At 43.1% G+C, this 282,331-nt stretch overlaps 3 protein-coding genes across 4 annotated transcripts; 1 reads left to right on the top strand and 2 right to left on the bottom strand.

Annotated features, from left to right (window-relative positions):
• The first annotated feature begins 54,066 nt into the window (after window positions 1-54,066).
• On the top strand, window positions 54,067-58,010 carry LIAT1 (ligand of ATE1). Its single transcript, XM_072639903.1, has 2 exons — window positions 54,067-54,454; window positions 57,281-58,010. The coding sequence occupies exons 1-2, from the start codon at window positions 54,226-54,228 to the stop codon at window positions 57,760-57,762; spliced, it is 711 nt and encodes a 236-aa protein (XP_072496004.1). The 5' UTR covers window positions 54,067-54,225; the 3' UTR covers window positions 57,763-58,010.
• Window positions 58,011-61,677: 3,667 nt separating this feature from the next.
• RFLNB (refilin B) lies at window positions 61,678-72,851 on the bottom strand. The gene is made up of 3 exons (XM_072639902.1): window positions 72,472-72,851; window positions 67,498-67,607; window positions 61,678-65,811 (listed from the first exon to the last, which is right to left on the bottom strand). Exons 1-3 carry the CDS (start codon window positions 72,688-72,690, stop codon window positions 65,481-65,483), a joined length of 660 nt encoding a protein of 219 aa, XP_072496003.1. The 5' UTR covers window positions 72,691-72,851; the 3' UTR covers window positions 61,678-65,480.
• A 19,303-nt stretch (window positions 72,852-92,154) lies between these two features.
• On the bottom strand, window positions 92,155-240,446 carry VPS53 (VPS53 subunit of GARP complex). 2 transcript variants are annotated; one of them, XM_072639900.1, is made up of 22 exons: window positions 240,215-240,446; window positions 226,123-226,203; window positions 214,292-214,341; window positions 211,485-211,551; window positions 187,533-187,619; window positions 183,494-183,609; window positions 182,181-182,300; window positions 165,003-165,081; window positions 161,964-162,107; window positions 161,511-161,653; window positions 158,344-158,485; window positions 147,698-147,799; window positions 140,834-140,928; window positions 127,053-127,295; window positions 125,508-125,655; window positions 121,983-122,065; window positions 120,837-120,915; window positions 104,263-104,411; window positions 100,429-100,498; window positions 95,340-95,477; window positions 93,030-93,134; window positions 92,155-92,624 (listed from the first exon to the last, which is right to left on the bottom strand). In XM_072639900.1, the coding sequence occupies exons 1-22, from the start codon at window positions 240,299-240,301 to the stop codon at window positions 92,454-92,456; spliced, it is 2,499 nt and encodes an 832-aa protein (XP_072496001.1). In that variant the 5' UTR covers window positions 240,302-240,446; the 3' UTR covers window positions 92,155-92,453. The 2 variants fall into 2 exon arrangements, with proteins under 2 accessions (XP_072496001.1, XP_072496002.1); XM_072639901.1 differs by having other exon boundaries at window positions 211,485-211,548; window positions 240,215-240,438.
• Window positions 240,447-282,331: the final 41,885 nt, after the last annotated feature.

Genomic DNA, 282,331 nt, shown 5'->3' with positions numbered 1-282,331 from the left:
CTGGGGCATCCCAAGGATGCTTTTCAGGAACCAATCCATCAATCAAAAAACTTGATTAAGCACCTACTGTGTGCCAGGCACTGTGCTCAGGATACAAAAAGGCAAAAGACAATCCCTGCCTTCAAGGAACTTCCAACACACAAATGCCACACAGTGGAGAAGGTACTGTCAGAGGACCTGGGTCCCCAGTTACTACCAATATGACCTTGGGTAAGTCACAGCTGGGCCTTGGTTTCCTCATTTGTCAAATGACAGGACTAGACTAGGTGACTTCCTGGATCCCCCGTTATCGATCTCTGAGCCCAAGTAATAGCCCATGGTCACATAGTCAATGAATGGGACTCAAACCTAGGTCACCTGAATCACTGATGTTCAGCATTGGAAAGGACCTCAGAGGCATCTGTATAGCAAGTCTCTACAAATGAAGTCAATTCAATAAGTATTTATTAAAAGCCTACCGCGTGCTAAGCATGGAGGTTAGACAAACGCAAAACAAGGGAAGAAAGTCCCTGCCCTCAAGGAATCAAAATAAATTTGCCTTCTATCCTCTGAGGTGGCCAGTTATCTCCTGAGGCAGGTCACCTTCCTTTGGGACAGCTCTAAGGGTTAAAAAGTACCTGCCATCAAGCCAAAAGCTGCCACTGTGGGCCATTCCCCGTAGCAACCTTTTTCATCCCTTGTTCTGCCCCTTGGGCCCAACTAGAACAATCCAGTCCCTTTTCCTCCCCCAGGACAGCCCTTCAACTATGGGAAGATAATCCCCCTTCCCATCCACCCCTTACCAAATTTTCTCCTTTCCAAGTTAAACATCCAACTTCTTTGAATTGGTCCTCAGATGAAGCCATTTGCTATTCTTGATGTTCTCGTCTAGACTCTCTCTAGCTTATCCATCGGCTTTTAGTGGACCCGTGATTTTGTAGGGAGCTCCCTTTACCAATGCAGATGGGTACCTGCTCTATAACTTAGAGAGCTGCCTGGGAAATGACAGATGAAATGACTTACCCAGGGTCACACAGCCTCTAGGTATCAGAGGTTGGACTTCACCCAGCTCTTTCAGCCTCTCTCACAAGCTCTCTAGCCTATTGGCATCCTTTGTAAGATGTGGGGCCCAGGACTGACTATGGTCATATATACTCTCACCTGAGTCTCCCAGAAGCTGGAGCCTGAGCCGCAACCACACCCCATAAACATCTCGACAGATGGGGCTAAACCAAGTTGAGGGTAACCCAACAGTAGTTAGGGGGATGTCTACCCCAAGTATGTAAAGATCTCTGTCCAAGAATGGGCAGATGAGAACAATATGTTCCAGCAGCCATAAAGTCAGTCAAAGCAGGTGCTGTGGAGTGCTTAGAGCTTGGTCACACATTGAATACACCGAGGTCATCCATTGAACAGACAGTGAACTTCAATGACTCTGAAGAGAGAGTAGGGCTGATGACTTTGCACAACTCTGCCTCACTTGAATCTAAGGCATGCACCAGTCAAGACTTCACCTCTGGTGTCCTTGGTCCTTTTTGAAAACAAAGGATGACCAACAACAAAAACTCTGGGATCCTTAGCCCAACTACCGCTGGCACTGGTGAATCAGGTCCCCAGAGGGCAGCTACATATCTCCCTTTCAGGTTTCTAGTGGTAAATCTATGGGGTCATGGAGCTTTATCAACTCAAATGTCTATTCTGGTGTATTCCCCAAATTTTTGCCACCTTAAGCTTCCTTCTCCTTCTGTCCCTGTCACCCCTTTCTCTCACAGATGGGTGCCTTCCATTTCTTTCATTTTGAGGAAAGGCCCAGATCAGCTATCCTTTTTTCTCTAGACTTGGCTACCATGCTCCTACAAGGATACATTCCCCCAAGGGTGTGATGGTCAATGTTTAACAACCAGCTTGGGGAGGGGAGGACAGGATGAACCACAACATACTTTAAAGTTTGATCTTCATCATTAACATTTCTCCATAACTTTCTTAAATCTAGACAATAAACAAAACAATAAACCACGCCCTAGTCCATGGCTTTGTCAACGGTGAAAGTGTAACAGTGAACTTTCAGAGGCAAGTTGGCCCCTCTGCATGATGCTCCCTTCCCTCCCCTTTCAACTCCCTTTTCTATGTTGTCTTCTCCCATTAAAATGTAAGTTCCTTGGGAGCAGGGACTTTTTTCACTTATATTTGTATTCTCAGCACAATGCCTGGAACACAGTAAGCACTTAATAAATGCTTGCTGACTTGATCTGACTTCTCCTCGATATCAATCATCAGTGATTACTACCCCAGTATTACTTGCCAATTGATACCTCCTCGATATACTAGATAACAAATTAATATCAATTTGCTTTTACAAAGGGATATTTAATGAGAAGATATATCAGTAATAAAAGGATAAACATACCCTCTGAACTGAGGGCACCCTCTTCACATGAGCATAACTCCTGACATGTAGTTGACCAGGGCAGAGTACCTTACAGGTATCACCACCCCAGTCTTGGACACTGGGCCTCTCTTTTTTTAAAAAAAATAATAAACTCAGCAACAAATACAAACCTTTCAAACTATAAAGAAGATGAAAAAAGAATATTGTACCTGAAACCGTGAACTTCTGCCACATATGATTGGCATATCAAATTTTAAAAGCTTCCCCTTAGGAACTTCTGTTTTTTTCTGAAAAGCAACCTTTCTCTCAACTCATCTTAAGAGGGTCTCAGCTCTTTTCCAGTTGCCAAGAGACCCCACTGATTCCCATGAAGCTTGGAAGTCCACCCCAAGTCTCAAACTCCTCCACTAGACCACATTTACCAACGGGCCCATGATCATTCCAGCCCATTAGGAAAGTACAGAGGACAGACATTCTGGTCCAACTGCCTTCTCTCTCCCTTGAAGCAGATAATGAAGGTGCCGCAACACAAAGATGAATGAATCCGTATTCTCTAGGGATGTCGAGCTGCCTAGGAAGACCCTGCAGGGGCCTGGCCTTTCCTCCCTTTTCCATTTTGTCTGTTAGCATTTCTCATGTACTCCATCAAATAAACACTTACTGCGCACCCAGTATGTGATCAGCATTGTTCTAAGCACTAATATATAGGATCCTGGCTACACAGAATAGAGCTGGAAGCAGGTATGTGCTGGGGTTAGCTCAAACTGAGAATCAATTGCTAAATTTTCAGTGTTCAAATTTCCTCTTCAAAAATTAGGAAGGAAGCTATAAATCAGGGTTCCATGTATTGTTTTGGGCGATTGCCTTGACAGAGTAATGAAGATCTCAATGTGGGTGGGAGAGGAGCCAGAAGGAGTGAGAATATGGCACTAAAAATGCAAAAATAAATACTTAAAAATTAAAAATAATTTTTAAAAAGAAAGCGATGGAGAAAATGTTAATAATCCAGATTAAACTTAAAAGTGTCCTAAAAACCTATTTTTCTTTCAGTAAAACATTTTTTAATTTTTAAAATAGTATTTTATTTTTTCCAATTACATGTAAAATAAAAAAAAATTTTTTAAATAAAATTTTGAGTTCTCTCAAACGTTCTCTCCCTCTCCTCTCTTCTTTCCCTCCTTCCCTCCACCCACCCACACCCTTAGATGGTAAGCAATTTGATACAACAAACCTATTTTTTTCAGAAAGTCAGTTATTAAATATTTACCAATACACACCTGGCTGGAAGGAAGCTGAGAAATTGAGTATGACTCCGTTTTACAGATGAGGAAACTGAGGCACAGAGAGGTTAAGCCCAGGGTCATAGTACGTATGTGAGGCAGGAAAATCTGATCTCTATCCTGAAAGAGCCTGGAATCAATCCCACTCAATCCAGTGAATATTTATTAGGCACCTATTATGGCAAAAAGGTTCTGTGCAACCTGCTGGGGAGATAAAAACAAAAGAGAAAACAATCCCTGCCTTTGAGGTGCTTCTGTTCTACTAAGGGGAATACAACAATCCATAGACTTGAATTGATTAAGTACCTATTAAGCACCAGAGTATACACAGTAAGCAGATGAGTCAGTTATTGGCAACCAACTGGGACATCAGGAAAGGTTCTAAGGGGGAGCTGAGTCTTGAAGGAAACTCAAGAGTCTAAGAGACAAAGCTAAGTGTGGAGTGTATTGCAGGCACGGGGACACCACCTGTGCAAAGGCATGGAGAAGAGAAATGAGTTTGGAGAAGAGCAAAGAGGCCCTCTAGGCTGGAGAACAAAAAGAAGGCAAGGCTAGCAGCACCCAAGAAACAGTAAACAATACAAGATTGAAGCAAAGTAGGTATGTGAGGGAGATTAATAGTACAACAGGAATTCAAAGTACTGTGGATAGGCGAGGAGCAGTTAGGTGGAGCCATACTAAAAGGTCTGGAGTCAGAAGGACTTGAGTTCAAATCCAACCTCAGAAACTTACTAGTTGTGTGACCCTGGGCAAATCATTAACCTCCATTGCCTCCACCAAAAACAAACAAACAAAAAAGACAGGTAGCATCAGAATATGCTTGACAGACAAGCAGGTGTCTCAGGGCTATGTTGGGGCTGGTGAGTTTGAGAGATAGCACAGCACCAAATAGGTCAAAGTCGTGGGTTCAGTTCCCTATGCTAGCCAACCAGTTCCTCATTGGGAGGAAAGATCTGTTCCTCAACCACAGCTAAACTTTTACTCATCAGACTGAGCCACATAGCAGACACATAGCGGTGCCCCATGCTGGTGGTAATGGGAGATATCAGGCTAAAATGTCATGATGGTTTTTGGCAATGTAACCACACAACTAGAGAATCAGCTGTAAGTGAAGAGGAGTATTGTCTTAGCATCCCAGAAGGGCAAAATGGATGCGCTTGAAGAGACCTTAAGGTTATCTGATTTACCTTCTCTTCTTATTAACCAATCAACAAGCATTTCTCAAGAGCTTCCTATGGACCAGGTACTGTGCTGGGATGAAAATGAAACAGCAGGAAAATAAATGTTTGAAGAAGGAAATAGATAAACCATGGAGCCAGGATTCGAACTCATTGACTCTGCAGGTTTTCCTACAACTGAGATACAGCCCCTTCTCTCGGTGGAAGTCCCATTCAGTCAGAGCCAACTTTCAGACATCACACCAAGGTCATCTCTCTCCTTCTCTCATTTCAGCCCCCTCCTCTTTATTCATGATTCTAGAGCAGGAAGGGTCTTCAGAAACCATCGTATCCAAACTCCTCACTTTACATATGAGGAAAGTCAGACCCAGAAAAATGAAGTAACTTGCTCTAGGTCACATAGGTGAGATAGACAGAGGCAGGATTTGAACCCAGGTCTTGTGACTCTGAAATCAGGGCTCTTCCTCCCACACACTGAAATGGACAGACTGAGACAGGCACAGGCAAGAGTCAATTGAGAATTTGGGAGCGTCTTTATCAGCCGGCTGCTGTCCTCCAAAGAGGCAGCCCTGAACAAAGGTATGTGTGCCTTTTAAGCATCTTAGCACCTCCCGGTATAGCCTTGTGGTTCCAATAGCACACATTTTTCACAGAACAGTTTTGACAGGGGTTCCTAGGTACTGCTAGGCAAGGGGGCACAACAGAGAGGGGGGCCCAAGCAGCTGCTAGGCAAACGGGTACAACAGAGATGGGGGCCCAGGCAGCTGCTAGGCAAAGGGGTACAACAGAGAGGGGGGCCCAGGCAGCTGCTAGGCAAAGGGGTACAACAGAGAGGGGGGCCCAGGCAGCTGCTAGGCAAAGGGGTACAACAGAAAGTGTAGCCACTAACAGTAAGTGGCTACTAGGCCCAACCCTGCCTAGAAACTCAACAGACATTTCTCGACCCAGGGGCTCTGGGGGGGAGGGGAAATAATGTCCACTTCAACACCTGGCCTCCAAATGTGCCTTGCCACAAACATCTGGCCAGCCCCTCCACCAAGTCCCCATCTCCTCAATTCCTCATCCCTCCCTCTCCCTAACACCCCCCCCCCAAAAGCAGCAGAGCTCGTGAGGTCCCTCACTCAGAGCTTTCTACTCATGGCAGATGAACACAAGGGGCCAACACTGGCTCCCTTTCAATGAGATTTTCCCCAACAAGGAGAACATTCACTGAAGTAAAATGGGTAAACACAGTGGCAGGCATGGGCTCTGTTGAAGAAACCCAAGGCTTGAGGGGGGGGCAGTTATCCAGGAACACTACACCCAGAATTGGTCCTGGCTGTCACTCCTTGAAGTGAGAGGCAGTGTGGTACAGTGGAAAGACAGGGTTTTCAATGCTCTGGGGTCACCCTGGATGGGCAATGATGAAAGCCCCTGGCATCCAGGGGGGTCCTTCTCCCAGCCCTTTGGTGAGCTGGCTCTCAGAAGAAGACAGAAAGAAACATAACATTTCATTTCATTTCCCTTGAGCTCACAGGATCACAGATGTGGATCCGGAAGAAGCATCAGAGATCATGGAGACCAATTCCTTCATTTTACAAATGAGGAAACTGAGGTTCAGGGAGATTAAGTGCCCAAGATCACACAGGTAATCAGGGACAGAGGCATAATGTGAACCTGGGTTCTCTGGTCCCAGACTCAATGCTCTTTCCACTGTACAGTGCTGTGCCTCTATCCTTTTCCCCATTCTGGCCTGCTACTGGCTCTGCCTCACCTGGGTCAAGTAATCGTTTATCTGCTTAAAGAGACTGCCAGTGAAATCCTGAATCAGTCTCATGGCAAGGTCCATATGCTTTTAGGTAGATGAGGGGCCAAACTAGATAGCCTCCACTTTGTTTTTCAGATTGAAAGCGTGCCTGGGCACCCAGCCCTATGGGAGCCAGATCTGCCCTTCCAACGTGTACAAATCACCAACAACTGGACAGTTCCCTGTGTGACTTTTGCCTCTACAGGATCCAAGGGGCAGGAGACTCACAAATCCCCTTGTCAGGCAGTAATTCTAGGCCTGTTACTGCCTTCATTTCCCTCGGTGGACAGAATGGAAGACACCATCCCACCATCCTGAAGGGTCCCTCTGGCTACCAGGGCTCAGGATGGGCAGATCCCCTGTTCATTTCCCCTTTGAAATTATTTGCCTGTTTTCTTCTGTCTCACAGTAGAAAAGGTTCCCTGTTTCACAGTGGCCTAGTAAAATGGGACACAATGTTGACATTAAGATGGATCTGACCCTTGCCTTCCGGTAGCCAGAAGGGATGCTGACTTAAGGCCTTGCAGCTGGGAGACCCTGGGTGTCAGCAGGCCTGGCTCTGAGCAGAGCTGGAGGTGGGGGATGGGCAGCGTGAGATTGGTCTCCAGCTGTTCCTCACTATCTAGGAGTCAACTGTTGCCATGGACAACAAGGGTGGGCTGGAGTGACTGACGGAGAGGCAAGAGTCCTTTGGCTGAGATCAATTCGGAGTCTGGAGGGGAGGAACTAAACACTGGTGTTGGGAGGAGGGCCCCCCAGGGCTCACAGAACACCAAATCCAGCCAACTGAGAGAACTCAGCAGATGATTCCCCTGGGGACTGAACCCCCGCAGGAATCAGCTCTCAGACAGTGTCAGCTTCAGACAGATGGGGCATCTAGGCCCTTTCTGGAGCTGGGTCTCTGCTTACTTGGATCATTGTGCTGCTACGTATCTATGTAGAGACTACTTGCCAGTTCCCCCAAATAAGAGGACACCTGTCCAGCCCAGAGAACCACCCTCCCAGCCCCAGACTGTCATGGGTCCTGACAGGCAGGGAATCTATCCTCCAGTAATGCAGACCCAGCCAGTTCAGTGCTAAGAGGCTGGGGAGGAGGCCAATTCTGAGGCATGAACAGCATTATTACAAAACACCCTGACTTTATGAGGAGCATGGCTGAACTATGATGGGACTTGGCATCTGCCTCGAAGTATTCCAGCAGCAAAGGCAAAAAGGAAAATGTGTCGGATGAAGGGTCAACCTAAGATCCAAGCACAGAAGGCAGCAATGCTCTCCTAGAGGACAAACATACCCCTAAGCCCTCTTCAGTGTCAGCCTCTAAATCCAAAAGGGTGCCCATCAATTCAAACTGGGGGGACCCATTGATCAGCACCCCCCCAACAGCTCAACCACTCAGTGAGTGCCTTGGCATGAAAGAGCCATTCGTCCTGTTAACCAATTAACAAGTGTTTATTAGGTGACACTGTGTATAAAACACTGGGCTGGGCACTGTGGGATAGACGGCCTACCTCACAGGGTTATTGTCAAAGTCAAGGGGCATGTATATAGGAAACACTTTATAAACCTCTAAATGCTGGTTGTTATCATCAGACCATAAATGTAGAGGCCACTTAGTATATACCCTTTCATTTTACAGATAAGGAAACTGAGGCCCACAGAGATGAAGCAACTTCAGAGGCCATGGAGGTAGGAATCAGATCTAAGTAAAGGGTGGGGAACCTGGGGCCTGGCATCCACATGTGACCCTCTAGGTCCTCAAGTGCAGCCCCTTGAGGGAATATGACTAAGCTGTAAGGAATAACAAATCTGATGGATACAGAGAAGCATAGGAAGATTTCTATGGACTGATGCAAACTAAAGAAAGCATCTCCAGGGAAGTAGTACCCGCAGTAGCCATGACCACAGAAACAGAAATGACATCAAGAAAACAACGATAAAAATCAAATATTACAAAATTTTCTCCACTGGTTGAGAAGATGATACAATGAGAAGATACAATCCCAGCTTCTTTACACATGCAACGGATTATGAATGGGGAACACTGTATATTTTATCAAATCTTTTTGATATGGGGGTTGGTTTGTTGAACTCTTCTTTTTAATTCTTTGTAATAAGAGGCAGAGGGGCAGGGAAAGGAGAGAGAAAACCTTGAAAAACGCAGCAAGTGCAAAAACCAATGGGTATTGGTCCTGTCATTTCCTTGGTATAGGGAACTCCTATAGAAAGTCCCTCTACTAAAGTAAGTTAGCCCCTGCCCTTCAACTCTTAGAGAGTTGCCCAGAAAACTGAGAGGCTAAGTACTTTGCCCAGAATCACACAGCCAGTCAGTTTTAGGAGGACTTAAACATCTCCTAGTTTCAAGGCCTATTCTCTGTCCTTATATGACATTCCTCTGTCTTTCTCTCCCCTTGTTCTCTCTTCCTCTTTCTTACTCACTTTCTCCATATATGTGTGTGTGAGTGTGTATGTGTGTATATATATATGTAAAAACATATATATGTATATATATATGTCAATAAAAGTGTATTTTTTTTTAAATAGTGAAAAGACAGAGAGAAAAACACCACTGGTCATGTGCTTGTTCAATGCTTGGACCTTGACCTGTCCCGATGCTTCAGGGTCTGCAATTTACTCCAACCAATGGTGATTCTTGATCTTTGACAAGGGGGTGGCTAATTTTTAAGGCCCATAAAAAATATTCCAGTGACTCTTTCTGACTGTAAGTCATAGAATGCCTCTGTCTCTGTAGTACTGGCGCTGGAGGTCACTTGAAGGGCAATGGAGAGAGATCCATGAGGGAACTGTGAGGAAGTTTCATTCTACCTCAAGTAAAGACCTGTGCAGGCAAAACAACCAGAAGAAAAAGAGGCCAGTCACCCAGGGAAAATAAGAGTTTATAGGCTCCTACATCTAGAGATAGAAGGGACCTCAGAGGCTCCTGAGTCCAAGTCACCTTATTTTACAGATGGAGAAACTGAGGCCCCAGAAGGGGGCATGATTTGACTATAGTCACACAGGAATCAGAAACAAGATTTGAAGCTTTGCCTCATCTTTCGAATATACCCCCTTCTCTCCTCTGATGTTGCCCTGGTGCAGGCCCTCCTCACCTCACCCCTGAACTACTGTAGTAGCTGCTGGGGGGTCAGCCTGTCTCAAGTCTCTTTCTCCACTCTAGTCTATCAGCTGCCAAAGTGACTTTCCTAAACAGCAGGTCTAACCATGTCATCTCATTATTCAATAAAATTCAGTGGTTCCCTATTGCCTGTGGGATCAATTACCAAATGCTCTGGTGTTCAAAGCCCTTTGTAACCTAGCCTCCTCCCACCTTTCCAGTCCTCTTACACCTTTCTGTCTGCCATATTCTCTTTCATCCAGTGACACCGGCCTCCCAACTCTTCCATAAACAAGACCTTCCATCTCTCAGCTCTGGGCATTCTCTCTGGCTGTACTCTCTCATGCCTCCAATGCTCTCCCTCCTCTGTTCCAACTACTGATCTCCCTGGCTTCCTTTAAGCCCCAACTAAAACCCCACCTTCTATAGGAAGCCTTCCCCAACTCCTCTTAATTCGATGACTTCCCTCTGTTATTTTCTATTTATCTTGCATGTAGCTCACTTGGCGTATCTTTATTTGCATGTTGTCTCCCTCATCAGATTATAAGCTCCTTGAAGGCAGGGACTGTGTTATCATTTACATTTTGTCTCTCTTTGAATCCCTAGTGCTAAGCACGGTGCCCGGCACATAGTAGGCTCTTAATAAATGTTCATTGATTCAATAATAGATCTGCTGACCCCAGAGTCAAGACTCTTTCCATGGTACTGGTATCCATACCATGTCAACAGTATGAGAGGAAAGCCTGAGCATACTGAGTGGAACCCTGCAGAGTATTCACAGAAGAGCACAGTTGTGATGGGCAGGTAAGAGTGGGCGGAGCCTGTATCCTGGGAGGATCTCAGATCTTCAAGAATATCAAAATAAGGTGAAGGACTGGACCCTGAATTTCACTGCTGTAGGAACTCCTGGGTCAGGAAATTCCCTCTACCAGTGCTGATTGGCATCTTCTTTGCAGCCTGCAGTCTTAGAGTTACTTAGGGTATTGAGAGGCTTGCCCAGAGCCACATGGCTATTGTGTGTCAGAGGCAGGAGGAAAGGACCAAAGGCTATATCTCTAACCATTAAGCCACACTGTCTTAGGACAACTGTGAACTATATCCTTCTGATCTAGAAAATCTAGGAAGATGACTGCCTGCCATGACCTCATCTTGCATGACCAATGTGTATCTAAAAAAGATTGGTATAAATGGAATTGTTTTTCTCTACAAAGTCAGTCATGGATTAGGGGTGGAGAAACATGGGTTTCTAGCCCCATCTCTTCCACTAGCTGGGTGCCCTTGAGACTCCCAGTCACCAAACCTGTTTCCTCCTCTATAAAAAGAGGGAAATTAAGATTTTCTGGTTCTGAAATGCTATGATGCCAGCTCAGTCTTACCCTTTTCTGGGTCCTGTATTCTTTAGGCTGGGGAAGCCTATGGACCCCTTCTCAGAACAGTTTTGAGGCCATTGAAGGAAATGTGAAGTTTCAGTTAGAGGTTACTGACAATCAAGATGCCCTGAAATCTTCCCATGAACCCCAGGTTAAGAGCTCCCATCTTAGGTGGTCTCCAAGGGGTTTCTCAGCCATAACAGTGACCCATAGCTGGATTTTTCAAATGCACAGAAGGAAGTTCCCTAGCGTAAGGGAATCCTTTAGTGAATTCTATTGTTAAGTGAAACATTCTTTTGCAATAGAAATCATTACCCTGGGATAAAATAATAACGGTACCTACCTAGTCCCTCTCTTTCCCCCTCCTCCCACCCTCACCAATGTCCTAACTTCTTTGTACATGCCTCACTGCTCACTAGAACAACAGGTGTGTCCCAGAAACTCATAGTTCTCACAGAAACAGCAGGTGTGGGAACTCAGCCACTGCCTCTGCCCAGCCATGACTCCCAGACCCAATCCCACAGAAACAGATGTGTTCTTATAGTCAATCACAATCATATTCAAGACAGGACCACAATAGCTGTCTTGACCAGACAGGACCACAATAGCCAGCCAATTGGAAGACAGCATGGCCAGAATGTTTAACCGCCAAACCATAGATGGGACCCTTCCTACATTACATAATCCCTTAGCAAGCTCCTCCTGCCTTTTTAATATTAATCATATTCCTATATTCTAGGTAAATTTCTGTTATGTAACTGCATCTTTACCCTATAAAAATGCATCTTGTTTCCTCTGAAGTTGCTGGTTCCTCTTGAAACGTAGCCTACCTCATGAGGGGCGTCAAGCTCAATAAATGCCCATACTTGGATTAGACGTGGTCTGACTGAATTCTTTGAGACGGTTCCACCACAACACATCATGGAACCTCAACATTTTTTGGCATCCCTGGGTTTAAACCTCAACAGTTTTTGGATTAAATGCATTAAACTATTTTATAAATGGATATAGGACTGGAATCAATCAAAATTTATAGGCTACCCAGGCTAAGTCCCACATATTATAGATGAGCAAACTGAGACCTGGAGTTATGGAGCAATTGTCCTTAAGGTCACACAAGACAGTAGAAATTAGCAAGACCAGGATTTGAACTTGGATCCTCTATTCCTAAATCCAGTCATCTTTCCACTGAACCGCATTGCCTGTGCAGGTCTGCTTGGAAAGAGTGAGGTCCATCTACAATAGCATTTTAGTTGTTCCCTTCAATTATCTCATTCACTCAGTCCGCAAGGAGGGGATTGGCTGAACAAATTTAATTTTGTAAAGACCGTCAACGCTTGATTCATCTTTTTCTCTGATGAGAAGGATGATTTCAGAAAAACCTGGAAAGACTTATGCAAACTTATGTGAAGTGAAGTAAGCAGAGAACCAGGAACACATTGTACACACACAGTAACTGCAATACCGTTCAGCAATCAGTTAGGAATGACTTAGGTATTCTCAGCAATTCCAAAGTACTCATGATGAAAAATGTTATCCACCTCCAGAGAAAGAACTGATGGAGTCTGAATGCAGATCAAAGTCTACTTTTTCTTCACTTTATTTTTTTCTTGCCTTTTTTTTTTTTTGGGTCTGTGTTTTCTTTCACAACATGACTCATGTGGAAATGTTTTCCATGACTGCACATGTATAACACAGCAAATTGCTTACCGTCTCAAAAGGGGAAGGGAGAGAGTTTGGAACTCAAACTTTTATTTTAAAAAATTAATGTTGAAAACTGTTTTTATATATAATTGAAAAAATAAAATACTATTTACATTAAAAATAAAAAAACACAAAAGAATGTTAAAAATTGTTTTTTCATGTAATTAGGAAAAAATAAAATATTTTTTAAAAAGCAAGAACAACAAAAAAATCAAAAACCTCTTTTTCTCAACCCTGAGTTTCCCACTGGGCTGCATCAATCATGACCAGCCTTCCCAAAAAGGAATCTAACTCACTACCTGACCTTAGGGATGTCTTTTTCCAAAGCTGTGAATTAAAGAGGCTAGACAACATGGCTTCTGAGGTCCTTCAAAGGCTTGCTCTTTTGGGCTCCAATGACCCCTCAGGTCTCTTCCAGCTCTGGCATACTGTGATCCCATCAAGCTTAGCCTTTTAGTCTGTATCTCTGTCAGCTCTGAGGGCAGTCTGGAAAGTTGATGGGTCCTTTCTCCAAATCATGTTTTTAAAGGAGATAAAATACATGGGATTACATTGGAAATGAATTATATAAAGACGTAACATTTTTCTCATCCAAGTTAACAGACCCATTGAAATCTACCCATGAAGGCCTTCAGGGTCCATAGCCCCCAGGTTAAGAACTCCTGGTATAATGGGACAATGATTGGTCTGCTGTATAGTTCATTCATTCAATCAATAAGTGCTTGACTATACCTTGCAGGGTACTGGAAATACAAAGACAAAATGAAACCATTCTTGCCCTCTACTTTACATACTTCCACCAGAACATACAACCTCTTCCCAGATATATAAATATATGATATAAATAAATTAAATACATAGCAAGGGGGGCACTAACAAGGAGGCTTCTTGAAGGAGGTGGTGTTGAATTCTGTATCTCCAGATTAAAAGGTAATTGGGAAATATTTAACAAAATAAACAAAAATACAATAAAACATAGGAAATGGTCATTTGTGGTTTTCTAAGTCAACATGCAGCTCACAGGCTTAGAGGCCCCCCATTTCTACTTGAGTTTGATACCACTGTTCTACAACCTACCTACAGATGGTCATCCAGCCTCTCAGGTGGAGGGAAGACCTCCAAGGAGAAGGAATCCATCACCTCTCCAGGCAGTAAATAGAGTACTGGACCTAGAATCAGGAGCAACTGAGTTCAAATCCAGTCTCAGATACTCGCTAGCTATGTGGCCCTCAGCAAAGCACTTAATCTCTGCCTCAGTTTCCTCAACAGTAAGATGAGGATAATAATAACACCCATCTCCCAGGGCTGTTGAGAGGATCAAATGAGATAATCAATTGATCGATGAACATTTTTTTTATTAAGCACCTATTACATGCCAAGCATTGTGCTAAGCACAGTAGGGATACAAAAAGAAGGAAAAGGCACTCCTGCTCTCAAGGACCTTACAATCGAATGGGGGAGGCGACATGCAAACACATATGTACCAAGCAAGTTCTACACAGGATAAATTGCAAATAATTAGCAGAGAGAAGACACTCGGATTAAGAGGGCTTGAGAAAGATAATATTTGTCAAGAGCTTGGCACATAGTAGGCACTCTATAAATACATGTTTGTTCCCTCCCTCCTTCCCTCCCTTCCCCAGGCAGCCCCCGCCCTTTGGAACAGGGTGACTATTAGGAAGTTTTTCCTGACATCAAGCCTAAATATTCCTCTTTCCAGCTTTCACTCATTTCTCCCAGTCCTACTCTCAAATAAATAAGAAACACATAAATCTCCTCCAGGGACCATACAAAAGAAGTCCCATCCCTCTTCCATGTGACAGCTCTTCAAATAATGGCAGACAGCTAGCAAGCCTCTCCTGGGTTGACCATGCCCAGTTCCTTCCACCGATCTCCAAAAGGCATGAATTTGAGGCCCTTCCCCATCCTGGCTGTCCTGCAGCTCAACAGAGTCCTCCATGAAGCCTGGACTCTAACAGCGTTCACCAGGTGTGGGCTGACCAAGGCAGAGAACAAAGGCTCTCTGGCCTCTTTATTCCTAGAAGCCCTTTTCTTAAAACAGCCAGAGCTCACATTAGCCGTTTCGGCTTCTTTTTCACAAAGCCTTTCCACATTCAATCCCCAGACTGATGACTTTGATTTTTTAAAATCCAAGATGAGACTTTACACTAATCCCTATTAATTTCATCCTATTCAATTTGGCCCAGGAGCCTAGCTGTCAAGATCTGATGTGTGAGCTACCCCCCCTCAGGTTAATATCATCTGCTGGTTTGATAAATATGGCCTCAATGCCTGTATCTGAGTTCCCAGCTTCTTAAAAATATAAACAGTAAAGGGCCAAGCACAGATACTTAGACCATTCCAATGGAGACTTCTTTCCCAAATGACTATGACTCATTAGTCAGTCAAAAAGTATTTATTGAGGAGGAGGCAGCTAGTTAGCTCAGTGGATAGAGCTTTGGGCCTCGAGTCAGGAAGACCTGAATTCAGTTCTGGCCTCAGTCACTCACTAGCTTTGTGATCCTGGGCAAGTCACTGAACCTTTATGTGTGTTCATCCTTCGTTGCCGAAGAAGACCATGCCATCAGAGAAATGATGACATGACTTGCACTTGACTTTGTTTTGAGTGAGAGAGGGCTGTGAAGGTCACCAGACTCACTTCTCCTCCAGAGCCATCTGAATCCAGTGACCAGTCATTCATCAGGATGACTGGAGATGACCCAGGATGAGGCCATTGAAATTAAGTGACTTGCCCAAGGTCGCACAGCTAGTGAGTGTCAAGTATCTGAGGTAAGATTTGAACTCAGGTCCTCCTGACTCCTGCACTAGTGCTCTATCCACTGTACCACCTAGCTGCCCTAACTGAACCTTTAATCCATCAGAGAAGGAAATGGCAAACCACTCTAGTATCCTTGCCAAGAACACCCCATGGATTGTGGTCCATAGGGGTCACAAAGACTAAACAACAGCAAGTTGTTTTTTATTAAACAAGTTTATTAATAAAATTATTATTATCAATAAGAGTTTATTAAACACTTGCTGTACTCCAGGCACCATGCTAAGCACTGGGGCTACAGAGAAAGACAAAAGGCAATCCCTGCCCTCAAAAAGCTTATAATCCAATGGGGGAGATGACAGGCAACATACAAACAAGCTATAAACAGGATAAATGGGGAGAGGTGGAATGGTAATCTCAAGGGGAAAAAGCAATAGAATTAAGGAGGATAGGAAAAGCTTCCTATAGAAGATGAGATTTTAGGTGAGACTCAAAGAAAGCCAAGAAAGCCAGGAGGCAGACCTGAGGAGGGGGAGAGTCGCTGGCCTGGGAGGGGAGAGCCAGCAAAAAACCCATGGAATTGGGACATGGGGTGTTATGGGAGGTCAGAGTCACTGGATCATAGTGTATGTGGAAAGGAGCAAGGTAGAAGACTGGCAAGGTAGGAATGGGCTGGGTGATGAAGGGCTTTAGAGGCAAAATAGGATTTTATATTTGGTCTTCCTGCTCATAAAGAATCACCGGAGTTTATGAAAATGTGGAGAGTTGTGTATGTGGGGGGAATAGAAACCACAATTATTTTGTTGTTGCTGTTGTCACTTCTTGATGGACTGATCCCCCAAATGCCTGGTAACCTAATAGTAGAAAGTCCCTAACCCTTACTGAAGGAAAAAATGACAAACCATTCAAGGACATGTTAAAGAGGATGGTCTCATCCACTGTTGTAACAATTATTTTTTGTCCTTGGATAAGAAACCTGCAGTTTAGTCTAAACGGACTTTTTTTTTCATTGTAAAAGTATTTGGTCACATCCCCTTGTCTCCTGCCCATGAACAGGGAATGCTTTCTTATTCCAAAATAAATCCTGGCAGTTGCATTCCAAAAATACTCCCCTTTCTCCCTTGGCTAACCCTCCTTTTTCTGTACTCCTCATCTGTGAAATGCTTAAATAAATTGCTGAAGAAGGATACTAATTGGTTATGTACACTAAGCAGGCCTGAACAGTTTATAAAAACTAAATCTCCACCCTACTGTAGGAAACCAATGCTGCTATTCAGCTAATAAATTAGAGGATAGAGCACCAGTGCAGGAGTCAGGAGGACCTGAGTTTAAATCTCACCTCAGACTCTTGACACTCACTGTATGACTAGCTGTGTGACTTTGGAAAAGTCACTGAATCCCAATTGCCTCATCCTGGGTCATCTCCAATCATCCTGATGAATATCTGGTCACTGAATTCAGATGACTCTGGAGGATAAGTGAGGCAGGTGAGCTGCACAGCTCTCCCTCACTCAAAACAAAGTCAAGTGCAAGTCATGTCATCATTTCTCTGATGGCGTGGTCTTCTTTGGCAACGAAGGACAAACACACACCATACTTTGCTTTCAGCTTGGCCTCCTATCTTTGACCCACAGATATCAGCCTCCTAGAGATGGGTATACTTCTCCCATCACATCCCAATCTTGTCAGTCAAGAAAATTCTCCAACAGGAATGACACAGGTCAGACCTGATATTTAGGAAAATCAACATGACAGCCAAGTGAAGGACTAACTATAATGTAGGTGCCATTAATGATCACTCCATGGGTCCAGTCAATCAACCAATTATGAATCCAATCAAACTATCATCTAGACCACATTTCTCCATCTTTTTAAAAATTTATTTGTATTCAGTTTTGTACAATCACTTCCATAAGTCTTAGATTTTCTCCTCCTCCCTCCCTCCCTGAGATAGCATGCAATCTTATATGAGTTCTACACATACATTCTTATTAGACACATTCTCCATCTTTTCTGAAAGAAAAGTATGACTTAACTTTATCAAAGTCTTTGCTAGAATCCAGACAAATTTTATCTCCAGCTTCCTCTAATCTACAAGTTTAATGAGTGTCAAAATAGAAAATAAAAGTCAGCTGGGCATGAAATCAGACTGGTTCTTTGTGAGTCCTGCTTCCTTTTCTGGGTGTTCACTCACCATCTTTTTAATAGTATATTCTAGAATTTCCCTGTGAATCAAAGTCAAGTTTCCTAGCTTATAGTTTGCAGACTCCTCTCTTCCCTTTTTTGGAAATTGAAACATTTGCCCTTCTTCAAGACTTTGAGGTCTGTCTCAGTCTCTAGGATCCTTCAAATATCATCGATGGCTTCACGATCACACCTGACAGTACTTCCAGCAGTAGAAGGCATAGTCTCTCTGGACCAGATAACCTTAATTCAGAGTCAGGGCCAGTGGTATAGAATATGTACATACATAATATGTATAGAATAAGTGCCTAATGAATGCTTTTTCATTCATTCATTTATCCATCCATCAAGAGCAATTAGGTACTTACTCTTTTACTAGCTCCTGACTTAGCCAAGGTATCAGTTCCCTATTAGCCTTCTTTATTTTGTCCTTCCCAGGCCAAAGGTCATTCTCTTTGATGGAGAAAACAGAAACAAAATAGGCATACAACAGCTCTGCCTTCTCTCTCTGCTCTTGGTTATCATCTACCCCAAATCTTTTCCTTTCTTTGAACCTTTCTCTTTCCCCCAAATTTGAAGGCAAAGTCTGCTTTATTCTTCAATTGAGCAGAATACATAAAATTCATTACATGGAATTCAGGAGATATGTACCCCCCAAAAACACATACAGTCAACCTCTGAGCTAGAAAGCCTCTCTAGGGCCAGCGGGCCCAACCAGTTTCTGAAAACCCCCTTGATTCCATCCCAGAGAAGTGCTCATCTACTTTTTTTGCTCGAAAGCTCTCTGGTTAGAAAGAACTTGGTCCTGCCTGAAGTTCATCATTCCACTTTTGAATAGATCTAATTGTTAGAAAGGGCAGCTGGGTGGTACAATGGCTGGAGCACTGGGCTGGGAATCAGCAGGACTCATCTTCCTGAGTTCAAATCCAGCCTCAGACACTTACTAGCTGGGTGACCCTGGGCAAGTAACCCTGTTTGCCTCAGTATCCTCTTCTATCAAATGAAGTGGAGAAGGAAATGACAAACCACTCCAGTATCTTTGCTGAGAAAACCCCAAATGGGGTCACGGAGAGTTGAACACGACTAGAAACAACTGAAAAACAGCAAATTTTTAGAAAGTCTTTCTTTTCACCAAAGTTCATCTTGTAGCTTCCACCCAGGCCTTGCTAGTTCTCCCCACTGGGGCCACCAAAACAAGTTAAAGTCCTCCCTATGAAGGCTTTGCTATGAACATGGAAAGGCAGAGAAACTTATTTCCACTAGGGAAATCATTTGTGTCTGCTTAACTTCGGGAGCAAATGGCCCTAATGGTTTTGGGAAGGGCTGAAATGGGTTTGTGTATCTGAGTGGGTCCCATCCCTGTGCATCTCCATGAAAGCTCCTATGAACTGGCCAGTCCCAATCAGCGTAAGCTCAACTGGATAAATAGTAGGTGGGTGGCCTTCAGAGAAAGCTGTAGCAGAAACAAATACAAAAATAATGGTATATATAGGCAATCCAGAGACTGTGCAAAGATAGATCTGAAATGAGTTTTTTACCATTTTTACATGGAGATGATTTCAAATTCATCCATGACCTTTTCCCGAAGAACTCTGAGGATAACGTCCTGCCCTTGATCAAATACACTCTCCCAAGACCTGACATTAACATTAACCAAGACAAGCTGGTGACAATCCCAAGACTGACTTAAATTGGGCTACTTCCCATCATTAATCCCTATGATTCTGTGACATTAAAAAAGAAACCCAGAAGAGAGCAAAGAATTAATTTTATCCCATCACTGCTAGCCCAGCTGCACATTTTTAACAAACTTTTTAATGAGGCACCACTTACACTAGAAGAATTTGGATGCTAAGCAGTAATAAGTGAAAGTCCTCCAAGGAATGAATGCTAACAACAATTTCAGTCACAATCCCTTGTTTTCTGATCATTACTCCAAACACCCCTCCCACCTAATCCCTCCCTACTTGACACCACCAAGAAAGAGAGATAAACCTGGTATCAGGGAATTAATAGCAGGAAAAGAGGATAAACTCTCTCTTACATTTCACCTGCTCTATTCAATAGCCTGTCCCCAAAGCTGTGGATTAACTGCCCACTGGGAACCAAGGGGAAATTGTTTAGAAACTAGGAGCTTGCACACATCAAAATATTCCCCTAGAAACACTTCTGGAGATGGGAAAGAACTGGAAACAGAAGAGATGCCCATCAATTAGGGCATGGCTGCCCAAGTTGGGGGGATGTGAATGCAGCGGAATCTTACTGTAAGAAACAAAGGCTCCAAAACGCATGCGAAGACATATATGAATTGTTTGGAAGTAAAAGAAGCAAAACCAGAAGAACAATATACCCAGTGCTACAACAATGTTAACAGAAATGGAGGAAGATGAAATTGAATTCTGTAGAAATATAATGATTAAGCTTGGCTCCGAGAAGAGTCGAGGAAATATACCTTCCCATGGAGCTATGGCCCATATTCCATCTGGCTATGGAATACTGCACATACTGTCAGAAATGGTTAAAGTATAGGTTGTTTTACTCAATTGTTTTCCTCTTTATTTTTTAAAATTTATGACATGAGATGGTCCACTGGTCAGGGGCATGGGAATATATTCAGTAAGGAAGACGATGCAAAAAAAAAATCAAAAAAAAAGAAGAAAAAAATTGAAAACTAGTAACAAAATTGGAAGATGAGAGAAGAGGTAGAGAAAACCCTGAAATATTTCATAAGCTTGGGGGCAATCCACATATACACAGCTGAGAGATGCCACCATTTGGGGATTCTCTTGAACAGTAATAAATCCAAATCTCTGATTTCTGTTGCTTTGAAACAACTCTGGCAAGTAGGGGGATCTGACAGAAACAACCTCAATTCTCATCTCTGCTTATCACTCAAGTATTTAGTCCTGGGACAAGTACAAGCCCCAAAGAAAGAAGATCTGGGAAGTCCTACCTTCATGTCTCTTTGCTCACAAACACACAGCACCTTCTGAAAGCTGTGTCCACAAAAGAAAGAGAAAGAAAGCAAGGAAGGATATCCCTGAGGATCCCTAACATTCTTTCAAGGGGGATCTGTAAAGTCAAAACTATTATCATAATAATACTAAGACATCATTTACCTATTAAAACACTCCTCCCTTTTCCAATTATCTTATTCCAATTATCTGCTGTGTAAAGCCAGATTTTCTTCATATACTTCAACCCAAACAGCATGTCACAACAGAGTGAACGCAGAAGGTGATAGGAGAATCTAGCCACCTTTTATTAAGTCTAATACTAAAGAGATATGCAAAAAGATGAAAAACAACACTACTGCTCTCACTACATCTTTTTGTTTTGGAAAATGTAGTTATTTTTCATAAAAATATTATTTATGTTAACATTGAAGGGTTTATTATTTTTAAATTAATAAATACTTTTAAAATTTATCTGTTTCAATTTCTAACATAAATATCAATAGATATAACCCACATAAGCAATAGCTTTTTTGTCCTTAATAATTTTTAAGAGTATAAAAGAGTCCTAAATAATTTCTTTAATTATTAATTTATTTAACTTTTAACTTTCATTTTCACAAAATTTTGGGTTCCACATTTTTTCCCCTTTTGTCCCCTTCCCCCAGCTCAGAACACCGAGCATTCTAATTGCCCCTATCACCAATCTGCTCTCTCTTCTATCATCCCTCTCTGCCCTTGTCTCCATCTTCTCTTTTGTCCTGTAGGGCCAAATAACTTTCTATACCCCTTTACCTGTATTTCTTATTTCCTAGTGGCAAGAACATTACTCGACAGTTGTTCCTAAAACTTTGAGTTCCAACTTCTTTTCCTCCCTCCCTCCCCACCCCCTCCCTTTAGAAGGCAAGCAATTCAATATAGGCCAAATCTGTGTAGTTTTGCAAATGACTTCCATAATAGTCGTGTTGTATAAGACTAACTATATTTCCCTCCATCCTATCCTGTCCCCCATTACTTCTATTCTCTCTTTTGATCCTGTCCCTCCCCATGAGTGTCGACCTCAGATTGCTCCCTCCTCCCATTGCCCTCCCTTCCATCATCCCCCCAACCCTGCTTATCCCCTTCTCCCCCACTTTCCTGTATTGTAAGATAGGTTTTCCTACCAAAATGAGTGTGCATTTTATTCCTTCCTTTAGTGGAATGTGATGAGAGTAAACTTCATGTTTTTCTCTCACCTCCCCTCTTTTTCCCTCCACTAATAAGTCTTTTGCTTGCCTCTTTTATGAGAGATAATTTGTCCCATTCCATTTCTCCCTTTCTCCTCCCAATATCTCTCTCACTGCTTGATTTCATTTTTTTAAGACATGATCCCATCCTCTTCAATTCACTCTGTGCACTCTGTCTCTATGTGTGTGTGCGTGTGTGTGCATGTGTGTGTGTGTAATCCCACCCAGTACCCAGATACTGAATAGTTTCAAGAGTTACAAATATTGTCTTTCCATGTAGGAATGTAAACAGTTCATCTTTTGTAAGTCCCTTATGACTTCTCTTTGCTGTTTACCTTTTCATGCTTCTCTTCATTCTTGTGTTTGAAAGTCAAATTTTCTTTTCAGCTCTGGTCTTTTCATCAAGAATGCTTGAAAGTCCTCTATTTCATTGAAAGACCAATTTTTCCCCTGAAGTATTATACTCAGTTTTGCTGGGTAGGTGATTCTTGGTTTTAGTCCTAGTTCCTTTGACTTCTGGAATATCCTATTCCATGCCCTTTGATCCCTTAATGTAGAAGCTGCTAGATCTTGTGTTATCCTGATTGTATTTCCACAATACTTGAATTGTTTCTTTCTAGTTGCTTGCAATATTTTCTCCTTGACCTGGGAACTCTGGAATTTGGCCACAATGTTCCTAGGAGTTTCTCTTTTTGGATCTCTTTCAGGCAGTGATCTGTGGATTCCTTGAATACTTATTTTGCCCTCTGGTTCTAGAATCTCAGGGCAGTTTTCCTTGATAATTTCATGAAAGATGATGTCTAGGCTCTTTTTTTGATCATGGCTTTCAGGTAGGCCCATCATTTTAAAATTATCTCTCCTAGATCTATTTTCCAGGTCAGTTGTTTTTCCAATGAGATATTTCACATTATCTTCCATTTTTTCATTCTTTTGGTTTTGTTTTGTGATTTCTTGGTTTCTCATAAAGTCATTAGCCTCCATCTGTTCCATTCTAATTTTGAAGGAACTATTTTCTTCAGTGAGCTTTTGAATCTCCTTTTCCATTTGGCTAATTCTGCTTTTGAAAGCATTCTTCTCCTCATTGGCTTCTTGAACCTCTTTTGCCAAGTGAGTTAGGCTAGTTTTCAAGGTGTTATTTTCTTCAACATTTTTTTGGGTCTCCTTTAGCAGGGAGCTGACCTGCTATTCATGCTTTGACTTCATGTCTCTCATTTCTCTTCCCATTCCTCCACCTCTCTAACTTGATTTTCAAAATTCTTTTTGAGCTCTTCCATGGCCTGAGCCCATTGGGTGGGCTGGGACACAGAAGCCTTGCCTTCTGTGTCTTTGCCTGATGGTAAGCATTGTTCTTCCTCATCAGAAAGGAAGGGAGGAAATGCCTGTTCACCTAGAAAGTAACCTTCTATAGTCTTATTTCTTTTCCCTTTTCTCGGCATTTTCCCAGCCAGTGACTTGACCTCTGAATATTCTCCTCACACCCACCTCACCTCCTGATCCTCCCAGCCAGCGCTTGGGGTCCAAGATTCAAATGCTGCTTCCCAGGCTCAGGGCTTTTGGCAGGGGCGGGGCTGCTATTCAGTGTGAGATTAAGTTCAGGTGCTCAGGTGGGGGCAGGGCCGCCTCACAGGCTCAGTTCCCTCAGGGGGTTTATGCAGAGACCTTCAACTGTGGATCCAGGCTCCTGCCTGCTTGGGGAGCCCAGGTCTGCTCCCGCCTCCACTGCTGCCTCCCGAGGGGGCCTGAGCTATGAGGGCACCCCACTCCCCTCTTGACTCGCCAAAGAGACTCTCTCACCAACCCTTGTCACCTGTGGGTGGAGGGACCCGCGCGGCCGCTGGAGATTCTGTCCATGAAGCCTGCTCGTATCTGCTCCCTGCTCGGATCTGCTCCTTTTGGCGCCGCGCGGCCAAGGCAGGGCTGGGCTCAGGGTCCGCAGCACAAGGACCTTTTGGAAGAGGTTTTCAGGCTCTCTAGAACAGAAATCTCATCTGCTCCATTGTTCTGTGGCTTCTACTGCTCCAGAATTTGTTGGAAGTTCTTTTTTACAGATATTTTATGGGCGGTGGGTTTGGAGCTAGTGTATGTGTGTCTATCTAGTCTGCCATCTTGGCTCTGCCCCCCTAAATAATTTTTTAAGAGTGTAAGACCAAAGAGTTTGAGAACTGTTCAGATAATGGGTAGAGGGTTAGATCTGTAGTCAATAAGACCTGGTTTGGAATCTCATCTCAGATATTTACTAGCTGTGTGAATTTCCTAAAACCTAAGTCTAACCATGTCACTCTCCTGCTCAATAAAATCCACTGGCTCCCTATTACCTCTAGGATCCAATATAAATTACTTTGTATGGCATTCACTCTGGCCTCTTTTTACCTTTCCATTGTTGGTATAAAATCCTTGCCTCCATTCACTCTACAATTCAGCTGATCTACTGGTCTACTCGCTGCTCCTCACACACTGTACCCCACCTTTGGTCTCCTGGCCTTTGCACTGGTCTATCCTCCCATGCCTAGAATGTCCTCTTTCTTCACTCCCCTGGGAAACCCTAGTTTCCCTCAAGACTCAATTCAAACATCTGTTTCTGGAGGACCTCTTCCCTCACTGCTAGCTGCCAGTGTCTTCCCTTCCAAGTAGCTTTGCATCTGTTTTATAGGTTTTTAATGTGTATGCATTTTTTATGTGTGTATATACATATATACACATGCCTATATATACACACATGCATGTACATCCACATATACATATACCTTCATGTATGCATGCACACATGCATGAATATACATACACATGTGTGCATCCATATACATGCATACACATGCATCTCCACATACATATGCATGTACATAGTATATCCATAGACATATAGAAACACACATATACACATATTTCTGTATACATATATACATACACATGCATATGTATGTGTCTATATATGTATATACATATATACACACCTACATATACATGTATATGCATTTACATACATATACACATTCATGTAAATACATACATATATTTATATATGTGTATGTGTGTATGTATGTATGAAACTCCTTAAGGACAGGGACTATCTCATTTTTTTTGTGCCCACAGCATATGGCACATAGTAAAAGGAGTAGGCACTTAATAATAGGTTGATTAGTTAGAGCTAGAAAAATATCTTGAGGTTTTCTGGTCACAGAATCTGAATCACAGAGTTCCTCAGAAGCCATCTAGTCCAAGCATATGTGAACCTGAATTTCCCTGTAATGGTATCAATCAATAAACAGGCATTTATTAAGCACCGACTATGTACTAAACAACTAGGTGGTCCAATCAATAAGAGTCATGGGTCTAGAGTCAAGAAGTCTTCTTTCAAACTGTGCCTCAGACTAGCTGTGTGACTGTCTAGCAAGCACCCTAGCACACCCAGGATGGGCTGCTAGCACAGGTTCTTTGATCTGCTTTGTAAAGGAAAGAAAACTTCAAAGAAGTTAACAATCCTTCTTTAATTAAACATATATGTCAGCCACTAGGGGAAAGGTTAACACCCTGAACATGGAGAAAATATAAGCAGAGAAATTAGCACAAAGATTTGACAGGGCTCTTCCTGTCTGAACAAAGTAATACAACACCTACATATACCACAGAATGGGAAAGCACAAACTTCTGAGGTGGGGGGAAAGGGGAGCTCTTAACAAATGACTACTCAGAGTCCCATCTGGTAATCAAAATGTCCTTCTCATAAGCGACCCCCCAAAGCAAAACACCAACCTCCCAGTATATGTAACAAAGCCTCAGCTTCTGATTGACTCAGAGCCAGTAGGCACAAAATATACATGACTGTGAACCATTAGGGTTCAAAGGTGATCAATCCTTCAGATGTTTTCAATGAGCCTGGGAAACTGAACTCCAAAAAGAAAACAACAAAAATCCTACTTTGCTTGCTCTTACAGTGACCCTGGTCAAGTCTGCCTCCGATTCCTCATCTGTAAAATAGGGATAATAATAACACCTATCTCCAAGGGTGGTATTGAAAATAAAATGAGGTATTTGTAAAGAGTTGTTGCTGCTGCTGCTACTGCTACTGTTGATGATTGGAAATTCTTGATGAGGATACTGTGCCAAAACAGGTCAGCACCTTTTCTGAGATGTATAGCCTTAAAGCAGAGTTTCTTAACTATTTTTGTATCCTGGACCCCTTTGGCCATTCAGTGAAATCTAGGAACTCCTCAGAAGAATGTTTTTAAATGGATAAAATAAAATACATAGGATGACAAAGGAAACCAGTTACACTGAAACAAAGTTACCAAAATACTTTTAAATACAAGTCCACAGAGAATGTTCTCCACGCCCCCCCCCCCCAACACACACAGTCTCCTCCCTACCCTCTTAGAGAATTGCCTAGATCACTGAGAGATCTGAGCCCAAAACTTTCCAGTTTTGAGGCTAACTCTCTAGCTAAGGAAAATGAAAAAGGAAAAAATCAAAGAAAAATGACCAGGTACTTCAAGGGCAGGCCACGATTGGCACTTTGTGTTGAGCCTGCGAAGGAAGCTGCATTCCAGGTATAGGAGAGGCATGCTCAAAGACATCAAGATGGAAGATGGAGAATCTTGAGTGAACGGTAAGACAGCAATTTGGGCTACCCTGTAGAGCTGTGAAGGCACTAATAGGCAATAAATCCAGAAGGGTGGTAGGGAAAGGCTTTGGATTCCAAAAGGAGGCATGGCTCATCTTCAGTTTAGAGCACAGTCTCTCAACCCATCGCCGTCCCTTGGGCAAAGCATGGTGGCCATGCTTTAGGAGGCCCCTCAGACCTCTTCAGGAGGATCATGTCTAAACTGTCTTTTAGCTATTCACCTCCAGAGAAAGAACTGGTTAGACTGAGTCTGAAGGCAAATAAAAGAATTCTTTTTTACTTTATTTTCTTGGAGGTTTTTTGTCTGTTTTCTTTTACAAGATGGTTAATATGAAAAAATATTTTATATGACTGTATAATCTATAGTAATTGTTTTCCTTCTCAAGCAGGGGAAAGGGAAGAGGGGGAGAATTTGGAAATCAAAATTTTTGAAAACTAATGTTAAAAATTGTTTTTATGTGTGATTGAGAAAAAAATAAATGCTCTAGAAAGCCATAAATTGCCTTTTGCATGCCTTGTTTTTCTGTCGCTCAGTTTTCCTCTAGTGTCTAAGTACAGGAACACACTCTCTCTCATCTGAATTAATCATGCCTGGCCTTATCACAGGAAGCAACAGGACAGGGAGCTCTGTCTTGGTAGGGATCAGCTGCCCAGCTGGTGTACACTCAGGGGATGTATGCCCCTGCAAATATCAGCCAATGCAAACTGTAATTAGGAAAGCAAACCTGCTTTCAGAAAAAAAGAGTCCTATGGGGCAGGCCAAAGAAATTCTGTTTGTGTTATGGGTTGCTTGGGATTACCTTTGTTGAGTCACTTTGATTTTTAAAATTTTTTCTTTGACATAGATATTTTTATTACAAAATAGGTAAAGACAAGAGAGAACATCTGGCAGAATGGGTAGAATCTCCAAGTCAGGAAAACCAGTGACTGTTGCTTAGTCATTTCCGACATTTGCACAACTATGCACAAACAAGATATAGACAGGATAAACTGGAAATAATCAAGAGAGGGAAGTCACTAAATTAAGGGTGACCAAAAAAGACTTCTCATTGACTAAGTTATCTGACTGAATCCTCACAAGCATTCTTGTCCCCAACTGACACAACCTATTTTACAACTGAGGACACTGAGGCTCAGGGAAATTAATTGACTTGGCCAAGGTCACACTGTTAATATTCATCAAAGGTAAAATTTGAACCCAGTTCCTCCTCCTCTAATGTCATTGTCCTTTCCATTGTACCATACTGTCTCTGATTCTAAATTGATGATCATCAGATCTAAGCTCTTTTGCCGTTCTATGGTTTTCTAAATCCATGCTTTCACTCAAATCCAGTTCCCACCCAGAAATTCAACACATTCAGATCATTTAGCCTCTCAGCTTCACTGGGTGAGCAATCAAGCTTTGTGGCCTCTTAGCTTCCTAAGATTCCAGGCTTCTATGAGTTAGATACCGATGGTGACTGAACAAGGAGAAAAACATCTAAGTGTAAGATCTGAGGGACTGGCTACAACTGCCCAAATGGGAACAAATGAGCCTTTAATAGAGTTGAACCTTTTTGTTATGTCCAATTCTTCCTAACCCAATTTGGGGTTTTTTGGCCAATACTGGAGTGGTTTGCCATTTCCTTCTTCAGCTCATTTGACAGATGAGAAAACTGAGGCAAACAGGGTTAGGTGACTTGCCCAAGGTCATACAGCTAGTAAATCTAGGGTTTACTGAGTAAATCTGAGGCTAGATTTGAACTCATGAAGAAGAGTCTTCCAGACTCCAGGCGCAGTGTTCTTATGCACTGCCCCACCTCACTGCCCCATAGCTACCCATAGCAATATCTACGCATATGCAAATTAAGCACCAATATTCCTTTGTATGCAAATTAGCCATCAATATGGCTTTGTTGCAGTTATGGAAAGTGCTGGATGTACAAATATTCATACTGGGCTTCAGTGCTGTTTTATGTGCAAATTAGGAATTAACACTTTCTTATTCAAATTGTGTCTTGAATAAAACAGACAAGGAAACGAGTTATCAATACTGTTTGATATGCAAATTTCATATTAGGCATTAGTGCCAGTGTCTATATAAAGGTGCACATATTCTTTTATATTCAGATTACAGGCTCATGGTTGGTTGGTTGTTGTCCTTCATTCTCAAGAGGACCAAAATGACATCACCATGTTAGTGTCAACTTACAGTGCGTTCCACTGTAGCTGATCAGACCAATAGAGCTTGGAAGGCGCCACCACAGGTGGGATGTTCATAGTCCATGTGAACATTTGGGGTGGATTTTCTAACTTTGCACATCTGGCATTTCTTTTGAGCTACTTCAATTCTGCTTGTCTCATAGAGCACAGTATCTTCTCTGACAAGGGCATGCCATGCTGGGCGGTCCTGTGCCATGGTCTCCCATGTCATACAATCAGCTCCAAAGTTCTTAAGAAAGACCTTTAGAATGTCTTTGCATCACTTCTTCTAACCACTCATGTGAATGCTTGCCCTCACAGATTCAGAGCCAAAGGAGCCTTAGAAGTCAAGTCCAATCCCACTCCATTCTGTATATGAAGAAACTGAGACACAAAGAAATTAAATGATTTGTCCAGGACCACTCCAGGAGTGTCTGGGGTAGGATCTGAACTCAGGTTACCCCTGACTTCAAGTGCAGTACCTGATCCCTTGGGCCATAGGCTGCCTCTCTATTGCTTCACATGCATATGCAAATGAGCCACAGATACTCTAATAGGTTCATGAGGTATCAATACCACTGCAAATTGGGTGCCCACCTATTTTCTATTCAACTTTATATCAATATAGCCTTGTGCAGAGGTATGCAAATGGAATTATTAACACTGCTTTAAATGCATTCATACATATTAGATATAATTTTGCTTTGTACATAAATATGTAAATCAGTTGTTCTTGCTATTTTATATTCAAATTGTAAATCATATTACTTTGCAGATATACAACTGACTTATCAATACACTTTGTAGGATAACAAATTTAAAGCTGGAAGCAATCTAAGAGGTCATCTATTGCAATCCCCTCATTTTACCAGATAGGGAAACTGAGGCACAAAGAAGTAAGATGCTTTGTCTGAAGTCAGACAGATAGTAAGTAGCGGAGCCAGGTTTTGAACTCAGGTTCTCTCACTCTGTATCCAGGGCTCTTTCCAGTTCACAAGTTGGAAAAAGCAGGGTTGGGTCTGGCTGATGGGCTCAAACCACCTCCCCTGGGACCAAAGTTATCTGCTAGATTCCTAATCATTCACATGTTGGTCACTGTGGAGGCCCAGCTCTCTTCTCTCCATCTAACTTACATTAAATGCCTTTATATAAGCATTCAAGTATACAATTGTGGAATTACATAAGGCTTGACGGTATTTTTAGATGCTCATAATGGGGTATGAAATGTTGCCTTGCATTCAATGCTGCTCTATTGGCAGCTGGTCCATGTGTCAGCATAAGTCTCAACTTGGCAATAGGGTCTGAACCGACGCACAGGCAAGGTCTGCACTGGGGGGCCCTATATTGGCACTAGCTATGCCATCATGCCAGCACAGGTGCCAGAGGGCCTGACTTGGAGAGTCAGAGAAGGAACTTTGAGGATTCAAAGTTCACTCTGTAAATATGGGCACTCTTCTTCAATCATTCCCCCTGCCCTTGGATGAAGACCAGGGACCCACTCCCAGGAAGCCTTTCCTGCCATATCTGTTCCCTGTCTATGCCATCCTCCCACCCCCACACATACATGGGGCCAAAAATGGAATTAGCTCTTCCTTGGAGGGTGAGATTACTGTTACTCAGTTCTGTGTAGCAGGGGACCCCTGACTTGTTGGGAGCCAGAAACTTTCCATGGAACTGTACAGGAGCCAGAACCCATGCCCATTTCTGTGGGAGGTCAGCAAATTGAAGATCCCCATCATTCCACTTACAGCAACACTCAGTTTGGGGAATGGGGGAAGTTACTGCAAGTAGAAGCAAGTAGGTGGCTGCCCCTCTCCCTCCTTATCAAACTATAATATGTAGTCTTAAAAGCAGAAAATGCAGCTCAATCTTTCAAAGACTAAAACAAAAACCAAACAAAAAAATCCCACCTCATAAATTTAACCTTTCCACATAATTTATATAATGTTTATAAATTATATAAAAGAGTGTTTATGTAATGCTTTCAGATTTACAAAGCCCTTTATTATGAGTTTATAATAACTCATTTGATCCACAACCCTGAGAGGTAGATGCTATATCACTTTACAGAAGGGGAAACTAAGGCAGTCAACGGTAAAGTGACTTACCCAGGGTGCCACAGCCAGTAAGCTCTCTGAGGCTGGATTTGAACTTGGACCTTCTAGAAAGGCTTCTAAAAAGCCTTTGAAGTCCATTCATCTCAACCTATAATCCTATAGTTTTAAGCCCCACAATATAATATCACCAGAGGAAGAAAAAAGGAGAGTGGTAAGGGAGAGGCAGATCAAAGGGACACACACACACACACACACACACACACACATACACACACACACCCCCACTGGATTTGAAGTCTGAAGACCTGAGTTCAAATCCTGATTTCGGGTTTTTTTTTTTAGTGTTGGTATTTTTTAAACTGTACAAAAATATAAACTCAGATCAATAGTAGAAAAATATACTTTTAAGAGGAAGCACAGAATAACGAATAGAGTTGGCCGTAAAGCAGGAAGACCTAAGCTGGAATGTTGCCTCTGACATACAGTGGCTGTGTGCGTGTGTATCTACAAAGTCAGGGGCAGCCAGGTAGTGCAGTGGATAGAGTGTCAGGCCTGGAGTCAGGAAGACCTGAGTTCAAATCCAGCCTCAGACACTTATTAACTATGCAACCCTGAGCAAGTCACTTTACCCTATTTGTCTCAGTAAAATAAGCTGGAGTCTGCCAAGAAAATCCCAAAGGGATCACGGAGAGTCACATAGGAATAAACAACAACCTACAAACTCACTTTTCTGCTTCAGGCCTCAGTTTCCTCCTCTGTAAAACAAAAAGATTGGATGGGATTATTCCTAAAGTCCCTTTTAGCTCAAAAGCCAATGGTCCTAGCCCTAACACAGTGTGGGCTCAGCATCCATGGGGAAGACAGTTGAAGGCTCCCCCAGGACCATGCAGCCCCTTCTAGGCTGTCACAGTGACTGCATTAGAAGAGGAAGGAGGCTCCCTTGCCCCAGTCTTGTAGCAGGAACCAAACAGCAGTACTGTCAAGCTGAGCCAGGAGCCATTCATGGCTCCCAGGCACACCAGGTTAAGCAGGGGGTTATGTTCAGCCCACCATCTTCATCCCCATTCCCCAAAGGCTCCCGCCTTCCTCCTTGGTGACTTTCCTCAGTTCTCTTGGGGCGGGGGGGGGGGGGGGGGGTGCTCAGCCTGAGCCTAGGGCCATCACTTCATCACCTGCTGGCTACAGCTTCAACATCAGGCGTGGAGGACAAGCCATCATGGTGTGATAGAAGGTTTAGTCAAGTGAACATGAGCTCTGACATTCCCACCTAAATGCAGAAATGCAGAAATTGCTGCCTGAAAAGCCTTGTTTTAAAATGTCACTGTAATAGGAGGGAAAGCCTGAGAGATGGGAAGGCCCCCACTCCATGTACCCCTCGGTAGAAGCCTACTCCAATTCCCAGTTGCCATGACAACATTATTCTGCAGCAGGGCCTCATTTTCATATTGAAGGTGACCTGTGGAAAAGGGAGAAGGGCATCTCTTCCAGAAACTTAGTTTGGCAGGGTGGTTCCCTTTCCTGCAGAAAATCATTTTAAAGTATTTTCAAATAAAAGAAATACACTGTGTAATTGAGAGAACAGGCCTTGTGCACAGTACATGTACAAAATGGAGTATTATTGTACTATAAGAAACAATGAGGATGATGAAGGTGGAGAAGCTCCGAAAGACTTCCATGAACTGATGCAGGGAGAAGCAAGCAGGTGCATTCAGCAGTCATGGCCAGGTAAATGGAAGGAACACCTAATATAAAACGATAGAAAATAAATGTTGCTAAATTACAAAAAAAATATGCTTAGCCCCAAAGGAGGGAGAAGAGAAAAAAGCTGCTGCCATTTTTGCAGAGGTCATGGGGGGAGCAGACCATGGCTATGCATATGTTCTCGGATTTTCTCGATGTATTGTTTTTGCTGATTTCTTTCTTTTTTTCCTTTTTTCTTTTCAAAAATATTTATTATATGAGATGGATCTCTAGGAACGAAGGGGAGAGGGTACAGAAGGAAATTTAGGCAGTGTAAAGAAAAAAAACAAAAGATGTCAATAAAATATGTGGGGGTTTTTTAAATGAGTAGAAACTACCTATTAGGTTGAAGGTCAAATTTTGAGCTTTAGTAGCTAAAAGACTCTCCTGCTTCTAACTAAACCATCCCAGACAATTTCTCTTCCTTTGTACTAGAAAAGCTACACCTAAAGTCAGAAGATCTGTCTTCAAATATTCATTATTTTCTACCTGGATGACCTGGGACTCATTACTTGCTCTCTTGGGTCTTCAGCTCCGTGTATAACCCTTGTATATAAACAGTGGCCCAGAATCAAAGTTCTGTGTTTATACAGACAGAGAGACATATACAGAGACAGAGACAGGGAGAAACTGATTCAGAAGTGTTCAACATAACCAAAGACAACTAAAGCAGGACAATGCAGTCAACAAAGCCAAATACGGCAGAAAGAGCCAAGATTCAGAGGATCCTACATTTAGAAAGGCAATCTAGTCCAACCCAACTTTCCAAATGTGAAAACTGAAGGCCAGGCTAGTGCAGTGACTTGCCTAAGGTCACACCAAGAATAAGCTTCTCAGGCAGGATTTGAAACCAGGTTCTGTGACTCCTTCATTTTAAACCAATGCAATTCCACTAAATAAACATTTATTAAGTGCCAAGTACGAGCAGATCCTCATGCCAGGGGGAAGGCTCCAAAGACAAAAGCACCGAGATAAATAAATACAAAGTTATTCCAACTGGTTTACAGGAGAGTGCTGACTAACAAGGAGATGAGGGACCAGGAAAGGGAGGATGGGGCCTTGCCAGGGGGGCTGGACCTTGAAGGAAGTTAATTATGGGACAGAAGACATGGTCCCTGGTGACTCCAAGGGAGGACGTTCTAGCAGAGGTGAGAATGTGGCAAGGAGTTAAGAAGGGTGGGAGTGGGGAGGAAACAGAGACAGCAGAAAAAGAAATCGGACAATCCCCAGAGTTTTTTTTTTATTTGTTTGTTTTAATTCTCTCTGGGGATCAAGATAAGGGAGACTCAAATTCTTGAAAATCCAAAAAAGAAGGAACTCAGAAGAGGAGAGGAAGTGGTGGAAAAAGAGGGGTAAATGTGAAAAACAGATCCTTTGGGGATCAGAAAATGGAAACCTGAAGACCTGAGTTCCCATTCTTCCTATGTGCCTTAGTTTCTCCATCTGTAAACTGGGATACGCAGCAGATTTCAGTGAAATACTGTAATTGTAGTCAGTGGTTCCATGTTTGAAAACCAACTCTGCCACTTACTACTTGTGAGACTTTGGGCAAGTTATGTCTCTATTCTGGGCCTCAGTTTCCCACTCTGTAAAATGATGTGGGGGAAAGTGTCTTCATTTCAGAGATCCCAAGCTCAGAGGCCACCTGCTCATTTTACAGAGAAAGAAACAAAGGCAAATTAACCAACAAACAATTATTAAGCCTCTACCATGTGTCAGACGCTGTATTAGATAGGAGAGATATAAAGACTTAAAAGTAAAAACGGTCCCTGTCCTTGAGGGTTACAGTCCAGCAAGGGGAAATAATATGAACATGTATCATTATATACAAAGGTAGACAAAGTAATGGGATTGTGAGAGGTACTAGTAGGTGGGGGAATGAGAAAAGACCTTATGTAGAGATGGTGCTTGAGATGAGTCTTGAAGGAAACCAGGGATTGTAGGGGACAGAGAGGGAGAGGAAGTGCATTCCAGGCATGAGGGACAGCCAGGGCAAAGTCTCAGAAGTGGGAGACAGAGGCTAGATATGAAGAACACAAAAAGCAGAGAGGCTCATTGGACAAGGTCACATGGGATGACTTTTAGCTCTAAATCTAAGCTACCATGAACCCTTCTAGGCCTCAGTTTCCTCCTTTGTAAAAAAAAAAAAAGGTGGGGGGAAGGGTGGTGGTTTTGCTAACTGCATGATTTTAATACCCACCCTGCTTTCTCATTATGCAGATGAAATGATGGGTGTGAGATTTTCTGAGAACCAACTGCACTGAAAAATACCAGATATCATCATTAGAGCTAATGATAATCCTTCCTTGGGTTCTAGACCTACCACTTCTATTAGAGAGACAGAGACAGAAAAGAGAGACACAGGTACAAGAAAGAAACAGATACAGATACAGATACTAGACAGAGACAGAGACAAAGAAAGGAGACAGAGGAGAAAGACAGAGATATGGACACAGACACAAGCGATTAGAGACAGAGTCAGTGCGTTTGTGTTGCAGGAGACCACGCCACTAAAGAAATAATGACATGACTTGCACTTGACTTTGTTTTGAGTGAGGGAGGGTTGTGCAGGTCACCAGCCTCACTTCTCCTCCAGAGCCATCTGAATCCAGTGACCAGATATTCATCAGGATGACTGGAGATGACTCAGGATGAGGCAATTGGGGTTAAGTGCCCAATGTCCCACAGCTAGAGAGTGTCAAGTGTCTGAGGTGAGTTTTAAACTCAGGTCCTCTTGACTCCTGCACTGGTGCTCTATCCACTGCACCACCTAGCTGTGTAACAGAGACAGAGACACAGACAAGAGAAGACAGACACAAGAGACTGAGGCAGGAAGGAGAGACAACGAAACAGGAGAAGGGGGGGTAGAGAAGAGAGGGAGCACAGTTAGTCACCATCCCCTCCCCCCCAAAAAAACCCAGCTCACTCCAGAACAGACCCTAGGTCCTCTAGAAGAGCTAACCTGAGCGGCATCCAGTGACTCACTCCCTGTTTCTGACAGCAGGACAAGCAGGAGACTGCCAGTGCCCCAGTGTTAGCCAGCAGGGCCCTGAAGCTACAAAGGGGGAGCTCAACACCTGCGGAGGGTGTGAGTACACGTGGGTGTCGGTCTCCCAAGGCCTTTGATTATACCTGCTTCTGCCGCAGGAAAAGCTAATCTCTGCGGTCAAGGCTGTGATGGAAAACCCAGTTCACCTAGCAAGATTCCTTGTGCTCGGGGGAGCTAAGCAAGCTCCCATTTCCCCCCTCTCCAGTTCTCGGCTCCCACTATCATTCTCTCCCAGACACTAGCTATAATGACCCTGGATTAAGTCCCATCCCCGCTCTGAGCCTGTTTTCTCCTCTATAAAATGCGGAGGTTGGACCAGATGCTCTCTCCCCAGTCCAGTTCTAATGATCCCAGTCCTTGTGATCCAGAGAGGCAAACCCTACATTTCATAGAGAAGGAAATTGAGGCTCGAGTCTGGGGGAGGTGATTTATCCTCATTTTACAGAAAAGGAAACTGAGGGTGGCAGCGGGGAAGGACTTGTCCAGCGTCGCCCATCCTAGCAAACTTCCCACGTGTAGGACCGCTCTAGCAACCCTACACCAAGGCAGACGGTTACTAAATAACGCGGAAAGAACACAGCGTATCCACGTCCATAATGCCGGGCACAGGCACACACTCGGGCACTCGCGCAGCCAGCGCCGCCTGGTGTCCGCAGCTGGCTAAGGAGCTCGGCCCCGGCCCCCGGTGTCCGCGGGCCCCGCCCTCTGCTGACCACCTCCCCAGGGCAGCCCCGCAGAACCCCTGCCCCTCCCTCCGGGAGCCTCCGTAACCGCTGAGGGCCGGGCTGGCCAGAGAGGGATGGGCCCGGGAAGTTCGGCTCCTGCACCCGGATTCCCGCAGCGTCCACGGCTCCGTCCGGGAAGCCCTCGGGGGCTGCACTGCAACTCTAAGGCACCCTGGACCCCGCGAACTCACAGTCCTTAACAGGTCCCCACCCCCCGATCCTGCTCCCCGGCCTTGCCTCTCTCCCGCACCCCGTCTGCAAGGGGAACGCGTCCGGGCTGGGAGGGGAAAGGGCCAAGGAGGGCTTCCCCGCCTTCCCCCAGCTTACCTGGTCGTGCGGAGTGCCCAGCGCACAGACCGCCTTGAGCGCTCTCCGAGTGCCCTCTGGCGGCGGTGGCTGCTAACAGCGCCCTCCTGTCCTGCCTCACCGGGGAGCCAGAAACGCCTACATCCCCCGCTCCGCAGAGCCCGGGAGGTGACGAGAGGCTGGCGAGGGGCTCCAACCCTGTGCCAGGCTCACTTGGCAAAGTGCCCCAGGGGGACTACTCCGGGTTCTCATCTTTATTAAGGGGCGCTGCCTTCATCCAAGCTCAGAGTTGGAAGGGACCCAAGAGGCCTTCCGGTCCAATCCGTCCTTGAACAAAAATCCCTTCTCCCAACATATCCTACAAGTGAGGGATCCAGCCGTTGCTTGAAGGCTGGTGACGTCCCTGGGCACCCCATTTCACTTGGGACAGCCCCTAGTTATTAAGACGCCTAATTTTGCTCCTGGGTCTGCTCTCCCTGGCTGCATTTCCTTCTGTTTGATCCTGCTTGATTTTGTACACCTGTTGAGTCTTCAGCCAGTCGGCGGACCCCATCATCTATACCCCTCGGCAATGAGTAATAAATGGCCAGAAGTCAGCGGGGAATATCTGCACATGCTCTATATAATGTAGATTACATGTGTGTGAAGAGTTGTGAAAAATGGATTCAACTTTTTTCTGCTTGGCCTTACAAGAACTAGGAGCAATGGATGGAAATTTCCAAGAGGTAAATCTGGATTTGGGAGAAAGAATCATTTGCCAACTATCATAACTATCTAAAAATAAAATGGGCTTAGGCAATAGAGGTGCTTGGGTTGGGGGATGGCCCTAAGATCCTTCCCAACTCTAAGATCCTGTGTTTACTGCTCCACTAGCTCCACAGGCTCATGCCAAGTAAATTCCAAGAGCTCCATGCCAGGGCAAGACCTGGGATTGGAAACAAGGAAGGACAACTGGGGACCACACACCCAGAATCTCCCACCTTCACCTGCCCCAACATTTTTGGCAGGTGAGAGGCCAAAATATGAAGTAGTGCTTAGGAAAAGGTGGGCAGAAAGGGCCCCACCTGGGAAGAAAGGGCACTGAGAGAGGAAGCCACCTCCCTCCCATGGCCTATAGTATTTGCTTTTTTAAAAAAATTAATTTATTTAACTTTTCACATTCATTTTCACAAAATTTTGGGTTCCAAATTTTCTCCCCATTTGACCCCTCCCCCTGCCCCAGAACACCGAGCATTCTAATTGCCCCTATCACCAATCTGCCCTCTCTTCTATCATCCCTCTCTTCCCTTGTCCCAATCTTCTCTTTTGTCCTGTAGGGCCAGATAACTTTCTATACCCCTTTACCTGTATTTCTTATTTCCTAGTAGCAAGAACAGTACTCGACAGTTGTTCCTATAACTTTGAGTTCCAACTTCTCTTCATCCCTCCCTCCCCACCCCTTCCCTTTGGAAGGCAAGCAATTCAATACAGGCCATATCTGTGTAGTTTTGCAAATGACTTCCATAATAGTAGTGTTGTGTAAGACTAATTATATTTCCCTCCATCCTATCCTGCCCCCCATTGCTTCTATTCTCTCTTTTGATCCTGTCCCTCCCCAAGAGTGTTGACTTCAAATTGCTCCCTCCTCCCATTGCCCTCCCTTCCATCATCCCCCCCAACCCTGCTTATCCCCTTCTCCCCCACTTTCCTGTATTGTAAGATAGGTTTTCCTACCAAAATGAGTATGCATTTTATTCCTTCCTTTAGTGGAATGTGATGAGAGTAAACTTCATGTTTTTCTCTCACTTCTCTTCTTTTTCCCTTCACTAAAAAGTCCTTTGCTTGCCTCTTTTATGAGAGATAATTTGCCCCATTCTGTTTCTCCCTTTCTCCTCCCGATATATTTCTCTCTCACCGCTTAATTTCATTTTTTTAAGATATGATCCCATCCTATTCAATTCATTCTGTGCTGTGCTGTGCTGTGTGTGTGTGTGTGTGTGTAATCCCACCAAGTACCCAGATACTGAAATGTTTCAAGAGTTACAAATATTTTCTTTCCATGTAGGAATGTAAACAGTTCAACTTTAGTAAGTCCCTTATGACTTCTCTTTGCTGTTTACCTTTTCATGGTTCTCTTCATTCTTGTGTTTGAAAGTCAAATTTTCTTTTCAGCTCTGGTCTTTTCATCAAGAATGCTTAAAAGTCCCCAATTTCTTTGAAAGACCATTTCTTCCCCTGAAGTATTATACTCAGTTTTGCTGGGTAGGTGATTCTTGGTTTTAGTCCTAGTTCCTTTGACTTCTGGAATATCCTATTCCACACCCTTCAATCCCTTAATGTAGAAGCTGCTAGATCTTGTGTTATCCTGATTGTATTTCCACAATACTTGAATTGTTTCTTTCTAGCTGCTTGCAATATTTTCTCCTTAACCAGGGAACTCTGGAATTTGGCCACAGTGTTCCTAGAAGTTTCTCTTTTTCAATCTCTTTCAGGCGGTGATCTGTGGATTCCTTGAATACTTATTTTGCCCTCTGGTTCTAGAATCTCAGGGCAGTTTTCCTTGATAATTTCATGAAAGATGATGTCTAGGCTCTTTTTTTGATCATGGCTTTCAGGTAGTCCCATAATTTTTAAATTGTCTCTCCTGGGTCTATTTTCCAGGTCGGTTGTTTTTCCAATGAGATATTTCACATTATCTTCCATTTTTTCATTCTTTTGGTTTTGTTTTGTGATTTCTTGGTTTCTCATAAAGTCATTAGCCTCCATCTGTTCCATTCTAATTTTGAAGGAACTATTTTCTTCAGTGAGCTTTTGAACCTCCTTTTCCATTTGGCTAATTCTGCTTTTGAAAACATTCTTGTCCTCATTGGCTTTTTGAACCTCTTTTGCCAATTGAGTTAGCCTATTTTTCAAGGTGTTATTTTCTTCAGCATTTTTTTGGGTCTCCTTTAGCAAGGTGTGGACCTGCTTTTCATGCTTTTCTTTCATCTCTCTCATTTGTCTTCCCAGTTTTTCCTTCACCTCTCTTACTTGATTTTCAAAATCCTTTTTTGAGCTCTTCCATGGCCTGAGCCCATTGAGTGGGCTGGGATACAGAAGCCTTGACTTCTGTGTCTTTCCCTGATGGTAAGCATTGTTTTTCCTCATCAGAAAGGGAGGGAGGAAATACCTGTTCACCAAGAAAGTAACCTTCTATAGTCTTATTTTTTTTCCCTTTTCTGGGCATTTTCCCAGCCACTGACTTGACTTCTGAATGTCCTCTTCACACCCACCACTCCTCCAGATCCGCCCAGCCAGCGCTTGGGGTCCAAGATTCAAATGCTGCTTCCCAGGCTCAGGGCTTTTGGTGGGGGCAGGGCTGCTATTCAGTGTGAGATTAAGTTCAGGTGCTCAGTTTGGGGCAGGGCCACCACACGGGCTCAGTTCCCTCAGGGGGTTTATGTGGAGCCCTTCAACAATGAATCCGGGCTCCTGCCTGCTTAGGGAGCCCTTGTCCTCTGCTGCCCCCGCTGCTGCCTCCCGAGGGGGCCTGAGTTATGGGGACACCCCACTCCCCTCTCAACCAGCCAAAGAGACCCTCTCACCAACCCTTGTCACCTGTGGGTGGAGGAACCTGCGTGGCCACTGGAGATTCTGTCCCTGAAGCCTGCTCAGATCTGCTCCTCTCAGTGCCTCGAGGCCAAGGCAGGGCTCGGCTCTGGGTCTGGTGCGAGATGGACCTTTCACGTCAGGTTTTCAGGGCTCTCTGGAACAGAAATCTCATCTGCTCCATTGTTCTATGGCTTCTGCTGCTCCAGAATTTGTTGGGAGTTCTTCTTTACAGATATCTTATGGGCTGTGGGTTCGGAGCTAGCATATGTGTGTCTTTCTACTCCGCCATCTTGGCTCCTCCCCAGTATTTGATTTTTTAAAATGAATTCTTATCAATAACTTTTGTTCTTATATCACCTGGATTTTTCCCTGTATCAGTCCCCTTTTCCCCTCCCAGAAAGCCCATTCCTTATAACATTTTAAAAATATTTAGCAAAACTCATCCATATATTGAAAAAATTAACATCATATGCAATGTTATGCACCCAGATAATCTTTCTAAAGCTGGATATCACCTTATCATGATCTCATTCATTCAAGTTTTTATTTTTTAAAATTGGTATTGATATTTTTGTTTTAATATCATATGCATTTCTAAATATATCCCTTCCTCCTCAGAGAGCCATCCCTTGCAATAAAACTTTAAAAAGAAAGAAAAAGAACAGTTCAGCAAAACTAGCTTCAATTTCAAGTAACTGTGGTAGTATGTGCAGCATTCCACGCCCGTAATCCCCCACCTCTGCAAAGAGAGAGGGGGAGGGGTGCATTTTCTCATTCCTTCTTTGGAATCAAGCTTGGCCATTATACTTACACAGTGTACTGTTGCTGTTTCTCTTTCCATTTCTTTTCAATCTGAATTTAACAGACATCCAATAAAATGAGTGTTTCCATATACATAGTAAAAGAGAAAAAGAGGCTGGGACAGGAAGCTGCCAATCTCTATCACTTCCATGACCATTCCAACAAGCATTTAGCACTACCTACTACATGTCAAGCCTTGTGTTAGGACATACAGTCCTCATCTGTAAAATGGAAACGATAATACACCTACTTGTAAGGGTTGTCATGAGAATCAAGTGATAACATGTTACAAACATTAAAATGCTACATAAATACTAGTTATTGTTAGATTGTATAAAATGATGACGATGGTGAAACAGACCCGCCCTCCAAGAGCTTACAGCCTCTCAAAGGTACTGTCCCTCTTTGTCCGAATTCGTTGTGGTCCAGTCTGGTTTTGTCTGGCTTTGGGGGATTTGGGGTGGGGTGCTATAAGTGGGTTGGGTTTGGCTTTCCAAACAGGAAACGATTGACAGGCTCTTTGGGTAAGAAAAGTCTGAGGAGAAAGAACATACACAGGCCCTAAACACCTCCAGCTTTTGCCTAACTGGTTTCCGTGTGTGTAGATAACAGTTCCACAAAGAAATTGTGGTACTATTTTCTTGTGAAATATTTACTGTGCGATCGAATATAATTCAAAAATGCTTATTATGTGCGGTCATTTATATGCATACAAATATATGCCTCTCCTTTGCTCCAGGATTTCTCAGACCTCCCCCCTTAATCCCAAAGGGTCTTTCAGCGCACAGCATCTTTTCTTCTACCTCTTGCACCACGCCTTCCCTTCAGTTGAACATGGATTTCTTGGTGGAATACATTACAAGCCTCAAAGTGCTCTGTAACCAAATTAATTTCAGAAACTGACTTAAAAAATAATAAATCAACAACTGCTTTTTAAAAAACCACCATATCATATAAACAGAACCTAAAACATGGAGATACATAGAAATTGGAGAGAACATGATTATGAATTTGGACATGGAAGAGCCCTTAGTGGTCAGCTAGACCCATGCTTCTTAAACTGTGGGTTGAAACCAGTCTCTCACCCACAATTTAAGCATTGAAGGGGTCAAGAGTGCAAAAAGTTTAAGAAGCCCTGATCTAGACCAACTCTCTCATTTTACACATGAGGAAACTGAGGCCTAGAGAAGTTAAGGGGATTGTCCAAGGTCACAGAGTAGTAAGTAGGAGGTTTGAATGCAGGTCCTCTGCCTTCAGATCTAGTGTGCTCTATGACACTGCCCCTGGTTACCTTCCAAACCTGTAGAGTCTGCAAATACATTCTTTTATCTAAGTCAATGGTAAAAATTTTTTTTTTAAAGGTACAGAGCCAAACGCAGGTTTCTATGGTACTTCACTGGAAGCCTCTTTAAAAGTTAACCTCAAACTGTTCAAGACTTTACTCTGTGAATCTGTCAAGCAGTTTTGAATTTGATGATATTATCTTTTAGAACTTTCCCGTTTCCCATCTTTTCTACACTTTCTCAAAGACATTGCTAAAAATCTGGTTAGTCTGACATAGACCTATTCTTTTAAATTTTTTTTCTATCAACAAAAAATTCTCTCTCTCTCTCTCTCTCTCTCTCTCTCTCTCTCTCTCTCTCTCTCTCTCTCTCTCTCTCTTGTCTCTCTCCTCATTAAGGAAGAAAAATAAAACCCAGTGTTTGTTCACAAACATGTAGAGTTAAGCAAAACAAATGCATGTGCCTTGGCGAGGACTTGGCCAATTCCTGATGAAGCCCAGTTGGCAAACTCTCTGGCCCTCTCTTTAATGCTCCATCCTAGAATTTCCCCATGAGTGAAAGTCAAGCTCACTGACCTATGGTTCTCAGTAAAAAATTCTATTCCCTTTTCTTTGAAAAAAATTGGGACATTTGGTCTTGTTCAGTCCTCTGCCATCTCTTTGTTCTTTTCCATCTTTCAAATATCTTAATGATTCTTGGAAGACTTGAGGCTGTTGTGTCTTTGGGACAGGTGACAAGATTCGAGACTGACAAGGTGCCCTCCCTTACATACTGTTAGACATTTTTGTTGGATCATTTCTAATGCCAAATTCATTCTCCTTGGCAGAGAAAGCAGAATAAAGACAAAAATAGTGTGGCTTAGCCTTCTCTCCCTTATCATTTATCATCCATCCCCTCAATCGCAAGTGTGTAACATTATCCTCTCTTTGATCCTTCTCTGGCCCCAGTATAACTTGACTAGAAACCTTGTCCTTCACTTTCCCCATCAGCTCATCCTGCGCTTTTGGTGCTGCTGATTTGGACAGGTCCATGCAACACTCGTATTCAATCTGCCCTTGCTTTCTTCTGTAATTTCTATTTAAAATCTAAGTCGGTGGATGAGTGATGCATCCACACCGGTCTTTTCAAACAAATCCTAATTTTCTTCCTCATTGAAATTGCTTCCCTTTGCCTGGCAGGCAAGCCCGGGTGACTGAAAGCAGCCTTGGAGAGACTATGGGCATTACTCGGTCGTACGGCCCCTAGTGACCACACAGCCAAGTGGCCAGAGTTCCTGTGTGTTGCTTTTCAGCTTCATTGACAGAGAAGGGAAATTTCCTAGAAAGTGGGATTCCCAGAAACCAGTCTTCTAGCCATTGAAGGTGGAATGTCATGGGCAGGGCCAGTCATGGATAGTGCCTCACAAGATATTCTAAGTTCAAGAGTGTGAGCATCTGCCTTTCTATAGAGAAGAGACTTTTTTGGGGCATTGTGCCTCTTGGAGAAGGTCCTGGGTCCTGGTGTGAGGAGGGGATGCAGTAAGAGATGAAAGTAATGCCCTCTGGGGGCAAGGAGGTCAAGGATCTGGACTGCCCCACTTCTCACTTCATACTATAGTGAGTTCTTCAGCTAGTGTAAGACAGAGGTGGGAAATCTTTGATCTAGAGGCCCCTGGTAGGATTAATGAGAAGCAGGGTTGTTTGTTTCCCCTTTCCCTATATAGTTTTCAGTCTCCCAGAAGGTGGAGTTTTCAGCCTCAAAGTTTTCAATCAAAAGGCTGAATTCAGCCTTGAGGGGTGGGGGGAGGAGTGAGAATCACCAGAATGGCAGGGGGTGCCCAGTCCCAAATATTCTTCTCAAAGGAGTATCCAAACATCTGAGTGCTGGGATTAGTTTGGAGGACTTTAGGACCTTATGGAGAGTGGAGAATGGAAGCCACTGGAAAGACAATAGAATTTTATTGTTTATGGGGTTCTCTGAGCCCCTGGCATTTTCTTCATTTCCTGTTGAGTGGAATGAAGCTTGTTCCACCCCTGACATCTGCCTTGTTACCTTGAGTTCTTGTACAAGATCTGGAGGACCCTTTCACCTACCTTTGTGGAGGTCTACACACAAACTATGTTTGGAGATTTTCCCAGAGTAAACTTTAGGCCAAGGGCATAATAAACCAAAGATGGAAGCTGTCCTGGGTAAATACAAGGCTTGAGGGCCTTGGGTCATAGCTTACAGCTGTAAGTCACCATGATTCCTTAAAAGAGTACAAGCCATGTCAGAAACATTATCCATGGAGCTGACATATGCTTACAGGAAAGGATTATTTCCCAAATGCTTCAGACCCAAGATGTTTGAATAAAAGCATGGAGCAGAGGTTTTTGGGACAGGAATGAGAGCTTTTAATAAAGAACAGCCGCATTGGAGATGGTAGAGCCCAAGATGTCAGCTGCCAGGCAAGTGGTCAGACCTAGCTAGACTTGGGCCTTCATTGAGGTCAACACCATTCATGAGGAGGTCCCTTTAGCATTGGTGCTGTGAGTTTACAGGGACTGTGAACTCAAGTCATGGGGGGAGAGATCAATGTTAAGGGCTGGATGTATAATAATTCCCTTGCTCTCTGGGCTTGGATGTTTCTGATATCTATTGTTTACTTGGTTTGAAATAAATTTTCTCAACACCTCTTGGGAGTTTGTTGATTCCAACAGAATTATAACTACCAAGGAAAAACTAGAAATAAACTGGTTTCAGAATCTGATGTCCCCAGAGAGTCTTCTAGATGGGATAAATACTAGCTTTGCCAAGAGTCATTAGAAGGAAGTCCCCACGATAATTTAACCAGCTGATCTGCCAGTCAAGAGGAGACTTGTCCAGGAGCCCCACTTACCATATGGATCCCCTCTAACTGCAATAAGTCCCCAGTCTGAGGTATCAGAGCTGTAACCAGGAATTTTGTGATCTGAAGCAACCACCAATTTGGCACAAGTGGCAGGACGAGTTACCTCAGTTAGGGGAGGTAGGAGGATCATGGAAGGGCAGGGAGGGGCTCACCCCAATAAGGCTGAGTAGAGGAGAATCTTACCCCTCCCATCCATAATTCATCTCATAGGTTCTCATTTTACACAATTATTCTTGGTAACTAGGTGCGAAATTCTTTTGTTTCCACACTGCAGAAGCAGAGTGCTGTTGGCACCCTCTAATTCAGTGCTGTGGAGTAAAGTCAAGTCTGTCCCTCTCTAGTTATGGCTCTGGTCAATGTGTGTGGGTTCCTGAGGAAATGGAGACCAAGGGGCAGGAAAACTTTTACTTGTGGCTGAGTCCAGGGAGATTCTGTCACTACATCCTAGTTGGAGGCTGCTTTAGGGAGGTAGATAAACTAATGAAATGGTGAGCAGGATATGGTACAATGAGAACTCTTTGCTGTGGCCTGCAAAACCTCCCAGTGAGGTGATTAATAGGCATTAGAATCAGTTTCCATTTTAGAGAGAGGGCAGCTGAGCCCAAAGGGTACTATCAACTACCTTTATCTGGCATTAAGGTGCATGTGACCCATTGCTGGGCACTGTTCAGAGAGAAGTCTGAAAAACAGGCATGATAGAACCATTATCTCCCAGGGTTCCTGCTCCCCTGCCACAAAGGCTGGGCTCATCTTTCCCGGAAAGTCCCAGGATGTGACTGGCCCAGGGGTCCAAGGCTCAAGTCACATCTTCCTTGACTGTTGCTTCCTGGTCAGCTGGGGGCCTAAGAAGCCACCTCCCCTCACTCACCCAGAGGGGCAGGCCCTTTGGACTCGACAGATGTTCCAACACCTAACTCTGCTAACTCCTAACCCTAATCAGACCTATTTCTAAACAGAGGCAAGAAGGTCATTTGTGCACAAGCTAGGTACTCTCATTTTCTTGTTAAACATCTTTTCTTTCCCACCCTCCTCCCCTTCTAAATATCCTTTTCATGCCTTAGCTAAGTAAACTTCTTGTGGTTAGCTGTTGAATGTCTTATTCCATTCTAACACCGAACTTGAACAGGCACCAGCTACATCAGACCCAGCTCTTATGGCAGGGCCTTGTGCCCTGGAAGATTCAAGTCTGAAGAGTCTGTGCTGGTGTGGACCACCACAGGAAGGTCAGAGAAAGCAACATAAAATAGGTGCACAAGCTCAAGAGCCTGGGAGAAGAGAAAGGAACAATGTGGCAGGGGAGGAGCCATCTCTCCAGCCAGCAGGCCTGGCCCCTCCCCCCCCCCACCACGCTCCTCCTCACCTTGACCTCCCAGAAGTCCTCTTCTCCTTCAGTCTGTAACCCAACTTCCATTTTCTGCAAGAAGCCTTTCCTGGGCCCCCAACTACTGGTGCCCACCCTCCCAAGCACCCTTGTGTTTAACTGCTCTGTATACACAAGATGCAGACCCTCTGTCTCTATGTATGTATATACCCACCCACACATACACACTCACCCACACATGTGTATCTGCACATATACATACATCTATATATACATGCTTGTACATGCACACATATAGTCTTTTCCATTAGATGCTAAGATTCTTGCAAATGGGGATTGTTTTATTCATTGTACTTTGAGCTCCAGTGTTTAGGGTACGTTCTTAATGATGCTTGTTGATTAATTTACCTCTCTGGGGATTAGATTTCATGATCTCTCATGTCTTTTCCAGCTTTATACCTGTTCTTCAAGTCTATGATCTCCAAGTGGGGTGAAAGGAGAACTCCCTGGAATGCTGGGGAGCTGCCTCTCTAGAACCTCAAGCTCCTTTCCCTGCAAAGGGAAGTTCAAACCACAGGACAGTGCTATAAGTCAGGTGGACCCTGACTGATGGGGCCCTGGAGTGAATAGTGGTGTTCATCAGAGAGGAAGAATCATGGGATGATAACCCCATGGATTAGAAGCTGGGAGTCTCCTCCCAGGCCATCTACTCTAAGCTCTGTCCTTATGGAGGAGGAAGTGGACTTGCCCAAGGCCACGTAGACCATAAGGACCAGAGTCAGGACTCAACATTTCTCTTGTGTTCTACCATGTGAATTTTATCAATTGTTTATGAGTTATTGCTGAGGCCTTTGTGGGTATGGTAAGGCATGAAAGGCCTCTTTTGGCATTCATGCCAAAGACTGGCAAAGCAGAGACTCCACACCACAGTCATCCATTCCCTGCTCACTGTATCCTTTGCTCTGCCACCACCTGGTCACTGAGCACAGTCTCTCTCCATAGGACTTCTTATCTCTTTCCACCATTGCTTCTCCATCAAAGGATGACAGCCCCAGCTTTCAAGCTCAACAGACTTTTCCTCTGTGAGGCCCAAGGACAAGGATGGTTTTGTTTTTTTTTTTTTTAATTGAGTTGCCACGTACCTGACAGGTGTTATTTCAATGCCCTTATGTTTGCAGGAAAGTAAGAACTCCTGGTAACCATACTCTGCCTCTAGGCAAAGCTGAAATATTCATTAGTTTTTCATGTTTTTGTGGTAGGGAACTAAGAAAATAACCTATAAGGAATTGGCAAAAAGAAACTGAGAACATCAGGTGAGCAAGACAGGCAACAAGAGGCCTGCACTGGGCTGTCTCTCCACTGGGATTTGTCCAAGGAACAAACATCAACTATCAATTCATTTTAAATTCAGCAAATTTTTATTAATCATCCACTACGTGCCAGATAGTTTGCAAGGTGCTAGGGACACAAAGACAAAAATAATCCCTTCTCTTGAGGAGGTTATATTCTACTAGGGGATACAATTGTGGGCCTCAGTTTCCTCATCTGTAAAATAGGGACCATAAAAGCCCCTATTTCCCAGGATTGTGGTTAGAAGGAAGTGAGATAATATTTGTAAAGCATTTAGCACAGTATCTAGCACATAGTAGGCACATCAAAATGCTAATTACAAAAGCTAAGTGGTACAGTGGATGGAGTGCTGGACCTAGAGTCGAATCTAGCCTTGGACATTTACTAGCCATATGACCCTGGGCAAGTCACTTAACCTGTCTGACTCAGTTTCCTCATCTGTAAAAGGGAGATAATTATAGCACCTATCCTCAGGGTTATTGTGAGAATCAAATAAGATGATATTTTTAAAGGGTTTAGCAGGGTGCCTGGCACATGGTAAGTTCTGTATAAACGCTACCTATCACTATTATATGTACACAGAGAAACAAATACAATGTTGAAAACAACGCTCAGATTCACTAGTAATCATATTAAAAGAATGCTGAGGTATCACCTCAAACCTATCAGATACCCACCCCCCCAAAGAAAAGAAAAGAAAAGCAATGAAATTCAGTGTTAGGAAGATTTTAGAGGAATAAGAGCACTCATACATTGAAGATGGAATTGCAAATATCACATCTTTTAGGAAAGCAATCTACAAATACATAGTAAAAGTTACTCCCCCAAATCCTACACCCTGACCTAGTGATTTTCTTGTTGCATTGGCTGTCCCCCAGGATGGGAATGATTCCCCCACCTCACTTCTGCCTCTTAAAATCCCTTGTTTCCCTAACAGCTCTGCTCATATGCCATTTTCAGCATAATGCTGTTTCCAATCCTTCCTGCTGCTTGGCCCTTTACAACCCATAAAAATTCACTTTGTGTGTTTTAGGGGGGATATAGTTTGGATATGCTGTTTTATGTGTATGTGATCTTGCCTGACAAAATGGAAGGTCCCTGAGGGCAAGGACTGCTTCAATTTTGCCTTTGTATCTTCTGTACTCTGCACAGTACCTGGAACATGATAGGGCTTAATAAACACTTGGGCTTGTTCACTGAGTAATATGCCCTGAAAGCATAAAAAATAAATAAACCCAAAAGGTTACCTATATAGAGAATTTTCATAGTTGGCATTAATCACAAACAAATCGGAAACAATCTAAATGCTCAACGAGGAGATTTGGTTAAATAAATTTTGGTACTTTGATGTAATGGGATACTCAAATGCAATTAGCCATGACATATATAAGCCACATGAAGAAATCTATAAAGACCTTTATAAACTAATGCAAAGTGAAAAAAAAATCAGACCCAGAAGAACAGAGGGCACACTAACAAATGAGCGTATAAGAAGAAAAGTGAATGAGAATGAATGGACAGGCAAAGTATCCTAATGAGGTCTTACAGACAATGAAAAAAATGTTACGTGCTGAAATTAATTGTGAGGGTCAGGGGAGTCCCTGATCAAACTGAGGAATCACCCAATCACCCTGATGAGATTACAAGGGTAACTGGTGGGATGTAGGGAACTCAGTGAATGGATGACTCCAGCAGGATCAAAAGAAAATAATTACACTCAAGCTCTCAGATCTCATGGTCTCTACCTCTTCATCTTTTTCCTTGTGCCTTCTTTCAAAGTGCAGTGGGTGGGGGAGGGGCCTTCTCTCCAATACCCCCGCCAGAAGCGATATTTCAGGGCTTGGCTTCTACGTGGCCTGAAGGGGGCGTCTGAGAACACCCCTTCTGAGCCCTATGTGTGTTTGTCCTTAGTTGCTGAAGACCACACCATCAGAGAAATGATGACATGACTTGCACTTGACTTTGTTTTGAGTGAGGGAAGGCTGTGCAGCTCACCAGCCTCACTTCTCCTCCAGGGCCCTCTGAATCCAGTGACCAGATATTCATCAGGATGACTGGAAATGACCCAGGATGAGGCAATTGAGGTTAAGTGACTTGCCCAAGGTCACACAGCTAGTGAGTGTCAAGTGTCTGAGGTGAGATATGAATTCAGGTCCTCCTGACTCCTGCACTGGTGCTCTATCCACTGCACTACCTAGCTGCCCCCCTGAGCCCTAACCTGCTCTGTGGAGGGAGCTTGATTGCTTTCTAAGCTCTCTAAAAAATGATTTCCTGTGTAGCTCCCCTACCCCACCCTTTGAGAGTTGTGGTGTAGATAACCCCAACGTGAAGAGTTTCAGGCTTTGATCCCTGAGTCTTCTAGAGAAATATTTCCTGATTCTCCCTGCTCCTTTGAGAAAGAAAATTACTGCCTACATTGCCCCCTGCCCAAGATCCTATTTGGAAACCAAAGTCTGTGAGTCAGTTAAACTATACAGATCCAATAAGGATTTTGTTTGGTCAAGCAAAGGAGTTGATCAACAAGATTTATTAAGTGCCTACTATATGCCAAGCAAGAGGATGGGCTCAGTAAATCAAATCCAGCCTCAGACACTTACTAGTCATGTGACAAATCACTTAACCTCTCTTTGTCTTGGAGGCAACTAGATGGTTTGAAGGATAGAGAACTGAGTCTGGATTTAGTTCAGATCCAGCCTCAGACCCTTAGTAGTTATGTAATCTTGGGCAAATCACTTAACCTCTGCTGTCTTAATCCACTGGAGAAGGAAATGGCAACGTCCCCCCAAAAAAATACAAAAAACTACCCCATGGACAGTATTGGCATGCTATGATCCACAGGGTCACGAAGAGTTGGAAAACCACTGAGCAGCAAACAATATTCTAAGCCCTGTGCATGACACTCAGGATCCAAAGTATTCCACTGGGGATAACAACATGGAAATAAATAGATACATACCAGCTATATACAGAGGAGATTCTTAGTTCCCAACATTTTTTGTTCTGTGAACCTCTTTTAATAACAACTCAAAAAATTCGCTGTGAATCTCAGAGCAATTTAATATACTATTCAAAATATTCCTAAGTAACTATTTATTGCTTAGGGTATCATTAAAGAATTTTCAGTGAGAACTTGTAGACCATCATCACAAACCTCTAGGGGATTTTCAAACCACTGCAGTAGATATAGAAGTTAGGCATCTTTAGAGAGGAAGGGAACTGGAAGAGGTCTCCTGCAAAAGGAAGCATTTAAGCTGAGTATTAAAGGAAATTATTGATTCTAAAGGACAGAGGTAAACAGGATAGTGAGCTGATTACGGAGGTACAATAGGATTGCCTTCCCGTGGTGAGAGCCCAGTTGAAATTATGTAACATTTATTTGCAGTGGAATCAGCACATTTCACAATTTTTTCTAGCTCTGTTCAGTAACACATGAATTAAAGTGAAATCAGCAAATAGTGGGAGTAATCCAAGATTGGGATTTGGCAGCTGATAATGTGATACACAGTAAGTGCTTAATAAATGCACATTGATTAATACATGTTGCAGACTGTTTACACCCACCTCCAATGCCTTCTGTGTAAAACATATTTTTCATTTCTTATAGATTAGAATGTTTGTGACTCACCACCATATAAAGATATAAGTAGAGCATTGGAATTCTTCACATTTGTAATGTTTTTGTAATATAATAAAATTTCTTTTCATTGATGCACCAACAGTTTGTTCCTCCATTCCTCAACAGAAGCATTTCAACATACATTGGGGGAGACATAGCTGAGAGATGGGCTGTTCCTTTTCTCAGCTTCTCTGACTCTTATCTCAGTTGGTTAAACAATCTGGGGTGCTTCTCATGGCTGGCTCCTGACCAGATTTTAATGCCCATTCCAGTTATGGGTCATCTTTCTGATGGCTCTTTCAATATTCAAAAGGTCTTAACCCAATCTGTTCCATCTCTGGATAGGAATCCACCTACAGTCAGGAAAAAATAAACACAAGAAACAAAAGATGTTGAGGTAGCCTGTGTTTGAGAACACTTGGAGTCACATGGAAGCACCTAGCAGCTCACAGCAGTTCTAGCCTCAATTGAGAGAGGGAGAAAAAAAGAGAAAATCCATCCATTCAAACTTTTTTATGAGCCCATAGTTCCAGATGAGGAGCCTGAAATAGAAGACTTTTGCCACCATGAAGTTGTGGGGAAAGTCTTCTCCATTATGCATCCCTGAAAGAAGGTTCCTCACTGACCTTCGTACAGATCAGTGTCAGTCAGGGCTGAGCCCTCCATTACAAAGGCATATGATACTCTTTATACAGATATAATGGCACTCAGAGCAAGAGGTAGAAAGCAGAGTTGGAGAAGGAGGAAGAGGATAAGTGCACAGCAGGCCAACAGCACTGGTGGAGGCCTGGCTTCTAGAGTCAGCCAATGGATTCAATGACTGATTTAAACTCAGTCACCTATCAACTGGTGTAGAGCTCCAGGGTGATAACTCCCAAGATGGGAGAATTCCATTCCCTGGAATTGGGAACATGGACTCCAGAGGTCCAGGTGGGGTGAAACAGAACAGTGGTGGCAGACAGATGATAAGATGACTGGGATAGGAGGTGAAACTTAAGACCACAAAACTTCAAAGAACTGGAGTAAAGGACATCAACAGGGAAATGTAGGAGTGAAAAAGATGAGATGATCCTGAGCAACAACAGTGATAGCAAAGGGTCATCCTGGGTATTCCATTGGTACCCTTGCAATATCAGCACATGGGATAGGCATGGATGGGGGCCATCCACACTGATGGAGAAGACATCTCCATTAGTTAAATCCCAGTGCACTTGATCGACAAAGAAATAAGGATGTTATTCAGAACCCCCAAAAGTAGATGTAAAAGAACACAAACATTAATGATGACTTTCTTTGATGCTTCAATAGACATAAGATAGGAGAGGAGAAGACCTCATTGTCTTGGGTCCTTCCACTGATGCTTATTAGGGTTCAGGCTATGCATAGTTACCCATCCTAGAATATGACTCTTGCCTGCAGAAGGTAGGGTCTCTTGCCAATATTCTCCCATAAATTCATGACGGGGAGTCCGAAGGTCCACCGGGATTGTTGGGTACCTTCTTCTAGATTGCTTGACATTTCCTGGACTCCAATAGAGGATTCTTCTTTTTTTTAAAAATAAAAAAATAATCATAGTCACTAGAGTCAGTGCATGTCCTTCGTAGGTTGCAAATACATTTTTAAAAATAGCAACAAAACTTTAAAGAAGTAGAGGGGTTTAATGGATAGAGGGAAAATGTGAAAATCTGGAAAAATCTCAGTCACTTAAAGAAAATAGTCCGGCTCTCAAGGATTTGTCTTTCTACCAGGGGAACACCGTGTGTGTAATTAATTAATACAAATCAGGTAACTGGAGGGGAGGAGGGGGGTGAGAAGCTGGAGAGATAAGGAAAGGTTTCTTGTAAGAAGTAGCGCTTGATGATCCTTGAAGGAAACCAAGGGGTTCCAAGAGGCTCAGGGGAGGATCGAATGCACTCTAAGCTCAGGGGTGGGTTGGGGGTAGGAAAATCTATGCAAAGACGTGGAGATGGGAGATGGAATGTGTTGTGGCCACAGGCGTTACATGAGTTTGGCCAAGCTGAGTTTATAAAGGGAAATAACAAAGCTAGAAAGATACGTTGGAGCCAGGTTGTGAAGGGCTTGGAGTCAAGAAGCCCTGCGTTCAAATCCTGCCACACACCTCCTACAAACCTTAAATATTTTATAAATATCAGCTATTATCGTTGTCGTTATTTAAAAGTCAAAGGGAGGAGTTTTGTTTTATCTCAGAAATTCAAGAGCCCGTGGAGTGACACGGTCGGATCTGTACTTTGGGAATGACACCTGGGCAGGTGTGCGCTTGAAGGACCAGAGAGGACAGGAGGAGCTGGAGGAAGGGAAACCAGCCAGTTGGGACCCAGGACTGTGCGTCATCTCCAGCCTCAGTTTCCTCATCTGTAAAATGAAAGGGTTGACCCGGTGAGCTGAGGGTCACTTCCAGCTCTGGACTCCAGGGTGCTAGTCCCCTCTGACCTGACCTGCCTCGGTTTCCCTATCTGTAAAGATGAAGGGGCTGGCCGGGAAGCCCCCTAAGGTCCCCGCCCACTCTCGGGACTCAGAAGTCCAGGAGCACTCGCGGGCGCGCAGGCGCACACGCACATGCGCCCGAGGGAGGCTCGGAGGAGGGTGGGTTAAGGTGGCGACGTCACTGCGGCGAAGGGGGCGTGACCTAGACGTCGCCATGGAGACGCGTGGGGAGGCTGCCGGAGCGGCCGCGGGCGGCCAAGGCGAAGTCCCCAGAGGCGGCAGTGGTGGCGGCGGCGGCGCGGTTGAACCGGGTCTGGCTGGAGCCCGCCCGGCCCCGGGCAGTCGGGCCTGGCGGGATGAACGTCCGAGGCGGACGTGGGGGGCCGGGGGCCGGCGAGGAGTGCGACGAGGACGACGAAGAGGACGACGAGGAGCGGGGGGCCGTCCCCCAGGCCTTCCAGGTGGCCCGGCTGCCGCCCATCTCCGGCTGCGTGCCCGAGACCAGCCGGCGGAAGGTGAAGAAGAAGAAAAAGAAGAAGAAGGCGTCGGCCACCGGGCTGGCCAAGGCCTCTGGCAAAGGGGATGGTGAGCGGGGCAGGGGCGGGGTCAACGGGGGGGCGGGGGTTGGAGGTGGGCGTGTCCTGGAGGGGCGGGGCGGGGCCTACAAGGGGATTGGGTCAAAGAGGCGGAGACGACGTAGGGGATCAGAGAAGGTGGGGCAGGTAAGAGAGCTCTCAAGGGGGCGTGGCTCAGGCAGGGCCTGGGGATTGGAGAGGGGAGGGGGCGGGGCAGGCTGAGGGAATTGTCAAGGGGGAGGGGCTATGTCTAGATCTGAAGGGACCCTCTATTTTACAAATGAGGAAACTGAGGCTCAGGGAGTCTTACCCAAGGTCCTACAGGTAGTAAGAGGCAGAGGGAGGAGGCGAGCCTTCAGGAAAGAGACAAGGGGGATGAAAGGATGGTTGGTGAAGGGCACCCCCCATCTACCCCAACATACTGGGGATTCCTGTCCAACCCTTCAGCACACACAATTCCAGACATCCACATACATACACACATGAAGAGCCACAACCATACACAAACCTCTCTAGACCACTCCAAAAACATCCCCAAAACATGGTATAGTGAGACAGGGTTGTAGCCTGGCCTAGGAGTCAGGAAGACTTAAGATTCCAATTCTTCCTGGGAACCTTATTAACTATGCTTCCCTGGGGAAGTCATTTAACTTCTCTTTGCCTCAGTGCCCTCATCTGTAAAATGGTCATTTCCACCTCTAAGTCTAATGACGTGTGACATATCTAATTACAAAATCTCAAAGTCGTAAGAGACCCTCAATGACCATCTAGTGGAAACCACATCTGAAAAAAAAGTCTCCTCAATAATATACCCACGAAATAATCATCCAGTCTTTGATGGAAGACCTCCAGTCTCCATCAACCAACAAACATGGTTGCTATCCCTGTGCTATATACCAACACTTTGGTGTTGCTCTCATCATTATGAAGTTGGTTTTTTGTTTTCTGCCACAATCTACCCTAAATTTGTCACTCTGGGGATTCATCCCCATTGCTCCTACTTAGACCACTGAGGCTAAGCAGGAGAAATCAAGTCCCTCCTTCAGTATCACCGAGCATTTAAAGGACAACATTTCTGTTAAATACTTTAATACAAGTCTCTAAGACTTCTCCCAGAAAATACACCCAAAAGTCACACCCGGAATATATATACACCATACTAAAACATGTATGCACTCCCCAAATACATACCAATTAAAAATAAAGCTACATCCCAATAAATATCCTGCCCATACACTTAGATACCACTTCCTTTCCCACATGCAGTCTCAAATACTCATACATATAGACAGCCCTTAAACACACACAGATACTGTACATGGTCATATTATATATATACATATATATATAGACATGCACTCACACACACACACACCCCACACAAGGCATCCCCAGACATATGCACCTAAATCCACAGACACCTTCCTACACATACTTACTTGCTCAGATTTGGCAGTCTCTCTGTTATCTGCAGATACACATACACTCTCATTCCTTTCCAGACACAGCTAGCTGCCCACAAAACAGACATATACACCCACACACATAGCTGCCACCACATACACTCATATTCAGACAACTTGCAAAACATACCCTACACATACTCCTACATATATAGATAGCGGAAATACCCCATTCCCAAATAGATATAGGTACACTCACAGAAACAAGTATACACACACACATCTCCCCACCACACACACACACACACACACACACACACACACTCCTCATCCAAAAATGGGCAGTCTGCAGAGCTGCCGTCATCACAACATGTTTTGAGCACCCACTGATACAAAGAGTTCTTTTCCATTTAAAAATAAGAAGACTTGGTGGCTGTCCTTAACTTGTTCACAGGAAGCTTGGGTGTAAATACAAGTGAAAGCTACTTTGATGCTTTAGGCTTTGGCTCTGGGTTGGTGCTGTTGAGCTGTGTTGCTCACCCCATACTCCCTGCCCAGCTCCAGAATTTAGCACTTGAAGGGATTCTTATGGAGGGATTCAAAGAGATGCTCACATTAGCTATGTAGACACAGCAAAAGGAGAGATGGTTCCAGTAGGACCAGCCCCTCCCCACTTGGCTGCATATATAGACTACATTTCAGGAAGGGTAGTGGCAGCAAGATGAGAATGGCTTTTTCATGCAATCAGTAAATCCACATCGTGACATTTGTCATCTTTTTCTCTTTTTTTCTTAGCTTAGACTTTCTTTAAACGTTGCCTTGGGAGTGACTCATAGGTCCCCCAACCCCCATGATGGTTTTCCAAAAGCAGAGGATTGGAGAATCTTCAACCACAATCCTAAATGGTTATTTAGCATTTCTGTCTCCTAGGATCAGCTGATGAAAATGCCCACAGTTTTTATATCATTTAAAATATATATTACATAGTCCTGAAGTCCCATTAATTTTTTTTTTCTAATTCAATAATACAAAGACTTCCCACTCTGGCATAATTCTAGTACTTTAGGTGAAGTTAGGAGAGTTTTATAAATTCTTATTCTGATATCTCTCCATTCTAAATAGCACACTGTTCTACCTTTGGTATACAAGAAAACGTGCAAACGTTGCTTACCTATTCCCAACGCTGATCCCAGGTATGCTAAGACAAAACCTCTGTATAGCTTCAGCCACAGAAACATGGTTGGAAGCCCCCGCTGTGTTGGGAGCTTTTTCACTGAACGTTAAGGTGCCCAAGGAATTCTTGTGAGTGATGGGTACTGGGTTGGTTCATTTAGCCTCAATAACTCCTCTTCAGGGTAACTGACAAACTGAGTTGATCTGCTCTAGTACAACAGAACAGACTCAGCCTCTCTTTTCCTCTCATGACATTTTAGGTTCCAGCAAAGACCCTAGCTCCAAACTAGAGTCTATGAAAGAGACTAAAAGAGAGAAAGAGGAAAACAAACATCTCTCTTATTCCTCCTCCGGAAATGCTGCCTTTTCCTCAGCTGAAGTAGAAGAGAGCCTTTCCACCAAGATCAATGAGAGTCTCCGCTGGGAAGGCGTCCTTGAAGACCCAGTAGCAGAGGAAGAACGAATCCGCATCTATAAACTCAACAGAAGAAAACGTTATCGACTTTCAGCTCTGGAAGGATTCTGCCCAACTCCAAGTGTTCCGGAAGTGGCTAATGAGAAAGTCTCAGTACTTCCAGACCCAGAGAACCACACAAACAGCAAACAACAGGCAGTGAAGGTGGATTCCCTCAGTTATTTCCTTGGTGGAAACACAACGCCCAAGATCCTACCCTCTCCAGAATTAGCAACATCCAATGTACCTGAGCAGAAACTTTCTTCTGCTTTGGCAAATCTATCCTGATCCCAGGGAGAGAGAGAGAGAGAGAGAGAGAAAGAGAGAGTGTGTGTGTGTGTGTGTGTGTGTGTGTGTGTGTGTGTGTGTGTGTGTGTGTGTGTGTGTGTGTGAGACAGAGAGAGAGAAAATTAAATGATGGAAAGCAGGCCAACCCTGAAGAGGACAGATACTTAATCTCTCCTCTCCACAAAATATGTTATGTGCCAAAATAAAACCACTTCTCTATAAAGAACAAAACAAACCAAAAAATGGAAGCACTTGTAGTGGACCCACTGAATTTCATTAGTCAAACTCTGATTTTCTTCAGTCTAGCCCAATGCAAGTGATTCTCTCTTGTTCACCCTCACAGAGACCAGATGGTGCCGAGGATGTGTTTGTCCTTCTATCATTTAAGGACTATCCTATAACCTGCTTCCCTGGAATCTGGTAGTGCTACAGACACACTGGAAATGGACTAAACTAGAGATGGAGAATCTGTGGTGACAAGGTTACTTGTGGCCTTCTGCACTTGAGGACCTAGAGGGCCATGTGTAACCTCGAGGTCACAGATTCCACATCTCTGTTGTAAACCACTTGTCATGATGAGAGACAGTATGATACATAGCATATGACCAGCCTCAGCCATGCAGTCAGAGCACCAAGTCTGGGATCCACCCACCTATGGGTGTGCACCTTGGGCAACTACCTTCTACCTCTCTGGGCCTCAGTTTCCACCCCATGCCAAATCCTATGATCTTATATGTAATTGGAGGAGGAAAGGCACTAAACATTTATATAGCACATATTATGTGCCAGACAGCATGCTAAGTGCTTTTAAAATTTTATCTGACAGTTACAAATGCTCTCTGATCTTCATAACACCCTGAGAGGTAGGTGCTGATACTATGCCCATTTTACAGTTGAGGAAATAGAGGCAAACAGACCATAGACCCAGTGTTCTGTCCACTTTACTATTAGTTCCTTCAACATGAGGTTTACCTAAAAATCCCATTCAAGGGAATTTAATCTTGACAATTAAATGTTCTTTGAAAAAATACTTATGAGAGTATTTAAAAGCACAGCAGAAATACCAAAAAGAACAGCAGCAGCAGCGTAACATTTATATGGTGTTCTAGTATTTTCAAGGTTAAGTGGTGCAGTGGATATATTGAGTGCCAGGCCTGGAGTCAGGAAAACCTGAATTCAATTCCCGCTTCAGACACTAGCAGTATGATCCTGAGCAAATCACTTGATCCTGTTTGCCTCAGTTTCCTCATTTGTTAAATGAGCTGGAGAAGGAAATGGCAAACCACTCCTGTATCCTTGCTGGGGTCACAAAGAGACATGACTGAACAAAGATATTTTCAAAGCACTTAGCATACGTTTATTATCTTATTTAACCCTCATAACAACCCTGTGAAGTAGGTGCTGTTATAAACTGAGGCAAACAGACTAAGTGACCTGCCCAAGATCATAGTGACTGAAACAGGATTCAAACTCATGACCTCCACAGTAACACTGCTTCCCTTAGAAACAACCCTTTTTCTAGACCCTTGATGACAGTGATACGGTAAATTTCCAGCAAAACAGAAGAGGTATATAAATGGAGAAAAATGACCACTTGTTATACTTTACTATCCACTCATTCAGACACCATTTCTCCAGTATGTGAGAGCATCTGTGCTAGGTGTTCCGGAGGATACAAAAGCCCCTCTCCTCAAGGAGTTTACAATCTAACTGAAATATAAGACATGACCTAGATAAAAAATTAAGCAATGGTACAGAATAGCATGGGATTAAGTACGCAGATCTCACCCTCTACTACCCCAGACCTGTGATTTCATGGTTGTAGGGAAACCCAAGGGAGGAAATCCCTTCTACTCTTCAACTATTTATTTAACCTCAAGAGACCTCATATGTGAAAGAACTTGTCTAGAGTCACACAACAGAGAATGTTGAACTTCTCAACTCTGAAACCGCCTCTCTACCGTTTTGCCTCTCAAGCAGCCGATAATAGTAAAAATAGCTAACGTTAATGCAGTACTTACCATGCGTCAGGCACCATGCTAAGCATTTTACAAATGTCTCATTTGGGAGATAGGTGCTGTCATAATCACCATTTTACAGATGAGGAAACTGAGGCAAGCAGAGACAAAGTGACTTAACCCAGGTTACGAAGGTGTTCAAGCTGGGCTGAGAGGTCTGGAACTCTGATCAAAAGAGCCAAGGCTCTTTCCACCATACCATGATGCTATGCTTTTCCTAGTACTGCTTCTTCCACTCCATCAGTTCATAAAAGTCTGTGCTTCTTTGAATTCACTTGAATTCATAATACACCTTTTTAATGCTACACCACAGTTTGGAGGCAGTGGGGGGGGGGGGGCAAGCTATGAACTCCATTGACAAACTTTCCCTTTCCAAAAGATTGGGAAGCCAATCTCAGGGTTACCTCTGTTGGAAGGAAGGGGTCATAAACCATCAACTTGGTTGCAGTCAAGGTTATTTGTTACAGTGGTGTCTCAAAACCTGGCAACGTTGTCAAAGTAACCAAGTACTGGAAAGGGTCACGGTTAGTTAGAATGACATTCTCCCCCACCCCACAGTTCAGTGAGTGTTGGAACTGAAAGGGACCAGACATCATTTAAAACAGCTCCCTATGTTGCTACAGTTCCATTAAGACTTGAACCCAGATCTCCTAATTTTCAGTCCAATGCTTTATCACATACTTGGGTTGTGACCTTGGAACCTCCATGTGTCCTCTCTGGAAGGCAGAAGAATAATTCTCTTCTCTCAATTTCTCACCAATTTATAGGCACCCAGCATCTTCACTGAGGTAAACAGCCCAAATACAAAGGATGAAAACGTGTCCCAGAAGAAAAGATGCTTCCAAAAAACCCCAAAGTTCTTTGAAAATCAGTTGTCTGAAGCCTTTCTGGGGTGTGCATTTCCATTTTAAAAAATAAAGATGTACCCTCAATTATGTAACCAATGGGGCCCTATTGAAGATATATATATATATATATATATATACATATATATATATATATATATTCCAGTATGTTAATGAAGGTGATTTCACATTTGAATCAGACAAAAGCCCAGATTTTAACGAATAATTTGCTTCTCAAATACTTTGGGGGATGTTATACCTCAGAGAGGCAGTGTGTAGAGTAGATAGGGAGCTTTGGAATCAGGAAGGCCTGGTCCTGCCCCACCTTTGCCACACTAGCTAAGTGACCCTGGACTTTTCAGTGTCCTGTGAGGCTCACCTGACCTACAATGGTGGAAGGAGTTTCCTCACCAATATTTCCCTACACTCACAAAATCACAAGTTCTAAACATCAACAGCCCCAAACTCATACAACTGGTGGCAAGATGTAGTAGAATCCAGAGCTAGGTGTCTGGAGATGTGAATTCTAGTGCTAGTGTTGCTACTTCCTCGCTCTCAAACTCAGTTTCCCCCTTTGTAACAACAGGTGATTGGACCAGTTAATCTAGCTTCCACATTCTCTGGTTTGAAATGGTTCTCAATGCAGGAGGTAAACTACACCAGATCACAGAGGAGAGAGGAACCTCTGAAGTCATATAATCCAACCCTCTCATTTGAGGGGGGAAACTGAGGCCCAGGGAAGGGAAGTGACAGCTATCTCTAGAACCCAGCTATCCTGACCCCAAACATTACATTGGTAATAAGCATCAGAAGCAGAATTTAAGCCCAGGTCCTTTGACTATTAAACCCATATTCATTCCTTCAATTTCTTCTTACCCCCTTGGTCATCTTATCAATGAGCACTCCCTCTGAAGTACTGGGGTCCCTAAAAGTGACTCATTAGAATAGAAGTGGGGCCATTCCTCTCAGAATGGCCAAGTAGCATTTTTAATTTCTCTTAGTTTCCATAGCTAAATAGTCTCATTTTAAAAAGAAAGAAAAAGAGACATCCCTGGAGTTATATTTCAGATAATTTATTGTTAAATGAAAAAGTAACAAGCAAATGGGGTGGGGTGGAAAGGAGAGAAGAGGAAGACCACAGATACCAAATCACAGTTTTTGTGAAACAACATTCTGAGTTTCCTAAGACTGGAAGATTGCTGGACATACTTTCCCCTCAAAATCTTTAAAAGTATAAACAGTCGCAAAGGAAACCAGTATCTCCTCTAAGATACAAATAAATGACTCAGCCATTCTTGTGTACATTTTTAGCAGGTCAACATGGCCAACCTTTGAAGTCATCGTTTAACAAATAGACAGTGGGAAAACCACTTTGAATGAATGAAAGACAAAGCAATTGGCCCTTCCAGAGGCATTTCTGAATGAATGGGTTCTAAATAGCTAAGCAATGACTGCAGAGGGAGCCCAGGTTCCCATAGGAACACATTATTGGTCCTTTGGTCCACATTTGCTCAAAACTAAGCCCAAGTGTCCTACTGCCCTAGGCTGCCTTTTTTGGGCTCTTTCAGAAAATCAGATTGGCTAGAAAAGGAAAGAGTAGAAGAAGCCCTGCTAATTCCCCAGTGAATAATTTGCAAATAAAAGAATACAAACTTCCTTTTTTTCCTTAGTTTCACAATCACGTCTTCACTTGCACTCACTCCCATTCCAACATCAGATTCTCCCCACTCTTACCTACCTTACTACCTTCCGGCAAACTTAACTTCTTCACCTAAACAATGCTCTCACTTAAAGGAGGGCTCTCGGAGGAGAAATCAAATCTATATTTGGCCAGAAAAGTGATTTCTCCTCCCTATGAGGCTCTTCCTGCTCTGTCAACAATACTGTTTGGGAGAAAGGGGAGGGTGTCTGTTCCTGTATTGTAAATTTAATTCAAGTTAAATATCTAGACACAACAATGAAAAAGAATGAAAGGCACTTCTCATCATTTTAAAATACATCACATTTACAAGTAATCCAATTACATAGTACGATGATACTGCAGCCCCCTGCTGTTTTTCCATATTATAAAGCTGAGATTTTAATGTTAATTCCCATATTTGAATTCTTTCGAATTTGTCCATAAGTATCCAGTGAACATCAGCGCAACGATTCACTGATTGGCTCTAGAGGGAAAGGTAGGCTCCAAAAACACCCCAGCTTCCTGCAACCCTATTCAGCCTCACATGATTTAATGCAAAATTTGTTCACTGGACCTTGAGCTCTTTATGTGGCAGAGTGTCTAAAATATATTTAGAAAAACAAACTAAATTCTATAATAATTTTGAAATCAACATTGGGCAATTCAGCTGTGAAGGCATCACAGTCTCCAAAGAAGCATGAAAATGTCCTCTTCACTATGAAAAAGGATGTGCTGGAGCCAGCTCTAAGCCGTTTACTGTCACTTTACCGCACGAGCATTTACATCTTGGAAACCAGCAAAAGCTACAAATCACAGCTTGACAACTATTCTGCTGATTATTTAGACTTAAGAAAATGATGGAGAAGATATGAATGATGCAGATTAAATTTTAAGGTGCATAGGCTTTTTTTTTCTTCAGAGATCTGGTTGTTAAAAGTTTACCAACACACCCCTAATGAAGGGGAACAGAAATCACCAGACGTGGTGTTTGGATTCTTTGAACACTGACCATTTCTGCTTTTTAAACCAACTTGTGACATTAAAGGTAATCATAAGTTACTTAGGAAAGAGGCATGACCTATTTACCATTTACCTTACGTCTCTGCCCATTAGAAGAGGCTTGCTGAATTTTAGAACTGGAAGACACTCCTCAGATCATTAACTCCAATCTTTTTTTAAAGAGGAGAACACTGAACCCCTCAGAACTCAAATGGCTTATCAAAGGTTCCATAGCCCAAATTAGAGCATATTCAAATAGCATATCTATGTTTTGTTTCTTGTGACCGGAAAACAATAAAAGTCACCCACGCATTTCCTTTGTCTCAAAAAGCTTACCTGAGCTGAGTTACCTGAACAGCCCCCTTGGATTCTGCCCAAATCTATCTGCTCTCCTGAGCCTGACAGATAATTAAAAAGCTCAGGCTCCAGAGAAGCCCCCAGAGGACCTCCAGAGAAGTCATGTTGGCTGGAGGAGCTCCTGAGCCGGAGAAGGACCACACCTGTTCTCATTCTTCTGGGTTGCTCAAGAGCCTTTCATGCTGCAATTCAAAGCTCTGATGCAGGTTTTTGTACCATGACTTGCCCACTTCCTTCTACCTCCCACCTCTGCCTTGCCTAATATGAAATGGGAGCTTGACAGGCTACAGAAGCCAAAATTAGTTGGGACTTATATTGAATGGAAACACTGGCTGGGAGGAGCAAAGCCTTTAGGGCTTAAGACAGACAGCAGAGGCCTCAGAGAAGGAACAGTTTGCCTGCCTGGACTCTGTCTGGGTGAACCACACATAGACTCTCTCATTTTCTACTTGCTGAAGCTTTTTGGGGACCATCTCAGCGGATGTTGAGGATTCAGGAGGATCCTTTGGCCTTTTAGCAAAAATCAAAACCTTGTGCTTCAGTAACAAAGTTGGATGTTTGGATTATGAGCCTTCTTTGATTGGAATTCAAATTTGATCCCAAAGGTAGATTTTTTTTTTCCTTCTGCCACTTGGAATTAAGCTTAAGGCACTGGCCACCCTTTAGGTAGCAGGGATTCTACTCCAAATGTAACTTAATCTGGCCAGAAGACATGTGAGGCTTGAGTAAGGATACCATCACAAGCTTCCAGAGAAGATATATCTCCCTTCTAAATAATACCCAGACATGACCCATGCAGTCATTTCCAGTTGTGAGTCAAAAGGCATCAATCTTGAGAAATCCTAAAAGCATTTCCATCAAAGTAGTCTTAACAATGACATTTTTCTCAAATATGTGTCATACTATATTTTGCCTGGTGGAGACTAGGAAAGTATTTGGAAACCCCAATGTACATATCAGAAGAGTTCTACAAGTCTGTGGTGGTGTTAGTAGGATTCCAGAGATGCAAGGCTTGTTGCCAGGGCCTTTGGATAAGAAGACAAGAGGCTTTCCTCATGACTAGCAGAATGGTTAACCAAAGTCCTTTGGTCTTCTCTTTGGATCAGTTAACTAAATTTCCAAGTGACTTCCAGCAATGTTCATAAGACAGCCATGGTAGAAACATCGCCTTAGAACAGGCTTCTGGGAGTTTTCAACCGCTGGTTGAAAAAGATCTAGGAAATTCCAGAATCTTCAGCATACAGGAAGGACAAGGTCTGCATTCTGACTGAAAAAGAAATAACTCACGGACCTCAGTTTACACAGATTACCTCAGGTGGGACAACTCCGATCATGAGTACGGTCACTTCCAAAAAAAGTTGCTTCAAATGAGAAGCTCACTCCTTCCACTCGGAAGATTTTTTCCACACTCCACCACAGACAAGCTCTGTCTTTCCTAGATATGAGGAGCTCTGTTTTCGATTTCAAAGGCTGACTTTTTTCTACTTTCCCTTTTACTTGGATATTCTCGTTATTTGTTATTCAATTGATACTTTGGGGAGATATGCAACTGTGAGCCAAGAAAAATAAATGCCTTTAAAAAGAAAAGCTAAAATCAAATTCCCATAGTAACAAAAGAAGCCAGGGGTGGGGTGAGTTTTCTCCCCCTCTCCTTTGCCAAGGCTGGACACACAAAGCTAGAATGATAGAGAAGGCTGTTTCAGAGTTGAAAATGACTGGGTAATAAAGGCATTACCCGTTTTCACTTAGAAAGATCAAAGAACTGAACAGCACACTCAGAAACACCGACTTCCATTCCATCCCCCCCAGAAGTCTCATTCAGCATTCATCCAAGAGGTAATCACTTGCTGGACATTCTGAGGCTTCGAGTTCCACGCTGGACAAAAACCGCCTTGTGGATTTCCTGCAGTTGTAATCCAGGGTGGTGGTGTACACGGTTTTGGTGTGCTTGGGGTAGACAATGGTGGTGCTGAGAAATCGAAGGGCCTTGTTTCGGGGTTCAAAGCGGAGTTCGGCTTTGTAGTTCCGCCAGGTGCAGCCAGGGATGCAGACCACGGTCTGGCTGCAGGAGGAGACCGCCAGACCCACTGGCAGATAGACGTTATCGATGAAATGCTTCTCCGAGTCATACTTTACCGAGGAGGTATACCTGCAGGTCAGGACACACAAAAGAGCATGAAGCAGACTTTGGAATGGGGAAGATTCTGCCTTATGAGGAAGCACTGGGCTCAGGCTCAACAAACAGGGAATGTGGTACTAGTTTAGAGGGTGTCATTGTGGGGACTTGGCTTTGCTTCTTGTTTGTGGTACTTCCTCATCCAGCAGAGCTGTGGAAATTGTGGCATTTCCGTCCCAGCCATCAAGGCTTTACTCATAGCCTTGCAATAGATCAGCTTTAAAACCAAAGGCTAAGGGAGGAGGCCTCAGACAGCCTGTCATCCTCTCGAATACTAATGGAGAGCTACATGCAATCCCTATTTCTAACCATCAAAATTCTTGAAATTTGACCCTGCTCAGTAGTAAATTTGATCCAACTTAGCTGGCTTTCCTTAAAAGGATCGTTGCAAGCTTCAGCATTTCATAAAATATCAGTCTCTGGAAAGGGAGGGAAAGAAAAAGAGAGACAGAGACAGAGAGACAAAGGGAAGAAAGGGAAAGAGAGAAAGAGGGAGGGAGGAAGGAAGGGAGGAAGGAGGAATAAAAGGATGGAGGAAAGAAGCAAGAAAGGAAGGAGGGAAGAAGGAAGAAGAAGAAAAGGATAGAGGAAAGAAGGAAGGAAGGAAGGGAGAAAAAGAAGGAAGGAAAGAAGGGGAGAGAAAATTTAAGGTAAGAAAGAAAAAGAAGGAAAAAAGAAAGAAAATGAAAACAAAGAAGAAAATGTGGGAAAGAGAAAAGGAAAACGAGAATAAATAAAGGGAGGAGGAAGAAAAAAGAGAAAAAGAAAAAATCCAAGTTATTTTATTTTTAACTCCTTGTAAATTTCTTCTAACAAGTAAGAAAAAAACATTTAAAATAAGTATGCTCTAACAGCCTCCTATGTACATAAGAAACAGGTGCCAAGGGTCGCAGGGCTGTGATCCAGCTTTCCCTAAGCAGGCAGCCAGAAGGTAAACTGGCATTCCTGGCTACTTTTTGGGTATAAGGGATTATTCTCCCTGGGCAAATGGCAATGTCTGGGGCTAAACTGAGGAGCTCATATGCCCATGTTATTCAAGATCAAAGACTGTGACACTACCTGCCAAGAAAATTACACACCATGGAATGAAGCGTGAAAACACAATTAAAACGTTCTCTTTTTTTCTAATGGGAGGTCCTATGTGCTTCTCCAACGAAAACAAGCTAGGAGACTAGGAACTGTACCTTTCCTTTAATAAGTCTCCTTTTATCCAACTTCCAGGTTAACCTTTCTCCAAATCATCCTCAAAAGAAAAGGGACCTACTATGTGTCAGGCACTGCTTTTTGCAAATATTATCCCATTTGTCCTCACAACAACCATGGGAGATGGGTGCTTTTATTCTCCCCATTTTACAGATGAGGAAACTGAGGCAAACAGAGGTTAAGTGACGTGCCCAGTCACACAGCTAGCAAGTGTCTAAAGCTAGATTTGAACTTAGGTCTTCCTGACTCCAGGCCTAGCACTCTATCCACTGTACCACCAGCTGCTTCAATAAAGGAGAACTAAGTCATCTACAGTGACATGTTCTAAGAGGAGTAAATATGGCAACCCCTTTCTACTCCCACCCTCACTCACCACCTCCAGTGAAAATGGTACACTTTCGAGAAAAGGGAAGGAGGCAGAGCTTCCAAAGCAGAAAGAATACTGGGCACGTTTACCTTATTTCCTTTGGAGGCAGTGGATCAAACTCTACACCTTCACCAAAAGATAGAGGGCACAGCCTTGGAGGGCAGCCAGGCCCAAGGACATTGGGTAGAAAGACAGAATTCTAAAAGCAAAAAAAGATGCTGATGTTATAGCCAGAATGCTGAGAGAATCACACAAGTCAAAGATGCAAGAGACCTTACAGGAAGCCAGGAGACTTTACCTTCCTAGTGCCCCGGACCCTTCAGGTAGGTGGGCTGCTGAAGCTGAGGGACCCCTTCTCAGAACTGGATTTTTAAATGTATCAAATAAAATCCATAGGTTTGCAAAGGAAAGTAATTAAATTGTAATACATTCCAGTTAAGAAAATGTTAAAAAAAAAACCCAAATTTTAGACCTCATTTAATGCTCTAATGTTTTATAAAGAAAAGAACTGAGGTTGAAGGAGAAGTAACTCAGCCAAGATTACGGGTAGTAAGGAGAGGAGAGCTGGGATTTCAGGTCAAGTATCCTAAAGACCAAGCTCTCTTCTCTCCACTCCAATTTCTGGGATCTCAGAATTGCGGAGCAGGAAAGGATGTTCAGGAGACACCTAATCCAACCTTTACCTGACCAAGAATCCCTTCCATCATATCTGGCTTCTGTCTGTATACCTCTACTAAGGGGGAACTCACTACCTTACCAGGCAGCCCATTATACTTTTGAATGGTTATAATTGTTAGGAAGTTGTTTGTTTTCTTTTCCTTGATATCAACTTAACCCAAGCAAACAGAGAGAACAGTGAGTATAAAGTTTCCAGTGACTGAGAGACATGGTTTTCAAATTGGGAGTCCATGGCACTAAAATGTCATTTTACTATGATACTAGATACTATGGAAGTGGGAGAAACCCCTCCATCTTCCATTTGTTTCTTCTGGCCCTGTCCCCTCCCCCAAAGACAGCCACCATCTAACTTCCCCTAGAAAGGGCAGGAAGAAAGCCTTCCTGTTGATTAGATGCTCTGATGAGAAAGTGAGCTTAGTTGGATGATGCAATGAAACCATCCATTTTTCAAAAGACACCCTGCTCATTGAGCAAGATGTGAACCCAGAAGGGTAGCTGTCCAAATCTCCACTGGGGCCCAAGTACCTGGAATCCCAATTCAAGGATGACACAACCCACCCCAGCTTTCCCACTCCACTTCGATAAGAAATGGGCAAGTTGCAAGAACACAAGTCAGTGACAGAGCCTTATTGGATGGATACATTAAGAAAATAAAGTGCTTTTTGCAAGTGTGCTGGAGGGAAATCAAATTCAACCCATCCTGACTACGTGACTCCACCTCCATCCCCTAACAGTAACAACTTAATAAGGGACTTGTTCAGCCAAAAGACTAACTTAAGGCCCCATGAGATCACGAGTCTTCTGAAAGAGATTGAGTTGCGTTCACTAGGTTTTATTTACTAACACAAGAGCATGCCTGAGAAAGATTTTACCTAAAAGCATTGAAATTAAAATGATGCCATTTAACCAAAGGTTCAGTTCTTTCAGTCCTGTCCGACTCTTTGTGAACCCATTTGGGGTTTTCTTGGCAGAGATTTTTAGTGGTTTTATCATTTCCTTCTCCAGCTCATTTGATAGATGAGGAAACTAAGGCAAACAGGGTGAAGTGACTTGCCCAGGGTCACACAGCTAGTATGTACTTTACATTTTGTTGAAGTCAAATTCACTCTTTCTTTAGACAGCTCAGGGAGCTATACCGACCAGCTTATTAGTCCTTAAGAAACTGATATGGGGACAGCTAGGTAGTGCAGCAGCTCTGGGGTCGGGACGATCTGAGTTCAAATTCAGCCTCAGACACATGATTTATACTAGTTGTATGACCCTGGACAAGTCACTTAACCCAGATTGCCTGAACAAACAAAACAACACAAAAAACCTGATGTGGAAACAAAGTTTTCCTCTTAAGTACCTAAAACTGATTGTAGTCAGTGAGGCTTATCTCCTTTAGCCTCCATTGATTACTACAACTGTGTAACACAATACAGCAGAAACAGTGAGGAGCTTTGAGTCCCAGTACTTGAGTTCCAATTCCCCCACACTCTGCCACTTGTCACCTGAGTGACCTTGACTAGGTCCTTAACCTCTTTTGCTTCAGAGTCCAGTTCTATTCAGTGAGGAGGGCCCTGCCAGCTCTTGATCTCAGCTGTCTGAATAATAGTGTGTGTGTGTGTGTGTGTGTGTGTGTGTGTGTGTGTGTGTGTGTGTGTTGGGGGGACGTGTTTTTCCAAAGTGCCTCTGCACATTCTGTGATGTATGATTTCCTTTGTCTTACAGGAGAGAATGGAAGGACCAGTGTTCGGGCTGGGGTTCAAGGCTGGGACAACAGAATCCCCAGGTCTGTCACGTCAAGTGTGGCCAGGGGCACTCAATCAGAGTACAGAAAGCTTAACTTAGGGAAGCTTAAATCAATTAAGCAGAGCAGGAAGCAGATGGTGTCAAGTGGGTAAAGATGCTGGATGTGCTAAGAAGGGAATGGGGTGGAGATGGTGACAGGGAATACTGAAACATGGGAAAAGGGAGGAGGACGGAGAACCTCCTGGCTCAGGTTTCCTGGGGCTGGAAGGAGAACAAGCTTGCAAAAGCAGCTTGCCTGTTGCACAAAGCTCTGGTCAGCTGGGGAAAGTGAACATTGTTGTTTGCTGAATGATGACAGAAGATATACTATGGCTTTGGAGCAGATCATTTGACTTCCTCTAGACCTGGGTTCTCCATTTTACTAAACGCTCATTCTAGGTAGCTCATTGATCTGTCCAATTCTGCCAGGCAAGGTAAGATTGCCTGGAGCTCCCCATTCAGAGAGCACTGAATGCTTCTCAGCAGGGATGGGGAACCTGCAGCCTAGAGGCCACATATGGTCCTCTAAGTCCTCAAGTGTGGCCCTCTGACTGAACATACTTTGTTCTGTGAAGTTTGGATTTGATCAAAGGACCACACTTGAGGACCTCAAGAGCCACATGTGGCCTCAAGGCCAAACGTTCCCCACTGCTGTCCTAGGGCATGCCTCCTCCACCTGCCAGCTGCTCCCCCCACACCCAAGTCCCAGCTTAGACCCAATGGGGGCATCTCTCTGAGGACATTTCTGCAGCATTCCACATCTGAACACGCAAAATAAGAGACACTGGGATAAAACCGTTCTTTGCCTCCCCTTTCCAATTTCTGGATGTTTTTGCCCCTACTTCTTCATCCCACCCTCTGCCCATTTCTGTGCTGGCCAGAATCACCACCTTCAGCATCCCAAGTAAGGGAAGGCTGCCGTGGGTCAGTGGGCTAGGACAAGGCTCCTTCACTGCCATAATCCAAACCACTCATTCAGGCAATTAAAGACACCCAGCTGCAGAAATCTGCTGACAGGGAAGCATGTGAACCAAATACAATGCCTACATCTAGCTAGAACCAGGTCTGGAGCCAAGAGGGAAGGAAGGCAGCCATAGCTACAACTCAGTTCTTTGAAGGGAACTGGATGAACTGAACCCTGGGGAGATTTAGGCATGCTGCTCTTTGGTCACCTGACTCTGCGGAACCCCTTTTCTTGGCAAAGACATTGGAGTGATTTGCCATTTCCTTTTTCAGCTCATTTTATAGATGAGGAACCTGAGGCAAACAGGGTGAAGTGACTTGCCCAGGGTCACAAAAACTAGTGTCTGAGTGCTGAGATCTTCCTGAGCCCCAAGCCCAGTTTAGGTGGGGTGAAGTCTTTCAGCTCTAAGTAAAGAAAAGTTTGGTAATTTGAGGTTGAGATCTAGAAATATCCATGTACATCTGCATGTAGATTTTTTTGGGGGGGCGGGTGGGGGCAGATTTGTGTAAAGAACTTCCAGTGAGTAAACTCCCTTCCCCAGTGCAGACCAGCAACTGTTCTTAGGATCAACACTCATAGAGCTGGGATGGACTTCAAAGGTCACTTAGTCCAATTATGTCTCTGTGAAGGAAGGAACAGCCAACGAAGAAAGGTGATTTGCCCTGGGTCACAAAGACTGTGTCAGCAGTAGAATTCGAAACCAAGTCCTCCAACTCAAGAACTCAGTGTTCTCTCCACTCTACCGAGGCTTAGAGAGTTTCCTGGGCCACTAAAAGCTAAGTGACTTGCCCAAGGTCCCACAGCTTAAGGTGTGTCAAAGGTCCCATCCGAATGGGTTCTTCCCGAGTCGAGCCGCCTCCCTTCCCTTGCGCTATGACTTTAGGGTTTCCTTGGTTTGTTTGCTGTTAATTACTATTGCCTTGGGTGGGAGGTGTTTTTTTTAAACCACATCCCCAATTACATTAGGCAGTCCACTCTCCAAGACCCGGTTAGTCTTGCTAACAAACTTGGGGGGGGGGGTGCAGCTGTGTAAGACTCCCAGAACCCAGTTACCATCTCAGCCTCTGCCACAAACCAGGCAAGCCTCAGCCAAACCCCAGGGCCTGTGCTCTTTTCTTTCGGGATGCCAGGGGCTCCGGGGCGTTTCAGCTTGCTGAAGGATAGGGCATGTCTAAATTCGGACAGCGAGTGCCCGACTTAAGGGAGGGCTGAAAAGCTCTAGAGAGACAGGGTGCTCACCCGGGGACCTGGAGCCCCGGCTCCCTCTGTCTCTGCCCTGTCTGTCTCTGTCTCCCGGGCCACTCCGACACTCTCTCTTACACACTCTCTCCTGGGCTTCGCCCTCTTACACTATGACAATTTTCCAGCCGCCGCTGCTGCTGCCGCGTCCAGCTGGCCACAGGTTCGAGGCGCGGGTCGGGATCCAGACGCGGCCGCTCGGCGGCATTCCGCCCGCTCCCCCCGGCCTCAGGCAGCCCAAGGCTCCCGGCTGCCTGCCTGGTCTCCGTGGCTCTGGCGGCGCCCTCCAGAGTCCCGGAGCATCAGACAGTGGGATGGGGGGGAGGGTTCCTCGGACTCCCGGCGCAGAGCGCAGCGCCGTCCCGGGCGGTGCCCACCGTCCCCCTCAGCCGAATGCCCTGCCACTCACCGCGGCCGTGGGTCCAGGCGCTGCTGCGTCGGGCTCCAGCAGTCCCGGGGCCAGTCCCCGCTCCGCGCCCCCGCCGCCCCCGCCGCCCGGGGCCAACAGCCAGTGGCTGGGACTGGGGCTGGGGGGCAGCCCCGAGTCCGGACTATCCAGTACCCCGTCCCCCTTCTTCTTCATGTCCAGGAGCTCGGGGACATCCTGCAGGCTCAGTCGGCCGACCATGGCGGGGGCCTCGGGGGAGGGGACGAGAAGGAGAGCTCGGCGCGGAAACGCCGTTCGCTCAACCACCTGCAGCGACTTCCTCCGGCCGCCGCCGGGCCGCGGGGGAACGAGGGGCGGGGAGCGGGGCGGGGCGGGGCGGGGGACCCCCGGGCCGCTGCCCAGCCCGGCCTGACCCGCGCGCGCTGGCCGCCCTGTCCAGCGCCAGGGGCCGCTGCGCTGCGGCTCCGGCTCCGGCTCCCGCGCCCGCTCCCTCTCTGGCTCCGGCGCAGGGCGGGCGGCACCGCCCACACCGCCTCCGGCCCCAGCTGATTGGAGGGAGGGGAGCGGGGGGGCCCCCGGGGGCCGCGGGGCTCGCTCGGGGCTCGGCGCGCCAGTCCGGCCTCGCTGTGCCAGCGCTGCTCCAGAACCCGCTCCAGCCGCGCCCCTCCTCTCCCGTGGGCAGCAAGCCCCTCGGCTGGCCAATGATCCTCCCCACCCGCGACTCACTCCGCTCCTCTCCATCCCCAGCCTCATCCCCAGCCCCATCCCCATCCCCCGGGGAGCAGGGCAGTCCCCCTTCTGTCCTCCGGGGTGAAGGTGGGAGCGGGGAGCAAGATTATCGCCCCCTCAGGGCGCTGGGCTCTGCGCCCTGCAGCTCCCCTCGAAGGCAAGGCTGTTAGAACTTCTGGTTCCTGGGCCCAGGGGGCTCGGGAGCGGAAGGCACGCCTGGTGGTCGGGGAATTGGGCCAGGACGGGACTTCAGGGGAGAAGGGAAGCTGGAGGAGTCAACCATGTTTGGATGGCAGGTGAACGACCCCCGCCCCCAGCAGCGGAGGCCGTGTTGGCCTGGCCCGGCTTCCTTTCCTTGGTCCAAGTGTCCTGCACTGATATGAACCAGGGGCTTCCCCATTAGGCCCATAAGGGCCTGTCACCACCCGTGCCAAATCTGGGAAGTGCTAATGTCTGTTGACAGATGTGTCTGCAAGGCTGCAGGACAGGGGAGTGAGTGTGTGCGCCTCTGTGTGTGTGTGGGGGGGGGGGGGGGCGAGTGATGCGGGGAGTGAGGGGTGGGGGGTTTGCATCTATTGGCCAAGTTCACCCTGTTTGGGGATGGAAGAGACAAATGCCTTCTTCCCCAAGGGAAAGAAACAACTGGAAATTATTAATGTTTAATGTACTTCATATGCTCCCAACCTCCTGTTTGCTTAGAGAAGGCCTTTTTTCCCTTTTTTCTTTCTCTTTTTTTTTTTTTTTGAAAAGTTGGGATACTTTTGTTTCCCAAGGGATGCTACAACTGGGTCTCTCTTGAGAGGGAATGTGTACAGAGGGAGATTTAGAGTCCTAATTCCTTGATAGGGAGAGCAGCGGCCTAAGCAGGTTGTATCCTGTGCTAAGCAGGAGGTTTCTGTGGGGCCATGGGGAGGGCCAGCTGGTTCCCAGAAACAGAGGAGAAACTTCTGGGAAAGTCCTGGGTTCCACCACACCACGTGCTGCTCCAGCATGGGGGCCTTAACCTTGTGGCTAGGTCAAGCTGGGTCTTGGGATGTGGCAAGCTAGAGAAGGAGGGAAGCCGGCCTGCTACCACAAGGCAGGGATCTTTCACCCACCAAGGACAACAATCAGTTCTGCCCAGAGCTGGGAAGGGTGTTTTCCCTGTGAAAGCCAAACTGGGGGGAGGGAGAACTTTCCCTTTTGGCAGAGAACTCAGTGTCTGAGTGGGAATCGGATTCAGTAGCAGCTGATAATAGGAATTGGTCACATAGGATAGGAGATGGCTGGGCTCGAGATGGATAAAAAGTGATTGGGCCTAGGAGACCTTTTGATCCTTTGGTCCGAGCCTCTTTTTTAGAGGAGGTAACAGCCCCAGAGTGACTTGTCCAGCCTTACATACAGCGGAAGACAGGCAGAAATTGGTCCCCTGTCCTCGGCCTTCAGATTCAATGCTCTCTTCAAATGAGCTCATATTTATAAAGGGTTCAGCCATTCCTGACACATACGAAGTGCTTATAAATGTTTTTCCCCTCCCCCAAACCTCCTTCTTTCTAGCCTTTTGGTCTGCGTCCTAGACTCTAAGCTGCCTGAAGCAGGGACCCTTGACCTATCTACACTTTGTACTCCCCCATGGCCTAGCACAGTGCTCTCCACCCAATAACTTAAAAATGTTTATTGAAGGAATGAATGGAGAGGCACTATGGATGAAGCCCTGGGCTTGGCATCAAGAAGACCTGAGCTGGAATCTTTCCTTTGGCACTTACTAGCTGTGTGATACCAGGCAAATCACTACACATTTCTGAATCTGAGTTTCCTCATCTGTGAAATGAGAATAGTAATAGCTCTTACCTCATAGGGTTGTCATGAGGATCAGATGAAATATTTGTAAAGCTCATTTTACAGATGAGGAAACTAAGGCCCACAGGGTTAAGTGACTTGCCCAGGGTCACACAGCCAGTGAGTGTCTGAGGTCAGATTTGACCTTGGGAAGATGAGTCTTCCTGTCTCCAGACCAGATGCTCTATCCATTGATCCACCTAGCTGCTCCATGCAAAATGTTCACTGGGATTACTAAATAACATGAGCCTAACGACGTTTCTGACACCTACTTTTTTTGGAGTCCTAGAGAATGACTTTAAGAGTTCATTGAGCCCTCCCCTTCCCTCGTTTTACCCAATAGAAAAGTGAGATCCGGAGAGAAGTGACTTGCCCTGCCTCTTCCGAACTAGCTTCATCAAGGTAAGAACATTAGGGAAACTGAAGAAGCTTGAAATGAGGGCCTGGCACAGGCAGCATTATTAAAGGCAGCTCCAGGGAGAACTATCATTCTAGCTCTTCAAATCGACTGAGCCCTAAGGCCTGCTCAGAAGTGGCTGGAGGCTGGAACTCCATGGGAGTTGATTCAGGAAAATGATGGTGGAGAAGACAAGGTTTGAACAAAGTTACTAAGTATTAGAAGAGGGAATCCTCCCAGCAGGGGCCTCTGGAGCCTCCTGCCATACGGTTGAGAACTGGAGGGGACCTCAGAGGCTATGGAGACTAACCTTCTCTAGTTCACAAATAAAGAAACTGAGGCCCAGGGAGGTGAACTGAGCCAGAAGTTCGTGGATCTAGAGCTGGAAGGGGCCTCAGGAGCTACTGTAATCCACCCCCTCATTTTACATGCAAGGACACTGAGGACTGGGGATGTTAGTTGACTTGCCCAAGGTTACACAGGTGCAGAGGAAGGATTTGAACCTGGGCTGGAGTCCAGAAGACCTGAATTCAAATCCAGCTTTAGACACTTATGAGCTGTGTGACCCTGGTCAAGTCATTTAACCCTATTTGCCTCAGTTTCCTCATCTGTAAAATTAGTTGGAGAAGGAAGTGGCACACCACTCCAGTATCTTTGCTAAGAAAACCCCAAATGGGGTCATGAAGAGTCGGACTTGACTGATAAAAAGACTGAACAACAGCAGCCTGGGACTCTGGAGCCAGTACTTTTTTTGCTGTAACACTAAGAATTGTAGATTTAGTAAAGAGTCTTATTTAGTTCAGTCTGCTCCATTTACACATGAAGATACTGAAGCCTTGCTTAAAGTCACACAAGAAATAACTACAAGAGTCAGGATTTGAACCCACAGTCAACAATCTCTACTCTAACACAGAAACTACAATTACACATCACTTTTTTAAACTTTTTTTTTAATTCCAAACTGTCTCCTTCCTTCCACCCCCCACCCCCCCCCAGCCTATGGAGAAGGCAAGCAGTATGATACTCATTATCCATGTGAAGTCATGCAAACCATATTTCCATATTAGCCACATTGCAAAAAAAAAAAAAAGCAAGGAAAATAAAGTGAAAAAACAATGTTTCAGGGTACACTCAGAATTCATTAGTTCTTTTTCTGGAGGTGGATAGCATTTTTCATCATGAGTCCTTTGGAGCTGTCTTAGATCATTGTATTGATCAGAGAGGTACAGTTTTTCACAATTGATTATCCTTACATTATTTATCTTACTGTGTACAATGTTCTCCTGGTTCTGCTCACTTCATTTTGTATCAGTTCATTTAAGTCTTCCCAGGTTTTTCTGAAACCACCTCCCTTGTCATTTTTTACTGCACAACAGTATTCCATCATAAGCTATTTCCCAGTTAATGGGCATCCTCTCAATTTTCAATTTTGTGCCACCACAAAAAGAGCTGCTCTAAATGTTTTTGTACATGTGGGTCCTCTCCTGTTTTCTTTTATTTCTTGGGGATACAGCTTTAGTAGTTCTATTGCTGGGTCAAAGAGTATGCACAGTTTTATAGCCCTTTGGGCATAGTTCTAAATTGTTCTCCAGAATGATTGGATCAGTTCACAACTCCACTAACAGTGCATTGATGTCCCTGTTTTTCCACCTCCCCCCTCCAGCATTTGTCTTTTTTTTTCCTTTTCTGGTACTTGAGCCAATCTGATAGGTGTTATTTTAAAACTACCCCACAGTTGTTTTAATTAGTAGTTGGAACCAGACAAGAAATTCAAAGTTCTTTCTAGATTTTGAGGTCTCTGTGGATGAAGTCTTACAAGTAGAAAGCTATGAATGGAGCCCAGGTTTTCTGATGTAAATTCAGTAGTTTCCCACTGTCCGATAGGTGGTTGCTTTGAGAACCAGAGGACCTGGGTTTGACTTCTGATGACTGCTGCTAACCACAATGGCTATAAATGTTAGTCAGTGTTAGAGGCATACAAGTTGAAAGCCACCTTTAAAAAAAATTTTTAACAATCATCCACAAATACTTCAATATATAAAGAAGAGCAAAAAAGGGAATGCTGTGTGGAAGTTTGAACTTGTTATGTTTAGTTTTCTAGAAAAAACCTGGATATTAAATTTAGCTATGATTATTTGTGCTGTGTTTTTGAAGAGGGTCAGTTGGATTTAAGTGAGGCAGAGCTGCACAAAGTCATCGGTCTCACTATCTTCCAGAGTCTTCGAAGTGCAGGGGCAGGACAAAAGTCATTCCATCTGGGGAAGTCTTCACATGATTGGGGTAGACGCCCCCTAACTCACCAATGGATTTGAGGCCCTTCAATTACCCTCAGCCTGGATTAGCTCCTCTGCCAAAACAGGTTTACTGGTGTGTGGCTGCTGCCACAGGTGAGAGTTGACTGGCAGGTGGACACCAAAAGTGGATGAGCAGCCCTCCTGCCAATATCCCATACACCCACCTGTTATAGCATATGTAAAGGGTGTGCCAAGCTGGGATATGCTCAAGAACAGATTGTTAAATTTTCAGAGTGAGCATTTACACCTCAAAAATTGGCAAACAGAAGAAATCAGTGTTTGATTTATTCTCTTGTTGATTGTCTAGTCTTAAGAAAGTGAAGGATAAAATGTTAATAATGCAAATTAAATTTATAGGTGTTTCTCATAAACACTTTGTTAACTATTTAAACACCCTACTGTGGGCATTGGCAGCTAGGTTGGCATAGCGCCTAGCCTGGAGACATCTTCCCAAATTCAAATCTGGCCTCAAACACTAGCCATGTTGATCTTGGGCAAGTCACTTAACCCTTTTGCCTCAGTTTCCACATCTATACAATGAGCTGGAGAAGGAAATAGCAAAGCTCTCCAGTAACTTTGTCAAGAAAACCCCAAATGGGGTCACAGAGAGTCAGACATGACTGAAAAAAAATGATTGAACAACAAAAATGATGGATAAAGCACATGCTTAAACCCCCCCTCTTCCTTTAAAACTCACCGTAATAAATACTGTACATACAACATCCTGAGCTCAATCTGCCCATTAAAAGCTCCTACAAGACTAACCAGCTCCAAACTTCTGTGGGCAGCCGTAGGACAGGAGTGAGAAGGCCTGAAGGGGATGTCCCCATGCATGGTAGTTATCCCAGCCCCAGTGAATGAGGGGAAGAGGATGGCGTGGGGACTGAGAGAGACTGGGTTTGGCTCCCTCCATCCTGTGTGTAGTAGAAAGCCAGGTGACTCTGGGGGGAGAGTATCTGGGCTCAACTCTCTCTTCTCTCTCTCTCTCTCTCTCTCTCTCTGTCTCTCTCATATGTCCTTGTCTCTTACATGTCTCTTACATGTCTTGCTCTGTCTCTGTCTGCCTCTGTGTCTCTCAACAGCTCCATCCAGCTCTAACTCCACAATCCATCTTTGGGTCTCAATTTCTTCATTTATAAACTAGGAGGGAGTTGGACTAGATCTTGGGTTTTTACCCGTTTTGTGTGTCTGAACCCCTCTAGTTATCTGGTGAAGCACATGGGCCTCTTTGCAGAGTGTTTTTAAATGCATAAAATAATATATTTAGGATTACAAAGGAAACCAATTGTATTGAAATATAGTTATCAAAACATAGAAAAAATTCAGAGATTCTTCAAATCTATCCACAGACTCTTGGGGGAACTCCAAGGACTCAATTTAAGAAGCCTGGGACTAAATATGATCTCAAAGTTCTTTTCTGGCTCTGTGACTTTGGGGAAGTCATTTCCTTTCTCTGGTCTGTTTCCTCTTCTGGAAAATGGTGGTGTTAGACTTAGAGCTAAGTCTTAGCTGGAAGGGATCTGAGTGAGAGGTCATCTAGCTCAACCTTCTCATTTTTAGGGGGATGAAACTGAGACCCAGAGAGAGTAAGTGACATTTCCAAGTTCATACTCGTCTCTGAGATGGAATGTGAACCCTTTCTTCCACACCATACCCAAAGGCATCCTCCCAAGATCTGTCTGTATCCTTATCTTTCTGGTGACAGTCAGTTGTTTTGCTATGCCTTGTCCTTCCTCCCCTCTCTCCTCCATTTCTGCCCCCCAGGGGTTTATATGGGAAAAGCCAAGACAAAAGGGTTGTAAGATACAGGGTTATTTTATTAAACGTGTGCAAAAGAATCACTACCCATCAAACGGGCCTGTTTTTGGTAAAATCACTTTATAATGAGACCTTTAGTGACCTCTAAGGGTCACCTTGACCCCTCCAGCTTTAGGCCTATGATCCAATGAGAATACAGTTAGGGGTATGGTCTCACTATTATTTCACTACCTTGTGCTATCATCTTAGATGCAGGAATGGGGAACCTGTAGCCTTGAGACAACAAAGGGCCCTCTAGGTCCTCAAGTCCTTGGATTGACTGAATCCAAACATCACAGAACAAATCACCTTAATAAAAGGATTTTTGTTCTGTAAAACTTGGACTCAGTCAAGAGGCCCTAGGACCCGAGGACCTAGAGGGCCACATGTGGCCTCAAGGCCACAGGTTCCCCAACCCTGTAATAGGGTTAATGTTATAACAAAGTGGATAGAGCTAGGAATGAAATCAAGAAGCCCCAAGTTCAAATCTAGCCTCAAACACTTATTAGCAAGTCACTTAACCTCTGCCTCAGTTTCCTCCACTGTAAAATGAGAAAAATAATAGCACCCTATCTGTTGTAAGGATCAGATGAGATAACATTTATGAAGTGCTTAGCACAGTGCCGGCAAATAGTAAATGCTATATAAAGACTTGCTATTAATGTAACAAATCCAAGCCAACTAACAAAAAAAGAGGATGTCTAATGCCTTCTGTGTGGAGTTTGGCAAGGCAAAAGCTGATTCCCCCTGACCTGGTCTCCATTACACAGAGAGGGGGCTGACAGCTATAAAACTCAACCCCAAGGAGATTTCATGAAGAGTCTATCCAGGCACATGGCTCGCCTGGAACCTCATCAATGTACTTGTATGACTGCCAGGGCATGATTTATCCAGACCCAATGGGGACGTGCAGACCGGAAAAAATAGTAGAGCTATAGAAGTCAAGAATCTTAGCCTGCCAAGGGCTGTTCATTCCTTTATTCTGAAGGGCAAATGGCTCCTGTTTGGGTGGGGAAGTGAGGCTTAGCTCATCAAGCATCATTGAGTATGTCTTGCAAATTCAGAAAACAGGATGGAATAGCTTTGGAGTCATCAGACCTGGGTTCAAATTCCATCTCTGTGATCCTTATTACCTGTGTGACCTTAGGTAGATCACTGAACCTCCCTGCACCTCAATTTCCTCTTCTGTTTAAAAAAAAACTGGGTTGGACCAGATGGTCTCCGAGCTGACTTCCAGCTCTTTCTGGTTTAATCTAACAACCTTCATTATTATAGGAGCTAGAACACTGGGAAAACTCGGACACTACAGAATTGTATGATTCTAGGCAAATCACAACCTCTTTCAAGCTCAGTTTCTCCCCTGTAAAATGAGAATTGCAATACTACCTGCTTCCCATGTGATTGTGAGGATCAGATGTGATAATAACCTGACCAACCTTAATGTACCATTTCAGCGCTTCTTCACCTTGGTTGTGGATTAAATCCAAAGTCCTATGCTTGGCACTCAAAGCCTTTGACACCCTGACTCCCTCCTGCCTTGCCAGTCTTCTCATACCTTCCCCCAACCTTGTACTTTTGGATCCAGTTGGCACTGGCTTCTTGATTGTTCCCTGTCTCCATCCTCTGCGCATTTTCTTTGGCTGTCCTGGTGCCTAGAATACTCTCCCTCATCCTTCCTCCTGGCTTTCTTGGCTTTAAGTCCCAATTAAAAATCCCATCTCCTAAAGGAAACCTCTCCCAGCCCCTCTTAATGCCAGGGCATTCCCTCTGTTAATGATTTCCCATTTATCCTACATAGAGCTAGTTTGTGTATACTTTGATTTTCCCCAGTACATTGTGAGCTCCTTTTGCCTCTTTTTGTATCTCTGGTGCACAGTGCCTGGCATACAGTAGGTACTTCCTGATTGTTGTGTCTTTGAACCCTTTGGCAGTCTGGTGAAGCCCACGGACCCCTTCTCAGAATAACATTTTGCAATGCATACAATAAAATCTATAGGATTATAAGGGAAACACAGTTATCAAAATAGCTGTATTTTTCACACATTGGTAGACCCCAGGTTCAGAATCTCTGCATGGAGAATAATTATGATCAAAAGCATGTATATGGTACATTAAGATTTGCAAAGTACTTTACATAAGGTATCTTGTGATCTTCACAGCATCTCTCTTGAGCTAGGTGCTATTATTATCCCCACTTTACAGATGCGGAAAACCGAGGTAGGTTAAGTCACTTGCCCAATGTCATGTAGTTAAGCAAGTGTCTGAGGCAGAATCAGAACCCAGCTTAGCTGATGATAGATCTGTAACCATGAACTCGATGATTCCCATCCTTAGCTTCTGTGCAGAAGCTGGAGAGGGAGAAGGCTAGAGGTAGAGACAGCAGGGGGAGGGGTGCCACCAGATGGAGGGGCCACTGAGGGAAGTATCAGTTCTAGCATAACACAGAGCCTAGCCTGCTGTGTCCAGCCCCAGTGAACCCGAGGCCTGGTAAGTGGATTCCTCTCCTGCCCCAAATTAAAAGCAGAAGAGCCTGCTGGCCAGAGGCGTCTGTGGTTTGCAGTTATGTACTCTGCTGGGAGCTCCTGAGACTTCCTAAAGGCATTTCCATTCTTTTGAAGATGCTATTGAGCTGGGTCTTCACTGGAAATTAGTAGGGGAGGGGGAAGCGGACTCCGGAGGCATTTCCTATGTTGAAGGAGAGCAGTCATGGCATGAGAATTTTTTTTAATGTACTCAGAAGAGGCTTCTCTGGTCCTGAACACTGGAAAAATCCATAGCCAGCCCACTGTGGAGTTCTCTGCTAGACTTTCCACAAGGAGTAGGCTGAAAGGCCAAAGAAGCTACTTACAAGGTCTGCTCACTCACTGACTTGGCCCAGGGAGGGCCTGGCTGGGAGCTGGTTTGCTGGATGTGCTGGGGGGAAATCACCCGACAAGGGAGAGCGTCCACAGAACACTGACCTACAATGGGATGAGGGCATTGACTGGATGCCCAATAAAGACAGGCCTGCTGGACAGAATGGGTGTGGAGATGAGACTGCAGCCCAGTGACTGTCTGTCTGCTTTTTGTACGCTCGTAATGAAGACAGCCGCCTGACCAATATCCAGCATTCCTCTGGGCTCCAGCTGCCTCTACACAGCCTTCTTCCATTCCATCCTCATCTTAAAACTTGTTTGGGCCTCTCCAATCCACTTAACTTATTCTAATTTATATCACAGATAATTTGTGCATGACATCTCTCCTAGGAGACTGAGAACAGGGGTGATCTTGTTTTTTCCCTATACTACAACCCCTATCCCACTCCCAAAATGATGCCTAGCAGAACAATAGAACTTTAGGAAGTGTTTGATGGAAGGAGGACCAGCTGTGATTTAAGAAAGACCTGGACTCAGGTCCTGCCTCCTATACATACTCGCTTGGAGACTGTGGTCAAGTCACTTAGAACATGTGCCTGAGGCTCAGTTTCAGATAAGTTGCCGATCTGTGTCTGTGAAGGGAGTTTTTACACTAGGAGTTCCTTAAGGCTAAAAGGAACGTTGGGGATCCATAATTTGTCCTTATTTTATAACTGAGGAAACAGGCCCAAAGGTTAAGAGATTTGTCCAAGGTCACATAGGCAGAAAGTAGCAGAATTGGGATTTGACCCAGCTCCTTCCTCCAATTTCCTCTTACTCCATTTAGTGTACCTTCCATGGGATTACACGAAGTCACCCAGGCAGTGTGGCAGGAAATAAGGTTTGAATTCCGGTCCTCTGACACCAAGTCCAGGGTTGAACCAAATTGAAGGTCACTGGACCACTAGGTTTTTCACTGAAATTCACCTCTCTGGGGTCAATCTGCTCCGAATCTGACTTTACTTGTCTAGAATCCTCCCTCTATCAGAGAGACTTACCTTGAAACATAGATATGAGCTAGAAGAGGATGCTAATTCAGACTCTCTAGGCTTTATCCTGGCTGCCCTTTAGTACTGGCATCAGGAGCAGAAGATCCCATCCTCAGTCCAAACTACAGGGGCCACCCTTGTTCAGTGACTTCAACTTAAATTTGCTCTGAATCTTTTGGCATTCTGATAGCATGATGTTGAACAAGACCTTGGCTCCATGGGACCAACCTTAGCATATCACACTTCTACCTGGGAGGGGAGTCATTTATGAAATACTTTTAATGCCAAGATGAATATGAAGTTGATTGGACAGGGGGAAAAGTAACAGGGTGGAAGGGATGGCTATTTTGGGAAGATTTTTAAACAAGTTGATAGACCGGATGGCATGGAGGAAGGAGAGACAGAAGGTGGGTACTGAGCTAAACCAAGGATGAACTCACCATAATATCTGGCCTGGGGTGATGGCTATAGGAACAGAGAGGACAGAAGAAACTGGGGAGAAACATTTTAAAAATCTTGGTGACAGATTGAATACAGAAGGTGAAGAAGTCAAGAATCAGAGAGTTCTTAGATTTTAAATGCTGGTGACTAGGAGGATGCTGGTATTCATAGAAATGGAGAACTTGAAAGGAAGAGTGAATATGGTAGTGGACAGAACACTGGCCTAGTGGCATCATACACCTTCTGAAGGGCTTGTTTTGGTTGTCTTAGTTCCAGTGGCAAAGTATATCAAAGAGTTCATAGGATCATAGAGGCAGAGCTAACTAAGATGAACCTAGAAGATCATCTAGTCCAACTGCTCCATTTTACAGGTGGGGAAACTGAGACCCATAAGGTGACTTATCCAAGGTCACACAAGAAATTTAAAGGGTCAGGATTTGAACCCAGCATGCTTCTGCTGCACCATTCCTAAGATGGTGTCATCGAGGTCTGGGGAGATAGTGCCAGAGAAGTCAGCTTAGGCAGAGTTGTGGCTCTTGTGAAGTCCTCACACTTAGTGTTGTTTTTTTTTTTCTTTGCTAAACTTCAACAATCTCAGTCCCTTCTTGAGGCTGCTATGACCTCGGTCCTGGGCAACACCCTTCAGGGTGATTATGTGGTTAACCCTGAATTTAGATTGTGCCATCTCTCTGGATGCTGCTGACCAATGCAACAGGAACTGTCTGATCCTGGAATGTCAGAGATGGGAGGGCCCTTGGAAACCATCTCTCCATCTCCCTCGTTTTACAGAGAAGGTAACTGAAGCCCCTTGAAGGTGTGACTTTTCAAAGGTCTCAAGTCACAAGGTTGGGACTGGTCTCCTGGCTCCCACCCTGGCATGCTCTCTACCTCACCACACTGAGATGTTTTGCTTCTCAAATAGTGTGTGTGTGGCAGGGTGGGCGGGGGGTCATGTTGAACCACACTCTCTCAGACTTCCTTGTGCCCAAGGCCACCCATCTGCCAGCTCTTTGTGGGGGAAAGAGCAAAGCCAATGACCTCCTGACCTCAATCTCCTCGGCATTCGAAGCCATACGTCAGTTGGGATTCTCCAACAGTGAAGGCTTAGATGCAGCAGACACGTATATGAGGGTGTGGGTGTCTGTTTGCGAACTGATGTTTTCTTTAAACAGCATTTGATATTTTTTCCATTGCCTGTTAAAGCTCTTCAGCTGCCGCCCGGCTAGCCGTGATGGTTTTATTTTTTAAAGAATCCCGTGGAATGTGGTCTCTTTAGCAGCTGCTGCATTTCCCCTCTCCCTGGGAAGCCGCTCCCTCCTGGGATAGCTTGAAACAAACAAGAGGAAGAAGCTTGAGTTTCCTTGTGCTCTTTCACCTGAGAATTGCTGTCCAATTCAAAGAACAGCGCTCACAGCTCCGGAAGGTGGAAGGGAGATTGATGGAAGAGGCTGCCCCTAGGTCCACTTGCTGAAAGAGCACCCAAAGTTGCCAGGGACTCTGCAAAAAGCTACTGGACAAAACCCAGCCTTGGGACCATGAGTTATCTCATGCAGATTTCTCAAACCTATTTTTTCCTTAGGTTTTTCCAGGATAATAAATGCTTTGAATCAACACCCCCTCACCCCTTCCCCAAATGGACAAATGACCAGATATGGACTATTCAGCTGGATGGACTTGGGGAAAAGATGAAGGTGCTTTGAGGAGCTACTACCAAGAATCGGAGAGGTCCCAGCTTCCCAGTCTGGGCTACTTGGCCCACAAAAATCCCGCTCCACCTCATCTCCCCAGACACATACGGCCCAGAGCCCAGCCGCAGTCAGAAGGGGCTCTGTCGTCTTGAAGAGCAGACAGAGACAGAGGCAGAGGCTGTCCTCCAAGGCCACTAGACACCATGCAAAATGAGCCCTGGAAAGAGGCCCCTGGCAACCCTTACAATTGGCATTCCGAGGAAATTTGCCACACTTTCCACAACACTGACACTGGCCAATTCAAGTCGGGGGAAAAGTTCACTTCTTGGCCTCAACAGGTTCTCTCCCTAAATGCTACGGAAACAGCAGCTGGCAGGGCCAGGAGAATATGCGAATCAAAGGGGCTTTTGGAACCTGTTTCCCTTGAGTAAGACTGATTTTGTAATCATGCCCTAAAAAGGCAAAGAAAGACTAGATCTTCAAATTCTTGCTGCGGATGAAACATTTATCCAGGCTGCACAATGAGATGCTGGGCTTCTTCACTTGGGTCATTTTGACAAAGGAGTTTCAGGGACAAGCTTATCACCATATTTGAGGAGACACAGGCTGGCTTAGACATTCCCCAGCCCCCGTATGAAGAGGACCTTAATGGAGCCACACTGGAGCATTAGACAAGTGTCTCTTTCTTTCTCTTTCTTGCTTTCTCCTCTCTCTCCCTTCTTCTCTCTCCCTCTCCCTCTCTCTCTCTCTCTCTCTCTTTCACACACACTCTCTCCCTCCCTCTCCTTCACATACCCTATATCTCTAAGCTGAAGACATTTTTGGAAAGCATAATACCTGTTCATGGATTTATAAACCAAAATGGTTCTCTTCAGAAATAATTGCATGGCTAAAATTTAAATTCCCAAGTATTTCCAGTAGTAGGTAAATTGATTAGGTGACTCATTAGTGTGCCACCTTCCCAGATGTTATGATCTTAGGATGCAAGCTTCAGGGAGGCAGATTTCTATAGCAGAGTCCAGAAGGTCAGGTTTTCCTCTTGCTGCCCACACAAATATGCCACATTCAGTGACGGTCTGATATAAGGAAAATCTTCCTCATGATCTGAGATATTGGTTTCCCTTGACCACAGGGATTCAGGTAAAAGTTGACTGACCACCCTGAAGGTCACTGAAGAGGTGATTTGAATTCAGGGTTCATTAGAGGAGATGATAATACTGGGAGATTCTGCAATCCTCGTTAAGAGGGAGTACAAGATAAAAACAGAAAAAAATGCTCTCAAAAATTCTAAATTCAAAAAAGGATTCACTTCATCATCAATGGAAACTTTAAGGTTCCCTGTAAGTTCTTCATTAAATAAAAATAAACAAGAAAATACTCTAATGAGTAGTTACTCATTAGCAGTTACTGGAGATACGGTATTGACTATTTTATGTAAATTCTTGTGGGAACCAATCAAATGGCTCCAAATATAAATAGTTTGCAAGAGTTAGCTGGTTTCCTGAGAAGAAATCTGGAAAAGAAGTCAGTCAAAGAGAAACTCAAACTACTGGGAAAGGACAATGCCAATAGTTGAATAGTTTATGAACCCTTGGAAGGAAGGGGAAGGTGTTTTCCTCATTCCAAAGTCGCCAGTAACCACTTCTTTTCAGAATTCTTGCTCTCGTTAGTCTCAATTGTCTCATCCAAAGGCCTTTCCTCTACCCTCACTGTCCTGGACTTGGCCTTTGTTACTATTTCTTTCTCTCTCTCTCCTCCTAATAATCTCTTCTCCCTAGATTTTCAGGATGTTGCACTCCTTGGGTTCTCTTCTTCCCTATCTGACCACTCCTGAGACTGAGAAGTCTCCTTTGCTGGATCTTCATCTAGGTCATGCCCTAGATGTGTGTCCCCCAAAACTCTGTCTTGTTCTCCTATCCTATTTTCCTATCCTCTGCTGTTCTCCTATTTTGTTCCCAAGTCTTTTGCTTGAGGGTCTTACCAACTCCCATAGATTCAATTAACATCTTTATGCAAATGCTTCACAGATTTGTTCAGTCCTAGCCTCTCTCCTGACCTCTAGGTTCACATCCTCCAACTGCTATTGGATGCCTCAAAATGGACATCCTGTAGATATCTTAAACTCATTATGTTTAAAACTGGACTCATTATTCTTTCCCCTCTTCCAAATTTGCCTCTTACTGTCCAGGGCATCAACATCCTCCTAGTCACTTATGCCCACAATCTAAGTGTCCCCCTAGACTTCTCATTCTCCATTACTCTGTCTGAACTTGCCAAAGCCCGACATTTCTACCTTCATGACATCTCTTGACTATGTCCCCTTCCCTCCTCTGACACCATCACCATCCTCTTGCAGGCTCTCATCACCACTTGCCTGGACTATACAATAGCCTGCTGCTTGGTTTCCCTCCCGTCTCTCCATTCGGCCTCATAAGGTACAAGTCCAGCTAGTCATATATTCCCTCCTCCCCGTCATTGAATAAACACTTGAGGTTTCCTATCACCTCCAGGACCAAACACAGAGCCCTGTTTGCCTTTTAAAGCCCTTCATAACCTGGAAGGATAGGAAGGGGCCAGGTCATGGCCCCTTCCATAGCTCTGTGATTCAGCGATGCTGAACTGGCTTCCCTGGGTTCCTTCAAGCCCCAGTCAAATTGCCACCATCTGCAGGAAACCTTTTCAGGTGCTCCATAATCTTAGTGCCTTCCCTCTGAGACAACTCCCAATTTGTCCTGTCTTTAACTTCTTTGTGAATATCTGTCTGCATGTAGTCTCCTCCATCAGACTAGGAAAGCAGGCCTCTTTTTTGTCTCTGTAGCCCCAGCACAGTGCCTGGCACATAGCTGTTGTTTGTTTTTGAAAAAAGCTGATGACATCACAGGTGATGTCTTGATGGCTGTGTGAATTGTGTTGAAGTGAGGCAGAGCTGTGCAAAGTCATTAGCCTCACTCTCTCAAGTCATCAAAGCCCATCATCAGGACAGAAGTCAAGACTGGAACACAGTAGGTGACTTGACTTGTTGCTAGACAAATATTTTTAAAATGTGCTCATTAACACCATGTCCTGTTCCTGTGCACCATCTTCATCATGTCAGAAGACCTTCAGGGAAGGGATGCAGCAGCTTTTGGGGGGGTGGGGGTGGGAGAGAAGAGAGAACCCAGGCAGTGAGAGAGATGAACATGGCACCCACATGGTTTGCTGATGATTCTCCTTCCTGCTGTCCACTTTGCTTTCTGTCAGCAGTAATGAAGCTCATTCTAGCAAATGACATACAATAATGGTTTAATTAGCTACAGTGTCATGCTCCAGCATATACCAAGAAATCACTTCCAGATGGGGAACATAAAAGACATTTACGACAAAAAAAAAAATCATCCTTTTACTGGAAGGAAATTTACATCTTACTCAGGTGTTCAATTTGAGGGCCCTAGAAGCACCTACTTTGATAAATATGAGGAAATAGGAAATCATTTTACATATAAAAGACGAACACATCCTTTATTTTGACTGGCTTCCCAATATGCCTATGTATTCGGTGTTCTCTTACCACCATGATGTTCATTTTGAATAAAGATCCCAATCAGAACAAGACACACAAACTATCTGCCTTCACCCTACAAGCAGCTTGCTTCTATCAGAGATGGAAAAGGAAAGCTGAGGCACAGTGGCTAGTGTGTCTCTAGCATCTCAATATAAACCACTATAGCAGTACCACCAACTGGCAGAGCTCACTAGCTCCTTAGCTGATTGGCCATTAGCTTGCTGGTTCTTTCCCGGGCTAGCCTACAGACCTTGTTACACTTATCTTTGGGAGGACATCAGCTAGTAAGCTTGCTCAGTGAACTGACTGAATGTGAGAAAGCTGAAAGGCGCTGCTGGTATGAGGGGAGGGCAGAGCAGCTGCCCAGGGACTGGTTTGCAGACAACACCTGGTTGGTTGTTTTTGGGTGGGAAAAAAGAAGACCCTGTCTAATTCATTCTGTAATTGAAAGTGGAGGTTAGAACTCTCCAGGAACAAAGCAAATCCCATACCTATCTTTTATAGTAGGATCCTATCATTCATCAGTCCTGATGTCCATGCTCTAGACAACGTCCCCAATCTGACTTGTCCAGGCTGGGCTTTTCCTGCTTGGATGAGGTTTATTGATTTTTCATTCTAAATAATCCAAATGAAAGAACCACCACCGATCCAACCTGGAAGGACATCTGCAGAAGGGATCACTTTGGAGGATTGTAAATGACCAGTATTATATGCCTTATATTATTTAATTATTTGGCTTTAGCCACTTCCAAGTGTTTGGGATTTTCTTTCTTCCTTAAAGGATCTAGGAAACTGAGAGGAGTAGATGCCTGTTTAAAGTTAACCAAATAACAAAGCTGTCAACTATTGCTCGTCAGGCAAGTTGCTCAGAAGTAAGGACAATGCTGCTGGATCTACTGCTCTGGGCTTGAACATTAAGAGTCTAGTCAGTGTGGAAAAAGTCAGGCTTCAGGCATGATCCGGAACATCAACTATAAATTTAAGCAGTGAGCAATCAGCAAAGAATATTTTTTGTGACGTCTAAACTACCTCTAATGTGCCGTAAATATATTTTGGTTAAAGAGCCAGTAAGATGTTTGCTTAAAGAAACTTCTCCATCCCATCACGACCCAAAGCCTGTCTGCAGTGTTCAGCCCTGGGGAGCACAGCACAGCATAGCACTTTGTCCGAGACCTACTGACTCCAGCTGGTCCCTTTGGCAAGGAGGCGCTGGAGATCCAAGATTTTAAGGAGTAAACGCATCTCAGCAGATCGTCCCAGAAAGGGACCAGCGATATTGAAACAGCCTCACTAAATACTGAGAACTAGGCCTTTGACAACCTGCTGAATCAGCTAGCTGAACAAACCTCCAGGAGACAGGAAAGAATCAGAGATGGACTGAATTCAAGCCAACCATCCCAAATATGGTGGGAGAGGAAGAAAGGAAGATGCTACTGACTCTCAAGAGAGGAAGAAGTAAAATTCAATTCATGTCAGCTGAATTATCTTTCCAAAGCCAACCCCGTTACTAGCGGAATACCACTGAATGGCATCCAGTGCTAGGTCAGCCCCGTTTACCTAGCCTTGATGTCAAAATCAAATTGTAAATACTCTCCCAAATTCCGATTTTGCATCTGTCTCCCTGTCAATGTCCTGCGTCTAAAAGGTCCAGGACTGGAAAGCCCCCTTAATTGGCAAGAAAAGATCAAAACCAAGGAAATGAATTTGGAAGACCAGAATTAGGAGCAAGGAACCAAATCAGGGAAAGAGATAAATGGGATGGAATGATTACGGAGAGGGAAGGAGAAAAGTCCATTTTTTGATTTTCAAACTTGGGCACTTTCTGAAGTTCCAAGAGCTCTCCCTCATCTATTCCTGCTTCCCAGTTCAGATTGGCCTCCAGTCGACATTGGGTTTGTGGCAGACAAAGGGCTGCATCTCCTCTTCCCTTCTCACACTCCCTCTGACTACACACAAATGAATAAAGAACGCAGGCCAAATATGGGTCACTCTTATCCTGCCATTATTCTCAGTTAAGCCTAAATTGGCTTCCAGTGAAGTCTGGTAGTGACAGACACTTCACACTTTCTGTGGCCACAGGAAATGGCTTCCTAAGGGTTGAGGAGGAATCATTTTCTCTAGGAAATCACGGAGCTATTGTGCTATTTTCTCTGAGAGTAGGTCAGATTAGCCAGAGAGAGTCCATGGGGATTGCTGGGGGCAAGGATTACAGTGGGCAGGCTGAGGCCTAAAAACCAGCTCTTTTAGACTAATATTTTGCTTCATGAACCTGTGATGCTTTTTCATTAGCAATTAAATAAGATGGCAATTCAGTTATGTATGTATATAACATTTGCCACTTCAAACTCATCTTAGGAATGGACAGGGACAAGGACTGTATCTGAATTAAAAGGGTGTGAGGAATGGGGAACTAAAGTGATGGAGGACAGCTTTCCCAAAGTCTCACCTAGCAGGCATCAATCCACCAAGTGAGATTCCTGGCTTTGCCTCCTACTCAGCTCAACTTCACTCCTAAGAAGCCAAGAGTTACTGGGGACAAAGGGAGAGAAGAACACAGAAACTAGAATGGGAAACATGGTTCTACAACCCCACTAAGTAAGGATACCAAGCAGAATCCTCTCCCCAAAGCAGATGTCTGTCTGCTCTCACAATGACCCCAATATATCCTCATACTCAGCCTCTGAGGGCCTGACTCACAAGCAGAAGGAGAGCTTCTTCAGCAGGCTGTAGAAACCAGATCCTAAGCTGAAAAAATGGGAAAGCACCGAGTTGTGACTTGGTCAAATGGTGAATCCAGGCACAGGCAAACCATAATATGCCAGGAGAGCTGGCTTGGTAATGGGTGGGCGGGCACACCCCCAGCAGCATCTGTCACTCCACATGCTCAAGACTTAGAGATCCCTCCAAGGAGGTCTAAAGCACTCCCGGGGGGCTAATTAGCCACAGGATTCTAGCTGGAGAGGGGGAAACAGGCCTTTTACGGCAGTTATCACCAGGAAGTTTCAAAGTGAGGAATAAGGTCTGGTGCTAGTTGGGGGATGGCTAGAGGTGATGCAGCTGAGTCCCTGAAAATGACATGAGAATGAGAAACTGGGGATGAAAATAAAAGCTTCTACTTGTTCTGTCTTAAGACTGTATTTAGGGATTAGGGTCAGTTTTGAAATAGCCCCTGGTAACGGGGTCTCAAGCAATGGAGCCATAACCTGACCCATGAGCCTTTTTTTTTCTCTTACCAAACTGGCTTCCTACTTTAGGGAAGGAGTCACCACCCAATATGGCAAATGTACATTAAAAAACCCAAATTTTCCAGGAAAACATGACAGGATGATGCTGACGGAGGAGAGGGGAGGCCTGTTGAGTGTTGGAGGATGCATCACTCTCTGGCAAAGGGAACCCAGACCCCTCTCCTGCTTGCTTAGAGTCTCTTTTTGATGAGTTTCTCCAATTTTCGGATGCGGGATGATTCTTGTTCAGGTGTTGGCGCTGTCAGGGACGTGGAGCCAGACCCCTCTGATGCAGATGGTGGGGTGGGGAGCCGCTGGCGGAAGAGCTCCAGCATGCTGCTCTGCTCGCTTCTCTTAAGGCCCTGGGGAGAGAAAAAAACCTGGGATGTTGCAGTCCCCACACGGCCGAGAGAGGAGCACATGCCAACTGTGCCGGTCTCAGCACCTCCTTCAGATCGAAGCACACCCCAAAGGCCACCTCAGAATCCTAGCCTGCCCCAACCTCTCATTTTACAAAGAAGGAAGCTAAGCTGAGGTGAGAGGGGTGAAAGGTTGTACCACAGGTCATGAGGCTAATAACAGAGCTGGGATTTGGGCCCGAGGACCATGATTCCTTCTACCATCTTTCCACTAGCTCATGCAACCAAACCCATGGCACAAGCAAGGGACAGGGAGGAAAAGGAAGGGGAAGAGGAAGGGGAAGAGGAAGAAGAAGAGAAGGCGAGAGTGGCAGCCCTCAGAGGGGCTGAGAGGGCTCTGGCTCTGACCTTCATGTCCAGTATCTTCTGGAAGGTTTCTGTGTTACAGTCTGTAAGGAGTTTGATGAGGTTGTCCACAAACACCACCAAGGGCTCGTGAGGGGCCATCACCACCTAGGAGGGGGAGACAAGAAACCAACAAGCTGAGAGGCTGAGAACGGTCATTCTCCGCCCCGAGGCCTGGCTGCCCAGAACCACCACGAGTCACAACCACAGCCGGATGCCTTCTGTGCCTGAGACACGAGTCCTAAAGGCCACGACCTGACATTTATCTTAGAGCCTCTGCTTCTGCTCTCCGGCACATCACCAATCCTGAAAAGAAAAGGGGCCCACAAAACGGTCAGACCAAGGTTTAATGATTTTCTTTTACCTTCGTGTAAATGGAAGGAGAGTTTTCATGTTTTCTTGTTTTTTGAAACAAAGAACACAAATTTTAACTTAATTATTACAGATTAACTAGAAGAAATTGTTCTTTTAATTTAAGAAAACAAAACAAAACCAAACAAAGAAGCAGCAAATGACTGATGCTCACTGCCCCCTCCAGGTATGCCCATGTGGCCCACGAAGCTTCCACCATGGGCCTGGCCAAGGCCTTCCATGGCGCTGTCTCTATCTATGCCAGTCATGCTTCACGTGCCATCCCCCAAGTCACCACACTCATGACATCCCTCCTCCCATCTCCAGTTCTGACCATAACTGAATCAATACTGCCACGGCTGCAGTACTGTATATACCCTGGACTCTATGACTCTGTGGCTCAACTCATCTGCACCCCAACTTTCCAACCTAAGGTCCCTTCCTTAGCCACCACTTGTCTCAGCTCCCATTAGAACAGAAGCTTCTGAAGCTGGTTTCAATGTTTTCTTCTCAAGATTTAGCATGGAGCTTGGCCCACATCAGGCACTTGATAAATGCTCATTTCATCAATTTTTGTAAATCTGCACAGCCCCCACCCCCAAAGAGATAAAATGAAGCAAATAAGAGCTACATAAAACACTCACAGATGTGAAATCTGTCAGCTGACGTCCCTGGATCCTGGAACATTCTTTAGGCCTTCCAACATATATTCTTTGGCAAAGAAGTGTTGAGCTGGCAAGGAGTTAGGGCAGTCTCTGTCCTCCAGTGTTTACAGATTATCAGTGACACCCAATTTTTTTCATTTTGTTTCAGAATACTGAATGGGACTTTCTCTATCAGTGACTTTGTCTCCCAAATTATGTTCTTCTATGGTACAGCAGCTAAGGGGGTGCCTAGGGCAGTGGTGTCCAACTTAAATAGAAAGGGATACCTCTGGGTGTATGTTGACTTAGAAAATCACAAATTAACATTATCTATTTTGTACTTTTAAATTGTTTTATTAGATATTTCCCAATTACAATTTAATCTGACTGTGAGTTTGGCACCTCTTGCGTAGGGGTCCAGTCTGAGATTACAAACTTTCTGGGACTGAACAAAGTCACCTGCTGCCCAGCCCAATCAGACTTGGTCTTTGCTTCCTCATTGCCTCTTTACATGACCTTGGAGGATCACAGGATTGAGTGTGAGAGAAAGGACTTGAGAGATCATCTGCTCCAACTCCCTTATTTCACAGGAGAATAAACCAAGACCCAGAGCTGATCTGCCCAACGTCATGAAGAAAAGGAGCAGTCAGGACTCAGGCTCAGGCCAGAGAAGCAGCACTTTTCTCCAACATGGTGGAAAGTTCTCAGAAGGAGCCACTTTGGGAGAAGAGGGAAGGAGTAAAGAGGAAGAGCAAGTGTCCCAGAAGCCCGAAGCTGACAAAGGGCTCCTGCCGAAGGGCACTGGTTACAGGAATGTTGGGGGGTGTTGTGGGAGGGGGGTGTAGCTATCACAACCAATGACCACTTCTTCTTCAACTCTTTCCTCTCCTCTAATCACACCCTGGTTGTCCCAACAAGTGGCAAACGGAGAAGGCTCCAGTCTCATGCCCTTTCTCTGTGTGGCTCAATGCCATTCTCCTAAGAAGCAAGAGTTTGCTTCAAAAGAATTTTAAAATCTTGTCACCTAAGCTATTCATGGCCAGCTTCTGTTACTACGTTTCTTCCACAATCCTCAGGTGTAGGTGGCAGGGCAGCACTGTGAAGCAGCAGGTAACAGCTTGCTGGGTCTGTAATTCCTGTTATAAACTAAACAGGTCACTGATTTTCCCACCAATGACCTCATCAAGACATGCTATTCATGTTGGGGGCCCCACAGACCTCTCAGCACAGGCTGCCTCATTACACCAGGCCCCAAGGCAAAGATTATGTGATCAAAGAGGCCTAACAGAAAATGAGGGTGGGAGGAACAAGCCATTACCTTCAGGATCATCTCAGCCCGGGTCATGCCCTTCACGACAATTTTGGTGTAGCTGGCAGGCGCTTTCCTCACCACCTGGGAGCCAATGGAGGGCAGATCCAGGAGGACCATCTTCAGAGAATGCGTATCTAGCAGCAGCTGCAAGAGAAAGAGAGGAGCTGGTCAGATCAGTACCCAGGCCACTGCTTTTGGCTACAGAGCTGCCCACTTTAGTCGAAGTCAGTGTCCAATGGAAACCTTCACGGACCAGGAGGAGCAGCACTGTTCTGCTGGGAGCTTTTTTCATGATATGTCCTTACCTCACCTGGGCTGTTTACAGGCCAAGGCCTACTGGAGATCAGCATGGCAGCTTGGACCCGCTGAGCCCACTCTGCACCTCCCAGGAGCTCACCACAATGCTGAACACTCACCTGGCATTGCCCACGGCAGCTCAGAACTCCTGAGCCCTAGAGATCTGCCAGGCCCAATCACCAGCAGCAGGGATTTACAGGCAAGCACTGCCATGCCTGGCTCTTGGCAACCCTGGGGGAGCAGTGGGCTGGCTCAGAGCCAGGACCCGGGCCCTGTCACTTCCTTACATGACCTGTGTGATTCTGAATACCTTACCACCCACCACCCTACTTGGTCCTCCAAGACTAGAGGCTGGTCCACATCAGAGAAGGGCATTTCCTCACCTGGGAGCCCCTGTGTCTTTGAGATACCAAGCCCAGTTCCTGCCCCTGGGTTCTACCAGCCACTTTTCCTTTTTCTGTTTCTTTCTGGGTCTCAACTGCAGAGAGGGGGCAGCTGGAGTAAAACGCGAGGTTCAGAAGGTTCTTTCTGAGGCCAGCATATACAGACACAGATCAGGGGAGTGGTTGTGCCAAGCACAGGGAACTCCCACTGCCTGGGCCTCCCCATGTCCCTGAGGTCCTTCTCCTCACCCTCTGGTCTCTCTCAAGGGCCTGAATTCATCTCTCTGAAGCCTTTCCTGACTCCCCCCAATCCCCAGCTACTAGTGCCTTCCCCCCACTTCCTCATGACTAGGCTTCCAGAGTCCTGCTACACACAGTAACACTACCTGCCTCCTGGCCCTGCTTCCAGACATCTCAAGATTGAACAACACCTTCGAAGGGGTTCCCCCACCACTGATTCTCAGCCTAGACTCATCCCCAAAGGAAGCATGCTCCAGCAACCTTAGGTCACCCCCATCTTTGTCCACTTCAACTCTACACCACTAACACCTCCTCCTGGCCCATTTCCCTTTCCCTTGGAGCCTCAGGGAGCCTCCTCTCACCTAGCTTCCACCTTGAACCCTCGTTAAGCCTTGGTTCCCCCAGGTGACCCTGCATCTCTGGCCTTCTCTTCACTACTGGCTGCATCCTCCATATACTCCTGACTCACCAATCCCAGGCAGGGAGTCACAAAGACTCCCTGCCATTCGCTGTCACTTCCAGACTCTTTACTGACATCATTCATCAATGTCTCCTCCTTGGAGGTTCGCCGTATCCACTTTTTCACCCAGTCCAGAGTCTACTGGTCATTTCATACTGACTAGGACCTCTCCTTTCTTGGTGAGTTCAGTGCCTGGCTCAGTCTCATTGCCCACTCCAACCAATGCCATGCCCTCTACTCCCCAGCCTGCACATCTCCCATGACTCATGCCTCCACTCCACTTCAGTTATACACAGAGGGGTGGTCCTAGTCCATCGCCCTCACTTGCCACACTTCCATATTCAATGACTCTGAAATTCCATTACCTATTTCCAGTCTTTTACCATGCCAGCGCTCCCCCACCACCTCAAAATTGATTTCTTATCCTCACCATGACTTCCAATTCCTCGAGCCCTCAGTGGCCTCCCTGCCCATCACTCCTGTACTGGCCGTGTGCTCCTCTCCGCCCGATGTATGATGAACTACCCTCTACTTTTCCTTCACTTTTCTCTCTTTCCTATCATGGAGGTGACAACCTTTGTCCACTCACTCCCATTCCCCCTACCTATATCCAATAAGCTGCCAAATCTTATCATTTCTGACTCCGTAACTTACAACCCCATTTATCCCTTTACATGCCCACCAGGCTAGTTCAGACACACTACCTCATCCAGATTATCACAATCCCTTAACTAGTCTCAAATCTCTCCCCACCCAGTCCACTCTCTCCAAGGCTGCCAAAATGGTTTTAAAAAGTACATTTCTCATCATGTTATTCTCCCTGCTCAATAAACTCAATGGTTCCTCACTGCATGAGCTCTTCAGAACCTGACTTCTTCCAAGTTCCTCCTTTCTACATATTCTACAGTCCTGTCATACTAAGGCACTTGCAGTTACTCACAGATGATATTCCATTTTCCATCACCATACGTTTGCACAGGCTGTTCCCCATGCCTGTACTATGTGCACTCCCTTCTCTCCTCTGTCTCTTAGAATCCTCAGCTTCCTTCAAGACTCAGTTCAAGCTCCACCTTTTACAGGTCTCTCCCTCTTAGGCTACTTTGTAGGCACCTTGTCCACATCAGTTCTAATCTATGGTGACTGGTTTTACTTTTGGCTTTTTATCCCCAGAGACAAGCAAAGTACTGGGCTCACGCTAGGTATTTCATCAGTATTTGCTGAATTACAAACGTGGGCATGAGACTCCTGCAGATATATCTGTTAAGCTCCATGCATCTTTGTAAAGTGTCCACAAGGACAGTGAAGATGCTAAAGGGTGAATTACTAAGACATTTTCAATGCTAGGCAATAACAGAACATAGACAGGGAAACATAAAAGAACCCCACTCTTCCTTTCCTGTGTAGGCTGAAGTTTTATAGTGAATCCTGAGTTCAGGCTCCATCAGCTTCTTGGCAAAGCATGGCCAGCTGAGATTACGCTAAGCTGCAGCTTTGAATTTCATAGCTTTTTTTATGGCTTGGGTTACAATCTCCCCGAACACAGAGTGGATCTGTTTTGGCCTTTGTGAATCTCCTGTCTCAGGTCCACTGCCCAAGTACAGGCTGCTCAAGCTACACCACCCACCCTCTTGAGTGTCCAAGGCTGGGTATTGTCTAGCAAAGATACAGTGAGTCCTGATTCAAAAAGGGGCAAAAGGAAGCAGTGCCCTACCTCTTCTCACTCATTTCTCTTGATTCCACCCCCTAATACTTGGCCTTCCCAGCACCAACATAGCTACGCCTACAATCTGAGAAAGACAGGATTTAAGCAGAGCTTTCTCATTTATTAGTGAAAGTACAACTGGCTATCCATGTACTTAATTAAATTGACATCCCACTCACCCACACACCCCATACCCACCATGATGGCTTTACCCTGGTGAGAAATTATTCAAATGATCTTTTTGAGGTAGGTGCAGGAAGAAGGAAGAGAGGAGAAAGACAGAAAGGAAGAGAGAGAGACAGGAGAGCAAGGACAAAGGGAGAGGAGGGAAGTGAAAAAAGGGGTTGAAAGGAAGGAGAGAGAGAAAGAGAAAATAAAGGAAGGAGAAAAAAAGAGAAAAGGGACAGGAGGAGGAAGGAAGGCAAACCTGAGAAAAACAGATGAGGTATTGGATTGATACAATAAAACAAAAAGATTGCGGCTATCAGACATTAAATCCTTTAACAGCTTGCAATGACTTGGCAAAGCGGCAGACACATGAAAAACATTATTTTGGTGTGAATCTACTTTACATTTCCAGTGGCCTCAGCAAGTCTGGAGTTGGAAACATCAGATCAGAGTGTGATCCGCTGAAGAGGACAGGAATCCAGAAATCACCCAGCATCATATCTGACTGCACTCAACACTCAGTGAACAGCTTCCACAGCCTCGAATCCCCAGATTCATATGCTAATGAAACTGGAGACAACATGCTGGGGGACTATTCTGCTATTTCCAATGGAAAGAATTAGTTCTCTGTGCTGAATATGCAAGTCAGGGATTTGAGAACACTGGTGGAAATCTTCAAGTCAGTGACATTCAGTCAATGGCTGATTCCATGGAACCTCCCAGGACACTTGCTGGAATCATGTTTTAACTTCAATGATCACTGACTAGCTTGCCACCCTCTGGGACACTAATAGGCATGGATAAGACAGACTTCTGGGGAAATATTAGATCCCAGCTATGAAAATACACGCATGAGATAATTCACAAAGAAAATTCGAAGAGCCACTAGCCATGCTTATTGCTTCAGGATAATCTGATGGGAGGAAAGCTGGGGCTGGGTAAAGGTCCATCCTTCCAATACAACCATTTTGCGCTTCTACCTGGAGTTACATTACAAGGGGGGACCAGGACAAATTCACAGCATATTCTAAAGAAGCGGAATCAATAAGCGAGATGACAAGAGCACTAAGTCTCTCAGGACTGAGGAGACACAAAGGACAAGTTGTGGGATGCTTCTTGGAAGAGAGAACGGAATTTCTTAGCACTGGAAAAAAATAACTTCTTGTCCCAGTTCTCCATAAAAGAAGCTTACTACTGTCACCATGGGGATGTAGCAACATTGCCCCTAGGATGTTTCAATTGGACAAGTATGGATAAAGAACCTATCAGATGCAAGGTGTTATGTGCTAGGTGATAGGGCACAGAGATAAACACAAAACAGCCCAGCCCCCAAAGAGCCTCCAATCCACAAGGAGGGAGGAAAGGGGAGGCCAATGCAGTAACATCATTAGCCCCTTAGAAGCAGCCTACATCATAACACTGTCCACCTCTGCTGCTGTTATCTGGTTGATTAGCCAGGAACAAATCCTGTCATGATTTCCCACCCCAACCTGTATTTTTGAAGAAACAATGTCAGGTGGAAGATGCCAACACAGGAGCATATTTCTAAGGTTATTTTATGCAATTATATTTCTACAAGGGATGAAAATGGTCCTTGTCCTTTAGGAAACTACCCGCAGCCACCTCTGCCCCCCACTCTCACTTTGGGAAGATTATTTTTCAAGGAGGCCTTTTAATAAAGGATCCTTGAACTTCTTGCTCTGCTTTTAATTGGAGGCAGCCAGCTGGCACTCCACGCCAAGAATCCTTGTTACCCTCGCGATCACTGGCCCGGACTCATGGCAGGCACCCAGGTGAGGCTGCCCAATGGTTTGGGAGCACATCATGAGCCAGTGTTTGTCTCACCTGTTCGGCTCCCACCATGCTAATTGGCTTGCACTTGAAGAGATGGTTGATGAACTTGGGAATGAAGGAGCTGTGAAAAGAGGTCAACACATCACCAAGTGTCTCTTCAGGTTAGAGAACCACCCACTCTCAGCCTCATTCCTCAGACCCACAGGAGGGAGAATAAACAGATCAGCTGGATGAGAATCGTACACACAACTGTTACTACATAAAAACTGAAAACAAAACCAAAGGCCAGGGAACCTCAGGTAGACCTGGACAGACACACAGAAGGAACATGATTTTTGTTTGTCGTCTGCTAATACGCTCGGTTTTTCTTTGTGAAACGCTGCGAGTTTTATGTAAGATTTTATATATTTATTTTATACACTGATTTGCCTGGTGCTGAAGGTCAAGAAGATCTTGGTTCAAATCCACCCCTGAGGCTTGCTTTGTGACCCTGGCTTGGTGATGTCACCTTGAATACTTAATTTACACTGGAGAGGAACACCCACACGGCTAACATCACAGGTACTTTGCTCACATTCAATTACTTGCTGTTGGGGTTTATTGGGTTATATGTTTGGATAGTTATTAAATTTATATTTTAAAATTGAATTCAATTAAACATTTATTAAGTGGTTCTCCTATATGAGGCACTATGCCAGTGCTTGGGATATAAAGAAAAAGGAAAGGCCCTGCCCTCAAAGAGGGCATTCTATCAGGGGCTAGGGCAAGAGAGAAGCAAGTGAAAAATGGTCTGGACCAGAGGAATCTCGAAGGGGAGAAGGTCTAAGTAACAGAAGAGGAGTCCAGGAGAGAGTCCCAGGACAGTGGGCTGAGTTCTGGCTAGAGGAAGTTGATGCATAAATGCTAAAAGAAGCGCCCATGAGATCAGTTCAGAGTCTAAAGTGAGAACCCAGAAAGGCCTCCCCCTCTCTGGTCTGATCACGCTGCATATAGGGGACATATTTCCAATAGCCAAAGCTGTGCTTTCCCATTCCTCCAGGCTACAGCAGCATTTAGCTGCGCCCAGCGGATGGTACTAAAGGGAAGGGAGGGGAGGAGAAGGAAGGCACTAAAGGGAGTAAGAACACTGGCCACTAGAGTTAAAATTCTAATTGATGCTTGTTCCCCGTAGGATCCTGGGTAGGTCAATTAAACGCAATGAGTCTCAGTTTCCTTCTCCTTAAAATAAAGGATGAGACTAGATGGATCCAGAGCTTTGGTCCTATGGTCTGAATGTTGCTAGAGAAGAACAGAAAGAAGAAAGCCGAGGATGGAGGAGTGACCTCTCCCCTTCTGCCTGGCATCAGAAGGAAGACAGAACACATGGCTCCATCTCAGGACAGCCACCGTTTCCGCTTTGTAAGGGGTGAGAGGTCATGCCTTTCTGAGTTCTTCCTTTAGACCAGACCTTCCTGAGAGGCAGGAGCTTTTATGTTCCACCTCCTCAGTGGGGGCTTCATGGGACATTTAAAGGGATGTGGCACCCCCAGGACATGAAGGCTCGTGCTGGGACCAGCTGAGAAAATGGATTTCTGAGTTCTCTTTATGTTTGCTAAGGCAAGCAAGCCCCTGTGCAATCCCCGTAGGAGGTTTGAAGCATAATAAATTTTCACTGAGACAGAATTTCTAACAGTGATTATGGGGAGCGTCAGGATATGATTTATCAGGTGGTGCTCTTAATGCAAACTAATGAGTACCCAGAGAGAGAAAAGGGAATGTTGGCTCTTAGTTCATTTGCCACAGTGCAAACATTAACGCCCCACTGGAGATCCCACCATCTCCTTTTCCTGACAAACTACAACTGAAGTTGACTGTAAAACCCAACCCATACTTGCCATTCCTTAAAGATTTATTGTAGAGAAAAGCAGGGGAAAAATAACCTCAAAACTTTAACTGACTACAAAGTTGGAGTGATTTTGGGGAGACAATCTGCAGGCAGGGTGCAGGTGCGTGACCCATCATGGAAGCACAATGTGAACATGGCAGTGTCAGTCAGCTCTGGTGGATCCTCCTGGAACCTGTCCCTGGCTCCTTCTGCCAGAGCCCTCAAAGGCCTCCTTAGAGCCACCCCACTCTCCGACAGGAGCTTGTCACTTCTGTGCCACAAAATCCTCCAGCATTCTGGGGATGCGTGTGGATCAGACCCCTTCTCACAAGAATGTTTATCTTCACTCACCACTGAAGGAAATGCTAAATTTCAGCTGGAGGTTAGTGAAAATAAATGCAATCTTTTTTCCCACCCAAGTTCATACCCCCCTGAAATGTATCCACAGACCCAGAGAGGGAAGCCCAGGTTAAGAAGGCCTGTTTTATGTACTGGAACTGGCACATTCTCAGGGGAAGCCAGAAGCCTGGAAGACCAGGCTGGAGTCAGGCAGCAAGCATCTATTACTTCAAGGGGCCAACATTCCTGTGTTCAAACTCATGCTTGGAGAAAGCTGTGCACAAGCTCCTGGAGCTCCAGGGGCCTGTCCACAGGTACTCACCCTGGGCTTTTCCCCACTGCAACTGCCTTTACCCATTTAAGAGACACACATATTACTAGCTATTTGTGTTTGATTTTGTACCATGTGCTGGAGCTGGGCATCTCTATTAGGTGCAATAAATGTCTTAAGTCCTAAGCTGGAAGGGACCCTCAGAGACCACCTCATTTTACAGGCGAGGAAACTGAGGGGCAGGGAGGTAAAGGGACTGTTTTTGCCTTTCCTTGTATCCCCAGCTGTTAGCATGGTGCTTAGCACACAATAGGTGCTTGTGATAAACACTGGCTGGATGAGTGATTGAGCTCATATCATATCATATCCTATGATTTTGAGCTCTTCCACTATACCATACTGCCTGGGAATCAAGGATGCATTCAGTCTATCAATAACATTTTTAAGAGCTCCAAATATATGGGAGGCACCGTGTGTGTGTGTGTGTGTGTGTATGTGTGCATGTGTGTGTGCGTGTGTGTCCTGGATGCTTTGGGCAGCAGCCTGGCAAAGCCCAGGGGCATCATCTCAGAATAGTGTTGGTAAATGCATAAATCCAATAAACAGGATAGCAAAGAAAACCAGACCACCAAGGCTGGGGAGAATAAAGGGGTCACTTTTTTCCAGTTCAAGTTCATTGACTCCTTGAAATTGATCCACAGACTGGTCCACGGACTCTGTGTTAACACCTGAGAGAGAATCTAAGGTTCCTGTTCTTGAAGAGTTTCTAATATAGTTGAGGAGATAAAATGCCACAAAAAATAACTAAAGAGAGTACTTGACAAAGCATACCAGCTCAGACAAAACCTCAGATAGTAACGGCAGCAGCATTTACATGGCACGTGAAGGTTTGCAAAACATTTTACAAACATTATCTTATTTGATCCTCACAACAAAGCTGGGAGGCAGGTGATATCAGGATCCTCATTTTTATAGCTGAGGAAACTGAGGCATAGAGAAGGTAAGTCACTTGCCTAGGGTCACAGAGCTACTATATATTTTCAAATCTGAACTCAAGTCTTCCTGACTCCAGGGCTGGTGCTCTCTCCTCTGCCACCTTGCTTCTGCGGATTCCCAAATCACTTTCATTTGGCTCTGTGATATTCTCTGCTTTTTAAAAGTCTTATTGACTCTACTGATGCTCTGAAATAAGTCTGTCTTCCTGGAGAGTGCCTGTGGGGAGGGGAGATGAAAATTGGGAATAACATGCTAGAGGACAGGTCTGGCTTAACAAGAAGGCCAGGAATGCTCTATGACACACTGAGTCACAATCAGACAATAGAAAACGCTCCACTTTTTTTCTTAAGGAAAGGTAAAATGGTAAAAAGAAAATGGCTTAAGAAAATGATAAAAAGAAAAATCCCAGACTTACTTCGCAAATTTGATGCAGAACTGAGTGAAGTACTTGCGTGTGGAGGCCAGGTTGTCTCGGATGATGGGGACATTCTGCTTTATGTGGAGAATCACAGAGGTAACGTATGGACTCTGGTCACCAACATGCTCCACATTTTGCCACTGCATCTGGAAAAGGGAGCACAGAGAATGTAAGCCCTTGAGCCAGGCAGCAGGCAGGATGCAGGGGGGCAGGTCATTTAGAAGATGGAGGAGGAGAAAGAGAAGGAGTCTGGAGCCTTGGAAATTTCACCTGGTTGCTAAAGGCACTGCCTGGCTTGCTGGGAGCGGGGGAGAGGGGTGTCAAGGCACGACATGAGAGCACGTGCTGTTCTTAGCCCAGACATCCATGAACAAAGCCCATGCCTTTTCTCATCTTGTTACTCATACTTGGAACAATATCTTCATCTTCCACAAAACTGCATCCACTTAGGGAATTTAAATGTTGTTTTTTGGGGCAGATCCAACTAGGAATCCCATCTGTCTGTCAGCTATCCCAGCCCTTCTCATGGGAATTACGTCAATTCATCATATGAATTTTCTGAAACTTGAAGTTATAGAGAAACAAGTCTCTGAAAGGATCCTCTGTGTGGAAGAGGACCCTAGCTATGTCATTACTCTGCCTTTGGGTGTCTGAGGACCACTAGCAGACACTCCACTTAGTACACATGCAAAAACACCTTGTACACTCAGCAGAGACTGAACAGAACCATAACGTATTAAGCACAAGTCTTGACCCAAATGATATAAGTAGTATTTCCAGGCTTCTGTGGTCAAAGCCAAAGCCTGAGTGTTGTTCTAAAAGAAAACAAATCCAGGGGAATTATTATTCCTGAATATCCAAACCATCAATGCTCTGCTATCGATTATCTGTAAGGCTGGACAGAACCTGTGATGCAAATAATCCAAAATAATAGATAACTGAAAAATATGACTTTCTATGATTCCCAGCTAACCCTAGTTATATGTTTTACTTTAGTGGATATGCAAATAATTTGTACCACTTAAATGTACATGGATTGGACAACAGGGAGATGCAAGTCTGGTGCCTCGCCGGGAGACAGGGAGAAGTCACCTAAGATCAAAATCTGGAGGATGGGTCACATGCAGGTTACTAAGAAATGACCATAATATGATAGATTAATAACAAAATCCTATACATCTATCAAAGTCCAACTCAACTGACAGCTCCAGCCAATCTACCAATCAATCAATATTTATTGAAAGCAAACTATATGCCAGGCACTGTGCCAAATGCTGAGGATTCAGAAAGGGGCAAAAGACAGTGCCTGGCCTCAAGGTACTTAAACTCTAACCAGGGAAACAGCATGCACACAAACACAGACAAAGCAAGCTATTCAGGAACAGTAAGAAATAACCAAGAGGGGTTAGGGAAGACTCCCAGGAAAAGAAGGAAGTCAGGGAGGTCAAGAGAGTTCCAGGCATGGGGGATAGGCAGAAAAAAAGCCAGAACCAAAAGATGGAGGGTCGTGTCCATGAAACAGAAAGAAGGCCAGTGTGACTGCATCGGAGAACGCATGGTGGGAGGTAAGGGGTAAGAAGAATGGAAAGGTGGAGGGGGCAGGTTATGAAAGGCTTTGAACATCAAACAAAGCATTTTGTATTTGGTCTAGGAGGTGACAGGGAACCACAGAAGTTTGTTAAGTAGAGGGGCAGCATGATTACATTTTCACTTTGGGAGAATCACTCCAGTGGCTAATTGGAGACTGGATTGGAGTGGGGAAAGACGAGGAAGCAGACCCACCATTGGGTACTGAAATGATCCAAGTGTGAGGTGACAAGGGTCTGTGCTATGATGTGGTGACAGAGGAGAGAAGTGGGCATGTCTGAGAGATGGTGCAAAGGGGAAATGGGCAGGTCTTGGGAACAGCTTGGATATGGGAGGTAAGAGATATCAGGGAGTCCAGGATGACTCTTATGCTGTACGTCTAAGGAAATGGAAGAAAGATTTAGAGGAAGAGATGAGTTCCATCTTGGATACAATGAATTTAAGATGTTTATGGACATCCCATTTGAGACATCTAAAAGGCAAATGGAGGTCAGCAGAGAGATTCGGGCAGGGTACATGGATCTGAGACTCATCAGAGTATGGTGATTAAAGAGAGATGGTAATTAAATCCCTGGGAGCAGATGAGATCACCAAGCAAAGTGGTACAGAAGGAGAACAGAAGAGGGCCAAGACAGAACCTGAAGGGACCCCGAGGGTTAGAGAGAGTGACAGGACGTGGTCAGAGAAGGGAGGACAAGAACCAGTGATATCCCAAAAAACTAGAGAAGAGAGTGTCAGGAGGGGGAGAATGATTAGCAGTGTCAAAGGCTGCACAGAGGTCAAAGGGGATGAGGACTGAGAGAAGGCCTTTGGAGGAGCACTGGTAACTTTGGAGGGAGCAGGAAACCTTCAGTTCTTGCTTATCTGTAATATTTCAGTGGAATGATAAGGTTGGAAACTGGATTTTAAGGGGTTAAGAAGAGAACAGGAGAGATAGTAAGGACATCTATTGGAAACCATCTTTTTTGAGGAATTTAACCATAAAGGGCAGAAGAGATATAGGATGATAGTAAAGAGGGAAGGATCAAGTGAGGTTTTTTCAGGATAGGAAAGACATGGGCATGTTTGTGGGCAGCAGGAAATGAGCCAGGAGAGAGAAAGACGTTGAAAGTAAGTGAAAGAGTGAGGATGACAGAGGGGGCACTCTGTTGGAGGAGACAGGATGGAATGGGATCATTTGAACAAGTAGAGGTGTGGCCTTGGCAAAGAGCAAGGTCACTTCATCATGGGAGAGAGCAGTGGGGGAAGTCATCTCTCTCTCTCATCTGGCCTCATAGTTACCAATCCTACTCTTAGGCACTTTTCCCAGGTGAACTTGCTAATTAGTCTACAGGCTCTATAATGGTGACTAGATTACCAATTTGTGGAGAGCCAAGGCAGTATCTCTTCTGGGGTTAATGCAAATTTGCACAGGCTGTAATTAGTAGTTTGTACAATTGGTTAAAATCTGCTGAATGAATGCAATCTAGAAAGAAAAGTCCAAAATTATCCAAGGCCTTTCTCACCCTGTGTGGTGGCTTTTCCTGACCAGGACTGTAGTATCCACCTCTAATTCACTTCTGTTTTGGAGCCTGGATCTCCCCTTTTTGCCCAGGCTGTAAGCACAGTGGCCACTCATGGGTCCAAGCCTGGGCTGACTGCACAGAAGTTCAGCAGAACTTTAGGCAAGTGGGTGGCCCATCAAACGGGTGTCAGGCTTAAGTGTGAACACATACTCAGCCTTCGCTCTCCAGAACCTGATGCTCCAGGGACCTAGCAGCCTCAGTCTTGCCAGCAGCAGGGACAACAGGTGTGCTAGCTACCACCAGACCATGTTCTACTTAGACTTTGCTTGGAGTTGGATGTGGGAAGTAAGGAACAGTATCTCTTCATGGTCTGCTTAAGTGTGAGTCCTTTAATAATGACAAGAATAAAAGTGATGAAAGAATTCTGCTAAGTTGGCGCCCCAAAATGATGCTGACCCTTCCTTGAAAAGAGTACCATGTGCAGAAATGGAGGTGCACAGTTCTGAGGCCTTGATGTTTCTTGGCAAGAAAACAGGTTCTTAGGGGAAGGGAGAAAAGAAAGATGTTGATGTGGATGGTTCTGGAGCTTCTACTATAGAGCTCCAGTGAGCCCATATCAGCACCTGTGCTGCTCCTCCAGGTGGAAGCTTCACACGTGTGTGAGACAGAGGACCAAATTTCCAACTGAAAAATATCTTAAGAATCATTTATTCAACCAACTCTGTCACTTGACAGAGGATAAAATGGAGGCCTAGAGGTGTAGTAGGTTGGTCCAGGTCATATGAGTTAATGGCTAGACACCACCAGACAGGCCCAGCAGGCCTGCGCTGCTCCAGAGCTGGTGCCCACTTCATGTTCTAACACTTCAGAACTTCAAAGATACATCATTTTGTCAATGTCATGCCCATCCGTGCCAACCCGAACACCTTCATCCTTCAAGACAAGGCTCTGAATGAGCTGCTGTGGCTGAAAAACAATGAACTACATGGTGCCCAATCCCTCTATACTTCACTGGGCTGGTCTTTAGGGGAAGGGTCCAAGGTCCATCCTGGGCATGTCCTCAAAGCCTTCCCAGACTTGGCAGGTCTGGTGTGCCGGAGCTTGCCCTTGGGCACGACCCAGGGTCAGCTCCATCCCCTAATGAGGCCCTGGAGGAGAAGCTGTAACTCACCTCCAATTCCTGCCATGTGTAATGTTTTCCTCATTACTTTTTTATTTTATTACCATGGCTTTTCCCTCAATCTGATTTTAGGGAATCGACTCCACCCAAATGATGAGAAAATCCTTTAGGTGATACTAAATGATCTCATTAGGGAGAGGCTAAAACTTTCTTATGCCCTTTACATCTCCAAGTAATTTCTTCTCTCCCCACTCCCACCGCCCAACCTTATTAATAAAATTTTTTAAAAAATGAAGACTGCTTGGGAAATGGAGGGAAGGACAAAGCAAATTATGCTAAGGATATTTCCTAGGTGACTCTGGAATGTTTTCTTTGTAATGCCATCAATTCACAACTGGCAACAGCTATCAACACAGCAACAACACAAGGGCATATACTGGCGGCCTCTGACATGGGAGAATTGCCCATTCATGAGCACCTAATTAAAAATGGCAATATTTCCATTTGGAGATGCAGAGCTCCGAATGCCACAGTGAAATGGTGAGGAAGACTCCTCCCTCTTCATTTCCCATTTCTGATTATGTGATAGGTGGACAGCCTGGTGTGGTGGACAGGGAATACTGGGCACACATGATGGCTGTGTGATATGGACAAGTCACTTAACCTCTCAGTGCACTAGGCAACTAAGACTATACGTTGAAGAGGTGCTAACATGCAAGGGTAGAGGGAGTTTCTTCACCTGGAAATTCCCTCTACCAGGTCTAATACCTATTCCAGTCCACTAAATAGCATACACTTACGTGCATATCATCCCCAAAGTGAAATCTAGCTACTTCTATTAATGGCTGGCCACTGTCAGTCCTGGCTGGACACTTGGGTCAGTATTTAACATGTCAAAAATCTGTGGGGCTTTTGTGGGAACTCCCACATCGGAGTGGCTTAAAGCCAGTAGACACCTGAGCAGCTAAGTTTTTGGAGGCTCAGCAGCAAATCTGAGAAGGGAAGGGGCTGCTGAGAAGCACGAGCCACAGAATAGGGATCCAGATCTTTCTGACTCCATGTCCAGCATGCTATCACTGTGCTATCCTGCCTGCAAGGATCACATCCATAAAACAAATAGGAAACAACTGGATATGACATCCAAATACACAATCTAGGCAGAAAGTCAGGAAGGGGAGAGATCAGGGTGGGCTGCAGTTGCTATAGGAAGACTTCAGGTCCAGAGACATTGATTAAGAGCCTACTATGTGCCAGGCCCTATACTAAGCGCTGGAAGTACCAACACAAAAAAGACAGTCCCTGACCTCAAGGAGCTTAGCACCTAAGGGGGAAGACAAAGCACAAAAGGAAGCTGAGAAGAGGGGTGGGAAGTGCCCTCCTTCAATGGAGGCTTTGGCAGGAGCTCTTTGCTCCACCTTCTGACTGAGCCCAATTAAGTAGGATCTTAAAGGATGCCCAGAGGCAGATCAGTATCCAGGCACCCAAGAGCAGGGATGGGAATAAACATAGTGCCTTTTGGGGGGAGGGGACAGGGCAGAGGATGGAAGGCATCGAGGAAGTTGTGCTGACTGAAGCACTGTAGGCAGGGCTTCTAACTGCAATTCCAGGGTGCTATCCACTGTGCTACATTGCCTTTCATAGTCACACAAAGTCCAGATGCAGGAAAAAATAAAATGCAACAACACTGATTTATGATTTCAACACTGAAACAAAATGAGAATATGTACTTTAAAATACAGTGACCCAAGGACATGACCAAGGGTTCTGTTTGGGGAGCACTGATTTGGCATACACCATGGAGGCTGCCCTGCCTACGGCCTCCAGGGACTGGAGAATGAGCTCACTAGCCCTCCTGGTCCATCTGTGGCTTTGGCTGTTAATACCCCCTGACAAACAAATCTACTGGTAAAAGAAATCCAACCACTCTGTTGGCCCTTCCTTCATAGTAGGCCTTGTTCCTTAAGGTGAGGATGATATAAATGTATCTGGATTTTTAAAAGAGGAAGGCAGTAAACAGTAGCTCAACTGGAAGAACAAATATCATGAAAAGACATCAGTGGAAATAGGAACCTGACTTCTGGTAAACTTTGCTCCTGGCATTTCCAATGGGAGTTTTCCAACTTTCAAGTCTTTCCTTTTGTGCTTTTCTTGGGATTATTCCAACTGGTATTTAACCAGCAATGAGTAAACAAGAAAAACCAAAGTGGGAAGAAAGCAGGTCCCAAGATGCAGGGAAACTGAAATGCCAGGTATGGAAAGAAGTGTTAAGTTAAGTGAGGAGAAAATGCTCTGAGGGCCACCAGGATCAGCATGAGTGAGGAAAGGTGGAAGGGAGAGGAAAGAGGAGATAAGGGGAAGGATAGAGAAAGGGGTGAGAGAGAGAGAGGAGAGGATGAGAAGAGAGAGAAGAAAGGAGAGAAGTGAGGGAGAGGGGTAAAGGAGATGGGAAAGAGGGAGAAGAAAAGGGAGGGAGGCTGAGGAAGAAGAGGAGGATGTAAGGAGAAGAGAGATAAAGGATGAGAGAAATAGGAAATAGGGAAGGCAGAAAGGGTCAGGAAAAGAAGAAAAAAGGTAGGAGGGAGAGAAGAAAAAAGGAAGGAGGGAAAGAAAAGAATGACAGGAAAGGAGACAGGAAGGAGAGAGAGAAGGGAGGAGAGGGAAAGAGGAGAATAGAAAGTATCACTCTTCATAATGTCAGAAGGCAAAGACCATTATTTAAAGACCATTATTTAAAAATAATGTTCCACATTGCCCTGCTGGTGGAGATGTGATTGGTCCAACAATTTTGGAAAGCAATTCAGAATTTCTACAAAGAAACTGACTAAAATATTCAGGGTTCTTCTAGGCATGTACACTCTAAGGAGGTCAACAATTTTCTTTGAAAAGCCCCATGAGTAGCAGTATTTCCACTTAGTGGCAGACACTTTCCATTTACTCTATATTTCCTCTGTGTGTCACCCTCCCCTACTAGAATGTAAGTTCATTGAGGACAGATACTCTTTGGCCCTGTCATTCTGTTTTCCTCAGTGCATATTTGATAAATGCTTGTTGATACACCAAATAGAAAGTGGCTGAACAAAATTATTAATGTAATGGAATACCACTGTGCTGTAAAAAAGGATGACTTCTAAAAAGTCGCAAGATACATAAGAACTGATACAAAACGAAGTAAGTAAAACCAAGAGAACTGAAACCTAATGCTATGAAATTAAAATGATCAAGCTGGATTTCAAAGAAGATATAAGATGCCTCTCCACATCTTTACAGGAGCTGGGAATTATGGGTGTGAAGTACTATAAATAATGTCAAACTTTTTTATGTTCTGGTGGGTTCTGCTAGATACTTCCTTTCTCCAAACTTCTTTATTCCTTATTATAAAGGATGGATCTGGGGGCAGGGAGGAGGAAGGGATAGACAATCCTTGACCTTAAGATACATTAGGAAATGTAGATGATATAAAAACGGAAGATATCAATGAAAATGTTATTTTGAAAAAGAAATGTGGTCAAGTCAACCAATACAACAAACATTTTATCATAAAAATAATCATAACAATTCAGAGAATTAACTGAAATGTTTCTCAAACAAGGCAGTTCAAGGAGTCTTCTGAAATAGATGTGCTCAATAACAGTTAAGGCAATTGAGGGCTGTGTCAACATCTCCAAATGACATGAGTGCAGCCTAAGTGACAGACACTAAGTGACAGACAGAAAGCTAACAAATTGCTTCTTCTAGGAAAGATCTGAAGGAAGTTTTGCTTACCTGTCATAGGAATTTCAATTAGTAAGTCAAAACTACGTTTATTTGAGAGACCTGTCCTTTCACCACAGGGACATTAAAAAAAAAAAGAGGCCACCAGAATAGGAAGGAGTAAAGTTGGCATCATAGTCTTTGACTGTCCTCACCAAGGTCCATGCTTCTAACTTCTCTTCATTTTAATTCTATAATGCTAGATATTAAATTCAGGATCAGGATTAATATAGCCTATTAACTATAACGTATTATCCTCAAAGATCATCGGACATTCCTTGACGTCTCTGAGATGAAGTACAAGCTTTTGATGGGTAGAAGAGTTTTAAACCATGTGTATTTTTCTCTTAAGAGACAACAGAGTGATTGAAGATTCTTGAGCAGTGTGTTTTAGAAGAGGACTTCGGGAGGTGTGGGGAAGAAGATCAAGTGAACTCTTAAAGCCTGGTATCCAGTGAGGAGATTGTTAACATAGACCGGGGAGGGGCAATCAGGGATGCAACGAATGAAGAATCCATAAGGGGAGAGCAAGATTTAGCAGAAGGAATGACCTAAGATGATTCTGAGGCTGCAAACCTGGATGAATGAAAGACTGAGAGGCGGGGGCTTTCAACAGAAATATCGAAGTTGAGAGAAACAGATATCCTCTTCTGACCATCCAGAATTGTAGGTCAGTTGCTATGACTAGGGCTAGATGACATAAATCTAGTAGTCATTGACAAAGATGTGAAAACAATTCATGGGACCTGATGAGATCACTGAGAAAGAGAGAGAGAAAAGAAGACCCAGAGGAGACTCTGGAGTGACACCATGGTTAAGAAGCAGGCTATCCATCAAAGGAGAATGAGAGGGGGCAGGCTGGATCAGATGCCTTCTGAGGCTCCTTCTAGCTCTCAATCAAGTTCAGCCTAGGCAGGGGAAGTAGCAAGAAAGAACAGTATCACAAACCCAAGGAAGTTCAAGTGTGCAGGAGGGAGGGGGTAGTCAACAGTGTCAAATACTGCTTTACGAACTAAGAGACCATTAGGAACTCTGGAGAGAGCAGTTTTAGTTGAGTGGTAAGAAGATCAGAATGCAAATTGCAAGGGATTGAAAGAAGTCTGCTGAATAACATTTATTAAGCATCTACTACACGCCAGGCACTGGGGATACAAAAAGAGGCAAAAGATAGTTCCTGCCCTCAAGGAGTTCACAATCTAATGGAAGTGGGAAGAAATCAATCAATCAGTAAGTACTCACTAAGTACCTACTATGAGACAGTCTTGTGGTAGGCATTGGGAATACAAAGTGCAAAGCAACACAGTGCTTTCCCTTACTGAGTTTACAGATACTGTGGTGGTGGAAGCACACTATGAATGTTGTGCCTGGTACAAGTTAACTTCCAAGGCGGAAACACTAACAATTGGGGTAGGGGGGCCGGCTAGGCTTCACATAGAATGGAGGCAACAAGGAAAGATGTAGATTGGACAGCGGCTTGAGGGGATGGTAGAACCAAGTAAATTTTCTTTTGAGATGAGGGAGGCCTGGGTGTGTTGATACACAGTAGAAAGGAAGAGGTTAAAAATGGGGGTGAAAATGACTGAGGGCAAACTGGGGGGAGCAGATGGGATCAAGACCACACACAGAGGCCTGGTTTGGGCTAGAAAGGTCGCCTCGTCTTCAGAAAACTGAAGGAAGTGGGGGGCATGATGTCAAGGGGTTTTGAAAAAAAAAGAGAGAACTCCTAATGACTGGCCTCTTTTTTGTGTAAGTAAAAGGGAAGACAGAGAAAAGAAGGGACTTGAGGCAAGGAGGTTTGTAAGAGCTGTTGTGAGGAATTCTACAGAGTCGATGTGGGAAGAATGAAAGAATTGATGTCTCAAAGCAAGAGTCCAGTTGAGATCCTTTTCCAGTTCTAATTTGCCATGATTCATCTTTTTGTTTTTAACAGAATTGTTTTATTTGTTTTCAGTGCTCAACAATCACTTCCATATATCTTAGATTTTTTCCACTCCCTTCTCCTCATTCCCCTCTCCCTTCCCACTCTCTCCCTGAGACAGCATACAATCTATATGTATATTCCTATTAAATGTATGTTGCATAGAAGAATTAAAATGAATGGGAGAAACCATAAAACAAAACAAAACAAAGCCAAACTAACAGAAAAGAAAATGTTCTGTTTTATCTGCAATTCAATTCCATAGTTCTTTCTCTGCATGTGGAAGGCATTTTGCCTCGAGTTCATTGGAAATTTTTTAAGTCCATTCATTTCAATGAAGTACTAAGTCTACCAGAAAAATTCCTCGCACACTATGCCTATTGCTGTGCACAAAGTTCTCCTGGTTCTGCTCCTTTCACTCAGTATCAGTTAATATAAGTCTTTCCAGGCTTCTCTGAAGTCTTCCTGTTCATTGTTTCTCATGGCACAATAGTATTCCATTACATTCATATACCACAACTTATTCAGCCACTCCCCAACTGATGGGCATCCCCTTGATTTCCAGTTTTTGGTCACCACAAAGAGGGCCGCTATAAACATTTTTGTACATGTGGGACGCTTTCCCATTTTTATGATCTCTTTGGGACAGAGTCCCAGAAGCGATATTGCTGGATCAAACGGTATGCACATTTCTGTAGCCCTTCGGGCATAGTTCCAAATTGCTCTCCAGAATGGTTGGATCAACTCACAGCTCCACCAATAATGAATTAGTGTTCCAACTCTCCCACATCTTCTCCAACATTTATCATCTTCCCGTTGTCACGTTAGCCAGTCTGATAGATGTGATGTGTACCTCAGAGTTGTTTTGACTTGCATCTCTCTCATCAGTAGTGATTTAGAGCATTTTTTCACATGTTTATCGACAGCTTTAATTTCTTCCTCTGAAAATTCCTGTTCATATCCTTTGACTATTTATCAAGTGGGGAATGACTTGTACTCTTGTACATTTGACTCAGTTCTCTATATATTTTAGAAATGAGGCCTTTACATTTCTAGAATATATAGAGAACTGACTCAAATGTATAATCATACAAGTCATTCCCCAATTGATAAATGGTCAAAGGATATGAACAGGCAATTTTCAGAAGAAGAAATTAAAGATATCTATAATCATATGAAAAAATGCTCTAAATCACTATTGATTAGAGAGATGCAAATCAAAACAACTCTGAGGTACCACATCACACCTATAAGATTGGCAAACATGACAGAACAAGAAAATGATAAATGCTGAAGAGGATGTGGGAGAGTTGGAACACTAATTCATTGTTGGTGGAGCTGCGAGCGCATCCAACCATTCTGGAGAGCAATTTGGAACTATGCCCAAAGGGCTACAAAAATGTGCATACCCTTTGACCCAGCAATATTGCTACTAGGACTGTATCCCCAAGAGATCATAAAAATGGGAAAGGGTCCCACATGTACAAAAATATTTATAGCAGCACTCTATGTAGTTGCCAAAAACTGGAAGTCAAGGGGATGTCCATCAATTGGGGAATGGCTGAATAAATTATGGTATATGAATGTAATGGAGTACTATTGTGCCATAAGAAATGATGAACAAGAAGACTTCAGAGAGGCCTGGAAGGACTTATATGACCTGATGCTGAGTGAAAGGAGCAGAACCAGGAGAACTTTGTGCACAGCAACGACCACAGTGTGCGAGAGTTTTTTCTGGTAGGCTTGGAATTTTGTAATAACGTAAGAACTTCTCAAAAAAAAAAAAAAATCCCAATGGTGGTTTTCTAAGGCAAAATGCCTTCCACACTCAGAGAAAGAAATATGAAAGTCATTCGCAGAATGTAGCAGATCATGTTTGTGTATGTGTATGTTTTTGTGTACCATGTTTTGATTTGTTATATGATTTCTTCCATTTATTTTAGTCCAACTACATAGCATGACTATAGTGAAAATGTACTCAATAGGAAAGTATATGTAGAACCTATACAGAATTGTATGCAGTCGTGGGGAGGGAGGGGGGTAGTGGGGGGTAGGTGTGGAGGGGATAAAATCTCAATTGTATGGCAGTGATTGTTAAACATTAAAAAATAAAAAAAAATAAAAAATATAAAAAAAAAGAAAAAAGAAAAAACTGATATGAAATATGTATAGAATAATGTATGTGTGTGTGCATGCATGCATGCATGTGTGCATATAACTACTTGTGTCTCATGGTAACCATCTCTAGGATGGGGGGGAGGAAAAAAAAGAATTTACATGTTAATTTTGTTGTATATTTGAAAGGAATAGTAAGCTGTAGATTTGAAGTTTCACATGCAATCATCTTTTCTTCTGTTATAGAAATGCTTGTTTTGTTCCATAAATTAAAAATACTAACCTTTAAAAAAAAAAAAAAAGATATGAGGCCTTTATCATAGACACTAGTTGCAAAAATTCTTTCCTAGTTTTCTGCTTCCCTCCTAATCTTGGTTGCATTGGGTTTGATTGTGCAAAAACTTTTCAATTTAATGTAATCAAAATTATCCATTTTGCACTTCATAATGTTCTCTATCTCTTGCTGGGTCATAAAATTCTCCATTCTCCATAAATCTGACAAATACACTATTCTTTGCTCCCCTAATTTGTTTATAGTATCAATCTTTATACCCAGATCATGTATCCATTTCGACTTTATTCTTGTGTCTGGTGTCAGGCATTGGTTTATGCCCAGTTTCTTCTACACTGTTATCCAGTTTTCCCAGCAATTTTTGTCAAACAGTGAGTTTGTATCCCAGAAGCTGGGGTCCTTGGGTTTATCTGGTAGATTGCTATATTCATTAACTACTGTGTCTTGGGTACCTAACCTGTTCCACTGGTCTACCCCTCTGTTTCTTAGCCAGTACTAAGTGGGTTTGATGATTGCTGTTTTATAATACAATTTGAGATCTGGTAGGGCTAGGCCACCTTCTCAAGCATTTCTTTTCTTAGTGCCCTTGATTCTGGACCTTTCATTCTTCCAGATGAATTTTGATATTATTTTTTTTCTAGCTCTTGAAAATAATTATCTGGTAGTTCGATTGGTATGGCACTTAATAAGTAAATTAATTTAGGTAGAATTGTCATTTTTATTATATTAGCTCAGCCTACCCATGAGCAACTGATGTTTTTCCATTTACTTATATCTGACTTTATTTGTGTGAAAAGTGTTTTGTAATTGTGTTCATATAGTCCCTGGGTTTGTTTTGGCAAGCAGACTCCCAGAAATTTTATAGTGTCTACTATAGCTTTAAACAGGATTTCACTTTCTGTCTCTTCCTGTTGGGCTTTGTTAGTAATATTATGTGGGTTTATTTTGTAACCTGCAACTCTGCCAAAGTTGTTTATTATGTCAAGTAGTTTTTTACTTGATTCTCTGGGGTTCTCCAAGTATATCATCATATCATCTGCAAAGAGTGATAACTTAGTTTCTTCTTTGCCTATTCTAATTCCTTCAATTTCTTTTTCTTCCCTTATTGCTACAGCTAACATTTCTAGTACCATATTGAATAATAGTGGTGATAATGGACATCTTTGTTTCACCCCTGATCTTACTGGAAATGCATCTTGCTTATCCTCATTGCATATAATGCTTGTGGAAGGTTTTAGGTAGATACTACTTATTTTATGGAAAGTTCCATTTATTCCTATGCTTTCCAGTGTTTTCAATAGGAATGGATGTTGTATTTTGTCAAAAGTTTTTTCTGCATCTATTGAGATAATCATGTGGTTTCTGTTAGTTTTGTTGTTGATGTGATCGATAATGCTAATAGCTTTTCTAATATTGAACCAGCCCTGCATTCCTGGTATAAATACTACTTGATCATAATGAAAAATTTTAAATAAGATATTAGCAAAAAGAATACAGCAACTTATCATGAGAATAATACATTATGCCATGATTCATCTTACCAAGAGGTCTTACTCTCACAAATCATGTTGCCTACCAGTTCCATTCAGATAAATCTCCTCAATTTTTTCCAAGCACAGCTGACTTTCTGTCTCTCTCCCCCTCTGACTGTATGGTCTTTTCTACCCAAGCCATTCCCTATGTCTAGAGTTCATTGATTCCACACTTTGGCCAATCAGGTGCCTCTGACCAATTAGGTGTTGGTTCAATTTCTTCCCATTGTAAAGCTTTCCTTGCTTAACTCAAAACTGTCTGCCACCCCTTTCTAACCCAATGAACCCCGTCTTTTCAGGTGTCTGGATATATGCCTGTGTTTTTATTTTATTGTTTACTTATTTCATTGGTTAGTCCACTGTGTCTCCAAGATTTTACTATAAAGTCAGGGATTTTATGGTAAGTCTATTGTGTCCAGCTTTAATTTATGTAGTCAGGGTTAGAATAGGAGGCATTTAGGGTTCCCAGTATAGTTTTATGCATCTCCTGCAGACTCAAAGTATGTTTTATAAGGAACGGTCATTTGGACACCAGTTATTCAACAGGAGGCAAACCCAAATAGAACATGTCACTATAAATAACCATATCACAAAATAGAAGCATTCCAAAGTCCTAGAGGAAGAAGCCACATTTGACAACCTGGATAGAAAATATAGAACCTCAGGACAAGGAACAGAAAGAATTTGTTTAGTCAATTTATGACCACTTGGCTTGTTTATATCTGGTCATTCTCTTCACATGGATTTCATTTTCCTCCAAAGATGCAGAAGAACAAAACATAATGGCCTACCAGCTGCTACTTTCCCAAGTCTGTGGTTTTTCTATGGCATAAACAACTCAGTCTGAAGATCCAGTCTTTGTTAATATTTTCTGGCTAGGAAGTTTTTAGGGGGTGAGCGGGGAGGGGAAACAAAAAGCATGAGGAAAAACCACCTAATGAACTGACAGTTCATATAAGCAACACCTGGAGTGTTAATGCCCTACAAGTGTTATTTTACTGGGGGAGGGCAGGCGAGGAGGAGGGGAGGCAGGATCCACTCTTCCTTTGGTAAATGAACAAATTCTTTCCCCAGCTGCATTCCAACCTAAAGTGTGCAGAGGTTTGGTGGTAGATGGCAGCTGGAATGCATCACAGTCAGGATACAGCTAACGTTCAACAGCAGTTAGGGGATAATCAGAGCCTACAAAATGAACCCTAAACTCTGTTTCTGACTTTTTCAGGATAGATCAGCTTCTATTCTCCTGCTCAAAGCAAAAGTACCTGCTTGTACATGAAGGAGGAGAATGTGGAAAACAGGGCTCAAATGAGGAAACACCAGAGTCTGGTAGGAATTCCCAGGGTGAAACAATCACTATTCTGGAAATGTAACTTCATAACACTCACATATTAAGACTCCCCCCCTCCATCTTACCTCTCCAGTTCCCTCACAGCCCCTACCTTGGGTCAAAACTGAGAGTTGCAGTTTTAATTCTATTTTCACTAAATATTTACAATACTCTGCTAAGCCAAATTCAGACAACTTTCTGCTTATATAACCTTCTGGCACAGACATTCTCCCCAACATCTTCCTACAAAGAGTGCTGGCTGCTGACCCAAGTTGCCCCTAGAGAAGCTTTCCTTTGAGTTCCCAAGGGTTATAGTGGAACCTGGGAGCCCAGAAGATTCCAGGGGGTGGTTTCTGGTGGTCCTCTAGGATAACTTCACACCTAATCTACAGGACACACTGAGTGGGTGCTCAGCTTGGAAGCTCTGCCTAGAGTTCTGTGGGACATAAACAAGGCACAATGTCCATCCACTGCCCATAGAAGCTTGAAATTCAGTGAGGGAGACATGCACATACATACACACACACAGATACATACAGACAGACACAAAGACACACACACAGACACACATAGATACACAGACACAAAGACACACAAAGACACACACAGACACACATAGATACACACAGACACAAAAGACACACACACACAGACAGAAACACACATGCAAACATAGACACAGACACAGACACACATACACGAAGATAAATACGCCATGGTGGAAGCTGGGAAGCACCAAAATAGTGGTTCAGATAACAATTAGTGAATTACTGACAAAAATGATTTCAAAGACTCAATGGATTCAAGACTGGTTCTCCCCCTGGTTATCTCCTAACAAATACACCAGGAGCCAGAAGTGAGTTCAAAGGAAATTGGGAAAAGCTCTCAGCTCATAAGAATGAAACATAGTGAAATCAGTGAGGACTGATTCATTTGCTGAGAGATCTTCCTGAAGATACTTATCTCACAGTGGTGAGAAAAGCACTTTGTGTACCTGAAAGCTACAGAAAAGAAGGCTGTCCTGTTACAGAAACCAATCAAACACCATCTGTTTGCTGAATACACATGCACAGGAGACATTTATTCCATCTCTTACTTTAAAAGGACAAGAAACTGATTTCATTCTTACAATCTCTCATTTTTTTAGGGAGAAGCATCTGTTACTGTCTCACTGGTTTAACACCAGCTTCTCATTTCCAAGGGCCCTGAACCCTCTGCCCTGGGTGGGGTTCCTGGATGGTATGAAATAAGACCTGATATCCCATGGCAAACACCTGAAGCAGGTACAAAAAAGGACCTCCTTCCTACTCCTCAAGCTGCCACCTCTGGCACATGGGGAGCCAGCAGCTCTCAGAAAAGTGCCATGCAAGCCTTCTGGAATGATTCCTCAAAGTAGAGTGGGGAATCTGTTCCTTGAAAACCTACCTTGCTCATGGCAATGAGAGCAGGGTCACAGGCAGCGTCGAGATCCTGCACCAGCAGCTGAATACTGTTGGAGATGACACTGTAGGGCAAACACATGGCATTTGTTGGTGACAAGCCTAAAACACTAACCACAGTCTTCTCTAAACTGGGGTTCCTGGTCCTGTGAAAAAGCTCCAACCATAGAGTAATCTCATGAGCTCAACATGTATTTCAAGAGGGAGATGACAACAATATTTCTGGCACTGCCACTGGTCTCTTTCTGTTAATACATCCTGTCTTCCCTCCATGTGATTTAGACATGGAATTCCCATAGGGACTCTCCCTGATCCCCACCCCCAAATCCCTTCTGGTCTCCCACAAAAAATCTGCTATACTGTTTCCCCTAAATACTTGTGTTAGTGCTGCATCCAGAAGCCAGAGAAATAGGAAACTAAAAAAAATGCCCCCATAGCTAAAGGGAATTTCGAGCTTTTCTTCAATTAATTTCTTAAGTGAAAGCTAATCCCTGGCCTCTCAGGCTGAACATGCGTAGAATAAGAACTGTTCATATCTGGCTCATCCTGCATGGGATTACCAGAACAGGAATGACTCTAAGTGAGCTTTTGTTCTCAACTGGCCTGGGCCTTAGTCCTCAGTGTCCTATCAATCTCTCTAAAGACAAGCCTGGTTCTTGACTTGGGAGTTCTAGGTCTCTCCATGCACACACACATGAACACACATGTGTACACACAGACACTAGTAAGATCAAGCACCATGTTTTTCTATAACTCAGCAATGTTTGGTGAGTTTCATTTCAGTCACTGACTTCTTCTACCTGGTAGGCAGAAGTCAGGCTGGCTAAGCCCTCTGTGCTTTGAGATAGGGTGGCTTAGAAGGATCCATGCCCCGTGCAGGGATGCTGCAGAATGAGGGTTTTCTCCCCTCCATGATTGCAGAAGGCAGACAGGTGCCCACCCTGAAGAGCCCAATCATTCAGAGGCTGCTATCTATCCTGGGGCCCCAAAAAAGATGAATCCTGCACCAGCAAAAGGCATCTTCAGCCACAGGTCTCAAGGGAAAAGCAGCCCAATAGCTTGGCGTGTGCTGTACTAGAAGGAGGACAGAAGGGGGAGGATAGGCCTCCTGCAGAAGGCAGGTGGCACTTACGTGCTGAATGTGTCCATCTCCCCTGTCAGGTTGATCCTTTCAATAAGGCTTGCATCAACTTTTTCTTTGAGTTTTTCTTCAAGCTGTTAGGAAGCAAAGAAAATTATGATATACTTAATGACAGCCCCAAAGAGGATTATGCAGAGCATCTCATTGAAAGAAGGGCTCATTTATGCAAATAGATAAAGAATATGTGATGGTGTCAGCTAGAAGAACTCCAGGTACGGGAACTCCTGCTAACCTATAGTTTGGTGGATAAACCCAGGGGATTAATGTCTAAGGCAAAGAGAGAGAGGCAGGATATGAAACCAGGTCCTCCTGACTCTCAGTCTCTTACTCTATGCATTATACCACACACATAACCCATTTTACTGTTTCCCTGCTAAAAAATCCCCTCAGCTTTTGTTGGTTGGTTGTTGTCCTTCATTTTCGAAGAGGACCAAAACGACATCACCATGATAAAGTGAAGTTTCAGTGTGAAAGACTGGCTGATCAGACCAATATGATCCTTTTTCTTCTTTTTTTTTGATTCGTGTGTAAATTGGATTTAAGTGAGGCAGAGTTACACGAAGTCATCAGCCTCACCCTCTCCTCCTGAGTCATCATAGTCTAGTGGCAGGACAGAGTCAAGATGGCTGGGATGGCTCAGGATGCCGTAGATGACCTTGGCTTCTTCGGTGTCTAACTAAGCTCTAAGCGTTCCACATCGCCTTTTTCAGCTGTCTTCATGGCCACTGGAACAAATTGTTCTCATCCGTTCATCCCACCAGAGGAAGTCTTCACATGCTTGGGGTAGATACACCCGTAACTCACCAATGGATTTGAGAACCCTTGGTTACCCTCAACCTAGTTTGGTCTGTCTGCTGAAACAGTTTATCGGGGTGTGGCCACTGCACATGCTGCAACTTGGGAACTTTTGTAGAGGTGAGTGGGAACCACGGGTTTTCTGGTTCTACTTTCTCCCAACATCTCAGAAGAAAAATGCTCTAGACTAGGAACTCCAAGACTCTCCAAAGATGCCTGGGAACTGGAGAAGCCCTGTCCTCACTGTGTGCACCCTTTGCAGCCACCAGATCAACTTGACTGAAGCCTCAGATCAGGCTCTCATCTTGGAACCTTCCCTTAGGCCATGCTTCTAGCAATGTGCTGCATATGCCAGAGACAACTGGCTTTAGTCATCAGAGATGGGACACAGACAGCCCTCCTATTCCCCATGATGACTGTGCTGGTAAGGATGAGGGTTTCCTACAGAAAAGGTCAGTGAGAAGGAAAGTGGAGCCAAGTTTCTTCTCTTAGCTCCATTTCCTGTTTCTGGAGTAGATGAAGGTGATGTACAACAATGGGACTTTCCACGTAGCCCCCTTAGGCATGCCTCCCTTACTTCTTCCTTCTCTTCTGATTCCCCTTCCTGGCCCTCTCCCTGACTCTAGGCACAGGCTCCCCCTGCTGCCCTAATGCTTGGGGGCAGCTGCCTTCTGGGCCCCTCCTGCAGCCTGTGGCTATTTTCAGGAAGGAGAGGGGCACGGCTGGAAATCCCCACAAGGCTTCCTTCCCTCCCCACTGACTCACAGGCATTTCAAGTGGGGGAGGGAAAAGATGGCAGGTGGCCATTGGCACACCCCGCTTCTCCATTGCTTTCAGGCTTAATTGGTCAACTCAGGGACTTCTGCATCAACCCACGTAACCCTGCCACTGCTGCGAACCCAAGGCTTTGGGAAAACCAAACAAGGCTGCTTGTAACAAGAAAGTTGTGAAGCTGTATCTCCCAGGCAGTCACACGCACTGCTGCAGACTGCTGTTTTCAACTCTTTGTAGGTCATTCATCGGACAGCCCCATACAACCAAATCCCCTGTCCCCTTCCCCCCAACATTACTGCTAACGGCTTCCTCCCCTCCAACCACTCCATGTCTGCTTTTCACTGGGTCAACATGAAGAGTGAAGTCTCTAGGGAACACTTTCTATTTGGCCTCATATGTTCTTCCTTTGGCATACAAGAACTACGAGTTACATCAACTCTGTAATAATTTATGTCAATCTTCCTTCAACCCAGACAAACATAAAGAATCAGCCCAAACAGGAGGAAAAGGCTGAGCCTTTAACAGTCATCCTCTTGGCCCCCCAACAGCCTCTGGTGAGCTTCATGCTGAGGCCAGAAAGGTACAAAGAGAAGGCTCTTCTTCGGCCTCCTCCGCTTACTGAGATGCGGCCACTTCTGGTGGCTCCAACAAACAGTCGTCAGCCTTTCCTGCAACGCACATCCTGGACGTCATAGTCCCAAACACAAGTTGCTTGTTTAGGCAGAGCAAGGATGCGATGTCAACTTCAGGAGACAGACGCAAATCTCCAGGGACCTCCCTCTGGTGGGTATCACTCCTGAGAATGGAATCACTGGCAGTGCCTCATCATGGCTAAAGGCGAAGCATTAGCACAGCCCCTTTCCACAAGGATGCTGGTGTTACCAGGCACATCAGTCCTTCTTGTATGAGGGGATGCCAGTGACCCACTTTCAGGGGGAGGGCATGCCCTGAGCCACCCACTGGGCTCCCCTGCTCAGTCATTGCCCACCAGGGGTAGCCTCTGCTAATAAAAGAGCTGTGTATATTCACAGGTTCAAGCTGGAGAAGAGAAGCAGTGAGGTGGATGGGAAAGCTTTGTGATAACAGGTCCCAGGCTTGAATCTCTGTCTGCTACTCATCCCCTGTGTTATTTAACCTCTCAGCACTTCACTAGCCTCCTCTGCAAAATGGGAGGATTTGATTAGATCTAATTGCATCTAGGAGTCTTTAGCTTCTTTGTGCCTGGACCCTCAGGCAGCGGTCTGGAGTGGCCTAAGGATCCTTTCTGATGTTTTTAAATGCACAAAATAAAATATATAGGATGAGAAAGGAAACCAACTGTACTAAAAAAGTTACCCAAATGTTAAAAAGAACACAATCACAGGCCTCAGGTTCAGAACCTCTAGCATTAAAGTGTCTCTTGTGTACTTTTCCATTGCCAAGCCTATGAATTTAAACAAGATCATTCAAAGTCAAAACCATCCAAGGTCAAAGGCCCATGCTGCCCATCCACAGACAACTGAGAAGCTACCAAAAGAGAAAGAGACACATGCTAGCAATGGCCCTTAGATTACCTGGTGAAAGAACTAAAGGTTCACAGATCTAGAGTTGGGAGGGTCCTCAGAGGCTGCCTAGTCCAAACCCCTCACTTTACTAATGAGCAGCCCAGGGAGCTATGACCTGACCAAGGTCACACAGCAGGATCACAATGAGGTTCCATTTTGCTTGAACTTTTTTGAAGGAACAGACTTATAATCAAAGTTTGCTTAGGTGGCTTTTGGGAAGTGTCTTTTGTGTCAAAACAAAGTGAATTAATACGTTTTTTAAGTTTCTTTGGTAAAATCAACCAGGTGCATCTTTAAACTGTATGGAGCTGGCACCTACTGCCTTTCCCAATGGCTCAATTTGTTTGCCCTGAAAATGAGGTGCAGTGGTCAGGGGGTGAAGAGGGGTCATTGGCTTGCTCACCTGCTGGGTTGTGGCCAAGCAGTACTCAGCCGTGCTGAGGATGCTGCAGATGAGGCAGAGCTCCTCTAGAGTGAACTTGGCCACTTCTGAGCCCTCCTTCTCCTTGAGGAGACTACTGATAGTCAGCCCTCCACTGGTGGTAGTGGTCCTGAGGAAGAGGAAGAGGAGGTGGTAAGGCCCAAACTCTTAATGTGCTTCCTGAGCAGGAAAAAGCACAGCTTGCAAGACAAAGCATGAAACAAATGGACTTGATCCAAGTCCAAACCTAATAAGCCTCTTTCCTGCTGACCTTACCTTGACCCTCATCTGTTTAAATCCTCTGAGCAACAGTTGTAGGAAGTACAGACATCACATCTTCCCTGGTCAACAGTGGGATGTTCACTCTATATTTGATCATTAGAGAGCCTGGAGGGGTTGCCTAGTTAGCCTGGCATTTTCTGATAGGAAGAACTCATTAGGGACACAGAAATTGGTTTCTGGTTTATTGTTTTCAGATAATTTTGCACTGGAACTGAAATTCTGCATTTTGATACAGAGTCCTTTAGACAAGAGAAGCATTTGGAAGTTCAAATACCAACCAATACTAATTGGATACCCATTACAGTTCAATTCAACATGCATTTACTGAGACCCTACAACATACACTAGGTACTATGCTTGGTATTCCAAAGGAAAAAAACAACACAGTTGTAAGCTCCAAGAACTTACATTCTACTTGACTACCATGTGGAAAGCAATATATCCAATAAAACACATGTAGTTCTCATATGACTATCATCTAAGGTTAACAATAAATGTTTACTGAGTGAGTGCTAAATGTAAAGTAATTCTCAGGCCCAAGGTAATTTCCTGTAATTCTGATGATGTACCCATTTTCTAAAGGGAAGACCTAACAGGATTAGAATGTTTCCTACCTACTCTGACTTAGTGAAAGCTCAAGTCATTCAAGAAAATAAAGTTAGCCTCCTGGTCAGAGGACAAACAAGATTTCCACAATGATGAGCTTACAGAACTCAGCCGAGTACTGGCACATACTCTATTTTTCTTTCCAAATAATGCAGAGAGCATTCACAGGTAACACATTTTACAGATAACAGGAGAAGGCCAAACCACAGCCCTGGGGACTGATCATGTATAGTCAGCTGAGAGGCAGATTGTTTGGTTACAAAGAAAATCTCCAAGTAACCCCAAATATTTTCAAGCCCTAGTCAATGACTCATTAAATGTAAGTAATAATCAATGACAAAATAACTCAACAGTCTCTTGGATCTGAACGAAGCTGTCCACACACAGTTGTTTTCCCCAGCGGGCACAAAGGGCCTGCAATAAAGTGGAAGCTGTTTCAGATCCTTGCAAACCCAATCAAGGCCTTGGCTTCCCTCATGTTCACTATTTAGTGCTTTATTTACTGGCTGGTACTTCTCCCAATGAAGTGAGTTTAGTGGAGAATTTCTTTGCCAGTCTTAAGTACAACATTTAGGATAACTCCTCCTCATTCAGATCCTGCGTCGCCACAGGAAGAGTGGAAAAGAGAACAGCACTCACTTGGGTAAATTGCCAGAGAGTATTTTCCAAGCATATTCCCGGAGATACTTCTGGAATATGGTAGTCAGAGCAATCATGGGCTCCCCAGTGCTGAGCTGCGAGCACTGCACCATGCACTTCTTGTAATAGACAAAGAGGTCAGCGCAGCTGGGCAGCACAGCGCCACCTTCATCCGCATTCGGTTTAGGAGGCCCCAGGGCCTTGAAATCAGCCACAAATCGATCGATCAGTTCCCCAAGATTCCTAAAAGGAGGGCAGAAAGAAATGTCATTTTTTCCAGTGAAGGTAAAATAACACCAACAATAATATTTGTATGAGCTAATAATTTCAAAAGCACTTCACAATAAGGACACTAATAAACAACCTTGTGTTTGCAGAGCATTCTGTACTTTTTAAAGCATTTTCCATCCACATGAGAACCCTGCCACACAGGAGCATATTTTACAGTTTTCCCATTTTACAGATGGCAGAGCTGAAGTCCAGACAACTTAAGTGATTTTTCTATTTTCACAGTCATTTAGTGACAAAACTGAGGCCAGAACCAACCCTTTAGGGGGACTAATTCTAATATGATGTTGGTGTGCTTCTACAAAAGGAAAATCTAAAGCACAGGGAGACCTAGAATTCAGAGAAAACCCACGGGAAATCCAGGTCTAGAACTCATGAGGATCAATTTTCCCCTGCCCGCGCCCCCCCATACTTAGAATCACACAGTCTCAGAACTGGGAGGAACTTCAAATGCTGTCTAGTGCCATTATGCAAATGATGACTACCCATGACATCATTCACAATAAGTAATCATCCAAACTCCCAGTGAAGACCTTGAGTGATGAGAAACTCAGGTCTTCTCCCCCTTTCCCCCTCCAAGAAAGTCTACATTGTACTTTGGGCCAGCTTAGTAGACAGTTTTATTTATGCTGAGCAATAATCTGTTCCCTGTCTCTTCTAGTTTTGTACTTGAGGGTCAAGAAGAATAAGTCTGATCCCTCCTCTGAGACAGCATGCCCAAAGAAAGTTCTCTTGCCTTCCCCAAGCCTTCTCCAGCTATCAGCAGTCCAGCCTCCAATGTTGTTCCCATCACGGTCGCCCTCTTTTTGACATGCTCTTGGGTGTCTCTTGGCCAGTGGGCCCACATGGTTCTCAGCTTCTTTGAGGTCTGCCTGCCCCTGAACTTTCTCAGCCCAAGCTGCCTACGGTTCTGAGGAATGGAGGTGGAGAGGGTTTGAGGAAGTTAAGATCTCAGGTGAACTTCTGGAAATGACACCTTTCATTGGCCCTTTAATTTCATGTAAAGATACTGTCAGTTGGGCCTTGGCCCCGTCAGCTATTATGTGCATTCACGCTCTATGTCTGGGCTTAGCAGAGCAGAAATCTAAAAGTGTGTGGCAAAGCTCTGCCACTGCATGGTACCCTCTTCCATGTGGTCATCAAAAGGGGCTTTTCCCACCTTCCACATACTCTGGGCGCATTCTAGAAACCCAAGCTATGCTTTTAAAAAGTATTTACATTAAGAAACAGGAAGAAAAAGACAAAAACCACACACACACACACTCACACACACAGCACCAATTAGCGCAAACACAAGAATACAGACATTTTATTCAAGCGTTTTTGTTACTGAAAGGTTATTGTAACCAGATGTGGTGGAGCAACTAACTGCCCTCCAACAGCTTCAGACTTCTGGTCCTTTGTTTGGTATGGAGGCTGGAGAGAGGAGCAAGGTCTGGCCCTTCTGAGCCTAGAGAGTTCAGTATGCTCATCCCTCTAGATCTAGCCTCATCTTACATATTCCCTAATCAGCCTCAGGCTACAGCATTTCTCCAGCCCATCTTGTACTTCCCCAGTACCTTCTGTACTTATCTTTACCATCTATTTTGCTTTTTTAGTGCCTCAATATATAAAGCAAAGGTACGTGTAAAACTAATTACTTCCTAGTGACCATGTCTTGGCCTTCCAGTTAGACTGTTGGCTTATTGTAGGTGCACCCAGTTGTAAGGAGAAAATTTGAATATTCTTACAGTCTTCTCCTGTTTAGCAGATTCTAGAATGGGCATTACACCTCACCCTATGTGAGTACCTGAATAGACCTTGGCCTAAAGGGCCCAAGGTCTCCCAGAGCATCCTGGGTTATCTCCAGTCATCCTGATGAGTATCCTGGATTCAGATGGCTCTGGAGAAGTGAGGCTGGTGACCTGCACAGCCCTCCCTCATTCAAAACAGTCAAGTGCAAGTCATGTCATTATTTCTCGGATGGCATGGTCTTCTTTGGCAATGAAGGACAAACACAACAGCTCTCACATAACTGGGTGGTCTCCTGGCTATGTTGTCCTTCTCTTGAAATACCATTTTTGGGGCACATTAATGCACTGCTGGTGGAGCTGTGAACGATCCAACAGTTTTGGAGAGCAATTTGGAATTATTCCCAAAGGTCAATAAAACTGTACATACCCTCTGACCCAGCAATATCACTACTAGATCTGTATCCCAAAGAAAAAGGATGTGTGTGTGTGTGTGTGTGTGTGTGTGTGTGTGTAAAATATTTATAGCAGTTCTTTTTGTGGTAACAAAGAGCTGGGAATTATTTTTTTTTTTTTGGTCAGGATTTATTTATTTATTTATTTAAATTTTAACGTTCATTTTAACAAAATTTTGGGTTCCAAATTTTCTCCCCTTTTGTCTCCTCCCCCACCCCAAAACACCGAGCATTCTAATTTCCCCGATCACCAATCTGCTCTCTCTTCTATCATCCCTCTCTGCCCTTGTCTCCATCCTATACCCCTTTACCTGTATTTCTTATTTCCTAGTGGCAAGAACAGTACTCGACAGTTGTTCCTAAAACTTTGAGTTCCAACTTCTCTTCATCCCTCCCTCCCCACCCCTTCCCTTTGGAAGGCAAGCAATTCAATATAGGCCAAATCTGTGTAGTTTTGCAAATGACTTCCATAATAGTTGTGTTGTATAAGACTAACTATATTTCCCTCCATCCTATCCTGTCCCCCATTACTTCTATTCTCTCTTTTGATCCTGTCCCTCCCCATGAGTGTCGACCTCAGATTGCTCCCTCCTCCCATTGCCCTCCCTTCCATCATCCCCCCGACCCTGCTTATCCCCTTATCCCCCACTTTCCTGTATTGTGAGATAGGTTTTCATACCAAAATGAGTGTGCATTTTATTCCTTCCTTTAGTGGAATGTGATGAGAGTAAGCTTCATGTTTTTCTCTCACCTACCCTCTTTTTCCCTCCACTAATAAGTCTTTTGCTTGCCTCTTTTATGAGAGATAATTTGCCCCATTCCATTTCTCCCTTTCTCCTTCCAATATATTTCTCTCTCACTGCTTGATTTCATTTTTTTAAGATATGATCCCATCCTCTTCAATTCACTCTGTGCATTCTGTCTCTATGTGTGTGTGCTTGTGCGTGTGCATGTGTGTGTGTGTGTGTAATCCCACCCAGTACCCAGATACTGAATAGTTTCAAGAGTTACAAATATTGTCTTTCCATGTAGGAATGTAAACAGTTCAACTTTAGTAAGTCCCTTATGATTTCTCTTTGCTGTTTATTTTTTCATGCTTCTCTTCATTCTTGTGTTTGAAAGTCAAATTTTCTTTTCAGCTCTGGTCTTTTCATCAAGAATGCTTGAAAGTCCTCTATTTCATTGAAAGACCAGTTTTTCCCCTGAAGTATTACACTCAGTTTTGCTGGGTAGGTGATTCTTGGTTTTAGTCCTAGTTCCTTTGACTTCTGGAATATCCTATTCCATGCCCTTTGATCCCTTAATGTAGAAGCTGCTAGATCTTGTGTTATCCTGATTGTATTTCCACAATACTTGAATTGTTTCTTTCTAGCTGCTTGCAATATTTTCTCCTTGACCTGGGAACTCTGGAATTTGGCCACAATGTTCCTAGGAGTTTCTCTTTTTGGATCTCTTTCAGGCAGTGATCTGTGGATTCTCTGAATACTTATTTTGCCCTCTGGTTCTAGAATCTCAGGGCAGTTTTCCTTGATAATTTCATGAAAGATGATGTCTAGGCTCTTTTTTTGATCATGGCTTTCAGGTAGGCCCATAATTTTTAAATTGTCTCTCCTGGATCTATTTTCCAGGTCAGTTGTTTTTCCAATGAGATATTTCACATTATCTTCCATTTTTTCATTCTTTTGGTTTTGTTTTGTGATTTCTTGGTTTCTCATAAAGTCATTAGCCTCCATCTGTTCCATTCTAATTTTGAAAGAATTATTTTCTTCAGTGAGCTTTTGAACCTCCTTTTCCATTTGGCTAATTCTGCTTTTGAAAGCATTCTTCTCCTCATTGGCTTTCTGAACCTCTTTTGCCAATTGAGTTAGCCTATTTTTCAAGGTGTTATTTTCTTCAGCATTTTTTTGGGTCTCCTTTAGCAGGGTGCTGACCTGCTGTTCATGCTTTGACTGCATGTCTCTCATTTCTCTTCCCAGCTTTTCCTCCACCTCTCTAACTTGATTTTCAAAATCCTTTTTGAGCTCTTCCATGGCCTGAGCCCATTGAGTGGGCTGGGATACAGAAGCCTTGACTTCTGTGTCTTTGCCTGATGGTAAGCATTGTTCTTCCTCATCAGAAAGGAAGGGAGGAAATACCTGTTCACCAAGAAAGTAACCTTCTATAGTCTTATTTTTTTTCCCTTTTCTGGGCATTTTCCAAGTCAGTGACTTGACTTCTGAATATTCTCTTCACACCCACTTGGCCTCCAGATCTGCCCAGCCAGCTCTTGGGGTCTGAGATTCAAATGCTGCTTCCCAGCCTCAGAGCTTTGGCGGGGGCGGGGCTGCTATTCAGTGTGAGATTAAGTTCAGGTGCTCAGATTGGGGCTGGGCCACCTCAGTTCCCTCAGGGGGTTTATGCAGAGACCTTCAACAATGGATGCGGGCTCCTACCTGCTTGGGGAGCCCTGGTCAGCTGCCGCCTCTGCTGCTGCCTCCTGAGGGGGCCTGAGTTATGGGGGTACTCCTCTCCCCTCTTGGCAAGCCGAGAAGACCCTCTCACTAACCTTTGGGGGTCCGTGGGTGGACTTGTGCGGCCGCTGGAGATTCTGTCCCTGAAGCCTGCTCGGATCCGCTCCTCTCGGTGCGCAGCCAAGGCAGGGCTGGGCTCGGCTCCGGGTCCGCAGCACGATGGACCTTTTGCGAGAGGTTTTCAGGCTCTCTGGAACAGAAATCTTGTCTGCTCCGTTGTTCTGTGGCTTCTACTGCTCCAGATTTTGTTGGGAGTTCTTTTTTAGATATTTTATGGGCTGTGGCTTTGGAGCTAGCGTATGTGTGTCTTTCTACTCCGCCATCTTGGTTCCGCCCCCAAGAGCTGGGAATTATTACTAACTGGGCAATGACTGAACAAGCTGTGGTATATGATTGTGATGGAATAATATTAAGTTATAAGAAATGGCCAGAAATATGATTTCAGAAAAACTCGGGAAGACTTTATATGAACTGATACAAAGTGAAGTGATCAGAACCAGGAGAACCTTGTACATGATAACAGTAACATTGTATGATGATCAACTGCGAATGACTTGGGTATTCTCAGCAATACAATGATCCAAGGCAATTCCAAAGGACTTATGATAAAAAATGCCATCCACCTCCAGAGAAAGAGCTGGTATATTGAAGGCATAAATTTTAAACCTTCTTTATTTTTCTTGGGGTTTCTTGTTTTGTTTTGTTTTTGCCACATGGGTAGCATGGAAATATGTTTTGCATGATTTCACATGTATAATTAAGATCATATTTTTTGCCTTCACAAGGGTGGGGGAGGGGTGGGGGGGAGAAAGAGAGAATTTGGAACTCAAAATTTAACAAAAATGAATGTTAAAAATGAAATACCATTTTTGTTCCTGTCTCTTGCTTTCATTTAATCTGCTTCTCCTTGCTAACGTGGTCCTCTCTTTTCCAAATGCCCCATCCTTCAAGTCTGGCCTGAGGGCCACTGGCTGCCCACACTGATGACAGCTGGGATCATGTCATCCTTTGGGCTCTTTTTCCTAGCACCTTACACAGAGTAAGCACTCAATAAATACTTGATGATTAACTGGCTGCTTTTTTTCTCTCTCCTATCTCCAAATTATTGTGTTTACCACACGTATCATCACACAGACATCTGAATATTTAGTTCCTGGTCACACTGTATGGAAGAGGTAGGAGGGACCTGAGACATCCCCTTAGTCCCATCCCATTTTACACAGGAGGAAAAAGAAGACCCAAAGCAAGAAAATGACTCTTATAGTGATTACGTAGGCAGCCTAATCTCCAAATCCAGTTTCATGTAACTGTTGTTTCTACAGCTCAGGAAAAAGGAATTAGAACCTTGAGGGCATGGTCAGGGTCCTATATGGGGAGGTGGGGAGTCCCCCATAGCACCTTAATACAAAGCGAGACCACAAGGCAGGTGCTCAGTAAACATCTGACTGACTGGATCTCCAGGACTGTGTGAGATGATGAGAGCAGGAGAAGCTGTGCCAACCTTCTGCTTAAAAGCCTCTGACCTCCAGGTCCGGAATGCAAACCTGACCAGGGACAGAGCACTGGGATTTTCTTCTGATAATTACTCACCTGTTTCTCAAGAAGTCAGTCGGAAAACTTACTCATCTGCTCCCTCCTTCAGCCCCAACACGAGTGAGTTGTATTATAGATGAATATTTTTCAGAGACTACAGATAATATAATACATTTTAGCTTCTAACTCCAGCAATTTCCTACATATTGTGGGCTACCCATCCAGTTCCCACATTTTGGTTTTATTGTGCCAGTGCTACCTTTCATCTTCTTCGAAGGGGCACAAATTAGTCAGAGAATTCTTTCCCCCCATTAAGCCTCTCTCTAGCCCAAAGGCCAAGTATGGGAGAGCAGTGGAGCCAGTTTAGGTTTCATGATAAAAAAAAAGTGATAGAAGCGATAGCGATCTACTGGAAATGAGGGAAGTTAAGACTATGTCATTCACTTTGAGTAGCTGATCAAATCAAACCAAAGCCATAAATACGTATCAAGGGCCCACAAGGACCTCTGTTGCGTGCTGGGGTAGGTAAAAAGAAGTCTAAGACTCCTCTATTTCCTTCAATGGCACCAAGACTGACCCAACCATCCAGGTGTGGGCATTATCTTTAGCTCCTCCCTTTCATTCTGCCAAATCCTCTCACCTCTGCAATACTGTTCCCATTTTCCTCTCTTCGCGATTTGCACTGCTACCACCCAACTACAGACTCTCATTCCCCTCCATCAGTACTGCTGATCAGTCTTCCCTTCCCTTTGCTTTCGCTTGGTGCCACAAAACAAAGACTTTTATAGAAGACTGATATTATGTTCCCAAAACACACTCTTATCAGCAAATAATGTGCATCTGGACGATTTAAAAAATAAAGTCTTTTAAACATTTCACAACATGACTGATAAAGATACAAAATTCTTAGCTAAGTTTTTTAAAAATAGAAAACAAAGGTTTAGGGTTTCTTTTTTCAAGCAATCTCTGGACAACCTATGAGCAAAAGTCACAGGAATGAGAGGGCCTGCTGCAATGTGCATTTCAGAGGGAGTACCCACATCCTGGAGGTCCAAGTGAGTATTTTTGTTCAAAGAGGGCAGCTAGGTGGTGCAGTGGATAAAGCACCAGTGCAGGAGTCAGGAGGACCTGAGTTCAAATCTCACCTCAGACACTTGATACTCACTAGCTGTGTGACCTTGGGCAAGTCACTTAACCCCAAATGCCTCATCCTGGGTCATCTCCAGTCATCCTGATGAATATCTGGTCACTGGATTCAGATGACTCTGGAGAAGTGAGGCTGGTGACCTGCACAAGCCTCCCTCACTTAAAACAAAGTCAAGTGCAAGTCATGTCATCATTTCTCCAATGGAATAGTCATCTTTGGCAATGAAGGTTGAACACACATACATTTGTTCAGAGGCCACACATATATGAGGCACTGCAGCAGCAGTGACAGGTACACCTGGAAACCTGGTATCTGCACATTGCTGGGATACTGAAATACTCCAAGGTCCTATTAAGGGTCACAGGAAAAAACCATTAGAAGTTAATCTGAGAGGGTCAGGCTATTTCTCTAAGAGTTGCTCTGTGGAGGAGCTTGCTCAATTTGTGTAATACCTGAATCCATGTAATTGTCAGGTGACAATTCAGACCTATCTCCTTCACCTATCAATGAAGGTCAAAGAGGGGGCTCAGTAGGTACTGAAAAGGCCTCCTAAGCTCCTGGCTGCTCTCAGTATGATTGCAAATCCAAGAAGTGGTCTGATTACTAATACTAGTTGTTATTTCTTTAGTGTCCCATTCATCTCTCTCTCCTTTGAGATGCTTCCAATAGCAGGGCTTCACCACTGCTGCAGTAACACAAATCCACTTCCTCTGTGTTACCCAGACTTCTTTTCTGGTGACAAGAAGACAATGCAGGTATGCAGCTGTCAGTGCTTTCTTCCCTGAAGCTTAGGCAGTGAAAATTTAGCTTAAGTTGAGACTTATATAGGCATCTGAAGATATTTCTCGAGATAGCACTGTGATTTCTAAATAGTGGAAGCAGAGATAATGAAAGTATCCTGGGATTAAAGATAATGGCAGCAGAAGTGCAGCAGGCAGGTGAAGTACGGAAAAAGAATTCATATGAAAAGCCCAGTTTCTCCCAATAGAAGACACTATCTCTCACCTGATTACGGCAAAGGTGACCCAAGCAAAAGGAGAGAGGAAAAATGAAATTTTTCCATTATAAATGGAAAGTATATAATCTCAGGTATAAAAGACCCATTACCTTTTTCCTTGAGTGTAAATAAGAAATAAGAAAAATCATGATATCTAGCAGCTAATATTTTTCCTTTTTTAAAAAAATGTCATTTTCATTTCACTTTCTTTTTGGTTCAACTAACAGGCATTTATGTTTTCTCCAATCTCCCACCTCACCACAGAGTTAGGGGAGTTGTAGGGAGAGACAAGACCTTATAACAAAAACTCAGAGTCACTGGCCATGTCCAAAAATGTATGTCTTGTGCACTCGTGCTCTCTCTCTCTGTCTCTGTCTCTCTCTCACACACGTACATGTCTATATATGGGCCTATACATATATATATAAATATACTTGTGTTTTTTTAAATGAACAAAAAATAAGTTTCTCTACTCCACCCCATCAACCTACTGGGGGAAAACGTAAAACAATCATGCATAGTAAAGCAAAACAAATTTCCACATTGGCTACGTCTAAAGGTAAGCCTCCTCCTGTACCCAAGTCTATTGTCTTTCAGTCAGAATGGTTCTTTGGAGTTATAGATGGTCATCGGACTAGTTAGAGTTCTTCAGTCTTTCAAAGTTGTCATTTGATGACGTTGTTGTTACTGTATAACTTGTTCTGTTTCCGCCAATTTCAATCTGCATCAATTTCATTCAAGTTTTCCCAGCTTCCTCTGATACCATCTGCCCTCAATTTTTTGTGTTGCAACAATATCTCATTATATTTACTTATCATAATTTATTCAGCCGTTTCTCAAATAAAGGGCACTTCTTCAGTTCCTTGTAACTATAAAAAGGGATACTATAAGAAATTTTTGTACATGAGTCCCTTTCCTCTTTCTTTGATTTTTTTTGGGTACAGGCCTATAGAAATATCACTGGGTCAAAGGACATGCACAGTAACGCTGCTTTTGGAGCACAGTTCCAAAATAATTCACAGATTGTGGCTAATATTTTTCAATTTCAGGTCCTAGGAATTAAGAGAAGGCCTACATAGAACTGCTAAAAGAGATGGCCAAAGGGATCACTCTGTAACTGGATACCTCTTCCCTATGGGCTATGCTCAAAGAGCCTGGTTCTGGTCTCCTTCAGACACTAGCAGCATTACCCTCCCTAACCTTTTGCTGGGATCTCCCAGTCACTAGAGAGGTATTCAGGAAATTGGATTCAAAGCCAAATGGGATGCTGGGGAGACGTTAGAATGAAATTAACAGCAACGGAATGTATACAGTTAGCAACGTTGACTGAACACCTACAGAACACTGTGCCAGGCACCTAAGGAAAAGGCAAAAGATTGAAAAGAAGTACTCTCTATCTTCAAAGAGCTCAGGAAGTACACATGGAGTCAGGTTAATAGACATATGGGGGTAGGCACTGAAAAATGTGTAAACAAGGCAAATTGACTTTCGTCAGGATCCAGGCTGGTCATCCAATGAAAGCAAAGACATATGTGGCTCTAAGTCTGAGTGGTACACTGATACTGAGGAAATACTCAAAGACCTGGAGAAGGCCTCCAATGCACTGTGCAGATCCGCTATGGAGGTTGCTGGAAGGACACAGACAAGAACCATGCAGGGGATGACCATGAACTACCATGGAGACAGTCTTGCTTGCTTTGGTGAGTAGGAATCAGAAAGGTAAGAAGAAGAGTGGGGGAAGCCTGAGGCTTAAGGTGCTGAAGGCAGTAGCCACTCTTTTCTTTAAATGAGATTCAAAGACTCTTTGAGGAGAAGGGCAGAGGGCAGGCAATGGTAATCGCCAATCCTGAGGCCTTGCAGTTGATAACCACTGCTCTCCTCTTCCTGATCATCATACCTCCAACCTCACTGTCTCTGTCACCTTCACACTGACCTGTCTGGTGTCCTCCCCTCAGAAACATCTGTTTTCCCACTGCACACTGCTCTTTCTCTTTCCATACACTGCTTCCATGACATATCAGCCTACCTCTCATCTCCCCATCACTCACTCTATTTTGCCCTCTGAGGTGGTTCAGAAGGTGTCTAAGAGAAGTACCCAGCTTCAGGATGCCTCTGGTGTGCCCAAGGTTGAAGCAGCCTCCTCCACTTACGCCAGCGAGAAAGGAGACATTCCAAACTACCCCATACCCATCACACCTATTTGACAAAGCTCAAGAACTTCAAAGAAACACATGCAACAGTTCGTCACTCCAGGGAGTCATAATTACAATTTAATAGGGACAGTGTAATATGTTCACAAACAAGTATGAGACCAAGTAAAATGTGATAAGAGAAAAGCATGATTGAAAAAATCTGCCAATAGGCAGACTGGCTTTCCAATGGGAGGAAAGGAAAGAGAGATCAAGGAAGTCTTTATGGAGGAAATGACTCCTGTGTGAGCCTTGAAGTGACAGAAGGATTACAACTTGTGGAAATATAGAAAGAACACATTCTAGATCCAATGGATGGCCTACACAAAGGCACAGGGACAAGAGAGTTCAGGACAGAATTGGGGAAGGGACAAGCATTCCCTTCATCGTAGATGAAGGGAGGCATAATGAAGGGAATCACATCCAAAAAAGCTGAAAACGTGGTTTGGAGGGAGACAGTGACGTGCCTCCAATACCAGGCTAGCGAATTTGCCTTTTATCTCAGAGGCAATAGGGAACCATAAAAAACTATAAGTTTTTGAAAAGGTCCTGCACCTTAGCAAAATTATTTTGAAAGCTGTGGGAAGGACAGACTGGAGGAGCAAAGCTTAAAGGAGACAACAGGCTAAAAACCAGTGAGGAGATTATTGTGAAAATCTAGCCTGACTGAGGATGGAGGTGGACAGTGAGTGGACAAAAGGAGACATACATAAGACATATTCCGGAGGCAGGATCAACAAGATTTAGCTACTGATAGGACTGAGGGTGAGAGAGAAAAAGGGAGTGAAAAACTGCCTCCCAGCTTAGGCAGGGTGAGGCCAGGGACTCAGCTGTCACTGGCTGAGCTGCTCAAGGAAGGATAGAAAAGGGAGTGAGTAGAAGAAATCAAAAGCAGTAAATTTCCTCCATCTTACCTCTAAGCATTTATTCTTAGGATTTATTAACAGAATGCCTGTACCAGAAGGAAACTTTAAAGTGACCTAATTCAACACCTTCGTTTGACATGAAAGGGAACTGAAAATAGCACCAAGAGAACCTAGGTTCCAACCCAGGTCCTAGTACTTATTAGGTGCAAATCACTTAACATCTTTGGACCTCAGTTTCTCTCTATAAAAGAAGTGGACTGAACCAGATGACCTCTGAGGGCCCTTCCAGTTTTAAGATTCTGTTATTCTAGGACTCCTGCTGCCTGCTCAGATCTACAGGAGCATTACCTATCCCAGCCCACTGGTCTTTTATGAACAACTTCTGCTGCTTTCCTGATGCTACAGTAACATCCCCATAGTGAGGACAACAGCAGTCAGAGCAGTCAGTACTTCATTTTTCACAAGGGAAAAGGAGAACCTCTAGAGGAGATATCTGGCTCCTGCCCAAAGCATCACAAACAATGAGTGCTTTATGAGACCCCTCGGTCAAAAGAGAAGAGTGGAGATCAGAGCCATGCCGATAGGAATATATCTCTGGGAAAGTCAAGTTGGTTTCAGGTCCAAGCCATAGCGTTCACAAGCACATGCTTTGTGCATTTCAATCTATGCCATTCAGGCTTTTGGAAAATGAGTAGTTAGGTGATATCAGACCAGGGTAATCAGAAGTTTCGGGTCTGGAACCAAGGTAGAATCTGATCTCTAGTCTGGGGCGGGGAAGAGGGAAAGGGCACAGATTTCTCTGCAACTTAATATTCCAATACAATCAATGACTTCATTTTTCAGCAGTGCCTCTGAAATCATCTTCAGAGCTCCAAGTCCAGAGTTTGCTGAATGGGTGAACAATCTGCCAGCATAAAAAGGCTCAATTATTTTCAGTCAAAACAAAAAGATGTGGAAATAAAGGACTTCACTAGCCTACCTGCCCACTGCCTTTAGGTTGAACTGCCAGGAATGATCAAACAGCAGGAAGAGATGTTTTAAAAGTGCAATCAAGAGGGCAGAAACTGAGCACAAAAGAATTTTTTTAAGTGTACCAACTTGCATTCAAAATGCATTTTCTGGGATTACAATTCTAATAAGAAATATTTCCGTTACTAGGGGAAGAGGAAAGACAGAAAAACAGAATTCTATGAAAAGCACATGAGAGATAATACTGCCCTACTGCATAATCTTCTCTGCAGAGGGTAGCAAGTACATTTTTTTTTCCCCTCATATAGTTCAACTCTTGCAATAGTCCAGGAAACAGGAGTCTGCCAAAGCCTAGAAAATCATTTTAAGCTCAGAAGTTAAATATTTTCCTGTGTCTTCCCTTCTGCCTGCAACCCTCCCCTGCAATTCCTCCCCACTAGAGAATCCTCCTTGCTCTTCCTTCAAAGATCTACTAGACACCCTCAGCAGGAGCAGCAGCAGCTCAGCTAGAAAAGAGATCTTTTGGAAATCTGTCCCCTGACATAAAGTAGCTAACAGCAGCTTGCTCCACCAGGGCAAAGCCTGGAGCAGGGCTCTCATCTGCCTTTGACATTTAACACGGTAATCATATTCATGCTGTGGATTGGCAAAATGCTTTTTGTCTCCTTCTCAGCCTGGGTGTCTGCAAACAGCATCCATGTGAGATGGCACACTTTCCTCCTTCCTGCATTCCCCAAATGCGTAGCACCTAAAAATGTCCTACGTCTTGAAAGGCATGGAGCCGACTGTGAGAGGCACCCATGCTACAGAGGTGAGGGGATAGGGGCCTTGTTGCAGGTTCTCGAGAGACCCACGAAAGCACCTGTGATTTATATGTACAACAAATTGTAAAATTCACAGCTACTAACGTTCAGGAAATGAAATGCCCTTAACAGATTTTCAGGGGCCCTGGCCTGCTGTCTCTCTCCTCTAACACCTGGAAGAGGCTACACCTCTGTAACATTAAACGCAGAAAGCAGACTGTAGGCAGATCTAACAGTTGGTTAGAGACCAAAATGCACAGGTAAGAAAAAGAACACAAAATGCTCAAAACTCACTTGTCCTGGGATTCAATATACACGTAGAGATGAGGCTCAAAGCACTTGGAAATGATTCCATGAAATGGGTTTTCTGGGACTTTTGGCTTCTTTGGCTGGGGAGTCAAAAAGGCAGCATGTGAGCAATGGCTGGCCACTTCCAAGCAGCTCCAAAGACAAGAGCCCCTCGAACCCACTCCCAGCCCCTGACAAAACTAAGTGATTGCAAGCCTTCCGCTGCAGCTGACTGAAACCAGGGGTACGGTAAGTGAGCGCTTAGTCAGCATCATCTGCTTGTTATGTCCCCCCAAGCTTTAGTGTTACTTTGATAACGGGTCTTCCGTTTACCAACAGTTTGACAAAGCACTTCAGTGACTCTCCACAAGCCGTCTAGACAGGCACACAGATGGTAAATGTACACCCATGAATTCACTCCTTTCCAAATGTTGCTCTGAAAATAAACAGGGAGTCTTAAAATTCCTACATATCACCTTTGTTCCTCTAGGCGTTCAGATTTATCACTGTCATCCAGGCCTTGAACTAAGTGGCCTTGCTAACAGAATTCTCTCAGACTAGTCAAGCTAGAAGGGATTTTAAAGATAATCTGTCCAACCCCCTGATTTTATGGGTGAAGACCCTGAGACCAGAGAAAAGTGACTTATTCAAGCCACCTGAAGAGTTGCAACTAGAATCCAAGGCTCTTTCATCCTCTGACTTCAAGTCTAAGACTCTTTCCACTATAACTGGACATTCATAAACACTCTGTTAAACTGAACCAATTATATCTCTTAACAAATACAACAAAAAAGTATACATGAAGTGAAACCCTCAGGATGAGGGCTGGTGGGACTATTTCCCATGATCTGACTGCACAGAGAAGGAATGGCCAACACATTTCTGAAGAACTGATCATGTTCACCAGAAGCTAAGTTAATTTAACACACATTCTGGTCATCTCTTTACTTAGCCCTAGCTATATCCTGAGTGTTCCAGGCTGCAGATTTTTGGGGGAAGAAGAAGGGGGTGGGGTAAAGAGAGGGGGAGGGGCAGTCAATGGGAGCCCACGGTCACTTACAATGGCCCTGAGTTTAACAGTTGTTTCTTCCTTATTTCTTGCAAGCAGCATTTGCATTGCTGCTACCGGTTCTTCCCTAGACAGGAGAGGTGGTCAGGGATGCCCTCAGGGCCATATCCATGGGGCCACACTAGAGGAGCCTGGGGCTCTATGTTGATCCAAAGTCTGCAGTCAGGTCAGTTTTGATTTGGAGGGCCTGTAATGGGCCTCTGCATTTCTGGAGCCCCTCATGGGTTCCCAGACCACATACGGAGGTACATGAGGTCTAGGGTTTAGCAGAACCCTGGGTGAAACTATATGATAGCTACAAGGAAGGGCCTTAGAGCACTTAGCAGTAGCATCCTGGCCATAGTTTATCATTTCAGTTGGCTACACGTGGGAAAAAAGCATGGGTGGGATACCCAAGCCCGGACTGTCTCATGATGTGGGGTCGACACACACCTGGGAAGACATTTCTGGAGGGAGGCAGCAGTTGGGGAATCTAAGCCAGACACCAACTACCAGTCCCCTCAGTGGTCACTTCTCAGCTTAAAGAAAAGATTCAATCATTCAGCAGTAGCATCAAGGCTGGATTTTTGAGTGTGTGAATTCTGTCCAAAAGCTGCAGATGTTTAAACTATTTCCTCCTGGAGTTTGATGGAATAATAAAAGGTTCCTGTTGTCCCAGTCAGGAGGGCTGCAGCTGGCCCTGTTTCCTTTGATTACCATCCAATGGAAACAGATCAAATCAAACTGCTCAGATGCCCAAAAGGGTGTACCTGAGACCATACATTTCTTATTTCTTGCCCTCGCTCTTTTTATCATGATGCCCTTATGCCCTCTGGTCAAGTCAATAAGCCTTTATTCAGGGCCTACTATGTGCAAGTGTTGTACCAAGTGTTGAGACTACAAAGAACTTAATGATCTTCCAAGTTCCCTCTGAAACCCAATCCAACTCCTCCCCCTTTCTCAAACATAGTCTCTTCTCCCAGAAATGTCTCCACAGTGAGCTCTGCTCTCCTCTAAAGCCCAGAAGTGGTAGCTGCCTACATGACTAACAATGCCAACAGTTGGCCCCCAAAGGGGATGAAAAGTATGTTTCCCCCTTAGTTCTTTGGGCTAAATGTCCTATTAGCATCCTGCAGTGAACTGACATTGGTCACATGGTTCCTACTCTCACTGATCCATCTCCAAAATGCCCCAAAGAAAGATCTGAGAAGCTGTTGGAGAAGGTAATCCCACTTCCTCTTCCTAACTGCTGTTGACCTGCTACATCTGGGGCGGGAAGGAGATTTGGAATGATGTGTGGAAGCATCAGATCTAGACGCTTTAGCGATGATAAAAATCCTAGGAAACTTGTGAAGGCCCGCCTGCCATGTCAGCACCAATAACAAATGCACCTGTCCTCAGTTCGGCAGCATCCACAGGAGCCAGCTGTCCACCAGAGATGGGAGGTAACATTTTTTCCTAGCAACATATGACTTATTTCTATATAATCCAGTTTCAGAATACCTAGAAATGACTAGCTAAGCATCAGGATAATGTGCAGCAAAAGCAAGTACTACCAAGGCATCATGATCATTTGCCTCTGTTGCAACTGGAAAACAAGAGGCATGATGACCCTGTGAACATAACTCTCAAAAATCCAGGCAAATATGTCAGCCACAGGAAACAGAGGGGCCCACGTAGGTCTGGGATTGTCCAAGAATGTTGTTCTCCTCCTTGAGTAAGTCCTTTGTATCTTATTCCCTTTGTATCTTATCCCTTTTGTATCAGCAAAATGTGAAAATGTCCTTATTTGGTTTTTAAGTTTGAAACCTCTGGTGTTGGACAATGCTGGACTTCTAAGCAGCTGACTTCTTTCTAAAGAGATTTTCAGAATGGAACATTTCATTTTCTGCTCCCTCCCTTCTACCCCATTTACTGAAATGGCAAGACAGAAATAATCAGCATCCCTTTAGAAACTGATTCTGGAAGGCCCGAGGGGCTCTATGGCATGACAAAGATTGTGACAACCACACAATTAGCCTTTACACAGTGGGAAATGAAGGATACTACCTGAAAAGTTCACAGTTTTCAGGGCTCCCTAGGTTGCTCTCCCCATTCACTTCGTGAATGAACCAAAATGTCATCAAGAAATAAGCCCTTAGCTTCTGTATCCCAGCCTACTCAATGGGATCAGACCTGGGAAAAGCTCAAAAAGGGATCAGAAAATTTTGAAAATTATGTTAGAGGACTGGAGGAAAAACTGGAATGAGCAATCAAAGACATGCAAGCAAAGTATGAACAGCAGATCAGCACCCTGCTAAAGGAGACCCAAAAAAATGCTGAAGAAAATAACACCTTGAAAAATAGGCTAACTCAATTGGCAAAGGAGGTTCAGAAAGCCAATGAGGAGAAGAATGCTTTCAAAAGCAGAATTAGCCAAATGGAAAAGGAGGTTCAAAAGCTCACTGAAGAAAATAGTTCTTTCAAAATTAGAATGGAACAGATGGAGGCTAATGACTTTATAAGAAACCAAGAAATCACAAAACAAAACCAAAAGAATGAAAAAATGGAAGATAATGTGAAATATCTCATTGGAAAAACAACTGACCTGGAAAATAGATCCAGGAGAGACAATTTAAAAATTATGGGCCTACCTGAAAGCCATGATCAAAAAAAGAGCCTAGACATCATCTTTCATGAAATTATCAAGGAAAACTGCCCTGAGATTCTAGAACCAGAGGGCAAAATAAGTATTCAGAGAATCCACAGATCACTGCCTGAAAGAGATCCAAAAAGAGAAACTCCTAGGAACATTGTGGCCAAATTCCAGAGTTCCCAGGTCAAGGAGAAAATATTGCAAGCAGCTAGAAAGAAACAATTCAAGTATTGTGGAAATACAATCAGGATAACACAAGATCTAGCAGCTTCTACATTAAGGGATCAAAGGGCATGGAATAGGATATTCCAGAAGTCAAAGAAACTAGGACTAAAACCAAGAATCACCTTCCCAGCAAAACTGAGTATAATACTTCAGGGGAAAAACTGGTCTTTCAATGAAATAGAGGACTTTCAAGCATTCTTGATGCTTGATGCTTGACCAGAGCTGAAAAGAAAATCTGACTTTCAAACACAAGAATGAAGAGAAGCATGAAAAGGTAAACAGCAAAGAGAAGTCATAAGGGACTTACTAAAGTTGAACTGTTTACATTCCTACATGGAAAGACAATATTTGTAACTCTTGAAACTATTCAGTATCTGGGTACTGGGTGGGATTACACACACACACATGCACACGCACAAGCACACACACATAGAGACAGAATGCACAGAGTGAACTGAAGAGGATGGGATCATATCTTAAAAAAATGAAATCAAGCAGTGAGAGAAAAATATATTGGGAGGAGAAAGGGAGAAAAGGAATGGGGCAAATTATCTCTCATAAAAGAGGCAAGCAAAAGACTTATTAGTGGAGGGAAAAAGAGGGTAGGTGAGAGAAAAACATGAAGCTTACTCTCATCACATTCCACTAAAGGAAGGAATAAAATGCACACTCATTTTGGTATGAAAACCTATCTCACAACACAGGAAAGTGGGGGAGAAGGAGATAAGCAGGGTGGGGGGGATGATGGAAGGGAGGGCAATGGGAGGAGGGAGCAATCTGAGGTCGACACTCATGGGGAGGGACAGGATCAAAAGAGAATAGAAGTAATGGGGGACAGGATAGGATGGAGGGAAATATAGTTAGTCTTACACAACATTTGGCCTATATTGAATTGCTTGCCTTCCAAAGGGAAGGGGTGGGGAGGGAGGGAGGTAAAGAAGTTGGAACTCAAAGTTTTAGGAACAACTGTCGAGTACTGTTCTTGCCACTAGGAAATAAGAAATACAGGAAAAGGGGTATAGAAAGTTATATGGCCCTACAGGACAAAAGAGAAGTTGGAGACAAGGGCAGAGAGGGATGATAGAAGAGAGAGCAGATTGGTCATAGGGGCAATTAGAATGCTTGGTGTTTGGGGGGGGGGGGACAAAAGGGGAGAAAATTTGGAACCCAAAATTTTGTTAAAATGAATGTTAAAAGTTAAATAAATAAATAAATGAATAAATTTAAAAAAAAGAAAAGAAAGAAGCCCTTAATCATCAAGAGAAGCTAATTAAATAGCAAGTGTCACTAATAAACCAAAGGAAAAGATATGATTTCCTGATCTGACTTCTCCTGTCATAAACTGGAGCCGGAGCACCAATGGTATGCCATAAGATAGAAGGAGAGGGATTCTGGAGTTGAACACAGAGGCAAGAGGAAATTGAGAGCCCTTCTCCTCATCTGCTATTGGTCCCCTCTGTAATTTTCAGGCCTGCACAATGGCTTCTCACTCCAGTGATCAGTTGACAACTCAACTGAGACCCTTCCTTCTCTCTCCATCAGGACTGCAAACTTCCCTGGAAATTTGAAAGCCAATTTTGTACAAATAAAACCAATGTAGCCAAGATTAGAAGGAAAGCAGAAAATCGAGATAAAAATTTTATAGACTATTTGTTGAATAAAGATCTCATATCTCAAATATATAGAACTCTGTCAAATTTATAAGATGATGAGTCATTCCCAACTGATAGTCAAAGAATATGAATAGGCAATTTCCTGATGAAGAAATCAAAACTGTACAGTCATATGAAAAAAGTGCTAAATCATTAATGATTAGAGAAATGCAAATTTAAACAAATTTGAGATATCATCTCACATCTACCAAATTAGCTAAGATGACAGAAGGGAAAAGTGACAAATGCTGGAGAGAATGTGGACAAATTGGGACACTAAAACATTGTTAGTGGTACTGTGGACTGATCCAACCATTCTGGAAAGCAATCTGGAATTATGCCCAAAGAGTTACATAATTATGTATACCCTATGATCCAGCAATACCACTGCTAGGTCTGTTTCTCAAGGTGATCAGGGAAAAAGGAGAAGAATGCATATTCTGGAATTTTTACAACAATTCTCTTTGTAGTGGCAAAGAACTGGAAACTGAGGGGATGCCCATCAATTGGGGAATAGCTAAACAAGCTGTGGTCTAGGATTGTGGTGGAATACTACTCTGCTATAAGAAATGATGAGCAAGTTGACTTTAGAAAAACATGGGAAAAACTTGCATGAAATAATAAAGAGTGAAGTGAGCAGACAGACAACATTGCATACAGTAACAGCAATACTGTTTGAAGGATAACTATGAACAACTAAGTTATTCTGATCATAAACACTCAAATCAACTATAAAGCACCTATGAAGGAAGATGCTATCTACCTCCAGAGAAAAAAAATAATAAACAGAAGTATGTATTGTAATGGTTTTACTGTGTAAAATGGCAGCCTTCTCTAGTACAGAGTGCAGAGGGAAGGAAAGAGGGGGAGAGATAGTTTGGAAATTAAAATATATTAAAAAAATGTCTAATTTAAAAAAAAGAAGAAGAAATGTGAAAGCCAAGCAGTGATCTTTCAGTATCTCACATCACCACTAAAACAGATGATTGTGCAACAGAAAAGTGAGCTGACAATTTCAGGGTATGATGAATGAGGCAGAACAGAATTTTGTTTGGTCTTCCAGATGGGCTAATTATGCTTGTGCACGTCAATAAATTCAGCGGTGAGAATTCAGAGACCCTTCTAGAGCAGGGAGACGGAGCAAGGGCTGCTTTTTTCATTATTTTTTTAGATGTACTTCCAAGTAGAGGAATTATATAAAGATTGCCAAAGCTGCTTCCTCATGAAGTATGTAATACGGTCATTGGTCATACTATTTTTAGATTTAAATATTAGGCTGTTCAAAAGATTGCCCAATGGCCCGGACTTACCTGATCTAAGTCCCCTCTGTCTATGGTCAATTCCTCAATTTCAGGTCCGGGCTCATCTTCCAGGAATGGATTGGTGGATGGAGGTGGGACCTCGACCTTTTTCTATCAGGAGAGCAAAAGAGAAGAGGAAAAATGTGTTTGTTTCTGGTGTTCTCCACAGGCCCCTGCCCCTCCCTTCTGATTTTCTGCCTTCTTAATAATTTTCTGATAGACAAACTTATCCATGGATTCCAATATGAGGACAGAGAGCTGAGATGAAGCCAAGAGAAAGACTCAATTGAGCCAGCATTTTTAAAGTGCTTATTATGTGCAAGGCAATAGACTGAGTGCTGAGGATACAAAGAGAAAAAAAGGGGATGGCTACTGACCCTGGGAGGTTGTGTTCAACTAGATAATCATGTTCCCAACAGTATCATCAACACACTTAACACTGTGTGCTTTAAGATATCCAGGTTAAATCTGTTTACAACAAAAAATTCCACAACATAAAGATTTTCAACTCCCATCAACATTCCATTTATTTTAAGCTTCTTTCAATATGATACTGAGAGACAATATAGCCTAATGGAAAGAATGTAGGACTGGTAGAGCCAGACACAGGAATGGGGTTTTGTGCTGCTATGAAAGAGCTTGAGTGACTCTGGGCAAGTCACTTCATGTCTCCAGGTATCAGTTTCCTTATCTGTTAAGTGGGAATAATTATCCTGGCCTCCCTGACTTACAAACATATTTAAGTGAATATGGAAACAGATATTCTGAAAAATTAAAAAGTCCAATGGCCACCCACAGTTTGAGAAAAGTGATGCTGAAAACTTGAAAGCTTCACCTCCTCCCAGAAGTGGTGGGCTCAGAGTACAGAAGGAGATGTACATTTTAGGATATGGTCACTGTGGGAATTTGTTTTTCTCAACTTCACATTTGTTCCAAGGATATTTCTGTTTTGCTTTTCAACTGAATGGAGTTGGGGAGGGGAGAGGGAGAAAAGGAACCACACACAAGCAAGATACCTTTGAAAGTAATAAACTGAATTTACTGCATGCTTTAAAAAAAAGCAAACTCTAAATAAATAATAAATTCTAAATAATTAAGATCTATGTGTAGCTACAATCATCACTTCCTATTGTACTGGAATTCTACTCCTCTCCTATGGAAAATTATCATTTTATTTGTTTAAGTTCAGAATTATAAAATCTCACATACACACACACAATCACTGCTACAGACAGAACTAAAATCCCTCATACTACAAGAGGTACCCTAGTCCCCAGGAATACAATGTCCTGGAACTTAAGAGCTGGTGGGAAGGGGAAAAAAGGGGATGCACAAAAACAGGCACGCAGATGCTAAGAAGAGTAAATGAGAAGTCTATGGAAAGTCAAGGCATGCAGGTACTCCTAAATTGATTTGTAACATGTTAGCCTCTGCTACCATCATATATGTTAGTGAATCCCTGGACAATAGGGAGACCAGACTGCCCAGAAGATGTCACACATGCCCTTGATCTTCACCTGGAAAACAGTCACAATTTTGGTTTAAGCTTGAAGACTTTAACTCTATTTAAACAGCTTTATTTTTTGAAAAACATTTTGGCGTAAATGGGTAAAACCAGCCTCCTTTATCTACAAAGAAAGTCTCACAAATCCTGACCCACCTAAAGGCAGCCAGCTACTAATATCTCCAGGATTTACAGAATGCCCCAGAGACACTTCAAAATGGCACACTAGAGTAGCTCAAATCCATCACTTCTTTGTATATAACTTGATTCAATAATTCAATATTTATTATGGGCCCACCGAGTATGGAACACTGTACATTAAGCCCCAAGAGAGATGAAAAGTTTAGTGAAGATATGGTCTCCATTCTCATGGAGCTAATACTACAACAAAGGACAAGAAATGAACACTGACAGCTGGAATACACAATATTTTTAAAGCATATTTGAGAGTTTCAAAACAAGAAGATTACCATGAATAGGAGGGGAGGCTTCATGGCGGAGAGGGCATTTCAGCTGAGCTTAAAAAATGAGGAAGGATCTAAAAGGCAAGGAAAGGGAACAAGTTTATTCTAGAATCAGGGAAAAGACTGAGTAAAGGTATAAGGACAGGTACATAATGGGCACCTGGGGGCATGAGGTAGGTATCAGATGGCAAAAGGCCTTGGATACCAGGCAAAGAGGGTTCTACTTTAGTCACCAGCTAATCACTGTGGATGTCTGAACAGAAGAGGAAAGTGACCAATGGCTCTAGATAAAAGGATATTGTTCTGGCGTCAGTATGAAGAAGACAGTAGAGGCTGCTGGGCCTGTGATGAAGCTAATGTGGATCTAATCTAGATCTCAGGTGGTTACAGGCACTGTCCTGGTTACATTAAGAGTAGAGCAGAGAAATGGATGTGAGAGATGCTGGGGGGGAGAGATGTGGGCTCAAAAGGAGGTGGTAACTAACAGGACATGAACAGTGAGGGACAGGGATGAATGCCAATGTCAATGATTGAAAGTGGCATTAGAAGGAGATGTAAAGGCAATGATAATGAGCTTGGTTTTGGACATCTTGACTCTGAAGTACCAGTGGGACTGAAGATCTCAGACTGGAGGTCAGATAAGAAACCAGAGGAGGCTAGAGAGAGAAAGCTCTAGATCTGGGAGTTATCCCCTTTGGGGTGGGGAGGAGTAGCCAAGATCTCACTGGGAATGTCTGATTGGTTTCCTACCTTGCATGGAACACAAGTAGGGGCCAATTAGCAAGCGTGCACAGGACATGGAGGTTTCAGAGGCACAGAAGTTTCCAGGCATAGAAAATGCCAGAAAAGGGCTGGGTGCTAGACAAAGAGGAGGGGGAACATCTAGAGCAGAGATAATTCTGCAGGAAAGACCCTCACAACAGTGTTGTTCTTTTTTCCAGACTACAAGAGGGATCCAAGCCCAGGGTTCTACCCACTGCACTACCCTGCTCCCTCTTCAATAGAAGCTGGCATTTATATAGCACTTTAAGGTTTATAAAGCACCACACAAGCTAAATATTAACTAGTTTTAGTTGCAGCAGCTACTAATCCAGTGTGGACCCAAGTGTCAGGCCTGGGGCTGCTGGGCTGGGCCACGGCAGGCCATGTTCTACCTCATCCCCCCAGTTTGTGGCCTCCAGGAGGTTGGGATGGAATTACAAGCTTGGGTTTAGATTCTGCATAACTCAAATGACACAGTCCACTGGCTTCAGGATTTCTAAATGAAACCAAGTGGAGTAAAAAATCTGCCAGGAAAATTAAACACATTTTCCTATTTTAAAAGCTCTTCTTTTTTGTTATTTTTCAATTATGACAACATTTGCCTTCATACCATTCAGAAAGGCAAAATTCTTCCAACAGCAAGTTCATCCCCTCAATTAAAACATTTAGGATTCTCAGTTCCCCCCATACCCATTCTACAGAAAAAGGAGGCTCTGGGATCTGTTTCAAAGCCAGCTAATTTGCTGGGGAGGAAAGGAGACATTGGATGAGTGAGCCCTGTCTGTATCTGGGCACACAGTTCCCTTAATTTCCAAGAGATATCTTATTGTCAAAGAATGAAACTCTTAAATGCCACAGTCATGTTTGTGACTATCCCTGACAGAGGGAGGACTCCATTGAGAAGTGGGAATTTGAGAATCTCTGAATGCTGCCATTTTCCAAAATTCTTTCCCTGACTTACTTCTTGTATTATCACAAAATCGGGCTGAAGAAGTCTGGTAGTCAGTATGGGGCCAAGTATAGGGCTAGCCATACAGCAAGCACTTGGGAAACACGTTAGGTGACAAACTGACTAAGAAAGACTAGGTAAAATCTTCTGAAACTGGAGAAAAATAATGGATTAAGAGGGAGGCTTTCTTTCTAACAACCTCTATTTTTCTATTTCTGGAGTTTCTGGATGGAATGATTCAGTTCTGAATCACTGCCCCTAGCTGTTAGAAGGGCCGAATGAACAAAACTGGAGAGTTTGGCCTACTTTAACAGCTCTAATTGATCTGCTGATAAGAGAATGGCAATGGAGTGACTCACATCTTTACGAGTACCAATCCCATCCCAAGCACCAGCAGAATAAGAACCCTAAAACAATGAGTGACAGCCACATCTGCTTCCTAGCAGTCATCTTAGAAATTGCCATCCATTCTGAGGACTTGACTCATAAGACCCAAGGCTAAGCAAGGGAAGGCAGTGCCCCAGATGCTGATGCTCCTTAAAATAGGCCCTTCTGATTGAAATGGAAAGCTGCCTGCCTGCTGAAGCCATCACCCACTGGTGCTGAGGTCTGGCCTTGCTCTGACTTCCTGTTCTCTTCAAACCCTCCCTTCTTCCCTCCCTCCTCCCTCAGCCTCCACCTCTTTCCCTAGTTCCCCACCCCAAGTGTTAAGTTGCTAGAGGGCAGAGTTGGGAAAATCTTTGGGCAGAGTCAGCAAGTCATCAGCCTCCAGTAACCATGGTGGGCCTCAAACTTAAAACCACACCTATGGCTTCTGAATTCCGGACAAATTAAAAATCTGTTAAAAAAAAGGGGGGGGAGGATAAATTTGTATTAAAAGAGCCTTGGAGGAAGGAAGAAGGAAGAATGAATGGAAGGAAGGAAGGAAGAAAGGTAGGAAGGAAAGAAGGAGGAAAGGAGGAAGGAAAGTAGAAAGGAAGGAAGAAAGGAGGGATGGAGGGAGTAAGGAAGGATGGAAGGAAGGAAGGAAGGAAGGGAGGAAAGAAGGAAGGAAGGAAAAGAAACACAGGGAGGCCTATGTAGTAACCAAGAGGTTGATGTTGTTTGCCCTGTGTTCTCAAAAAGAACCATGACAGCCAGAAGGCAATGTCATGACTTCAAGGGAATTAGATTTAAATGAGGCAGGGCTGGGCAAAGTCATCAGCCTCACTCTCTCCTCTGCAACCATCTGGGTCCAGTGACAAGATATAGATCAGGACAACTGGAAATGGCCCAGATGCAGTGAGAGACCTTGGCCTTTTTACGTTAAGGTCTTTCCCAGGTCTCAGTTTGTTTGAGGCAATGCCCATTCAGTAATTAAGGGCAGGTATGAAGTAAGGCAAAGTTAAAAAAAAAAAATCAACCTGGAAGAGGAAGACCCTCAAGGTTTCCGGCCAACACTGAAACAGTTGCTATTTACATTTGCTCTGAGCCATCAGAACCCAAATCATGACATAATGATGCTTGGGCTTGGACCTATTGTTGGCCAATCAATGAGAGCCTAAATGATCTGGGTTTAAGGCATGGTCCTTAAAAAAGAAATCTAGCCTATAATATCTTGTGAGGTTTTAGAAATAAAAATTTATATTCTTCTGGGCAGAGTACTTCAGGTAAGGGTATGATTCTTTATGTGGAGTGAGGAAGAGAGATGAAGGAAGGAAGGGAGAGGAAGGAAGAAAGGGGGTAAAAAAGGAAGGAAGGGAAAAGAAACATAGGAGGAAGGAAAAATCAAAGGAAGCCCAAAGGCAGTAAAGGAAAAAAGTTCATTTGGTTTCAAGGTTACTCAGTGGCCAATTATAAAAATCTTTCTCTTACTCACTTGATTAAGAGTGGAGTGCTGAGTACTATTCACCTGGAATCTAATCATCATGTCCTTAATAAATCAAGTCCAAACAACTGCTTTTGATTCCAACGTCCACACTACTTTCAATCCCACTCTCCAGGGTCAGGAGTTCAAACAGTGCCTCATCAGCCCACTTTTCCTCAATCAGTTACAGAATCATTTATTATATTTGTTTTATTATTCCTATTGTTGTATCATTATTGTGTGTGTGTGTCCCAAGAGTGTACTTTCCAAGAACTCTCCCTGCCCTCAAGGGGTGTATAGTCTTGTCTGACAGGTGAATTTGATCTTAAAAGGCAGCCAACCCACAGCAGTGAGAGTGTCCAGGCCAAGCGAAGTCCCAGCAGATGAAGAACTCCAATGTTGTACAGCTCACCGCTTACAACACCACAAGAAGTCATCCAGTTTCCCAGGATGTCTCCGCTATTTACTCAGGAGATTCCTTACTGACCCAAATGAGGTGCCTGATTTCATGGCATTTTTTTTTAATCGAATTCAATGATTTCTTTTTCTTTTTGTGAAATTGAGCATCCAGAAAAGACATTGTTGTCCTTCGTGCTCAGAGAGGACCAAAATGACATCGCTACTTTGGAGTCAAGGTACAGTGTGTCCAACTGGGGCTGTTCAGCCCAATGCAAGCTTGGAAGGCTCCACCATAGAGCAGACAGAAAGAGTCTACCTGAACATCTGAAATGGAGACGTCTCTAAATTTGTACACCTCAGGTTTCTTTGGAGCTACTAAAATTCTGCTTTGCTAATACAGCACAGTGCCTTTTTTGATACAGGGATGCCATGCTGGGCAGTCCTTTGCCAGCATCTCCCATGTCATATAATCAATTCCAAAGTTCTACAGAAAGTCCCTGAGAGTGTCCTTATATCACTTCTTCTGATCTCCATGTGAGTACTTGCCTTGTGTGAGTTCTCCATATAATAGTCTTATAGACAAATGCACATTTGCCATTTGAATAACGTGGCCAGTCCATTGGAGTTGCCCTCTCTGTAGTAGAGTTTGACTCCCTAGCAGTTCAGCTCAAAAAAGGACCTCAGTATCTGGTACCTTATCCTACCAGGTGATCTTCAGAGTCTTCCTAAGACAATTCAAATGGAAGCAATTCAATTTCCTGGCATGGCACTGGTATACCATCCAGGTTTCACAGGCATACAACAATGAGGTCAGCATAACAACTCTGTAGACCTTCAGCCTAATACCTCTTCTCTGCCACACCTTCCTTCAGAGCCTCCCAAACACTGAGCTAGCTCTGGCAATGTGTGTATCAACCTCTTTATCCATCCCTGGAAAGTACACTGCCAAGGTAAGTGAACTTATCCACAATATTCAAAGTTTCTCCTTTTACTGTGATCAGTGGTTCCATGTATAGATGGTGTGGTGCTGGCTGGTGGAGAACCTCTGTTTTCTTGTTGATCATCAGGTCAAAATTAGCACAACTGGAAGAATCACTCCATAATCTGCTTCATCTCAGCCTCAGAGGCTGTACTGAGTGTATAATCATCTGCAAACAAAAAGAGTGCACCAACTCTCCCTCCATTTCAGTCTTGGCTTTTAGCCTTTTCAAGCCAAATAACTTACCGCCAGGGCGGCAAATGACTGTGATGCCATTTTTGTCCTTATTGAAGATGTTCAACAACACTGCCGAAAGCATCATGTTAAAAAGCATGGGAGCAAACACACAGCCCTATTTTGTTCCACTGGCGAGTGTGAAAGCTCAAGAACATCATCTACTATCCAGAACCTGTGCAAGCATGCCACCATGAAACTGACATGCAATATTGATGAGCTTCTCCAGGCACCTCTGTTCTGCCCCTGGCATTTCTCTTGGGAATGCTGAGCAGCAAACACCATATCAACTATTCCCTGGCCCTTTCTGAAGCCATGCTGGCTCTCAGATAGATGACCATCTTTCAGGTGAAGGATCAACCTGTTAAGGAGGACTCTAGCAAGAATCTTGCCAGTAATGACTAAGAGAGAGACCTCAATATTTCCTTTTCCTTATAGAGATGAACAATGGAGGCATCCTTGAATTCCTGGGGGATAATCTCCTCTTGCCATATAACATGGAAAATTTCATTTGGCTTTTGTGGACCTGCTTCCTTTTAAATCTCAGCTGGAACAGAATCAGCACCAGGTGCTTTGCCAGACAAGAGGAACAGAATGGCATTCAAAACCTCTTCTTCAGTTGGAAGTTTGGCTAGGGAGGGATTGACTTTAATCTGAGGTATACAGCCAATGGCTTCAGCAATGAAAGATGATGGTCTGCTGAGAACACTATTCAGTTCATCTCTCCAGGATCATGTTCTCAAGGTGGTTTCATCAGCACTGAGTGGCTGAGATGTGCCATAGGTCTTTGCCCCATAAATGGCCTTCTGGGCATCATAAAGGTGCTATGGATTGTTACTATCAGTATAAATAATATAATAATATATTAAGGTAGTTCATCTGCCTTCTCACTGAGCCAAGAATCCTGCATTTCTCTAAGCTTCATTTGTGCATTACTTTTGATGGAGTTAAAAGATGCCTTCTTAGAGACAGAGGTACTATCCTGCTGGTAAATCCTGTGGAGTTCTCTAGTAGCTTCTAAATTTCCCCAACATTTTCATCAAACCAATCTTGATGTTTGCTAGTGTTCTGGCCCAGATGAGTAAATGCTGTGCTGTACATCAAACCTCTGAAAGCTGTCCACTCTTTTTCTATTCCCCTGTTGCCAACTGTGGGTTGGCTCAGCTTTCCCTCCAAGTTAGCGACAAACTGTTCATACTGGGAGAAGCTCTCTAATAAATTGCCATTAAGTCTTCTAGTGGTTGTCTTGCCTTGGGGCCACCAATTTTGTGAACACGAATGTTTAGCTTGAAGCAGATACGTCTATGATAGGCCTAGCACTCTGGGTCACATTTAACCTTCATCACTCTCACATCCTGTCTGTCTCTTCTCCTTAAATGCCAATGTTTGCTGCGAGGGTGCATCCATAAGGTTTTACTGCATTTAGGTAAATGGAAGACAGTGTTGACAATGGGAAGGTCTTCAGCAGTAAGTGACCTTGCTATTGCTGTTTGCAATCATTCCTTCCAAGGATTCCCTGCCATGTCTGAGAGTTTGTGCCTTCCCTGGCATTAAAGACATCCATAATTACAAGCTTGTCCTCTTTCAGCACACTGCTGATGAGGATCTCCAGGGCTTCAAAAATTTTTCTTTGACCTCATCAGGATTGTGATGGTGGAAGCACATGAACTTATGATGGTAGCATGATGCCTTCCTGAAAGTGGCGATCACATTGTCATAAGCCTGTCATTCACTTCTTTCAGGACGCACAGAAACTTGCTGACTATATTAGTTTGGATTGTGAAACCTACTCTGTGTGCTTCAAAGCATTCCCCATCACTGCAATCACTCAAGAAAAACACGGATCCAACAATGACTTCAAGAAGCTAGCCTTCATCTGTCAGCCTTGTTTCACTCAGGGCTGCTATTTGGATGCGACTCCTGTTGAGGTCTCTCCCAAAAAGACCTATAGGTCTTTCAGGTCTACTATATTACAGGTTGTCCATAAGTGTACACACATTCCATTTACCAGTGGTGAGGGGAACAATTTTCACAGAAGTTCTTCTATGTGTCTTTGCATTTCAACTGCAGGCTCAAATCCTCGCCTGCCACAGTAAACAAGTCAGGGCCAGGTTTGGTGAAATAGATAATTTTTAGGATGCCTTTTCCACCCCCTTTCTCACATCAGAAGGTGAACAGTGCTGTCTTCTAGACACCCAGAGGCTGCCAAACCCCATAAAAAGACAACCCTATGCCCAGGGACCACCTGTGTGCAGGGTTGTTACTACTGCTCCCAATGTATCTGCTGCTTTGTCACTTTCCTGTCACCACAGGACTTTTAGGTAGGTAAAAATGCTATGGGTGATGTCTTAACTTGCACATAAATTGGAATTTAAGTGAGGCAATGTTGCATAAAGTTGTGGGCCTCACTCTATCTTCTAAAAGTCACTGAAGTCCAGCAGCAGGACAAAAGTCAACACAACTGGCAATGGCCTGGGATACAGTTGATCACTTTGGTGTCTTCCATGTCTGACCAAGCTCTAAGCACTCCAAAGTGCCTGCTTCCACTACCTTCATGGCACACTGGAACAAACTGTTCACATCCAGCCATTCCACCAGGAGAAGTCTTCACATAATTGAGGCAGACACCTCCCCCACGAACTCACCAATAGATTTGCCTTGTTGGTTGGTTACCCTCAATCTGGTTTGGTCTATCCACCAAGATGGTTTACTGTGGTGTGGCTGAGGCATATGCTATAACTTCTTGGAGAAATAGGTAAGAATTGGGTGGAAAGTGAATACCAAAGGTGGAAAACAGCCTTGAAAACTCTCAGCAAGCCCTCATACCAGAGGTGCCAGTCTTCCCTAAACACCCACAGATCATGGCAGAATTTCAGGACTCTTCAAGGTCTTGTGATGTAATAGATAATGCCTGAGGCTGGGATGCAGGAAATACAGGTTCTAATCTTGTCTTTGCTACTTAACTAGATGTGGGACACTGGGAAAATCACTTCATCTTTGTGGGTCTCAGTTCCCTCCACGATGAAATGAGGTTGAAGTTTGTAATCTCGAAGGTCACTTTCAGTTCTAAAATATAATGACAAGAGGGATCAACCTGCCATCCTGAAGCAATGGTGGCCAATAGAAGTTTTCAAATTAGCACTGCTCCCATAATTTTTAATCAACTTCAATAAAACTAAGTATGCATGTGGTTAAAGGCCGAAGAGATGTGTGATTACATTACTGCTAGAATCACTAGACAGTAAAATGAGGAGGATACTTAAATCAAAATGACTGTGAGTCACACTAGGAAAAAAACCTGACACCAACAATACTCGATAACAAGAACTGAGTGGCCTTACTACTTGAATGGACTCTGAGTCTCAATTTTCTCAGCTATAAACTGAGAGGGTTAGACTCAATAAACTTTGAGGTCCCTTCAAGACTCTTGGCCTCTAAGCTGAGGTATATGAGTCTACCAGCAGGCAGAACATTAGACTCGCTGGCTCTGTAGAGTCCCCTCCCCACCTAGTACTCACTGGGGCCCCATCTGTCAAGGTGCAGCCGGAAAAGCGCTTGGCCAGGAGTCCCTCGAAGTTGGTTGTCCTCTGGATAGCAAACAGAAGCAATTTCACTTCTATCTCCTTAGCTCGGGTACGCATGATTTTGGCAAGTTCCACCCTTGAAAAAAGAAAAAGCAACATGAAAGTAGCCTGTCCCATGCAAGGTAAGAGCTAACTTCTGTGAGGAAAAGGCAAATGGCCTTAGTGGACATTCAGAAAAACACAAGGGGGCATGTTCATCACTGAGATCAGTCCCTGCCTTAGTCTAGCTTCTGGCAAGTGGGTACCAGAAAATTTTTAGGAGAACCCAGCAGCACAAAATCAGGGACTATAAGGTCAACTCTGATCACCCCTATGACTTACTGAAGTTAGCTACTCTCTTCTACCTCTGCTTATATTATTACACTAAGAACTATCTGGAATTATGAAGCAGACACCAGTTTCATAAACTGTCACCTTAGCCTATTAAAAATAACTGTGCTGCATATAAAATCACTACATTTTCTAGATATAAATATGTTCTGTTGCTGTTGTCTGCAGAGGTCTGTATTTTCACTGGTATAAGGGATATCCCAGGGGAGAAAACCCCTTCCACCAATACTGATTGCAACAATTCTGAAACTTATAGCCTAAGGCATGAAGAAGTTAATAAACAACTTGCCTGGAGTGACAAAGCCATTATTTATTAAAGGGAGAGGTTTGAATCCAGGGTTTCCCAACCCTTAAACCAAATTTAAATTTAAAACCCAAAAAATGTTTAATAAAATAAACAGAAATACAATAAAACACAGATAACAGCAGTTTATGGTTTTCTAAGTCAATATGCTGTGGGATCCATTTCTACTTATGTTTCACACCACTGTAATGCACCATGCTATTTGTCATATAAATGATTAAACTGAACTAGGAATAACCCCCTTAAAAGCATTCTCAAACAACTGCCTCTCCAAGGGATATATGAAAACAGCATGTAGGTGGCAAATTCACTACGAAAGGTGATAATTCATCTACCTGTTTTTGTGGCCTCCATCAAAATGAGAGATGTGTTTGGTCACTAGATTCTATTTGGAACACAGGTCATGGGTAAGATGAACTGTGGCTTTATCAGTGTGGGGCTCTCTCAGCCATGCAGATGGCAAGCTCCTGTACAAGGGAGGATTTGGAGGAGGCTGGACTGGAACCCAAGGCTTGCTGACTCTATCAAGTACTCCCTTGGCTCCTGCTTCCTAAGTGTTAACCTGCCTTCCCTTGAGGGCTAAACGACAAACCTCAAAGGTTTTGTGAAGGTTGGGAGTTTATTTGGGAATCCAGAATGTGTGCAGCCTTTTGCCAGATTTCTACCAACTGAAGCTTAGCAGGAACCATGGTTTGAAATGAACAGTAGCAGGTTGGGAAGTTTAGAAGACCTTGTTGGCAGGGCCATAGCTGTAACCTCTCAAAGCCTCTGCTTCTCAGGTAGCCTATGGGAGAAGGAGAAGCAGTCCCCCAGCCTCTTGGAGAATCAACATCTGAGAGGGAAGTTAACACCCACTTTAACTATGCACTGATATCTAAATTCATAGCAGCCTATTGTTTCTGAAGAAAGGAAGGAAACAAGTATTTATTAAGTCCCTACTATGTGCCAGACACTGTGCTAAGTGCTTTAAGAATATTTCACTTGATCCTCACAACAAAACTGAGACATGGGAACTATTATTGTTCTCATTCTACAGTTGAGGAAGCTGAGGCAGAAAGAGGACAGGTGACTTGCCCAAGATTTGAATTCCAGTCTTCCTGACTCCAGTCCCACAGCTCTATTTATGCAGTCCCTTAGCTGCCCCCCACAACAACCAATCCAGTATCCCCCTTGCTGCAAAAGCTTTCCAACAAGGTTTTTAAAACATACAGATGAATTATGCCTTGATCCAAAGAAAGACAGGAACTGATCTGAGTTGTTCTGGAGCATTTTTATCATGTTTAGGTATCACCAGCTTGCTGGCATCATCTCCATCCCCCACGTCTTCCTCCTCCATCCCTTTCCAGAGCCAGGATTTACAATAAAGAACAAAAAGGGAGACACCACGGCCAGCAAAATCAGCCAGCGTCCCTGGTCCCTCACCTATCTCTGCAGAGTCATGGGGGAAAGTAAGCCTTGGCTTTTTAATGATTATTTAACTTACTTCACAAAAGGATCACTGTTCTTCACTTTATCTGCACTAAATACGTGACCTACTCCGTGTGTGTGTGAACATGCACCATGAGGCTCTGAGCCAAATAACTCAGTGCTTACTAATGACGGCCGGTAGTCCGGCAGATTTGTTCTCAGCTTTGTCACTGCTATCCTGACTTCATTTTGGGGGCTCCAGCCTTCCCACAACAGGAGACTGTCCTGGCCACAGTCCATCTGCTCAGAGGTCTTTCCTGATCTTTCCATCCTATGCCCCCCAACACACAGTGACATGACGTGGCATATATTCTATGTTCACTTGCGTGTATGTGTTGTTTCTCATTAAGGCAAGATCACTTCCTTGAGGGCAGGGACTATTTCTGTACCCCCACTGCCTGGTGCAGTCCTTGGCACATGGGAGGCCCTGTTCGCTGAATTAATGAAGGCTTTTCCAACAAATGCAGTGAAGACAAATGACATGATATCTGTTAAATGCTTTGAACCACTACCATCACCTGCCAATAACAATTAAGCATTAAGGGTCCACCTGATCTTATAGAGGAAAGAAGAGGCTGAGATAACCAGAACCCTGATGCACAAGAAGCTTCCCTATTTTTCTCCAATGACCTTCCTAGCAAGTCCAAAGTGCTACAGACTTAGATATTACAGCATGATACCCCAAGAACCCCTGGGGTAGAAGGTCACTGGGGGTCAATCCAAGGAGGTCTCTTAGAGAAATGCTTTGTGAGACAGGGCTTAGTGGAGGAGAGAAGCTCAGCTGAGCAGGAGCTAAGACTCTGCAGAGACCCTAAGCAGAGACCCACCTAGAGGAGCACGTGGGCAAGTGGATCTGCCAGGTTGAGGCAAAGAACGGGGTTAGAGAAGCTCTAAGCCCACCTATCCAAAACAATCTGTACTTGGAGCCACTTTGGAGCAACAGATGTGAGAGTGACTCCTCTGAAGCACCAGACTCAGGACATGGCTGCTATTGATTTACCTGGTGACGTGGCAGAACTCTACAGCAATCCTCTCAGTCATGTACCACTCATGTGGAAACATACGCCCATATTTCTCTTCATAATCTACAAGCTGGCGTTTTATCCAGGCATAGCGTCTGTCAATTTTGTCAAGCCAGGCAACCTGGATAAGATGGGGAACAAAAATTACCCGGTGCCCACAGATAGCACTGATGATCAGTTTGAAGAGAGAAAAGGAACACAGTTGAGCCCTCAGCCTTTCCTCAATACCCCTTTGAGTCAGGGAAAGAACAGTGAATATGCTCCCCATGTTGTTGACCTCAGACATTTGTAGCTCATGGAACAACATCACCAGTCATGGGAGCTAACGAAGGACTAGGCCCAGAAGGGCTGAGCACACAGACACAGGCTCTCTTGATCACCATCAGATCCAACCCAAAAGAAGCATATGAGAGAATCTGGTCACTACTCACATCTTGGTTTTCTTGAAAGAGCACCAGGTATTCAGAAAGGTGCTGCTTAATAAACTTCTTCATGATTTCCTGTTTGATCCTGGGGTCCAACACATTAGCAACCAGACATGCATCTCGAAGGACATTGCTGGGGCCTCCTGGCCTCTGTTAAGACAAACAACAGGCAATTTAATGGCTAGGGCAAGGCAACACAAAACAAAACAGAAGCATTTAAAAACTGCCTGGCCTTTGACGACTTCTCTTTCTTTTTCTGTCTTTTTGTTATTTCTCCCACTCCCCAGACACTTGTCACTCCTACAGTCGATGGGTATTTTGGTTATCTGCTTCTCCATGAAAGAATCATCTCTCTCTCTTTCTCTCCCAACCAACATAAAGCTGTTTTGTGAATCAGAGAGGAGAAGCTTGAGAAAGCAAGGCCAGCGCTGTCTGGGGGACATGTGACATTCTGAAAACCAAAATGGAAGCCAGTCTGTTACGGCAGTTTGAGCATCATTTTCGAAAGTGATAGAATAACCCTAGCTTCCTTCGAGGCAGAGCCCTTCCATTTGACTTGAACCTCTGGGATTCTCTAGTCTAAAATCACTACATCCAGGTCACACTGGAGGGAGAAAGGAGGGTCTCTTAAACTCTGAAGGGGTGCCAAAACACAACACTAGTTTCACTAATGGTGAACTATCCATCTAGGCCCCCTAAGCTTTTAATGGGTCATAGAGAGGCATGATACATCAATACTGTACCCTGAGGGAAGGCCTCTCAGAAGTATGTCTGAAGCAAAATTCCAATCCTTTGTAACTTTTACAAAAGTAAGTAATACACGAAAGGAAAAGCACCAGACCTGAAGTCAGGACGCTTGAGATGTAGTCTTGGTTTTGCAACCTCCTCTGGGATAAGTCCCTTCTGTCTCAGCCTGTCTAGAAACCTCAGTTTCCCCTCTGAGGCCTCTTCCAACTCAATCATTCTGAAGCTGTTAGTTCTGGCCATTTAGATACTGAGATCAGAATACTTGACAAATATTTACTAGAATAGTAAAACTTTCTGTAACTTTAAAGTCTGCAAAGTGCAGCACATCTATTCTCTCACTGGATGTCATTATTTAGAGGAGCCTTTTAGACTAGTCCAAAAGTCCTGGACTCCTAACCCAGCTTCCAACACTGATGAGCTCTGTAACCATGAAGGAAGTCACTTCCCTTCTCTGAGGTTCAGTTTTATCATCTGTAAAATGGGGACAATAACACCTACAGAGTACCTACCTTTTAGGATAAACATAAAGCTCAAATCGGCTACGAAATGCCTTGTAAATTTCATGTACTACATAAATATATCAGCTTTTAAATATATTAAATATTTAATAAATATCAGATACAATATCAAATATAAATGCTAATTATTTTTATTATTGTCACTCCTGTTCCAAAAATGGAAACTGAGTCACCAAAAAGTCAAATTCATATATACCCAAAAACTTGAATTGATCTCTTCTGGCTTCCAATGTTATCACCTTTCCCCAAGTGTCCTTTGGACTTCATCATTAAGCTCCTTGCTTCCTGGTCTTGGGGGAAATACTAAGCCTCACAAAAGCGCCATTTCAGTTGTGCGTCTTTCTAAAGTGCCACAGTTCCACAAAAGATGTTCTAAGGCCAGCCAATACGCTATTTAAAAAAATTAAAACCAAACTTGAAAAACAGCAGGGGGCAGAAAAATAGAGGAGGTTAAAGAAAATCATCCTAAATGCAACCAGCTGGTGGGCCGCCCGTGAAGGCTAGTCTTGATATTTGGAAGAACTCAGTCTTCTGAGGCCAGTGGCTTGAGAAGCAAAGAACAGAGAAGTCTCCATTGCTTCAGTTACTAGACCATAGAGCCTCTGAAATCTCTTTGGATAGAAAGATTAGGGATTTCAATCCTCTCTTTTCACCAACATGTCAAGCATGCTCAGGTTAACGACTCCTCTATGGAGATAGCACTGTTTCCCTCTGGCAGGGATAATGTCAAGCCAAATCAGGTACTATCAGTGAGTTATGAAGGAGGACTCCAAGGTGGAGCACCATATAAGTACAAAGCCCAACGTGGAAGGAATGTTCCACCAGAGATGTCGGCAGGCCCTGAAGAAGGACTCAACAGCTGCCCAAAGAAGGTGTAAGGCTGATTCCTCAGAGCTGGGCCAAACACCCACACCTGCATCCTAAATTACATCCATGGAGGACAAAGGCACATGATTAGGGAGTTTCCAGTTACGGAATATTAAACCAGATCCAGGAAACTTTTCCCTGGCTCAGTAAGTGAATCTGGGCTACCAATGCTGTGGTGAGAAAGGCTGCTTGCCAATGTTATTCTCACTCTGGCCTGAACAATGGTCTCCAGAAATATCTCAGATAAATGGAAGCTGATTATACCTCTAAGGGGTCTCCCTGCAATACCCATGATGCCATGTGCTGAAATTTAAGGGGTCCCTTTAATAGAAGTTGCCACAGCAAATCAACAGTCACAGCTAGGGATGCTTACTATAGGAGAAGAATAAGACAGAGGCCCACAACTGGAATACTGGAGGCTTCTTGGATACAGGACACATACAAATGCATTACCAGAGACGGGCAGCTACCAAAAGCAGGGCTGTGATTATCTTGACAGTGTCTCATCACATGCTATGAACAAGTGCTGACATTCTGTCCCAGAGTCTCTTCCTCCTTTGGGGATAATCAGAGGTAGATGACTTTTCCGAAAGAAATTTTAGCCTGAGGTGAACCTTTCGTGACTTTTTTTTTTTTAAATATAGCCATGAGCAAAATTAATTTCAAGGGGAACAAGGATATGAGGATTTGACATACAACAGACTGGGTCAGTACAATTTTTCAGTCAGCAATTACAGGAGTCAGTGCTGGGCTACATACAGTACAGACAAAACTCTGGCAAAAAGACATTAGGGTTCCAGGTAGAGAGGAACATTTTAGGAACTGAGACCACTATCAGACATCAAAGCGGGCAAGCACATAGGGAAAGTGTTTTGACACAATACCACAAAGATAACATCCTAACATTAGTTACCTTGGTACCCTGGGAAGGAAATGCTTCTTCAAAATCAGCCAGGATCTGCTGTCCTAACTCAGTCTGGGCTGCCTTCACTCTGTGGGGGAAAGAAGACGTGTCATGGCCTGATACTGTTTATCATGACAAATTCTCAATTGCCTACATGTTGACTAAGACACGAAATCACAGTACTGAAGGGGCTCTTTTAAGAGGTCATTTAGTCCCACCCTCTGTTTTTACAGACAAGGAAACAAGCTAACAACTGACCGATTACAGCAGTGACAGAGAGGTAAGAGATGAGAATGGCACCAAGGTGATGAGCCTGGGTGAGTAGCAGGCAGGGGCCTTTAGCAGATATTTGGAAGAAGAAGAGTGGATTAAAGGAGGATAAGCTCCATGTAGGGCAGGCTGAGTTTGAGATACACATGGGACGGAGAGAGGGAGAAACTGAAGATGGGGCTGGGATCAAGGGCAGCACAGACAGAGGGGACGGCCTTGGTCACAAGAAAAGGAGGAAGGGCCACCTCTCCCTCCAAGTCTGAAGCAAAAGAGGAAATACTTGAAGAAAGCAGAACGTTTAGAACAAGCCCCATGGGGTAGCACAGAGTATCAAATTGCGAAGAATAAAGATTTCTGTAGAGCAATTAAGGCTAAGTTGAGACTTTTCATATAAATCTGTAGTGGACCCAGTCAGCACATTGTGTTATTTCCTGCAATGGCATTTAGCAGCACACATGTGGGAGCAGAGAAGACAGATGGTGGTGGGCCAAGCCAAAAATGAGGTTTGGCAAAGCCTAAGTGGTAACAGGAGAAAGGAACAAGGGCTTTGAGGGTGGATGAAATGGTTAAATATAATGGGAAGATTCTGAAGGGAGGAAAGGGAATCCAGAACAAGGGGGAAGGATTGCCAGTAGGGAGGGTTGAAGCTACTGGACCTCAAGGTGAAGATAAAGAATAGTCTTTGGAGGAATAAAACACAGGGCCACGTGGAAGGATAGGAGTTTATAGTGAACTAATGGTGAGATCAAGGGCATCCCTGAGGCTGACAGAAAGTGGAGGTCATAAGGACTGAGGTTGGCGAATTCACAGCTCCTGAAGCCCCCAATATCCTTAGGGCAGGGGTTAGGGTTGAAAGGGAAGTCATATATACCCTTTCACTTTCTGACTTAGAAACTAACAACAGAATTCTCAACTAAAGAAAAATATGGGGTTTTTGAAAAATGATAACGCATAGATGCATTATTTACAGGACCGTAGACTTACAGCTAGAAGAGATCCTAGAGGCCAACTCTTTAAACCCCTCATTTTACAGATGAGGAAACTGAGGCTCAGCAATGATAAGTGACTTGCCTGTGGTCACAAAACTAGTAAATGTCAGAGACAGGATTTGAATCCAGAGCTTCCTGACTCTAAGCCTCACACTTTAACCATTAAACCACAATATTTCTGGAGCATATTCACTTATGATTGAGACATCTGAGTGAATAATTAGCTACAGAGAACCAAGAGATCACGCTGTGATGGAAAACAAGGTTATACAAAAATACCAAATTAGTTTTCCTGAGCGACTTTTAAAATCTTCATTACAAGGGATGACTCAGGAGGTAGCTGAAGTTAAAAAGGAGAGGGATGTATCTGAAAATGAATGGGGTAGTGAGGTATTTAAGTGGATAGAGTATGAGAGATCTAAAGTCAGGGAGACCTGAGTTCAAATCTGTCGGCAGACACTTAGAAGCTGTGTGATCCTAGGGAAGTCACGATAATTATCCCAGGGTTGTTCTGAAGCTCAAATAAGAAAAAAGTTGTAAAGCTACTAGGTCTCTATCCCAAAAGAGATAAAAAACAAAAAGAAAAAAGAACCTATATGTACCAAAATACTTGTAGTGGCCCTTTTCTGGTGGCAAAGAATTGGAAATTGAGGGCTACCCATCAAGTGGGGAATGGCTAAACAAGTTGTGGTATGTAATTATGATGGAACACTATTGTACTGTAAGAAATGATGAGCAGGATGCTCTCAGAAAAACCTGGAAAGACTTCTATGAACTGATGCAAAGTGAAATGTACTGTGTACAGAGTAACAGCAAGACTGCTGTGAACGACTTAGCTATTCTCAGCAACACAACAATACAAGACATTTCTGAAGGACTTGTGATGAAAAATGCTCTCCATCCCCAGACAAAGAACTGATGATGTCTGAATACAGATTGAAGCATACTTTTTTTACTTTATTTTTCTTGTGAGATTTCTTTTTGTCTGTGTTTTCTTTCACAACATGACTCTTTTTTGCATGACGAAACACGTACAATAACCTATATCAAATTGCTTGCCTTCTCAATGAGGGAGGGTGGAAAGGGAGAGAATTTGGAACTCAAAGTTTTAAAAATGAATGTCAAAAATTGTATTTACTGTAAGTAGGGAAAAATAAAATACCAAATACATTTTTTTAAAAAAAGAAAATAGCTGTAAAACACTTAGCCCAGTGCCTGGCACACAGTAAGTACCACTAAATGTTAGTTATTATTATTAATATGAAAGTGATATAAAAACAAAAACCATCAATAAAACTGCTTTTAAAAGAACAGACTATCTAGGGGATGACAGACATCCCAAAGGGGCTGAACAAAGCATTTCTCTTTCCTCTTACACCAACATTCCATTCTAATCAATCACAAGGATTGAAGGTCTGTCTACTGCACAGGATTCTTCGATTCACAGCTCAAAGGGTTCTTAAAGACTGTCTAATCCAACCTCCTCATCTTACAAAGAAGGAAACTGAGGCCTATAGAAGTGATGTGATTTGCCCATGGTCACACAGACATTCTGCAGCAAGGCTAGGATTTGAACCCAGGTCCTGAACTTCCATTTCAGGGCCCTCTCCATGACAGAATACTGGTTCAACCTCATAAACCATGATTACAACACTATTTAAATGTGGACTGTTATCACACTAAACTTCAATGGAACAAAAGGGAATAAAAGGCCCAGAGACTGATGGCTGTCTCCCAACACAGAATGAAATCTCCATGCATCTAAGGTCAGTTTCTTCATATACTACATAAAAAAGCCTGCTCCCTCTTCTTTATCTCCACCCTTTTTTTTGCATCAACTTCACTAAGTTTCAAATAACAGCTAAGAATCCCAAACCACAATTTCTTTGGCCCAAACTACGCGACTGGTTGGGCCTGGCAACCTGAGATTTTTAAAGAAGGAAGGGGAGGGTGGCTGAAGAAGACTGTTTTTCGTTGGTATAGTTATAATTATGTTCTATCCTAAATACTTTCCAGGGTTTTTCCACTATCTGCAAAACTTTTCAAACCACATTCATGGGTGGGTTTACTAACACTAATGACATCTTCTTTACCACTTTATCAAAAAGGACTAGAAATGACTAAGATAAGGCTATTGCTAGCTAAATCTATGTAAGGAGAGCCTTCTCAGGAACAACAACTGGACAAAGTTTTTGCACAAACAAAATCACTACAAAGAGAATCGAAAGAGAAACTACTGAGTAGGGGAGAAATATCTGACAGTCAAGCTCTAATGGGTATCAATGTAAACAAAAGACCAACAGCCATTCCTCAACAAAGAATATGAATAATCTACAAATGAAGAAATGGAAAAAAACGTTCTAAATCGTTAATGAGAAGTATGAACTGAAAGAGCTTTGAAGTTTTATTTCACTCCTTCCAAAGTGGTGATGATAGAGATGTATAAAGATGATAAAGGATGGAAAAAGTCAGGTCTGGAATGGATGGCAGAAAGACAGGCACAGTAAATACCCTGTTAATACAGTTATGACTTGATTTGGAAGACAATGGAATTATGTGAAGAAAGCCACTATGTTGTTCTCAACCTTTGGCTCAAGGATCTCAACACTGGGTATATAACTCAAGGAAGCCGAAGACAGAAAGTCAGCACACACACACACGCACCCGCACCCCCACACCACCCCCCCCCCACACTCTCTCGTTCTCTCTCTAATGGAATGCTACTGCACCATAAGAAATGATAAAGGAGGAATTGTTATAGCCTTCCTTGTAATAGTTATTTCGGGTACATACACCTTTCTCCCTTTAGTAACAAACACTATTATAGTTATATTTTATATTGTTAGTATCTACTTTGCTCACAGTAGGCACCTAAGAAATATCGGACGAATCAAACTGAAGTTAAGCTAAGCCAAAGGCTCCAGGGAAGAATTTCTAGGGACTTCCCTCACCTGGTCCCTTTCCTCTCCTCCAACCCCTTTGGAAAAGTATAAATAATACTAGTCACTTCCACAGCTAGAGGGAGAAAGTTACCCTATGGGAGAGCCCTAGCCAAGCTGGAGGGGAAGCAAATATGGAAATAAGTGTTTATGAAGCATCCACTATGTGCCAAGGACTGTGCTAAGTGCTTTACAAACATTATCTCAGTTGATCCTCACAACAACCCCACGAGATAGGTGCTGTCATGATGCTCATTTTACAGTTTGGGAACCTGAGGCACACAGACTGCAGGCCCCATGCTCTATCTGCTGCACTATCACTTACTAGAGAGTGAAACAGCTTCATGGTCTTAAGGCTCTTGGGTCCAATCATCATCTGTCACCAACCCTGCTTCCTACTCGGCATGCTTGTGGAATAGGCCTACAATAGGCCCTTGCCCTGCCACAAGAAATTCTAGACATGTAGAACCTACATCCTCTAAGTAGTTCTGGAGGCACAACCACTCAGAAACCTGGCAGTGAACTCCTCAGTGTACCAGAGAGTCTGCATTTGCTGCATGTCTCCATCACCAGACACTCTTTAATGATGACAGCAATCTTATGTACCAGAGGAGATTAAACTTCACTGCATTCCTGTTTCCAAAGTCACCTGAAGCAGCTCTGAAGTCTTATTTCTTTCCTTCCAAAGTGGCAAAGATGATAAAGGATGATAAAAATGAGAGCCAGAGTAGGAATGGTTGGCAGAAAGACAGACACACAAAAATCCCTGCCTTCTGGGGATGGAAGCTCAATTCCATGTGGACAGTCTCGGGCGGGTAAAGGTGGGAACTTCTAAATCTTAGAGTTCTCACGAGGCCCCCCAGGAAACAACTGGGAATCGAGGTGAACCAAGCTATCTCGTGTATTTCCGCCTCTTCCCGTGAGATACGTGATGGGAGGAGCATCCCCGCTCTCGAGGCTGTCCCGGATCTGGGCACACCCATTGTTACCTAACAGGCACGGTATTCAGATGCAAACTATGCGGCTGGAGAGCTTAATTGGAGTCAGGAAAGCCTGAAAGTTCTCTTGGGCGGAGGGGCCACGTGTGAGGACAGAAGGCTCCACTTTTCCTCTCTCCTCTCTCCCCTCTTACACTTCTACTTCCAATCTCTTATTGTAAGATCTTTGCCTCCTTGGGAGATCTTTCTCTCTCCCTCCTAAGGAAGAATTCCCCCTGCACTTGTAACCAGAACCCTGAATAAAGCTCAACCCTTGTTTGACTCTGATAGGTCTCTTCTCTCATACGAGTATCCGGTTTGGCCAGCCGAAGACCTCCGATAGAGGTAAGGTAAGACTCGGGTAGCCCACAGGCCTCTAGGCCTGGCACCTGCCGACAGAGCTGTGACTGATTTTCAATTATGCTCCAAATTCCGTTCTTATTTTAGCCAATCAATAGGGAGTAGCAACAATTTCCTCCAAACCAAGAACTGATGGGGCTCAAGGAACTCAAAGGGGGACTCCATTTATCTACCAGGTGAAGATTAGGTTCCTATGTGATAAACTGACCAATCAGGTTATCCCAGAAAGAAGAAAATAAGCTGTGAAGGGCAAATTTCCTAGCCTGACACATTCGAACTCTCTCCTTAATAAAAATGAATGTGTAGTCCTTCGTATAGAGAGCTCAGTCCATCAATCAAGATTTTATTAACTGCTTACAAGAAACACATTTGAAACGGGGGGATACACATAGGATAAAGGTCAAAGGATGGAGCAGAATATATTGTGCCTCAGCTCATGTAAGAAAGGCAGGAGTAGCAATCCTAATCTCAGACAAAGCAAAAGCAGAAATAGATCTAATCAAAAGGGATAAGGATGGAAACTATATCCTACTAAAAGGCACCATAGACAATGAAGCAATATCATTACTAAACATGTATGCTCCAAGTGGTATAGCATCCAGATTCTTAGAGGAGAGGTTGGGGGAGTTGAAGGAAGAAATTGATAGCAAAACTATACTAGTGGGGGACCTCAACCTCCCCCTCTCTGAACTAGATAAATCCAACCTCAAAATAAACAAGAGGTTAAGGAGGTAAATAAAACTCTGGATAAGGTAGATATGATAGATCTTTGGAGAAAATTAAATGGGAATAGAAAGGAATATACCTTTTTCTCAGCGGTACATGGAACATTTACAAAAATTGACCATGTACTAGGACATAAAAATCTCACAATCCAGTGCAGAAAGGTAAAGATAATCAATGCATCCTTTTCAGATCATAATGCATTAAAAATTACATGTAATAAAAGGCCATGGAAAGAGAAACCAAAAATCAATTGGAAACTAAATAATCTAATTCTAAAGAAGGATTGGGTTAAAGAAGAAATCATAGAAACAATCAACAACTTCATTCAAGAGAATGACAATAGTGAGACAACATACCAAAACTTATGGGACACTGCAAAAGCAGTTATTAGGGGAAGTTTTATATCTCTGAATGCTTACATAAATAAAATAGAGAAAGAGGAGATCAATGACTTAGGCTTGCAGTTGAAAAAGCTAGAAAAAGAACAAATTGAAAATCCCCAAGTAAATACCAAATTAGAAATACTGAAAACCAAAGGAGAGATTAATAAAATTGAAATAAAGAAAACTATTGAATTAATAAATAAAACCAATAGTTGGTTTTATGAAAAAACTAATAAAATTGATAAACCTTTGGTTAATCTGATCAAAAAAAAGAAAGAAGAAAACCAAATTACTAACATTAAAAATGAAAGGGGTGAACTCACCTCCAATGAGGAGGAAATTAAAACAATAATTAGAAACTACTTTGCCCAACTTTATGCCCACAAATTCGACAATCTAAATGAGATGGATGAATATTTTAAAAAATACAAATTGCCCAGATTAACAGAAGAGGAAGTTGAATACTTAAACAACCCCATCTCAGAAAAAGAAATTGAACAAGCCATCAATGAACTCCCTAGGAAAAAATCTCCAGGGCCAGATGGATTCACAAGTGAATTCTATCAAACATTTAAAGAACAGTTAATTCCAATACTACACACACTATTCTTGAAAATTGGGGAAGAAGGAGTCCTCCCAAATTCTTTCTATGATACAAATATGGTTTTGATACCCAAACCAGGAAGAGACAAAACAGAGAAAGAAAATTATAGACCAATTTCCCTAATGAATATAGATGCAAAAATTTTAAATAAGATTTTAGCAAAACGAATACAGCATCTTATCACGAGATTAATACATTATGATCAGGTAGGATTCATACCAGGACTACAGGGCTGGTTCAATATTAGGAAAACTATTAGCATTATCCATCACATCAACAACAAAGCTAACAAAAACCACATGATTATCTCAATAGATGCAGAAAAAGCTTTTGACAAAATACAACATCCATTCCTACTAAAAACATTGGAGAACGTAGGAATAAAGGGAACTTTCCATAAAATAATAAGCAGTATCTATCTAAAACCTTCAGCAAGCATTATATGCAATGGGGATAAGCTAGATGCATTCCCAATAAGATCAGGGGTGAAACAAGGTTGTCCATTATCACCACTATTATTCAATATGGTACTAGAAATGTTAGCTGTAGCAATTAGACAAGATAAAGATATTCAAGGAATTAGAATAGCCAAAGAAGAAACTAAGTTATCACTCTTTGCAGATGATATGATGATTTACCTAGAGAATCCCAGAGATTCAAGTAAAAAATTACTTGAATTAATAAACAACTTTGGCAAAGTTGCAGGGTACAAAATAAACCCACACAAATCTTCTGCATTCCTATATATTAGCAACAAAGTTCAACAGCAAGAGATAGAAAGAGAAATCCCATTTAAAGTTAGGGTAGACAGTATAAAATACTTAGGAGTCTACCTGCCAAAACAAACCCAGGGACTATATGAACACAATTACAAGACACTTTTTGCACAAATAAAGTCAGATTTAAGTAAGTGGAAAAACATTAGTTGCTCATGGGTAGGCCGTGCTAATATAATAAAAATGACAATTCTACCCAAATTAATATACTTATTTAGTGCCATACCAATTAAACTATCAGACAATTACTTTCTAGAGCTGGATAAAATAATATCAAAATTCATTTGGAAAAACAAAAGGTCCAGAATATCAAAGGGACTAATGAAAAGAAATGCCTGGGAAGGTGGCCTAGCGCTACCAGACCTTAAACTGTACTATAAAGCAGCAATTATCAAAACCACTTGGTATTGGCTAAGAAACAGAGAGGTAGACAAGTGGAATAGACTTGGCACTCAAGATGCAGTAGGCAAGGAATATAGCAACCTTCTGTTTGATAAACCCAAGGACCCCAGCTTCTGGGATAAGAACTCATTGTTTGATAAAAATTGCTGGGAAAACTGGATAACAGTGTGGCGGAAATTAGGCATAGACCCATACCTGACACCGTACACAAGAATAAAGTCCAAATGGGTACATGATTTAGGTATAAAGATTGATACCATGAATAAACTGGAGAAGCAAGGAATAGTGTATTTATCAGATCTATGGAGAAGGGAAGAATTCTTTACTAAAGGAGAGATAGAATGCATTATGAAATGCAAAATGGATAACTTTGATTACATTAAACTGAGAAGTTTTTGTACAACCAAACCCAATGCAACCAAAATCCGGAGGGATGTAGTAAATTGGGAAAAAATTTTTACAGCTAAGCTCGGGGATAAAGGCCTCATTTCTAGAATATATAGAGAACTGACCCAAATGTATAATCATACAAGTCATTCCCCAATTGATAAATGGTCAAAGGATATGAACAGGCAATTTTCAGAGGAAGAAATTAAAGCTATCTATAATCATATGAAAAAATGCTCTAAATCACTATTGGTTAGAGAGATGCAAATCAAAACAACTCTGAGGTACCACATCACACCTATAAGATTGGCAAACATGACAGAACAAGAAAATGATAAATGCTGGAGAGGATGTGGGAGAGTTGGAACACTAATTCATTGTTGGTGGAGCTGCGAGCGCATCCAACCATTCTGGAGAGCAATTTGGAACTATGCCCAAAGGGCTACAAAAATGTGCATACCCTTTGACCCAGCAATATCGCTACTAGGACTATATCCCCAAGAGATCATAAAAATGGGAAAGGGTCCCACATGTACAAAAATATTTATAGCAGCACTCTATGTAGTTGCCAAAAACTGGAAGTCAGGGGGATGTCCATCAATTGGGGAATGGCTGAATAAATTATGGTATATGAATGTAATGGAGTACTATTGTGCCATAAGAAATGATGAACAAGAAGACTTCAGAGAGGCCTGGAAGGACTTATATGACCTGATGCTGAGTGAAAGGAGCAGAACCAGGAGAACTTTATGCACAGCAACAACCACAGTGTGTGAGAGTTTTTTCTGGTAGACTTAGATTTTTGTAATAACACAAGAACTTCTGAAAAAAAAAAAAATCCCAATGGTGGACCTCAAGGCAAAATACCTTCCACACTCAGAGAGAGAAATATGGAAGTCACTCACATAATGTAGCAGATCATGTTTGTGTATGTGTATCTGTTTGTGTATCATGTTCTGATTTGTTATACGGATTCTTTCATTTATCTTAGTCTGACTACATAGCATGACTATAGTGAAAATATACTCAATAGGAAAGTATATGTAGAATCTATACAGAATTGTATGCAGTTGTGGGGAGGGAGGGAGGTAGTGGGGGGTGGGTGGGGAGGGATAAAATCGCAATTGTATGGCAGTGATTGTTAAACATTAAAAAATTAAAAAATTAAAAAAAAATTTAAAAAAAAAAAAAAAGAATGTATGTGTAGAAGCCATATAAGACGGCAAGCCATCTAGGGGAAGGAGGGGAGAGGGAGCAGGAGAAAATATATAACTTATGGAAGTGATTGTTGAAAACAAATTAATTAATAAAAAATCATTTCAAAAAAAAAAAAAAAAAGATTTTATTAAGTGAAGGTTAGATCTGAACTGAGGTCCTCCTCACTGGATACAGTACTGTATTTAGTGTCAGGGAAACCTGAGCTCAAATCCAAATTGAGTTACTTACTCAATAGATGACCTTGGACAAGCATTTAATCTCAGCCTCAGTTTCTTCATCTGTAAATTGCAGATAATAATAGCACCAATCTCACAGAGTTGTTGTGAGGATCATCTGAGATAATATTTGTGAAGCTGTGTGCAGACATTAAAGTGCTATGCAAATGTTAATTATTAACCTAGCCACCTTATCCTGGCTGCAGTACAAATTATCCTATTACCAGCTCCAAGAAAAATAAATTAGATCCCCTTCAATAATCCAAATAGGTTTGGCTTAATCAAGTGACTTTATGTCAGCATTTTTCACATTTGAGAATGAAGGCCTCACTGTGCTGTGTGAAGGTTAAGGCTGAACAGCAGCCTCCACGGCCTCTGCAGTGGGAGAAGAGTCAAAGACAGATGTGGTCTCTCAGCTGCTGAAGGGTGGCATTCTCCCATGTAGGCCATCAGTTTCCAAAAGAAGGGGGAAAGACAAGAGAAGGAGCACAATGTGGCAAAGAATAATGAAAACGTGCCATTTAGACATCGGTGGAAAAAAGGCAGGCTACCCCTTTTGCTACCTTGTGAGTGGCATCTCCCAAAAGAAAACAGTTGACAAAGTTCACCAGTGAACAAAATGAGCTTCCAAAATGCAAAGTGTTTATCTAGAGAGCAGAGCTGTCACTTCAGGTGCTACATGTTCTAACAGCCAGCTTCCATAGAAGTCTTAACTCAAAATCACAGATTCACCAAATCTTAGAGCTGGAAAGAACCTTTGGGACTATGGCGTCCAGGTCCCTCATTTGCAGAAGAGGAAATGGGGCCCCCTGAGGTGGAGGGGCCTGCCCAGGATTATCAAACTAGTGAGTGGGAAGGTCAGGCCTAGAATTCAGGTCTCCTGACTCTTCCCACCTAGACCTCCTCAACCTCCCCCAGTCTTCCCTCATTTCGAGTTTTAAAGAGAGCATCCTTAAGAAGTCTGCAGTTCAAAAGTCTCTGTTTTCAGGAGATTACAGGGCTCTTTCTTTGCATAACGCTGACTGATTCCCAGAAACATTTGGTTTCTTGGATATGCCTAAGCCACTAAGACTTGAAATGGAATGGCAGAATTCAAAAAAGATTTCCTTCCATGCTATATTAAACATTTTCCAGGAGGAGAGTCCAAAGAAATTACTAAGCCCAAATCAAGGCCTGTCCACTTCCTCTTCCCAAGCCACAGCGAGCACAACAAACCATTACTTGGGATTTCTACAATGAAGGCGGCAGCGACTTAGTTACTCCAGAGTCGGCTCTAGAGCCCCCTCCTGCCTGACCCCAATGGCCATTTCTCTCATTACCAGAAGGCGTGACTAGCACTATGTAAACACTCGAGGGGAAAAATTCAGCAGGGATGGTACTAAAAATAAATCCAGGGCTTCCCTTAAATTTCCAGGACTTTCTAAAAAAGCAATAGTAGAGAAGACTGACAAGCAGTCCCCTCCCCCACGCCCTCCCTTCCTCAAGGTCATTTCACATTCTTATCGACATTATTTAATCTCACATACTCTTCACTGGCACAGAGGGATTTGTACTGAGGAAGGCTCCCATGAGAACCTGAAGCCTGTGTGTCTGCAGGGCCACACATTCACAAGTGCTTGGAGCACGGACCTACAGACTACCCAGCTCGATTTACTTGGCTGGTTCCATGAAAAGACTACTTAAGTGAGCAGGAAAAGTGATAGACATGTGGACTACAACAATGGAAATGGAAAGAACAGAAAAGGAAGCTGAATATTTCACAATGATAGTAACCAAAATGGACAAGATGAAAAAAATAAGCACCGAAGGATGCAGATCGTTGTGTTTGGTGAGTGATTAGTTTGGCTGATCTGCTTTTTTCCCTCTTCTTTATCCTTTGTTACAAGATATAGCTTGCTTGAAAGGGGAAGGAGTTTTCATGCTATCAGTGGAAATTAAAATCTTTTTAAAAATTAAAACCGGGGGGAAAACAAAAAAAAACAATACTTCTGGCAAAGTAGCATTGTAGAGTAGTTAAAGCCAAAGAACAAGGTTATAAATTTACAACCGTATTTGGGGTCATCATGCAGAGATCTGGGTGCAATGCATTAATATTGGGAAATGAGCGTGAGAAGAACAATGCGATTCAGAGATCACCTTTGCTTATGATTCCTTTTTAAAATTCTTATTGCCATCTTTTGCTTTTTACATCATCTTTATTTCCAAATATGTTCCTCCCTTCCCCTACACAGATGCTATCCCCCATAACAAAAAATAAGAGAGAAAAGAAAAGAAAATGAATCAACTGACTAAGAGTGACCAGGAGTGTCTACACGGCTCTGTCCCCGGAAGGAGGGAAGCGTGCTTTCTACTCTCTTGTCAGAGTCATGCCAAGGTCTCTGTGCTCAGTTTGGCTTTTTCTGTTCTTGCCATTAGGCCACTGTGCTCGCTGGGTAAGCGGTTTTCCCAGTTCTGCTGATTTCGCTCCATCAGTTCATATACATCCTCCCATGCTTCTCTCTGTTCTTCACGAATGTTTTGTTCCATTCAAGAGAAGCAGCTCCATGTAGTGACAGCAGTAAACCCCCACTTGGATTTACAGCCTGGCTTTGCTGCCTAGTCCTGATGTACTTGGACCAGGTACTTAACCTCTAAAGGCATCAGTCTCCTCACCTGCACAACGAGGGGGCCCCTGAGGACTCTTCATCTCTAAACCCTACAACTTATGACAAGAAAGTGACTCAACCACAACCTGCTGCCCCAAGGCCCTCCAAATATAAACACCTCCTATGTGCCAGGCACATTCTAGGCCCTAGGGATATAAAAAATCCCTGCCCTCAAAAAGGTAACATGTAGGGGAGTGATGTAAGAAAACAGATAAGTAAACAGAAGGTAAGGTGAAGGAGGAAAGAGCAACAATTACCAGGGCGATCAGGGAAGATGCAGAGAAGTGTGAGGCTGCAGAGGAAAGAGTGCTACCCATGGAACCACAGGACCTGAGTTTAATCAAGAATAAGCACTTACTAAGTACCTACTATGTGCCAGCCAATGTGACAAATCAGGACATACAAAGATAAAAATAAAAACCACTTGTGCCCTCAAGAAGCTCAAGTTACCTGGGGATACAAACATCGAACAGATAATGGACAAGGATGTGAACACTACAGGGCTCCCTTCTCACCCCTTGTCCTCCAGACCCTGAGGCTGCCGCCCTGCTCTGATGCTTCCTACAGGTTTTCATCCTTCCTTCTATAGGTCTCAAAGCAGCTTCTGCTGACTCTTGGTCCCATCTAGCTTGCTCTGCTTGAGCTAGACAACAGCAATGCTGAAGGGCTGGAGAGGACGGGAGAGTGAGGAAGGGGAGATTCCCCTGGCATTACTCAAAGCTCAGAGACCTGCAGCAACCTGGCCTTACAAGACAGAACAGGGCTGGATGCCAGCCCCCTGCTTCCTTCTTTACCGAAAAATGTGTTTTCATCTACCTGTTAATTACAACTGTGTCTGCATTTTCATTTATGCAACAGGCATTAAAGTGAACAGAGAGATGTTAAAGTGACAGACTTCCCTCTCCCCCAGCCCTTTCTGAAAGTTTTAATCAAACCTCTCTCGAAGCCTTTCTCAAATTCATCTGCAGGAGCTGTGGCTGGGACAAGGGAAAAGTTGTCAAAGAGCGCTACCCATGTGTTGTACCCTGTGTACTAAACATCCATTAATGGGAATAATTGAGAATTGTCTGCATGTCCAAGAAAACGTCACCAACACATCTATGCCAGGCAATTTTCCAATCCTCCACCAGAAGCTTTCTCCAGTGCTCGCTTCATCATGGTGTGGACAGGACCCTCCTGCACTCACAAAGGCTGTGCCAGCAGAGTGTGAGCTCTGACAGGCCCTAATGAGCAGGATGGGCTAGTAGCAATTTCTCTTTCTGGGCTCTGGGGACCAGCCTGGGACATGAAGCTCATCACCAGAACATCTAACTACCAAGGGATGGATGTCTCCAACCATGGCACCTCAGAAAAACCACTTACTAAAGAGTGGAAGGATTGAGATCTTTACTGGTGGAAAGTCCATACTGAGGAAATAAAGGATGCGTAAAGTATTTAAGGAGTTTTCTAATAACTGCTGCCTCTGGTGATTACTTAAATCCCTCTAGCACAAACTAAGTGGGGAAGATCCTCCCTCAACATAAATAACTGCCTGCCACCTCAAAAATCCCTATAAATAAGCCAGAAGTGACCAGGTAGGCCTCCTCAGAGAGTCTACAGAAAAGGCTGAATGCCTGATAACTATAGGAAAGAACACTCCAAATCACTAATTATAAGAGAAATGCAGATCAAATACTGCTTCCTCCATTCCTTTACAAAGCTCCAAAGTTACGATTTTTTTCTGATGTGTTGGTCAGTTTTACCAACTTATTTTCTCAAGGACATCATGTTCTCTGGAAACTGAAGGGACCACCGAGGACCCAATTCTCCAGCCAGGAAGGTGGGATCCTCTTGGAGATAATGAGGTGACTCCCAAGGAGCCCACTGGTGGCATTCCTGGTGTGAACTATATACTATAAAAATGGGGCAAGATAGGCCCTGCTTCAGCCCTCCTCTCGTGACCCAATACACTGAGGGGGCCCAGAAGGAGAATTCTATGGTCTTCTTCTCCCCCCAAGCCCTCTCCTCTTCCGCACCTCTGCATGTCTATGAAGAGGAGGGCACCACCATCAGATGACTGCTCCAGGTCAAACTTGTCTCCACCCTCTCACCTGACTGCCTGATCTTTTCTTTTCTCCCTCCACAAAGTCTCCTGCATATATTTCCCCTTCTTGACAAGTATGGCCACTACGCTACCTCTGGCTCTTGTCACCTCTCATCCTGACCTTTGCAATGGTGTCCCTTCCTCAAGTCTTTCCCCTCTCCAATCCGCTGCCAAAGTTACTTTTTAAAGTCCATGTCCATCCATGTCACTCCCATATTCAATAAACTCCAGTGTTTCCTATCACACTTAGGATGAAATACAAACTCCGCAGTTTGCCCTTCAAGGTCCTTCTCAACCTGACATCTGTCTACTTTCTTAGCCTGATTCTACATTACTTCCCACTCCACACGGCCAACAGTCCGGCCAAACTGGCCTTCCTGCAATTTCTGACACACAACATTCCATCCCTCATGTCCATCCATGCCCTTGTACAGGCCATCCCCTCCGCCTGAAATGCAGCTTCTCCTTGTCTGAGCTTCTTAGAATCCTTAGTTTCCTGAAAAACTAAGCTGACAGGCCACCTTCTACCATTAGATCAATCCCTGATCAATCCTGATCAATCCCTTGTCCCCCAGTTCCTGCCAAAAAAGTTTTTACTTTGTACTTGTGTAATTTTTTGGTATAAATTTATATATGTGCCTGATGTCTCCATCATATTTGTCTTTGTATGCCCAAAACCTAGCTCAGTGCCTGCCCATAGTAGGTTTTTAATAAACTGATTGATCTGATTATCGAGGCTATTTGGGAGTGATTTTAAGGAAAAAAAGATGCACGTGAAGGACTAAAAAAGTGCCAAACCATACAAAAGCTTTAAAACTCTATCAATCCTAATAAGAGCAAATTACATCAGGGAATTTTAATCCTGAAAAATCAAGCCTTTTAAAAATATAATCTTTAGATCCATGCTGAAAGCAACCAACAATAGTTTAAACCAATAATAATTTAAAAATCAAAAAGGAAATTATAACACAGAAAAGTTTCTCACCTAGAAAAATAATTTGGGAAAATACAACTAGATTGATGAAAAACAAAGTGCTAACTCCCTAGAAACTACATTTACATAACAGAATTTTGGAAATCAATAGAAATGAGCAGAAAACAAATTATCCTCTGCTATCCCTTCTGGACAACAACAAACCATATTAAAGTACATTCACTAACTCATTCATTTAGACTATTTACTGATGCCTGCAATATGCAGTGTACTGGGAGACATTTTCCAATAAGAGATAGATGGTCCCTGCCTGCTGGCAATTTCCAATCTAGTAAGTGTCTAAGACATCGCTAATAAATAATGGTTACATGTGAGGTCCAAGAGAGCTGGCTATCAGCCAGAAGGCTTTGTGGACAAGACAGCCTTTGAGCTGGACTTAAAGGATAAAAGAAATCCAAAGGCCAGGAGGAGAAGGAGGCTATTCCAGGAATAGAGATCAACAGGAGCAAAGGCAGAGGGGAAGTGAAACCTAGGGAGTGACCCCAGGAACAGAATAACCCAGTCTGGCACGTCAAAGTCCATGAGATTAAGGCCAGGTACTGCCAGAAGACCAAGGGCCAGAATATGCCTGGCAAAGGAGGCAAGGAAAAGCCACCGAAGATTTGTAAGCAAGAACTGATGTGACCAAATCTCTATGTAAAGAAGCTTATTTTGACAGCAACATGGCCTGGAGGGAGATGAGAATGGAGATGGGAAGACCTGACACATGGCAACAGTCCTAAGATGGAGAGACAGGGTAGTGAGTAGAGAAGGGATCTCGGTGATGTCACAGGGGTAGAATCAATGAGGCAGATGACTGGATATAAAAGGCAAGGAAGAAAGAAGAGTCAAAAGAACCCCCATCTTTCAAACATGGCACCTGAGCAAATGGAGATCAGGAGGATAAGCAGATCTAAGAGGAAAGATACCAGCTTAGATTTAGTCAAGTTGAGCCTGAAATGCATCCAAGCAGATGTGTCCTGGAGGCTGGCTCTGATTACCAAAAGCCAAAAAAAAGAGGTCAGATAGACATGTGGGAGTCATTGGTGTGGAGGTGAAAGCTGAGCCTGTGGGAGGGAATGACATGGCGAGGGACGAGTGTAGACAGAAGAGAAGCAGGCCAAAGACAGACCCATGGGGAACACGTAAGACTTTATGCTATTGGAAAAGTTAATTGTTGTAACATATCTCCTAAGTGCCTTTCCCTATGGGAGGAAAACTCCCTCCAGTGGTTTCTTACCTCTCTGAAAGTTGCCGAATCTGTGGAATCCCCATGTACTTGTGAAAGTGTTCCAAGACGTTCACTACGCCCTGTAGAAGGTTGGCAACTTCTCCATATTGTCGCCGCCTTGTCATGGCTCTGCAAGGAAAATCAGAGATTAAGAGGTTCAGGATATAATCAACAGGGGAAAGCCCATTCTGGTCTCTAATTATGAGAAGTATTTTCTAGCTTGTATCAAAAGTTACTGACATTCATTTACACACTCCACTAAGACTGTACGTTTTAGTCAACATTCCTTACCAAGAGAGATTATCTTTTTTTAATGTGACTACCGAAGTCAACTGAGCCAATATCAATAGAAGAGTGTTCATGAAATCAACAGTAAAACTTGGCAGGGAGGCATAAATGATCAGTTTCCAAATCTTTCAATAAGTCTTTTCCAAACTGAGGGTTCATGGTTTACTAATCCCTGTACAAAGCACTTAACAGAGTGGTATCAAGTTAAAGCCAAGGTGTCAAGTTCATGTTGCTTGAACCAATTCAACTGGATGAAAAACACTGAGTTTTCTGGGAAGAAACTAAAGAACAATCCCCATAAGAAGCCAAGTGGATCTCCCAAGCCTTCCCCAGTTATCAATTAAGCCAAATACAAAAGGATGAGCCAGGGAGCCAACAGGACACACCTGCTTTGTCCTACCTTCCTTCCTCCCTCCTACTAAGGTAGGTGGTCACTGGATTTCCTTTATGCTATACTGAGGCACCAGAAACACTGATGACAAGAGACAGTCAATAGTGCAACAGACAAGAAAAGGACAATGTCAAAATTTTCCAGAGGGAAAAAGGCAGTTTGAATGTTTTAATATGACTAATAGATTTTACTGGAATCATTCATGATAAAATCAAACTTGCAAATCAGCTCAATCTTTTCATGCTATTTCCAGAGGTCCCACAAATCGAGTTCCAGAATCACAACCCAGGAGCACTGTCTTTGAAATCCTGGGTTGAAAAACACACAATGAACAACATTCTCTTGGATATACAAGGAAAAACATGCTGAGGCAGGTGCTGCCAGCATGAGATCCCACATCTTCATGGCCACTTGTACCTGCAGAGCATCAGTTCACTGAGGACAAATAAGCTAGCTGTAACAAGGATGATACCCAAAGGGGCACTTGATCAAAATGCCAAGTAGATGGATGCTCAAGACATCCACCTGAGAGAGGAAGGCAGGTGCCATTGAAGCAGCTGAGCCCTGCATGACCTTGCTGGGGTCATTCCCGGAACACTGAGCAATCCCTGAATGGACAGAGCTAGAGGCTCATGTGACTTACTCAAGGGAATCCACACCTCCTGCCAACATGTGCAGGTGGTTCAGCGTGGTTATGGAAGTGGTCAAGTGGCGCTTGGCATGGTCCAGCTGCTTAATGTCCCGCGTGATTTCCTTAACCTATATGGTGAAAAACAAAAGGAGAACAAATCAGAGAGCACAGAAGAGAGCCCTCATCTCAGCGCAGGAGCAGCCACCCTTGAAAAAGGTTTCAAATTGACAACAGGGGCCCGGATGGGCCAAAGGAAAATTACCTAATAAACTTATCTGGCTAAAGATGGGGCTCCTCCAAATTAAAAAAAAAAACCTCCTCAAAGATGTTTTCATTATTCCCATTGTGCTGACTGTAAAATATCCTTTAAATAGATACTGACTTCATTCTAGAAAGACAGTAAGATGTACTGACAAGAACACTGGGGAGTGGAATGCATCTGGGTTCAAATCTACACTCTTGTGACCTTGGGCAAACTGCTTATTAGTCACTCAACAAACTTGCTGAACACCTACTATGTGCCAGGAATGGCACTAACCCCCGGGGACTTAAGAACGGGGTATCTAATGGGGTAGAACTGAGTACCTACAAGACAGAGGGAACATATGGAGAGCTATGTCAGAGAAGACTTTACTTCCCTGGCTCAGTTTCCTCACCTACAAAATTAGATCACTCATACCTCTTAGGGATGGTATAAACCAAGTGCTTCGGCCCAGAGCTGGCAGGGTGATTGAATAGCATTGTGGCCATCCTTCTAATATACTTGCTGGGAAGTATATCACAGAAGCAGCCCTTCCTAGCTCATGACCACCTCTTTCCTACTGGGATTAAAAAGAAACCAAGGCACAGAAATCTGGGGGTAGGACAATGTTTTGGGTATAATAACTTGGTCTAGGTAACATATAACCGTCTCTTGACTGAGAGTCCTCCTCCCCAAAAATAAGTCACCAGGGAGTCTTTCACTCATACCAAGCTCAAATGGGAAGTGAGACAGAAGTAAGGATAACTGGGGGAGAGCCCCAGACTGGTAGGTGTGGTTATGAGGATGGATGGCATTTTTCCCTCAGGGGCATCTCCGCTCCACTGGCTTGTCAGTTTGTTGAGTAAGCTGGTGTTGACTTGGCCCTTGGCAGACCAACCTTCACTAAACCAAAAGACATAAGATTACTTTGTCAAAAGCAGAACAGAGGTCAACTCTCTCATTTTACAGTCAGAGAAAACTGAGGCCCAAGGTGACACTTCTAAAAAGCATTAGATTATTTATTAATTCCTTAGAGTGCTGTCAATCTGGGAAAGAAGTCATACTGATGAATATCTGGTCACTGGACCTAGATGGCTCAGGAGGAAAAAGTGAGACTGGTGAGCTTGCACAGCCCTCCTTCACTCAAAACAAAGCCAAGTGAAAGTCATATCATTTCTCTGATGTCATGGTCTTCTTCGGGAATGGAAGGACAAACACAAAAAAAATCTGGGTAAGAGCCTGACTCTAGCCTACAGGGCACCCTTCTCCACAGAAGAGTGCTTCTCAGTAAGTAAGCTCTATAATGAGAGTCGGATCTGCTTTAAAAACAGCCTGTTCAGAGTCAGAGCACTCCCACCTCAGCCAGAACACTGACAGGGACAACAAATTGAAATCAGAAGGCTGATGGGACAGAGACCGAGACAAGAGACCTTGGTGGTCCCTGGCACAACTCAATGAGCAGCTAACCATGGAGTAGCCTGACACAGCCAGTGCCCAACCACAGCACCAAGGGTACCAAGGGTCCCACACCCTCTGGAAGGGCACTGACAGTACTCCAGAGTCTCCATCTTCATGTTCAGCTCGGAGGCAAAACGTCTGGGTTCTCTTGCTCTTGGAGGACACTCTGTTTCTTAATCTTTTCTTTCACAAACTCACACTCCTCATTGATTGCCTACAACTACTATTCCATGGTGGCTTACCTCTGGGACAGAATATCTATGCTCTTCCCTCCCAAGGAAGGCTCCTCTTTCTGACTTTTCCCATGGCTCAGTCACTAACAGGCCCTCACACTGCCCAGGGAACGAGGCACAGGGAGAGCTCATCCTTGTAAGGGATGAGAGGGAAAGTGCTCACAGAACGAAATCACTGTGACCTTGGGCAAACTGTGTAGTGCTGCACAGGGCTTTTTGAGAGGTTAAGTAAGCCAGGATTGGAGCACCAGGCCTTTAGAGCTAGGGGAAGCCCACAGGCCTCCTGTCCAACCATCTCCTTTCACTAAGGGCCAGAGAGGTAGAGACACTTCATGAGGTCACCCAGGCCATGAAGGAACAGACAGGCTTCCCACCCAGGTTCTCTGACTCCAAAGCTGGCACCCTGTGCACACTACCACACTGCACAGCACCCTGCTGTCTCAACCTCCTCATGTCACACAGGGAGATTCAATGACTTGCCCAAGGCTCCAGAGCTAGTTAGAAGCAGAGCTATGACAAGAAGCCAGGTCTTGTGAGCCAAGCCCTCCCCCGCACTGATGATGCCTCCAGAACCTTTCAGAACATAAAGGAATCCTCCTTCAGGATGACACTTGGGCAAGATGGTTACCCAGGTTCTGCTTGAATACTTCCAATGACAAGTGGCTCATTCAATTTTGGGAATCCAATCTCAGAGCATCTGGAATAAAGAGGTCATCATCTCTCTGCACTACGGTCTGTTAAGACCACATCTGGACTGTGTTGACCCTGGGACAGCAGAATTTAGTAAAGACAGCGATAAGCTGGAAAGCATCCAGGGCAACCAGGATGCTGAAGGGCCTTGAACTCATGTGTGGTGGCAACAGCATCTCTTTTATAGTGGCCCGGCTGATTTCCCCTTAAGGGGCAGGGAGGCAGGAAGACTATCCCTAGATTTGGTTGGTTCAGAGTACTAAAGTTTGAACCACTGGTGTGGCTTCTGTGTCACCTGAGCCATAAAAAGCCCAGTCTATAGGGAGCTGGTGCTCCTGAGGTCTGGTGGCATTGCAAATGTCACAAGGCCATCTTTCTGCCCAGCAATCACACTGTGGCAAATGGGAATGTGGAAACAGAAACAAAAGGTTGTCTATTCACTTGAATCAATGCTGTATCCTTACTGATTCTTTTTCTGGTTGAGTAAACTTCTCTTTATTAAATATTTCCTAGTCTCATTACATTCCAACCCAAGCCAGAACCACCAGCCCAGTGTGAATGAGACCTGGCCCAGAATGGTACGTTATCCTGAAGAGTGGAATCAGAACCATCTTAGGGCGGATCTTGGGCTGACAAGGGGGAAGCGTGTTGTGGAGGCCAGGGAGCACAGACTGGGTGAGTGGGAGTCTGGCACCTTGGGGCAAAACCAGGGCTTTTGGTTTTCTTGCCTTTTTAATTGAGAGGCTGGGGGGTGGAGGGAGAAGGAAAACTTCCAGATCTGAAGATAAAATAAAACATTTATTTTTTTAAAAAGGAAGAAAGGAAAACTCTATTGGGATGGGATAGAGATAAGTAACTGCATGACAATCTGAGGAGGGGCCTACATGAGATGGCCCATGAGCTGACTCTTAGACGGGGCCAGGAATTCTCTCTAGAAGGTGGAGGGTAGGAAAGAGTGCATGCCAGGTGTGTGGATCAGCCCAAGCAAAGGCACAGAGATGGAAGGCCAAATCTGGGGACTGGCCAGTCCAGCTGCAAGGCAGAGAGTGTGAAGGGAAGTACCATGGAACAAAGCTGGCAAGGGAGTCTGGGGCCAGACTGGAAAGGGCTTAGACACCTTAATTATATTCAGTCAGCTGAGAAACATGTGAAATCAATGGAAACTGCAGGACTAAACCAAAAGCTCTATGATAGCATTATCTTAAGGTCAAGGAGAGAAGGAAGCTTCCCCTCCAAAGAGGGCAGGGACAAAGAGCCACCCCTGAAGTTGGTCTGGAATGCATTCCCAGGGGCTGGCTCCACACATCAGGGTTGGGGGTATAACTGCGGCTGACAGGAAGTCAGGCAGGAGGGGCCCATTAAGGAGTTCGGCTAGATTTGAGATAGCCAGCCTCTACTGATAAAAATGTGGGAGGACCACCACACTCACCATTTGCTCTGACTTTTCTGCTTTGTCTTTGATATCCTTAATTTTGCCAAAGAGCTGCTGAATGGCTTTTTGAGCCTCTTCCAGTGCCTAAAATAAAAGGAATCCACGAATGAGCAGGAAATGAAAAGTAACACCCACTACCAGTCCAGTCTATTTCTGCCTTTGCTTCATACCTTGCATCTTATCAATTACACGGTAACCCTCTGATACTGAATGCCAACCATCATGTGTACAGACAAGTGCTTATGCCTCTGAAGGTGCCATCTGTTCAAATGGCTGAGGTTTCACCCCTCCTTCCTCTAAGAAAAGAGGCAGGAGACTTCTGGGAAAGAATCTTGTGTACGTTCTCAGATCATGGTCACAATGTTGGGTGTTTTGTGCTCAACAGCTTTTCTTTGTTAAAAGTGAGAGGGTACAATTGACAGACTACTTCCAGAAATGACTGATGTAATAAGATACGGTACCAATAAAACTTATTGTATAACTTTTGTATAGTGAGAGCAACAAGCTGGGGTGGAGCAGCCCCTTAATAAGGTGCCTCCTTCAAATGCAGCACAGAAGGAGTAAGGAAGGGGGAGGAAGGAAGAGGAGAAGAGAAGAGACTTAGGGATGTTGGCAGATCCAGGATGGAAGCTCTTCATACCACCAGGAAAGGCTGGACACTGCTAGGGCTGTGGTGCTCCTTCATCTGTCCTGCCCCATCTGGAAGCCACTGCTTGGGCTGTACAATAGCAGAGGGGCCCCACTCAAGCAAGCCAAAGGCTTCCAGGAAAATGAAAGGCTTACAAAAATGGACACCACACCTTACAAAGGATGATCCCAGCTCACCCAAGTGGAAAAATCAGGGTGGGAACTGTGTGGGACTAAAAGAACACACATGGAGAGTGTGGATGGTTCCGATGGAAGATATCAGCCAGACAAAGAAATTGCAACTTCATTTTGACCAAAGCACACTGTTTACTTTGGATTGAGGAGCTGGACTTCGGACACTGCCCTGGCAAGTCCTCTACAAACACAATGAATACCATCACAAATGCAGAACATGGATAACAAAGTGCTCTAAAGGGTAGCAGATAGGAAATCTCTTCAGTATTAGCACAGTTTAATTTGTAGTCTTAAAAGAAAAAAAGATGAGAAAGGCCACCAGAGAATGCACCAAATCTGGATTCAAGTGGAAGATGTATATGAATGAATTGAGGCAAGTTTGGGGACTTCTAAAGTCATCTGTAAAATAAGGGGGGGGTTGGCTAACATGACTTCTAAGACTCTTCAGCTCTGAATCTGTGACCATCCTTTTCTCACACCATGGTCCCTTCTCCAGGAATTCATAACATGAATTATCCTAGGAGTAGCAAGTTTGGGGTGAAGATAATGACTTCAGTTCTAGACAGAGTGGGTTTGAGGTATCACTGCCTCTCTTCTCTTCTAACCCTCTGCAAACTGACCTCAACATTCAACTGAAACAGATTTCTCTAAAGCTCCCGATGATCCTCTAATGACTAAGTATGTTGGTCTTTTTTCAGTCTTAAGTCTTCTCAATCTACTGGCTGCATATGACACTGCTACTCACCCCTTTTCCTGAATACTTAGATTTCCATGACGTTACTCTTTCAGTCTTCTGGATGTACCATAGTCTTCTCAAAATTCAACACATTAAAAACAGAATTCTTTACCTTCCCCCCAAAACCATTCCTTCTTTAAAATATCCCATTACTGTCAAAGCCACCGCTATACTCCTGGTCACTCAGGTTTGAAATCTTGGTGTCATCCTCAACTCCTCATGCTCATCCACCCTCAATATGGTGCCAAACCTTGTCTTTTATGGCTCTCACAGTTTCCCCTTCCGTACTCCCAGTCATCACCCTACTGCCTGAGACCCTAATCACCTTTGGCGTGTCTCCCTGTCTCCCCTTACACAGCTGCCAAGCACAAATCTGGCCATGTCACTCCCTCCCCTCAACAAATGCCTGTGGCTCCCTATTTCCTTCAGGATCAAATATATAGCCCTCTGGTTGGTACTTAAATATCTCCACAATCTGGCCCCTTCTCACATTTCTATCTTGTACTCAACTTCCTTTTGTGTACTTTATAAATGAGCCATGGTGGCCAGCTTGTCTTTCCTCACACATGACACTTTCATTTTCCATCTCTGTGCCTTTGCACTGGCTGTCTCCCCCCAACCCCCATCCCTCATGCCTGCAATGCCCCGGCCCCTCACCTATATGACTTAGAAGTATGTAAACCTCCTTTGGCAGGAGACCTTTCCCAGATCCCAGGGCCTTCCTCCTAAAGCTGCTTTCCATCTACTCTGTGTATATCTTGAAAATATCTATTTAATTACATGTTGCTTCCCCCACTTGAATGGCAGTTCCTTGAGGGCTTGTTTTTGCCTTTCTTTGTATCCCCAGTGGCACATAGTAGGACTTAAGGTTCCAGCCAGGGATACAGGTCTGAGCATCCACAAAGAAATGATAGCTGAAGCCATGGAAATGGATGAAGCGCCCAAGTGAAAAGAGAAAGGGGAGAAGAAACTGCTCTCCTAGGTTACAAGGGACTAGGGCCTGCTGAAATCTCCAGGTCGAGGACTCCTTACTCATGCTACACATTAAGTGGCCTCCTTCTTCCACTCTGTGGAGGCAGATACCACCATTACTGGGGCATGTATCCCTTTCTGCCTTTCTATCCCATGTCAAATTTCATACTCTAAAACAAGGATTTCCATGCCATTCCATATACCTTGGATTTTATGCCAGAAACAAGGACATCTTGTCATTTCTGTAACCAGATACTAGGATATATTTATTCCCTAATACAAAAGCAGTTTGGCACTTGGTTTTGAAACAAAAACTCACACTGCCCTATAGATTCCCACATTCAAAATCAAGAAAAAGTCTTGCCAAAAAAAAAAAAAAATCAGAGAAAATCCCAGTAAGAAGTGGGACAGAGTCAAGCGACGTTTCTCACTCATACTTAGATAACACTCCTATCTGCTCCCTATCTAATCCCTTACCCGAACAGGGAGAGCGGGGGCGGGGGGGGGGGGGGCAGAAGAATAATAGAAACAACTAAGAAATCAAGGTATGAACAGTCTGATTGCATTTTGGGCACAATTCCAAGTTGTTCTCCAGAATGACTGGATCAGTTTACAACCCCAACAGGAGGGAATTATTATGCGAGTACATGATTTAGACATAAAAGGTTACATTATAAGCAAAGTATGGAAGCACAGAAAAAAATTAACCTATTAGATCTATGGATAAGGAAAGAGTTTATGATCAAACAAGAAATACAGAGGATCATAGGATATAAAATGGATAATTTTCATTACACGAAATGAAAACTTTTTTGCACAAATAAAACCAATGCAGCTAAAATTAGAAGGAAGGCAGGAAACTGGGAAAAAATTTGCATTTCTTTGATAAAGGACTTATTTCTCAAATACACAGAACTGTGCCAAATTTAAGAAAATTTGTAATTTACATGCATATAATCATAAGAGTCATTCCAAAATTAATAAATGGCCAAAATTTATGAATAGGCAGTTTTCAGAAGAAAAAAATCAAAGCTATCAATAGTTACATAAAAATGCTCCAAATCATTAATAAATTAATGCAAACTGAAACAAAATCCGAGTAACCACTGTGCACCTATCAGATTGGCAAACATGACAGAAAAGGCAAATTACAAATGATGGAGGAGATGTGAAAAAAAGGGACACTAATGCACTATTGGTAGATCTGTGAACTGGGCCAAACATTCTGAAGAACAATTTGAATTATATCCAAAGGGCTATGAAACTCAGCAATACCACAAGATCTGTATCCTAAAAAGTTCAAAGAAAAAGGAAAAGGATCTATATGTACAAAAATATTTACAGTAGCTCTTTTTGTGGTAGCAAAGAACTGGAAATTGAGAGGAAACCCATTAAATGGGGAATGGCTGAACAAGCTGTGTTATATGATTGTGATGGTATACTACTGTGCTATAAGAAACAAGTGGAATAAAACAGCATAGACTTTCTAGAGCGCTGCCCCAACCCCAGCCAAATACTTGTAAAAAATGGCTCTAAACAAATTCTGGAGTTGCAGAACCCACAGAATGATGGAGTGAGGCAAATCTCTAGCCCAAGAAAGCCTGGAAGGTCTCTGGGAAGTGTCTATCACATCACATAGGAGGCAGGGCGCAGTCCAGTATGGGCCGTACCGGCAGAGATAGGACCTGAGCAGGCCTTGGAGAGACTGAATCTCTCACACCTATGGTGGTTTCCAGACTTCATGACTCCAAAACACTGAGGATAAATTGGAAGGTCAGTGGGAAAAGCCTGTGGGACCAGTGCAGGAAAGTGGAGTGGTCTGGCCCCAGTCCCGGAGTGCAGAGGGGGGAGGGGGCAGAGGAACCCGAGGAAGCCACAGCAGCAGCAGGGGCAGCTGCAGCCACTATTTCTGGAGTTCTAGGTCCAAAGACTGTGGGGGGATCAAGCGGTTGACAGTACACCACCACCCCCCCCGGAAGCAGAGAACTACCTGGACAAAGGGCTCAAAAGTCAAGTAAATGACTGTGGAAATGAGCAAAACCCAGAAAAAGAATCAGACTATTGAATCTTACTTTGGTGGACAAGGAAGATCAAAGCATGCAAACAGAACAAAGTCAAAGCTCTTCCATCCAAAACCTTCAAGAAAAACATGAATTGGTCTCAGGCCATGGAAGAGCTCAAAAAGAATTTTGAAAATCAAGTAAGAGAAGCAGAGCAAAAATTGGAAAGATAAATGAGAGTGATGCAAGAAAATCATGAAAAATGAGCCAACTGCTTGCTAAAGGAGACTCCAAAAAATGCTGAAGAAAATAACATTTTAAAAAAATAGACTAACCCAAATGGCAAAAGAGACTCAAAAAGCCAATGAGAAGAATGCCCTAAAAAGCAGAATTGACCAGATGGAAAAGGAGATCCAAAAGCTCACTGAAGAAAATAATTCATTAAAGATCAGAATGGAGCAGATGGAAACTAATGACTTTATGAAAAATCAAGAAATTATAAAACAAAACCAAAGAAATGAAAAAGTAGCAGACAATGTGAAATATCTCACTGGAAAAACAACTGACCTGGAAAACAGATCCAGGAGAGACAATTTTAAAATTATGGGACTACCTGAAAACCATGATCAAAAAGAGAGCCTAGACATCATCTTTTATAAAATTATCAAGGAAAACTGCCCTGATATTCTAGAACCAGAGGACACAATAAATATTGAAAGAATCCACCAATCACCTCCTGAAAGAGATCTCAAAAGAAAAACTCCTAGCAATATTGTAGCCAAATTCCAGAGTTCCCAGATCATGGAGAAAAAATTGCAAGCAGTCAGAAAGAAATAATTTGAGTATTGTGGAAATACAATCAGGATAACACAAGATCTAGCAGTTTCTATGTTAAGGGATCAAAAGGCTTGAAATATGATATTCTAGAAGTTAAAGGAGCTAGGATTAAAACCAAGAATCACCCTACCCAGCAAAACTGAGTATAACACTTCAGGGGAAAAAAAAATGGTCATTCAATGAAATAGAGGACTTCCAAGCATTTTTGATGTAAAGACCAGAGCTGAATAGAAAATTTGACTTCCAAACACAAGAATCAAGAGAAGCAAGAAAAGGTAAACAGGAAAGAGAAATCATAAGGCACTTACTAAAGTTGAACTGTTTACATTCCTACATGAAAAGATAATATTTGTAACTCCTGAGACTTTTCTCAGCATTTGGGTAGTTGGAAGGATTATATACATATAGACAGAGGGCACAGGGTGAGTTGAACAGGAAAGGATAATATCTAAAACAATAAAATTAAGAGGTGAGAGAGGAACATATTGGGAGGAGAAAGGGAGAAATGGAATGGGGCAAATTATGTCTCATAAAAGAGGCAAGAAAAAGCTTTTTCAATGGAAGGGGAAAAAGTGAAGCTTACTCTCATCACATTTGGCTTAAGGAGGGAATAACATGCACATTCAATTATGAAAATCTATCTTCTACTACAGGAGAGTAGGGGAGAAGGGGATAAGTGGGGTGTCAGGGGGATGAGGTGGGAGAGGGAAAAGATGGGGAGAAAATTCGGAATTCAAAATCTTGTGGAAATGAATATTGAAAACTAAAAATAAATTTTAAAAAAAGAAATGACAAGGGATGGTTTCCTAAAAACATGGGAATACTTAGATGAATATCAATTCACATAAGCAAAGTGAAGTGAGCAGAAGCAGGAGAACATTCTACACAGCAAGAGCAATATTGTAATGACAACCACCAGTAAAAAACTTAACTACTCTGATCCATGCAACGATCCAAGACAATTCTATTGGCCTCATGATAGAAAATGCTAAAAACAAAAACAAAATAAAACTATCACCTCCAGAGAGAGAAATGATGAACTCTGAGGGCAGACTAAAGTATATTTGTTTCAATTTATTTTTCTTGCCCTTTTTTTGCAAGATGGCTAATATGGAAATGTATTTCACATGACTTCTCGTGTATAATGAATATCATACTGCTTACCTTCTCAATGGGTGGGAGAGGAGTTTGAGGGAGGGAAAGAATTTGGAACTCAAAAATAAAGGCTAAGTTTTTTTTTTTTAAAGAAAAATAGAAAATAAAAATAATGCTAGTAAATACAAAAAAATTAATGGGTAGAGATCTTAATTTATAAGAAGACTCCATGGCATAACAGAAAGAGCCCTGGTTTGGGGGCCTGAAGGGCCAAGTTCAAGTAACTCTGACTTCCCTTAGATTAAGTGATCATGTCTCTCCAAGAATCAGTTTCCTCTTCTGTAAGAATGGGGGCAAGGGGCATGGATGGCATTGGAGAAGATAAAGGCCAAAGTCCCTTGTAGTTCTGAGTAAGATTCCATGACTCAATAAGACTCTGGTGCATTTACAATAGCCTCTTAGCCAAATGTACCCCCTAAAATATGTGGAATTCAACTGTGAAAGACTCAAAGGTCAAGTCATAGACATCTTTAAGCTGAGGTCCTAGGCCAGCTGTTCAAACTCCTCCCCCTGAGAGAAGGTAAATGCACCCACTTCACTCTCTCTCCTACTCTCAAACTGGTTTCTTCCACTGAGGTTACTGCATTCCTCCTCAAATAAACAATTAAGCCTCATACAATTTTCTGTTTCCCAGACCAAAATAATGATAAATTATCTGCCAGATTTTTCCTGGAATATCTGTACTTGTTAGAATAATGTGCCTTAGTTGGAAAACTTTGGTATAATTCATTTTCCAGAGTCAAAAGTAGCCTGAAACATCCACCCAATCACACCCATTCTTGGTACCTACTCTAAATATTAAATATTTAACTTCTTGAAGCCAATTATAATTTTTAAAAAGGCATTCTGTCAATGAAACTCAATTTCCGGACATGCAAATACTTAAGATTTCATATGAATAGGAGTACAGTGTTTTTATTATCTGGCTAATCAGAAATGTGCTAAAATAGAGACCCTGGCACCATCCCTAGACACGCTTTAAAATAAAATGCGGCCATATATTCCACTCCAAGCTGTATGTGGATTAAAAGCAGAACTAATTGCCCATATAAGTCTGTTTCCAATTTTACTTAGCCAGAGTCTCTGAACTGAGCACTGGAGCGTGACTCCAGCTGGTGTGCAAGGGCATTATTAAGAGGCAGTTACTGAAGCAGCCCGTAATTCCTGCAGTCTGCAATTTGAAGATGCTGGACAACTTTGGAGGAATAATCTAAAGTGTTCAGCAGCAGCCAACTACTTCATCTGGGCTTCTGTCTGTGTGGCACGGACTAAAATGTCCCTCTCCACACCCTCCTGAGAGGCACCATCAAAGCTAAACATAGGCACCATAAAGGAAGCAGAAGAAACTCCCTGGGCCCTGACACCACCTCTAATCCTTTCTTTTTGTCTTTCTGGAGAATTGAGTAGTAGACAAAGAGAATCTAACTCAATTTCAATGTCTTCCAGCAACAAGTAGGTCACCTCTGGCCCCTCACCTTTACGCTTGGCGTCTCATGTATAGCTTCATGATAGAGGGGATTTGGAGCCTTCATCGTGTGTGGGGCCACATGCATCCACTGATTCACATTCACATCAAAGTAAAGTCAAAGAACCAGTCAGTCTCTGTCTCAAGATCTTCACTGTGGCTCTAGACTTCAGTCAATCGATCAATATACAAGCTTCACAGAAAGCATCACTATGTCTTTGTGATCTCCCCCGTTAGCACCTAGTACAGTACCTAACACAGAGCAGGCTCTCATTCAATGTCTACTGACTGGTCAGTTGACTTACAAAAACATTTCTGCCAGTCTCAACACTCTTTGCCCTTTGACTCTTGGTTCTATGGTGGGGAAAAGAGTCAATTCCACAAAGGTCTGGTCTTTTGTGGGTGAAAAGCTTCATTTTGAGGTTGATGAAACTCTAAATTGAATTCTTCTATCATGCTCAAAACAAGAAGTCAACCCAGACCATGGGCCATGGCTGTGGTATCTGGGAACCATACATCATAGAAGAAGATATTATGCAAACTTTTGCTCTGGCTGGAAAGCAGGAAGATAAAAAAATCTTACGTTTAACAAACTAGGGCCATCATAACTGGAAGTCAATAGATATCCTTTTACCTTTGAAGTCAAGCAACTAATGATAATAATTCATATTTATATGGTGCCTTAAGATTCACAAAAAATTTTTCTAGTAATGATGGCTGGTATCTTTACAGAAAAGGTGGCATTTGTCACTATCAGTCTCCTTGGCAGGCCACTCTTGGATGCTGCTGAGATGAAAGAAGGGCATTCTGGGGTGTGGCGAAAATGGGAAGTCAAGAGCCATGCCAACAGTTTCCTATCAGTCATGGCTCCAAGGAAAAGATGGGTGAAGGCACCTCTTAGAAGTGAATGCTTCCAAGTGCTAAGGGCTTATGGCCACCAGATCTTAGTCTGTCAGAAGCCAGATTTCCTTCTTGGAGAAGAACACAATCAGTATACCACTAAATCCTCTACAGAAAACTCAGAAACCTGGAGTACAAAGAGGGCTTTATTTAAAACACAAATTTCTTTCCAGTTTTTTTTTTTTTTAACCAAAAGAATGCAAAGGGCAAAAGGCCATTATTTGCCAAGCTTGTTAAAATGCTCCGTTCCACGTAAATGACTTTTATTTACAGCTTGTGCAGACCACATCTACTGAAAACGTGAACTAAAGACCTAACTTTTTATAACTTTGAGGAAATAGGCCAGAAGTTCATACAAGACAAAGCCTGGACATAAACTCAACGCCAGAGAGACAAAACCGTCACAGCTTCAAGTTTGGCCTACCCATATCTTAGAGAAAAAAAAAGTCAGCATGCCAATGACTGGAAGTTTAAAGAAACGGCTTTCATTCGCAAAAAGTAACCTTTGAAAAGGTTTTTATTCTAAGCAACATTCTCAAATGGGAGAAGAGGAGAAAGAGCCTTTAACCATAAGTCTTACTATTTGTAAGGAGCTGGGGGAGGGGGAGTGAAGAAATTTAATTATCTAGGAGATGGGACACATATAAAGGAAAACACACTGGGCTCTGCCTACCCTTTCACCAACTACAACCCCCACTGCCCCCTATACATAGCTACAAGTTCCTCCATCTCAAGTCTAAGGTTTTCTTCTTGATCTTAACACTACTTTATCAGTGAGGTGTTTCTATATTCGTGAGGTGCTCCACAATTATCGCTCCAATATAGCTTCTAAGGAGCCATCATGCCCCTTGCCTAGAATACCCTTCTATCCCACATGTCTGGAATATCATCCCTCTCACCTCTGCCTCCCAGGGTTACTTTCTCCCTTTAAGTTACAGCTCAAGCATCACTTTCTAAGTGAAGCCCTTCCTCCCAAGCTATCTTGGGTTTCCTTTGTATCTATTCACTCAGTATTGTTTTCTGTATACACTTATCTATATGCTGGCTGTCTTTCTCCGTTGGAATGTGAGCTCCTTGTGATTGGGGCTTGTTTCATTTTTGTATTTCCATTCCCCGCACCAAAGGGGCATATACTTTGTTTCCCACTGCCCACTCCACCTTCCTAGCTCCTCTCTGGCTGCTCAGAATGCCCAGAAGCATTTCTCCCATGCTTTCTGACTGAATGTATTCCCTCATCTGTTGTGCTGCATGATCTCCCCCTAGATTTCCTTCTTACTGTAATATTCAATGCTCTTTCAGGGCTCCATTCTAGACCATTTGTTCTCCTTTCAGACCTGTCCTCAGAGGGAGGTCAGTTGCGTTTTCAGTACTCTTTGCAGCTGGCCATTCAGTACTCTTTGCAGCTGGCCATCAACTCTATCTCTTCATTCTTCATCTCTCCTGAGCCCAATTCCACTTCTCAATGTGCAAAAAAGGATGACCAAGCCCAGTGCATGATCCAAGCCCAGAGCATGATCCTAGCCCCGGGTATGATCCTAGCCCAGGGTATGATCCTAGCCCGGGGTATGATCCTAGACCCGGGTATGATCCTAGCCCCGGGTATGATCCTAGCCCGGGGTATGATCTTAGCCCCGGGTATGATCCTAGCCCGGGGTATGATCCTAGCCCGGGGTATGATCCTAGCCCGGGGTATGATCCTAGCCCGGGGTATGATCCTAGCCCAGGGTATGATCCAAGCATGGGGCATGATCCTAGCCCAGGGTATGATCCAAGCACGGGGCATGATCCTAGCCCGGGGTATGATCCAAGCCCAGAGCATGATCCTAGCCCAGGGCGTGATCCTAGCCCGGGGTGTGATCCTAGCCCGGGGTATGATCCTAGCCCCGGGTATGATCCTAGCCCAGGGTATGATTCTGAGCCCAGCGTCATGGACTTGGTCTAATGTAAGCAGGGAACTCTACTCTATTGCATGGCTGAAGGATATACACAATGCAGTCACCCTGAAAATATGGGTCGTATATGAGGAGGACCCTCACCCATCCTTGGCAAAAATGAAGTGTAGAATGCTATAAACAATGCCAGGCTTTTTCAATGCGTTGGTCAGTTTGGCTGAATTGTTTTTTATACCTTCTTTTTTGGAGGTGGCAAAGTGGGAAAGCCATAAAAACAAGAGACAACCAAAAATATCAGGGGCAAAGAGCACAGAGTCTGGAGCTGTGATTTTACCAATATAGTGAATTTCCCATAAAGAACCTCCTTCCGCCAAGAGAACAGAGCCGCTACTCTGTAATCTCACATTTTAGAGAGCTGTCTACAGCGGCCTACAAAACTCCAGAGTGCAGGTGAGGCAGATTAAGCTGTAATCAGAAAATGTTGAACAAAAAAAAATACAAATAGAACACAATCGAGATAGTGTTTACCTGTGGTTTTCTAAGCCAACATGCAGCCTGAGGGATCCATTTCTATCTGAGTTTGACAGGGTATGCCTTGAACCCAGGTCAGCATGGCTTTGAGGGCAGCTCCCTATGCCACACTGCTTCTCATCAATAAAAATGGCATTTTTATTTAAAAAGGAAATACACATCATTTCTCATACTACAGAGCTGAGAAAGTAACATAAGGCACTGGAGAGAGGGTTGACTCCCAGTCCAAGAGACCTGAGTAGTCCAAAAGTCTGTTCAGCCACATGCCCAGGGTCACACAATGACCCAAGGTCAGCCATCATTCATGTAGCATAAAACTAAGAATAAAATCTGACTCAATAGGAAAATCTGGCCCTTTGGCCACCTGACTCCCCCTTGTTCTGCCCTCCTTAGCTAGATCCAAATGAGATGTGAAATGCAAAGATGCATTTAATGGGAGCTCTCTTCTCCAGGTAGGTTAGTCACATTTTAGAGATTATTCCACTTTGCAGTAACTGAATTATCAGTAAAAAGTGAAAGCATTTTTTCCTCTTAGTCATAAGGATGGAATGGATGTCTGCTGCTAGGAAGGGGATGAGGAGAAACTCCATTCCTACACCCACAAACACAGACCATAGCCCTGACCCTTGGGAGCCAACTGGCAAAGAGCACCACTGAGAGAAGGGGAACAGGGGAATGGAGGTTCCCCACTGCTCACTGCTCTTACTCTGGAAGGACAAGACAATTCCATGGCTTAATAAATGTGGGGCATCTCAGTATGAACACAGGATAGTAGGACACACTAGCTGTGTACATGAACAGTATACCAGTCACCTAGTTGCTGAAATCTCTTGGTGCAGGGGAAAGGGAAGACAAGAAGTAGGGGAGAATAAGGTTGAGCATTTTCAAAATGGAAAATGTCTTCATTTCCAGTAATGAAAAATTGGAAATAACCTCTATATCAAACAAATGGCAAATGCCTAGTGACCTGTGGTATATTAATAAATCGAATCTTTCTGATCCACAGGGTAGCTAGGTGGTGCAGTGGATAGAGCACCAGTGCAGGAGTCAGGGGACCTGAGTTCAAATCTCACTTCACACACTTGACACTCACTAGCTATGTGACCTTGGGCAAGTCACTTAACCCCAATGGCCTCATCCTGGGTCATCTCCAGTCATCCTGATGAATATCTGGTCATTGGATTCAAATGGCACTGGAGGAGAAGTGAGGGCACAGCCTTCCCTCACTTAAAACAAAGTCAAGCACAAGTCATGTCATTATTTCCCTGATGGCATGGTCTTCTTCGGCAATGAAGGATGAACACACACACACATTTCTGACCCATTAAAAGTGACAAGTCCAAGAAATAAGAAGAAATACAATGACATATGAAGCAATGCAAAACAAAGCAGAATCTGAACACAGGACACACTGAGAGAATTGTGTTTTGCTGCTTTTTTATATATAAATGGAAGAGAGACTGAAGGCAGGCATTGGGCACCTAAGATGCTACTATTATCTTGTTAACATTTTAAAAAAATAACAGGCTCAGACTCAATGGCTTCGTATTCTTTCCCTATTTCGTTTGTCGCTGTTCATTCAACCTACTTCTTATAATTAGAAAATTTCTGTTAAAAACCAGCAAAGCACTGCCCAGTTACAAGGCGGTGTTACTGAGAGAATGGGAGGGCAGTGTGGGATGGTGTCTGGGAAGCTGACCTCAGAGGTAGGAAGTCCTGTCCCTAACCCATCCTGACTGTGTGACTCTGGGCAAGTCTCAACTTTTCACAGTAAGTGGAAGGCAAGGTGCCAACCTGCACTGGCAAATGGAGTTCTTCACCAAAAACTCCCTGTGCAATGAAACCACAGGCCAGGCCAGCATCATCTTATACTCTAAGAGTACATGAAAAATTCATGGAATAGCACGACTGCATCATCACTACTATGACATGGAAGCCTTGCTGACGGCAGATGAACAGTGATGTCTTTGTACACAGCAGTCACTTTAGTACAAATAAATGCATAAAAATGCCTTTTCCTGACCAGAGTCAGGAGATGGTGGCCTGCTGGCAGCTGACGCATTCCAGGATTCTTCCCCACCTCAGGGATGCTAATCCTTTCCAGGAAGATCTCAAGAAGCTCAGAACCTCGAAGGGACAACCAAAGAACTGGAAAGTTGGACAGGACTTTAAAGATCACTGAATCCAACCTCCTTGCTTTGCATGTAAGGAAAGTAAGTCCCAAAAGATGAAGTGGCTGGCAATGAAGCATCAGACCAGGATCTGAACCCATCCTTCCTGACTCCCAATCCTGTGCCCAGGCCACTGCTCTAGGATGCCCCTCTTCAAAGGCTGGCTTAGATGGCTCCACCCTACCCATAGTACTGGGTTGTCTGTTCCCATGATCAAGAAGGAGAAAGAGGAAGAGCTCCATACAGCAACAACACAGCAAAGTTTCCAAGATCAAAACTGACTGTAACCTGATGGAGGGCTGCACCCCCCACTTAACCAACCGGCTTCCAAAGAGGTATTTGGTCAGTGAGTGCCTGCTCCCCTTCCAAGTCTCTCCTAATCCAGCTGAGGGGACATAGCAATGGGCATAAGGTTAACACCTTTGAGCTTAGTCATATCCACATTCCCTATGACCAGAAGATGAGGTGGCCTGGTCAGTTGTCAAGAGCAAAGGATACAGGTTCTGGTTCCCACATGGCATCAAAAGACCTAAAAGAAAGCCCAGCACAATAAGGAAGGTTTTCAGGAGGCCAGGGACAACAGCTGCAGAGGTGACCTGCACCAATGGAAGGAGTACCCACTCTAGTCCACTGCCTCTATTCCAGGCACCAGATGAGACCTCGGCATCAGAAACATGATTCCAGAGGACTAATCATGAAGAACCTGCCCCATCTCTGGACAGGGGATGGACTTAGGGTACAGACTGAGATGGGTACCCAGTATCAAATGAAATGTCAGGAATTTGGAGTTGTGTTTCCTTGTGGTGACCTAGCTGAGCCCCGGTCCTGAATTTTCACATCCTTCTTTCCTTATGACTCCAAAAGCATATAAGACATACACACACACAAACACACACACACGCACGCACGCACGCACGCACACACAGACACACACACACACATATACATGTGTGCATTCATATATATTTTTTGGACATGGCTAATGCAGGAATTTGTCTTGCTTGACTAAGCATATTTATTGAAAGGAACTCATTTTTCTTTTTTTTCTCCCAAGAGGAAGGGAGAAATGGGAGGGAGAGAAAATAAACTTTTGCTAATTTTTAAAAATCAATTTTTTTAAAAAAGTGACCTACGGGTCAGGTACAATCTCTGCCCAGTAAGGTAATAATATAAGAGCTCTGCCCAGAGAGCTAAGGCACAAGAAAAGAAAGATGTGTAAATTCAGGAGCCAGGGCTGGGCTAGGTCACCACAATGAAACACAACTCCGAATTCCTAACACCTCGTCTAACATTCTGAGTAATAACTCTCAGAATGCACCAACCAACTTTCTGGTGTGATCCAGAGACTGCTACAGAGGTAGCAAAAACAAGGTCAAGACAATAGTGTCTCTGATTTTCCAAAATTAACCCAACTCTCCAGTTGAAAACTCAAAGCCTAAGTAAGAACAGAGCCTAGTTATCCAGCCAAGTCATAGATTCCTTAAAACAGGAATTTATAAATGGAAATGCTGACATGTCAACCACAACACTGTGAATACGCTGCTGTTCTAACTACTGTATTTCCATGGAATGGAAAAAGGAAAGGAAAAAAGAGGTCAAACTCTTACAAGGAGCCAGGGTTTCCAAATTCCATCCCCTGTCAGGACATAGCCAACCTTGCCCTATCAGCATCACTACTGCAATTTCTAACAGATGCAGCCTCCAACTGGGAATGGAATTTTCCTTCCGCAAGTACAAACTTTTAGCAGTAAAAGGCAAAAGGGCACTGGGCTGCAGCCAGGGCAGTTACAGTAGTGAAGAACTGCATTTTCTCGACTTGAATTCAGACATGTGTCTGTCTGACTTTGACTTGGAAACAAGCAGATGGCAAAAGTTACTCTTGACCTTCTTTCTTGGCCACTGGAGAATGCCAACATCAATGGCGATGCGTCAGAAGAGGAACAAATTACTGTGCTCCCTCTAGCAGGCCATTCTGTGACAACCATTTGTGATGATCATCCTACAGACAAGTGGGGTCTGATGGATTTCTAGGGTTGGGAAGGAAACAGTCTCACTGCTAGTTAGACTGCTGGACTTGTTAGAGAGCTAACTACAGAATTTCAAGCCTGACAGTTGATTTTTTTGTAGGTTTGTGCAACTTCTGTTGAATATTTACTGGATACAAAAACTTAGGACTCCACGGCAAATCAAAGACACAATACGATTTTTTAAAAATCCAAGATCTGTTGCTGCAATCTCATTCTCAATTTAAAAAAAGGAATACTTTAAGTAGGAAGTCAGGTAATTATTAGACTCCTTTATTATGAAAAAAAGAAACTTCAAATAAGACCAAATCAATAGAAGACAAAAGAGCTCAGAGCTGAAATAATATATTAACACAACCTTCCAAGCTAATCCTAAAAGTCATGCTTAGGTTTTGGGAGTTGGAAGGGTCCTCTGAAACCAACTAGCCCAAACCCACTTGATTGTGCAGATGAGGAAAGCAAGGCCCAGAAAAGCAAAGCAGCTTGCCTGAGTGGCAATGTGGGTTAATAAAAAGCAGAGCTCAGAATCAGGAAGACCTGGGTTCAAAAGCTGCCTTAGACATTTATTAGCTCTTTAGGAAAGTTACTTAGTTTCCCTAATCCTGTTTTTTCACCTGTAAAATGAACACAGTGACCCCTGGAGTATTTGCCCACCTGCTGGAGAAGGGGGGAGACAAGGAGAGAAGGCTCAAAGGAGACCATGTATATAAAAGTGATTTATAAACTTTAAAGGACTATATAAACTTTAGAAAAGAGGAGGAGGAGGATGACAGTTCAAAGTCACACAGTATGGAGCAGAGCCAGGACTAATGGACTTCCTGCCACCCCTCTTGTCTGATTTGACTCAGACAGGATTTGTAAACCAACACCAGAGGTCTTTCCTCTGGCCTCCCAAATTTTCAAAGCACTGACTGTCATTGAGTTCACTTGGCTCCGGAAACAGGAGCTGGGTCCCAATCCTACCTGTGTGGCCTTGGTCACTCAACCTCCCGAGATTTCAGTCTCCTCATCTATAAAACAAGAGAGTCCAAAACAGCCTCTGGTGTCCTGTGCATTCCTAGAATCAGCTGAAGTCAGTATTACCATTTTAGGATGTTGGTAATGAGGTGAGGCAGACAAGAGTGCTCCAGGCAGATGGAGCAAGCAGGATGCAGGATGTAAGAAATGAGATAAGATGGAGGGTGTGACGAGTCAGAAAAGTACTGAAGTTCCCCCCACTTACCTGTGTGCTTTCACAAAGCACCCTCCGTTCCAGAACAATTTGTCCCCCGCTTCTCCCATTCCATAAAATTGTATTTAAACCAGACCTTTAAGCTAGCCTTTGCCTCCTATGAGAAGCAGGCCCGCTTGGGTGTATCACCCCAATAAATGTCTTTAATTTGGAGAAGTGTCTGAGTGAATTTCAGAGTATCTATTGATCATCATTTCAGGTGGCACCCCAACACTCTTGGGTTATCATTGGTACAGAAACTGAAGCGCAGAACATCAAAATAAACTGCTTTACACATATCTCCAATTTAAAGAGCTTCATCAAAAAATATCCAATGCCTATTAACAGGAGTTATTAACAAAAAAGCAACCATCTTGAAACATCTAGTACGACAGATAATTTAAGGTAATTGCTTCTAAACAACAAAATGACTAAAAGTACAATACATACATGATGTAGGAGTGGTGGCTAACGACCTTCCATTATTAGCGAGACCAGCACTTCTCTCATGGACTGAGCTGAACCATCTCCACTCCCTTCCCTGACTTTCCTCAGTCCATGATGCCAATGTGCAGGACAGTCAGCCAGGTACCATGAGAGGGATGGAGTGGCCTTGGCCTCATTATAAGAGATTCTAGCCAACTAAGCTAACTGCTGATAAACTCACTAAAAACAACTGATAATAACTACAAGTGAAAAGATATCTTTATAGGGACAGATGGTAGAGATGACAGAAGAGTCACTGGAAAGGTCCATTTCAGAAAATCTTAGGCCAGAAGAAATCCATTACTTTTCTAATTAGTCAAGGAAGACATCAAAGAAGAGGAATGATTTTATAATCTGAATGAAGAAAGAAGCTTTGGCAAGCTGGTGGTGTGCAAACGATTCCAGGCCTGGGTTCAAGCAGGGCTTGGAGGTAAACTGGGAAGGGCATGTGTGCTGGAGGCAAGTGGAGGGAGCAGGTTAGGACCTGAGAGGAAACAAAGCAGGTGAGGCAGCTCTGACTGGACTTTGAGACAGTGAGCAAGGATCCTGGCCCAGAAGAGGGGAGCAGCAGTATCTTTTATTAGCCAGAGTATTAAAAGCATTCAATTCCCATACTTTGTTCCATGTCTACAGGAAAGACTGGATGAATGGGCTTTATCACTACTGAAAAAAAGACCACTGTCATGTGTCCCACTGCTTCTAAGTACAATCCCACTGCCTCTAAGACTTTCCCAAAGGCCATGGAACTGAAGAGACAAGGCTACTGGAGGCAAGACAGCCTGGGCCTAGTCTAAGAATGAGAAGGAAAGGAGTGAAAGGAAAAAAATTCACAGACTCTAGTCACAGTTTAGAGGCACCGAGCAAACAAGGACAAACAATAAAATGGTCCACCATTTTAAGGCAACTCAAATGTAGAGTTCTTTGTCCACACGTAGGAAGAGAAAGGCTTGCCCTCTTTCCTTTCTTTAGGGATAGACTGCCTACACTTTGCAAAGATGGGTAGCAAAGCAGAGCTTTTCGGCAGTGTAACGACACATAGGTAATAAGCAGGAGGAGAGATGAAGATAAATTGAAATCATTACTGTGGTTAAATAAACCATTATGGAAGTTCCACAGTCCTTGTCCTGGCTACAATCACAATGATGCTCTAGGAGGTGATAAAGCAGCACCTGTTCACTTGGACGCAGCTCAGGAAGCAAAGGCTGGCCGACAGAGGCAGCTTCTGGGTTAGAAGAAATCCCCTGGAGGGATAGCAATGCCTGAACCCAAAGCCTGGGCCTTGGGTCTCTCCAGCGAAGGTAGCTGGTTTCCACATTCCCCACCTCTCAGAAGCATCAGAAATGACTGCTATGTGGGGTTCTGCCCCTGTGTAGATATGTCTACCTGCAAAAGGAGTTGCTGGGAAGATTCTTTCTCCAGTTTGCAGGATTGGCTTCAAAACATGACAAAATATCCTCCCAGAAAGGGAGACTAAATAGGCCTGTTTGGAAAAAGTTTTGAGATCACTCTTTGAAAAGGATTTAGTTCATTAAAGCAAGAGGAGACACTAGAAAAATGTCAGTTTCTCGCCCTGTACGAGCTCTTCTTTTTCTATTACCTACATTTCTATCCTTCTTTAGCTAAAGAATGGCCGATCTTCTGAAAACACCGTTTTCCTCAGGAAAAAATATGATGGGACACTTTGAAAGGACATGAGAAAAATGCTCAGCATGTGCCAGCAAGGACTGTGAAGGCATCATCTCAGTTCAGTAACAACAACAGCTCGCATTTATGCAGCACTTCACAAATACTGTCGCATTGGACCCTCCCCAAAACCCTGGGAGGCAGATGCTGTTATTATTATCTCCATTTTACGCATGAGGAAACTAAAGCAGACAGAGGTAAAGTGACTTGCCCAGGGTCACACAGCTAGTAAGTATCTAAGGCTGTACTTGTGCTCTGGTCCTTCTGACTCTCACACTGTACTATCTGGATGCCCTCTAATATCCATGGATGCATTCAAGGTGGTCTCATGCTGTTAAAATACTTCTTTATAGCCAACTCTCATTCTGGATGAAGAGATCAAAGCCGTGTAGCTTGGAAGACATTTCTTTCCTTAACAAACAAAAACTACTTTTTTTTTTTTTTGGCTTCTATGCCTGACAGGCACTATCCTAATTCTAAAGATGGAAAGAGCACCTCACTTTTTCCCTGGAGGGCAACGTGCTTCTCTGGGGAACTCTCATGAGAGAGCCAGCGTTGGCAGGCCTCTTCATCAGTGGAAAATGAAAGAGGATTTAAGCAGCACTTCCTTGGAAACAGCGTGCATCAGTGGCAAAGACCAGAACAGAGCTGGGGCCTCTTGGTTCCCAATTCAGGGCTCTGCGTTAAGGCTGTGATGAAGGGCAGAGCTGGAACCCAGGAAGCATCATCCTCAGGCCCACTCTGATCAAAGGTTGAGTCTCCCAGCTTCCCTGCAGCCAGGGCCCCAGCTGCTATTTAGCTGCCTTCTCTCTCCTGCCTGGGAACTGGACAAACACTAGCTGCTCTAGGAGTTAATGATCACCACATTGATGATGATGATGAGACAGCCATAACTCACCAAGTATCACCGTCAGTGACACTAGTAACTCCCATGAATATATCATGCTGTTAAGCTTTACAAAGCACTTTTCTCAGAACCCTAGGAGGTAGGCCTCACAGAGGACTGAGGCTTAAGGAGGGGAAATGGCTTACCTGTGATTCCACAGCCACACCCTGGTATGTGAATCACAGCCCAAACACCAACCTCCCATTCCAGTGCTTTCCACTAGGCCTCATGAATGCAAGTCTGCTCTTAAAGACTAGGGATCTGGAGACTTGACACCACAAGCAATTTCCCTAAACTCTCTCACAGACCATTCATTTCTGATCATGATAATCATTTCAACAATTAAGAGGAGGGGGAAAGTAAGTGGAACACAGATCTGGTAATGAATTTGATGGGTTGCTTAGAGCAGGAAACACACTGTCAGGACAGGACCAGGAGTCCAAAGATGATAGAAGGGTTGCTGAATTTAGAGTCACAAGCTCTGGGTGTGAATCCTGACTCTGCCACTTATTACCTGAACCTTAACCTCTTGGAGACTCAGTCCCTCATTTGGAAAATGAGGAGATAGGAATAGGGAACCTTTAAAGCTCCTTCTGGCTCTATGTCTATGATCCTGTAATTCCAACTCTGCTATTTACTCGATGTGTGACCTTGGCCAAGTCAATGGGCTTCAGTTTCCCCTTCCATAAAATGAAGATAAGAGTCTTCACAGCTGTCTCACAGGGCTATTGTGAGGATCAAATGAGACACTGGGTGAAAAGTTACCTATTACCTATCAAATGCTACAGAAACATGGCATATTGTCAATATTACCATAACATCAGTAGTATGATACTAGATAGCTAATTATTATTATCACACTCAATTCAAACCAGCAAAAGGTTATGTTTAATGGAATGCCAAGTGAGTCCGGTTATTTCATAAACGTCACGTAATCCTAAAGGCCCTAACTCACTAGGACACCATTTAAAAAAATAAAATAAAGCAAAACCCAGGGCCTTCCATAGAAGAGCCAGTCCAAGGGGCCCCTTCAGAGGACAGCGTGCTGGGCTGCAGGCCCCTTCCAGGTCTCAGAGGAGGCACAGGAAGGAGCAGGTGGCCAAGTTCTAGTGAAGGACTAAAGCAGGTGAGGCTCGTCCTGGCCACCATTCCAGAGGATAGCTATGCAAGGGCCAGGCTGCCTATATCTGCCATACTCAAAGGGTTTTAGGTTGTTTATAAAGGGGGGTAGCTGGTCCATTAACAATCATTCTTTGACAATTTGAGTGCCTTAACAGAGATACCCAAGAAATAGTAGACACTGTCCCTACATGTCTCTAGGGAAGATGTTTAAAAAATCAGTCTCCCTTGGCCCAAACACAGCCAGGTCCCTTCTCAAGGTTCCCTTCCTTCCCATTAAGGTCTCCACTTTGATTTGGGGTGCACCTCAAATGCTCATGAAATAAATCACTCTTGTAGGCGTTCTGACAGTGAACTTTCCTCTGTCCAAGGGGAGAGGAAAATACAGGGCCTCTCACCCTATAAAATGTCCCACTTTGGATCAGTCCTAATTCTACCAACTATGTGTTAGTCAAACAAAGCCTCCCTTCAGCAGACCAGCAGGCAGCTGATGCATAAGACCAACACTCTCGCCCCCACGAGCTGACAAGGATTCCATCCAAAAGTTCCCTTAAAACAGGTTTTAACTTCAGTTTGCATCACATAAGCGACTGGAAAAAGACGAATGGAGGAGATCAGAGGAAAAGCAATTACTTTTCCTGGGCTTCCTCTGTCTGGATTCTAAGCAGATGAAAAGACAATTCCATTGCAGACTGAAATGCTATTTAAACATTCTCGAAAATGTCGTCTTGCTCTCTGAAAGAGGAACTGTCTACTGTAGCCTTCTGTGACCTGGGAATACTGGGGGGAGGAGGGGGAGGAGGGGGAGGAGGAGAATGCCAACATGCCTGCCCTGCCACTGTATGATTTTCAGAGCAGTTCTCCAAGAACTGCATGTGTGCATGTGCTTGTGCGTGTGCGTGTGTGTGACAGAGAGAGACATGGAGGTTAAACATAAATATCTACCCCCTCTTTGTCTACAAAGCATGACACGATGTAAAAGCCTGATGAATCACCCCCTTTCTTTTTCACATATTTACAACCAAAGTACCAGAGGCTCTCCCAAGTATGTTTAAGTTTCCAGCATGCTGCTGGTAATGGGGGCTGGCTGCGTCACAGCAGCAGCATTCCCTTTCCAAACAGTAGTAAAGGGGGCAGCCTGGAAACACCCAGACCTCAATTCAGCGCTAAGCCACTTCAGAGAAGCACCATCCTTCACATGTATCCAGAGCCCGGTGCTTATTCTAAAGGATTTCCATTCTTTCATAGCTGACTTCATGGGCACAGCGTGGGACCTGACCACAGCAAGCACTGTGTCCATTCATTTCTTCCAAAGATCACACTGGCAGGGACCCCATCCACCAGGCCCAATGGCAGCTCTTCGGGGAGGGCCATTACTCAAACCAAAAATAAAAGCAATCAGGACTAAGAACCGAGCAAGCAGTTTAAGAAGCTGAAATGGGACATGGCCCTAAGAAGATGCCTCTAAGAAGCACTCACTCTACCTACCAGGGAGAGGTTAAAAAATAAATGGAAGAAGTTAGCTCTGTAAATGGAGAGGTAGAGGTGAAAGAAAATTCATTAGTCAGACTGGAATGAAAAGACAGAAGTGTAAATAAAACTGTAAATGCAAATCAACACTCATTAACACCTGACTACCAGATTCCTCGCAGCAAAAAGCCGTTTTCTGAGAGCCACTAGAATGGTAAAGGGAAATCTAAGAGACCAGTTAAGTCCTTTAATCACATGTTGAGAACTGGGCTGGGTAACCAAGAACCAGACAAGGCCCTACCCACAAGAAACTCACAGTCTATTGGCTACATTAAAAGGAGGAGGGCACAAGTGATGAGGGCCTAAGTAAGTGATGGACGGTATTAAAACATTATAGGACACACACAGTAAGTCTTTATTTTTTAAATAAGAAAGCATCAACTCAAGAAAGTCAAACAAAACACGCAACAGAATCGGGACAACTAGAAGAGGATTCTAAAGGGAATTGAGAATTCATTCATTCCTTCTTTCAACAAACATTTAATATGTGTGTGTGTGTGTGTGTGTGTGTGTGTGTGTGTGTGTGTGTGATATTGTGCTGGTTGTAGAGACAGCAAAGACAACAGCAAATAATCCCAGCCCTCAAGGAACTTAATGGCTATTGAGGAAAGGGGTAGAGGAGAAATAATGAAGTTCATGGGTACTCTGCTATAACCATAATTCCTAAAAGAACATTGTTTTGGGTTCAGATCTGTGATGGATTTCCTTTGTGAAGGGAATTCCCAGTGAGGAAACTGACTCTAATGATACAGACTGATTTATAATCTCCAAGAGCCATTAATGATACAGACTGATTTATAATCTCCAAGAGCCATCCGAGTCCTGAGAGGTGACTTGGTCAGGGTCACACAGCCAGTGAGTGTTGGGGGGCACAAAGACTTTCGGGGGTCTCTGAGACTCCAAGGCCAAGCACTGAATGTCAAGATGCATAAAGTAAAATCTGACTGTACAGGAAATCATTTCTAGATTGTCACTTGGCCTTTCTGTCATCTGACTCCCCCTCCCCCCCTCGATTTCCTTTCCTCCTGAGGGGTGAAGTTGATGGATGCATTCAGTGGGAACTCTCTTCTCCTAGGTCAGGTAGCATGAGAACTGCAGGTTGTATCACCTTTTTGGAGATTATTGCATTTTGCAGCTACTGGAATATCAGGAAACGTCTCAACCATTGAGTTTCATCCAGCAGCAGCACAGACAGCAAGTGAGGGCAGAGGAGATGTATGACACTGGGCAGTGTGAGCTAGAGGAGTTCAAGCCATACTCCCCCAGCCACAAACCAGCCATCCCTTTGGTCCTTGGGAACCACCTTGCCATGGGTGTCAATAATAAAAAAGATATCAAGGAAGCTCGCCAAAACCCATCCCTCCTACTGGACACACAAGCTATGGTTTCCTGCCAATGGGATAGCTCAGAAGAATGTTCTGTCCGAAGGCAGCCGAGCTTACTGGTCATTTAGTGGCTAAAACCTTTAGGGCAAGGGAGAAGGAGGAGGAATCCAAGGCTAAGCGCCAGGCAGGGGGACAGACTACTTACGTGCCTTCCATCCTGCCCCACGTTAGTCTGACCTCTCACTACAGTGCGAATGTTGTCATCCAGTCTTCTGGAAGAAAAAAAATGGCATGGTTCATCAAAACAATCTCTAGCTTGGGCAGACGGGAGCCAAAAGTATTCTGTAATTTACCGTATAGCTTCTCGCCTGCAGATTCCAATCTCCTACCTCCCACCCCCCAAAGAACTGGAAAAAAAAAGAAAGAAGCACAAATTGCTGTGGGAGGTCTAGGCCACTGCAGTGACAGTGACAGCTTCATTTGTTTAAAAATGCTACACGTGCTTCAGATTCAAACACAAATGAACAAGACCCAAAGGCTCAGTTCCTATTCATTCCTACACAGGCCAGTCTGCTGAGAGCTAAGAACAAGGAACATGAAAGACAATGACACTTTATGGCAACAAGACATATGACTTAAACAACTGGAGAGAAAAACTGGCGCTGAGCAGTCCGGCTACTACAACCACTTGAAGGAGGCCGAGACAGCCCAGAATCAACTGTCAATCATCTGGGACCCAGGAATCCAGTCTGCATCTCTGCAGTTAAGACTTCCTCCCTGCTGTCACTCAATGTCAGCCATTCCACCACATCTCACTGAATAACTGCACTTCTTGCATGAAGAACCAATAAAAGTGAGAGGTGGCGCGAAGGTTTGGGTGTAAGCTGGGATCATCAATGGCTCCCCAGTGTCTTTGCAGTGTGGTCTCCACTAATAATTTGCTGCTATAAATCCATGACACTCGATGTCCCTTATAGTCCCTTACAGACACAGGAATAACTTCTGCACGGGTGCTCTGGTATGGTGGAAGAGCTCTGGGCTTGGAGACAAGGGAAGCCTGGGTTTAAGTGCCACTCCTAACACTTACTAGCTGTGGGACTTGGAGCAACTCATAATCTGAGTCCCAACTTCTTCACCTGTAAAATGGGAATGCTATTACTCACAATACCTACCTCACAAAGTTCGTGCAAGCAACAACTGAGATAATGTCCATCAAGTGTTTTGTAAATCTTAAAGTACCAAATAAACGTCAGCTCCTATTATTATTATGAACCTACTCAAACTCATTAGTGGCATGGGTTATGCATGCCACTAAAGAGGCAGAGGAGGGGGAAAAAAATCATCCCCTAGAATCAAAAGGAATATTGCCTTCACTGAAAATGTAAATTTTCAGTGGGAATGGGAGACGCAGTGTCAACCTCAAACAGCTAGGCCACTTCCTGGGCAGCAAGAAGGGCAGGGCCAGCCAGCTCTCTCTACCCGTTTGGCCCAGAAATCCTATGGCCACTGCAGCGCACATACCCCAAAGAGGTCAATAATCAATAGAAAGGTCCCATACACAACAAAATATTGAGAGTAGCCCTTTTTGCACCTGGAAGAAGACACATACTCATCAATTGGGGAAAGGCTTTTGTGGAATGTCATATGGAACAGATCTGTGATTTCACTGGTGTAAGCAACTCCCAGGTGAACAAATTCCCATCGCCAATGCAGCTGAGCATCTTCTCTACAATTTATAATCTAGAGAGCTGTCAAACTTCATTGCACAAAAGTTGGCAGAGCAGCATATTAAAACGAAATTGAGAAATGTTTAACAAAATAAGTTAAAATACAACATAGATGATGCCAATTTGTGGTTTTCTAGATTATTATGCAGCCCTGTTTTTATTTCAGTTTGACATCACCAGCCTAAGCCCTGTGAAGTTACATGGCCTGTCCAGGGTACATGGCCAGGATGCGTCAAAGACAAGACTCAAATCCTGGTCTTCCTGAATCCAAAGCCATCTCTTTTTTCACTACATTACATTGCCTCTTATGGCATGTGAATATAATGAAATCTATGATATTATATAACATAACGAAATGATGATATGAATGCAGAGAAGACTGAGATAATTTATATGAATTGGTGCAGAGTGAAGAAAGCAGAACCAAGAAAAAAGATACATAATGGCTACAATAATATAAATGGAAATAACATCAAAATGACCAAAACTGGATGCTGGGAAATTAAAAAGATTAAGCTTAGCTCCAGAGAAAGATAGAAGAATGTACTACCCCTCCTTTGGGGAGGGGGAGCCAAGGGATTAGAAGGGGAATGACTGGGGGGGGAGGGGGGCCTATCAGGAGTGTAGAATGTTGTCCAGAAAGCTCAACTTAGTTGATGAGTTTAGTTTTGCTGAAGTTTTTTTTTATTCTTTAGTAGAAGGAATAGCTCTCTGTGAGGGAGAAAGGGAAAGGAAATGCTGGGAAACAAAAGTAACATAAAAACTAATTATGTCCATAAAATCTGATTTTTAATAAAATTAAAATAATTTGTAATACTAAGTTGGTTTCCCCTTGACGCCTCCCTGGCAAGTTCTGAAGCCCACATTCCCTAATGTCATCTGGTGTATACGTTAGGGCCATAAGCACAGCTCTATTTTACTAAGTCTAAAGAAAGTTCAATGCAGGTTGGTCTGCTCACAGGGAAAAAAGCTGTATCATTCATTAGAAAATCCAGCAGAACTTTTTTGTTTTTCTTTTATTATCCAGTGTTTAGGATTAACCTTGCTACTGCTCCCTCCTTCTTGTATGACTAATTGAGAGCTGACCCTAAGGCTAATTTCTTTGGCACAAGAATCCTACAGAAACTCAGATGAAAAATGAGGCCTTTAAAAAAAAAATCAAGATAAAACTTGAGATTTCAAAATTCCCTGTGGCTCAGCACTATCTAGAAGACAACAGCTGAACCAACACATGCTTTAGCCTTCCCAAAATTTATGAAGACAAGGAAAATGCTGGGTTACATACCTTATTTTCAATCGAATTTTGTTCACGATTTCATCTATGTTTGCCAGAGACTAAAGAGGGAAAAAAGAGAGAGAGTCAGTCTAGCTGTTATTTCAGTTAACAGAGTTCCCCTTCCTTGGAAAATAACAGGCTGCATTTATGAACCCTCTAAAGGAAAACTAATAGCATCGACTACTTTATAAATGAAAACCGGTTCCCTCTTTTAGCCTCAGCTACAACATATGACAGAAAATTTGAGGAAATGCCGCCCTCTTGTGGACAAAGTTGAAAAGGTACAAATGTAAAGCCCAATTTCAAACATTTCAAAGACTGGATGACCAGTCTGCTGAGGTTGCTGAGGGCTGGCAGGGCCTGAGAAATCAAACTGCTCTATTCCCTCACTTTCATGATGAGCTAACTGAGGCTCAGAGCAGCTGTCAGCTAGCCTGTTCGGTGCAAGAATCCACTGGCAACATCGAAACATCTACTTTCAATGAAGAAGTCCCATTTCCCACTTTTCCGTTCCTCCGATCAAACCTTCAGGTCTTTCTCGCTGTTGCACATAACAAAGAAGAGCGAGCAAAAGAACAAGGAGTTTACAATGCAGACAGAGGTGAAGGAAATCGTCAAAAGCTTTCCCTAATGATTTTCTGAAATCCATGGGCAGTTTTAGTCACGGACATATGATGAGATGGGGTGAACTACTCTTACGGGTGAGGCCAAAGCAGCTGTATTTCAGTAGAAATGCATACAGAATATCACCCTGGGCGTAAGGAGACCTGGTCCTAGCTCCATCATTTATTTAACTCTGGGCAGTTATTTCATTGCTCTGGGCCTCAGTTCCTTCATCTGTCAAATGAAGGGGGAAGAAGGGGAAAGAATGCCTCCTACAATGCCTGGGGACTACTGAACAAAATGCCTGTTGAGTATCTAGCCCCACTGCTAGAGGGCGCTGCCTTCAAAACTCAGGTCAAGAGCCAAATTGCTGACACAGGGATTCTCCAAAGAGATCTTGAATTCTAAATTCTCAATCTAAATGTCCAAAGGGACTGACCCCATCTGTCAATTCTCCATCCAAGACATCCCTGGTGGAGAAACAAAGCCAAGTGCAAGTCATGTCATCATTTCTCTGATGGCATGGTCTTCTTTGGCAACAGAGGACCAACACAAGAGAGGGAGAAGAGATCCCTGTTCAGGTAGGACTGGACTCAGTGACCTCTGAAATCCCTGCAACTTTGAGGTTTTGTGATTTCTGGCCCTTCCCGAACTATCCCACTTCCACTGCCAGTACCTTGACTCAGGCCATCTTTAACTCTCCCCCAGGCCACTACAAAGGCCTACAAACCAGTGACTGGCTGGATCTTCTTCACTTCCTGTCTATCCTTTGCACTCCTGATCAAAGACAGGTATGATGCCATCCCAAAACTACTAAGAGTCCTAGGTGTTCCCCCACTAGCTATAGGGTCATGTTCAAACCCCTTACAAGACATGCTGTTTTCAGGCCCTCCCTAAGCAGAGGCTTGCAGGATCAGAGACTGAGCTGGAAAGGACCTTACAGGTCATGCAGGTCAACCTTGCTGAAAGCTTCCAAAAGCCTCCAGTAAAGTGCAAGCAAGCACACCTTTCAAGTGACTATGGCAGTAAATGAGTGAGAACTTCAGCCATAACCTTGAACCCAAAATGCCAGGCGCCACCCTGAACCAGCTAGGCACTGTAGTGGCCTGGCCCCTGGAAGCTGTGGAACCTTGATCATTTTTTCCTTCCCCCTGTATCTGCTGCATTTTATCAGTGACAAAGTGAAAACACAGGAACAGTAGGCAACCTCTCCAAGGTCACAATCTGAGGCACAGGCAAGATTAGAACCAGCCAGCCCTGCTGCTGAGTCTGGATCACAAATTCACCAGCTGCATCAAAGGCCATCAGCCAGCATCCAGGGATGAGGGGGGCCAAGTTTTCCCTTTCACTTCTGAAAACTTCTAGAACGTTCTACAATCTCCTTGGTAGCTGTCTTGCTTGTATTGGAAAGGCAGCAAGGTGCAGGGATAAGCATACTGGCCTCGGAGTTCAAGGATGTGAAGCCTGACTTACTAGCTGAGTGACCTTGAACAAGCAATGTCATTTCTCTTCAAATAATCTTTTAAAGAATTACCAGATGGAAAAGGCCCTCTCCTTCCTCTAGCTCACACCTCTTTCATTATTTAAGTCAGATGCTCCCTAAATTCTCCCAGGCAGATAAGATTCTGCCGCTCATTTTTTTTAAGGTAACTTCCTCCCCCATAATCCACTCTCACTCTTCCAATGTTACTAAATCACATCGCAATCTACTCTGCCCAGTTCAAATCCCTCTAGCTCATTGCCAACAAACATCTGTGTGCCCTGGGGCACACACAACAGCTCCAGTTTCTAATTTTTGTCTGCTAAGGTTCTAACAACAAACATGGACCCTAAAGGAAACTGAGCAAGCCATGGCACCAGTTTATCTGTTCTCTCTTCATCAAGGTTTCCCGGAAATCGATGTTAACCATGACATTCGGGTTCATCATCTATGCCACTATAACACTGGGCCTAGTGGGAGGAGAAGCCCTGGGAGCTTTGGTATGACAGAAAGGATCATCTATTCCCAGAAGTGTGATCAGATGTGATCCTAGTGTTAATAACAGTGCCCCCCCCCCCCCATTTTCTACTGTATCCACCTCCAGATGACACAGACTCATGCACCTTGGATCAACAGGTTAAAGAGCAGAGAAAAGGGAACGCAGAGTGCGTGGCAAGCATTAGGTTCTGCCTCCAGTCCCAAGTTCTTTGTTGGTTTCTAAGGAACCTTGCTCTGGGTGTGGAGAGATTGATTCCCAAACCTCTGACACAATCCAACCAAAGCACTGCCTCCTATCAGGAGCACAGGACCTCCTGTCACCATTCCTGATCTTTCTGCAGCTATAGACACTGATGGCCCCACCTTCCTTCAGTGCCCATGACAGCGCTTCTCAGTCTCCTTTATGGGATTTTCCACCATGGCCTGGCCTCTGGGTACATGTGTACCATGGGCCCTTTTCTATTCTCTGCACACATTCTCTCACCTGCTCTCATGGGTACTCATACCAGAAGACTGCCAAGCTATACAGCGGGGCCACACCACTCTCCTGAGCTTCACCGACCACCACTAGGCCATCTTCATATGCATAGCCCATTGGCACCTCAGACAAGCCCAAAATGGAATCCATTCTCTTTCAGCCCAAAACTTCCTCTTCTCCTAACTTCTTCACTATAGGGTATAGAGGATAAAGTTCTAGGAGCAAAAGGGCCTTGTCTGGAGTCCTGCCTGGGACACCTGGTGCTGTGTGAGGCTGGTTAAATCACAACTTCTCTGGGTCCTCATCTGTAAACCAAGAATCAGGGCTGTTGGGATGATCTCTGCACTTATAAACCTTGAAGAACTATACAAATGTCATGAATTGTTTTTGTTGCAGTTAAGGGCACCACCATTCTCTTTGTCATTCTTTTCTTCCTCTCCCCATAATCAATCTGTGATTAAGTCTTGTCAATTCTCCTCCTAAAGCATCTCTTACATCCTCTCCTTCCTCTACCAAAGATTCCCAAAGTGGGCAATACCACCCCCTAGGATGCACTTGAATGATCCAGAGGGGCACTAGTAGCCTCAGGTGCAATTGGGGGGCACTGAATAAAAATAAAAGATAAAACTTTGAAAAACTGTTCATACATGCTTCATCTGTCGTGTAACAGAGTTAGTCACGGTGATTACATTTTTTTCCAAATAAACCCACAAAATGCAAGGTATAACCAATCAGTGGTCAAATCTGCCAACAAGTTTTAACAAGCAAGTGTTGGCAGGCAAGCATATTGCTCATTGTCAGGAAGTAGAGCAATGTATTGGCAGGAAATGTGTGCATAATGACTTGTTTACAATATGATACTATATAGTTACAATACAATATTGCATCATCAAAATTTCAATGCTGGAAAAATACTACAAATTTACAATAAATTATTAAATTTAAGATGTGTCATTTAAAAATATATGTATTTTATATATTTTTTGGAATGATGCAATTTAAAAAGAAAACATTAAAGGCTAAAGAAAATAAGAGTCCCAGGAGGGTGCTCAGTAAATTTTTTTTTTTGCATGACTGATTTAATTTAATTTTATGTCTGAACTTTTCAAAACATTTCATTTTTTTTAAATTTTTTTTTAAATTTATTTATTTAAGTTTTCAACATTCATTTCCAAAAAATTTTTGGGTTCCAAATTTTCTCCCCATTTCTCCCCTCCCCCTACGCCTAAATGCCGAGCATTCTAATTACCCTTATCACCAATCTGCCCTCCCATCTAACATCCCTCCCTTCCCTTATCCCCATCTTCTCTTTTGTCCCGTAGGGCAAGATAACTTTCTATACTCTATTACCTGTATTTCTTATTTCCTAGTTGCAAGAACAATACTCAACAGTTGTTCCTAAAACTTTGAGTTCCAGCTTCTCTTCATCCCTCCCTCCCCACCCATCCCCTTTGGGAAGGCAAGCAATTCAATAGAGGCCATATCTGTGTAGTTTTGCAAATGACTTCCATAATAGTAGCATTGTGTAAGACTAACTATATTTCCCTCCATCCTATCCTGTCCCCCATTGCTTCTATTCTCTCTTTTGATCCTGTCCCTCCCCAAGAGTGTTGACTTCAAATTGCTCCCTTCTCTCATTGCCCTCTCTTCCATCATCCCCCTTATCCCCTTCTCCCCCACTTTCCTGTATTGTAAGATAGGTTTTCATACCAAAATGAGTGTGCATTTTATTCCTTCCTTTAGTCGAATGTGATGAGAGTAAGCTTCATGTTTTTTCTCTCACCTCCCTACTTTGTCCCTTCTCTGAAAAGTCATTTACTTGCCTCTTTTATGAGAGATAATTTGCCCCCTTCCATTTCTCCCTTTCTCCTCCCAATATATTTCTCTCTCACTGCTTGATTTCATTATTTAAAGATATGATCCCATCCTCTTCAGTTCACTCTGTGCTCTGTGTGTGTGTGTGTGTGTGTAATCCCATCAACTACCCAGATACTGAAAAAAGTTTTCAAGAGTTATATTGTCTTTCCATGTAGGAATGTAAACAGTTCAACTTTAGTAAGTCCCTTATGATTTCTCTTTACTGTTTATTTTTTCATGCTTCTCTTCATTCTTGTGTTTGAAAGTCAAATTTTCTTTTCAGCTCTAGTCTTTTCATCAAGAATGCTTGAAAGTCCTCTATTTCATTTAAAGACCAAGTTTTCCCCTGAAGTATTATACTCAGTTTTGCTGGGTAGGTGATTCTTGGTTTTAGTCCTAGTTCCTTTGACTTCTGGAATATCCTATTCCACGCCCTTCAATCCCTTAAAGTAGAAGCTGCTAGATCTTGTGTTATCCTGATTGTATTTCCACAATACTTGAATTGTTCCTTTCTAGCTGCTTGCAATATTTTCTCCTTGACCTGGGAACTCAGAAATTTGGCCACAATGTTCCTAGGAGTTTCTCTTTTTGGATCTCTTTCAGGAGGTAATCGGTGGATTCTTTCAATATTTATTTTGCCCTCTGGTTCTAGAATCTCAGGGCAGTTTTCCTTGATAATTTCATGAAAGATGATATCTAGGCTCTTTTTTTTGATCATGGCTTTCAGGTAGGCCCATAATTTTTAAATTGTCTCTCCTGGATCTATTTTCCAAGTCAGTTATTTTTCCAGTGAGATATTTCACATTATCTTCCATTTTTTCATTCTTTTGGTTTTGTTTTGTGATTTCTTGGTTTCTCATAAAGTCATTAGCCTCCATCTGTTCCATTCTAATTTTTAAAGAACTATTTTCTTCAGTGAGCTTTTGAACCTCCTTTTCCATTTGGCTAATTCTGCCTTTTAAAGCATTCTTCTCCTCATTGGCTTTCTGAACCTCTTTTGTCAATTGAGTTAGCCTATTTTTAAAGGTGTTATTTTCTTCAGCATTTTTTTGGGTCTCCTTTAGCAAGGTGTTGACCCGCTTTTCATGCTTTTCTTACATCTCTCTCATTTCTCTTCCTAGTTTTTCCTCCACCTCTCTTACTTGATTTTCAAAATCCTTTTCGAGCTTTTCATTGGCCTGAGACCACTGAATATTTATTTTGGATGTTTGGAATACAGAAGCCTTGACTTTTATGTCTTTCCCTGATGGTAAGCATTGTTCTTCCTCATCTGAAAGGATGGGAGGAGATATCTGTTCACCAAGAAAGTAACATTCTATAGTTTTACTTTTTTCCCCTTTTTTGGGTATTTTCCCAACCAGTTACTTGACTTTTGGGTCCTTTGTCAAGAGTAGGGCATACTCTGGCAATCTGTAATATCTCAGTTCCTCCAAGGAGGCACAATCCAGTGTGTACACTGATCTGGAAGCAGGGAGATTTTTGTGTCCAGAATCTTAGCAGTTACCTCTCCACAGCCACCTGGCCTCCAGTTCTGCCAAGTCAGCGCTGGGGGCTGATTTTCAGATTAAGCTGGATGGGCAGGGCAGCCATTCAGTGAGAGACAAAGAGCAGCTCTCTCAGGGCCTTTACAAAGGGCTGAGGTAAGACTCAGCTCCTCAGTGCCCCTAGGGGTTTTACAATCCAACAATGTATGCGGGCTGATGTAGGGGCTGCCCTGAGAACTGCTGCCCCCTGCCCGATGTGGCCTCTGAGGGCTGCTGCCTGAGGCTGGAGCTATGGGAAGGCCCTTCTCCCTCCCCAGCCAGCTGAGAAAGCCTCCTCACTGACCTTTGGCGCCTGTGGGTTGAGGGATCTGAGGACCTGCTCCTGCGACTGGAGATTCCGCCCCCGAGGTATCCTCCTCCCAGAGTCTCCTCCTGCTGCATGCCCAAGGCTGGGCTGAGCTCCATGCTCCACTCTGCATCCGGTGCAACCGACGTTTGCCATCGGCCTTTCAGGTCACCCTGGGCTGGAAATCTCCTCCACTCTGTTGTTCCTCATTTCTGCTGCTCCAAAATTTGTTGAGAGTCCCTCTCTACAGGTATTTTATGGGCTGTGGGGGAGACCCTGAGTATGCGTGTCTTTCTACATCGCCATCTTGGCTCCACCCCAATAATTTTTTTTTTTTAAAAGGGGAAGTAGGCCACATAAGTTCACTACCCTACACTACCCTAGTTCAGGTCCTCATCACCTCTGGTCTCCCTACCTCTAATTTCTTCCCTCTCTCATTCATCCTCCACAGTTCTGCCTTTGTCATTCCACTGCTCAAGAATACTCAGTGGCTCCCTATTGCCTATAGGATAAAATATAAAAGATGTTATCTGATATCTCGACAAAACAGCTAGCTTACTTCTCCAGAACAACTTCAAACTACTCTTCCATTATTCCCCCTTTTGTGTTCCACATTCCTGACAAACTGGCCGAGCTTCCTTTAAGCTTCAGCTCAGATCTTACCCAAGGCCTTTCTTCAGTGCCCTCATTTATCAATGTTCTTCCCTATCCCCATTCTCCCCACCCCTATATTACTGAACCTTGACTTCTCTATGTACATTTTGTATCCCACTGGTAAAACACATAAAACATGTTTTTTTCTGTGTCCCTCACTGTCTAGAGAAGGGCTTAAAAAAATTTCTGCTGATCTGAGGTACTGCCTCATACCCATTAGATTGACTAATAGGACAGAAAAGGAAAATGACAATAGGAATATGGGAAAACTGAGTCATTAATGCACTGTTGATGGAGTTGTAAACTGATTTGAACCATTATATAGAATAACTGGGAACTATGCCCAAAAGGCTATAAAACCATGTACATCCTTTGACCCAGAAATACCATTACTAGGTCTATAGCCCAAAAGAGAAAAAAACAAAAAAGGAAAAGGATCTATATGTACAAAAATATTTACAGTAGCTCTTTTTGTGGTGGCAAAGAACTGGAAATTGAAGGGATATCCATCAACTGAGGAATGGCTGAACCTTATGACCAAGATGAAATACACTACTGTGCCACAAGAAATGAATCAGATGCTCTCAGGAAAACCTGGAAAGACTCACATGAACTGATACGAAGTGAAATGAGTAAAACCAGGAGAAAGTTGTACACAGTAACAGCAATATTATAAGATGATCAATTGTAAACAGCTTAGCTAGACTCAGCAACACAGTGATCCAAGACAACTCTGAAGTACTTACTGATGGGATTCTAAATACAGATCCAACAGACACTTTTTTTTTTTTGGTCTGATTTCTCTTACAACATGACTAATACGGAAATGTGTTTTGCATGACTCCACATGTACAACCTATACCAAACAGCAGGTGGGAAAAAAGGGAGAGAATTTGGAATTCAATTTTTAAAACATGTTGAAAATTGTTTTTACATGCAATTGGGAGAAAATAAAATATCAAATTAAAAAAATTAATTTAAAAACTTCCTTCTGCATGACATTGACTAGTATAATGTCTAAAGGTGATGGGCTTCCAATCAGTACTACTAGGGTAATAAGGCCCTAAACAGGAGGGCACTTGCTAACATTCCTCTTTGTATCTCCCTCAACTCTAAGCACCACCCAACACGAAGGACCCTTCAACATTCGGTGAATGAGTGTTAAGCAAATCCAGGCTGAGGCCAGACAAAGCATCAAACAGGAGGCTGCCCCCACCAGGCATGGCCATAGGGGAAATGCCCCACTTTCCCCTGGGTTAGGCCACCTGCCTAAGCCCCAGCCTCCACCATTCATGTGCCAATCAGATATCAGAGAAGCTACAGGGAGAAAAACAAGAGGCCTGTACTCTTTGGTCCCTCCTTTCTGATATGGCTTAATAGGCACTACCATCCCACGTAAGGCTTTGAGATTTACAGAGTGTTTCCCACAACAACCCTGGGGCGGGGAACAGAAGGGCTATCATTCCTTACATTTTATGGATGAAGTACTAGGGTTCAGAGTCCCCAAGGGTCCCCCAGCTAGTATGCATCAGAGCCAGGCTCTGAGTCCCCAGAACCTCATCCTTACCCCTCATTGTACTACTTCTCCAGTAGAGCACACTGGGAGATGCCAAGATGAAAAGTCCATGATGCCTACAATGCTCTAGGAGCTTCTTACTCTCTTGGAGCAATTAAGGCATATGGGAGGAGGAGGGATGAGCTCCCTGTCACTGAAAGTCTTCCAGCAAAAGCTGGGTGACTGAGGAATGCTTGGTACAATTCTTTCTTCAGACTGAGAGGCCTCTGAGGTCCCTACCAAAAATGAAATTCTGAGATGGGCAAATACTACAGGCTTCCAGGCTCTCAGATGTAGAGGAGAAAGGGCTTTTTGAAGTCATAGGCAAAGTGACTTGTTCAGATCACACAGGCATTAAGTGGATCACTGGTCTAGACTGCGATGGGGGGGGGGGGGGGGGGGGTGGGAACCTGTGGCCTCAAGGCTACATGTGACCCTCTAGGTCCTCAAGTACAGCCCCCTTTGACTGAATCCAAATGTCATGGAACAAATCCCTTTAATAAATGGATTTGTTTTCTGCTGGGCCAACTCTCAGCCCTGGGCCATTACTTCCATGTGATCTGTCTGCTCTGCTCCCAGACTACAAGAGAGATGTAGAAAGCCAAACTATGGTGACCTTCTAGTCTGCTATAAATGAATTCTTAAACTGATCCCTCACAACTGCTTGGCAAACGCAGGAAGAAAACTAGCAAAGCAGAAAGAAGAGGAGGCTTAAAAGGTAGACCCTAAGCCACAGCATTGTCCCCAACTAATTGTGTGACCTTGGACAAGTCATTGCATTTCTATAAGTTTCAGTTTCCTCATCAGTAAAATGGGAATAATAGTTACATTACCTATGTTGTTGAGTGGTTGTGAGAATTAATAGGTGATAACAGGTGTGTATAAAATACTACATATAAATATTATTTTTATTAATCTTATGAAATGACCAAATTGGTCTACTTTCTAGGATATGAAGACTCAGAGAAAACCATAAGAGGAAGTTAAAGAAAAACAGAGTTCATTTCATCTTCCACTAAGCCCATCCTAAGAGGTCATTAACAATAAATCAGAGTTTCACCTGAACTGACAGCAAACCCAAAACCCAACAGGACCCTGTCAAGGGTCTCCTTTCTTAAAGGAGATGTGAGAAAGGCAGCCTAACATGTTAGACAGGGAATATACCTAGAAATTAGGAAGATCTGGACTTAGGTCCTCTCTAGACTGCTGCCTCTGGAGTCAGGAACACCCAAATCCAAACCTTGCCTCAAATGCTTACTAGCTATGTGACCCTGGGCAAGTCACTTACCCTCTGCCTGCCTCAGTTTCCCCATCTGTAAAATGAGGATCATAACAGCACTTACCTCTGAGTTGTGAGGATCGGATGAGATAATATCTGTAAAGCACTCTGCAACCTGAAAGTTCTATAAAGCTAACTATCATTACTATCATCATGACTTATTATGAAAGACAGATCCATCAGTAAATTATTTACTCTCTCAGTGTCCTACAGCACTTTCTAAGGCTCTACAGTACAAAACAGCTACTGCTATTTTTCAGCGGAAAGCATTTCCTCTTTAGGAGCTCCTTGCGCCAATGAAATCCTAAGTATGGTTAAAAACCACCACCACCACCTAGGCACCCAACCCAAACAGGTACAGAGAAGAGATCTGCTGCTGCTTAGGAAGGGAGCAGCGACAGGCTGAAGTAAGAATGTTGTGAAATCAGAAAACTAGAAGGTTCTCTCACACTGACTCATGCCAGACAAATAAGGATATGTTCTTTTGTTTAAATACCTCTAGGAAAGGAGTTATATCCCAACTTCTAAATATGATAAACAGTCCCCTGACCTAGGAAATTCTGCTTAGTTCCACCTAAATCCTCAATGCTCCACTTCTTGTCCCCTGACCCCAGTCCTCATCTCCCTTGATCAACAATTAATTAAACTCCCAAGTGGCTCCAGCAATTCATTAATCGACAGTAGAGTTCTCATTGCAGGGGATATGATTTCAGAGAAGATGTCTGTATAATAAAAATATTTCCATGTTCCAGAATACAGTTACCGTGTAGGCCCAACTATAAATTCTCTACAATGAATAGTGTCATGGACCTGTTACTCTCCAGGATGGAAATGTCTCCTGCCATGGCATTTGCCCAGCAGATGGGAAGGGGATGGGGAAGGGGAAGCAGAGCAAGACTGTGGCCAGACTTTCCATGGCAGCCCCATTCACCTGCCATCGAGTCAAGATGGCAAGTTTTTATTAAGGGCTCAGTGCTAAGGCCTGGGGATACAAAGAAAGGCAAAAGGCAGGCCTGACCCTCAAGAGCTTGCGATCTATTGGGAGAGACAACATGCAAACAACATGTAAGACAGATAAACTGGATTTTGCAAACTGATTGCATGAATCCACAATCATGAGAGAAAGCAGTAAGGAAGACCAGGAAAAGCAGCAGGTAGTTGTTGATTCTGCTTCCCACTCCATCCCTACAAAAATAACCCCCTCACATCTGCAAGAAAGCACCTTACTATCAAACCAGCACACCACCAAGGGAGAGTGAAAATCTGGAGGAAGGAGGGGAGTCACTGGCATATGCACCTCTTTCCTCACTTTCACTCAAATATACCTTTTCACTTAAATTCACTGCTGAGTCCAGACGATTCTTAAAGCCCAGTCACTGATTTCTAGCAATTTGCTCATTAGAACAAAATTCTATAGAAACCCAGCAAATCTGTGACTGGTCTACAAAGCTAATAATAATGGGTTTGACCTGTATTTACTTCTCAGCTGTGAATGACCCTTCCCTAGGCCAAGGCCACCACAGTGGCTAAGGAGAAGGTAGATCCCAAACCTTTGTTTGGGAAGGCAATCTACTCCCATGAATGAAAGTTAAGGAAGTAAACTTACTTGTTCTGTAGGGAAAAGGGTATTGATGTATTCCACAGCATTAAAATCTGCTCGGTCCAGAGGATCCTGGCTTGGAAACACCTAAGTAAAAAGTGAGGTAGAGGAGGGAGGGAGAAAGAGAGAGAGAGATTCTCACTAGTTGCCATTTGTGTTTTCAAAAATCATAGCACAGAGGAGCTGCTCTGATGACCCCAGGAATGCTGCCTGTTGAGAGTTTGGTATAAACATGGAAATGGTCTTGGGAATATGTTCTGGCAATACCGTAATACATGATGACATCTGGCCATGGTATTAGCACCATCATGCCCAAGGTGCCCTGGTGGCATTACCAATTCTATTCTTTCCATGTTCTGCTTTGTTGGTGTCAGCCCCAGCTCCAGCATGGGGAGTCCAGTTTCAAGATGGCAGCTGCAGCTCCATTTAGGTGATGAATCCTGCTACCTTAGCACCTTTGTCCTGTGGGTCCTGCTTTCCCCAGAGCACTCACTTGGTGGTCCCCAGTTAAGGCTTGCAGCTTTCCCCTAAAGCAGAGGCTCTTAATCATTTTTGCATCACGGACGTCTTTGGCAATCTGGTGAAGCCTTTAGACCCCTGCTCAGTTTGTTATTTTTAAATGCTTAAAAAATACAGTGTGAAAAAAATTAGAGCACACAACTGATGGTACCAGATCCAATGGCCTTTTCATCCCAATACTTCCTAAACACATTATGGCACCTGATCTGTTGATTGGACCTCCTAACCTAATACCATGTCCTCTCCTGGCTTCCAAAAACCATTCTCCTGCTTTTTTCTTGCCTCCCTATTACCCCTTCTCTGTTCCCTCAGTGGGCTCTTCTGCTTCTTTCTGTATCCCTAGCCCTCAGCACAGTGCTTGGCACATGGTGGGCAATTAAGAAATATTTCTTGTTTGACTGGCTTATCACTCTCGTCCAGACCCCTGCCAATGGGTGCTCCCCAAGATCTCATTCCCTCGGTCATTTCGTTCAATTCTGACCTTGGACTACAAGCGCTATTCAATTGGCTCCCAAACTTATTTCCCCCACATGCATTCCCAGCTCTAGATCCACATCTCCAATTGCATATATTTCTTTACAGTAGCATGTCCCTGCAGAACCTCCAACTCATCATATTAAACTGAGTATATCATCTTCTGCACCCAATTTCTTCCTTCTGCCATTCTATCTGCCACCATTCATCCCATTTCCCAAGATGGAAAATTGACTTTCCTTATCTGTCCTTACATTCAATCAGTTACCAAGCATCATCAACTCGACCTCCACAGTCCAAGAAGGCACCAGCCCTCCCCTTGCAAAGGTGGGGGCCTCCAAGTGGAACATGGTGCATATTTCAGACTCTTCTGATGTGCTGGTTGGTTTCTTTCCCTTTTTTATTCTTTGCTATAAAGGATGGCTCTCTAGGGGAAGAGAGAATGGAGAATCCATTGGGAAATGGAGGTGATGTCATAATAAAAAGGAAGCCATAAAACTCTATTTTTTAGAAGTCAACCCTACAATTCTTCTTGTGTTCTTTGCCACTCTCTCTGCATCACCCGAATACACATCTCCATTACCATCCACCTGAACTACTGCAAAGGCAGCTTCTCTGAGCTCTATTCCTCCCCTTCTCTCTCCATCCATCCTTCTCACAGCAGCCAGGCTAGCCTTCCCTAGTCCATGGATCTGATCACATCATCCCTCTGTTCAATACCCTTCTGATCAAAATTCCCATGTTGTTATTCTGTCAAGCTCCTCCACAATCCGACCTCTCTCATGCTCTCTCATGCTCAATCCCCACCAAATCTGGCTCCAGTCCAACTGCTCCCAGGACACACCTTGCCCTTCCCCACTTTTCTGTCTTTGCTCACACTGCTCTCTGATCCAGAATGTCTTCCTTTCCCCACCTGCTGAATCCCTCCCTATTCTCGAAGCCCCACTCAACATCACTATTTCCATGAAGGCTTTCCTAACTCCCACTGATCAACGAGCTTCTCCTCCTAAGATGTCAACCAGCATTGCGTGTGTTCCTCTTGCACACTCATCAGTAGTATTTAGTATCAGTTCTCTGGGTGTGAATCAGCCCACCTCAGAGACTCTATTCTAAACCTCATAGCTCAACCATTACCTAGGACAGTGCTATGCTTAGGAAATGTTTACTGAAAGTGAATTTGATTGATGAAAGATTCACAAATTTTAGTGTCAGTCTCAGGCTAAGCCTGGTGATAATCATCAAAATAAGAAAATAGTCTGCTAATAGCAGTATGTGTGTATGCACATAGAGAGAAAAATAATAGATTGGCGAATAAACAATCTGAGCAGGAACATAATTCACTACATCTTATGGATCTATGGGTAACAGTTCTTAAATGATTTCTACTCTTCTGAACTTGTCTAGAAGAGATGACATTCAGACAGTGTGCTGTTAAAAAACAGCAAGGCGCCTTGTTAAAAAACACCATCACCTCATGTGATTGTAGAATATATCAAATGAAGGATTAAGAAAACTGTCAGCTCTTCACCTAGGTTAACTACATTTTACCACTCTGATGTGAAATCCGGAGATCTAAGTGTAGGGAACCCTAAGAAATCTCCCTTAGCATTTTTGTTGCCAAAAACTCCAATATGTCTTCTGATAAATGAAATCTTCCAAAGGCATTTGGAAGCTGTTAGGCAAAAAATGTTGTTTTGTTTTTAAAGTAAGACTGGCACATATGTTATTTTTTCTTTTGTTACATGTATAGCATTCTGACCTATAATCACAAGCTATGAATTCTCCATTCCTTCTCACATATGTCTCTTCCCTAAAACAACACAAACCACTATGCAGAATCTTTCAAGTATCATATCTCTGCAGTCATGACTTAAGAAAAGCCATCCTTGCTGCATGGGGCAAGAACATGCCACAGGTCATCTTGATTTCAGGATGCTTGCTTATTTAAACACACAATGAACTTATGTGTGATGTTTGATTTGTTCCTGAGAAAGAGTAAAATGCAGTGTCTTGAAAACTCTCTAATTTACAAGACCATATATCAAACAAATATCTATTAAGGGAAAGGCTTTATTTCTTCCTTTCCAGCCTATGGGACCCTAGTGGGAGGTCCAGCTCATTCAGAAAGGCATCGATGGCATACTGAACAAATTTCCAGCTAACACATAACTGAGAGGAATAGCTAATGATTCAAAAGTGAGCCAAATCCAATAAGATGAATTTTAATAGCGATATGCAAAGTGCTCACTTGAGTTCCAAAATTCACCTGAAAAGTACAAAATAGATGAGGCACTGGCTAGAGAGCAGCATGTATGTATCTGAGAGGCAGTGTCACCCAGAGGGAAAGCATTAACTCTGGATTCTGAGGACTTGGGATCAAATTCTACATTTGCTACTTATAAGGTAGTCTTACACAAGTCATTTAATTTCTCTGAGTCTCAGTTTCCCATATCAGTAAAATATACAGATTAGACCAGATGCCATTCCAGCTCCAGATCTATGATTCTACATATTAAAAAGAGCTGGATGCTTACATGAATAAATTAGAGAAAGAAGAGATCAATGAATTGGGGATGGAACTAAAAAACCTAGAAAGAGAACAAATTAAAAATCACCAATTAAATATCAAATTAGAAATTCCAAAAACCAAAAGAGGGATTAATAAAATTGAAATTAAAAAAACTATTGAACTAATAAATAAAACTAAGAGTTGGTTTTATGAAAAAAGCAATAAAATAGATAAACCTTTTGTCAATTTGACTAAAAAAAGAAAGAAGAAAATCGAATTACCAGCATCAAAAATGAAAAGGGTGAATTCACCACCAATGAAGAAAAAACAAAACAATTATTAGGAGCTATTTTGCCCAACTGTATGCCAATAAATTTGACAATCTCAGTGAAATGGATGAATATTTACCAAAATATAAATCGTCCAGATTAACAGAAGAGGAAATAAAATACTTAAGTAATCCTATTTCAGAAAAAGAAATTGAACAAGCCATCAATGAATTCCCTAAGAAAAAATCTCCAGGTCCAGATGGATTTACAAGTGAATTCTATCAAACATTTAAAGAACAATTAATTCTAATAATATATAAACTATTTGGGAAAACAGGCAAAGGAATCCTACCAAATTCTTTTTATGATACAAAAATGGTGCTGCTACCTAAACCGGGAAGAACCAAAACAGAGAAAGAAAATTATGGACCAATTTTCCCAATGAACATAGATGCAAAAAATTTAAATAAAATATTAGCAAAGAGATTATAGCAACTTATGTCAAGGATAATACACTATGACCAGGCAGGATTTATACCAGGAAAGCAGGGCTGGTTCAATATTAGGAAAACTATCAGCATAACTGACCATATCAACAACAAAACTAACAGAAATCATGATTATCTCAATATATGCAAAAAAAGCATTTGACAAAATACACCACCATCCCTATTAAAAACACTAGAGAGCATAGGAATAAATGGTGTCTTCCTTAAAACAATAGGTAGCATATATCTAAAACCATCAGCAAGTATTCTATGTAATGGGGATAAGCTAGAAGCATCTCCAATAAGATGGGGGTTGTGGGGGGTGAAACAAAGATGTCCATTATCACCACTGTTATTCAATATAGTACTAGAAATGTTAGCTTTAGCAGTAAGAGAAGAAAACTGAAGGAATTAGAATAGGCAAGGAAGAAACAAAGCTATTACTCTTTGTAGATGATATGATGATATACTTGTGGAATCCTAGAGAATCAAGTAAAAAATTACTTGAAATAATAAACTTAGCAAAGCTGCAGGATGTACAATAAACCCACATAAATCATCAGCATTTTTATATATAACCAACAAAGTCCAACAGCAAAAGAGATAGAAAGAGAAATTCCATTTAAAGTTACTGCAGACATTACAAAATATTTGGAAATCTACCTGCCTAAATAAACCCAGGAACTAGATAAATTACAATTACAAAACACTTTTCACACAAATAAAGGCAGACCTAAATAATTGGAAAAATGTCAGTTGCTCATAGGTAGGCCAAGCTAATATAAAAAAATGACAATTCTACATAAATTAAATTACCTATTCAGTGCCACAAATACTACCAAAAAATTATTTTATAGAGCTAGAAAAAATAACAAAATTCATCTGGAAGAACAAAAGGTTCAGAGTATCAAGGGAATTAATGAAAAGAAATGTAAGGGAAGGTAGCCCAGCTGTACCAGATCTCAAATTATATTATAGAGTAGCAATCAGCAGAACTACTTGGTACTGGCTAAGAAATAGAGTGATGGATCAGTGGAATAGGTTAGTTATGCAAGACACAATAGTCAATGACTATAGTAATCTACTATTTGATAAATTCAAACCCTCCAGCTTCTGGGATAAGTACTCACTATTTGACAAAAACTGCTGGGAAAACCAGAAAACAGGTTAGCAGAAACTAGGCACAGACCAACATCTTATACCCTCTACCAAGATAAAGTCAAAATGAGTACATGATAGATATAAAGACTGATGCTATAAGCAAACTAGGATATAGTTTACCTCTCAGATCTATTGAGAAGGGAAGAGGCAGAGAACATTATGAAATGCAAAATGGACGATTTTGATTACATTAAGTTGAAAAGTTTTTGCAGAAACAAAGTCAATGCAACCAAGATTAGAAAGGAAGTAGAAAGCTAGGAAACAATTTTTATAGCCAGTGTGTCTGATAAAGGCCTCATTTCTAAAACATATAGAGAAAACTGAATCAAATTTATTAGAATACAAGTCATTCCCCAATTGATAAATGGTCAAAGGATATGAACAGGCAGTTTTCAGAGGAAGAAATTAAAGCTATCTATAGCAATATGAAAAAATGCTCTAAATCACTACTGATTAGAGAAAAGGAAATCAAATCAACTCTGAGATATCACATCTCACCCATCAGATGGGCTAATATGATAAAACAGGAAAATGATAAATGTTGGAGAAGATGTGGGAAAATTGGAACACTTATGTATTGGTGGAGTTGTGAACTGATCCAACCATTCTAGAGAGCAATTTGGAAATATGCCCAAAGGGTTATAAAACTGTGCATACCCTTTGACCCTGCAATACCACTTCTAGGTCTTCTAGGTTCCTAAAAGATCATAAAAATGGGAAAAGGACCCACATGTACAAAAATATTTATAGCTGCTCTTTTTGTGGTGGCAAAGAATTGGAATTCACCAATTCGGGAATGGCTGAACAAGTTGTGGTATATGAATGTGATAGAATGCTATTGTGCTTTAAGAAATAACAAGCAAGAAGACTTCAGAAAAACCTGGAAAGATTTGAACGAATTGATGCTGAGGGAAGTGAGCAGAACCAGGAGAACATTGTCCACAGTAACAGTCACACTGTTCAATGATTGACTTTGTTAGACTTAGCTCTTCTCAGTAATGCAAGGAGCAGAGACTCCAAGAGATTCATGGTGAAAAATGCTCTCCATATCCAGAGAAAGAACTTTGCAGTCTGAATGCAGAGGGAAGCACACTATTTGCTCTGCTTTTCTTTTGTTTTGTTTCTTCTTTCTCATGGTTCTTCCTATTAGTTCTAATTCTTCTTTATATCATGACTAATGTGAAAATATGTTTAATATGAATGTATAAGCAAAGCCTATACCAGAATGCATGCTGTCTTGGGGAGGGGAAGGAAAGAGGGGGAGAAAATTTAAAACTCAAAATCTTACGGAAGGAAATTATTATTATTATTTAAAAGAGCTGGGGGTTTCAAGAGGGCTGAAAACTGGCTAGGATACAGTATGACAGAGAAGCCCAGAAGGCAAATGCCATCTCAGGCCACATTGCAAGCCCCTAAGAACAAGGAGGGAATGGTTCCACTAGCCTCTGCCTTGGCCAGGGGCACCAAATGGGGAACATTTGCTCAGGGCCTTACATTTTAGAAGGGGAATGAAATGTGGGAGATAAATCATCTGGAGAGTAACCAAAATCATGAAAGGCCTCAAACTTTTACCAGAACAGGATCAGTCAGAAGAACCAAAATACTTAGGAAAGATATGATACTGTCTTTAAGGAAAAGACTGTCAAGTGGAAGATTAATTAGAATTATTGTTAGAATTGCTTGTTTCCAGGACAATAAGGAACTAATTCATATGCATAAGACTAAGAGTCATTCACAACTGATTAATGGTCAAAGGATATAAAGGATTTGCTAAGAAAAAAATCTTAAGCTATCAGCAGTCATAAAAAAATGCTCCAACTCACTAATAATTAGAGAAATACAAATTAAAGCAACTCTAAGGTTCTACCTCATATCTATGAGATTGGCAAAGTTGAAAAAAAAAGGAAAAGGACAAATGCTGGAAGGGCTGCAGGAAAACAGGCACATTAATGCATTGTTGATGGAGCTCTGAACTAGTCAACTATTCTGGAAAGCAATCTAGAATTATGCCTCAAAAGTTACTAAACTGCATACTCTATCCCAGTGATACCACTTGTAACTCTATTCCCCCCAAAAAACAAAGAAAGAAGTACAAATGTAGAGTAAATGTAAAGTACATACGTACAAAAATACTTATAGCAGTTCTTTTTGTAGCAGTGAAGAAGTAGAAATCGAGGGGATGCCCATCCATTGGAGAATGGCTGAACAAATTACTGTATATGAGTATAATGTAATACTATTTTAATACGAGAAATACTGAAGGGGACGTTTCAGAGAAACCTAGGAAGACTTGAATGAACTGATGTAGAATGAAATGAGCAGAATTGAGAGAACAGTTTATACATTAAGAACAATTCTGTAAAAACAAAACAATTGTGAAAGTCTTAGAAACTTTGATCCCTTCAATGACCAAGCACAACTTCAGAAAACTTCTGATGATACATACTGCTCACTGACTCAAAGTGTAGAATGAAACATGGTTCTTGGACTTGGTCGATGAGCTTGACTACAGGTATCTGTTACAAGGACACTGTTTTTATACATTTTTTTTCTTTTTAATTGTGGAAGAAAAGGAAAAGAAAATTTTGTTAATAGAAAAAAAATATAACAATCATTTAAAAAATTAGAATTGCTTGGCCCTTGAGATCAGAATTAAGAGAAATGGGTGGAAGCTGAAAAGGAGGAAATACAGCCCTCTTCTAATTCTTTAAAGGTATGACCTTTAATTTGTATAACCATTGTATAACCATTTTGAGTTCATTGTGCCATATGGTGTAAGGTACTGAGCTAAAGCTAACTCCTACCAAGCTGCTTTCCAGTGTTCCCAGCAGTTGTTCAACTAGGTAGTTCTTCCGCAACCAGTGCATGGTCTCTACTACAATGAACACTGGCTTACTGAATTACTTGCTTCTGATTTTTCCTTATCTCCCCTGTTGCTTTGCTCCTTTTTTTACCCAACACCAAATGATTTTGATGATTTTGGCTTGAGAGTATAGTCTGATGTCTAAAAGGGCTATTCCCTTTCATTCCAACTTAAAAAAAAATTTCCCTTGAGATTCTAGACCCTTTTCTAACAACAAAAGAAGTGTGATTAGTCTCTCTAGTGCAATAAAATATCCCACGAGTAGAGTGATATAACATGGTATCAGTAAATTAATTTAGGGAGTGCAGATGTTAGGGTGTACAGAGTTGTTTGCTTACTGTTCCCCCCAATTAAACTGTCAGCTCCTTGAGGGCAGGGACCAACTTTTGCCTCTTTCTGTATTCCCAGCACTTAGCATAGTGGCTGGCACATAGCAGATGCTCAAAAAATATTTCCTGACTGGCTAAGCATTGTAATTTTTATCATGCTAGCATGGCCCGGCCACAAGTACCAAATAGCCAGCCCTCAGTTAGGCTATGCTAACAAAAGTCATGGAAACCATTTTGCTCCCTTTTGTAACTGTATCTATACATGTCTTGAATGTGTCTTGGCAGGTTAACAGCTATGCATTTTATTTCCTCCTGGATTTTGTTATTGGTCTATAGAAGTGCTATTGATTTTTGTGGATCTGTTTCACATTCTGCCTACTTAAATGAAGCTACTGTCTCAATTACTTTCTTTAGGATTCCCTAATATTGTTGTCAGCAGTAAATACTGCTAATTTTGTCAATTCGTTTCTTTCTCTAGACTAAGCGTCACAGAACATAAATTTAGAGCATCATGAAATGGGCCCTACAGGTCACTGAGTCTGACCCTCTCCTTTGAGAGCAGAGGAAGGGGGCGGAGCTAAGATGGCGGAGTAGAAAGACGCACATACACATAGCTCTGAACCCACAACCCATAGAATGGCTACAGGGAAGTAACTCACGGCGAATTCCGCACCCAGAGGCCACGGAACATTGGAGCGAGGGAGATTTCTGTTCCAGAGAGACCTGCAAACCTCTCTCGGGGGGACCTTCGCGCTGCGGACTGGGCGCCGGGACTGGGAGCTGAGTGCAGCCCTGCCGCGGCCGCGGCACCGAGAGGAAAAGATCGGAGCAGGCTTCACAGACAGGATCTCCAGCGGCCACGCGGGTCCCTCCACCCACAGAGGGATCTGCAAACCTCTCGCAAAAGGTCCGTCGCGCTGCAGACACAAAGCCCAGCCCAGACCTGCTGCGGCCACGGCTGCGGCACCGAGAGAAACAGATCCGAGCAGGCTTCAGGGACGGGATCTCCAGCGGCCGCACAAGTCCCTCCACCCACAGGTGACAGGGGTGGGTGAGAGAGTCTCTTTGGCAGGTCGAGAGGGGAGTGGGGTGCCCCCATAATTCAGGCCCCCCCCCCCGGGAGGTAGAAGCTGAGAGGCGGCTGCAGACAGGGGCTCCCCAAGCGGGCGGGAGCCTGAATCCATTGCGGAAGGTCTGTGCATAAACCCCCTGAGGGAACTGAGCTTGAGAGGTGGCCCTGCCCCGACCTCAGCACCAGAACATAATCTCATACTGAATAGCAGCCCTGCCCCCGCCAAAAGCCCTGAGGCTGGAAGCAGCATTTGAATCTCAGACCACAAACACGGGCTGGGAGGATCAGGAGGTGAGGTGGGTGTGAGGAAAATATTCAGAGGTCAAGTCACTGGCTGGGAAAATGCCCAGAAAAGGGAAAAGAAATAAGACTATAGAAGGTTACTTTCTTGGCGAACAGGCATTTCCTCCCTTCCTTTCTGATGAGGAAGAACAATGCTTACCATCAGGCAAAGACACAGAAATCAAGGCTTCTGTGTCCCAGCCCACCCAATGGGCTCAGGCCATGGAAGAGCTCAAAAAGGATTTTGAAAATCAAGTTAGAGAGGTGGAGGAAAAGCTGGGAAGAGAAATGAGAGACATGAAGTCAAAGCATGAACAGCAGATCAGCTCCCTGCTAAGGGAGACCCAAAAAAATGTTGAAGAAATTAACACCTTGAAAACTAGCCTAACTCAATTGGCAAAAGAGGTTCAAAAAGCCAATGAGGAGAAGAATGCTTTCAAAAGCAGAATTAGCCAAATGGAAAAGGAGATTCAAAAGCTCACTGAAGAAAATAGTTCTTTCAAAACTAGAATGGCACAGATGGAGGCTAATGACTTTATGCAAAACCAAGAAATCACAGAACAAAGAGAGAAGAATGGAAAAATGGAAGATAATGTGAAATATCTCATTGGAAAAACAACAGACCTGGAAAATAGATCCAGGAGAGACAATTTAAAAATTATGGGACTACCTGAAAGCCATGATCAAAAGAAGAGCCTAGACATCATCTTTCATGAAATTATCAAGGAAAACTGCCCTGAGATTCTAGAACCAGAGGGCAAAATAAATATTCAAGGAATCCACAGAACACCGCCTGAAAGAGATCCAAAAAGAGAAACTCCTAGGAACATTGTGGCCAAATTCCAGAGTTCCCAGGTCAAGGAGAAAATACTGCAGGCAGCTAGAAAGAAACAATTCAAGTATTGTGGAAATACAATCAGGATAACACAAGATCTAGCAGCCTCTACATTAAGGGATCGAAGGGCATGGAACAGTATATTCCAGAAGTCAAAGGAACTAGGACTAAAACCAAGAATCACCTACCCAGCAAAACTGACTATAATACTTCAGGGGAAAAAATGGTCTTTCAATGAAATAGAGGATTTTCAAGTATTCTTGATGAAAAGACCAGAGCTGAAAAGAAAATTTGACTTTCAAACACAAGAATGAAGAGAACCATGAAAAGGTGAACAGCAAAGTGAAGTCATAAGGGACTTACTAAAGCTGAACTGTTTACATTCCTACATGGAAAGACAATATTTGTAACTCTTGAAACATTTCAGTATCTGGGTACTGGGTGGGATTACACATGCACACACGCTCACATACATAGAGACAGAGTGCACAGAGTGAATTGAATAGGATGGGATCATATCTTTAAAACAAAATGAAATCAAGCAGTGAGAGAGAAATATATTGGGAGGAGAAAGGGAGAAATTGAATGGGGCAGGTTATCTCTCATAAAAGAGGCAATCAAAAGACTCATTAGTGGAGGGATAAAGAGGGGAGGTGAGAGAAAAACATGAAGTCTACTCTCATCACATTCCACTAAAGAAAAGAATAAAGTGCACACTCATTTTGGTAGGCAAACCTATCTCACAATACAGGAAAGTGGGGGATAAGGGGACAAGCAGGGTGGGGGGGATGATAGAAGGGAGGGCATGAGGAGGAGAGTGCAATTCGAGGTCGACACTCATGGGGAGGGATAGGATCAAAAGAGAATAGAAGTAATGGGGGACAGGATAGGATGGAGGGAAATATAGTTAGTCCTATACAACACAACTATTATGGAAGTCATTTGCAAAACTACACAGATATGGCCTATATTGAATTGCTTGCCTTCCAAAGGGAAGGGGTGGGGAGGGAGGGAGGAAGAGAAGTTGGAACTCAGAGTGTTAGGATCAACTGTCGAGTAATGTTCTTGCCACTAGGAAATAAGAAAAACAGGTAAAGGGGTATAGAAAGCTATCTGCCCCTACAGGACAAAAGAGAAGATGGAGACAAGGGCAGAGAGGGATGATAGAAGAGAGAGCAGATTGGTCATAGGGGCAATTAGAATGCTTGGTGTTTGGGGGGGGAGGGGATAAAAGGGGAGAAAATTTGTAACCCAAAATTTTGTGAAAATGAATGTTAAAAGTTAAATAAATAAATTTAATAATAAAAAAAAAAAAAAAAAGAAGAGGCCTTTCCTGAACCCCCCATTACCAGTGCCCCCAAAATGACCGTGTCTAACCTTAATACTGGGTTGCTATAGAATGCCCCCAGAATGTAAACTACTTGTCTTTGTGACCCTAGAGCCAAGCCTTGCATCTGGCAGGGAATGCCTACACTCTGTTAAATTATTTCCTATTTATCTCATACACAGTCCACTTTGTATATATTTGTTTTCATGTTATCTCCCCCATTAGACTACAAGCTCCTTGAAGACAGGGACTGTCTTTTGCATGTCTCTATGTTTAGCACAGTGCTTGGCATGTATTATGCCTGGCTTAATGTTTACTGATTCATTAATAAGTGCTGACAGAATTAAATTGAGACTTGATCTAAGCATAAACTTAAAATTCAGAGGAAATCAAGACTGTAATGCAGCCCAAGCAAGGTAGGGAGGGAATTGTCCTTCACAGGAAGTCTGAGCAAAGGCTGGATGATCATGTGTCTGGCATCTTCTAAGGGGGAATCTTTTCGGCTATCAGTATCAGGCCACTGAGCCCCTTCAACAGGAGTAAAGAATCAATAGCAGGGGCTGCTAGAAACTGTTCAGCTGCCCAGTATTCATTCTTTCCGTCATCTAGACATGTGGCATTGTGGGCAGATATTCTGCCTTCTCCAAATTCTTCCCCAACAACTCCCCAGGCAATTTTGCTTTAGTTGGTGGGTCAGGCAGAGACAGAAATCCTGGTCTATGTGAACACTATAACCTTTCACTTTCCTCACAATCAACAAAGGAGATACGGGAAGAGGTGCAAAGCCTTTTCTGAAAGAAAGTCTTCTTATTAATTCACTCAAGCCTGGGAGGACAATTACAAGAATTCTCAATCTTATCAACTATAAAAATCCCTTAATTATTTCTTCCTTCCAAGTTTAATCTGAAGTAAAAACCAACACAGTCCAGATGAAGGCCTAAAGTTCTCTTCATCATCCAAAAGGTGAACTGGGGGTTGGGGGGTGGAGATGCAGGGAGGAAGCTCTGAGGCAGCATTAGGAAAAGAAAGGAGCAGCCTAGTGAGTACTACCCTACCTCCTCCCAGCTAGGGGCCAAGCCCTCAGGGCAGCAGCCCTCACTAGGACACCATCCCCAGAAAAGCCCCTTCACTCAAAGCTGAGTCTCTTGGTTGCACTATGAGAACCCAATGTGGAAGCCCTGACTTCCCATACCATGAGGAATCCAGGGCGGCCTGACTGCAACAAGTCCTGATTTGCCAATCCAAACCAGAGACCAGGACCCCCCTCAACCCCCACTCCAGGCAGCTTTCTCACAAGCCAACCTGACTTCCTCCTCATCCCATCCTCACACCACTCAACCCGGAACTCTGGGAAACCTGCGCACCTGAGACAAGAGGGTAATGACCCCAATCTCGTGGGGGGAGGGGCTCTTAGGACCCCAACCATTCCTCCTCAGGTCATTCTCTGACAGCCCCACCTCACAGCTCCCCCCCACACACATTCATTTCCAGACAGCTCGGACCCCTCCCCCACCACCAAAGATAAGGCCAGCCTCAAACCCAGGCCCCTCTCCAAAGGATCTGAGCCTCCCCATTCAGCTCCTCTCCCCGAGGCGCTTTAAAGTTGGTCTAGGGGTTGTCACTGTCCTCATTCTACGAAAAGTGAGGTTAGGCGACTTGTCCAGGGTCACACTGCTGCTAAGTGTCTCAGGCGGGATTTGAACTCAAGTCTTTCTGACTCCAGGCCCAGCGCTCAATCCACAGCGCCACCCAGCCCCTTCTCTCGCCCCTCTCCCACCCCAGGGGGCTACTCCTCTATTCCCCTCCCCCCCACCCAGGAGCGGGGCCCCGCCTCCTTCCCTTCCCCCACCCCGGGGGCGGGGCCTCCCTCCCCTCCACCGCCCTCCCTTCCCCAGGGGGCGGGGCCTCCCTCCCCCCGCCTCGGGGGCGGGGTCTCTCCGGCCTCCGCCCTCCTCCCCCTCCCGCCTCACCTGCTCAATGGCGAGCTGCACCTCCGGGGTGAGCTGCAGCACGGCTTCCAGCTCCTCCACAAACTCGAGCTCCTCCTCCTCCATCATCCCGCCCCGGCCTGGCTTTAGCCCCACGCCCGCGGCGGCGGCGGAGGCGATCCCCGCCCCCCCACCGCCCCCTGGTGCCCCCGCTAGCACCGGCTCGGTCAAGCAACCAGATACTTCCGGAAGCTACCGCACTTCCGGGAGCCACGGAACTCTGGGATGGTGGAGGACTTTCCCTGGAGCCAAAGCAGAGAGAGGAGGGGAAGGAGAGGAGTTGGGATCACGTGGGTTTGAAGCCCCGCCCCCTTCCACTAAAGCTGTGTATCACACACTGAGGCTGGGGCTTCTAAGGCTTCCTGCTCTGATGGCAGATGTCCTCAGTCCTCCACGCTGAATTGGGAGCCGGAGTACATGGGTTCGAATCCCGACCCGGTGCTTTTTCCTCTCTGTGACCTTGAACCAGTCTTTATTTCCCTCTTTGTAAAATCAAGGGGCCGAAAGAGACTTAGAAAGCTCAGGAGTCGGGAAGAACTTAGCTCAAATCCAGCCTCAGACACGTCTTGCTTGTGTGACCTGTCTGGGAAGGGAAAGAGACTTACCCAAGACCACACAGCTAATGAATAGTAGATCCTCCGATTGATGATGGAAGGCACCTCAGGAATAGTCTCATCCAACTGCATTTTTCAGCTGAGGAAACTGAGGTAGGGGGAGGGAAGTAATTGCCCAATATTATACAGGTAAGTCAGTTCAAGTGGTGGGATTTGAACCCAGATCTTTGGATTCCAGATCCACACACTCTTTTACACTGCCTCCTAATAGTAACATTTCGATGGCATTTTAGGATTGCTAAAGGCACAACAACCCTGTCAGGTATGTAGTGTATCTTTGTGGCACCATTGTACTGATGTTGAATGGAGTCTAAGAAGAAATGACTCACCCAGGGTCACACAGCTCATGAGTCCTGAAGAAAGAGCTCAAACTGAGGCTGTCTTCAAGGCAAGAGCTGCCTCCCTAAGGAAGAGTGGAATCTGGACCATTACCAAGCCCGTGGACTTTTGAATAAGGAAAACCTTTTATTTCCTTATTATGATGAGGGGTTTTTTCTCCGCTGTCTCTGCCCCCTCAAAATGAGGATGTCTCTCAGATTATCCATACCTGGTTTTCCTCAAATCGTAAATCCTAAGAAGGAATGGTCTTTCCTTAAAAGCATTTGTATCCCCAAGAAACAGCTGGCCAGAATCAATTGCAGCTTAGAAGTCTCCCTTTTTGCTTCCTCTAACTTCTAAAGCTAATTTTGACTGTAGAAAAAGATGAAAAGAGCCTTCTTAATTAGGAATGCCACCAGTCTTCAAGGATTTGAAGGGCTGTCATGTAAAAGGATGATTAGCCATGTTCCATCTGACCCCAGAGGGCAGAATCAGGAGCAAGGGGTGGAGGTTACAAAGAAACTGATTTCACTTTGATGTCAGGAAACAAAAACCTTTCTAATCATGAGAATTGTTAAAGTCCCAAGGGGCTGTTTTGAAAGGTAATGAGCTTCTCATCACAGGAGGTCTGCAAGTAAAGACTAGAAGGCTGATGAGGTTCAGACTCTGGGAGCCTCCTTGAGCTCCCCTTGAATCTTCCCACTTAATCTGGCCTTTCTTACTCAAATCTAATCTTCCCATTTGTTCCGGCAGTCTCAGGAAGCCCATGGGCTTTTCATTATCATTTCAGGTCTCTGTTGTACTCCCCACCCTTGATCCCATCAACCCCATACCCATACTGCCCCTATCAAGATCTCTGGATTGCCCCACCTGCTTCCCACCCAAACCCTCCCTAGTCTGATATCTCCTGATAGCCTCCAGCTGTTTCCAGCCTTTGACCCTCCTTGGACTTCTCCTCAAGACCCTTCCTAAACCCCTCCTCCCATCACCCTGGACTACCAGACCCCTCCTCCCCCATCCCTCCTATACTCTTTTCTGTATTTAAGTTCCATCCTGCCTCCATGAAGGCGCTCAGATCCAATCCAGCTCAGACTCTGTCTAGCTGGGATTGTGTCTGGCCCGCTTGTGAATACAAGCGTTACAAAAGCTTAGGCTCCTTAAGAGGCAACCCAGTTAGGCGAATCCTTAATAAACTTTGTTTTCTTTGGCTTTAAGAAGGCTTGAGTCTAATTCATTCGAGCACGACCCGGACCGTCGGGTATTTTGGGGTTCCCGATCACCCCTGAACCTCATCAAGGCCACTGGTCGGAACAGATATGTTGTATCAGAGGATTTTTTTTTCCAGCTAGTGGAACAGCTAGCCTCTGAATCCCCTTCCAACTCTGAGATTTTGTGACCTGGTGCCCCATGATCAGAGGCACCATCCGTATTTTTGTTTTCAGACCTGGGGGATGTGACTACTTTTTAAAGGTGATCTCTCCTTTAGATAAGATCAGATCTTATCCTTTGAATAGACACATGACTTTTCCATTGTGCAGCTTGTAACCTGCTAATTAACCTGTCCAAAATGGAACTTATTATCTTTCACCCCAGACTATTCACTCTTCCTTAATTCCATTATTACTGTGGAGTGTATGACTATCCTAGACACCCAGGCTCACAACCAGACTCTTCACTCTTTCTTCTTCACACACACACACACACACATACATACACATACATACATCCTGCTCCCATATTCAATCATTTTCCAAAACCAGTCCGGCCTATCTTGGAAACATCTCTCATATATGTCCTTTCTTTCCTCAGACACTGAAACCATCCTGGTGCAGGTTCTCACCGCCTCAAGCGTGGATTACAAGAGAGGCTGGCTACCCTTTCCTCCTTATATCTCTCCCCATCTCATCCACCCTCCACTCAGCTATGAAATCGATTTCCCTAAAGTTCAGATCTGACTATATCACTCCCCTGGTCAATAAACTCCCTAGCATCTCCAGGATAAACTAGAAATGTCTGTGTTTTGGCATTCAGACCCCTTACAACCTGCCCCTCTCCTACCTTTATAATCACCTTTTTACCTCATCCACACTCACTGATCCCTACTGGCCTCCTTTGCTGTTCCTTGCACAAAATAATCCATCTTCCAAATCTGTATCTCTTCCCTCGTTGTCCCCCAAGTCTGGCATTCTCTCCCTCCTCATCTCCACCTCTCTGCTTCCTTAAAGTCTTCGCTAAAGTCCAGCCTTCTTCAAAGAGACTTCCTGCTCCTCCTTAATCCTAGTTCTTTCCCTCTGAGATTAACTCCAATGTATCCTCTCTATCTTGTTGACACATAGTTGTTTGCATGGACTATCTTCCCCCTTTAGATTGTGTATTCCCTAAGGGAAAATTGGGGGGTTTGCCTTTTTTTGTTTCCCCAGTGCTTTGCACAGTGCCTAACAAGTAGTAGATACTTAATTTGAAGAGACAAGGTAGGAAACTTTTAAAATAACTTGGAACCCAGTGAATTGTCAAAGTAACTATGAATAAAGTACCTTGTGATGGACCAAGAAGCGGAGAGTGTATCAAATGCCTACTTTGTGTCAGGCTCTGTGCTGATATCTGGAAACACATATAATGAGTTCAATACAGTAATCTGTTTTCACAAGATGCTTTCATTGTAAGGGGAAAGACAGACAGCAAGGACATGTATGATTATATATGGAATACATATGAAAAGAATAAATACAAGGCAGCCACTAGCAGCTGGAGGATCAGAAGCAGCTTCATGGAGAACTGGTTGGACTTGAACTTTGAAGAAATAGAGGGGATTCTGTGAGGCAGAAGTGAGGAGGGAGCACCTTCTAGGCACGATCTGGGGATGGAGAGACACAGAGATGGTAGATGGATACATATGTATAATATGTGTGTACAATGTAGTCAGGTCATTTGTGTAAGGTTGTGAAAGGCATTAGTATTTTTTCCAAGAGGTACTTGGGAGCCATTGGAGTTGATGGGGGTCATGTGGTCAGATTCCTGTTTAAGTCCAATGACTTTGGTAGCTTTCTAAAGGACGGTGAGAGGCGAAGGAGGGAGACCAATCAGGAAACTTTTGCAATAAGCCAGGAGAAAGGTAACAAGGACCTGAAATAAGGGAGTAGAGAGATGGGGTGTGAGAGAAGTTGGGGGAAGTCAAATGTGGGGAGCACCAGGAAATGAGGTGAGATAATAAAACTGGGAGAAATAGGGAAGTTTAGATGTTGAATGGGAGGTGCTGGCATGTGGTCAATTAGGTCAGTTGCAGTTAGGTCCTCCTATGGAGTCTAACCTTCAGAGACTAAAATCTAGAGATAAGGGAATAAACACTCATTTAGGAATTAGAGTTAGGTCTCCAGTGGAGATCCACATCTAGCATCTGGAAGATTAAAACAAAAAAAGCCTTAAGGAGACCAACTACTTACCTAGAAGTTTCCCAGCTCTTTGTTTTAAAAAGCTTGGGATCTGGAGCTAAGACTTTTCTCTGGAAGATGAGAGGTCACCTAGCAAGACTGAAGGAATAAGATAAGCTCTTCTATAAGGGGACAGAAGAAGAGTAAAGCGACAAAGAGTTTTTCCAGAGTCCCCCACTCAATAAATTCCTGGAGCTCCCTATTACCTTCAGAATCAAATATAAAATCTTCTGCTTAGCCTTTAAAACCCTTCACAATCTGGTCTCCTCCGGCCTTTCCAGGCTTTGCTTACACTTTAATCTCCTCCATACTCTTTGATCCAGTCACACTGGCCTGCAGGCTGTTCGTTGAACATGATGTCATCAAGAGCAATGAACATTTAAGTGATGGACTCAACCACCAGTGCAAGCTAATCCATCCATCAATCAGAATTTAAGTTCTTAGTATGTGTCAGGCACTGTGCTAAACACAGGAGATGCAAAAGGAGGGGAAAGATAGCTCCTGCCTGGAATGCTCTCAGAAAAACCTGGAAAGACTTACGTGAACTGATGCAAAATGAAATGAGCAGAACCAGGAGAACGTTGTACACAGTAACAGCAACATTGTACAATGATCAACTGTCAATGACTTGGCTATTCTCAGCAATGCAGTGATCCAAGACAATTCCAAAGAATTTAATAATTAAAAATGCTATTCACCTCCAAAGAACTGATGGAATTTGAATGGAGATCAAAGCATACTTTTTCTTTCTTTTTCTTGAGTTTTTTCTTTCACATTTTCTTTCACAACATGACTAACGTGGAAATTTTTAAAAAGACAACTCCTGCCCTCAAGGAACGTACAATCTAATGGAGGAGGAGGCATCATGCAAACAAGTATGTACAAACAAGCTCTAAACAGGATAGATAAGAAATAATTAACAGAGGAAAGACACAGGCATCAAGAGAGACTTCCCAGCTGGGGAAGATGGGCTTTTGGCTGGGACTTAAAGAAAACCAGGGAGGTCCACTGCAGAGTGGAGGAAGGAAGAATGTTTTGGACCTGGGAGACAACCAGAGGAAATGCCTGGAGGAAAAAGATGGAGTGACTTGTTGGGAGGCTAGTGTCACTGGATGGAAGATTATGTATTGGGGAAGAAGGCTTGAGAAGACTGGACAGGTTAAGAAGGACTTGGAAGGTCACCTCCTGGCTCCCTTCATCCTCACTGACCATCCACATGCCTGGCAGGCTCTCCCTCCTCCCCTGCTTCCTTCCAGACCCAGAGCAATCCCAACTTCAGCCAGATGCCTTTCCTGCCCCTCCCCCCCCACCCCATGCCACCCCCTTGAGATCATCTCCCTTTTTCACCAGAGGTTACCTGTATGTATTAGACATTTAGGTGAGGTCTCCTCCATTAGAAGGGGAGCTTCTTGAGGACAAGTACTGTGTTTTTGCTTTTCTTTGAGTCTTCCAGTGCTTAGCACAGAGCCTTACACACAATAAACATTTGATAAATGTTGTTGACTGACAAGGGAAGACAGGAGGCAGAGGGCAATGGGGCCCGTACATCTGGCACGCCACATCCTTCTCCCCCACCTCAGCAACTCAGCTTCAGTGGTCACAACAATCTCCATCCATGTGTGACTGCACCCGATGGACCAGAGACAATGCCCTGATGGATTTAACCCTTTCAGCTCTAGAACTTACTGGCTCTGCAGTTAGAGGTCCTGGGTTCAAATCTTGCCTCCAATGCCTATTACTTGGGCCTTGGTTTCCCCATCTGTAAAATGAGAGGACTGGATGAGATGACTTGATAGGCCTCTTCCAGCTTTAAAGCTAAGATTCTATGTTCCCACCCTGATGACTATGCTCTCCTCAATAGTGAGTGTGTTACATGTACCACTAAATCTACCCAGCCCCAGTCACACTTCACATTTCACCTTCTATCTTCTGGCCCCATCACCTTATAGGCACTCTATTTCTTCTCTGAACCTCCAATCAAATCAATATTTCCTACTTCTGTCAATAAACTTCCCTACTGTGACTGCACTCACCATCCTTGTGACTTCCCAAACCAAAACCCTCCTCTCTGACCAATACTTCCCTAGATCCATTCTTTCTTCCTATTTGGATATGTGGTCTTTGAGGACAAGGCCTGTGTGTTAAAATTGTACCTTATTCTGGTTCTGCTGCTCTCCTCCACCCCCTAGTCATATGGTAAACTTTCTGAGGAGCCAGTCAAGGGAGCATAATTTATAAATTGTATCATATATTAACTAAAATTCATATCTTGGGAATACATGCTGAATCAGCACAAGACCTGCTTGTCAAAGTGTCTGTCCTGTAAAATGTAAACCCCAGACAAAATCCAGACCTCCAGAGCTCCAGCCCAGCAGAACACCTAAAACAAATGGGCTGCTGACCTTGAGGTAATAAATTTGAAGTGTTACTGACAACTTTGAGATGATTTGGAAGTGCTAATGAACTAACCGCAATAAAATGACTCAGGTCTATTTCCTCTCCCCCAAAAAAACCCTATGAAAATCAGACCTCAAATACCTACCCTCCCCCACTCCCACCCCCCAGAAGTTTTCCCTCTCCTTCATGTCCATGCTGCCTGGTGCTCCCAATTCTAATCCATGATTATAGGAGTGATATTCTCTGCCTCTTCCCTGCTCATCCTCTTCCTCACTGCATTCCTTCATCATCCCACCGATGACCCACCAGAAGCTGTCTTCCTCTGTATTCCTGCCAAAGCCTTTATTATTGAGTACCCAAATAATCAACTCAACCTGCCTTGCTTCTATGCTCATATCCTGACCCTTAATACATTAAACAGCACATAGTAGAATTTAACAGATGCTCTTTCATTCATTCATTAGAGTTAAAGGGATCTGTGGAGCACAGTAAAGAAGAAAAAAAGGAAAGAAAATGAAAAACCAAACAGCCACTCTCTTTTCTCTGTACTTCTGTGAATTCAATTATTATGTACTCTACTGAGGCAAACAGAGTTAAGTGACTTGCCCAGGCTCACATAGCCAGTAAGTGTCTGGGTCTAGATTTGAACTCAGGTCTTCCTGACTCTAAGATCAACACACTAGCCACTGTGTCACCTCGTTGATCCTGATTTATTTCGGCTACCACTGGACTGGGATCCTGAAGGTGACTTCCAAAGGTCATTCCTCACTCTTTGGGACAGTCGTGTTGTCTGCAAACCTGAATTCTGGTCGACCTGGATGTCAAAGAGTCCTCTGAACCTTTCAGACTCATAAGGACAAACAGTCTACTCCTTTCACAAGTCATCATGAGGAAAAGACACATCGAATTTTTGCAAGAGCACTTAGACAAAGAGGAAGTGGGTTTTTTGAATTGCCAGTCACAAAGCCTCCCTTTCAGCAGGTGGTCTGGAGGCTGGCACCAGTTATGGAATGTCCATGTATGCTCCAGGGTCTCTCCTTTTTATAATGTTGTGGGATCTCCCAGAAGCAAGCTTCCTGCTCTCTTCTGGATGGAGAACTGTTATCAGTCAAGCAAGCTGAGGAGTGTGTGCAGGTATCAGACCCTGGTTACAAGAAGTTCATAGGTTTGGAGCTAGCAGAGATCTGCTCCAACCAACTCATGTTACACATGAGGAAGTGAGCCCAAGAGGGGTTAAATTACTTGCCCAGGGTCACCTAGCCAGGAATGTCTGAGATGAGATTTGTTCCCATTGGACTCACCCTCTGTTGCCAATCAATTCCTATATCTTATCCATCCCATGCATGTTTAGAGTTCCTTCCCCTCTTTGCCCCTCCACACTTGGTAACTGTCCCCTAATTGGGTTTCCTGTCTCCATTCTCACCTGTTCCTTCGTTTTCCTCCACACAGCTCTCTTAAAAATCTTCCTAAAGCGTAGCCCTGACCACGTAACTCCCCTGTAATCAGATTCTCTTGTAAGTTCTTTTGCCTCTTAGATAAAACATGTGATTCTCAGCCTGGCTTTTAAAGCCCTCCACTGGCTTTCTGGCGATTTCCTGTTGCTGGCTTATTTCCTATGACTCTGTCCCACACAGTGTCTGTCCCATTCCTCTTTTTTCCTCCAAATCAACAGTCCACCACCCAATCCTGCCCTCCCCCACATACCGGAAACAAATGCCCTCCTTACTTGGTCTCTCAGAAATTGGAATGTCATTCAGGGCTCAAATCAAGAGCCACCCTCTGTGTGAAGCCTTCACCAGCCTCTCCAGTTGTCTGTGCTTTCTCCCTTTTAAAATTACCCTGCATTTACTTATTCATTTATGTGTATTTCAGGTCCCCTGTAAGCTTCTTGGAGGCAGAGTTTGATTTTGTTTTTTTATTTGTCTTTAGGAGAAAGAGTGCTGGATTTACACTCAGGAAACCCTAAATGTAGCCTCAGATGCTTATTAACTTCTCTCTGCCTCAGTTTCCTCCTTTGTAAAATAGGAATAATAACAGCACCTACCTCACAGCTTTGTTGTGAGGATCAAGTGAGATAATATTTGCAAAGTGCTTAGTAAACCTTAAAGAACTATGTCACTGATAGCCGTTATTTAATGGTGACCTGCTGCATAGAGCACTGGACTTGGAGTTAGGGAGACCTGAGTTTAAGTCTGACTTCAGACACTTATTAGCTTTGTGACTCTGGGCAAGTCACTTAACCACTCTGAGACTTACCTCCCCAGGATTGCTGTGAGGATCAGATGAGATACCATCCAGAAAATACTTTGCCAATCTTAAAGTGCTATATAAATGCTAGTAATATATATATGTGAATATAAATATAATATGATATATGTAATATATAATGTGTTACATATAATAAACATAAATCCTAATAAAATGCTATGTATAAATGATATTATTATTATGGGCAGTTAGGTGACCCAGTGGATAGAGCACCAGGTCTGGAGTCAGGAAGGACCATGCCTGAGTTCTGGTCAAATCTGCCCTCAGACACTTACTACCTGTGTGACCCTGAGTAAGTCACTTCACCCTGTTGGTCTCAGTTTCTTCATCTGTAAAATGAGGTAGAGAAGGAAATAGCAAACTACTCTTGTATCTCTGTCGAGAAAATGTGACCCCACCAAATGGGGTCACAAAGAGGCAGATATGACTGAAATGACTGAACAACAAAGAGAAGTATTATTATTAATATATCCCTATCACTATCAATAATCCCCATAAATTATTAATATAACCCATCATCCCCAGTGCCTTGCACATAGCAGGCATTTAATAATGCTTGTTGAATTTAATTAGATCGAATTAAACAATTGGATTTCTTCTTGTGACTTGTACACTTATGTCTTGTCTGCTAAATAAATTTAGCCTCCACCCCAAATGGGAACAGGGATCCTAGAGTCTGGGAAAGTTGAACAAGTTATCTGGAGGTCTGTAGCAACATGAAATGAGTTGGGCAGATCTCATTAGGCAGTGATTTCATTCTGCTTGCTTGTGTTCCTGACTTGCCTTAATAATTTCATTACCCTTCAAAAAATAGCAGAAGCCACAAAGGAAAATTGCTATTTTGAACCTGATTCCAATTACAAGGAGGAAATAGTTGCTGAAAAAGAAATAACAGGAACTCTGGGGGCAAATGCCGACTCAGTCCATCGCAGAGTTTTGGAAAAAAGGAGAAGAAAGTCAAGTGGTGTCTGGCATGTACCCTAGGTTTGGGGAGATCTTATTTCAAAGGGGCAGAGAAGAAAGAGGTAGGAGCCAGGAACCTCATCATTTTCAGAGGAAGTTGGCCAAAAAGGAAGTGCACGAGAATTAAATTCTTAAAAACAGTTGTAAAAATTGTATCAATAAAGAGGGGCAAGGGAGGCGGACAAAGGACCAGGAGACTTGTTCAAAAGATGGAAGCCAGAGCAAATACCAAAGGAAGTAAGGATGCATACACAAGGAGAGTATGCTTGTCAGGGGCACTGGAGCCCATGATCACCTGAGGCTTGAAATGAATTCTAATTGTGTTCGGATAGTTCCTATGTGTGTCTTGGCAGGGAGACTCCCAATGATATTGTCTGCCTCAGTTGTTGTAAGTGGAATTTCTTTCTATCTCTTCCTGCTGGGTTTTGTTAGTAATGAATAGAAATGCTGATGATTTGTGTGAATTTATTTTACATCCTGCAACTTTGCTAAAGTTTTTAATTGATTTCTATGAGTTTTTTAGTTAACTCTTGGCATACTATCTAGCTATACCATTAGCCAATGCATAGATCATTTCTCAATTACTAATGTATTTTTTTCTATCAATCTCTACTGAGGTGATGGGGCAGCTAGGTGGTGCAGTGGATAGAGCACCAGTGCAGGAGTCAGGAGGACCAGAGTTCAAGTCTCACCTCAGACACTTGACAGTCACTAGCTGTGTGACCTTGGGCAAGTCGCTTAAGCCCAACTGCCTCATCCTGGGTTATCTCCAGTCACCCTGATGAATATTTGGTCACTGGATTCAGATGGCTCTGGAGGAGAAGTGAGGCTGGTGACCTGCACAGCCCTCCCTCACTCAAAAAAAATTGAAGTGCAAGTCACTTCATCATTTCTCTGATGGCATGGTCTTCTTCAGCAATAAAGGATGAACACACACACACCGTTATATCATCTGCAAAAAGTGATGGGTTTGTTTCCTTATTGCCTCTTCTTTATTCCTTCAATTTCTTTTTTAATAGTTAGCATTTCTAGCACAAAACTGAATAGTGATGATAATAGACGTCCTTGTCCCTGACCTCATCACCAAGGCTTTTAGATTATCCCCATTACTGATAATACTTGCTTAAACTCTTGGATAGATACTTCTTGTCATTTTAAGAAAGTTATTCCTTTTCTTTCTAGTATTTTCAGTAAGAATGAATGTTGTATTTTGTGAAAAGCTTTTTCTGCATCTATTGATATAATCATGTGATGGACTGTTTTTTGTCATGCATGCTGACAGTTTTCCTAATATTGAACTAGTCCTGCATCTCTAGTATAAATCCAACCTGGTCATAGTATATGGTCTTTGTGAGGCATTGTTGTAATCTCCTTTTTATTTAAAATTTTATTTAAAATTTTATTTAAAATTTTTGCATCCGTAGTCATTAGGGAAAGTGGTCTATAGTTTTCTTTTACTGTTTTTACTCCTCCTAGTTTAGGTATCAGCATCATATTTGTGTCATAAAAGGAATTTCGTAGGACTCCTTCTTTGCCTCTTTTTCTAAATAATTTTGTAGTATTGGAATTAATTGTTCTTTAAATGTAAGGTAAAATTCACTTGTGAATCCATCTGGTCCTGGGAATTTTTTCTTAGAGAGCTCACTAATGACTTGTTCAATTTCCTTTTCCATCATAGGGTAATTTAAGTATTCTATTTCCTCTTCTGTTAATCTGGGCAATTTATATTTTTCTAAATAATCATTCATTTAACTTAGATTGTTAGATTTATTGGCATATAGTTGGGCAAAAATAGCTTCTAATAATTTTTTTAATGTCATCTTCGTTGGGGAAATCACCTTTTTTATTTTTGAGACTGATAATTTGGTTTTCTTCTTTCTTTTATTTAAAATCAAATTAACCAGTGATTTATCTATTTTATTGGATTTCCCCCCCCCCCCCCATAAAACCAGCTGTGGTTTTATTTATTACTGAGTGGAATTTTTACTTTCAGTTTTGTTAATCTCTCTTGATTTTCAGAATATCTATTTTGATTTTTAATTGGGCATTTTTACTATGTTCTTTTTCTAGGTTTTTTTTATTGTAGGCTAATTTGTTGACCTACTCTTTTTTCTTTCATTGATATAAGCATTTAGAGACATAATGTTCCCCTAAGCATTACTTTGGCTGCATCCCACAAATTTTGATATTATCTCTTTTTCAGTTATCTTTGATGAAATTATTGATTGTTTCTATGATTTGCTCTTTGATCCATTCATTCATTAGGATCAGATTATTTAGTTTCCAATTAATTTTTAATCTATGCTTCAAAGGCCCATTATGGAATATAATTTTTATTCTATTATGGTCCCCAAATGGTGAATTTAATATTTCTGCTTTTTTGCATTTGTGTGGGAGGTTTTTACGCTTTAATACAGGATCAGTTTTTGTGAAGGTGCCATATACAGCTGAGAAAAAGGTATACTTCTTTCCGTTCCCATTTATTATTCTCTGGAGGTCTATAATACCTAAATTTTCTAAAACTCTATGTTTTGCATGATTGCACATGTATAACCTATATCAAATTGCTTATTGTCCCAGGGAGGGGGGAGGGAAGAAAGGAAGGGAGAGCATTTGGAACTCAAAATTTTTTTAAAAAATGAATGTTAAAAATGATCTTTTCATGTAATTGGAAAAAATAAAATATTGCTCCATAAATAGAAAAAATTCTATTTATCTCAACTTCTTTCTCATTTACAGGCATACTACATTTTATTGCACTTTGCAGATCTTGTATTTTTTTATAAATTAAAGGTTTGGGATAATCCTGCATCATGAAAGTCTATTGGCACCATTTTTCCAACCTCTACTCACATCATGTCTCTGTGTCACCTTTTCAAACTTTTCTTCATATCTGTTATGGTGATCTGTGATCAGTGATCTTTGATGTTACCATCATAATTGTTTTGGGACCCCACTGTGTATTTCCCTCTATTTTATTCTCTTTTGTTTTTCCTTCTCTCTTTTTTAAAATCCCAGTCCTTCTTCAAAAGTCTGTTTTGCTTTTTACTACTGCCTCCCTTAATCTATCTTCCCTCTTATCCCCACTATATACATATATGTACATATACACATGTATTTTAAAACATATAATCTATAGCTCTAGAGCCCCCATTCGGTGTATGGGATTTTCTTTCTAAGTCACAACTCCCTACTTTCACAGTATTCAATTGACTTGCTGTGACCACATAGTTTTAAACAGTATAAAAATACAAGGAAAATTTTTAAGACTTACTATATAGAACCCTCTACCCAACCATCTCCTGCCATCCTCCTGACTTATCTCCTTGCTCTTGGGTGTCTGGGAAAAGGTCCCAAAGAACCCACACCCACAGATCATGGAGAAAGAAAAAGAAGCAGTGTGTGGGAGGAGGGAGCTATGTATGAGTATAGGGTCCTGACTCTGGCTCTCCAAATTATGGGGAAAGCGAAGGTAACACCTCTGTGGGGTTGGTTTCTCTACTCTCTGACTCATCACCTTGACAGTAGCTGATAGTCTCTGGCACTGAATCTCTTCTGGCTTCATTCCCACTTCTGTTCCCAATCTGATTACTTCCTTTGTACTGGTTTCACCACTGGCTCTGGCCAGGTACAGGCTCAGGCCATGGCCACTGGCGCCATCCATGGATAAAATAGGGCCACTCACTGTAGCACTTGGAATAAAGCCTCTGTAAAGTTGAGGCTTTTTAAAATTAAGAGTCTTGGTCAGTTTCTTCTGTCCATTTCATCTCTTACATTTGGCAGCAAATGTCTCCCCAGATGGGCAGTTATGTAGTAAATCAGCCTCTGCACCAGAGAAACGAAGAAAGCTCACACACAACACTTACGGTCCTTCAAAGAGATTTACCAGGATACATTCTCTACAGCTTGCTGGAGATGGGGGAGAGGCTGCAGGGTCTCCAAATCTACCCAGGTGGGGATATGGCAGATCCTTCAGAGATGGCTTCGCAGCTTTCCCTTTTTGAATAGGAAAAATTTCCTCCTCGTGTAAGAGCTGCTTTCTCCTTTTCAGGGGTTTCAGGTCAGTGACTGATGGAGAGGAAGGTGTTATCTTTTCCATCCATCTTCAGATCCATAGCCTGGCAACTTTGAATGCAGTAATTAGTAGAGAATGATAAGAGCATGAAATTGAAACATTTTCCATTTTACTCAAGGTCAATTTTTTTCCAAGCCTCTGGCCCAGATAGCTACAACCTTGGGTGCTGAAAGGGCTGGCAGGTGTGACTGTTGAGCTGCTGATATTTGAAAGATCATAGAAAACAGGAGAGGTATCAAATAATTGGAGATTTGGATGTATTGTTCTAATTTCCAAAAAAAGGAAGTAACAGAATCTGTATGCTATAGGTCACTGAGTTTGACCTCAAATCCTAGAAAATCCTCCAGTGGCTCATTATTTCATCAAGAACAGTTTATTCCAGACTAATCTCATTTCCTTCTTTGAGAAGTTGACTAAACTAGCAGATAAAGGGGACTCTGTGGATATAATTTAACTAGATTTTAGCAAAGCTTTTGATAAAGTATCTCATACACTTCTTGTAGAGAAGATAGAGATGTGGATAAGATTGATTGACTCAGAAATGGGTGAATATCTAGACTCAAAGTGTACTTGTTAATGGTTCAATGTCAGTGTGATAGGAGACAGAAAGAAGGGAGAAAGGAAGGAGAGGGAAAAAGCATTTCTTAAGCACCTCCTATGTGCCAGACATTGTGCTAAATCCTTTACCTGTAAGTATTATCTTATTTGATTCTTATAAAAACTCTGGGTAGTAGTTTCTATTATTATCCCCATTTTACAGCTGAGGAAACTAAGGCAGTTAAGTGATTTGCCCAGGGTCACACAGCTAAGAAGTACTGGAGGCCAAATTTGAACTCAGATCTTCCTGACTCCAGGTTCTTCTTGCGTCACCTAGCCAGAAATCTGGAGCCAGTGTGGAAGCTGTCAAGACACCTACCAAGCTGTCCTGGTAGTTGCTTAATGCAGTTGCCTGGTAGTTGAACATGGATGATGCTCAAAAGTTAGGTCCCTACTCCATGTGATTATACTCAGATGATATGTTTCAAGCTGCTATGAGGTATAACTCCCTCTAAGGCTGGTACATCATCAAGGGTATATTACTGTGGTTTAGTATTTGTGCACCAGTCGTGGAGGGACAGGAAGCTGAAAAAAAAGTAGGTTAAAGGCAATAATACCCAATCAGATCCAGGAACACAACCAGCAGAGGAAATCAGGTTCAAGTGGCCCCTTTGGAACAAGGGTTCTTGCCTTGTTCCAGTCATGTTCAGTTCAGAAACAGACTGACTGCCTTGGTCACTTTGAGGAAGCCTATGGGCTCCTCAGAATGTCTTTCATTACATAAATAAAATAGATAGGATTTACAAAAGGAAGCCAGTTATGCTGAAGTATAGTATCAAAATATTTAATCAAGTTCACAGACCCGCAGGTGAAAAATACCTATTCTAAATGGTCTGTGATAAAGGAAATGTAGGAGCAGTCAAGGAAGCCTGCCTTTATGGAGGGCTCTGAACTTTCAGAACTTTCCAGATAACTCTCCATCAGCAGCTCTGCTGGGTTTATACTCTGAGGAACATCATACTTCAGTGTCTGGTACTCCTGGGTGGCCCCTCCCATTTTTCCCCATTAGATTGCAAACTTCCTGAGGTCAGGGATTATCTTTCTTTCTCATATTTGTATCCCCAGCATTGACTGCTAGGTAGTGCAGTGGATGGAGCTTCTTATTTTCCTGAGTTCAAATCCAGCCTCAGACACTTACTAACTGTGTGACCCTGAGCAAGTCACTTCACCCTATTTGCCTCGGTTTGCTCATCTGTAAAATAAGCTGAAGAAGGAAATGGCAAACTTTGCCAAGAAAACCTGGCGTGGTGCCTGGCACATGGCACATAGGAGGTGCTCAATAAATTTGTACTGAATTGAATTAAAGGTCCAGGAGCAGCAGGAAAATGTGAGTCAACAGAAATTTGTATTTAAAAGTTTGAGGAGGTGGAGGGAGAACTTCCAGGTCTAGAACTTGTATTTTATTTTATTTTATAGGTGAGGACACCTGAGGCTCTGAGAGGTAAGAGGGTATGGCCAAAGTCATAGTTCCTTATCTTATTAACAAGGGCATTTAGGGTTAGCAGCTTTAGGATCCCATGAGTAAGTAGCAAAGACAGAATTTGAACCCAGATCCCTCAACTTCAAATTCAGCCCTCTGGGCTGCACCGTCCTGTTTCCAAAGCATTATCAGTCCAGTCCAGTCAAGGGGAGATGATCTCCCCTCCTTTTGTCTAAGAGAAGTAAAGCCACCCACCAATGAAGGTGTCTGTTTGGGCTGTCCTCTAACTGGGGGTGGTTAAATGATATATGTCTATAAGGGTTTGCCTTGAAAGGCTTGGAGGGACATGGTGATGGGTCTCTGGGGAAAAAAGGTGGGGATTGGAGGAAATTTGTGTGCCTGGCATCAGTAATTGCCTCAATGAGAACTAACTGCTCTTGAGACTTTAGGTTGAGCCTCCCAGTTCTGCTCCTTGTCTAGGCCAGAAAGGGAAGAACAGTAGGGAGGTGGGAGGATCTACAGAAACATAAGCCTTTCCAGAAAAATGGGTCCAGAAAGTTGGCAACCAGAACAGAGCTCTGCAGGCGGGGTGGCTCCTAGGCATATTGAGGGGGACAGATTCTCACTTTCCATTAATTATGCTTTTCACAAGCTACTAACTCTAGAGCCAAAAAGAATCTCAGAAGCCGAGTCCAGACCCATTATTTTACAGATGAGGAAACTGAGGTCCTCAAGTAATTGGGAAGAACTTGGGATGGGCATAAATAGGCTCCAGGATGTACCCAGTCAATCAAGGATCTGTCAAGTGCCTACTCTGTTCCAGTTCTTCGAGGGGAGTGGGACATGGCATGAATATTCATGTCCTTGCCAACTGCTATAAGAAGTCAACACAGGATACAGACAGAAAAGGACAGTGTGGTTTATTGTCCATTCAAGAGTATGACACAAACCTTCAGTAGATGATAGACATTGTATGTCTCATGATTCCACAGACAATATGTAGATAGATATCTATTTATCTATCTCTGGGTATAAAATGTATATATATACATGTATATGTATATATATATATATACACAGAATAATATATGTATACATGTATAGGCACATACATAGTGTACATGTGTTTGTGCATGTGTACATGTATGTATAGACACAGACACACACAATATGTATGTGCCCACACATGCATACATACACATACATATATATGTATATGTATAATTTTTTCCCCTCTTCTCCTGAGCTATGTAAACCAGAGAGAGTAGCAGTAGCTTAAAAAGTAGTTTGGGGTAAGATCCAGTCAGGCTGGTGGACAGGCAAAAGATAGGACAAGGTTAGTATTAAAAAATGAAAAAATATTTACAAAGTAAAGAATGTATCTTTTAGCAAAGCTCTTTCCAATGGACCTACCAAAGGAAACTTGTATTTCCAACATCCTGCTGGCCATTTATATCTGGATGTCCAACCAATAACTCATAGTCAAAATCTTCAAAATTGTCTTCAGTGTGTGTGGGATGGCTCAGGTCCCTACTTAAATCAGAGGCCTCTCAAAGTGATGACAGAAAGTTGATTTATTTTTTATTCGATTTATTTTTTATTTATTTTTTATTTATTCGATTCTTGAGAAGCGGGACAATCCTATACCAGTTTACCTGGAGCAGGAAAGCCGAAGACAAAGAAAAGGCAGTGATTTATATAGACTCTAACGCAAGTCCCTCCTCCCCCACTGACCATTACCCTCATTAGCTGAGAATATGATCTTACATTCTAGACACAAAATCTAACCAATCCCTTTTGAAATGAAGACATCGAGGAATTATGTAAGTTTTATCCAGTCATTGAGACCCTAATACACTACACAGTTTTATATCCTTATATGGAACTAATCTATTCTAAAAATATTGTAACCTTGAACCTCTAGGTCTTACCTCACCCCTGGGAAAAGAATTACAATCTGAGAAGTCTTCACTAAACCTTTTCCACTCAAATGCTACATCACACTTTCATGCTCTCATGAGTCCAATCAGATCTTCACTTTGACCTTTGGGTATCTATTAAAGGCACCATCCTCCTCTCACTTAACTAGGCTCAAAATCTTGATATCTTCAGTCCCCCCTCTTAGCCCCTGTCCTTTACTCTTACACCCAATCAGCTGCCAAATGCTGTGGATTATTTTTCCCCAGTATCTGGCATCACTCTGTAACATTTCACTCTCTGTGTTCCAACCTTAGCTCAAGGCTTTCATTGTCATAGCCTCGAATATTGGAATATGACAGATCATCATCCACAACATGCCACCTAACTGTGGGTGTACCCCAGAGCTTTACCCTGGGCCCCTTTTTTCCCTGATAACCACATCAGTTCACGTGGGTTTAATTATTTTCTTTATGCTAAGGACTTCAGGTCTAGTTGTACCAATGACCTACCAGACACTCTGAACCAGAGATCCCATCAACATTTATGTAACAAAAACTAGCATTTATACAGGACTTACAGGTTTGCAGAGTACTTCACATGTCATCTTATTTGATCCTCACAACCTTTGGAGATAAGTTTTATTAGTTATTATTAATTATAAGATATCAATATAATAATATAATAAAACAATATTATTTATTATTTACTAAATTTAATGTCACAATTACAATGAATACAAATAGTGTTATAGAATTATATAATCAATATCATATAATAAAAGTTTATAATATAGTCAATAGATGATAATACAATATGATTAATATTATATAACAATATAATTAATGTAAATTATCTAATAATAAATTTTATACTATAAATAAAATTAGTAATTAGGTATATTAATCATATTTGTTATGGTCCTCATCTTATTGATTAGGAAAACTGAGGCTGACAAAGAATAAGTAAATTTCTCCAGGTCACACAGCTAAGAATTTGAAACAGAATATGAACCAGTCTTCCTCACACCAAGCCCACCCCACACCTCTGGTGTGAGGGCTTACTGAGCCCTTCTCGGGGCTGCTTAGCCACCTTTGGTGTCTTCTTGTTACCCAACACTCACCTCTGGTTCCAAGAAGTTGGAGCATGCACAGCAGCCACACTCTGATAAAATCATCTTAGCTAAACTGGGTTGATGGTAATCAATAGACCTCACACCCTTCAGTGAAAATTAGGGGGGGGGGGGTGTCTACCTCAAGCATGTCAAGACTTCTTCTGGTGGAATGGGAGGATAAGAACAATTTGTTTCAACAGCCATGAAGGTATCTGAAGCAGGCACTGTGGATGTGGGAAACGAAAGAAGTTCTGCTTCCACAGCTGTAAGTGATCAGAGTTGTGACCTACTATGGTCAGATTGAACGTCAGAAACTTGTGTGAAAGCTTGATAAGCTGTTTGAGGGAAAGCCTATCAGAAAGCAGAACATGAAGTCATTGTAAGGAGTCACCTAAAAATCCAACTGTGCTTGTTGATGACATACAGTACGCCTGTCAAAAGATCATGACCCAAAAAAGAACAGACCAATCCATCCTCTGATGGGAGGATCCGTCCTGCACTAACTTTATAAAAATACCTCTTTCTCAAGGTGTTCAGTTCCTCTGAACTCTACTCTAATAAATTTCCTTGATACCTTTTTGTGTGTCAAGCATGTTTCTAACAGTGGAGTACTTGTGTTTGTGGTTTGTCCTTCCTTCTCAAAGAGCACGTGGCATCAGGGAGGTGATGACATGGCATGCAAGTGAGTTGGATTTAAGTGAAACAAAGCTGTGCCTCATCTTCTCCTCAGGAGCCATCTGGGTCCAATGACCAAATACAGATCAGGACGACTGTAGGTGACCCAGGATGCAGTTGGAGACCTTGGCCTTTTTAAACTAAGGTCTTTCCCAGTTCTCACTTTGACTGGGCAACACCCATTCAGTGATTAGGCTTGTTTAATAAGTGAGCCACAGGATGGTCCCTTTAATAAAAAAAAATAATCATAATCAGACTGGGAGGGGGAGACCCTCAGGGTTGTTTCTAGACAAAAAAGAAACAATTACTATTTACATTCACTCTGAGCCATCAGCCATCTTCTTTGTAAATTAATTAACATTTTTTAAGCCCTTTGTTATGCCCAACTTTTGGAGACCCCTTTTTTGGGGTGTGGGTTCTTGACAAAGACACCAAAGTGGTTTGCCATTTCCTTCTCTAGTTCATTTTGCAGATGAGGAAACTGAGTCAAATAGTGACTTGACCAAGGTCACCCAACTAGTAAATGTCTGAGGTTGGATTTGAACTCATGTCTTCCTGACTACACTCTATCCACTGCAGCAAGATGAATATCTGGTCACTGGATTCAGATGGCTCTGGAGGAGAAGTGAGGCTGGTGACCTGCACAGCCCTCCCTCACTCAGAACAAAGTCAAGCACAAGTCATGTCATCATTTCTCTGATGACATGGTCTTCGTTGGCAACTAAGGATGAACACACCCAGTGGCCTGATAGTACTAATAGCTATCATTTACATAGCGCTTTTAGATTTGTCAAGTGCTTTATGTATGTTATTTTGGTTGATCCTAAAAACAATCCTGTGAGGTAGGTGCTATTATTATCTCCATTTTACACAGGGGAAATTGAGACTGAGAGAGGTTAAGTGACTTGCTCAGTCAGGGTCTCACAGATAGGAAGTCTCTAAGCCTAACTCAGGTCTTCCTGACTCCAAGCCCAGGCGTTAAAAAGAAAATTCTATGTTCTGGCCCTTGCCCTTATGAAAGAAGCAAAACTCAGGAAGAGAAAGTTAAAAAGGCATTTATTTATGGACAGCAGGAATTGATGAACCAGCTGCTGACATTCAAACTGGGCATTGCTTTTATAGACAGAGGAAGTGTCTTCTATATAAGGACAAAGGTTTTTTTTTGATTGGATCACATCATCATGAGGGGGTGGGGTTAGTCAGTATTTTGATTGGCTCACGTTCTAAAAAGGAGATGGAGTGAGTGACCCTTCAGAGATGGGGTTGGTGCTAAGGAGATACTTAGAGCCAGTGTGGGTTGCCCTCACCTACCTGATAGCTCTCCCCAAAGTCAAGAAGGTTAAAATGTGGGGTCACTTATTTTACATAAGTGATCTAGCCACTACATTACCTATTTAACACTTTTGGAAACTGAGGCTCAGAGGTGCTAAGTCATATGCCTGTGGTTAAACAGCTATTAAGTGTCTAAAATGGAATTTGAAACTGTCTTCCTATGCCAGACTCAGGTCTCTACCTCACTGCCTCTAAAAAGGTTGTGCAAAGTATTATCATTGAAAAATGGTGACCAGGAAGGCATTGATTACCTACCCATGTGCCCACTTTTTCATATCTATTAGATCTTTATGAATATGGTTTTATTCATGTATTGAGGGTTGCTGTTGTTGAGTCTTTTCAAGACACTCAATGACATCATTTGGGGTTTTCTTGGCAGAGATACTGGAGAGGTTTGCCATTTCCTTCTCCAGCTCATTTTACAGATGAGGAAACTGTGGCAAACAGGGCTAAGTGACTTGCCCAGGGTCATATAGTTAATACATGTCTGAGGTCAGATTTGAACCTAGTTCTTCCTGACTCCATGCCTGACACTCTACCCACTGCACCACCTAGCTGCCCATGTATTGGGGGTATCATGATGAAAAGATGAGAAAGGAATAGACAGACTATGACAGCTGATTTCTATAGCATGCTCCATCTTCATAGTCATGTAATTGGCTGAGAAGCTTCAAGGAGTCAAGATCCTACTGTGACGGATGGGAGAACTTCCAGTAGGTACCAGGAGAGAAGACTGACAAAGAGTATTCCAAGCAGGAAGCAAACAGTGAAGAAGGAAAACTAGTGAAGTGTCTCACTTCTTGGCTTCCACTCCCCTCTACATTGTCTGCAGCTTCATTGGGATCTGAGAAAAGAAGAGAGAAGTAAGTCTGAAGGGAGCAGGACCTAAAGAGGAACAAATGAGAGTGATATTTATATGTTCCCTCTAAGAGGGAAGCCAAGAAGACCTGGGTTCAAATTTTGCATCTGACACACACAAGCTATATAACCCTGAGCAAGTCATTCAACTTCTCAGGGTCCCAAGCAACTAAAAGACTCTAGTGGGTACAATTGTTTCCATTTTGAGTTCTCCACACTAGAGTTGTCAAACTCCCAGTGTTCTGGCCTGCAAGATCCCTGAGCGCAGCCAGAATCAGATTAAAATGTAATTGGGAAATGTTTAACAAAATATGCAACATAGATAATGTTAGTTTGTGGTTTTCTAAATCAATATTCCCAGAGACTCACTTAACACCACTGCTCTACACCAGTGAAATCATAGGTGTAGATTAGTCTGTCCATATACATTTGTTAAGTGCCTACTGTGTGCCAGGCACTGTGTTAAGCCCAGGGACACAAAGAAAGGCAAGAGGCAGTCTCTGCCCTCACAGTCTCACAGGGGAGGTAACATGTAAACAATTTTGTACAAATAAACTCTATATAGGATCAGCTGGGGGTAATTAATAGAGGGAAGGGTAACTAGAATTAAGGGTGGATTAGGAAAGGTTTTTAAAAAAAAAAAAAAATGCTTCAGTTAGGTGGCATAGTGAATAGGGCACTGACCCTAGAGTCAGGAGGACCTGAGTTCAAATGCGGCCTCAGACACTTGACACTTAGCTGTATGACCTTGGGCAAGTCACTTAACCCCAATTGCCTTGCCTTCCCCTCTCAAAAAAAAAAAAAGAGGAAGCAATGATCATAGGTTTTCAGGTGGAAGGGATCTCAGGGATCACTTAGTCCAATCTCTTTGTTTTCCAGATTAGAAAATTGACCCAGAGAATCCAGGGTTTTGCCCAGAGGTGCCCAGGAGGTAAATATCAGAGCTGGGCTTCTGGTTTAGGTTCATTTGTCTTGCCGCCATTGTTTTTTTCCACCACACCTTACTGTCTGCAGTCACCAAGGCTTTATGGCCAGCTAAGAATTGGACAAAGGCCTTGAGCTTTAAAACGCTACATTACAGACTCAATTAACAAGGGTAGGTGTCTGAGGCTTTGTCCTGTAGTGACCTTCCATTTTTTCTTCATAAAAACAACTTGAATTTTGTACCTAGTAAGTAAAAAGAATAATCAATTTAAATAGGCTGGGATGAGATGCCTGGTGAATGGACACCCCTCCTCAAACCCCCTCCCACCACTACCACCCCCACCTCCGCGGGATCCTCATAGTGTCCCTCGGAGGGCAGTGCTGTCCTAGGGTCTCTTCCCCCATGGGGTCTTTCTACTTCCTAAGGTCTCTTCTGCTTGACTCCTCTCACATGGCTCTCCTCTGAACTGGCCTTAAAAAAATGCTGTCCCTAGGCACTATGGGTGGGACTTGCCTGGCTACAGAATTGTTTTTTACTTCCTAAGGTATTATTGTTCATCCTTCTTACTTGAAAAGGATTAATGACATCATAGAGTACAATGTGTCCAAGTGTGGCTGATCAGTCCAATCCAGTCTCAGAAGGCTCTACCAGTGGTCAGGCACAAAGACTGACTTTTGGACTGGAGACGTCTAAATTTGTGCATCTCATGTTTCCTTTGTGCTACTGCAATTCTGCACAGCACCTTCTTTGATGCAGGGATGTGCTAGGTGATCATGTGCCAGTGTCTTCCATGTCTCACAATTGATACTAAAGTTCTCCAGAGAGACTTTAAGAAAGTCCTTGTTCCCCCTTAAGTGACTTAAAAAAGTCACTTCTGCCTCCTGTGTGAGTTCTCCATAAAATAGTCTTTTAGGCAAAGGTATGTTTGACATTCGGGCTATGTGGCCAGTCCATCAGAGTTGAGTTTTCTGCAGTAGAGTTTGAATGTTTGGCAGTTCATCTCAAGAAAGGACCTCAGGGTCCAGTACCTTATCTTGTCAGATGATCCTCAGAATCTTCCAAAAATGATTCAAATGGAAGCAGTTTGGTTTCTTGGCATGATGCTGGCATACTTACTGTCCAGGTTTCACAGTCATACAACAAGGTCAGCACAACAGCTCTGTAGACCTTCAGTTTGGTAGGCAGCCCAATACCCCTTCTCTCCCACATTTTCCTTCAGAGCCTCCCAAACGCTGAACTAGCTTTGGCAATATGAGTCAACCTCATTATCTATGTGGACATCTCCAGAAAGTATACGGCCAAGGTAAGGGATCTTTCATACTGTGCGTTGTGAGTGCTTGTGGAAGATCATGGTAAAATTCGGTTGTCCAGAGTTCATCAGGACTGTGTGCCACTTTCATGACCACATGGGTTCTGGATAAAGCACAATGCTCTCACGTTTTCTCAGTCACTAATTGAGTGAAGCAGGGCTGTGTGCTTGCTCCCAAGCTTTTTGGCATGACACTATTTTAGTTGCCTTCAATGAGGGTGAAAACAGCATCAAGGTCAGCTCCTGCACTAATGGTAAATTATTTCATTTGAAAAGACTACAAGCCAAGACTAAAGTGGAGGGAGAGTTGGTGCACTTTTCATTTGCAAATGATTGTACATCAAAGCAGCTTCTGGGGCTGAGTTACAACAGATTATGGGTTGATTCTCTGCCGCTTGTGCTAATTTCGGCCCGACAATCACCACCAAGAAAACAGAGATTATCCACTAGTCAGCATTACACCACTCACATGTCGAACCATTGGTTACAGCAAATGGAGAAATTTTGAATGTCGTGGATAAGTTCCCAAAGTACTAGATTCTTGATATCCTCTCAGGTCCCTTCCAATTCTAAGACTCCTTGGTCTAGGGACTCTCAGCTTCTCAGCTCCTGGCTTTATACTATCTTGAATTTTGTTTCTGCAGGAATCTTCAGGATAGAAACTCTCCCTGTGTATCTGCTGCAGAGAAAGGATAGTTAGGACATCAGCTTTGCAGGCAGTTTGCTATCTAGAATTTCACTTACTAAAAGATGGAAAGTAGAGAGGGACATCAGAGGCCAACTGATCCAACTCCCTCATTTTACAAAGGAGGAAACTGAGGCCCAAGGAGTCAAAGTATCTTAGGATCATAGTTCTAGAGCTGGAAGAGACTTCAGAGGCCATCTGAGGGATCCTAGGCAAGTCACAACCTCTCAGAGCTTCAGTTTCCTTACCTGTGAAATGGGGGTGATAATAAACCTCAGCCAGTTTATTGTGAGGAGGGTGTTTTGAAAGACCTATACAAATGTGATTTGTCATTATTCAAGTAAGTGCGAAGAGTTTAATACCTCTTCCATAAAACAACTGTTCAAATACTTGGAGGCAGTTATCAAGCCCCCGATCCCTACTCCTAAATTGTCTCTTCTCCAGGAAAAGCATCCCCAATTCTTTCAACCAATTCTGGCCAACATGTCCTCTTACCATCCTACTCCACCCTTCTCTGAGAGTATCTTAGCTTATAATATTTTGGGGGAACAGATCTTTGATTCATTGGGGTGGGAAGCAGGAGAATACAGCGGAAAGAAAACTTGATTCTGGAGTCCAAGGACCCAAGTTCAAATCCCAGCTCTGGGTCCACAATCCACAACTTACTATTGTGTGTCTGGGTCTCAGTTTCCTCATTTGTACAATAAAGGAGTTGGACCAGATGACTTCTCAGGTTCTTTTCTACTCTAAATCTATGGCCTTTGAACTTCTGGTGGAAAGACTCCCTCTGCCAAAGCAAATCAATGCCATTTAGTGCTTCAAACAATTGCCCAGGAGCCGACAAAGAGAGACTCTCAGGGTCATTCAGTCAGTCTTTTCAGAAGCAGGATTTGGATGCAGGTCTTTCTGCCCTTGAGACCAGCTTCTTCAAAGCTTCACTCTCCATTTACAAACATTCCTTCTAAAAAAAGTGGTACCCAGAAGTGAACAAGGCATTATAGGAGTGGTCCACCCAGGTAAAGCATATTGAGACCGTTACCTCTTAATTCTATATACTCTGCTTCTCTTAATGCACCTAAGCTCTTTCACCAACTACATCATAGTGCAGGCTCAAGTCCTGGGTTCATATCCCACCTTTGATGCTTATTAGTCCCAACACCAAGCTCTAACTTCCTCATATGTAAATGAAATGCCTGTAGTACCTACCTTACTGGGATGCTGCTCAATGGAGTTAATGAATACTATGTGTCAACTCTTATTATTAATGGGAAGGGTGCTGGGTGGGTAGTTCAGTGATCTGGGTTTGACTCACAGTCAGTTCTGGCTTTACCAGTTCAGTCACTCACAGTTTCCTCTGCACCTTGGCTGTGAAGTGAGGGCGTTGGACTGGAGGGCTTTTAACATTCCAACCAGCTCCGTCAGTCAAAAGAGAGTTACTGTTGTGATTGCTATCTCTTCTTACTCTCCTCTGCTAAGACTCTTGCCAAACTGAGCCATTTACTGATTTGTGAGCCTGTCCCACCCTTTCACATTTCTGGGCCATTAGGCTCCCATCCACCCTTCACCTGGGAGAAGTAGTCTCTCTCCCTACTTCTGCCTGTTGTAATCCTTCCCACCCTGGTATGGCCATTTCAGGTGGATCACCTCATTCTCACCTGCAGGAATTCTTCTCTCCTTCCTCAGACTGTAGGATCATTGATTTGAAGCTCTAAGAGCTTTTGGAAAATACCTAGCCCAACCCTCTCAGGTTACTCAAACACTCAAATGAATAGGTATGTCATTGAGAAGTTCCAACATGGGTCTCTATGCATGGAGGCTGGCCTATTCTAGGTAGCTCTTCCAAGTTTTCCTATAAATTCATCCATCTGCTCAATTGGACATTCACCTTCTAGCTCTCCAGACAAAAAGAACATATGGTACAGTCTAGCTGTCCACCTGTCACCCCTCATCCTCACCATGTGACCAGCCCTTCTCTTCCTATCATAAATTTCCATGTCAACACCCTTGTCTTCAATTGGGCTTTGAAGCTCCTCATTGGTTAAGCATTGCAGCCTACTCATATCCCCCATGTGCCTCTCCATGCATTTTTGTGGTTTGTTTTTAATTTTGTGAAGACCATGCATTCCATGTCTTGCTGCCATATAGCAATACCAATAGAATATGGTTATTAGAAAGATTGACCTTTGTTTCCCTATAAAACTTGGGATCATTAAAGTGGCTTTGGAGGGAGACAGAATAAGACCTGAATTTGAATCCTGCCTCAGACCCTTACTAGCCGTGTGACCCTGAACAATCACTTACTCTCGGTCTGCCTTAGTCTTTTCATCCGTAAAATGGAATAATAAAAGTACCTCCAAAGTTGTTGTGAGAACCAAAGTAAATGATAAATGTAAAGTATTTTACAAAGCATAGAGCACTATTTAAATTCTAACTACCATTAATTAGTACATTAAAATTAAATTGTGAAAGCACTATAGTATTACAGATTATATGATCAATACCACAATTAATATTAGTATCATATTGCATCATAACATTGTTAACATTAGTCAATATATAATTATTTTATTTCAGTTACATAACAATGTAATGATATTCTATTACATCATCATATATTATTGATGATTATCATAATAAGGTGATTATCATATTATAACATACAATATTATAATGTGATTGCTATTAAAATTATTGATATTAATACACATTAATTGTTAATCAATAATAATTTCCCTAAAGGAATCCAGCCAGCCTCCTCCTGTTCAGTTCTGGGCTCAATTCACACTGCCATGGTATTATCTGTCCCAGATAGCTATCCTTATGGCCGGCTCTATGGTTTTTCCAGCCAAATACACGCTGTAATCTGAGCAACAGACATTTTTCATTTTTCTTTATCTTTTCTCATGGATAGTGAGGCCCAGTTCTCTTGTGTAGTTACGGATTTCTGCCAAGTACTGCTGCCATGTTCTGAGACTTATTCTACCAACAAGAACACCCAGCCACCCTCTTGAACTTGGACCCTGCTCTGATCCCCACCATCACAGTGATAGCACACTTGACAGGCATCCTTCTATTCCTGTTTTATGCGTCATCTGATATTGACAATCTGAGGGTAATTAGATAAGGTTATTTCTGTTATATTTTTCAAGAAATTTTAAATGATAATAATGTTTGGATGGGAGACATATTTTAGTAAAAAGAGCCACTATGGCAGCATTGAGTTGTAGGGAATCATCTACTTTTTTTCATAATTAACAAACAATTGGGATCATGTGACCTTATATTCTCTGTGACCATCAGTAAATTGAGGAAAGGTAAAGATGTGGCCCATTGTTGAATATAACTTATAATTTAGAAAAATCTGCTTGTTCCCTCCTAACACTCTCATTGAGGATGCCCTCAACTGGTGCATGAGTGAATGACATAAAGACTTCATAGAGATGGAAGAGGAGGCATATAGACCAGTAGTTGTTTATATTTTTTTATCAGTCACTTTTATTTTTGGTATTAGTAAGGGCCAAGATTTTTTCCCACACTTTTGGTATCTTCTCCTCATACTGATACGTTATATATAGATCCCTCAATATTCTTACAATGATGATGCCTTTAGCACGGAACATATCTATATACATTTGGTCGCAGATTTTTTCCATCCATATTCTCTTTAGTTGCATTTCTACCTCCCCTATAAGCACACCTAAGACTATAACGATAGGGGGGCGGGGTTTCAAATTGGTTGTAATCTCTGCAAATCTTTTCCATTTTTATTCCATTTGCTGTCCTTTTTCATCCTCAAATGTCCCTGGGATTACTTTGCCTAGTTCGATCTCTTGCAGAGCTTTGAAAACTGGATTTTCTTTTTGCCTTCCCCTGCTTGTCCCTGCTTTATGAGATGATATTGCTCCTATTCATCCATCATCCTTCCATAAGATTTTACAAACAAATGTATTTTCTAAAGTGTTGTCTTTGTCAAATTTCTTCTCTTGACAAGTCATATTTCTTCACTAAGTTGTTTCCTAGATTCTCTTGCTCTTCTTGTTGCGATGATAGATTTATATAAAACTTCAGTTTTAAATTATTATAATCAGTGTCAATATAATTTCTGTCACCTATTTATCATTCTTGTCATTGAGCATATTCAAATAATTCAGGTTTCAGTTGTTTCAAATGAATGTCACATTTTTCTCATTATTCTTCCTCTCTTTCCTTCTTTCTTTGTCTGAGCTGTGCTCTAATATATCATGAGTCTGACTGTACACAGGCAAGTGATTCATGGATAAACCCACCTCTATAATCAATTTTTCCTATTTGTTCAAACACAATCTATTCCAGTTTTTGTGATTTAATTTCATACTCACCAGGTCCCAGAGCCCAACATGGTTTGTTTGCCTTTTTGTTGTTGTTTTCAAAGAAAGTATTTGTCATTAAAAGGGTGTCTTCTGTGTAGAATACATAACTTTGGGTTCTTTTCTTCTAAAACAATGCTTTCCTTTATATTTTTTACCATACTCTCATATTTTTTCTACCCTTGCACTGAAGTTACTAAATACCCAAGTGAATATTGATTTAATACAGAGGGTCTTTTCTTAAAATAATATTTCCCCCAATTACATGTAAAATAATTAACATTCATTTTTTAAATTTTGAGTTCCACATTCTCCCTCTTCCCCCTCAAGATAGTAAGCAATTTGATATAGGTTATATACGTACAATCTTGCAAAACGTACTTCCATATTATTCATGTTGCAAAAGAAAACACAACCCCCCAAAAAAACCCAAATCCTGTATGTTTTGATCTGCATTCAGACTCCATCAGTTCTTTCTCTGGTGGTGGATAGCGTTTTTCACCATAAGTTCTTTGGAATTGTTTTTGAACCTTGTATTGATCAGAATAGCTAAGTCATTCACAGTTGGTCATTCTACCATTACTGTTACTTTGTATGATGTTCTCCTGGTTCTGCTCACTTCACTTTGCATCAGTTCATGTATGTCTTTCCAGATTTTTCTGAGAACATCTTACTCATCATTTCTTAGAGCACAAGAGTATTCAATTACAATCATATACCACAACTTGTTCAGCCATTCCCCAACTAAAGAGCATACCCTCAATTTCCCACTCTTTGCCACCATAAAAAAGTGCTGCTATAAATATTTTTTTACAGATAGTTCCTCCTCCTCTTTCCTTTTAAAAAATTTCTTTGGAATTAGCTGTGTGACTCTGGGCAAACTACTTAACCCTGATTGCCTCAAAATTTAAAAGAAAAACAACTATCCAGTCTCTTTGAGATTCAGACCTAGTGTGTGTTCGTCCTTCATTGTCAAAGAAGACCATGCCATCAGAGAAATAATGACATGACTTGCACTTGACTGTGTTTTGAGTGAGGGAGGGGTGTGCAGGTCACCAGCCTCACTTCTCCTCCAGAGCCATTTGAATCCAGTGACCAAATATTCATTAGGATGACTGGAAATGACCCAGGATGAGGCAACTGGGTTTAAATGACTTGCCCAAGGTCACACAGCTGGTGAGTGTCAAGTGTCTGAGGTGTGATTTGAAGTCAGGTCCCCCTGACTCCTGCACTGGTGCTCTATCCACTGCACCACCTAGCTGCCCCACTACAGACCTAGTATTGCTAGATCCAAGGGTATGCAGTTTTATAGCCCTTTGGGCATACTTCCAAATTGTTCTCCAGAATGGTGGGATTGACTCACAACTCCACCAATAGTTCATAAGTACTCCCATATTTTCTACATCCCTTAATCCAGAAGATCTTATCAAGACAGGCAAGAAAACTAAAACACAGAGCAGGGAAATGATTCACCTGAGGCCACACAGATAACAAGTGACAAAGTTAGAATTTTTAGAAAAGTTTTTAATTGAGATTTTCTGTTGCTTTACCTCACCATGATTATCCCAAATATGTCTTCCCCTCCCCCTCCCAAAGACCCACCTCAAATGACAAACAATAATTTTTAAGAGAGGGAAAAACATCAGCACAACAGATAGATACATAGAAAAAGTCCAAAAACATGTGCCACGTATAACATCCAGCCTCATACTCTCAGTGCCTCTCTACTCCTTATGCCCATTCACCCCATATGCCTAATCATTTCTCGTGTCTTATCACTTCTACCTTCACCACACCCATCTTCTCTCACAGCTGCTAATGTGGTGCAGGCTGTCACTGCCTCATCCACTGCACCTGGTGGGTTGGTCTTCTTGCCTTGAGTCTGCTCCAATCTATGCTCCTCAAAGTTGCCTAAGTGATTTTCATAAATAATAGAACTGACTCTCTTCTGCCCCCACTTAATCGTCTCCAGTAGCTCCTAACACCTGTAGGATCCAAATTAAAATGCTTTCTTTGGCTCTGAAAGTCCTTCGTGACTTGGTCCCTTTCTTATATCTCACTGCTTCACACGTACTCTATGATCCAGTCCTCCTGGCCTAGCTCCAGATGGACACGGTCTCTTGTCTCTGGGCCTTCTCTCCTCACTCACGTCTCTTGGCCTTCCTGGCGCTCTTCAAGGTTCAGCTCAAACCCCAGCTTCTTCCAAAGACCCTTCCCAGTCGTCTTGACTGCCAGGGGCTCTTTTTGTAACCTCAGTGCCTAGCACAGAGCCTGGCACACAGTAGGTGTTTATTGCTTGGTAGAGGAGTCCTTCAGAGCTTGGCTCTCCTTTACATTGTCTAGATTTTGTATTTACACATAATTGTTTTTTGTCTCCTCCACCAGAGCCTGAGTTCCTCGAAGGCAAGTTTTTCCTTTTCTTTTATATCTCCAGATTTCAGCACAATGCCTAGCACAGATTAAGTGTTTAATAAACGCTTGTTAACCACTGTCTCATTTAACAAAGGGGGAAGTTGACTTGCCCAAGGTCGAACAGGTATTAAGGGAGTGGGGACTGGAGTCAAACCCAGGTCCTCTACCTCTAGAGCCAGGGATCTGGCACTGGACCACCCTCCCTCTCCTCAAAGAGTGGTCTGGAGGCAGCTGGGGATTTTCTGAGGAGGAAAAGGAGTTCCTTCCCTCCAGCTGCTAAGCTACTCCTACCTACCACCAGGTCTTACCCATCATGCCCCAGTTATAAAAATGCAATACATTTAGTAGCAACATCCCTAAAGTGAAGGGTACAGGAAACGGGGCTCCACCATTCTCAATGATGGGAGACGAATCTGGCACATATAAAGAGCTGGGTTCAAATCCTGCCTTGGCCACTTGCTTCCTGTGTGTCACTGGACAAGACCCTTCTCTCTGGCTCATCTGCAAAATGAAGGGGGCGGACTAAATGGCTTTTAGAGTCCCTTCGGGCTGTAAATCTATGATTCTGTGAAATCAGTCTCTATCTAGGGGTGTGTGTGTGTGTGTGTGTGTGTGTGTGTGTGTGTGTGTGTGTGTGTGTGTGTGTGTGTGTGTACATCTTCCTCTCTCTCTATTTTTACCCCTGTCATTTTCTGGGTGTGGGTGTAGGTCACTCTTTTTATATCTTTGTTTCTGTGTGTGCCTGCATTTCTCTCTCAAGGCTGGTCTCTTGCTGTCTGGGTCTCTTCCCCTTCTTGGGTGTGGATGGATTGCTGTATGTCTTTCTCTGTATCTTCCTTTCCCACAGCTGCTTTCCTTCTCTTTCTCTCCTTTTCTTTGTAGCTCTGTATGAGTCTAACAGGATCCCCCCCCCCCCCACCTTCCTTTTTACTTCCGTCTTTTTTTTCCTCTTGACTCTCTTTTTTGTGACTCTTTTCCTTAATTGACCGTGTTCTAGAAAGGAACTTAATATTGTATTATCTGTTTTAGTTTTTAAGTGGATTTAGAGCTCTTTACTCTTAATTTTTAAAAGCAGACTAGGGTGTAGTTTATAGAATTATAGCAAACTAAGTTTCAGTCAATTTTATGCAACTGACTCCCAGTTTATTTTTCCTGTGGCCCCAACATTCAAAAGGTTTCCCGTCCCTGGTCTAGTGGGTTGGCTACGTATAAAGTGGATTCACTTCAGAAGTCTCCCAGCACTTCGTAGAGAAATGTGATTGTTTGACCTTTCATTTTCTTTTCCTTTTTTTCTTTTTTTGAGGCACTCAGGTTGAAGTGACTTGCCCACGGTCACACGGCAGGTTAAGTGTCTGAGGCCAGGTGTGATTGGGTCCTCCTGATTCCAGGGCCAGTGCTCTAACCACTGCACCCTCCAGCTGTTCCCCCTTCATTTCCTAAGAGGACCAGTGACATCACAAGTGATGTCTTTACTTGCTTGTGAACTGTATTTGAATGAGGCAAGGTTGCACAAAGTCATCATGGTGCCTCACCCTCTCTTCCTGAGTCCTTGAAGCCTATGACAGGACAAAAATCAGGACAACTGGTGATGGCCTGGGATACGATGGATGACTTTGGCATCTTTAATGTCTAAACCAGAGGTGCTAGTCCTCCTTGAACACCCCACACATCCCAGGTAAATGTCATGACTTCTTTACAGATGGAAATAGTCAAAGGTCAGGGAACCAGGAGTGCATCTCAGTTGGATCCTTGGGACTCAACGAAACATAGGATACTGATATAAGAGACATTGTCAATCCATCTTGCCAGCAAATGGCATGCACTGGGGGACCTTCTAGTACTCGGGAGGAGAGCTAAGGGCAGTGTGATGAAATAGAAAAAGTGTTGGAGTTGGGAAAGATCTGGATAATTTAATGCATCTGAGCCTTGGTTTCCTCATCTTTGTATGGGAGGAGGGAAGGGAACTACATGAACTTGGGTGTAGGTATATATCAGTGCAGAACAAAGGGTGTCTGCTCTACCTGATCCTCTAGTGTTGCTAAATGAAACTCCATGATAATTTGCATGACCAAAGGCAAGATGGGAGTTGAAAGGAATTTATTCAAAATAATGTCCCATTGATATGGGACTCTCTCTTAATTGGTGGAGATCAATGCTCCTGTCTGCGTGAGGGGCTGCACAGGGCTGACTAAAGAGGAAAGATTCCCTTTCTTCAAGCTCTTTTGTCTCTTCATTTTCTCTCATTCTCTTCAGTTTCTACAGTCACATCAGGCATTTCTGTCTCCCAGCTTCAAGACAAAAGATGGAAGATGTAGACTCTGCTTCAGGTTGTTGAAGGAAAAGACTCTGGGAAGAAAGCAACTCGAGGGGAGCTAGCAGTCTCCATCATTTCCCTGTCCCCTGCCTGTTCCACTAGATACTTTGGGGAACTTCCCCTTGGGTGAAATCTAGGACCATCTAATAGATGAGCTGAATTACCTTACTCCCAATGGGTGCAGTCCTTCACTCTTCATTGTCTGGCGCCTATTCTCATATGTAGACCTTCTCTGATTTCTGTTGTGCTATTGATTTGGATGAATGAGTCTCTTTGCTGTTTTGTATGTGTATTCATCATGGAATCAGCATTTGGAGAGAGAAGAGTTAAGCCTGGGAAATGAGTTGAGTTAAGATATGAGATAAGAGTTAAGCTTGGAATCTTCTTCCTCCTGATTCCCCAAAGAATGAGACAGTGATCAGAGTTAGATTGACCCTGAAAACCCCATCCCCATGACTAATAATATTTAAGGAAGCAGATATAATTCTAGCTTTGTACCTCCTCTTTCCAAGGAGAACAGAGTGACCAAGCCTTGGGCTCCAACTTCCTGCTTCCCTTCCTGACAGGAATTAAAGTCTCCCCTGGAGAAGAATGGTGGACAAAAGAGTCTGGAGATTTCTCTTCTGCTTCCCTTTGAGCCACAAAATGATACCCCTATGCTACATGTCCAGGACAGCCCTCAGTACATATATACCAATTGGGCCAGAAGTGTTTCTGCTGAAGCAAAGGTAAACAAGTAAAAATGAAAAGCTTTGACCCAAAAGACTGCTGTTCTGAATGGGGAAGAAGACTCCATTATTAAAGGAGTTTTCTAACATAGTAGTGTCAAACTCAGATAGAAAGTGGGCTATTAAATCATAAATAAGGATCCTTGAGGCTGCATATTGACTTAGAAAACCAAGTATTAACATTGTCTATGTTTCATTGTATTTTGTATTTATTTCGTTAACTATATCCCTGAATCCATTTTAATCTGGTTTGGCCACACTTATGAGTGCCGTGGGCTCCATGGGTCCTGGGGAGGTGTGTCTGACACCTCTATTAAAGCAGTAGAAAGGAAGTTCAGTGGAGAAGTAGATAAGTGGCAGATGATCTCAGCAGCTCTTTGGGGAAACAGCAAGAGGCTACTTCATTTGGTTTTAGAATTTCATGTGATCTTCTTCAAAGTTAATAGATATTCTTGGGGAAATGGAATGGAGGAGAGGAACCGTAAAGCATAGTACATTAATGTAGTAGATTAATTAACTGAACTAGGATCAACTGTAGGAAAGTAAATTTGGAGTATCTACTCTGCCAGCTGAAACTTAGGAATCTGTGGGAAATGGTGCCCTTTTACATACATGGAATTTCTATATATTACCCTGTTATTCTGTTTATTGGTCATTTGCTTTGTATTAATGTGTCATTTGGTCTAGTATAAGGATATACCTTTGTGGGGGCTCAGAGCTATGAATCTGAATTGATGATTACCCTCCAACAGTACCATGAATTTGAAGGGGCTACATTGATGGACCATGTGCTACATGTCAAATGAGGAAAATAAAACTTGGACTAGACTACCTATGTTATAGAGTTGTTCTAAAGAAAGTGGTTTTTAAACATTAAAGTATCATAGAAAAAGCTTCTGATTAAGATGGTGATATGAAAGGTTCTAGGCAGATTAGGATTCTCTGAGGAACGTCTATTAACACTGAAGAAGAGTGACAAAGAAAATTCCCAAATCAAAGAAAAACACCACTGAACTCTTCCATCCCATAGAAGATGGTGAAAGGAGATGGCACTTAAGACTCCAACTTCTCCAGGGATCAAAGACTCTTGCTGGGATATGACACAAAGAAACTAAGCCAAGTCAAGGACTCTTGGAGGCTCAGAGATACATTCCAAGAGATCAGCCAAAAGTCAACATCAGGTGGGGTGGAGCTGCTCCAAGGTCAGAGATCCAGGGCTATGAACCTCGTGTAGTTCATTGTATTAGGAAACAGAAAAGATCAGCATTAGTGACTGGGAAAGCCCCAGAAGACAGGCAGAATGACTGTGGTGTTGGGTAGAACTTAGTAAGAAGAACGCATTCAGCTCCACACCCCAAAATGGGACTAGAATCCCATGCTAAGGCTACGGAACAAGGCAAGGTCTTTACTGAGGTATCCTTTCTCCCAAAGACTATAGGGCAGTAACTTCTAGACCACAGCAGAGGCAAAATCTAGCTCAGGTATAATATCATTCCACTCCAGGACTGCAGTAGGGACAGGACCTGGGTCTTGCCATTCTCTCCAGCAGTGCAGAAAAAGGCAATACATGACCCTGGCACAAAATCATAATCTAAGAACAAAAGTCACAGAAATGCACAAAGTGGAGGAGAATCCCACTACAACAAAGGCAGCTAGGTGATATCATGGCGTGCAGAGTTGGACCTGGAGTCAGGAAAGACTCCACCAGTTCAAATCTGGTCTCAGACATTTACTAGCTGGGGGTCATCCTGGGCAAGTCACCTGTTGGCTTTAGTTCTTCATCTGAAAATGAGCTGGAAAAGGAAATGGAAAACCACTCCAGTCTCTCTGCCAAGAAAATCTCAAATGGGGTCATAAAGAGTTGGACATAACTAAAAACAACTGAACAACCACAAAGGAATGTCAGTTTAAAAGAAGTCCCAAATGAATTCCCAAATAAAATTCTGAAACAATTAGAACCTTGGAAAAAATAGTTGACTAGCTACAAGGATGCCAAGAATGTATAGAAAAAAAAGAACTAAAACCAAAGGGGGGAGGGGGAATGAAAATAGAAAAGTTGGAATAAGAATAAACAACTTAGGGGGGAAACAGATAAGCTTTTACTTCAGTTGAGACCCTGAAAAAAGAGCAGAACAAGCAAAACTTATTGATTCAATAAGGAGATAAAAATATTAAAGAAAATACAAATCTGAACGTGGTGCCACATACCTGTAGTCTCTGCTTCTAGAGACAATGAAACGGTGGATTGCTTGAGTTGGGGAGTTCTGAGCCGCAAGATAGCTAAAGTTGGTTTTGTGTTCTCACTAAGTCTGACATCAATACAGGGAAGGCTGCAGGAATAAGGGACCATTGACTGTCCAAGTACAGCAAATCAGACCAGGTCAGAAAAATGTTGCAGGTCAAGGCTTTCCATGCTGATCAGCAGTCAGGTTAGACCTATGAGTTGATACTATACTTCCAGACTGGGTGAGATAAGGAGATGCAACCTCAAAAACAAAAAAAAGCCAAAAAACTAAAAAATATAGAACAAGTGAGACATCTACTATCAAAGGACAATTGTCCTAAAAGACAGGATGAAAAAAGATCATTTAGGAATCAATGGACTTTCTCATAACTATGACCAAACAAGAAACATGGATACCATAATTTATAAATAACATTTTATTTTTTCCAATTACATGTAAAGACAAATTTAATGTTCATTTAAAAAAATTTTTTGTTTCAAATTTTCTCTCTCCCTTCTTCCCCCCTTCCTTAAAATGATAAGCAATTTGATATAAGTAATATATGTGCAATCATGTAAAAGATATTTTCATATTAGTCATGTTGTGAAAGAAGAAATAGATCAGAAAGGAAAAAACCACACAAACAAAAATAAAGTAAAAACAGTACTCTTTGATCTGCATTCATACTCCATCAGTTCTTTCTCTGGTGGTAGATAGCATGTTCCATCATGGGTCTTTTGGGAATGTCTTGAATCATTGCATGGCTTAGAAGAGCTAACTAAGTCTATTGTAGCTGATTGTTGAACAGTGTTACTAATGCAAAGTTCATATAAATTTTTCTAGGTTTTTCTGAAAATGGATCCATATTTCAAGAAATCATGAATGAAACTGACAAAAACTGTTAGAGACAGAAGCAAGTTGAAAAGAGAAAGAATCCACCTGTTATTTTCTGGAAAAACAAAGAAAATTATACATAACCAAAAATGTCATGTCAATATACGGAGTTTTTAAATTAAACCAAACCAAACAAAACAAAACACCTCAGGAAAAAGCCAGAAAGAAAGATCAAGGACTTATATTCAAGAACACATAAGGCAGCAGAAATTGTTATTAAGGAAAGGAAATCTTGAAATATGATATGTTAAAAGGTAAAAGAGAAAGACTTACAACTAAAAATAACATATCCTGCAAAATTGAATATAAATGTACAGTTTATAGAGAGGAAGGTCAAGCCACTCCAATTATAAATGATTTCTTTCACCACCTTCTTTTTCCTTGTAATAGTAGGGGCTGTGTTGGCAAAGGGCAGAAATACTAGGATATTATGGGAGAAAATATGCACCTAACAGTGAAAACCATGATTGTGTGTTCATGGAATGAGTGGCAGAATGGATAAGAGAACAAAATCCCTCTCTCTCTCTCTCTCTCTCTTTCTCATCCTCTCTCTCTCCATATATATAAATATATACACACATAATATATATAATATATACACATATGTATATATAAACATACACAAATATATACATACATAATCATATATACTTAAATATGTTTTTTATAAGAAGCACTTAATATATAAAGATTCATAGAATTAAGAGGAGGTGACAGAATTATGTTTATTATGTCTCAGGTGAAGTTAAACAAGTAGGGATGGCAATCATCAAAGACAAGAAAACAGTCAAAATAAATATAACAAAAAAAAGATCAGGAGATCATATTATGCCAAAAGGCATAATTGATAATGAAATAATATCATTATTGAATATATATGAAAAAGAACCATACGTCCAAAAAATATTTTAGAGTGGATCTTTATAGAGAATTGAAAACTCAGAGGTTTAAAACTGGAAACTAAAGTTAACCTACAATATGGGGGAATATACAAATTATGGCACAGATTTGTAATGGAAGACCATAAGAAATAATGAAATGGGCAATTTCAGAGGAAACTGGGAAGACTTCTATGAACTGATGCAAAGTGAAATGAGCAGAGCTAGAACAATTTGTGGTTGTTGTTGAGTTGTTTCAGTCATGTCTGACTCTCCATGACCCTATTTGGATGTTTTTTGGCAAAGATACCGGAATGATTTATCATTTCCTTTTCTAACTCATTTTGCAGATGAGGAAACTGAGAAAAACAAGGTTAAATGACTTGCCCAGGGTCACACAGCTAGTAAGTGTCTGAGGAGAGATTTAAATCCATGCAGATGAAGTTTCCTGATTTTAGATCTGGTGCTCTATCTCTTGCACTATCTAGTTGCCCAGTACAATTTATATAATAATAAATATATAAATGATAAAATAATATCAACAATGAAATACTTTAGAACGATAATCAAAGCAACAGTGAGTTCAGCAACACTGATTCCCACATGGGCTAAGGCCAAGAACGTGTCAGAGAGATAATGAACTTAACGCAGAGAATGACATGTTCTTGGCCTTAGCCCAATGTGGGAATCAGTATTGCTGAACTCACTGTATTTATTATGACTGTTTTATTTTTTTAAAATTCTATATCAAAGTTTTTAAAACATGTTAAAATGTTTTTACATGTAACTGGGGAAAATAAAATGCTAAATAAAAGTATAATAAAATAAAATAATTGTTTAGCAGAGAGTGTAGTGACAGGGAGTGATACTGATTGTAAAATACATATAGTTTTAAAAGTTAACTTTATACCCACCTAATGGCATAACATCTAAGTGATTAAAGGAAAAGCTAATTGACCCACAAAGAGAAACAGACAGCAAAACAATAACTGTTGAGGACCTTAATGTTCCTTTTTGAACTTGGACAAATATTTTTAGATACTTTCATCATAAAATGAAAGAAGTAGGAAATCAATAAATTGGCCACGTCACTAAAAAATACCAGAAAAGTAACAAATAAACACAAACAGAAATTCTGAAAATGAGTGAAAAATTAAAACAAAAAATAAATTAATAAGTAATTATTACTTTTTGGCTTTTTATTACATATTTTATTATGGTTTTTTAAAAAGAATTTAAAATGGACAAATGCTAACTTTTGAAAGATGGGGGAAATCAAGTCACTGATATCAAAAATGTAAAAAGATGAAAAGGCAATAAGAAAGTTGTTAGAAACTATTTTTGCCTAATTATGTGCCAACAAAACAGATAATTTAAAAGACTAGAAAAAATATTTATAAAAATATATCCAGATTAACAGAACAAGAAATAGAGAACTAAAAAACTGAATCTAAGATTAAAAAAATGAACAAGCCATAAATGAACTAGTGAAGATTAAAATTCCAGGTCTTAATGTATTTACAAGTGAATTCTATCAGACATTAAAAAATAATTAATTTCAATATTGCATAAATTGATTGAAAAAATAGAAAAGGAGATCCTGCCAAATCCTTTTTATAAAAGAAATATGGTCTGATACATCAACTGTTGAGACATAAATAAAAAGAAAACTACAGACCAGAAGCACTAATGAATATCAATGCATTGATAAAATAAAATAATTTTATTGTAAAATTTAGTATAAAATAAAAATATGAGAAATATAATTAATAATATAATATATAATAAATAAAATTATATCTACATATATAATTATATATTATATTTATAAGGGAGGAAAGAAGGAAGGAAGGGAGGGAGAGAGGACAAAGGAGAGAAAAGCATTTATGTTTAATAAAAGATAAAAGGATCTATTCTCAAGGAATTTATATTCTAAGAGAGGAGGATAATACACAATAAGGAGATGAAAGAGGAACGGGAGAGATAAAGGTAACCTGCAAAGGGCAATGGTTTTGAACTCCAGAAAGTCAGAAGCAGGTTCAAGAGAGGAATGAAGGCAGCCTAGTCTAGACCCTTCTGCAAGGAGAGGGAGGAACTCACCCATTGGAGAAGGGGGGAAGGCCTTGTGGATATTCCAGGGTGTATAGGTCATATGGATGGTAGGCAGTAATATGCTTCAGGAGCCCCTGGTGAAAGGTATTTCCTGGATGAGAAAGCAGTAAGGGCAGGCTTTTACAGAAAGTCAGGAATAGGTCCAAGAGAGCCTTTCATCTCCCACTGGGCACTGGCCCCCAGGAGAAGCCAGGGCATCTTCCATCTGCTCAGGGGGTCTACCACTTTCTGTGGCAGCCTCATAGCCGGTCTGAAGACCTTAGATCACAGGTTCACTAACACCTTTGAACCTTCCATCTCCTGCTGTCTGCAGTGTCCCCCAGAGGAAAGGTCGCCTGAGACCAGCCTGGGCATCTTCGGTGTGTCCCAAGGCAATCATTTCCATCTCTATCAGCACAAGGTATCTGCTACCTTCTTCTGCCAGCCTAATCTCCCAACTCGGATGTGGAGAACTGATAGTAAAAAGAAGGGCAACTCTTCTTTTGCCTTCAGACCTCCCATCTCCTGCTGTACCTATTCTTGGATGGTAGAGGAGAGATGCCCTCCACTCAATTATGAACATTCTGGTCATACTCCACATCCTGGGTGACTCTGAACTCATCCAAATCCACATCCCTCTCAACCCTACCACCCCAAAGTTTCATCCTAACTCCATCCAGTTCTTCCACCATGCCCTCTGGAATTTCTGTTCTATAGATGACAAGTTTCCCTTCACCTTAAATCTATTCTTCTCCCAATACTTCTATCTACTAGCTCTTAATGAAACATGGCTCCCCACTAATGACACAGCCTCCCTTACAACCAAGAATAATGTATATATACTGCAAAACTCATTAACTCACTATTCCTGCTCTCCACAACAGCCGTTCCAAATCTTTTCACCCCTTCTCAAACCTCTCATGGCTCTGCTTCCCCCTACTCACTTAGATGAGAACCTTTCCTCATATTTTACAAGAAAACCTGATGTCATTCTCCATGAATTCCATTTCTCTCCTCTCCCTCATCTCCCATCACTAGATGCCTTCTGCCACCCTCTTCTTTGCCCCTCTCTTATAGGATGAAGCGACCTTACTTTTTACAAAGGCCAACCCTTCTACTTGTACAAGTGATCCCATTCTATCCTGTCTCCTCCAACAGATTTCCCCCTATCGTCTCCATTTTTTCATTATTTTCAATCACTCCCCCTCTACTGGCTCCTTTCCTACTGCCTATAAACATGTCCCTGTATTCCCTATTCTGAAAAATCCCTCACTTGACCTTCCCCCAGTAACTATCTTGCTATGTCTCTTCTGCCT

The sequence above is a fragment of the Notamacropus eugenii genome, chromosome 2 (assembly GCF_028372415.1).
Source record: "Notamacropus eugenii isolate mMacEug1 chromosome 2, mMacEug1.pri_v2, whole genome shotgun sequence".
Classification (NCBI taxonomy): domain Eukaryota; kingdom Metazoa; phylum Chordata; class Mammalia; order Diprotodontia; family Macropodidae; genus Notamacropus; species Notamacropus eugenii.
This window is presented reverse-complemented; position numbering and strand designations above follow the sequence as displayed.

Bases quoted from the DNA above. Each gene is read 5' to 3' on its own strand.
- LIAT1 (XM_072639903.1), top strand. From the start codon at position 54,226: ATGAACGTCCGAGGCGGACGTGGGGGGCCGGGGGCCGGCGAGGAGTGC. The intron at 54,455-57,280 runs GTGAGCGGGGCA...ATGACATTTTAG, and splicing joins GGCCTCTGGCAAAGGGGATG to GTTCCAGCAAAGACCCTAGC.
- VPS53 (XM_072639900.1), bottom strand. From the start codon at position 240,301: ATGATGGAGGAGGAGGAGCTCGAGTTTGTGGAGGAGCTGGAAGCCGTG. The intron at 214,342-226,122 runs GTAAGTTTACTT...TTCCCTCTTTAG, and splicing joins CCCTTTTCCCTACAGAACAA to TCTCTGGCAAACATAGATGA. The intron at 120,916-121,982 runs GTAAGTGCCACC...TTTGCCCTACAG, and splicing joins GAGATGGACACATTCAGCAC to TGTCATCTCCAACAGTATTC.
- RFLNB (XM_072639902.1), bottom strand. From the start codon at position 72,690: ATGGTCGGCCGACTGAGCCTGCAGGATGTCCCCGAGCTCCTGGACATG. The intron at 67,608-72,471 runs GTGAGTGGCAGG...TTTTGCTTTTAG, and splicing joins CGCCTGGACCCACGGCCGCG to AATTCTGTCTTTCTACCCAA. The intron at 65,812-67,497 runs GTAAACGTGCCC...CCTGACCTGCAG, and splicing joins CTGCCTCCAAAGGAAATAAG to GTATACCTCCTCGGTAAAGT.